Here is a 288,358-nt window from a genome sequence, read left to right as displayed (position 1 = left end):
TAAATAACCAGTTTCCTTTCAGAGCTCCTAGAAAATTTTCCCTTTTTCTTTTTTTAGTTTAGTAGAGATGTGCGCATGCATCTCTACACACACACACACACACACACACACACACACACACACACACACGGGATTGAACCTGAGACTATGAGCATGCTAAGCACTCCCTCCACCACTGAGCTACGACTCCAGCTCCTGAAAAGTTGTTTTATTTACTTGTTTGTTCATTTATGGCGGAGTTTAAACCCAAGATCTCACACATGCAATGCGAGTACTCTGCCACAGTGCTACAAGTCCAGCCTTTTTTATTTTGAGACAGGTGTCTTTGAACTTGCCCAGACGGGCCTTGAACTTGCAACAATCCTCCTACCTTAGCCTCACAAGTAACTGGGAGTACAGAAGTGCATCTGGTGCACACACACACACACACACACACACACACACACACACACAGTTTTAAATTAGCCAGGCATAGTGACACATGTCTGTAATCCCTATACTTGGGAGCCAGAGACAGGAGGATTGCAAGTTTGAGGCTAGCCTCAGAAATGTAGCAAGATCCTCAGTGACTCAGCAAGACCTATTTCAAAAATAAAAAAATAAGCTGGCGTGGTGGCGCACGCTTGCAATCCCCACACTTGGGAGGCTGAGGCAGGAGGATCGCACAGGTTCGAAGCCAGCCTCAGCTACTTAGTGAGGCTCTCAGCAACTTAGTGAGATCCTGTTTCCAAATAAAATATAAAGTAGGTCTGGGAGTATAACCCGGAGGTAGAAAAGCCCCTGGGTACTATCTTCAGCACCACACACACAAAAAAAAGGTCATGGTTGAGCCGGGCGTGGTGGTACACGCTTGTAATCCCAGCATTCCGGAGGCTGAGACCTGGAGGATCGCTGTTTGCAGACAGCCTCAGCTACTTAGGCCCTCTGCAACTCAGTGAGACCCGGTTTCAAAATAAAGAATAAAAAATAGGGCAGGGAGTGTAGCTCGGAGGTCAAATGCCCTTGGGTTCCATCCCCAGACCCCCCCCCCCAAAAAAAAAAAAAAAGTCATGGTTGTAGCTCACAGGTAGAATGCCCTGGGGTCAATCCGCAGTACCAAAGAACAACAACAACATGCTTTAAATTTCTATTTCAGAAGCTGAAATTAAGGTAAAGGCTGTGCTGCTGATGGCACCCCAAAATGTCAGAGCCTCCCCTCCCTGACAGCTGTCTTGCACACATGTCTGGACCCAAAGAAGGAAGTTTCTTCAAGACTCAAGCCCAGAGAGTTGGTTCAAAAATGCATGTGACTAGCAGGTGTGGTGGTGCACCCTTGTCATCCCAGCGCTCGGGAGTCAGAGACCAGAGGATCTTGGTTCCAGACCTCCTCAGCTCTCAGCTACTTAGCGAGGCCCTTCGCAACTCAGTGAGACCCTGTTTCAAAAATAAAAAAGACTAATAAATAGGGCTGGGGGTGTATCTCGGAGGTTCAAGTGCCCCTGGGTTCCATCCCCAGTACCGCAAAATAAATAAGTTGCCCTTCGCAACTCAGTGAGACCCTGTTTCAAAAATAAAAAAGACTAATAAATAGGGCTGGGGGTGTATCTCGGAGGTTCAAGTGCCCCTGGGTTCCATCCCCAGTACCGCAAAATAAATAAATAAATAAATAAATAAATAAATAAATAAATAACATGTGACTGAGCAAAGGGGGTGGGGGACATGACTCGCAGCAAGTCTCTGCAGTCCTGAGTTCAGTACCTGCTGAGGACAGATGGTCTTAGGAAGGCGCTGATTTTTTTTTTTTTTTTTTTCGGTACTGGGGATGAAACCAATGGGCATTCTATCTCCGAGCTACACCCCCAGCCTGATATTTCATTCTTTATTTTAAAACAAGGTCTCACTGAGTTGCAAAAGGCCTCACTAAGTAGCTGAGGCTGTCCGCAAACCGTGATCCTCCTGTCTCAGCCTCCCGAATGCTGGGATTACAAGCATGCGTGTGCCCCCACGCCCCGCAGGAAGGTGCTGAAATTTTACACCTCTTGGGAGTGTTAAGGAGGGTGTGACTTTTGAGCCTCAGTCCTCCGGGGCGATGTGGCAACTCCACAGCCCTCCTAAAGAGCCAGCCCGACTCTGCCCTCTGTTCTAAGAATGGCAACTCCATGTCCTGAATCGACTCGCATTTCAAACATGTGGCCCAGTTCTCCCCAGAAAGCACACCCTTTCTTTTGAGTCCATGTGTCCCAAATTTGGACTTAGAAAATATGGCCACTACTATTCTGGTAGATGGGTTTCACACGCCATTCGCGTGCGAGCTTATTACGAGTAAGGCCTCTGTCTTAGTCATCATCTCAAACCTGCACCATCTCTTCCCTACGACCTACACCATTCCTTAATTACAAAGTGGGTTTTCGACTTGCTCTCTCGTCACTGAAAGAGCTGCTATTCTTTGAAAATCCAGGTCCTAAAATAGCAGGCATCGCTCTCTTCTCTTCCAAGTTGGGGTGTTGTACGTGTGTGAAGCGGAGTTCCAAAAATATGATTTTCCTTAATGTTTTAGATGCGACAGTACAGAAGCTAACACAGCAGCGAGCGGTGCCTGTCACATGAATTCTCAATGCTTCCTGCTGACAACTGAAGGGTGGTGTTTGAAAGCCACCGCTTCCCCGGCTTTCACTTAATCTACGAATGAAAGCACGGCCAAGAAAGACATCAGCTGTCAGTGGCCATCACAGAGAGAGCTTTCGGTTCAGTGCTGTGAATGCCTAGCTTGCAATAAGTATTATGAAGACGAAAATAACAAAAATAGTATGGACTCTTCCAGGAATTAATTGTATGCTAGTCCGGTATATCCTCACAGCAAATCCTCTAAGGTATCAGAAGAGGAATTCTCGCAAACGTTTTGATCCCAAATTCTTCACATTCCACCCACTTTATCACATAAACCAGCACTGAGCATTTTCTTCCAGATTCCCCTTCCCCCTGGTCCTCTTACACTATCCGGGAGCCAGTCCCATTGGCTTGGCTCAGTCTCCATGTGCCAGGAGACCAGAGCCATCCTCAACATCCAGCTTTTGCCAAGAGACCAAAACATCTAAGTAGGCTGGGACAGTACAGGATGAAGGGAATATCTCATTTAAATAATAGTAATTTTCATGTAGCAGGAATTGTCTTTTGGGGGGCTGGTATTGGGGACTGAACTCTAGGGTATTCTACCTCTAAGCTATATATCCCCAACCCGATTTAATTTTATTTTTTGTGGTACTGAGGATGGAACCCAGGGGCATTCTACCCCTGAGCTCACCCTCAGTCCTATTTTATTCTTTTTATTTTGAAACAGGACCTCACTAAGTTGCCAAGGCTGGCCTCAAACCTGCACTTCTCCTTTATCTGCCTCCCGAGTACTAGGATTACAGGCATGTACCACCGTACCTGGCTAGGAATTGCCTTTCATTATCTATTAGGATTTAAAATTGTCCACCCAATTATTTGAATCACAAATTTAATGCAAATGAGGAAGTATCCTTTGGAAGGTAAACATCTAGTCAGTCATGGTGACCTGTAATTCCAGTACTTGGGAGGCTGAAATAGGAGAATTGTGTGTTCGAGGATAACCTCATCAACCTAACAAGACTCTGTTTCCCAATAAGAAAAGAGGGGGAAGGCTGGGGCATATCTCTGTGATAGAATGCCCCTGGGTTCAATCCCCAGTACCACACACACAGCATCATCAGCATCAGCACCACCATCAGCAGCATCACTACCATCATCAGTACCATCTGCAGGTTCCTGGGACAGCTGGTGTGAATCTAGGCTAGTAGAACTCACCTTCCACATCCCCTGACTCCAATCACACCTGGCCCCAACGCAGAGCATCCTAAATCGAGAAGACTCAGCACTTCATAGCTTTCTTCTGCTGCCCAGGACTCAGTCTTTCTTGCTTGCACGAAGGCTACAGAGCTGCAGATCAGCCTGTGAGCATCTACTTTGTCTAAAACTTCTATAGGACATGAGCTTCAGAGCCGATGCTCTGAAGAAGAGGCGGAAACTCTCCCAGAGCAAACCTGGAGCGGCTGCTCCCTCAGGCCAAAGACAAAAAACGAGCCAGGAACTTCAGGAGCGCAGGAGGATGGAGGTGGGGGATGGACTTAGAAGGTCAAAAGAAAGCTCCCTATGCAGGACAGAAGCCCGGCTTGCTACCAGGATCAGGAAAAGCAAGGAACCATGGACCGGGCAAGCTGTTATGAGTGACCAAACCAAGGCGTCACCTTGGGACCAATGACGGGCTCAAGCTGAGAGAGGAACAGCCGCTACGCCAGACTGGACTGACGGTAAGTAGATGCGCCTGACCCAGCAGCGTGGCTCTGTACCCCGGTGAGGGCTGCGAGCTCCTCTGTGATCCAGCCTCTCCCCTGGGAGGCCCCAGGCCCTGGCTATAACCATTCATTCACATATGGACTGAGTGCTTCTCATAGTAGGCCTGTCTTGTAGGAGCTAAGAACCCAGCTGTGGGTGAAACAAGCACATGCTTAACATGACCAGGGCCCCGGGTTCAATCCCCAGGACCACCAGGAAACTGGCAGACAATTCTAAATTGCATACATAGAAAGGAATTCCTTTTGATACATGCCCGAACACGAGCAGATAACCAAGACCTCATGCTCGTCATTATTCCGTAAAATAACATGAGGCTGCTGAGATGGGAGAGGAAAAAGAAAAATAAAGAGGTAATGTCTTTGTATTAGCTTTATTATTTTGACCAGCTATCCTTACACATGTGGGTCAAGTTACTAGAAATCTGTTACTTGCATTTGACAAGAGGACTCGTGCACCCCAAACTCTCAGTTGGACCTCTCTGATTGGCATTCATGTGTGGTTCCTCATTTCCTGTCAACATTATCCTTATACTTAAACCAAGTTAGTCTCTCTCTCTCTCTTTCTCTCTTTCTGCCTGTATTGAAGCATACATCAGACTATTTTAAACTGGGGTGGTGGCGCACGCTTGTAATCCCAGCATTCGGGAGGCTGAGACTGGAGGATTGAGGTTCGAGGACAGCCTCAGCTACTTAATGAGGCCCTCTGCAACTTAGTGAGACCCTGTTTTAAAATAAAGAATAAGAGCCCGGCGTGGTGGCACACGCTTGTAATCCCAGCAGTTGGAAGGCTGAGACAGGAGGATCGCGCAGGTTCGAAGCCAGCTTCAGCTACTTAATGAGGCTCTCAGCAACTTAGTGAGACCCTGTTTCCAAATAAAACATAAAATAGGTCTGGGGGTATAGCTTGGAGGTAGAAAGCCTCTGAGTTCCACCCCCAGTACCTAGAAAAGAAAGAAAGAAAGAAAGAAAGAAAGAAAGAAAGAAAGAAAGAAAGAAAGAAAGAAAGAAAAGGGCAGGGGCTGTAGCTCGGAGGTCGAATATCCCTGGGTTCCATCCCCCAGACCCACAAAAATAAATAAATCAGACTATTTTAAAAGTTAAGATTTCCCACCCAGAACAAACCAGTAAGAGAAAGTTCCTTTACATGGCTTGTGTATTATGGTGAGGTTTTGATTTTTAAGTCTCAAAGTAGACTGGAGAAAAATGATTCTGCTCAGAAGTGTTTAATCATTGTTTAATATCCCATGTGCAGATTTTTAAAAATCATTATCTTTCATAAAACAAAATGTCCTACTTTTTAAAAAGAAGCCATTATGCTAAGTGAAATAAATCAGTCACAAAGGACAATATGATTCCACCTACATGCGGTACCAAATGTAGGCAATCTCACAGACTGAAACTAGAATGGAGGCTGTTGCCAGGGGCTGGGGCAACAGGGGAAACCGAGTTATTTAATAGGCACAAAATCTCAAATTTGTAAGATGAAAAGTTAGGGAGGTTGCCTGCAGAATAACGGGAGTGTATTTAACATCCTGCATCGATAGCGAGCCTTGTTCAGTGGGCACAGACGTTCAGTCTGAGTAAGAAGGCAATGCTTGGGGGTGATGTCCACATGATGACCTGAGTCTACTTGATGCACTTAAAATGGGCAAAAATGATATATATTTTTTGGTGGTACTGGGGTTCCTGGAAGTCCTTCTACCTCCGGGCTACACTCCCAGACCTATTTTATATTTTGGAAACAGGGTCTCTTACGCCAGCGCGGCTGGCTTCGAACCTGCGCGATCCTCCTGTCTCCGCCTCCCAAGCGTGGGGATTACAAGCGTGCGCCACCACGCCCGGCAAAAATGATATTTTTAATGTGTATTACACCACAGTAGAAAAAAAAATTTTTTTAAATCGTGTATCAAGTAAGCTTCCTTCAAACTCTATCTTGAAGCTGTCTTCCCTACCTGGCATGCCAACTCTTTGAGGTTTAGGAAGTGCCAAAGAATAAGCAAACACATTCTCTAGTGGGAAAAGACACAAGAAAACTAGGAAGAGGCTGACGTACAGGAAATCACGAGGAACTGGCACTTTTATAAGCTCAGCCTGTGCCAGCGATTCCCAAACTTTGGATGCATCCGCATCTCCAAGCGGGCTTGCTAAAACATGGATCGCGTTTGCCTTTCTCTTGAACAAGTTCCCACGTGACGCTGCTGCTGCTGACTTCGGTGTCTCGCTTTAAGAACCACTGGCTTATCCAAATCCTTTTAAAGTATCAGAACCACAGCCAAACGCTTCTCGTATCTGCGTAAAGTTTAATGAGGGGGTCTCAATTTTTGTTGCCATTTCAGATTTTTAAGCCCTCGAAATCTTCGAATTTTGTAAAGCTTCCCCAGCGGGTTCAGACACAATAAGGTTCTCATTCTCCAGGCTAATAAGTGCCGCCCTACATGTGCATTAATTAGCAGCCAGTGGTTCTCAAAGTGTGGTCTGTGGAGTCACCCCGGCAGCCGCCTCACCTGAGTATTAATTATAAAATCACGTTCCCAGGCCCCACCCAGCCCTCTCGAATCAGAGCCTCTGGAGGTGTGGCCCAGCAACCTGGGTTTCTTAGCAAGCCACAAAATAACTTGGGTTTTTCTGGGTGGTTCTGATTTACACTCAAGTTTGAGAACCACTGAGCTAGATTTTTTTTTTTCTTTTAATGGTACTGGGGATGGAACCCAGGGGCATTCTACATCCCCAGCCTGATTTTTTATTATTTTAAAACAGGGTCTCACTTAGTTGCAAAGGGGCCTCACTAAGTAGCTGAAGCTGGCTACAAACTGCAATCCTCCTGTCTCGGTCTCCCAAATGCTAGGATCACAAGCGTGCACCACCATGCCCGGCTGAGCTAGATCATTTTTTTTCTTTAGTTTTTCTATTGGTGCACTGTAGTCATATGGAGTATAAGATGGTGGAGGCATACATGCACCCATCACCTAATCAGCCCTTCCTCAGTTCCCTCGCCCTCCCTCCTCATGTGTGGCGTAGTGATTGACTTTGGTATGTTTGTGAATGTCCATCAGGTACATTAAGAAATTTCCCTCTTCCCTCCCCCTCATTCAGGTCGCCTTATTTGCTCATCTATAGTATCCCCTTTGTCTACAGTTCCTCCCATGGCCCATTTTCTCCCTAGCTTTCACATATTAGGGAGAGGATCCCCTTATTTTTTGTGACTGACTAATCTCACATAGTGTAGTGATTTTCTGGCCACTCTTTTTCATTGATAAGCTCGTAGCTAAGCCAGAGCCTGTGGCCTCAATACATAGGTATTTAGCCGGGCTTGGTGGCGCACACTTGTAATCCCAGCATTTGGGAGGCTGAGACAGGAGGATCGTGGTTCGCGGACAACCTCACTACTAAGTGAGGCCCTCCGCAACTCAGACCCTGTTTCAAAATAAAGGATAAAAAAGTGGGCAGGGGGTATAGCTTGGAGGTTAAATGCCTCTGGGTTCCATCCCCAGACCCGAAAAAAGAAAAAAATACGTAGGTATTTGTCACTGTGTATGTGATTGGTTACTGGGGAAATGGAATAAACTATACTCTCTTCTGTTGTTTGTGTATTACTAGGATTGGAAAAGTTTACCAAGAGAAATACTCTAAGAGGCCATGCCCTGGATAACTGACAGAGACCACAACCAGGCCGGATCCAAGGCATAGCATTGCTGTGGGCAGTGGCGTGGGGATGGTTCTCTTAGGATGACTTGAGTGCGCTCTTGTTGAGATATTCCGCAGCATGTCCCAAAGGAATCAAGAAGGAACTAGGCTGCGCCAAGGTTTCCAGAAGCCTGGTTAAACAATGTCAGCCTTACAGTCAGAAATCATCTTGAAACCCCATGCCCAAGCCCACTGCGCATTGTATTGGTTCTTGGGTTTTTTGGGTTTTTATTTTTTGTGGTACTGGGGTTCCTGGAAAAACCCTTCTACCTCCGGCTACACTCCCAGACTTATTTTATATTTTTATTTAGAAACAGGGTCTCTTACTCCAGCGAGGCTGGCTTCGAACCTGTGCGATCCTCCTGTCTCCGGCACCCAAGCACGGGGATTACAAGCGTGCGCCACCACGCCTGGCTCTTGGGTGGTCTTGAAGTATCAGATCTGAGATTTACTAAGCCAGATACATTTGATGTTTGTTCCAAATCTCAGGAGTGTACAAAAAAGCGTAGAAAGGCTAGTTCCTAAGAGTTGGGAAATGAGGGAAGATTAAGGAATTTTCTCCTTCAGATAAGAAGTTCATGTTAATAAGTAATGTTAAAGCAGGTGTGGTGGCACACACTTGTGATCCCAGTACTTGGGAGGTTGAGACAGGGAGATTGAAGTTTGTGGACAGACTCAGCTACTTAGTGAGGCCCTTTGCAACTCACTGAGACCTTGTTTCAAAATAAAGAATAAAAATTAGGGCTGGGGGTGTAGCTGGGAGGTAGAATGCCCCTAGGTTCCATCCCCAGTACCAGAAAGAAAGAAAGAAAGAAAGAAAGAAAGAAAGAAAGAAAGAAAGAAAGAGAAAAAAACTTTAAGTCAATTGTGTGGAAGCACACACTTGTAATCCTAGTACTTAGGAGGCTGAGACACGAGGATCTGGGTTTGTGACCAGCCTCAGCTACTTAGTGAGGCCCTCCACAACTTAGTGAGACCCTGTTTCAAAATAAAGAATAAAAAATAAGGCTAGGTGTGTAGCTCAGAAGTAGAATGCCCCTGGGTTCAATCCCCAGCATCACACACACAAAAAATAAATATAAATAAATAAATAAATAAATAAATAAATAAATAAAGTTAAAACTGGGCACAGTGGCACACACCTGTAATCCCAGTAATTGGGAGGCTAAGAAAAGAGGATTGAAGATTTGAGGACAGCCTCAGCAACTTATCCAGACCTTGTTATAAATTAAAAACAAATTTTGTAAAGGGCTGGGGGATGCAGCTTAGAGGTAGAATGCTCCCAGGTTGGTCAATCCCCAGTACCATGTACACACACACAAGTAATATAGATGATAGAGTCTAGGTCTACTGAGGACACTGTAAGACACAAGTTCAAATGTAGCAGATGCCGGGCGTGGTGGTACATGTTTGTAATCCCAGTACTTGGGAGGCTGAGACAAGAGGGTCACAGGTTCAAAGCCACCCTCAGCTACTTAGTGAGGCCCTCCACAACTTAGCGAGAGAGACTCTGTTTCAAAATGAAGAATAAAAAATAGGTCTGGGGGTGTAGCTCAGAGGTAGAACACCCCAGGGTTCAACTCCTAGTACAACAACAACAACAAAAAAAAAAACTGTAGCAGAAGAATTTGCGTTAAAGGAAGACAAAGTCTGCGCAATACAGATTATTAAACACTGGGCTGGCCAGGCGTGGTGCTGCATGCCTGTAATCCCAGTAGTTGGGAGGCTGAGCAGGAGGATCACAGGTTCTAGGACAGCCTCAGCAACATAGTGAGACTCACATCAATGTAGCGAGATCCTGTTTCAAAAAAATAAATAAAAGCTGGGCGTGGTGGCGCACGCTTGTAATCCCCGCGCTTGGGAGGTTGAGACAGGAGGATCACACGGGTTCGAAGCCAGCCTCAGCTACTTAGTGAGGCTCTCAGCAACTTAGTGAGACTCTGTTTCCAAATAAAATATAAAATAGGTCTGGGAATATAGCCCAGAGGTAGAAAGCCCCTGGGTTCCACCCCAGCACCACCAAAAAATAAAAAATAAATAAATAAAAATAAAAGGGCTGAGGGTGTAGTTCAGAGGTAGGATGCCTCTGGGTTCAATCTGCAATGCTAAAACAAAACAAAACAACCCTTAGGCTGGGCTAAAATAGTTGACTGTGAAAGAGTCTGAGATTTTTAAGAGCAGGCTGACTCCTCTTCTATCTGGAATGAGGCAGGAGAATGATCCGAACTTCCTTCCAGCCACGATTCTGATGCCCAGGCTTCCGCAGCACCGTATTAAACTGATACAGACTCTTTCCCTCACGCTTATAAAAGAGCCACCCTGGAGGCTTCCTTCCTTATTAGACTGCTCATCAAAGAAACAGCCAGTGGCCAAGAGCAAACATCTCAGCACACTGTTAGGACCCTGGCCCGAGAGGCGGAGAGCCCAGCGTCCTGTTTACCTGCTCCCCAGGGGGTGACCTGGGTGCAGGCTCTTTGGCCTGAGCTGTCCTCCAACCGGGAATTCTCAGAAACTTCTTTCTGACGTTATCTAACCTGGCTCAGATTTTGAGTCACGGTTGGTGTTGGACATCAAGGCAGAAGCTGCCGGAAGGGAAGATGTTGCCGATGACCGACGACCGGCAGCCAGGAAGGACGCCTCTGAGCAAATACAGATGTGAATAGCCCCTGAGAACAGTCCACACTGGGGACCGGGCAGGCGGAGACAGCAGTCACAGGCGCTCTCTCTCTCTCTCTCTCTCTCTCTCTCTCTCTCTATCTCTATCTCTATCTCTATCTCTATCTCTATCTCTCCCTCTCCTCTCTCTCTCCTCTCTCTCTCATACTGGGGCTGGAACTCAGGCATTCTATCTCTGAGCTACACCCCCAGCCCTATTTTTCATTCTTTATTTTGAAACAGGGTCTCATTGAGTTGCGAAGGACCTAAGTAGCTGAGGCTGGCCACGAAACGCGATCCTCCAGTCTCAGCCCCTCGAATGCTGCGATGACAGGCGTGCACCACCACGCCCAGTTTGACTCTCCAGTATTTCTACTGCAGAAAAGATAGTCCAAGGGAGACCTGGTATTTTTCAGATAGGGGCATAATCAAAACTGATGAAAATCTTATGAAGCTCATTAAAACTTTCCCAGATTACCCAGAAAATCGACAGGACTCTTCTTGCTAGGCAACACGTTTGTTTTTTGTTTGTTTTGTTTGGATTTGGTTACTGGGGATTAAACTCAGAGGTGTTCTACCTCTGAGCTATGCCCCCCAGCCCTTTTTATTTTGTTCTGTTCTATTTTATTCTATTGGTTTGTGTATGTGTGTGGTGCTGGGAATTGAACCCAGAGGCCTTCTCTCTCTGAGCCATGACTCCAGCCCTATTTATTTTATTTTGTTTTATTATTTTATTATTTGGAAGTGATCTCGGTAAATTACTGAGGCGGGTCTGTAGATTTTCTGGGTAATCTGGGAAGGTTTTAATGAGCTTCATAACCTGTGATGCCCCTGTCTCAGCCTCCCAAGCACTAGGAATATGGACATGGACCCCAATGGCCAGCTATTAAACAACAACAATCTTGTTATGCTGCTGAGGTTGTGTGGCTGAGGTTGGTCTTGCAATGAAATCTGATCCTTCAGCCTCCCAAACCATGGCTGGCTAAGGAGCAAGTTTACAACACAAAGCAAGTGGTTTAAAGCAATATACCTAGCCATACCTGTAATCCCAGTATCGGGGAGGCTGAGACAGGAAGATTGCAAGTTCAAGGCCAGCCTCAGCAAATTGGCGAGACGCTCGGCAACTCTGCAAGACCCTGTTTCAAAATAAAGAATGAAACTGGGGGTGGTGGTGCATGCTTGAAATCCCAGAACTTAGGAAGCTAAGACAGGAGGATCATAGGCTCGCGGATCTCTGCAACTTAGTGAGACCCTGTTCCAAAATTAAGAATAAAAAATAGGGCTGGTGGGATAAGCTCAGAGGTAGAATGGCCCTGGGTTGATTCAACTCAGGGACATTCTGCCAAAAAAAAAAAGTAATTAATTAGTTAATTTTTTTTTTGCAGAATGCCCCTGGATTGAACCAATTAATTAATTAAAATAAAAAATGAAAAGAGCTGGAGGTGTATATTCCTGGGCTCAACCCCAGTCCAAAATATATATATTAGCCCTAGAGCCAAGTGACTTAGATTAAAACCTCCCCCTACCATCTGACCATGAGCAAGTTTCTTAACACATCTGGGCCTCAGTTCCCTTGTTTGAAACAGGAGAACTCTAACAAGGATTTCATGAGGTAGTGACTGAGTCCAGGCTGACACGTGGCCATGCTCAGTGTGAGCTTTTTGCCATTTTCCTGCAGAAATGTGTGACTAACTTCTTAGAGTTGCTGAACCAGCGCTTCCCAAATGCTGGGTAAAGACCCGGCACCATCGGTGGCGACGCCATCAGCATTCCTAATGTCTTAGTCCATTTTCCATTGTTGTAACAGGATACCCGAGGCTGGGTACTTTATAAAGGAAAGACGTTTATTGGGGCGTATGGCTCTGGAGGCCTGAAAGTCCAGTATCGGGGTCTTCTCTGCTGAGGACCTGCTGCTGCTGTATAACAGGGCAGAAGGCAGAAGTGCGGGCAGAACATGAAAGAGAAGCAAATCCTCCTCTTTGAGGAGGTGCCTGGCCTCCTGACAACTCACTCTCACTGTAGCCGTCCTTGGAGAACAAGAACTCACTCCCCCGAGGAAGCCCTTCCTCCTCCACTGAACTGACCACCTTGAAGCCCCATTTCTCAGCTCTGCCAACACGCACTGGAACTGCCTCGCGCGCTTCCAAGGGCGCACACCGACATTCTCCCCTGGCAAAACGGGGCGTTAAGGGCGCACACAGGGACACCAGCGCCCAGGATGCGGGGAAGCCTTTGACTAGGAGGACGTGCAGGGCCTTTGCTTCTGGAATAAGGATCACGGTCAACGGGCTTTACGTTTCAGGTGCTTGGCAGCTTTTCGTCTTTGATCTTCTTTTGCGGGTCCATGAAATCCAACCGTCTGGGCCCCATTCTTCTAAGGGGGGTGTAAGCCGGCCATTGTGGTACCTGTTTGTAATCCCAGTACTGAGGAGGCTGAGACAGGAGGCTTACGGGTTTGTGGCCAGCCACGGTAACCTCGTGAGACCTTGTTTTAAAACGTAAAAATTGAGTAATAAGGTCTAGGGGTGTAGCTTGGAGGTAGAGGTAGAATGGTTCTGGGTTCTATTCCCAGTATCAAAATAAAAGAGATGGAGAGAGAGAGAAGGGGGGAGGAGGAGAGGGAGGAGGAGAGGAGAGGAGAGGAGAGGAGAGGAGAGGAGAGAGAGAGAGAGAGAGAGAGAGAGAGAGAGAGAGAGAGAAGGGAGAGAAGGAGGAGGAGGAGGAGAGGGAAGAGAGAGAGAAGAGAGGAGGAGAGGGAAGAGAGGAGGAGAGGGAGGAGAGGGTGGAGAGAGAGAAAGTGAAGAGAGGAGGAGGAAAGGGAGAGAGTGGGGAAGAGAGAGAGGACAAAGGAAGGAAAGGAAGGAGGAAAGGAAGGAAGGAAGGAAAGGCAGAGAAGCACAAACAGGAGGTGTCACATCACTAGCGATCCTGCCTGGCTCCTCTTCCTATCTTTGCATATGTATCTAACTTTATTCTCGCTCTTATCTCTGCACCAGCTTCTCAGGCTCTGTTCCCCTTACATTTCTCCCCACACACATGTTCAATCTCTCCCTCTCCCCCTCTCTCCCTTCAACTCTGTTTCTGGTTTCGCTCCTGCGCCCTCCTTCCTAGCCCAGGCGTCGCATCCCCAGGCACACCCACCCACTCAAGAGGCAACAGCTAAGGACACACATGCTGGCTGCCGAGAGGGGCTGGCACCGCGTCCCCTCCAGGCAGAGGCCCTGCTGAGAATAGAAGGACAAAGGTGTCCTCTGATCGGTCTCCTTGTCTCTGGATTGGTGACATGTCATCCCACGAGATGTTCCCTGTTAGCACTAGAGGACCAAACTTCTGCGGGGAACATTTATCCCCTAGAGACAGCTGGTGAGGCCACTAGTCACACTTTGCCTGGGATGCCGTGGGTTTTACCACTGAAAGTCCCACATCCTGATACCCATGCTAGGGAGTCCCTGGCAGGGTGGAATAACTGGTCACTCAAGAGACATTGGTGGTCAACCGTTTATTGACCTGTCGCTCAAAGATTAGTCCCAGTTGGGCGTGGTGGCACACACACCTGCAATTCCAGGGCTTGGGGGGCTGGGATAGGAGGATCTCAGGTTTGAGACCAGCCTCAGCAACTTACTGAGGCTGTTTCAAAATAGACAATAAAAACAGGGATGGGGTGTGGCTTGTAGGTAGAATTTCCCTGGGTTCATTCTCTAGTACAAAAAAAAAAAATTAGTCATAGGTAGGTCTAAGTTGAGAGAATAAAACCAGGAGGAGAGATGAAAGGAGCCAGGGGCAGAGAAGGCAGGGTCGGGCTGGGCAGCAGCTATTTTGGTGATGACCTTCCTTCACCCGCATCCAGTGTCCATTTCTCCAATGTGCGTCCAGCTGCGGCCCATCTCCACCGGAGATCAGAGCCAGAGGAAATGGGTGTGAGTGGAGCCCAGATTTACTCACAAAGCTGAATTTCCTGACAGTAAGTATTCTTAGACACTAGGACGAGTTTCTAAAACAGATTAGGCATCCCGAGGGCTTCGGGAGTCTAGGTGGGGCTCCAGAATTGACAGATGAACAATACGTATTTCCTAGACCCCCTCCCACCTCAAGACGTACTTCCATCTATTATGGTTCAGATTATTTTTCTTGCCCTCTCTATTTATATATTTATTTATTTATTTATTTTTGTACTGGCGAATGAACCCAGAAGCATTCTACCTCAGAGCTATACTCCCAAGCCCCCCCCCCCCTTTTTTGGTAGTGCTGGGGTTCCTGGAAGCCCTTCTACTTCCGGGCTACGCTCCCAGACCTATTTTATATTTTTATTTGGAAACAGGGTCTCCTAAGACAGCGAGGTTAGCTTCGAACCTGCGCGATCCTCCTGTCTCCGCCTCCCAAGCGCGGGGATTCCAAGCGTGTGCCACCACACCCAGCCTCCCAGCCCCTTTTATTATTTATTTTTGTGGTATTGAGGATTGAACCCAGATGCATTTTAACTCTGAGATATACCCCCAGACCTTCTTCTTATTACTATTTTTTCGTGTGTGTGTGTGTGGTCCTGGGGATGGAACCCAAGGGCATTCTACCTCCAAGCTACACACCCAGCCCTTTTTTTTTTTTATTCTTTATTTTGAAACAGGGTCTCACTGAGTTGCAAAGGGCCTCACTGAGTAGCTGAGGCTGTCCACGAACTGCGATCCTCTGGTCTCAGCCTCCTGAATGCTGGGATTACAAGCGTGCGCCACCACGCCCATCTACCTTCTTATTTTTTATTTTGAAACAGGGTCTTGCTAAGTTGCTAAGGCTGGCCACAACCCTTTAATCTTCCTATCTCAGCCTCCCAAGTACTGGGATTACACGTGTACACCACTGGGTCCAGCATTAAATTTTTTTTCTTTTTGAAATGGGGTCTTGCTAGGTTGCTGTGAGTCTAAGTTGCTGAGGCTGGTCTTGAACCTGCAATCCTCCTTTCTCCATCTCTCATGTACTGAGTTCACAAGTGTGTGCCACCGCACCTGGCTGCCCTTTTTTGCCTATCATTCTTTCAACCTGATGGCTGAGAAAAATATTGGTTTACCCTGGTCTCCTGGGAAACCAGTCAAGCACCTCAAAGCATGATGGAGAGGAAAGATGAACACCCTTCTTTTTGTGTATTTCTCTAAGGAACACTCATAGTGCTTGGTGTGGTGGTGCACGCCTTAATCCCAGTACTTGGGAGGCTGAGACAGGAGGATTGCAGGTTCAAGGACAGCCTCAGCTACTTAGCAAGGCCCTCTGCAATTTAGTGAGGCCCTCTTTCAAAGGAAGAAATAGCACTGGGGGTGCAGCTCAGAGGGAGAATGTCCCTGGGTTCAATCCCCAGCACACCCCCCCACACACACACACACACTGATGTGCAACTGGGCTGGGGGTACAGTTCCTACTGTTTCAGGGATTACTTCCAGCTTCATATCAACCATGCTGTGGGTTGGAAACGGGCACGGCTCATCCCAAACCCAAGCATGTCTTCCTACTTGCTATTCTGGTGAGGTGGCTACTGATCACTGATCCCAAGCCACCGGCCCCAAGGGCAGAGGGGATGGCGAACACTCTCCACCTGACCAGTAAGCTCTTTGGTTAATATCCCTCCCTCTGGGTTAGGCCGGTGCTGGGGCCTCCGAGGCCGGGATCAGAGCCTGCTGAGGGGTTAGGCCGGTGCCAGGGCCACTGGCTGGCATCAGAGCCTTCCGTGAGGCAAGGCCGCTACTGAGGCCTCCGAGGCCTGGATTGGAGCCTGACGAGGGGTTAGGCCGATGCCTGGGCCATCGGATAACATCGGAGCCTGCCGTGAGGAAGGCTGGTGCTGGGGCCTCTGAGGCCGGGATCGGAGCCAGCTGAGGGGTTAGGCCAGTGTTGTGGCCAGCGAGGCCAGAACCAGGGCCTTCTGTGAGGCAAGGCCGCTGCTTGAGTCAGCAAGGTCTGGATCAGTCCACCGGGTAGCCAGGCCACAACTGGGGCCGTCAAGAGTGGGATCAGTATTTGCAATGCGGCATGCACAGAGAAATATCGCAGAAAATTAAAACCAGATGCTTCCCCTAATCAGCAATAACTAGGAGGAAACGGGCAACAGGAAGTGGTCAAGCTATAGAAAGGGCCCTATAGTGAAGCAACTAAGGTGACCAATCAGAGGGTATGGAATAGGGGAGGATGGATCCTCTTTAAAAAGCAGGAGGTACATAAACAGATGTATCAAAGTTAATCACCAAACAAGCATGGGATCGAGGGAGGGGGAGGGAATGGGATGGGGGCTGGATGAGGGCTAATTGGATGATGTGTGCTTGTATATCCTCTCAAGTCTTGTACTCCAATGTGATATATGACTACAATGCACCAATAAAAATAAATTAAAAAAATATATCCCTCCCTCTGGTCGGCCCTCTATGGGAGTTCCTTGAATTCTGTCTTCACAGGTGCTGAGCCCAGTCCCTCAGCCTAACCCTGACACTGCTCTCACCCGAGCCACTGTCGCCAAGGAGCCACCGACAGAGACCAACGCATTAGCGCCTCTCCACAATGCCAGCAATTGAATAAGTGAGTAAGCTACGACTCTGATCGATGGCTCTTCACCCAGTACTTACGTGTCAACTGCTAGCTATGGACTGGGCACTCACAAGTTCTTTTATTCCAATCTTAATTATATTTTTTTGTGGTACTGGGGATTGAACCCAGGGACATTGTACCTCTGAATTACACCCCCAGCATACACACACACACACACACACACACACACACACACACACACACACACACACATATATTCCGTATTTTTTTGTGTGTGGTGCTGCAGATTGAACTCAGGGGCATTCTACCTCTGAGCTACACCCCCATTTTGACTTTTTTTTTTTAAGGTACTGGGGTTCCTGGAAGCCCTTCTACCTCTGGGCTACACTCCCAGGCCTATTTTTACATTTTTATTTGGAAACAGGGTCTCCTAAGCCATCGCGCGCGGCTGGCTTCGAACCTGCGCGATCCTCCTGTCTCTGCCTCCCAAGCGCGGGGATTACAAGCGTGCGCCACCACGCCCGGCTCCCATTTCGATTTTTTATTCTTTATTTTGAAACAGGGTCTCACAAAGTTGCGGAGCGCCTTACTAAGTAGCTGAGGCTGGCCACAAACCCGGATCCTCTTGTCTCAGCCTCCCAACTAGTGGGATTACAAGCGTGCACCACCACACCTAGCTTAGGCTTTATTTTGAAACAGGATCTCACTAAATTGCAGAGGGCCTCACTAAGTGGCCGAGGCTGGCCACGAACCTGCGATCCTCCTGTCTCAGCCTCCCAAGTATTGGCATTACAAGTACATGCCACCGCACTTGGTTTACCAATCTTAATTTCCAATACCTCCAACATTCAAGCCACACATCATACTTCACATGGTGTGTGTGTGTGTGTGTGTGTGTGTGTGTGTGTGTGTGTGTGTGTATCAATATCAGTTAAAGTCTCAGGAAGGGTTGTGATGGTTTCAGGGGTTCAGGGGACCGAGCTAGCAGAGAGTAGATATAAATACAACCGTCACTGCGAGCGGTAGATAAGCTTAAGAACCAGCTGAAGAGCTCGTGCAGGGCTTGGAGCTGTGAGACCATAGCTGTCTGGACAGATGGCAGATTTGGGGTGTCAGGTGGAGTGGACTTATGTCCTTGTCATAGACAGGAGAAGCCGCTCTGAACTGAAGTCCAGGGACAGACAATTAGAGGTTCGTCGCTCTGGACAAGGCTCGCGACAAGTCCTGGGGTGCTCCTCCCTTTATAGTCTCAGGTGAGGGGGTTCCTTCATCTGGTGGCATGTTGTGTTTGATAAACTCGTGGGCCTGGCTTTCCTGAAGTGGGGTTGGTACACCCGTGCATCCCTGGGCTTCTGATTTAATGTGTCACAGGCGGTCATTATGCACTAACACAATATAATTATCAGTCTACGCTGTGTGGTGGTGCTGTGTAGATGGCGGTTGTTGGCTTGTGCAAACAAGGCGTGGAGTCGTGCTACCTCAGCGCGGGGATTCCGGTTCTTTGGAGTCCATTACTCCATTCTGCAAAATGGAGTAACTCATGCTAACTACTGCTTTATACAGCGGAGTGGCTGGGAGTGAGGCACCGCCTGACACCTGCTGTTCTGTAGATCACGGAGTAACTCCCAGGAGGGCACAGCCGGCCTCCATCGCCACGTCACCCTTACCGTCTCAGCCCGGGTGACTCGACACCTTCACACAACCGACTATGAAAAACTTTAGATTGTAACCGGAGTAAAAAGGCGGAGGCCAGGAGAAGCCCTTCACTCCCCTGATTCTTACAGGAATGGGTCCCGGGTGGGGTCTCTCCATGCTTTTGGTTGTTTCTTTGCTGGGCAGAAACTTTTAAATTTGATGCCATCCTATTTATTACTTCTTGGCTTTATTTCAGTGCCTGTCCTATATGTTGAAGAGCTGACCTTATGTGGTTTTGGTGGTGGTGGTGGTTTTCTAGCACTTGTGACGTTTTTGGTCTAATTCCTTGGTGTCTGATTCACTTTAAATTGAGAGAGAGAGAGAGAGAGAGAGAGAGAGAGAGAGAGAGAGAGTGTGTGTGTGTGTGTGTGTGTGTGTGTGTGTGTGTGTGTGTGTGAGATACTCAGAATGAACCCAGAGGCAATCTACCTCCAATGTGTCCCCCGAGGGTTTTTAAATTATTTGTTTTGATACAGAGACTCACTAGGTTGCCGTGATCCCAGTAGTTGGAAGGCTGAGACGGGAGGATCGTAGGTTCAAGTCCAGGCTCAACAACTTAGCAAGATTCTGTTTCAAAATAACATAGTTCTCTCGCTACATTCCTGAGGCTGTCCTTAAACCTATGATTTTCCTGTCTCAGTCTCCCAAGTATTGGGATTACGGGTATGCACCACCACACCCAGTTGAATTGACTTTTGTACAGGGTAAACACTAGGCTTTTTGTTTGTGTGTGGGGGGAGGGTCTGGGGGTGTAACCCAGGGGCATTCTAACTCCAAGCTACACCCCCAGCCCTATTTTTTATTCTTTATTTTGAAACAGAGTCTCAGTTGTAAAGAGCCTCACTAAGTAGAAACTGAGGCTGTCCGTGAACCACGATCCTCCTGTCTCAGCCTCCCAAATGCTGGGATTACAAGTGTGCGCCACCATGTCCCACTTGAACATTAGCCTTTTAATGTGAACTACACAATAAGCCTAGGGTTTTCCCACATGGATTCTTCCTTAAAAAAGAGGCAATAGCCGAGCGCGGTGGCGCACACTTGTAATCCCAGCATTTGCGAGGCTGAGACCGGAGGATCATGGTTCTCAGACAGCCTCAGCTACTTAGTGAGGTTCTTTGCAACTCAGTGAGACCCTGTTTCAAAGTAAAGAATTAAAAAAACATGGCAGGGGGTTTAGCTCGGAGGTCGAATGCCCCTGGGTTTCATACCCAGACCTTCAAAAAATAAATAAATAAAAAATAAAAAATAGGAAATATGCCGGGCATGGTGGCTCATGCTTATAATTCCAGTATTTGGGAGGCTAAGACAGGAGGATCACAGGTTTGTGGCTAGCCTCATCTACTTGGTGAGGCCCTCCACAACTTAGTGAGACCCTGTTAAAAAAATAAAAAATAGGGTTAGGGGGAAAACCTGGCATGGTAGTATACACTTGTAATCCCAGTATTTGGGAGGCTGAGATAAGAGGATGGCAGCTTCTCAGCCAGCCTCAGCAACTTAGTGAGGCCCTCTGCAACTAATTAAGACCTTGTTTAAAAAAAAAAATAGGGCTGGGAGTGTAGCTCAGAGGTAGAGTGTCCCTGGGTTCAATCCCTAGTTCTGCAAAATAGAAAATTAAGAAAAATGGGGCTAGGGGTATAACTTGGAGGTAGAATGCTCCTGGTTCAATCCTCAATATGGCAAAAATAATAACAAAAATACATTTAAAAAAGGAAACATGCCCTTTATTAATTAATTAATTTATTATTTAATTTATTTATTTATTGGTGCTACTGGGGATGGAACCCTTCTACCTCCAAGCTACACTCCCAGACCTATTTTATATTGCATTTGGAAACAGGTCTCTTAAGCCAGAGAGGCTGGCTTCGAACCTGCGCCATCCTCCTGTCTCCGCCTCCCAAGCGCGGGGATTACAAGCGTGCGCCACCACACCCGGCAATGAAACATACCTTTTTTCTATCTTGTCTTCCTCTGGCCATCCCTTCATCCAGAGGGACAGGCAGCTGCGATGTTAGTGGCCCCAGAGCTGGTGGGGGTGCTCTGTATTTTTGTATTCTGTTTCTCGGAAAGAGACTTCTTGCTATTGCTTCTCTTTTTGTCTACTTGTCTTTCCATATCACCGCGATCGGTAAACCCCATGCAGTCGTGCACTCCCAAACAGATCCACTTGCAACACTGTTTTTCTGATTTTGTGTTTTTACGGTCTCTACATTACCCATCCCCATCTCAGTCTCTTCCCCTGGGTACCCACCGTAGGTTTTCACGTGTGGTTTTCACACTTTCCTTGCACACTTGCACATATGTAATGTAGACTTTATTTATACAACCAGTGTTGTGCTATGTGTCTCATTCATTCATTCATTCATTCATTCATTTTGTGGTACTGGGGCTGGAACCCAGGGGCATTCTATCTCCGAGCTACACCCCTAGCCCTATTTTTTATTCTTTATTTTGAAACAGGGTCTCACTGAGTTGCAGAGGGCCTCACTAAGTAGCTGAGGCTGTCTTGTAATGCTGGTATTACAAGTGTGTGCCACCAGGCCCAGCCCATTTGTTGTTGGTTTTTTTTCCCTTCATCAACATGTTTTTTGAGACCTCGCCATGTCGATCTGTAAGTCATATTTACAGCTCCTGGCTCCAGTCTATGTTTTTTAATCCTATGCACATACCACAATTTTCTTATCCAAACTCCCACCAAAAGACAGATTATTCCCAACTGTTTACATTGGCAGTTCATGCTACTGCAAACAGACTGACACAAGAGTCTTTGGGCATCTGTCAGAAAGATTCTCTCAAGTGTCGTCAAGAAAGCATATTTTAGCTGCTCGTGGTAGTGCAAGCCTATGATCCCAGTAGTTGGAAAGCTGAGACAGGAGGATCGTAGGTTCAACCCAGGCTCGACAACTTAGTAAGATTCTGTTTCAAAATAACATAGGGCTGGGGCCGTAGCTCGGAGGTAGAATGCCCCTGGGTTCAGCGTCCAGTACCCACCCCCCAAAAACAGTATTTTTGGATGCATAGAATACACATACAGATGTTTGCACTAAATACTGTCCAAGTTAGAAATGATGGCAGCAGGTGACTTGCTGATTTATAGTGGTATAAATTCTTTATTATTATTATTATTAATTTTTTGGCAGTACTGGGGATGGAACCCGGGGCATTCTACCTCCGAGCTACACCTCCAGATCTTTATTTTGAAACAGGGTCTCATTGAGTTGCAAAGGGCCTCACTAAGTAGTAGGTGAAGCTGGCCGCAAACCTGGATCCTCATGTCTCAGCCTCCCAGGCACTGGGATTACAAGCGTGCGCCACCACACCCAGCTATAGTGAAAAAAAAATATATCTATATATCTATATATATATATCTATATCTATCTATCTATATACATATATATATTCCCATGTCTTCAGCATATTATGCAACTTTTTATTTCATGCCAGTCAAATAATTGTAAGAGCAGTATCTCAATGTGTGTGTGTGTGTGTGTGTGTGTGTGTGTGTGTAGTACTGGGGATGGAACCCAGGGGCATGCTATCTCCGAGCTATAACCCTAGCCATATTTTATAATTTTTAAAATTTGAAACAGGGTCTCACTAAGTTGGGGAGGGCCTCACTAAGTTGATAAGGCTGGCCACGAACCTATGATCCTCGCGTCTCAGCCTTTCAAGTACTGAGATTACAAGCTTGCAGCAGCAGCACACCCGTTCCCATTTTTAAACACAATTGGCGTTTCTCTGATTATAATTAAGTCCAAGCCTCTGCATATATTTTTTAGCCATTCCCATCTTACTTGGATACATTTCTTATATTTGTGCCCTCTCTTCTACTTTCTTCTTGACGATTTTCAAGAGTTTCTGAAATGTTTTAGATTTTAATCCTTTATCCAATTTGCAACCTATCTTTTCCTACCACCTCTCCTGTTACCTCTATCCCAGTACTTAGGAGGCTGAGACCTGTGGATCGCAGGTTCGAAGACAGTCTCAGCAAGTAGTGAGACTCTCATCAACCTAGCGAGACCCTGTATCAAAATAAAAAATATAATGCCCCTGAGTTCAGTCCCCAGTGATGCAAAAATAAAATAGAATAAAATAAAAATCATCTTAAGATTTGGGGGATAAAAAGATTTTGGTGAAAATTACATTGGTTTAGAGATTAAATTAGGGATAATTAACATCTATTCTGTGTTCAGCTGCCCGTTCATAAACATGGTATATCTGTTTCTGTTACTTGGTTGATCTTTTTTCTTTCTTTCTTTCTTTTTTTTTTTTTTTACAATACTGGGAATTGAACCAAAGGGCATTTTAATTCTGAGCTATACCTCTCCCCTCAGACCTATGTTTATTCTTATTTTGAAACAGGGTCTCACTAAGTTGCAGAGGGCCTCACTAAGTAGCTGAGGTTGGCCACAAAACTACAATCCTCCTCTCTCAGCCTCTCAAGTACTGGGATTACAAGCATGCACCACCACGCCTGGCTCTTTTTGAATTCTTTATTATGTTTTTACTTTTGTCTATAAATCCATGTGTTTTTTTTTTTAGGCTAATCAGAGATACTTTATAGTTTTGGTAATATTTATTCAACGCTATCAAATCATGATGCTTTTTCCCATGCATTTTACCAGACCTCAAATGATGTAGATGGGGCCTATTGTAATTGTTGAGATGTTATACCAAAACTCTGAGCCCGAGTAAAAAGCTTTTTGTCCAGTAACATTCATATTTGAGATGACATCATTCATCATGCTTTCTCAGATGCACAAAATGATTAGTTTCCAAATGAAATCTGCCTGTTGAAGTATTCACCCAAGCGATTTTAATGGATTTTTTTTTCTCCCAGTAAATGTAGGAGGTCAGTTCTCAGCAAAACGCACAAAGGCAAAAAAAAAGGTCATGAACTACTCTCTCTGAAATCTCCTTTATTTCAGCAGCTCCCAAGTGTTAGAGAGAATTAATTGCTCAACTGTAAAAACTGGGTCCCGGAGAAGTTTCAAAAAACCAGCCAGATGGGAGAGAGTTTTATGGGCCACGTGGTCTTATACCCTAGCAACGAAAAACCAGAGAAGGGAAAAAGGCTTAAGCTTCCATTGTCGACACAATGACTGTAATTTTCCTTTGTTCTGGGAGATAAAAACAGAGAAAGATGAAGGCGAAACTCATATACCTGGATTTTCATAAGGTTGGGTGCTAGGGGTTGTCATGGCTTACACAGAAAAGGATTACAGCGGCTTGTCATTTTTGCAGAGGGGAGAAAAATGTAGTGAGCCTTCTGAGAAACACATATTCACATGGCTTCAGAGTGCTCTGTCTTATGGATGCATCAGTGTGCTTAGCAGAATGATTGCTTGGTCCGGGGAGCAAATATCGTATACATTCTATTTGAGAGCTTTCCCTCATTTTTGCATGTCTTGTTTTGATTGCGGTTTGTTGTATTTTAATTCCTCCTTCTAGGCTGAGGCCTTCTACCTCTAAGTTATACCCTGAGCCCTTTATCGTGTTTTTTTAAATTTTGAAACAGGGTCTTAGTAAGTCGCTGAGGGCCTCACTAAGTTGCTGAGGCTGGTGGTGAACCTGAGATCCTCCTGTCTCAGCCTCTCAAGTACTGGGATTACAGGCTTATGCCACCATGCCTTATTTAGGCTTGCCTGCCTGCCTGCCTGCTTGCCTTCCTTCCTTCCTTCCTTCCTTCCTTCCTTCCTTCCTTCCTTCCTTCCTTCTTGTGGTGCTAGGGATTAAACCCAAGGGCATTCTACCTCTGAGCTGCACCCCTCAGCTCTATTTTACTCTTTATTCCAAAACAGGGTCTCACTAAGTTACGGAGGGCCTCGCTAAGTAGCTGAGGCTGGCTGCCAACCTGTAATCCTCCTGTCTCAGTCTCCCGAGTACTGGGATTACAAGTGTGCACCACCGTGCCTGGCTTAGGCATTTATTTTAAATATCTGATTCTACTGTTGCTGTTAATGATAAGGCATGACATAATATATCCTAAGTTTTTTTCTCAGGTGAAAGTATCAGCTTTCCACCTACGTGTGGTGATTTATACCTGTAATCCCAATACTTGGGAGGCTGAGATAGGAGAAACCGCAGGCTTGAGGCCAGTGCATGGGAATTTAGCAAGACTTTGCTTCAAAATAAAAAATAAAATAGGTCTGGGGTATAATTAGGAGGTAGAGCACCCCAGTAACAAACACACACACACACACACACACACACACACACACACACACACACGCATGCATGCATACACACACACGGATTGGCTTTCCATTTAGCTGACAGGCCTTAGGCAAGCTACACTTCCCCAGTTCTCAGTTAGATCATCTGATGCGGAAGGGTTTGGTTGATCCCCGTGCCCTCTTGAATTCTAAGATTCTGAATATCTTCTTGGACTCTTAGCCTCTGGAGATCATTCTTGAAGGTTCTATAAATAAAAGTGGAAATCAGCCACCTCTTTACAGGCAGGGAGAATCTTAGAAGCACAGCAATCACCACGTTTCCGTAATCCCCTCTGCACTGATGCAGAAGAGGCGAGGATTTCAGAGCACTCGTGTAAGAGCGGGGAGCCCAGTGCAGACTTGACATGTCTCCCCAAAGCCCGCATTCCTCCCAGCAGTTTCTCGAATTGCCACAGAAATCGGAATGGATGAGTATTTGGGTTTGTCAACGTGATGAAGGGCTCGCAAATCAAATGAGTTCTCTGCTTTTTGTTCAGACCCAAAGGGTGATTTTCCCAGAAATTATGCCAAACATCTAAAGCATTAATCTGGGTGAGTGAGCTCAGCCTGACACGAAGATGCTCCGATGCCCTTCTCAGCGCCGGTGCTGAAATAGCAACAGCGCTTGCCTGACGAGGCAGGAGCAGCTGCCACGGGGAAAGAGACAGAGAGAAACCAGAAAAGCAAATGTATAATGGAAAGACTTTAAACAGTCAAGCAAGCAATATCTACTGATTACCCACTGACCCAAACATCATATCTGCATGCTCTGTCTTCTAGTGGCTTACGATTTGGTTCATGGCTACCCTCTCTTCTTCAGGCAACAAACTGCACTGCCCACAATTCCTTTAGAGATGGCACCACACCCTTTAGAACCACAGACAGCCCCTAGGATTGTATCTTTGCATCGTGTGATTTTTTAAAAAACTATTTACTTGGGAACCCACTCTCTGTTGGCTTTTAGCTGCTTGGGTCCTGGGCATCTTTCTGGATCACTATTCCCCATCCCTGGAATCCCCTTTGACTGCTGTTGTGTTGGCCTTTCCCGCTCCAGCCGACCCTCAGTCCCTGGTCCTGCTGTGTTGTTCTGCCAAGTTCTTTCAGGATCATAGAGACTTCCACTTCGATGGCCTCCGTGGCCCAGAAGGGACCCATCTGTTGGCTGCAGCCAACCTGCAGCCCGCGCTCTCCGGGAACCTCACCCTTCCCTGGACCCACAAATGTGCCTTGACGTGACAGATGTGACTTCGAGCACTTTCTTCACCCTGGCAGCTTGCATGCTGCCCGAGACCTACAGCATCATGCCCAGAATGTGGCTGTTACCGTTTTAGCAGAGACAACCAGGACGAAGGTCGTCGTTTCTTTGTTCCCCAAAGGCTGCTGCTCCACGGTGGCTGCAGAGGACTCACGCTGAGACTTATCTTGTGTTAGAGCTTTGGAGATGGTTCTTAGAGACAGACACGAGGTGTCAGATGCAAGAGGAATGGGCTTCCTCCAAGAAATGAACCATTAGCTAATGACATAGAATTCTAAACTTAGTGGCTTACAGCTCCCTTTCCAGAAAAAAAAAAAAAGTTCAAAGCTTCCCTGGGTACATCCATCACCCCATTATTTTTATTCAGAAACCCAAATTGTACCCAGAGCTATTATTTCCCCTCACCCACCCATATTTCCAGTGTCTCCCCTCCCCCACCAAGGGCGGTATCCTGACTTGGGAATCGATGCTAGAAGATGAGAATTGGTGATAAGAGAAATGTCCATTCTTTGATGCGAAGCCCAGAAGAGGACACGCTTCCCAAAGTCAGCATTTCTGAGATAGCCACGGCTGACAGTGGCTCAGGATCCAGTTCATCTTTCTACCCCTTGACGTCTTCCACCCCGTTTCTATTGGGGACACCATGATAGAGCAAGTATAGAGATTGGAAAAACCTCCCAAGTGTATCTGAAAGCCAGAGCCCTCCACAAGTTGGCCACCTCCCACCGTGCACCTCATATACCCTCTGCAGGATGGCGAAGAAAGGCCAAGCATTATCTCAGTGTTATACCTCTCCTGTTAAATTCTGTGTCCAACACCAAAAAATGAACCATCACTTAAACGAGCCCTATATTTCTACCTCTAGCCTGAGCTCATGAAATTCTCTCACCTGGACTTTCCTGCTCTCACCTCCCAGCTCCTCTCGAGCTGAACTTGGATATCTCTGCCTCTCACCCATCAAAACATCCTCTTTTTTGTGCTGCCCTAGAATTTAGCTTCATTGGTCTTGAACTGCATATGGTTGCTTCTGCGTCCACCTCTCCTACGATCACAGAAGCTTTTGAGAGCAGAGAAATGGAGCACATCTCCTCTCCTCTTTCTTCTCCCCTCCCCTCCTCTCCCCTCCTCCTTCTCCTCCTCCTCCTCCTTCTCCTCCTCTTCCTCCTCCTCCTCCTCCTCCTTCTACTCCTCCTCCTTTTCCTCCTTCTCCTTCTTCTCCTCCTCCTTCTCCTTCTCCTCCATTCTGTATTCTCTCTCTCTCTCTCTCTCTCTCTCTCTCTCTCTCTCTCTCTCCTTTCCTTTCTTTCTCTCTGTACTGGAGATTGAGCCTAGTGGCATACTACCTCCAGACTACACCTCCAGTCCTTTTTATTTTATTTTTTGTTTTGAAACAGGGTCTTGCTTGATTATTGAAAGTCTTGCTACATTGCCGAGGCTCGCCTTGAACCTGCAATCCTCCAGTCTTAGTCTCTTGCATACTGAGATTGTAGTCATGCACCACCATGCCCAACTAAAAAATGTCGGCCTTTTTTTGTGTATATTTCGCACTAGGGATTGAACTCAGGGGCACTCTACCTGTGAGCTCCAGCCCCAGACCTTTTTCCTTTTTCCTTTTTGTTTTGAAAAAGGTTCTCATTAGGTTGCTGAGAGTCTAGCGATGTTGTTGAAGCTGTCCTTGAACCTATGATCCTCCTGTCTCTGCCTCCTAAGTATGGGATTCCAGGTGTGCTACACCATGCCCAGATATAGCACTCTTCTTTATGGCCACCACAGTAACTGGAAACAACATTCAAGAATGTTTGTTGAATGTTGAGATGCAACATAGTACTAGAGGCACACCTATGCACACATGTGTGCACACCCACCCCTACATTTTTGTATATTCTCATGGACACACACACAAACTCACAGTTCATACGTGGGTACATTTATGGGGATGGAACCCAGAGACGTTCTACCTCTAAGCTATACCCCTAGCCCTATTTTTTTTAATTTTTTATTTTTGAAACAGGGTCTCACTGAGTTGCAAAGAGCCTCACCAAGTAGCTGAGGCTGCCTGAGAACCTTGATCCTCCTGTCTCAGCTTCCCAAATGCTGGGATTATAAGTGTGTGCCACCACGCTCGGCCCAGTGGTCGTCTTTTGAAGAGCTTGGTAATTCGATTTTAGCCAGCCTGGGATGGTTGGCATTACTTTTCAAAGAACTCCTAGAAGCTGGGCCTGTAATCCCAGTACTTGGAAGGCTGAGACAGGAGGCTCACAAGTTTGAGGACAGTCTCACCCACATAGGGTGACTCTCATCAACTTAGCAAGACCCTGTTTCAAAACAAAAAATTAAAAAGGGCTTGGGGTATACCTCAGAGATAGAATACTCTGCATTCAGTATCTAGTACCAAAAAAACAAACAGATCAGCAAAAGTCCTGGAAAGAAGCAATAAAGCCATTACACTAAACACACTTGACCAGCCGCACTCCTCCTCAAGGGAGGGTTTTCTGGTGTTGCTTTCATTTTGCACTAGGGAATCCAGTAATTACAACACAATGTCCCCTCCCTGGGACCCACTCAGACAGAGGCCATCCGTGGAACTCCACGATAGGAGTATTAGAGTTTTTCTATCTCCAGTTAAAAATGTCCCCCCTTCTTAGTGGCCTGCAGAACATGTGTTTATTTTTAAGTGATACTTAAATGAAACAAATGTTTCTAGAACTGCATGCTATTGCTGAGATTATAAAACTGGAATGGGAATCTCAAAATGTAAAGGATTTTGTGGGCTGTATGATACATTCCCTATCAGACATGTCAGTCCATGCATGCGTGCGTGCGTGCGTGCATGTGTGTGCACGTGTGTGTGTATGTGTGGCATTGGGGGTTGAACTTGGGGATGTTCTACTTCCCACCCTTATATCTGTCCTTTTGATGACATCCCCAACAAGTTATACGAACCCCCTGATTGTGTCTCCACCTGGGTGGTGGAGCTGTAGCTCCTACCAGCTCCCACACTGTGACGTGCCCTCTGCTGGCATTTGAACAATTTTATTGACAGAGAGATGACCTCTATTTTTACTTTAATACTTAAGTGTTTATTTTCTTACCCATTAGATAAAAATAACCAGAGGGCAGATATTTCAAAAAGAAACAAAGAGGCTGAGAACAGCCTGGGCAAAGAAGCAGATTGTGCATTTTCCTTAATGTACACGATACACATTCACAAACACATCAAAGTCAATCACAAGCCAAACATGAGCAGGAGGGCGGGGGAGGGATGGGTGGGAATCGGGGAGGGGCTAAACGAGTGACCTGTGCATGTCTGCCTCCACCATCTTGTACCCCATTATAATGTATGACTACAACGCACCAATAAAAACAAAACAAAACAAGAGGGGGACGGCTGCTGAGAGACTGAGAGAGGCTGGAGAGCTAGGATGAGGTAGAGGAGTCTCTCAGGGCGGACCTTGAAAACATTAATTAATGTGATAAGTGGCACGTCGGACTAGAGAGAACAGGCGCTTTGGAGGAAAACGGATAAAATGATGTGATCGAGTTGCTAAACTCTGACCATGAATGCAATGATGGCTTTTTCTTTTTTATTTTTTTCCCTTTTTTTTTTTTTTTTCTTAGCTAATGGAAAATGGGATCCTGATCTTGGCGTGGTGATGCTGTCACAATGAATTAAGCTGTCCACCGGTGGTAGGCACGCTTCTGGCCATCACTGAATAGGTTACCTCATATCAGATTTGTTTCTGAAAACAGCTTGAAAGCCGGACTAAACATAAAACATCTTTTTTTAAGACACTGGAGAGCTACTGAGGTATTGAAAATTTGAAATGCCAAGATTATTCTCTCTGATCACAGTGACTTTGAGCTACAAATAAATAACAAAAAGTTGAGAAGAAAATCCTTATATGTTTGGAAATTAGGCAATACTATTATAATGCCCAGGGGTCAAAGGAGAAAGCATAAAAGAAATTAGAAAATGTCGCTAGATGTGGTCACGCAAGTCTGTAATCCCAGTACTTGACAGGATGAGATAGGAGGATCGCAGGTTCAAAGCCAACCTCTGCAACTTAGTGAAGCTTCCAGCAAAAGTGAGGCCCCTTTTCCAAGTAAAAGATAAAAATATAGAGCTGGGAGTGTAGCTCAGAATGCCACTGGGTTAAATATCCATTACCACAGAAAAAAAATAAAAAGTGTTTTGAATTTAGCCATAATTGCTGTTTTTTTTTTTTTCAAAACTTGTGGGATGCAGTGAAAGGCAAGCTTAGAAGGAAATTTGCAGTTTTAAAATGCAAATATTAGAAAAGAAAAGGCTGAAAATCATGATCTAAGAATCCATCTAAAGATTTTTTAAACAATAAAAAAATCAAGTCTAACTTTAAAAAGAGGGGGAAAAAAGAAAAGACCAGAAGTGGGCGAGATAGAATAGAGAGCTCCAGCTGGGTGTGATAGTGCATACCTATCGTCTTAGCCCTTGGGGAGCTGAAACAGGAAGATCTCAGGTTTGAGGCCAGCCTCAGCAACTTAATGAGATTTTGTTTCAAAATAAAAAATATGGCTGGGGTCTAGCTCAGAGATGACTGCCCCTGAGTTCAATCCCCACTAACCAAAAAAGAATATAAATCTATAACTGAAAAGAAATAACAAAGCCCAAAACAAAATAAATTAACATAGCAAACATACAAATAACATAAGAAAAAGAAGAATCTACATTTAAAAATAATGGTATAAAAATGTGTGCCCATAGTAGCCGGGTGTGGTGGCACACACTTGTAATCCCAGCATTCAGGAGGCTGAGACTAGAGGATCGCGGTTTGTGGACAGCCTCAGCTACCCTGTGAGGCCCTCTGCAACTTAGTGAGAATCTGTTTCAAAATAAAAAATAAAAAGTAGGGCAGGACGTATAGCTCGGAGGTCGAATGCCCCTGGGTTCCATCCGCAGATCCTCAAAAAAAAAAAAAAAAAAAAGTGTACCCATAAATTAGAAAATTTTAATTAGGTAGAAAAGTTGCTTTAAAAACATAACTTGTAAAAGCTGACAAAATAATTTTAAAATCTAAATATATTTATATATAATAAAGAAGTTAAATCCACCATTTAAAAAATACTATGACAAAAAAAGGCAAACGTCAGGCTTTTCTGGCAAATTATTCCAACATTAAATAATTTATCCCAAAGAATAGAAAAAAGAAAAATGCTTCTCAACACATTTTATAAAGCCAACAAAATGATGATATCAAGGTCTTTAATTTTATTGACCTTTCCAAAGAACCAACTTGGTTACTTAGTACCACTTTAAAAAAACTATTTTTTTAGCCAGGCATGGTGAAACAAGCCTATTAATCCCAGTACTTGGGAGGGTGAGACAGGAGGTCTCCAGGTTTAAGACTAATCTCAGCAACTTAGTGAGACACTCAGCACTCTTGCAAGACCCTGTTTTAAAATAAAAAATATTTCCAGGTGTGGCGGCGCACGCTTGTAATCCCCGCGCTTGGGAGACGGAGACAGGAGGATCGCGCAGGTTCGAAGCCAGCCATGCTGGCTTAAGAAACTCTGTTTCCAAATAAAAAAAAAAAAAAATATATATATATATATATATAAATGGGTCTGGGAGTGTAGCCTGGAGGTAGAAGGGTTTACAGGAACTCCAGTACCACCAAAAAAAAAAAAAAAAAAAATATATATATATATATATATATATATATTGGTTCTAAATAAAAAAATTAAAAATACATATTTTTAAAATTAAACAAAAATGCCTAGCAAGACAGCCGGCAGGTGGCCCATGCTTGTAATCCCAGCATTCGGAAGGCTGAGACCAGAGAATCATGGTTCGCGCACAGCCTCAGCTACTTAGTGAGGCCCTCTGCAACTTAGTGAGACCCTGTTTCAAAATAAAAGTACAAAATAGGGCAGGAGGTGTAGCTTGGAGGTCAAATGCTCCTGGGTTCCATCCCCAGATCGACAAAAAAAATAAATAAATAAAATAAAGTAAACAAATAAAAAGGGCTGGGGTTTGTAGCTCAAAGGTAGAATGTTCCTGGGTTTAGCCCCAACACTACAAAAAGAGAAAGAAAAATAAAAACTACTGTTACTGAATGTATTGGAGCTAAACATATGCGTACTCTATAACTTTGCAATTCCAGTCTTAGGTCTACACATAAGAAATGTGAATTCTGTGTACCAAAAGACGTGTAGATTAATGCCAGTAGGTTTATTCACAATGCTTTGTGATAGGCTAAATAATGACTCCCCAAAGATATCCATGACCAAATCCTGGGAGGAAAGGCATTTCCTTTGATTACCTTTCAGAGCTGAATAATGGCTAGGAAAGCCCACCACTGGCTTTCTCTCCCAATTGCCAAGTAGGAAGTAGGCCTGAGGGTGGAGTTGTCACCTTCTCATATTCCTCTTTCAAGAAAAATTTAAAGGAGTCAGGACTGTTTTACAAGTCTTCTAAGAACTATTCCTTAGGCTGTTGTAACTGAGAGCTGGCCAAATTATGGGTTTGGGGACAGATAGTCCCCTAGGGAAGTCTGGGGCTGCTGCTCCCAAGCAGAAGTGAGCAAGAAACACAGCTTATGTGGCCAAGAGCATTGTACCCGAGTCACCGCATCCAAGGGGGACCAGGTGATTAAAAATCTGTGTGTTCAAGCCAGGCCTGTTGAGCACACTTGCCATCCCAGTGCTTGGGGGCTGAGACAAGAGGATCGCAGTTCCCGGACAGCCTCAGCTACTTAGTGAGGCCCTTTGCAACTCAGTGAGACCCTGTCTCAAAATGATGAATAAAAAAAAAAAAAAATAGGGCTGGGGGTGTAGCTCAGAGGCAGAATGCCCCTGGGTTCCATCCCCAGTACCGCAAAATCCTCCTCCTCCTCCTCCTCCTCCTCCTCCTCCTCCTCATCATCATCATCATCATCATCATCATCATCATCACCTGTGTGTTCAGTCCCAGACTATTTTACAGAAGAGCAAGTTTGGAGAATAACATCCCCGGGCATATACACTTTCTCATCTCTTTCCCACACAAGTGGTCAACTCCAATACGAGCTCTAAGCTCATCTGATACAGGAATGGAGTCCCCAGCAAGCAGCCTTGCTCATGTAATTCTACCTTTACTGCAGGGATGCCACGAATACCCTTTGCAGTCTCTCCTTCCTGCCACCCACTTCCCTCCTAGGCCTGATTTATCCCGCGTGGATCCAGTTCTACCCTAAGGCAACGTTCTCCAAAGAGTCTAGGTAATTCTCTTGGCTATTTCATCACCCTCTTACCTATCTGGCCATCTTGTTGGCCCGCATTTTTATAGAAAAGACTGCAGATTTACCTGTTTTTCAGGATTTGTCATTGTTGTTTTGTAGAATGTTGTCCCTAGACCAAATTATAGGATGAACCAGTCTTTTTCTAGAATCTTCTACCTATCCCTAGAGTCTCTGCCCATATATTAGATTTTTTATTCTTTTCCAAACAAAAATCCCTCTCAAGACAAAATCTGGAATCAAGTCATGCTGAGATAGGATAGAAAAGAGGAAAAAAAAAAAAAAAAAAAGAAGGGAAAGGAAAAGAAAAGTAGAAAGGCGAGTATAACTTTTACCTAAAAACCTGAGCTAATGTTCCTTATACCTCACTCCCCAACCCAGTTTTCTCTACCAGGCCTGTTACTCTGAATTTTCTGGGAAATCTACAAATCTTGCTCAAAATCTTAAAGTTACTAGAAAATCCACCCACCATCCTGTGCATTAATTGTCCCACAAATACATTTATTTTTAGAATAAATTAAAGAAAGGGATATATAAAAAGCTATTGTAAGCCAGGTGTGGTGGTGTATGCTTGTAATCCCAGCATTCAGGAGGCCGAGGCAGGAGGACCCAGGTTGAGGGCCAAGCCTCAGCTACTTAGTAAGGCCCTCCGCAACTTAGTAAGACCCTGTTTCAAAATAAAGAATAAAAATATATGGCTCTGGTGTAGCTTGGAGGTAGAATGTCCCTGGGTTCCATTCCCAGTACCACAAACCAAAACAAAACAAAAAACCTATTATATAGAGTACTTACCCAGCATTATCTATTGATCAGATAATGGAAAAGACTTGAGCAAAAGGATCCTGAGAATTTCCAAACCACCATGAACCGGCCTGTGACCACCAGGCTGACGACAGGGTCACAGATCTTCCTATGTCTACCTCTCACCAAATTTCCCTTAAAAGAAAAGCCAGAGAACCCCGAAAGCATCTTTCACCCTCAAAATTACCCACTTTCTCCCTGGAATGCCTACCCCCTACTTTCCAAAATAGGTTTCTGTGCCTCACTCTCCGATAGGTGCTAAGATTCTTTTCCAACACACACGTCAAGGTCACTGTGGTCCTGAGTTGAAGTCCCCTTTTCTGGGACTTCCTCAGGCCCCCCTTCCCCCCAGTGACAATAGCAAATCTAAGTGCTGTCAACAACTCCCAAGTCAACCGGTTACCTCTACCACTTTGAAAAAGGCCAGGTTCTCCGCCATGGAATTCTACTCAGCCATAAAAAATGAACAAAATCGTGTCATGTGCAGGGAAATGGACGGCACTGGAGAACATTATACTGAGATTAGTCACTTACAAAATGTGAAATGTCAAATATTCTCCCTCATATGGGAGAAATGGGGCACCGGAGGGACTCCAGAGAAAGGAGCAAAAGCCTTAGTGGAGTGAAGGCGGGGACCTAATGAGGGACATGCGAGGGAGGAGGAAGACTTGAAGAGGAAAAGGTCAGAGGACATGATGGTCATACACAGACGTATCAGAGCCCATCACTGTGCTGAGCTCGGGAAGACGTGGAGAGACAGGAACAGGAGTAGGAACTGGAGCGGGTTCAGCCAGCACCGTGAGCATGTATGCCTCTAACACCCCAAACTTCATCAAGATGTATGAAGACAATGCACCAATGAAAAATAATACGCCGGGTGTGGCGACGCACGCCTGTAATCCCAGCATGTGGGAGGCTGAGACAGGAGGATTGCGCAGGTTCGAAGCCAGCCTCAGCTACTTACTGAGGCCCTTTGCAACTCAGTGAGACCCTGTTTCAAAATCAAAAATACAAAACAGGGCTGGGGGTATCGCACAGAGGTAGAATGTCCCTGGTTTCCATCCCCAGTACCGCCAAATAAATAAATAAATAAATATAAAGAGAAATAAAAGAAAAAAGAGCCCAGGTTCTAAAAGCAAAGGAATCATGGACCTAAACTGGAAGTTTCGGGAGATAAGAAACAAGTTATGAATTCGTAGATCAAAGAAACTTATCTGGTGCCTCAGAAATCACATTAAATCATCAAATAATGGTTTGTAACATTCCCAGCATCCCTATTTTAATATCTCAGAATTGTCAAATGGGGATTTAAAGCAATCATGACCTTTGAATCATTAGCTAATTCAATCCCAGGTTTCAGACATTATAAATCCTTCTCCAGCCCTCAATAAAACACTAAGCAATTTAAACACCAATTACCTAACACCAAAGCTTCTCTTTTGAGAAAAAAGTTATGTTCATAAAATGGAAATGATAGCTTTTCTTCTCCTCCTCATTCAATTCTCCAAAGTGTCTACCACAGCAAGCAGAACATTGCAAACTCTCGATGACTTTATTGGATAATCATCAGAACATCTCCTACTAGTGAATTCTCAGTCACCCCCTGAGGTCTGTCTTGAGAACATGTTAACACCATATCAGCTGCAATTTCATACAATCTTGTCTACCTTTTCTCTCTCTCTCTCTCTCTCTCTCTCTCTCTCTATATATATATATATATATATATATATATATATATATATATATATATATATGGTGGTACTGGGGTTCCTGGAAGCCCTTCTACCTCCGGGCTACACTCCCAGACCTATTTTTACATTTTTATTTGGAAACAGGGTCTCCTAAGCCAGCGCGCGCGGCTGGCTTCGAACCTGCGCGATCCTCCTGTCTCCACCTCCCAAGCGCGGGGATGACAAGCGTGCCCACCACGCCCGGCTAGCCCTACTTTATTTTGAAACAGGGTCTCCTTAACTTGCTGAGAATCTCACTAAATTGCTTGAAGCCTATAATCCTCCCGACTCAGCTGCCCGAGTACTAGGATTACAGGTGTATGCTACCACACCTGGCAGCTACATATTTATCTTAACAGAGAAAAGAATTTCTCAGAACAATGATATTCACAAATTTTCACTAAAATTTTCAGTATTTTCTCAAGAAACCAGAAAATGTTACTTTATCTGGATTGCCCTGAAATTCAGCAGTTTTGTTACCAACTTGATAATATTTAGAGCCGGGATGTAGCTCAGTGGCCAAGTGCCTGCTTTGTAGGTGTCGCGCTCTGGTTCGATCCCCAGTTCCAAAAAGACCAAAAAAAAAAAAAAAAAATTTTTTTTTGATCTCTACATCAGCAATTCTTTTTCCCAATTTCTCAACTTTAGCAATAGTACCTTTCTTTTCCTTGCTGCTTTGAAAAGTTAGGGATGATAATAATACCAAGAAATATTTATACGTTGATCCTTAGTGCTAATTTTAGTTCTTAAAAAGTCTATGGGAATGCTATCAATTTCAGTGTATGCCTGTCTATGAGACAGGAAGGGGATTAAGAGCTGGACATTTGTCAGAAAGGGGCTTGAGGACTAGAGCATGCGTGACTGCTCCTCCAGGCACCTTGTTTGGGGCAAGGCTGGAGGAGGGGATGAAAAGTTGTAGCTTGGAAGGAGGAATGGGGGGACAGGTGGTTGCTTTTCCCCAGAAATAGATTTTTAAAATTTATATTGTTCCTTATCCGTCAAATACTTGTTTTTGTTTTGTTTTGTTTTCTAGCCAAAGGTGATTTTCCAAGAGAGCCTTTGAGAGATGTGGCAATCACAGCGCAGGGATTAGTATGTTGTCACGCGCTGAGCCCTCTGGTTTCTTGCCCAAACTGGAAAATGCCTCTGGTTTTGAGTTCAGTGGTCTCTGGACATTCTCTCCAGTCGTTCCCTCCCCCATCCCAGGTGTCTCTTTCTAGTGTCTAAAGCACTCCATCTCTCAAAATGGAGGGGTGTGTGTGTGTGTGTGTGTGTCCAGAAAAATCTGCAAGGAAAAACATACCCTTACATTATTTCAAAGTTGCTTAGGAGCCGGGCTTGGTAGTTAGTGCCTGCCTGTAATCCCAATACTTGGGAGGCTGAGACAGGAGGCTCACAGATTCAAGACCAGGCTCAGCAACTTAGTGAGATTCTCAGCAAAATTGTTTTCAAAATTAAAAAAAAAAAAAAGGCTGGGCTGGGCATGGTGGCGCATGATTGTAATCCCGCATCTGAGAGGCTGAGACAAGAGGATCACAGGTTCACAGACAGCCTCAGTGACTTAGTGAGGCCCTCCGCAACTCTGTGAGCCTCTGTTTCAAAATAAAGAATAAAAATGGGGCTGCGGGTGTTGCCCTGAAGTAGAATGCCCTTGGGTTCCATCCCCAGTACTGGAAAAAAGAAAAAAAAAAATTAAAGGGGCCAGGATGTAGCTCAGTGGCAAAGGGCCTGCGACACTCTGGGTTTGATCCCCCCCCCAAAAAAAAACCAAAAAAAACCAACCTTTAAAAATTTTTTAAAAAGGGTTGGAAGTGTAGTCCAAAGATCAAATGCTCTGAAGTTCAATCCCCAGTACAGAAGAAAGAAAGAAAAGAAAAGAAAAGAGAAAGTAAGAAAGAAAGAAAGAAAGAAAGAAAGAAAGAAAGAAAGAAAGAAAGAAAGAAAGAAAGAAAGAAATTTGTTTCATGACAGATGGCACCTGCCACAGCATTGTATGAATCGTGCTTGTGTCTTGGAGGATACTGAATAAATATGAAGGTACGTCTCTTAAGTTCATGCGTGGTCTGTGGCCCTCGCAAAGTCCTATGGGAATATACTGCCTGAATGGACCATTTCCTCCCTCGTTATGGGGCATCCTGAGCAACAGTGGAGTGTGAAATCTCCCGCTTACATTGGTGACATCCCCCAGGACTGCAACTAAGCAGAGGCATCAAGTACTATTAAAGTGTTTATCCCCTTTCACCATAATCCCTCTTGCTCCTAGAAACTGATGAGAATGCATATTTTTGCTAAGCTATGTACTTAAAAATGTTGACTGCAGGGGAATCTGCAAGGAGGGATGGGTGTGAAAACAAGGACATAAGTTATTCAGTATTCGTAGAATAGTTACATAAATTATAGCATTATGGCCAATAGATTTTTTTTTTTTTGGTGGTACTGGGGGTGGAACCCAGGGGCTTTTCTACCTCTGGGCTATACTCACAGACCTATTTTATACTTTATTTGGAAACAGGGTCTCACTAAGTTGCTGAGAGCCTCACTCAGTAGCTGAGGCTGGCTTTGAACCTGCGCGATCCTCCTGTCTCAGCCTCCCAAGCGCGGGGATTACAAGCGTGCGCCACCATGCCCGGCTTGGCCAATAGAATTTTCAGCTGCAGTTGAACACTATAATTATATCACATGGGAAAATGTCAATACTATAATATTAAGTGGAAACAACAGAATACAGAATTGTACATGGCCTGTGATTAATAATATTTTTTTTTAATGCAGAGATCCAGAGAACAGAATCTGGAAATAAATCTAGAAAATCAGAAGGATATATTCAGATGCTGGAATTGAGATGGGAGTGGGGTGGTTCTTTCAAAATTTGTCATATTATTTAATAGAGATTTTACAGTAAGACAAAATAAAGATAATACAAGCTGGTCATGGTGGTACACACCTGTAATTCCAGTACTTGGGAGGCTTGGGACAGGAGGATCACAGTTTCGAGGACAGCCTCAGCTACTTAGTGAGATTCTCAGCAACCTATCAAGACCCTGTTTCAAAATAAAAAGGGATAGGGGTGTAGCTTGAAGGGTTCAATCCATGGTACCAAAAGAGAAAAAAAAAAGTTCAAATGTAACACTGGAGAGTCAAAATAAGAAGATTGTCAGTGGCAGAATTTTTGTGACATTGTTGACTCTAATGCTATCCAGTTCATCACATTGACGGGCGTGGTGGCGCACGCTTGTAATCCCAGCATTTGGGAGGCTGAGACAGGAGGATCGAGGTTCATGGAAAGCCTCAGCCACTTAGTGAGGCCCTTTGAAACTCAGCAAGACCCTGTTTCAAAGAATAAAGAGAGCCAGGCGTGGGGGCGCACGCTTGTAATCTCAGCACTGGGGAGGCTGAGACAGGAGGATCACACAGGTTCAAAGTCAGCTTCAGCTATTTAGTGAGGCTCTCAGCAACTTAGACCCTGTTTCCAATATGGTGTGTGTGTGTGTGTGTGTGTGTGTGTGTGTGTGTGTGTGTGTGTATGTATATGTATATATATATGTATATGTATATGTGTGTATGTAGTCTGGGAGTATAGCCCAGAGGTAAAAAAAGCCTCTGGGTTCCACAAAAAATGAAAGTAAGCCGGGCGTGGTGGAGCACGCTTGTAACCCTAGTGCTTGGGAAGCAGAGACAGGAGGATCACACAGGTTCGAAGCCAGCCTCGCTGGCTTAAGAGACCCTGTTTCCAAATAAAATATAAAATAGGTCGGGGAGTGTAGCCTGGAGGTAGAAGGGTTTCATTCCCAATACTGCCAAAAAGAAAGAAAGGAAGGAAGGAAGGAAGGAAGGAAGGAAGGAAGGAAGGAAGGAAGGAAGAAAAAGGCTGGGGTGTACCTCAAAAGTAGAATGCCCTGGATTCCATCCCCAGTACTGCAAAAATAAAAATAAAAAATAAAAATTCATCACGCTGGATTCTCTACAGTGGGAAGTTGAAAGGGGGAGAGTTCATAGTCAATATTTGGGGGAAGGACGCCAGCATCTGTGTGCTTCAGTAAAGACATGCAATCATACTTTTCTTCCAAGACACATCTGCTAATAACCACTCCGCTCCACTGGTGCTAACCGTCGCGCAGCCACGCATGGTGTACCAACATTTCAGTCAACAATGGCCTCAACCCCAGGGGTCCCCCGAGATTATACTGGAGCTGAAAAATCCCTGCTGCTGAGTGACACCCGCGCACAGCTCATGACTCACCTGTTTGCAGCGTCGCTGGTGTAAACAAACCTACTGCATTGCAGGCCTATAAAAGTACAGCGCATGCAATTAGGGTGGATAATACTTGGTAACGATGCTAAACGCCTAGAGTGCTGGCTTGTGTATTTACTCTCCTTTTATTATTATTTCAGTGCATACTCATAGCTATAAAAAAAAAAAAAGGTTCCTCTAAAACAGCCAGCCATGTTGCACTGGCAGCCAACCCGCACACCCGTCGTTCTGTCTTCTACCTTCTCTGCTTGTGTGAAAGCGCTCCGGGTGTTCGTGTAAAGATTTGGTTGCCTCACGCATCTCTCAGAATGGATCCTTCAGTAAAGAATGAGCGACTCTCAGCTCCTTAGTGAGGCCCTCTCCAGCTCAGCCAGACCCCATTTCAAAATAAAGAATAAAAAAAAAAGGCTGGGCGTGGTGGCGCATGCTTGTAATCCCTGTGCTTGGGAGGCGGAGACAAGAGGATCACGCAGGTTCGAAGCCAGCCTCGCTGGCTTAGGAGACCCTGTTTCCAAATAAAAAATATATAAAATAGATCTGGGAGTGTAGCCCGGAAGTAGAAGGGTTTCCAGGAACCCCAGTACCCCCCCCCCAAAAAAAAAGAATAAAAAAAATAGGGCAGGGGGTGTCATAGCGCAGGGGTCAAATGGCCCTGGGTTCTATCCCCAGACCCCCCCCCAAATAAAAATAAATAAATAGATAACTAAATAAATAAAAAAGGAGTGACTCTACTGCCGTACCTTTTTATTCCTTTATCTATAAACAAATACTGAAATACTGAATGAATGCTGTTTTTCTTCTTCCTTCCTTCCTTTCTTTTTTTGCAGTACTGGGAATTGAACTCAGGGCATTCTACCCCTGAGCTACACCCCCAGCCCTATTTTATTTATTTATTTATTTAGTTAGTTAGTTAGTTAGTTAGTTGTACTGAGGATGGACCCCAGGGACATTCTACCTCCAAGCTATACTCCCAGCCCTATATCTTTATTCTTTATATTAAAACTAGGTCTCACTAAGTTGCAGAAGGCCTCACTAAGTAGCAGCTGAGGCTGTCTGTGAACTGCGATCCTCTTGTTTCAGCCTCCCAAATGCTGGGATTACAAGTGTGTTGCCACCACGCCCAGCTAATATTTTGAAACACAGTCTCACTAAGTTGCAGGGGGCCTCACCAAGTAGCTGAGGCTGGCCTCGATCCTACGATTCTCCTGTCTCAACTTCCCAAGTACTGGGATTACAAGCGTGTACCACCATGCTTGGCAGGAACTCTTTTTGGAGGAGACGTCAGAGGACAAATATCACATTAATACCATTCTTTAATCAAAAAGCGGACCTGCTACGTAATACACATAATGGACGACTTGTACGCATTTCGCATGACAGGGGACAACGATGGGGGGTGGAGGACAAGGAGAGGAGAGGTGGCTGAGAGAATCTGGGGAAACCAACCCCCTGATGTTGAGACAGGATGTCAATGAAGAGTTGCAGAGAACATCCCAGGATGGCAAGAAAGTGCAGGTAAGACCCAAGCTCCATCAGGGAATCCAGGGCGCATCCCAGTCATGGTTGACTCACAGACAAGGGACAATTAGATCAAACTTTGGAAAAAAGGGAAAGATATGGTCCTGCTCCCCACCATGCTTAGCACAATCGGACACACAGGGAACGTTCAATACTACGTGTGTGTGTTGCTAGGGATTGAATAGAGGGGCATTCTACCTCCAAGCTACACCCTCAGCCCTATTTTATTTTTTTATTTTGGAACAGGGTCTCACTCCATGGCTGAAGATCTTGCTTAAATGGCCGTGGCTGGCTCTGAATCTGCGGTCCTCCTGTCTCAGCCTCCCAAAGTGCTGGGATTACAGGTGTGCGCCACCAGGCCTGACCCTCAAAGATGAACTATACAGGGGGAAAAGCGCTAGGGAAGAGTCACGGGACCTGAAGCGGCAGGGCAGGGCAGGGTTAGTGAGAGAGAAGAGAGGAAGACGATGGATGGGAGAATGGGAGTGGCAGTGGGAAGAGGGTTTTAAGGTTGAAACCCGAGAAACCGAGAAAATTGAACTGTGGCTAAAATAACGTAACAAAGCCAGTCCCTGGTTTACCCAACACTGGAGCAGAATTAACTTCCTAATTCAGTCTCCTGACTCATCAAATGAAAGAAGTGTAAACACACACGGAAACTGATTACAAGACACAAGTCTGACCACAGGGGACCAGAGAAAATGAGAAGGAGGGAACATTTCTCTCCCCAAGGCACACAGGTGGAGCTGCCCAGGAATAGGGGCGAGGAGTCTGGCTTTATGGAAACGAGGGGTCCCAGGAGTCCCTGGACCTCATCAACTGTATTGAAACGCAATTCGTGTCACCTCCTGGAAGAGCTGTTTCTTTGTCCTTCCTTTCTGTTGTCACGGGCTACCGATCCCAAAGGAAAAACTCGCTCTGAAACAACTGATTAAATAAATTTAATTAACTTGGAAAACATAAGTGGAGCCTCCTGGGATTTCATTGTGTTTGGCCAGCTTTTAAGACACAGCCACGTGACTCCCCGATTCTTCCTCCCTGACGTGCCGGTGGCCACACGCACCTTCTCCAGCGGTGTCCTCTGGGGCACACCTGCTGCACCTAGAGACTTTTCACCCAGCCTCGGGTGTTCTTGCTAAAAACACCTGCTTAGCTCTACAAAGGTAAAGATCAGCTATGCGAAGAGGGCGGTCCTGTCTTGCAGAGTAAGAATCAGCCCAGCCCAAGTTTTGTTTGTTGGTAGGCTAGGGTACTCATATATATATATTGCGTGTGTGTGTGTATGTGTATGTGTGTGTGTAGCTGGGGATGGAACTCAGAGGCTTTCTACCTCCGGGCTACACTCCCAGACCAATTTTATATTTTATTTGGAAACAGGGTCTCACTAAGCTGCTAAGAGTCTCACAAAGTAGCTGAGGCTGACTTCAAACCTGCGCGATCCTCCTGCCTCAGCCTCCCAAGTACTGGGATTACAAGTGTACACCACCACGCCCAGCTTCATATATATATTTTATTTTTGAAATAGGCACTCATTTTCATACATATATATTTTTATATTTTTTAATTTTGAATTAGGATCTTGCTAAATTGTTAAAACTGCCCTAAAAACCTGAAATCCTTTTGTCTCAGCCTCCCAAGTACTGGGATTACAGGCAGGCAGCAACATTCTTGGTTTACAGTATCTTTTTCTGTCTCTTTAAACTTGAAGATAAAATATATAAAATATATATGAAATACATGTAAATATATATATACACATATGTATATATACATATAAATATACATACACATACACACACAAACACACACACACACACACACACACACACATTTGGTACTAGGGATTGTACCCCAGGACATTCAACTTCTGAGCTACATCTCCATCCCCAGCCCTATTTTATTTTTTTATTTGTTTTGCAGTACTGGGGATGAAACCCAGGGGGATTCTACCTCTAAGCTATCCCCTCAGCCCTATTTTTTATTTATTTTTTCTTTCTTTACTTATTTGTTTTTGCAGTGCTGGGGATGGAACCCAGGGGGATTGTACTTCTGAGCTACACCCTGAGCCCTATTTTTTATTCTTTATTTTTATACAGGGTCGCAAGGGGCCTCACTAAGTAGTTGAGGCTGGCCAAGAACCTGAGATCCTTCTGTCTCAGCCTCCCAAATGCTGGGATCACAAGCGTGCACCACCACGCCTGGCTCTTGTATTCTTAATTTTGAAACAGAATCTCATTAAGTTGCGGAGGGCCTCACTAAGTAGCTGAGGCTGTCCTCAAACCCGTGATCTTCCTGTCTCAGCCTCCCAAATGCTGAGATTACACGCCCAGCTTTTTTTTTTTTTTTAAATAGGATCCCACTAAATTGTTAAAACTGCCCTTGAAACCTGTGATCCTTTGCCTCAGCCTTTGCCTAATCCTTTGTCTAATCCTCCTGGGATTACAGGCAGGCACCAACATTCTTGGTTTACAGTATCTTTTACTGTCTCTTTAAATCTGAATGTGAGCAAAAGTTGGCATTGTAAAAGGCACACCAGAGGCATCAGGCCTCTGGCCTGGGCCGCACACAGGTGGTTCTTCTCTAGATATGGTCCAGGACCAGCAGCCCCAGGCTCATCTGCAAATGTGTTGGAATGCTGACCGGCAAGCCAGCCTTAGGCCTGTTGAGTCAGGATCTCTGCCGTCAGGCTGTGAACTCATGTATTTTTGTGTGTGTAGTGTTGGGAATTGAACCCAGGTGCATTCTACCTTTGAGCTACAACCTCAGCCCAATTTTGTTTTTGTTTTTGTTTTGTGGTACTGGGGGTGGAATGCAGGGGCATTTTACCTCCCAGCTAATCCCCCAGCCCTATTTTTTATTCTTTATTTTGAAATAAGGTCTCATCGAGTTGCAAAGGGCCTCACTAAGTAGCAGAGGCTGTCCTTGAACCATGATCCTCCTGTCTCAGTCTCCCAAATGCTGGGATTACAAGCATACGCCACCATACTTGGCTTCCCAGCCCGATTTTTTATTCTTTATTTTGAAACAGGATCTCACTAAGTTGCCGAGGGCCTCACTAAGTAGCTGAGGCTGTCCGCGAACCTGCGATCCTCCTATCTCAGCCTCCCAAGTACTGGGAATACAAGCGTGCACCACCAAGCCTGGCTGAACTCATGTGTTTTAAGTCTGCCACAGGTTTAGTCTGAGAACCACTGGGCCATCATCTGGATAACGATGACGAGTCTTCAGATGAGCATCATACGAATTGGTACACGACCTTCCTTCCAGCCCTGCAATCGCTGTTTCTTGAGTCATAGTTTGCAGGGTTTGGGGCACTTGCCATATTTCAGATTTTCTTCACTGCTCATCATCTGTCTGGGGTAATGAACAAAGCGGCTGCGATTTCTACTCTGGCGATGAATTCTCAGCTGCAAACACAGGATGCCCAGTTCAACTTGAATCTCAGAAGAGCAAAGAAAATTGTGTTTTAGCATAAGTATGTCCCAAACATTGCCTGGGCTATACTTATATTAAAAATAATGGTTTGCTTATCTGAAATTCAACTTTAACTGGGAGTTCTGTATTTTTTACTAGCTAACTGTAACCTTATTTTTGTGGCACTTACATTCTCATGGGTAACACACACGCAAAAAAAGCAAACTAATATGTATAAAGCAGCAATGATGTCCAATGGGAATATGTGGCAAATTAAGAAAATAAAATAGGGTCAAAGATGTAGCTCATTGCTACAGTGTTTACATAGCATCCATGAGGCCCTGAGTTCAATGCCCAGCACCACAGAAGAAGAAGGAGGAGGAGGAGGAGGAGGAGGAGGAGGAGGAGGAGGAGGAGGAGGAGGAGGAGGAGAAGGGGAAGAAGAAAAGAAACAAAGAAAAGAGATATATGACAGTGTTTAGGGCATGACTCACTGAGGGGCTGACCGCCAGTTGTGTGTAGTCCTGAGGGAACGATATTCCAGACAAAAGGAATTTTAGTGCCAAGTCCTTAGGGGGAGATTTTTGTTGTAATTGTTCTGTTGTTGTTTTGTTTTGTTTGAGATAGGTTCCCACTATATTGCCTTGAACTCAAAATCCTCCTGCATCAAACTTCTGAGGAGCTGGGCTTACAAGCATGTACCACCACACCAGGCTCCAAGAAAGAACATGGAAGTTGCTTTTTGGTTTTGGACAGGGTCTCAGTATGATGCTCAGGTTGACCATGAACTCAGAGGCTGAAGCCATCCTCCTGTCTCAGCCTCCAGATGGCTGGAACCGCAGGTACATGCCCCACTGTGCCCGGCTGACAATTCTCTTAGTATAGTCTAGGAACTTGGATAGTCAATAAAAAAAGAAATAGGGCTAGGGGTGTAGCTTGGAGGTAGAATGCTCCTGGGTTCCACCCCCAATACAAAAAAAAGACAAACAAAACAAACAAACAAACAACAACAACAATCACAACAAAAAACATGAGTCCACAACCTGACTACAGAGATCGCAACTCAACAGGCCTATGGCTGGCTTGCAGGACAGCATTCCAGCACATTTGCAGATTCAATATATATGGAATATATCCTAGACTATTCAAAAGTCAGCTTGGATGAAAATAGAGAAGGAGATAAGGTCACAGGCAGAGGGGAGTGCCAGGCCACGGCAGAGAGCAAAATTTATTTTCTCACTGGAGATTTTGAAGCACAGAAGACTAATGGTTGGGACTGGCATTTTTAGATGCTACCCTAGCTTCTGCGAGAGGAGGTATCTGTAGAGAAGGCCAGAGTGGGAAGTAGACAGGTGAGTTAGGAAGGACTGTGGAGGCCCAGGAAGGAGACTGACAGTGGCTGGGACCAGCTACAGCGACTGACACGGGAAGAACTGGCTAAATTTTGTGGCTATGCACCGGAGATGAGTTGGTAGGACTTGCTCGTGGATGGAGGAGTGGGGGGAGCACAATGATTGTTATGCCGCTTTCTACTGAGATACATAAAGACTGGGGGTGAGATCAGTTCTGGCGAGGGGAAATGAAGATCCTTTTTGGATCGGTTGCATTAGGATATTTATTAAATATTCAGGTTAAGATGTCAAATACAGCCGGGCGTGGCGATCCTCCTATCTCAGCTTCCCAAATGCTGGGATTACAAGTGTGCGAGCAGAGTGAAGTCTTTGAAGAGCAAGAGGGGACACAATTAACAGCAGCAGGGGGACAGAAGCCTTTGCTGTGAACAGAAATAGTTTATCCATTGTAATAATGAAGAAGGTACAGAGCAAAGTGGGGCTGGAGCAGTTTGGTCAGGGCATGAAGAGGAGGTTCCAGGCAAAGTTTTTCTTATCAGCATCAGCTTCATCATAAAAGTGTATGTGCGTGCGTGCCCACATGTGTGTGTATGTGTTGTAATTCTGTGTAATTCTGTGCATATATATTTGTAAATTATTTCAGTGACCATTTCTATCTAAATTGAAGACTATCACAGCTTGATTGGATGTAATTACAAATTATGCATATGCCAGGGATAATTTCAAATATATTTTTGTCCCATTTTGCTTTTTCAAGATCGTGGTTAAAAACCACAAAGCACAAAGTCTACCCTCATAAAAAATGTCCAGAATACAAGAGTGTTAACTAAGTACACACTGTCAAACAGCAAATCTCAAGAATGTTTTCATCTTCCATAACTGATACTTGTCCATTGAACGGCAGCACCCCATTTCTTCCTCCCCACAGCCCCTGGCAATCGCCATTCTACTTCTTATGTCTTTAGTTTGATTACGTTAGATAACCATATAAATGGATCCTGTGGTATTTGTCCTTCTGGGTCTGGTTTATTTCCTTAGCATAAAATCCTCCAGGTTTATTCATGTGGTGGCATAAGACAGGATCTCTGTCTTTTTTAAGGTGAAATAGTATTCCATTGTATGTCAATATCACATTTATTTTCTTTGACCATGCAACTGTCAATGGGCATTTAGGTTGTTTCTACCTGTTTGCTACTGTGAACGTGCTTCAGTGAAGGCGGAGTGCAGAGAACTCCTTGAGATCGCGTTTCTGATGCTCTCAGATAAATACCCAGGAGTTGCTAGGCCATCGGGTAATTCTGCTTTTGATTTTCTGAGGGACCTCCCTGTTTTCATGGTTCCTGCAACATCTTTCTTTCTCACCAGGTGTGCACAAGAGTTCCGGGTCCTCCACATCCTCGCCAACGCTTGTCCCTTACCTTTTTGTCCTCTCTCCTTTCCTTTCTTCCTTTTCTCCTTCCTCCCTTCTTTCCTTCCCCTAGTGGCCATCCTAACAGGTATGATGTGATATCTCCAGGCTTTAATTTGCATGTCCCTATGGATTAATGACATCGAGCAGCTTTTCATAAACAAGTTGTCCATTTGCATGTCTTCTCTGGAGAAATGTCTATTACTGTACTTTGCTTAATTTACTTATTTTTTTTTTACGGTACTGGGAACTGAACCCAGGGATATTCTACCTCTGAGTTACACCCCCAGCCCTATTTTATATATATATATATATATATATATATATATATATATATATATATTTATTCAGTACTGGGGATGGAACCCTGGAGCATTCTACTTCTGAGCTACACTCTCAGCCCTATTTTTTTATTCTCTATTTTGAAACAGGGTCTCACTGAGTAGCAGAGGGCCTCACTTTAGTAAGGGGGGGCTGTCGGAGAACTGTGATCCTCCTGTCTCAGCCTCCCAAATGCTGGGATTACAAGCATGCGCCACTGCCCCCGGCTAACTTTGCTCAGTTTAAAAATGCATTATTAGCCGGGCATGGTGGTGCAGGCTTGTAATCCCAGCACTTTAGAGGCTGAGACAGAAGGATCGCACAGGTTCAAAGCCAGCCTCAGCTACTTATTGAGGCTCTCGGCAATTTAGTGAGACACTGTTTCTAAATAAAGTATAAAATAGGTCTGGGAGTATAGCCCAGCAGTAGAAAAGCCCTGGGTTCCACCCCCAGTACCACCAAAGAAACAAAACAAAAAATAAAAATGCAAGCCAGGCGTGGTGGCGCACGCTTGTAATCCCCGCGCTTGGGAGGCAGAGACAGGAGGATCGCGCAGGTTCGAAGCCAGCCCCGCTGGGGTAAGAGACCCTGTTTCAAAAATATAAAATAGGTCTGGGAGTGTAGCCCGGAGGAAGAAGGGCTTCCAGGAACCCCAGTACCACCAAAAAATAAAAATAAAAAAATAAAAATGCATTATAGCGGGGCGTGGTGGCGCACGCTTGTAATCCCCGCGCTTGGGAGGAGAAGACAGGAGGATCGTGCAGGTTCAAAGCCAGCTGTGCTGGCTTAAGAGACCCTGTTTCAAAAAATAAAATAAAAATTAGGTCTGAGAGTGTAGCCCGCATATAGAAGGGCTTCCAGGAACCCCAGTACCACACACACACACACACACAAAAATGCATTATTGCCGGGCATGGTAGTGCACGCTTGTAATCCCAGTATTCGGAAGGCTGAGACTGGAGGATCGCGGTTTGCAGACAGCCTCAGCTACTTAATGAAGCTCTCTGCAACTTAATGAGACCCTGTTTCAAAATAAAGAATAAAAAGAAAATAGGGCAAGGGGTGTAGCTCAGAGGTAGAATGCCCCTGGGTTTCATCCCCAGACCCACAAAAGAAAAAAAAAATGCCTTATTACCAGACGTGGCAGCACATGCCTATAATCTCAGCTCTTGTGAGGCTGAGACAAGAGGATCGCAGGTTCACAAAGCCAGCCTCAGCAAATTAGCACAAGGCGCTTGGCAACTCACTGAGACCCTGCTTCAAACTAAAAAGTAAAATAGGGCTGGGGGTGTAGCTTGGTGGTAGAATGCCCCTGGATTTCATTCTCAGTTCACCAAAATAAATGAAAGTAAATAAATAGATAGATAAATAAATAAATAAATAAATAAGCCGAGCATGGTGGCGCACGCTTGTAATCCCAGTACTTGGGAGGCTGAGACAGGAGGATCCCCCAGGTTCAAAGCCAGCCTCAGCTACTTAGTGAGGCCCTCAGCAATTTAGTGAGACCCTGTTTCCAAATAAAAATGTTATATAGGTCTGGGAGTATAGCCTGGAGGAAGAAAGCCCCTGGGTTTCATTCCCAGTACAAATAAATAAATAAATAATAAATAAATAATTGGGTTACTGATTGCTTTCTTCTATTGCACTGTAGGAGTGCACTGTAGGAGTATATAAATACACATACACATATACATACACATACACATACATGCACATATACATACACATACACATACACATATACATATACATACACATAAACATATATTTGGGTGTTCGCTCCCTTTCAGAGATACGGTTTGCAAATACCCTCTCCTGTGGTCCGCCTTTGTACTCCACTGGCTTCTTCCTTTGCACTGAGGAGGCTCTTCTGTTTGATGTCGTCCCCACTTGTCTGTTTTTCCTTCCGTCGCCTGTGCTTATGTTATCACATCCAAGAAATCACTGCCAACACCATTTGGTTTCTAGACAGAATTCAGAGCATGTTGTTTGTTTCATAGTGTAGTACTCTTCCAAAAAAAAAAAATTGTATTTAAATGATTCCTGCAAAATGTCATTTTATTTTTAAAAGGGTCTTTTTAAACTGAATTGACTACAGCAGTAATGATGTCAGACATTTCACCTTTGAAAAAATGAACCCCTTTACATTGATCCCACAAACTGTGTATGGGGTTAGAAAAAAAAGAGCCATAATTGGGCTGAACTGCCTTGCTTTTTGAAACATCAGGTGACATTATCCAACCACCATCATTAACCACTTGCAAAGCTCAGCTGCTGAAAAAGGAGCAACATAAACAGCCATCACCTCATTTTTTATATCTGCAAGAGAACTGGGGGGGGGGAGCAAAATTCAATTAGGAAAACAGCTATTTGATATCAACAAAGAGTCAAACTCAGAGATAGTTGCACCTATCAAATGGGTGTCTTTGGGAATGATGCCTTAAAATAGGTGCCAACTTCTGGAAGCCATGCAAGGCTGGAGACACCCACCACCAGCATCCATCTGAGGATCTGCAGGCTGTGAGCCCTAGCCGCATGCGGAAAGAAGACAAACCAAACCCAAAAGAATAGCGAGTCGGGAAGAAAACCATTCATCGACTTCACAGTTTTATCTAGAGATGCCTAAGCTGAAATAAATATCTAAAATAGCTACCCAGTTTCCTCTTGAGTGACCAATAAAGGAGCTGCGTATAATTACAATAAGAAACATCCAGTCCTCTGAGACCCGTTAGCATCCACGCCATTATCATCCCATTAGGGTCTTGTTGCTTCTCACAAACGCCGATACTGCTGCTGCTGCTGCTGCTGCTAACAACCTACACTTATGTAGCATTTAGTATGTCTAAGCACTTTACATGTTCTACCATTTTTAATCCTTATGACCCTCCTTTCCTATAGTTACTCTCATTATCCCTGGGAGGATAATATCTCACAGAGCAGTTAGGTAACTTGTATAAATGTGTTTATTTGTTGTGGTGCTGGGAACTGAACCCAGTAGCGTTCTTCCTCCAAACTATACCCTGGCCCCTTTTTTATTTCTTCTTCTTGAAACAGGGTCTGCCTAGGTTGCCGAGAGTCTTGCTACGTTGTTGAGGCTGGTCTTGAACACGTGACCCTCCTGTCCTGTCTTAGCCTCTCAAGCACTGGGGTTCCAGGTGTGCACTGCCACGCCTGGCTAACTTGCACAGATTTATACAGCCTGAAGAGCTCAACTAGAATGAATGGTTAATAGCTCAAATAGATCAGATGGTTCAAACTAAGATGTGAACCAAGGAAACCCCTCCGTAGGGTCTTTGCTCTTACAAATGCAACCTACTAACAATACTTTGTGTGTGGGGGAGAAGAGAGTACTGGGGATTGAACTCAGGGGCTTTCTACCTCTGAGCTATACCCCAGCCCTGTTTATTTATTTTTTATTTTTGTAGTACTATGGGTGGAACCCAGCAGCATTCTAACTCTGAGCTACACCCCCAGCCCTATTTTTTGTTCTTTATTTTGAAACAGGGTCTCAGTGAGTTGCAAAGGGGCTCACTAAGTAGCTGAGGCTGTCTGTGAACCGTGATCCTCCTGTCTCAGCCACCCAACAACAAAGTCTCACTAAGTTGCTGAGGGCCCACTCAGTTGCTGAGGCTAACCTTGAACCTATGCCCCTCCTGACTTAGCCTCCCAAATACTGGGATGACAGTCATGCACTCACCACTATGGCTGCTGGCTCTAGCAATACTTGAATTTGTATATCACCCCACAGCTTCTAAAAATTTTGACAGGACCTCATTTGATCCTTGTGGTTTCTCTTTACAGTTGGCAAAAGTGAAATCCTTTTGGTTCCCCTGAGATCCGTGGTGTACCTGACTATGGTACTTAGTGGTAACACTGGTGTGTTGATTTGAAGGTGTTTGAGTACTGGGCGGCCCTAAACTTAGCTCTTTCACTTGTTCCTTTTGATAATTATGAGGGCTCACTTCTCTGGAATTCCAAGAAGAGGCATCATAAAGATAATGTAAATACTTGGGTACAAGTTGTAAATTGTTGGTTTAAAACCCAGAAACTATTTTACCGCAGAAACAGCATGAGTCATGGTGAGTAGGTGTGTAGGTTAGCCCACAAATGCCAGAACGGTGCTCACGGTTACCACAGCAACGGCAGCACTCGGGAGCCGGGGTGGACTGGAACGCAGGGGAGATGCTGCGGAGGGTCCCTGGACCCCCGGAGGGGCAGGTGTGGAGGTGGAGGGCTAAGTGTGAGGGGCTGTTTGAAATGCAGGGACTAGCCCGCCATGATTTGCACTTGGGGCTCTGCCACTTAAGTACAAGGGAATAACATTTGCCATGTTATTCATGGGGACATGGGGCCTCCACTTCCTATCTTGACAAGGATTGAAAGGAATCAGACAACGGGTCTAAGGCCCGCTGAGAGCTATCGGCAGAGGGCACACCATGGTTTCCCCGAAGATTCCCACTCCTTTTGCTGTGGTCCTGAGGCTCTGGAGTGTAGGCCTGCAGACCTCCTGTGGTCCGAGGCCCCTCTCCCCCGGCTGGCACTCGGAAGGCCAGATTCTGAGTGAATGTCATCGGTCGTCTTTCATGAAGCCTTCTCGGTGCTACACGCTTCCAAAAGAAGGCGCTTTTTGGAACAGAGCACTTGCCAATTTGATGGAGGGTAAGAGCTGGGCACCATCCTGTTCTCGTTGATTAATTACAATAATTATAAGCATATGAATCATTCATCCAGTTATCCATTTGCCTCATTTGCTCATTCTAAAAACTATGTGAGGAGATCAAGTGTGCGTTTGTTTGGATTTTCTGAGTCCAGGAATGTTTTTGTGTCTTCTGCAATTGTAGGAGAGTAAAAAAAAAAAAAAATCCTATACAGGCGGCTGCTTTTTTTTTTTTTTTTTTTCTTGTTGTGTTCAGGAATTGTTTGATTTTATTTGGTTTTTTGTCTGTTTGTTTTTTGTTGTTTGTTTTATATTTTTGTCTTGGTTTTTCTTTTCCTTTCTTTGTGGTATTGGGGGTGGAACTCAGGGCATTCTACCTCCAAGATACACTCCCAGCCCTATTTTTTTTCTTTATTTTTGAAACAAGATCTCACTAAGTTGCAGAAGGCCTCACTAAGTAGCTGAGGCTGTCTGTGAACCACCGTCCTCCTGTCTCAGCCTCCCAAGTTCTTGGATGACAAGCGTGCGCCACCGCAACAGGCTGTATTTTGTTTTTCCTAAGAGAAACTAAACAAATCTTATAACCCAGACTGCCTCATGACCACAAAGCCACCTCCCCCACTCCCAACATGTTTATTACCAGAGGGTCTAATAAGAAAGCTACCCATCTTGAATTCTAGAAGCATCCTGATGCCTTGACTCAAGCTGGGCCAGGGCTTCAAGTTCAGCATAGCCTTCGGGACCCTACAGCTACAAGGTTGGGTGACTGTGATACCTCCCATTGTCTTTGAATAAGCAAAACCCACTCAAGGGATTTTTATTATTTTAAGCTTTAAGTAAACCATAGGAAAGCAGTGGCTACATGGGTCCTGGCTTCCTGCTCAGGAGCAGAAAGTGAGGGCTCCACAGAGCCTGCTCCCAGGGAGAAGATAAGGCTCCTCTGTGGTGCATCGAGTGGTCCAGGCCATCACCAGTACCCACAACACATCAGTCACGGCTGTGTGACTATTCCCAGAGAGAGAAATTCCTGGGATCAGATGCCTTGCTCTTATAAGGAGTGGGAAGTGCAGGGCGTTATTAAGGTCAGAGAGGACTGTTAATAACTGCCCAGAAATAAACTGAGCCCAAGCCATTAAACACCCAGAAGACAGCCATCCTCGTGATATCACAAACAGGTCTGGGTCCTTTTGTTGCCAAGCCATGCCAAGCTTTCTCTTGTTCACGTGTTGAGTAGAGCAGGTTAGAGTGAGTATTAGTTCCTATCACAGCTATAACAAATCTCCACAAACTTAATGGCTTAAAACAACACAAACAGCTGGATGTGGTGGTGGACACCTGCAAACCCAGTACTTGGGAGCCTGAGATGGGAGGATTGCAGGTTTGCAGCCAGCCTTACAAATATAGCAAGGTCCTCCACAGCTTAGTAAGACCTTGTTTCAAAATAAAAAATAATATATGGCTGGGGTTGTAGTTCAGAAGTAGAATGCCCCTGGGTTCAATCTTCACTACCAGAAAAAAACACAAATATATTATAGTGCTGGATGTCATGAGTCCCAACTGGGCGATATGGGACTAAAGTGTAGATGCTGGGGGGGGGGGTCTCTTGCCTTGTCAAACTTCTATAGCCCCCTGAACTCCTGGACTTGTGGCCCCTTCTCATCTTTAAAGGTACCAATCACATGACACGGCATCTGCTTTCTGTCCAAACCTCCTTCTCTGATCTGACTCTCCTGACTCCTTTGTCTCTAAGGCCTCCGGTGATTGTACGTAGACACCCTGGATGATCAGGATGATCTCATCCAAGCGTCCTCAAATTGATCATGTTTGTGTTTCTCTCTTGCCAGATAACATAGTCACGGGGTCGGTCATCATGATTCTGCCCACTGAGGAATTTCTTCTTCCTCAAACTTCCCCACTATACTAAGGTTGCCCAGCATAGTGTCTATGTGTCCACATACTTACTGCACTTTTGCTCTTTTTCCAAAATGTGTGTGTGTGTGTGTGTGTGTGTGTGTGTGTGTGTGTGTTACTAGGGATAGAACCTCTGAGCTACACCTCCAGCTCTATTTTAATTTATTTTTTAAATTTTTTCGTTTTTTGGTGGGGTTCCTGGAAGCCCTTCTTCCTCCAGACTACACTGCCAGATCTATTTTTTATTTTTGGAAACAGGGTCTCTTAAGCCAGCGCAGCTGGCTTCGAACCTGCTTGATTCTCCTGTCTCCGCCTCCCAAACGCGGGGATTACAAGCGTGCGCCACCATGCCTGGCTATTTTTTAAAATTTAAAACAGTGTGTCACTAAGTCGTGGAAGCTGGCTACCAACCTGCGATGATCCTGTCTCAGCCTCCCAAGTACTGGGATTGCAAGCATGTGCCACCACGCCCGGCTCTCCCAACATATTTTTAAGTAGAATTATGCCTCTGGGTTCCATCCCCAGACCCGCAAAAAAGAAAAACGAAAATCTTTTATCCTCCACTCTCCTAAATACCCTACCACCACCATATTTTTTCATTAAGATACCTAATACTGATTCAGTGAGGCCTTCGTGACTCAAGAGTAGAAAAGGACTTTAGCATGCCTGCTGCCCTTGAGAAATTACTCCCATACCTCTCATCACTTTGAGAACCTAAACTGTATAAAAAGTTCAATAGGATATGGAAATAAAAGTGTAAAGACTTCAGAACAGATAGAATTTTTCTTTCTAATATATGAAATAGAGCCATTTATCGGGGTTTGGTGATTAGAAATTCCCTCTACCTGATTAAAACACAGAAGAATAAAAAAGAAGAAAATTAACAAAATAAAGAAACTCACACAAAGTCCTGTCTTCTTACACTTTTAATACTGAAATGACCAAAGGTAAAATCCAAAGACATGACAAATACTGGTATTATGGAACATTTTGCATGAAAACACAGTTGCTGGGTGTGGCGGCACACACTTGTAATCCCAGTACTAGGGAGTCTGAAACCGGAGGAACGCAGGTTCAAGGGCAGCCTCAGCAACTTAGTGAAACCCTCTGTAACTTAGTGAGAACCTATTTCAAAATAAAGAATAAGATAGGACAGAAGGTGTAGCTCAGGGGTAGAATGCCCCTGGGTTCAATCCTCAGTACCACAGTAAGAGAAAAAAGAAAGGAAGAGAAAGAGAGAAAGAAAGAAAGAAAGAAAGAAGAAAGGGAGGGAGAGAGGGAGAGGAAGAAAGAAAAAAGAAAGAGTAGAAGAAAGAAAGAGAAAAGAAAGAAAGAAAGAAAGAAAGAAAGAAAGAAAGAAAGGGAAGGAAGGAAGAGAACAGTTGATTTTTTGCAAGATAAAGCACTTAGCAAGTTAGCACAGATGATCACAATCTTTTTGTCTTCCCGCTAATAACTGAGGATTTGCTTTCAGGATATCTTGCGGCGGTTCTTCTGTGTGCATCCCCCACTCTTGTTTTCTTGTGAAAACAGGTTCCATATATATCTCACCCTCTGCATTAGGGGTGAGTGCACGCTCAACCTACTCCTAGGATTCTTAGTTCAAGGAGTGCATTTGTGTCTTACCTTGTTTAACAAATTATAGCAGTCCTCCTTTACTGGGGATGAATTCCAACATTCCAATAAGTGCCTGAAACCAAACAGTACCAAACCCTGTCTCTAAGCCCTGCAGTACCTACCGCACAGTTGACCTGCTAGCCGAGACGGCTGCTGAGTGAGTGACAGGCAGGCCGTGTCTACAGCGTGCGTGTCCTCAAGGAGGAGATGAGTCACTTCCTGGGCAGGATGGAATGGGATGGTTGGAGACTTCATCTTGTTACTCAGGTGGGGTGTGCTTTAACACTTACGAATTATCAATTTTTGGAGTTTTCCATTTAATATTGAGGAACCACACGCAGTTGACCATGCATTGATGTAACTGAAACTCTTGAGTACAAGCTGGGACTGCTGTGCCACAAACTGGGTGGCTTAAGAAAACTTTTCTTTTTTTCAGTACTCAGGATGGAACCCAGAGGCATTCTTCCTCCAAGCTGTACCTCCATTCCTATTTTTTATTCTTTATTTTGAAACAGAGTCTCACTGAGTTGCAAAGGGCCTCGCTAAGTAGCTGAGGCTGGCTGTGAACCACAATCCTCCTGTCTCAGCCTCCTGAATGCTGGGATCACAAGCGTGTACCACCATGCCCGGCTAAGACAACAAAATTTTATTTCTCACACCAGGCTTGGTGGCACATACTTGCAATTCTAATTCTTGGGAGGCTGAAACAGGAGGATCGTAGGTTCGCAAATAGCCTCAGCAATTTATTGAGGTCCTCAACAAGTTAGTGAGACCCTGTTTCAAAATAAAAAAAATAAAGTAGAGCTGTGAGTGTATCTTGGAGGTAGAATGCCCCTGACTTCAATCCCCAGTACCAAAAAAGGAAAGGAAAGGAAAGGAAAGGGGAGGGAGGGAGAAAGGAAGGAATGGAGGGAGGGAGGGAGGGAGGGAGGGAGAGAGAGAGAGAGAGAGAGAGAGAGAGAGAGAGAGAGAGAGAGAGGAACTAATTTTCTTCAAAGTTTTGGAGATCAGAAGTTTGAAATCACAGTGTAGACTCTCAACTGTTTCTGGAAACCAGGGGAAATTCATCCCATGCCTCCTGCAGTCCTTGGTGTTCCTGATCTGAAGATGCAACACCATTTCGCTCTGTCTCCATTGTCATATGACCTTCTTCCTGTGTCTCTGTGTCCCCAACACCTGCCTTTTTTTTTCTCTTTCAAAGACACCAGTCATTAAACTGAGGACCTTTTAAAAACCTTATCGGCAGATCCTTACCAAAATTACGCGCACAAAATCCCTGTTTCCAAATCAGGTCACCTGGACAGGTGCTGACAAGTTAGGCCTTGGACGTTGCTTTGGGGGCCTCTGCTGAACCTGCTGCAGGGGAACAAGACAGGATGCAGCTTGTCCGAGACCTTCTTGGTCTACAACCATTGCACATTTCCACAGTGTCCTTCAGCTCTCACTGATCCACCAGAGCATTCAAACCATTTGGGTCGTGTGTGTGTGCGTGCGTGCGTGTGTGTGTGTGTGTGTGTGTGTGTGTGTGTCTGTCTGTCTGTCTGTCTGTGTGTCTATGTGTGTCTGTGTTCTATCTCCAAACTACACTACCAGTCCTACTCCTATTTTACTTTTTACAGGAAACAGGGTCTCACAAGTTGCTGCGGACCTCGCTCTGAGCCTATCTCAGCCTCCCAAGGAGTGGGCTTACAGGCGCGCACCATCACACCCAGCCATTTTTGTCTATTTTCATACTGACCTCATTCTGTGGCACGTCTCTGAGCCTTGGAATGATCTCCCTTGTCATTTGTCTTCCTAGGATCACAAGGGCGTTGTTTGCTGAGAAGGGAGCTAGGCACCGCGGAGCACACAGGGCTTTCAGCTCCACTGAAAATAAGTGGAAAGATGTTTGGTAAAGTCCCGCTTTAAGAAAGTTCCAATAAAGAAGGTGGACCAAGTCATGCTGGTGCTATGGAAGGCCTAATTAAATTTCTTCAGGGAGTTACAATTGTACACAGAACAGAGCCTCCTATCTCTGAAGGTGTTAGCTAAGGATTGTTCAACTTGGAGGCTTTCCAATGTGAGAAAATAAATGCAGATTCTTCCCTGATGTTTAAGAGACATATTTTTTTTTCTTGTGATAATAGGGATGGAACCCAGGGACATTCTACCTCTGAGCTACACCCCAGCCCTCACTTTTATTCTTTATTCTGAATCATGGTCTCACTAAGTTGTGGATGGCCTCACTAAGTGGCTGAGGCTGGCTGCGAACCTGTGATCCTCCTTTCTCAGCTTCCCAAGTACTGGGATTACAAGCGTATGCCACCATACCCAGCTAAAATTATTAAAGTCAGATGGAAATAGGTCAGGATCCAGGCTCTATCACTGTATATAATCTGAGATGTTACTTAATCTCTGACCAAGTCCTTTTTTGGGAGGGGAGGGAGGTACAGGGCATTCTACCTCTGAACTATACACAAGGCACTATTTTATTTTTTATTTGGAAATAGGATCTCGATAAATTGCTGTAGCTGGCCTGGAATATGTAATGCCCTTTGCAATTCAGTGAGACCCTGTTTCAAAAAATAAAAAGATTTAAAAAATAGGACTGGGGATGTAGCTCGGAGGTGCAATGCCCCTGGGTTCCATCCCCAGTTCCACAAACACATACAAACACACACACACACACACACACACACACACACACACACACACACACACACAAAGAGATGGTGAGCTGGTAGCAATACACCTACTATTACCAAATCCCGGTACCTGCCCCAATTTGCCAAATATAATAACTGAGATAAGCCTTTGAGAAAATGGAAAAAGAAATGTACTGATTTGCTAACAAATCAGAGAAACCAGTGGACTTAAGTGTTCAGGAACAAGCCCTGGATTCTCCCAGAACAAAGGAAATCAAATGGTTTTTTAAGAGTTAGTTCTTCAGTTAAGTGAGATTAGTCAGTCACAAAAAGTAAGACATCGAATACTCTCCCTGGATGAAGGAGGCAAAACTATAGATGAGCAAACGAGGAGACCTACCTGAGGGGGATGGGAGGGGAAGAGGGAAATTCCCTAATGTACATGATGTACATTCACAACATGTCAAAGTCAATCACTGAGCCAAACATGAGAAGGAGGGAGGGGGAGGAATGGGGTGGGAATTGGGAAAGGGCTAAATGAGTGATGTGTGCATGTCTGCCTCCACCATCTTGTACTCCATTAAGGTGTATGACTATAATGCACAAATAAAAAAAAAGAGTTCTTTGGGTTCAGCAGGGGTGTTATCAGAAGGGACGCAGTTCATGTTTAAGTCTGTCTTGAGTCAGTTCTTATGTAGATCCACAGGTGCCAGGTCGTGCTACTGTATTTATCAGAGGGCCTACAATTTATGTTTCAGGGTTCTGTGAGGGAGTTACTGAGATCCACAGGCCAGGATCATGTTTTCATGCTTATCAGAGGGAACACAGTTCATGCCTGAGTCTTCCTTGAGTCAGTTCAGATCCACAGGTGCCAGGTCCCCTTCCGTCAGGAATGGATGAGAACATATTATTTGTTAATGGGGTGACGGAAAGGAGGAGGACCAAGGAGGGGGGCTGTCAGCTTTGACAGGTCAACTCCTAGCTGCCGGGGTGAGAAGCAGACCCTGCTATACTACTTTCATATCTCTCTCTCTCTCTCTCTCTCTCTCTCTCTCTCTCTCTCTCTCTCTCTCTCTGGAAAATAAAGAAAGCCATGTTTTACTAAAATGAAAAACATTACTAATATATTTACAACATTTAAATAAATGATCCAAACTCTCAAAGGCCTAATTTCAACTCCATATCATTTCCTCAAGAGAGAAACCTAAGAAAAAAACATTCTTTTATCACAATATGAAAATTGGAATATTGATTCAGTACAACTGAGATTTCCCTCACGAGCTGCCTTTCAGTGATCAACTCTTAGCCTTAGCAGCCTTAATGGTCATCAGCTCCCCATCACTTTATCAGAGGTATAACACTGATATCATAACATTCCTACTGCTATGTGTCAAAACTCATACCCAACAATGAGTTCTGGGTTGCAAAAGAGGATTTAATCTTGCAGCCGCTTACGAGTCTGTCTTTGTCCACAAGTTAAAACAAAAACATGCAAAAGTGCTGCCACTACTTTCATTTCTGATTTTTGTCATTTACTTCTTCATTTTTAAATTTATTTTCTACTTTTTGCAGTCAGTTTAGTTTAGGTTTGTCAGTTGTGTTGGTCTTTTTAAAGCAAGAGCTTTGGGGTTCACTGATTCTCTGTGTTGTTTCCCTACTGTCTATTTCAATCATCTCTAATCTTCTTATTTCCTTCCTTCTGCTGACTTCAAATTTGATATTCTCTTTTTCTCCCCCCACCCCAGTTCATTAAGGTGTAAAGTTAGGTTGTTGATTTGAGATCTCTCTTCTTTCATTTTATTTTATTTTATTTTTGGTGGTACTGGGGATGGAACCCAGGGGCATTCTACCTCCAAGCTACACCCCCAGCCCTATTTGTTATTCTTTATTTTGAAACAGGGTCGTAGTAAGTTGCAGAAGGCCTCACTAAGTAGCTGAGACCACCCTCACACCTGTGATCCTCCTTTCTCAGCCTCCCAAGTACTGGAATTACAAGCATGTGCCCCCATGCCCGGCCTGGAATGTCATTTCTCAAGGTACAATATCTCTGTCACCAAGAAAGGATCATGTTTTCTTGCTGTTTTCACTTGCCGTTTCACTATTATTTAACAGATTGGTTAATAGCGATTTTATTTTATTTCATGTTTTTTTTTTTTTTGTACTGGGAATTAAACACACAGACATTCTACCCTCTGACTACATCTCCACATCGATTTTCTATTTATTTTGAAACAAGGTCTCACTAAGTTGCTGAAGACCTCATTACATGTCTGGGGCTGTCCTCGAACCTCCAATCCTCCTGTCTCAGCCTCCCAAGTACTAGGATTATAGGTGTGCACCACAACACCTGGCTTAATAGTGTTTGTATGTATGTATGTATGTATGTATGTATGTATGCATGTATGTATTGTGGTGCTGGGGATTGTATCCAGGGGCATTCTACCTGTTACAATGAAATATATTGCGGTGTGGGAATATGGTTTTGGGGAAAATGTCCCTGGGGACCCCTGTTAGGGTTCTGGACACAATTTCCCTCAAACCACAACAAAACCCAAAAAAAAAACCCAAAACAGAAAAACAGAGAAAAACCGCGGGTTCTTGTCCTGAGCTAAGGACAAGTATACATAGCTCGGACACTTGCTGAAGATTTAAAGAAGTTTCTTAAAAAGATAGAAATACAGAAGATAGTTATAGCCCCATGCCAGAATGTCATGGGGGGGGTGGTCCAAGCCAATTTACCACCCAAAGATACAGCACGTGGACCGGACTTTTTATACCAATGACCTCCATCTTATTACGTAATTCTGATGTAGTAAACGTCCCTGTAAGGTTCCGACCCCAGCAAGGTGTGGCAAGGTGTCTCTTTCACAAGGTCAACCCCTCTTCCCATCCTAGCTAGATTATCTAATCATATAGATCTGTCTTTAGAATGAGGATGAGGAAGTCCTAGTTCCCCTCTCCCATAGACTTGCTAATTACCTTTAGATAAGTTAATTTACATTGGAATAGTTGCCTGCTTTTAGGCAGAAACCAAGTCCTTTCACAGATTTGCCCCTCACCCAATTTTTGGAATATATTACTAATCATAGCTTTTTCAAATCTTCCTAGGCCATTCCCAATACTGGTACAGTACCTCTGAGCTATACCCCCAGCCCTTTTTATTTTTTTGTTTTTGAAACAGGGTTTCACTAGGTTGCTAAGAGTCTAACTGCATCCTAAGGCGGACAGTCTTGAACTTGCGATCCTTTTGGTTCAGCCTCCCAAATACTGAGATCACAGGCATGGGCTGCCACGCCCAGCTTAAATACAATTTTAAATTGTTAGAGGTTGAGGAAATTATCTTGATTTTGTTAAGATAGGTCCATTTACCCAGAGCGGATTTTCTCGTTAATTACTATTATTAAACGTCTAACAAATTGGAAGAGTTTTTACATCACAAGGAGCAAAATAAAATGTGTTTATTGCTTTTCTGAAGCAGAGGGCAGGAGAGGAAGGAGAGAGTAGAGGCGCATAAATCATTTTATTCCTTAGCTTGGAGAAAGACAAAGGGTGATGTCTAATCCTCTGGGGATGATTAAGAAACAGCAAGGGAGAAACAGAAATAGGTAGAAGAGACAGTGATGTCGATGTCGTGGCTGCCAGGAATGAAAGAAATGTTGAGATTCAAATAGCATTCCCTGCCAGGTAGGTAGCACGGCAAAACCCAGGGTTGCCCATGGAGTAGAGAAATAATAACAAACAACAAAACAAATAACCTAAGTCGGACGCCAGGCCAGAGGTCATCTCTACGTGACCATGTCTAGACAGAGTTTGCAGAGGAACTACTAACTTAGCTCTTTCCAGTTGGAATTGTGGGTTGTAACTAAAATATCCCCCAGGGTCTGGGTGAGAAACGGCTCTAAAGAACATTCTGGGGAATGGCGGAGATTGGAAAATCAATGGAAGGGACAGATTCCCCATGGAGAAAGCTTCTGCCCCCAGTGCATGTTTGGCCTTGTCTAGAGAGAACTTGGGTGGTCCTGGCTAGGGAGGTGGAGAACAGGCAGGCCACTGGCAGCAACTGGGAAGCTTGCCCAGTACACAGGCAGAGACTATAACTCCCAGGGCTAGTAGTGCCAGGTTTAAGAGACCCTGTTCTAAAAGAAGTGTCTAGCCGGGCGTGGTGGCGCACACTTGTAATCCCAGCATTTGGGAGGCTGAGACCGGAGGATCGTGGTTTGAGGACAGCCTCAGCTACTTAGTGAGGCCCTTTGCAACTCAGTGAGACCCTGTTTCAAAATAAATAATAAAAAATAGGGCTGGGGGTATAGCTCGAAGGTGAAATGCCCTTGGGTTCCATCCTCAGTACTGCAAAAACAAACAAATAAACAAATAAATAAATAAATGAAGTGTCCAGCCAGGTGTGGTGGTGCACGCTTATAATCCCAGCATTTGGGAGGCTGAGACAGGAGAATTGAGGTTCGAGGACAGTCTCAACTACTTACTGAGGTCCCCTGCATGCAACTCAGTGAGACCCTGTTTCAAAATAAATAATAAAAAATAGGGCTGGGGGTTATAGCTCGGAGGTAGAATGCCCCTGGGATCCATCCCCAGTGCCACAAAAAAAGTAATAATAAATTTTTTTTTAAATAAGTGTCTAACCTGATAGGCATCCCAGGGAGGCTTGAAGGACCACATTCCTGTCCTTAGAAGGTATGCAGGAGCTTCCTTATGCTAGTTTACAAAGTCTCAGTCCCATTTTCCCCAACCTCATTTGGTGGTTTAGAGTAGGTTGTGGTGGTAATTGTGTTTGTTTGTTTTGGTAGTAAGGATTGCACTCAGAGGCATTCTACCTCTGAGATATACCCCTGGCCCTTGGTTATTTTCTTTTATTTTGAAACAGGATCTCACTAGTTGCTGAGGGTTTTACCAAGTTGCTGAGACTGGCCTCAACTCTGTGATTCTCCTGTTTCAGCCTCTCAACTATTGAGATTTCTGGTATGTGCCACCACATCCAGCTGTAATGGCAATATTTACACCATGGAATTTGGCACACGCTATGGATTAGGGCTTCATAGCCACCACCCATCACATCCCAGAGTGCTGGTTTTAAACATTACTAGCATGCTGCAGCTTCTCAGCTACTGGAGGGATGAGAAGAATTCTCCTTTCTTTTCTTTGCCTTCTCCTCCCTCTCTTCCCTTCTTCCCTCCTCCTTTATCCTTCCTGATCTTTCTCTTTTTAAAGAACAGTGGCCTTAAACACTACATCTTTAATCCTTATGTTTCCAGCCAGTGGTTTTTAGCCTCAAGAAAATAGAAGAAGCATCCTGAGGGCTTATGAGACCAGATGGCTGGGTCCCACCTCCAGAGATTCTGACTCGGTCAATCTGAGTGAGGATCTGAGAATTCACATTTCTTTTTTATTTATTTATTTTATTTATTTATTTTGCAGTACTAGGGATTGAGCCCAGGGGCATTCTACATCTGAACTACACCGCCAGCCCTTTTTATTTTATTTTGAAACAGGGTCTCACTAAGCTGGCTAGCCACAAACTGCACTCCTCCTGTCTCAGCCTCCCGAGTCCTGGGATTACAAGCGTGTGCCACCGAGCCCTTCCAAGTGCCTGGGTGATACTGAGGTTGCTGGTCAGAGGACCACGTTTTGGGAGGTGCTGTTCTATGCTATGCTTGAGAACAACCAGGATGTTTAGACTACATTTCGGTCACAGTTACATAGACTTTAAGGTGATGCTTCTCTTTCTCAAATACTCAGATAAATTCAGTTACTGCAAGGTATAAATAGTTACATAATTTGAAGTGCTTTTTCAAAGTTTGTGCTCTTATTTTAATAGTTTTATGTCTCTGGTCTTGGATCCTCTGAAGATAGCTCATAGGGCTATTGTGTATTACAGTTAATTATAGCAGGAATAATCACAAATGTGGGCAGTAATAGAAAAAGTTCTCAAGCTGTAGCCAGGGCCTCTGTGTGCACTGTGATCACTGCTTCAGGAATATATGTCATTTTTTTTTTATTGGTGCACTGTATTCATACATCATAGTGGAATACAAACTTTTGTAGACATACATGCACACATCGCCCAGTCAGCCCCCACCCGATCCCCACCCCATTCTCTCCCCATCCCTCCCTCCCATGCTTGGCTTAGTGGTTGACATCTAGTATTATAGCAATTTATCCAAAATTAAAAATGATAATCTCACATAACAGTTTCATTTGTCTGATACCAAGCTTTTGATGACTTAAAGATAACATTTCAATATTTCTTTTTGCTTTCTTTCTTACCAGAGAATATTTTTTTTCTATTTTTTTAGGTGAAACTATCATATATTTATATATTTATTTTTCAGAAAAAAATCTATCCTAATATGGAATATGGATTCTAGATACCCAAAACGATCTTGAAAAAGAACAAAGCTAGAAGATATATATTTTCTGATTTCAAACCATATAAAGCTACAATAATTGAATCAGTGTAGTACTGTTCTAAAGGCAGATATATAAACCATTGGAGTTAAATACAAGCCTAGAGCTAAATTCTTCCCTATATTGTCAAGTTATTTTTGACAAGGTTTCCACGAACATTTGGTGGTGGAAATAATAATCTTTTAACTAAATATTGTTGAAAAATAATAATTACATGGAAAAGAATAAAATTGGACCCTTACCTAATCCCATATACAAGTATTAACTCAAAATAGATAAAAGACCTAAATATAAATCTTAAGACTATAAACTTTTAGAAGAAAATCTGGGTCATAAAACCTCACAACATTGAAATTGGCAGTGATTTCTTGGATATGATTTCAATGGCACAGGCAACAAAAGGGTAAATAAACTCCCTAAAAGATAAAAAATAAAAAAATATTGTATATCCAAAGACAATGTAAACAGAGTTAAAAGTTACTAATAGAATGGGATAAAATATTTCCAAATGCTATATCTGAAGGTATATTAATATTCCAACTAGAAATCCTAAAAATTAACAACAATAAAGGCAAAAATACCATTTAGAGATAGGTAAAAGACTAACGTAAATAATGAATCTCCACAGATAACCAATCTTAGTTGTCTGTTGGATGGAAAATCTTGTTTCTCTGGTTCTGGTGTGTGTTACCTATTTCTTCTTTGTAGTTAATCTCTTTTGAGTATTTTCTCTAGCGCTGGTTTTGAAGACATAAATTCCTCCAGTTTCTGTTTGTCATGGAAACTTCTTATTTCTCCATCTAATTTAATAGAAAGTTTTGCTGGGTAGGAAATTTTTGGCTGGAAGTTGTTTTCTTTCAGAGTTTGGAATATGTTACTCCAAGCCCTTCTGGCTCTCATGACTTGGTTTGGGAAGTCTGGAGTGATTCTAATTGGTTTGCCTCTGAATGTCACTTGGCCCTTTGTTTTTGTTGCCTTTAAGATTCTCTGCTTGGCTTCCACAGTGGTCATTTTGACAATTATGTGGCGTGGGGATCCTCTTCTCCGATCCTGTCTAAAGGGAGTTCTATAAGTTTCCTGGACCTGTGTATCGACCTCTTGCTCTATGTCTGGAAAATTTTCTGCTATTACTTCCTTGAAGAGATTGTTGATCCCTTTGGTTTCACTTTCTTTTCTCTCCTCTATTCCAATTATTCTTAGGTTAGCTCTCTTAAAATGGGCCCATATTTCTTCAATGTTAGATTCCTGCTGTCGGATATTTTTTTCTAGATTAGAAACTATGCGTTCATTTTTGGAATGATCATCTTCTAAGAGCGAGATTCTGTTCTCCATGTGTTCTAATCGGTTGTTTGTGCTTTGAATTGAGGCCTTTACTTCATTAATTGCATCCTTTATCTCTTTTTGGCTCTCTCTGAGTTCTTTTCGAAGCACTTCTATTATTTCTACAGTTATTTTCCTGATTTGATCTTCTAGAAATCTCTGATTTTCTGTTTTATCGGGTTCTGATGTTGTGGGGTTGTGGGCATTCATTCCTCCAGTGTTATTCCTCTTTCCCATGATTTCGGAAGTTTGTGCCTTCTCTGGGTTCTTCCCTGGGTTACTACGGCTTCACTTAAGGTGCTCTGGATCTCGAGTCTGTAGTATCTCAGACCCCACTACTCCTTTACTGGGTTGTATCACAGAGTCTCCGACCCAGGGAGTTGATAGAGGCTGCTTTAAACTATGGGGGGGGGGGTGCCAGGTTGCACGTTCTCCTATGGTGTGATATCTCTGCCACCGCCACTCCCCCACTGGGTCAAGTCCCAGGGAGTACAGTACTGGGATTTCTCCTCTGGGGCCCGCAATTTGACTCACTGTTCTTCAGTTCGCAGATGTAGCTGTACTGGACTCGGTGAATTCGCTGCTGCTGCCGCCGGTGGCAATATGGCGCCGCTGCTATGCCCTCGGCCATGAGGCTGGCTTATTTCTTCTTGGTTTTGATTTCCACTCTGAATCCTTGCGGCGTGTGCTGAGCTCAGCCACTGGGAGCTTTAGATTTTACCTGCACTGAGAAATCCCGCCTGGCTGTTCTGCAGCGGCTCACCTCGGCTTGCTGTAGCCGTCCGGTGAAGTCACCGCTGCCGCCAGCAGTATGGCGCTGCTGCCACGTCCTCGGGCGTGAGGCCGGTGTATCTCCTCTGTGGCTCTGAGCTCTGTTCTCAGTCCGCTTTCTCTCTGGAGCCTGGTGATTTTTTTGTTTCTCTGGTGATGGTGTTTTCTGGCTATGAAAGGCGCTGATTTTGTGGTAATGGAGATTGGTTGTTAAGAGCCCCGCTTTTCTCAGTTGCCATCTTCCCGGAAGTCTATATGTCATTTTTTAATTTTTTGTGGTATTAGAAAATTGACGCAGAGGTATTTGCCTCTGAGCTATACTCTCAGCCCTATTTATATATTTGTTTGTTTGTTTTTAAGCAGGGTATCTCTAGGTTGCTGAGAATCTAGCTAAGTTGCTGAGGCTGGTGTTAAACATGCAATTCTCCAATCTCAGCCTCTCAAGTACTGGGGTTACAGATATGCACCACCGCACCTGGCAATATAGTTATTTATTTATTTATTTATTTATTTATTTATTTATTTATTTTTGGTGGTACTGGGATTCCTGGAAGCCCTTACCTCCGGGCTACACTCCCAGACCTATTTCATACTCTTTTTTATTTGGAAACAGGGTCTCTTACGCCAGTGCGACTGGCTTCGAACCTACGCTATCCTCCTGTCTCTGCCTCCCAAACGCGGGGATTACAAGTGTGCACCACCATGCCCAGCTGGCAATATAGTATTTTAATAAGCAAATTTCCTATAAAATATGAAAGCAAATGTTATAATGTAAATTGTGTGTGGGGAGGGGTACTGGGGATTGAACCCAACGGTGTTCTACCTCTTAGCTACACCCTTATCTCTATTTTATTTCTTATTTTGAAGCAGAGGCTCACTAAGTTGCTAAGGCCCTTGCTAAGTTGCTGAGGCTAGCTTTGAATCTATGATTCTGTCTCAGCCTACTAAGTACTAGGATTACATGTGCACATCACCACACTCGGCGTGTGTATGTGTGTGTGTGTGTGTGTGTGTGTGTGTGTGTGTGTGTTTCACTGGGGTTTGAACCCAGAGGCATTCTATCTCTGAGCTGCGTCCCCAAACCGATTTTATTTTTATTTTGAAACAGGGTCTCACTAGGTTGATGAAAGTCTCACTATTTGCAGAGGCTATCCTTGAACCTGCAATTCTCCTTTCTCAGCCTCCCAAGTACTAGGATTACAGGTGTGTGTCACCATGCCCAGCTCACATCCAGCTTTAGTGTGAAATATGTTTTTTTAAGTGGAAAGTATGTATGTATGTATGTGTGTGTGTATGTGTGTATGTGTGTGTATTTTGTGTGTGCTCTTAGGGATTGAACCCAGGGGCATTCTGCCTTGGAGTTACACCCATAGAACTTTTCCCCTTTTATTTTGAAACAGGATCTCACTATGTTTCTGAGAGTTTCGCTAACTTTTGGAGGCTGTTCTCGTACCTACCGTCCTCCTGTCTCAGTCTCCCAAGTACACTTGTACACCAAAATATACCTATACACCAACCATGTACATGTACCTCCCAAGTGCACCAACCATGCATGGCTTTTAATTTTTTAAAGAAAACGATGACCATGCAGCCAGGTGTGGTGGCGCACGCTTGTAATCCCAGCATTTGGGAGGTGGAGACTAGAGGATCACAGTTCACGAACAGCCTCAGCTACTTAGCGAGGCCTTTTGCAACTCAGTGAGACCCTGTTTCAAAAAATAAAAGACTAAAAATTAGGACTGGGGGTGTAGCTCGGAGGTAAAATACCCCTGGGTTCCATCCTAAGTGTAACACACACACACACACACACACACACACACACACACACACACACTATTCAAAGTGCTGATGGAAAGCCAGGCGTGGTGGCACACGCTTGTAATCCTGGCATTCGGGAGGCTGAGACTGGAGGATTGTGGTTCGCGGACAGCCTCAGCTACTTAGTGAGGCCCTCTGCAACTCAGTGAGACCCGGTTTCAAAATAAAGAATAAAAAATAGGTCTGGGGGTGTAGTTTGAAGGTTGTAATGTCCCTGGGTTCCATCCCCAGACCCACAAAACAAACAAACAACAACAACAAAAACAATGTGCTGATAGGAAAGTATGGCCGCCAAACATCATGGGGCTCAGATGCCATTAGAGCCCATTTACAGGTAAATATGGCACCTCTCATTTGGGCTCCAAACCAACCTCAAAGCAGGACCCCGTCCTTCCTCTTGTTCCCTGGAGGAAAGGCGCCCCTGAGGCAGGGGTGAGGAGTGTCAGGTTGACAGGCTGAGCAGGTTGATGCTGCTTACCATTCAGACTTTCACTCCCCAAGGTCCCACGTGCCCTCCATCCCCTCGTCTACAGGATGTCCAGCTGCCGAGCCCTCGCTCTCTCTCTTCATTTGCTGTCCCCGCCCGCAGTTGAGGGGAGACCATGGCTACCTTCAGCTTTGTGATACCAAATAACTTCGCTCAGCCAAAGCTTTCTCAAGTTCAGCTAGCAGCTGGCACCGGCTCAGGAAAGGCTCGGAGGAGCACCCAAGCAACGCAGATCACCTGCGGAAGGATTTCGCCAGTAAGAATCCTCGCAGGAACAGCTGGAACCCTCCAATGGGGGAGCTGGAAGAGTAGAAGAGAGGCACTAGTGAGAGGAATAGCCAGGGCTTAGCTAGGAATAGTGAGCTCACTTCCTACCCCACAGTGGGCAGAATCTCAGGCCACCTGTGGGAGTTCCACCTGTGCCCATAAGTAGGGCTGGAACTTATGACTTGTTTCTGGCCAACAGAATATGGCAGAGTAGCGCTTCTGTGGTCAAGTCGCATTACCAAAGACTGTCTTTGTGGAATGGACTAACATGGTCTCCTCCTGGTCTTGCAGAAGTCAACTTCCATACTGTGAGAGGGTCCTGGAACACAGAGCTATGGGTGAGTCCTAAAGAGCTGAGAGCAGCCCTTGGCTGAGAGCTACCAAGAAACTGGGGACCTTGGTCTCATCCCCACAAGAAATAGAATTCTGTCAGTAACAGAAGGAGCTTAGAAGAAAGCCCTAAGCTCCTTTGGAATAGAGTCTAGCTAATACCTAAGTTAGTTCCAGGGGACCCTGAACAGAGGGCCCCAGAAGCCCAGGCTTGACTCTTGGCCCAAAGAAGCTATGAGAGAACAAGCCTGTGTTGGTTTAAGCCACTAGATTTGCTGGGCTTGTTGGCGCATGCTTGTAATCCCAGCACTTGGGAGGCTGAGACAGGAGGATCGCGCAGGTTCAAAGCCAGCCTCAGCTACTTAGTGAGGCTCTCGGCAACTCAGTGAGACCTTGTTTCCAAATAAAATATAAAATAGGTCTGGGAGTATAGCCTGGAGGTAGAAAGACCCTGGGTTCCATCCCCAGTACCACCAAAAAAAAAAAAAAAAACCTCTAGGTTTGTGGTGAATTGTTATGCAGCATTGATAGCTGTTACACACCCCTAAGACCCCCCAAGTCATCATGAGACAAAGGGAGAGAACAGTTACTTGAGCCTAAAGAAAGGGCATACTGACCAAAGCTTGAGCACCTGAGGAAAGAGTGCTGGGGATAGAAGCCCCATCCTTCACCGTCACCAGTGAACTCACCAGAGACAGAAGAGAAGAGACTAGATCACACAGCCCCATGGGTCAATTTCTCACACAAAGAAAGGTATAGAAGGAAGAAAGCAGATTTGGAGGGTGTATTCATCAGGATCCTTGCAGCTATAATCTAAATATTGATCATGTAACTTAGAGGAAATGGTTTCAGGTTCAGTCCCTGTGAGGCTGGGGTCTGCAAATCTCAGGGCACGGCGGCGAGAGGCGGAGGGAGGGCATGTGGGCTGTGCTCTTTACATCATGGAGGCCAGAAGCAAACGCACAAGAGAGAGGGAAAAGGACCCATATGTAATCTCCAAGGCCGCATCCCCAGGGACCATCTCCTCCAGCCATGCCCTACTGTCCTGCTGGGTACCACCCAGGTAAATTCATTACAATGGATTTACCTACGACTGGAAATACAACCCTCATGACTCACATCAGCTCCAAACACAAATTTCCAAGCTTGTCAAGGGGCCGTACTGTATCTACCCATAACAGAGGGGCAAACAGAATATACACCTGGCACTGGTATGGTCTCAGGCCAGCTCTTAGAGAAAGAAGACATTTTCTTCATGTCATTACTTATGTAAATGGACAGCAGATGGAAACCCAATCCATAGCTAAGGTTTAGGTTTCTATGGTGGAATTAAATCAAAGTATCCTAAGAAGCTCAAATGACTTAAATCCCGACTTTTTCCCTCAAGAAGTGGGCTAATCAAAGTCTGTCTTTGCATAACTTTCTTTCCTCCAGAGGCCTCTGCGCTGTAATTATGGGCTCCAATTTTTTTTAAGCTCTAGAAAGAGACCATTCATATAATAAGGTTAGCCATAAATCAGACAGCTCTATAGCTAACGGGTAAATGAGGTAGTCTCTAGAGAACAATTTCACAATTATTTTTCTTAGTTATTCCTTAAAAGACACGATGTATTCACTGCTCTGATAAGAATGGATTTTTAAAATACCCTGTATTTGGGGTTATGTCCGTAGAGCTGAGGATCTGTATACTTTGCTAGAGGAAATGGTTTCAGGTTCAGTCCCTGTGAGGCTGGGGTCCGCACATCTCAGGGCGTCTCAGGGTACTTCGTCCTAACAAACTACCACTAATTAGGCTAAACAACAAAACATATTGGCTCAGCCGGGCGTGGTGGCGCACGCTTGTGATCCCGGCACTTGGGAGGCTGAGACCAGAGGATCGTGGTTTGCGGACAGCCTCAGCTACTTAGTGAGGCCCTCCGCAACTCAGTGAGACCCTGCTTCCAGATAAAGAATACAAAATAGGGCAGGAGGTGGAGCTTGGAGGTCGAATGCCCATGGGTTCCATCCCCAGACCCAGAAAAATAAACAAATACATATTGGCTCAAAGTTCTGGAATCTAGAGTCCACGATTAAGGCATGGGCAGGTCTTTTTTTTTTTTAATAAAAGTATAGTCGTGTTAGATAAGAATCTACTCTGATTACTTTGTCTTCACTGGATCATCTGAAAAGACCCCACTTAAAAATAAGGGCCTATCAGCTGGGTGTGGTGGTGCAGAGGATGGTGGTTCGCGGACAGCCTCAGCTATTTAGTGAGGCCCTTTACAATTCAGTGAGACCTGTTTCAATAAAAAATAAAAAATGGGGCTGAAGATATCGCTCGGAGCTAGAACACCCCTGGATTCCATCCCTAGTACCACAAATAAAATAAAATAAAATAAAATAAAATAATAAGGGCCCATCTATAAATATTGGGAATTGTTCTTGAAATCTTTCTGGAGGGTTCATAATTCAACCCGTAAGGAGACCCCAAAACTAACCTGCAGTTTAAGCTAAAGCCTACTTCAAATAGTCAACTTGAAGATCCCATTAAGGCTGGGCGTGCACCTGTGATCCTATCTCGGCGTCACCATTTTTAAAGTATCTGTATACCACCAGCCAGAATATACACCCAACACTGGAGACGACTTTCCAGAAAAAAAATGAAAATAGTTGATTTGTGTCCCCTATGGGCAGGACTGTCAGTTAATAAGTGATTTTCCCACATCTGATATTTGCCCTCGAATGCTAAGAATAGCTCATGAGCTACTCCTCCACCCATGAGCCAATTTCCATCCACGGTCAGAGATTTATTGCACAGCCGTGTTTGAGATCAGAGATTTTGTATTTTTCTAATCTATCTTACCCTCTTTATATAAGGCAATTGGGAAATATTCTTGTATGCAAATGTTCCAGGGAAAGCGACTACATAAACATTAAATCATTAAACAAATAAATGTTACTGGGAGGTGGGTGGGGAGGCCCTATTCATATATTTGAATCATTTTTTGAGTACTCACTAGGTAATAGTTAAAAAGGGAAAGAAATTAGACTATCTGCTGCTCCTTGTAACAATATTAGCCTTTGTGACACATGTGCATGAAACTATCCATTGGTTTCTCTTTATTCTCTCTCTTGTTCTAATGGTGTCATGCAAATTAAGAATAAGGTAATTTTTAAAAAAAATTTTATTGGCTCATTATATTTATACATCATATTGGGCTAAAAAACTTGTGTATACATACCTGTACACATCACTGATTTAACCCCTACCCAATTCCCACCCCATTCCCTCCCCATCCCTCCTTCCCTTGCTTGGCTTAGTGGTTGACTTCGATATGTTTAAGTACATTGTGTGTTTTAGAGATTTTCCTCTTCCCCCCTCCTTCCTCCTCCTTTAGGTTGTCTTGTTTGCTCTTCTATAGGATTTCCTTTTTCATCTAGAGTTCCTCCTATGACCCATTTCTCCTTAGCTTTCACATATTAGGGAAAGCATCTGATTTCTTATTTTTTGTGCCTGACTAATCTCACTTAGCATAATGTCCTCCAGTTCTATCCATTTCACTGAAAATCATGTAACTGAGTTTTTTTTAATGGCTGAGTAAAATTCCATTGTGTACATATCCCACAGTTTTGTAATTCATTCATCTGTTGATGGACATCTTGGCTGGTTCCATAGTTTGGCAATGGTGAGTTGTGCAGCTATGAACATAGATACACATGTATTAGTTTGGTAGTTTGGTTTCCTTTCTTTTGGGTAGATACCCAGAAGTGGTATTGCTGGATCAAATGGTAGCTTTGTTCCCATTCTTCTGAGGATTCTCCATACCGTTTTCCAGAGTGGTTGCACTAATTTGCAATCCCACCAACAATGTTTTAGAGTTCCCACTTCTCCACATCCTCGCCAGCATCTGTTGTTGTTTGTGTTTTGAATGATTGCCATTCTAGTTGGAATTAGGTGAAGGGTAATTTTTTTCTAAGTCCAATAAATTGGCATCATAGAGGAGATTGGTTTTGTTTTGTTTTGTGGTATTGAAGAGAACCCAGAAGCAGTCTACCTTCAAGCTCTACCCTCAGCCCTATTTTTTATTCTTTATTTTGAAACAGGGTCTCACTGAGTTGCAAAGGGCCTTACTAAGTAGCTGAGGCTGGCCTCGAACTGCGATCTTCCTGTTTTGGCTTCCCAAATTCTGGGATTACAATAGTGTGCCACCACGCCAGGCTAGATTCCTACAATTGAGAGGGTGGCTTTTAAAGAAAACGAGGAGCCGGCGTGGTGGTGCACGCTTGTAATCCCAGCATTTGGGAGGCTGAGACAGAAGGATCCGGGTTCAGGGCGAGCCTCAGCTATTTAGTGAGGCCCTTTGAAACTCAGTGAGACCCTGTTTCAAAATAAAGAATTAAAAACTAGGACTGGGGGTATAGCTCGGACGTGAATGCCCCTGGGTTCCAGCCTCAGTATCATCATCATCATCGCCATCATAATGAAGACAAAAATAAGGGGCACTTCACAGTCCTTTCTTAGAATACTTTAGAGACCCAGAATATATCAGTCACTAATACTTTGCTCTCTTTTCCATTAAACTGTGTGGTCCTGGTCGAGGATGGAGGTGTCTGTACCAAGATGAGGTCTTTGCTGGCCAGCCCCTCTGCTGAAGTTATACATTTTGTAATTGCCAATCCTCTGTGGCCTGAGAAAACGCATAAGCTTCATTGCTACACCCAAGTCCTCCCGCGTGGTCAGTGCCCCACAGAACACACAATCTGAGGTGTTTGTGTCTGTGCACTGAGCCCCTGTAACGTGCAAATAGAGATTTTGTGGCTGTCGTTGGCTCGGGAGTGGGGGTGGTGGAAGGGGATTATGATTTCCTTGAAAATGTATTTCTTTAACACAGTGATTTCAAAATAAGGTTGTTATTCAAATTAGTTGTCACCCAAGGAAAGAAAGAAAGCATTCGCTGAGGACAAGGTCTCCTGCTGTTCTCAAATAAGTCTACTGCCAGTGCTGGCTGCATAAAAATTGGTCTTAGTCTCCTGTGTGTGCCCCACTTACGTGTGTGTGTGTGTGTGTGTGTGTGTGTGTGTGTGTTATTGGGGATTGGACCCAAGGGCGATCTACCCTTGAGCTACATTTCCAACAAAATTGTATTTTTATTTTGAAACAGTCTCACTAAATTCCCAGCCTCAGCTACTTAGTGAGGACCTCCACAACTTAGTAAGACCCTGTTTCAAAATAAAGAGTAGGGCTGGGGATTTAGTTTGGAGGTAGAATGCCCCTGGGTTCAATCATCAGCACCACACCAAAATTTTTTTTAAATAAAAATAAATAAATTTCTGAGGCTGGCCCCGAACCTGTGATCTTCCTGTCTCAGCTTCCCAAGTACAGGGATCATAGACGTGTGTGCCACCACGCCCGGCTAGGGCATTATTAAAATGCTTAGTGGCTAGCTGTCACTCAATTATTATCTGCAATCTTCCCAAGTCAAAGATGCTCTAACTTTCAGTTTGCAACTGAAATTTTGACATGATTTCAGAGAAAGGGGGGAAAATGGAAGATAGTAGATATGGACTACTTAATTCCTTTTTATTTTTTTACTTTTATTTCTGTAGTACTGGGGATTGAAGCCAAGAGCATTCTATCACCGAGTTACATGCCCAAACCTATTTTATTTTTATCTGGAAACAGGGCCTCACTACTTGCCGAGGCTGTCCTTGAACTTGTGATCCTCCTGCCTCAGCACCTCCCCAAAGTACAGGGATTACAGGCATGTTCCACCACGCTCTGTTTTTAATTCTTTTTGAAGCAGCTTTCACCCTGTTTGCATTCACACTAAAATAAATTAAACGTTCCCTTTGAACAGGTCAATGTATCTGAATATATAAATGCACACGTGTGAATTTAATCATCGACTTTTCCATAAAACAAAGCTTTTTAGTGGCTCGTGTTACACACTAAAGTAACTTGGCAAATTGTTTGAGAGTAAAGCATGCATATTTGCACGTGCATATTTGTGTAATGGTACGTTACAGGTTTCTAGTCCTGCTCCACTGGTGTGGAACTATCAGCAGCGTTTAATACAGAGGAACAGGGAAGGCAGAATTTGATACTTCAGTCTAATTGGAAGCACATCTGTGGTTTTTCAGTTGTTGGTGGTGGTCTCCATCTTACAAACTCTACATTTTTTACTCTAATGAAGCTCTTTTTCTTCAAGAGAACTTAGAGTCTTACCACCAAGGGGGAAATGAGAATTCAGTCTGATTCATATTAATAACAGATAGCCGGGTAAGGCGGTGCACACCTGTAATCCTAGTACTTGGGAGGCTGAGACAGAAGGATCTCAGGTTTGAGGACAGCCTCAGCAGCAGGGTAAAAATCTCAGAAACCTAGGACGACTCTGTTTAAAAATAAAATAGGAGCCGGGTGTGGTGGCACACACTTGTAATCCCAGTATCTGGGAGGCAGAGACAGGAGGATCCCGGTTCAAGGCCAGCCTCAGCTACTTAGTGAGGCCCTCTGCAACTTAGTGAGATGCTGTTTCAAAATAAAGAATACAAAATAGGGCTGGGGGTGTAGTTCGGTGGTAGAATGCCCCTGGGCTCCATTCCTAGTACCGTAAAAAAATAAAAATAAAAATAAAATAAAATAGGAAACTGGACATGGTGATGTAATTCTATTACTTGGGAGGCTGAGACTGAAGGATCACAGGTTCAAGGTCAGCCTTGGCAATTTAATGAGGCCTTCAGCAACCTAGTGAGATTGTTTTCAAATAAGAAATAAAATTGGTTTGGGGATGTATCTCAGAGATAGAATGCCTCTGGGTTCAATTCCTATTACCACACAAAAAAAAGTTAAATTAAAATTAAAAAATAAAATAGGACAGCCTAGCGAGACCTTGTTTCCAAAAAGAGGGAGGAGGGCTGGGTATGTAGCTTCGAGGTAGAATGCCTCTGGGTTCAATCCCCAGCACCACAAAAAAAGAAGAAGAAGGAGAAGGAGAAGGAGAAGAAAGAAAAGAAAGAAAATCAGTTATCAGGTGAGAAAATCCAAATCCCAAGACAATATTATTCAAAACTTTCATAGCTCTTTATAGTTTACAAACCAGATTCATGCATTATCTCCCTTGAGTTCTTCAATAACCATTTTGTTTGTTTGTTTGTTTATTTATTTATTTATTTATTTATTTATTTATTTCTATGGTACTGGGGATGGAACCCAGGGGCATTCTACCTCTGAGTTACACCCTCAGCCCTGTTTTTTTATTCCTTATTTTGAAACAGGGCCTCACTGAGTTGTGGAGGGCCTCACTAAGTAGCTGAGGCTGGCCTTGAACTGGGATCCTCCTGTCTCGGCCTCCCAAATGCTGGGATTACAAGTGTGCGCCACCACGCCCTGCTCAATGACCATTTTAAATATAGCATTCCCAAGTCACAGATGAGGCCAACAGGGCTCTGGAAGTTTCCATCAGGTGCCCAGCATCGGTGCTTCTGGAGAAAAACTCCAACTTCTTACCTCCTTCTGCCCTGTGACCCGAGTTCCTGCATGCTTCCTGTTCTCAAAAAAGGAATTCACACTCAGACAGGAGTTTCTGAGCGCCAGGTAGCGCGTGACCCCGCCTGGCTCTTTGGGTTTTAAAGAAGATTAAGTCAATGACTTAAATGAATCCTCTCTAATGGTGGATTTTCAGACACTAGACTAAAGAGCTGTTGAAAAATGATAGTAACAGCTATTATTTTCTGGGGATTTGCTCTCAGGCTGTTTTATACCTGTCTTTCATTGACTCCCTGTTAATCTAAGATAGGTGCTATAATGGACACTTTATATTTTTTTCCTTCTTGCCTTCTTTCCTCTTCTCTTCTTCTCTGCTTCTCCTTCTTTTCTCTTCTCTCCCTCCCTTCCTTCTCCTCTTTTTTCCTTCTTCCTTCCTTCTTTCCTCTCTCCCTCCCTCCTCCCTCACCCCCTCCCTTCCTCCCTTCCTTCCTTCCTTCTCTCCCCCACTGACCTAAATCTCCAGCCCTATTTTGTCTCTTACTCGAGAAACAGGGTCTCACTAAGCTATTGCACGCTGGCCTCAGCCCCGCGGCTCTCCTGTCTGTGAGCACTTTCCAGGTGTGAGAGTGGAGGTCAGGGCTTTCTGCAAGGCCACACTCCTGGTTCAGGAATAAGAGCTCCGCGAGGTTGTCTGGTTCCAAAAACTGGGCTCTTTGAGTTCAGCTGGCCAGATCCCAGGCTCCTTTCCAGGTCTGGGAAGATGTGCTTGTTTCCTTTTTCTTTGTAATCAGCAGTGATGTGATATAAATAACATTAGACTTGGAGCCAGGAGCCTTGAATAAGAATCCCAGACCTGCTCACTGTATTTTTCTTTTTTTTAAATTTTTTATTGGTGCACTGTAGTCATACATCTCAGTGGGATACAAGATGGTGGAGACTTACATGCACACCTCACCCAATTAGCCCTACCCAAATCCCGCCCCGTTCCCTCCCCGTCCCTCCTTCTCATGCTTGGCTTAGTGATTGACTTTGATATGTTTGTTAAATACATCCTGTGCATTAAAAATTTTCCTTTTTCCCAATTTTGTTTGTTTGTTTGTTTGTTTGTTTATTTATTTTTATGGTACTGGAAATGGAACCCCAGGTCTCATTGTATTTTTCTACAGAACTCTTTCTTTTCTCTTTCCTTTTATTTTTTCTCCCTTTCCCCCCCTTCTTTTCTTCTTCCTGGGGATTGAACCCAGAGTCATTCTACCTCTGGCTCTCCTTCTAGCTCTTTTCCTTTTTGAGACAGGGTCTCCCTAGGTTGCTGAGGCTGGCCTTGAACCCACCACCCTCCTGTCATAGCCTCCCAAGTATTAGGATCACAAAGGAGCACCACCATGTGTGGCCAGAACTCCTCATCATATCTCAATAACTGACTGAGACTGATAAAAATATTTTCAAAACCCCAGTACTTGAGAGGCTGAGACAGGAGGATGCGGTTAGCAGCCAGACTCAGCTACTTAGTGAGGCTCTCCACAACTTAGTGATACCCTGTTGCAAAATAAAGAATAAAATATAGGGCTGTGGGTGGAGCTGGGAGGTAGGATGCCCCTGGGTTCCACCCCCAGTAACACACACACACACAAAATTTTTTAAAATATTTTCAGCCGGGCATGGTGGTTCGCTTGTAATTCCAGTATTCGGGAGACTGAGACTGGAGGATCGTGGTTAACGGACAGTCTCAGCTACTTTGTGAGGCCGTCTGCAACTTAGTGAGACCCTGTTCCAAAATAAGAATAAAAACTAGGGCAGGGGGCATAGCTCGGAGGTCGAATGTCCCTGTGTTCAATCTCGAAACCCACAAAAAAATAAAAATAAAAATAAAGAATAGTTTCAAATACACTATGGCAAACCAGACACCCATTATTTAATATTAATATTAGGGGTTTGGGGGAGGGGCAAACATGTTGAATTTTTCTCTTTTGTGTACCTATTCCCCTCCCTCTTCTGCTTTTTTAGGAAAGACCCATGCCACTAAGAATAGTATTAAGCATTCTGGTGTGGTGGCACACACCTATAATCCCAGTATTTGAGAGGCTGAGAAAAGAGGACTGCAGATTCAAGATCGGCCTCAGCAATGTAGTGAAGACTCTCAAAATAAAAAATAAAAAGAGCTGGGAGTATAGCTTGAAGGTAGACTGCCCCTGGGTTCAATCCAAGTGCCACCAAAATAATAGTAATAATAATAATTATTATTATAATGATGAAGGAATACTATTAAGCAGTTTCTGTGTGGAAGAAATGTTCCATCCTATAATCTTTGCTCATGGCTTTCAGTTACTTTTTTTTTTTTTTTTTTTTTTGCGGGTCTGGGGATGGAACCCAGGGGCATTCTACCTCCGAGCTATACCCCCTGCCCTATTTTCTATTCTTTATTTTGAAACAGGGTCTCACTAAGTTGTGGACGGCCTCACTAAGTAGCTGAGGCTGTCCGCGAACTGCAATCCTCCTGTCTCAGCCTCCCACATGCTGGTATTACAAGCGTGTGCCCCCACACCTGGGTTTTCAGTTACTTTTTAAAAATCACTTTATTTTCGCCGGGCGTGGTGGCACATGCCTGTAATCCCCGCGCTTGGGAGGCGGAGACAGGAGGATCGCGCAGGTTCGAAGCCAGCCGCGCTGGCTTAAGAGACCCTGTTTCCAAATAAAAATATAAAATAGATCTGGGAGTGTAGCCCGGAGGTAGAAGGGCTTCCAGGAACCCCAGTACCAGAAAAAAAAAAAATCACTTTATTTTCAAGAGTTTTAGAAAACGCTGACTTCTACTCTTGGAAATTTCTTGGCACTCAGAGGCATTAGCAAGTATCATCTTTTTCTTTACTGCTAATCACTAACACCCTGTTTGGAGCATCGGGGCTCCCGATGGGGGTTATCGATGGATGCATAGATGAGCTTCCACTTGGCCATAGGTTATGAAGAAGCTCAATCAGAGCTGAGAATTAGAACCAAAAACATACTGCGGGTAACACTGGATTACTTTTTCTATTATTGCTACAATAAATTACTATTAATGTAGTAACTCAAAACACCAATTGATCGTCTCTAGGAATTCTAAAATCAAGGTAGGCAGGGCTGGGGTATTTCCTGGAGGCCCTTGAGAAGAATCTCAGTGCTGTTCGCATCTCCCAGAGGGCTGCCCCGATTCCTCAGCCCACATTTCCTTCTATCGTCAAAGATCACTCCCAGCAGGGACCTTTAGGAAGGAAGACACATGCTCAGAGACCTGCAGAACAGCCATGCCTGCTCGGGCCATGATGGGCCAAGCACTTCTGCGCTCTGCAGCCTCTCAGTGGGCCCTGGAGAGTATTCTAGAATAGTCTGTCCTGCCTACTGTTTCCAAAGCAGCCCTATTATGGATCTGTCCCTGGGCTTTAAAGGATCAGGTATCATTTAAGACTGATTATTGTACTGTTCATTTGATTTTTTGTGTGTGTTTGTCTTGGAGTTTGAACCCAGTGGTGTTCTACCTCTGGAACACATCCCTTGTCCTTTTTAATTAATTAATTAATTAAAATGCAGCACTTTAAATGGAAACCAGGGGCATTCTACCTCTGAGCTATAACCCCAGTCCTATTTTTTAAATTTTGGAATAGGGTCTCACTGAGTTGAAGAGGGCCTCACTAAGTAGCTGGGTCTGTCAACGAACTGTGATCCTCCTGTCTCAGCCTCCCAAATGCTAAGATTACAAGCATGCGCCACCATGCCCAGACTGTTGTTTTTTTTTTAAATTTTGAAATAGAGTCTCAATAAGTTGCTGAAGCTAGTCTCGAACTTGCAATCCTCCTGTCTCAGCCTCCTAAGTACTGGGATTACAGGCGTGCACCACTATACCTGGCGTACACCGTTTGTTTGAAAAGGGGTGAAAGAAGTGTAAGGTTTTGTTAAGTATGAGCACAGTCCCTATAGATCGATCCTCATTCTATATCTAGGACTATTTATCAAGCATCTCAAATATTTGCAATGCTTTGTTTCATCAGTGTCGGTTTCGTGGCTCCCTTATTTGTCTTAAGAATGAGTGTGCGTTCTCGATGATGGCTCTGCTACTGGAGCCCTGCAGAAGCTCCTCTCATTGTCCCTACACTGGGAGACAGGTGTGTAGCAGTGGAGCTCTGGACTCGGACCCAGGAACATAGCAGCTGCTTCTCTGTCTCCTGAAAGCTATTCACTCAGTTTCCATTCACTTCAATGGGAAACTGCTAAATATACTGGCCCAAAAGATGTTTGCCAACCAAATTCTTTCAAGTTCTTTGGGTTGTTGTTAACGGATTTGTGTAAGGGGTGTGTGTGTGTGTGTGTGTGTGTGTGTGTGTGTTTGATTTTATTCTAAATTAATACCATTTTTTTTCTAAATTAATTTTATTCTAAATTAATACCATTCTTTTTATATATGGGGGGTGGGAACTGGAGATTGGACCCAGGAGCATTCTACCTCTGAGTTACACCCCCCAGCCCTATTTAATTTAATTAATTAATTTATTTTTATTTATTTATTTATTTAGCGGTACTGGGGATTGAAGTCAGGGGCATTCTACCTCCAAGCTATACCCTCAGCCCTGTTTCTTATCTTTATTTTGCAACAAGGTCTCACTAAATTGTGGAGGGCCTCACTAAATAGCTGAGGCTGTCTACAAACCTGTGATCCTCCTGTCTCAGCCTCCCATGTACTAGGATTACAAGCATGCACCACCATGACCGGCTTATTTTTTATTTTTTTATTTATTTTTTATTTTATTTTATTTTATTTTTATTTATTTATTTTTTTTATTTTCTTTTTTTATTAATTTATTTTTTAAATTGGTGCATTGTAGTCATATATCAATCACATTGGAGTACAAGACTTGAGAGGATATACAAGCACACATCATCCAATTAGCCCTCCTCCAGCCCCCATCCCATTCCCTCCCCCTCCCTCCATCCCACGCTTCTTTGGTGATTTACTTTGATACATTTGTTTATGTACCTCCTGCGGTTTTAAAGAGGCTCCGTCCTCCAGCATTACATACCCTCTGATTGGTCACATTAGTTGCTTCACTATAGGGCCCTTTCTATAGCTCAACCTCTTCCTGTTGCCCTTTTCCTCCTAGTTATTGCTGATTAAGAGAAGCGTCTGATTTATATTTTCTGTGATATTTCTCTGTGCATGCTGCGTTGCAAGTACCGATCCCACTCTTGATGGTCCCAGTAGTGGCCTGGCTACTCAGTGGACTGATCCAGACCTCGCTGGCTCAAGCAGCGGCCTTGCCTCATGGGAGGCCCCAGTTCTGGTCTCGCTGGCCCCTGCACCGGTCTAACCCCTAAGCTGGCTTTGGTCCCGGCCTTGGAGGCCGCAGGAGTGAACTTGCCTCACGCCAGTCTCCGATGCTGGCCATTGGCCTCTGCACCGGTCTAACCCCTTGGCAGGATTCCAATCCTGGCCTCGGAGGCCCCAGCACCGGCCTAGCCTCACGGCAGGCTCCAATGCCGGCCTCGTTGGCCCCAGCACCGGCCTAACCCTTCGGCAGGTTCCGTTCCCGGGTTAGGAGGCCTTTTGAAACAAGGTCTCACTAAGTTGCTGAGGGCCTCACTGAGTTGCCGAGGCTGGCCGCAAACCGTGATGCTCCCGTCTCAGCCTCCCAAGTACTAGGATTACAAGCATGTACCACCATGCCCAGCTTATTTTTTATTTTGAAACAGGGTTTCACTAAATTGCCGAGGGCCTCACTGAGTTGCTGAGGCTGGCCATGAAGCTGCCGTGCTCCGTCTCAGTCTCTTAAGTACAGGGATTACAGATGTGCATCCCCGTAGGATGGCTTTTTTAAACAGAAAAAGCAAGACCACTCTGGTCCCCTGGCATCTGTTTGGAGGGTGTGAGCGTGAGTCCCGCAAACCACACCAGAAAAGAGAAAAGAAGACGAGTGTGCGGAGAGAGGAGGCAGCATTTGCTCCCAATTATGCATTCGGTCCTGAAGCCAAGCTGTGAATATGAGTTGAGTCAGGAAAACGAAATAACAAGTCTTTGATGGAGTTTGCTTTCATCTTCTGATGAAATTTAATCTAACATTTGGTGTTTTGAATGTAGCCTTTGACTCTCCCGCAAGGAAGAGCAGCTTTGGCGTTGTGTGTTTCCCTGCACTTCCGTCTTGTTTGGGGGTGTCGGAATGTCCTAGGCTGGAACAGGCAGCTGATCGCTGGGGAAATGCAGCCAAGAGGAAGCTCCCGCCGGTCCAGGGACTCCAGCTCCAGTGCTCATCTCCCACAGACAATGCCAGCCCTTGTGTGGACAAAGAACAGGGCCAGCGCTTTGTGTGGGGATGGTAATGACCATATGCCCTGAGATTCACTTTCTTATTAATGCTGGGTTTGTGCTCCTGCACCATGAAAGACAAATGTGTGTTTACTGAAAACAGGCTGCTACTTATTGTGTGCTGTCCTGGGCAAACCCACAATCATTCCAAAACCCAAACCCTTTTGGAGAATGTAAGGTTCATCAGAGAATGTGAACTTAATCCTGAGATTAGAATACTCTGTTTAGGGTAGATTTTTTTTTTTAAATTAGGAATTGAACTCAGGGGCATCCTACCTCTGAGCTATACCTGTAGTTCTATTTTTTTTATTTTGAAACAGGGTCTCACTAAGTTGCTGAAGCTGACCAAGGAACCTGTGATCTTCCTGTCTCAGCCTCCCAAGTACTGGGGTTACAAAAGCACACCACCATGCCTGGTTTTAGATTGCTTTTAATTTCAATTTTAATAATCTGGGTCCTCTTGACTCCCTCCCTCACCCCTGCAGTTGACTTTGATCACCTTTTCTAAGCCCCTGTAATGAAACTGCCATTTTCATTGAATTTCTTGGCTGATTTTTTTTTTTTTTTTTCGGTGATACTGGGGATGCAACCCAGGGGCATTCTGAGGGATGCAAGCCTGAGGTTCTCAGGACTTACGGAGAAAAATGCAGCTGCTGGTTGATGCCAGATGTTGAGTGTCAGTGAAGCACCTGCTTCTTCTCCCTGCAGAAAAAAGATGCTCAGACCTCCTTTGGTCCAGAGCCATTGGCCAGATAGGTTTCCCTGGGGTGGGGAGTTGCAGGTGGCTTGGGTGGAGATGGGGGGGAAATCTGTGCCCTCCTCTCAAATCCTACCACAGACCTCCTAGGAATGTCACAGAGCGACCCCTGGGAACCTCGGGAGTCGAGCTAAGGCTGGGACTTTGTTTCAGCCCCTTCCTGTTCTCTGCGCTCTGGCCTTCAAACAGGGCTCCTTCTGTCGCCTCCTCATTTGAGGGCCTTGGGAAGTGTCACCTCCTGGCCAAGAGAGGTTGTCACTCTTGGGGATTTGCCAATCAGCTGGAGTAGAAGGATCTGCTGGGGGCGGGGGAAACAGTGGGATAAAAGGGGACAACAAGAGGGGGCTGGCAGAGCCCATTCCAGTGGTGCCAGAAGCCCGGTTGGGGTCCTGTCAGGATGGAGGAGACAGAAGCACCTCGTACTGCCTTGGTTATGTTTCCTCTGCCCCCCCAGAGGGTCCCATTCTGGAAGGTATGCCCTTGTTCATTTACACCCCCTCCCCAAAGCCATCAAAACCCAAATATTTTCCCGTTCTTTTTTTTTTCTTTTTTTTTTTTATTTAGAGACCCTGAGCAGGGCGGGTGGGTCTCTTTTCTAGTTTAGTCTCTTTGACACCTCTGAGAGTTATACATGATTCTCATCTTAAGGCAGAGCTTAGAAAGTTTCAGTAAGTTTTCTAAGGTCACAAAGCTAGAAGGGGACAAAGCAAGGGTAAAAACCCAACCTTTTGGACACCAAGGCTAACGTTGCAAATTTGGTGGGCCACCACCCAAGATTCTGGGTAATAAGGACTCAACCATCCAACCATCCATCAGAGAGAGAAAGGATATTGGTGATTTTTAGTTGTTGTCATTGTTTTTATTTCAAAATTGTTCACCACTCCCTTGTTCTATGAAAAATGAGTACTAGGAGAGGAGGAGGAGAAGGGAGGGAGGGAGGGAGAGAGAGAGAGAGAGAAGAGAGAGAAAGAGAGAAGAGGAGAGAAGAAAAGAGATAGAGAGAGGAGAAGAGAGAGAAGAGGAGGAGGAGGAAAGATGATAGATAGATAGATAGATAGATAGATAGATAGATAGATCGGTAGATAGATGAGAGAAAAAAAAACTGGAAAGTATAGAAAGCACAAATGTTCGGCTGCATACACATTTATAAAGCAGATATCCAGGGAACCACTGAAGTCAGAAAGCGGCGTCTCCAAAGCCCCAGGTTCCCGGGCACGAGCCTCTCACTTTCCCCAAGTCAGGGTGTGTCATTTACTTCCTTTTCCTTTCATTGCAGTTTTATCATCTAACTTGAACCTCTAAAAAGACCTAGATTTGTTTGGCTTGTTCTTGAACCTGATGTAAATGAAATCATATGGCAAGCACATATGCCCCTTGACTTCTGATAAAGTTATGTCCCAACAGACCTGTCATAAGTTGGAAATATCATAAGCAAAAATGCATTTAATACATCTAACTGGCCGAGCAGCAGGACTTAGCAACACAGCACGCTGTAGAGGTGGTTCTTTGCCCGGGTGACCACGTGGCTGACTGGGAGATGCAGCTCGCACTGCCCAGGGTCTCAGCAGAATATCTTACTGCAAGTTGCTGGCCTGGGAAAAGATCCAAGTTTAAATTTTCATGAGTGGTTTCTACTGCGTGTGTACATTACTGTTGCACAATTGTAATATCTGATTTTTTTTTAATTGGGGATTGAACTCTGGCAATATACCTCCATACTATACCCGTCCCAGCCCTTTCTTTTTTTTAATTTTGATTTTTTGCAGTACCGGGGATGAAACCCAGGGGCATTGTACCTCTGAGTTATATCCCCAGCCCTATTTTTTAGTTAGTTAGTTTATTTATTTATTTATTTATTTATTTATTTATTTATTTATTGTGGTACTGGTGGTGGAACTCAGGGGCTTTTCTACCTCCAGGCTATACTTCCAGACCTATTTTATACTTTATTTGGGAACAGGGTCTCACTAAGTTACTGACGGCCTCACTAAGTAGCTGAGGCTGGCTTTGAACCTGTCTCAGCCTCCCAAGCGTGAGGATTACAAGCTTGTGCCATCATGCCCAGCTTAGTCTTTTTATGTTTGAAACAGAGTCTCACTGAGTTGTGAAGGGCTTTGCTAAGTAGTTGTCCGCGAACTGTGATCCTCCGGTCTCCACCTCCCAAATGCTGGGATTACAAGCGTGTGCCACTATGCCCAGCTTTTATTTATTTATTTTTTATCTTGAACAGGATCTTACTAAATTGCTGAGGCTGTTTTAGAACCTGCCATTCTCCTGCCTCTGCCTCCCAAGTACTGGGATTATGGGCCTGTGACACCAATCCTGGATCCAAAACTTTTAACTTGAACCATCACAAGTTGAGGACTGTCTGTATTCTGTTGTTTATATTCTTTCACCCTACACGCTTTTAAAATTCATTCATATTTCACCGGGCGTGGTGGCGCACGCTTGTAATCCCCGCACTTGGGAGGCAGAGACAGGAGGATCACGCAGGTTCAAAGCCAGCCGTGTGTGCTGGCTTAAGAGACCCTGTTTCCAAATAAAAATGTAAAAATAGGTCTGGGAGTGTAGCCCGGAGGAAGAAGGGCTTCCAGGAACCCCAGTACCACCAAAAAAAAAAAAAAAATTCATTCATATTTCTTGACACGATAATAATTTATTCAGTTTTGTTGCTATCCTAGTATTTCAAGGTAGAATAGTGCTATCAGTTCTCTATCCATTTTGCAGGTGTTAGGCATTTGGGTTGACTCCGAGTTTGGGCATTAGGAATGGCTGCTGTTCTCAGCTTTCTTACCAGTGACTCCTGGTGCAATTCCCTTCTCCTCAGTGGGATTAATCTTTTAGCTTCTATGAGCTGACCTTACTTTGTGTTAATGAGATTTACACCCATCCATGACCATAAGGAAAACGGATAAAACCCCTAGAGTTTGGGGGATCAGAAACGCGTCATAGACTGGTTCCGATTCGTGACAAATTCATGTTGCAAAGGGCTTGAAAAACCCAACGGTTTTTCTTAAATGTCAAATAACCCTGCTGTTTCTCTAAATGCATTAAAAATTCTTTTAAATGGCAAGAATCCGTCTTGCGAGTCTTTTTATTTCAAATTAATAGCATCTAAATGTGAAGGTCTCTGCTTTGTGACTCAAAAACATTTGCCAGAATTCCAAATTAGACAATTTGGCTTTTAAGTCCAAATCAGAAGTTTCTGGGCGCCAGAGGGATTTTTAGAGACAGCATTTAGTTCAAGCCCTGTATTTCTTTCTTTTCTTTTTTTCTTTTTTTTTTTTTTTGGTGGTACTGGGGTTCCTGGAAGCCCTTCTTCCTCCGGGCTACACTCCCAGACCTATTTTATATTTTTGAAACAGGGTCTCTTACGCCAGCACGGCTGGCTTCGAACCTGCGCGATCCTCCTGTCTCCGCCTCCCAAGCGCGGGGATTACAAGCGTGCGCCACCACGCCCGGCTCAAGCCCTGTATTTCAAAATAAATCAGTCAATGAAGCGTCCTGGACGTTAAATGTCTTCCCAAGGTCACACTTAGCTAGTTAGTATAGAACAAGTACTTCTGACTTCCGACTTTGAACATTATGAAAATTTCCCCAAACACTGCACAGTTGAACCATGGCAGGCGGAGACTGAACATGTCCTTTTGCCACTGACACCAGCCATCTATCAGATGTATTAAATACCCACGTGAGCATGAGACCCTTGCTTGATTTTCTCAGCATCTCATGTTTACCACAGAGATATGGCAAGATCACACTGAGGATGTGGCAATGGCGAGGTGGTTGTGTTTCACAATATTTTGATACATATGGCAGCAGATGGTTGAAAGTTGTTAAATGCTTGAAAATCACCCTCTACATTTACCATGGCCATCTGTTCCTGGCTAGAGAATGGCAGAGTACTAGAGCCCGCATCTTGAAAACTTGAGTGCTGTGATCCCCAAAAGCCAGACTGAGATCTGATATGGTCAAGATGAGGGTTTTTTTTTTTATTATTTCTGTAGTAACATGAGGAGAAAAAAAGGACAAGTTAAAGATTTTTTTCATAAAATTAGCTTTGTTCACTTTGACAAGACTTTTCTTTCTTTTTCTCTTTTTTTTTCTTTATTCTAGGGATTGAACCCAGGGACATTCTACCTCCAAGCTATATCCCCAGCCCCACTTTTATTGTTGTTGTTGTTATTATTATTATTATTATTATTACTATTTTATTTATTTATTTTTAATTTTTTTGGTGGTACTGGGATTCCTGGAAACGCTTCTACCTCTGGGCTACACTCCTATACACCTATTTTTTATATTTTTATTTGGAAACAGGGCCTCTTAAGCCAGTGAGGCTGGCTTTGAACCTGTGCGATCCTCCAGTCTCCGCCTCCCAAGTGCGGGGATTACAAGCCTGCGCCACCACGCCCGTCTATTATTACTATTTTAATTATTTTGAAGCAGGGTCTGACTAAGTTGCAGAGGGTCTCACTAAGTAGCTGAGGCTGGCCGTGAACCTGTGATCCTCCCATCTTGGCCTCCCAAGTACTAGGATTACAACCTTGCACCACCACACCTGGATTGAAAATGTCCTTTTTAAAATGGTGTGTTTAGGCTGGGCGTGGTGGCGCACACTTGTAATCCCCACGCTTGGGAGGTGGAAACAGGAGGATCACGCAATGCGCGCTGGCTTAGGAGACCCTGTTTCTAAATAAAAATATAAAATAGGTCTGGGAGTGTAGCCCGGAGGTAGAAGGACTTCCAGAAACCCCAGTACTACTAAATAAATAAATAAATAAATAAATAAATAAATAAATAAATAAAATGGTATGCTTACGGTATCCATATTTGATAGGACCATCTTTAGCTCTGAGATTTGTCTTTTCTGGTGTTGTGATGTCCTTTTATTGTTTAGTACATTATTGTGTGTGTTACTGGGGATTGAACACAGGGCATTCTCCTCTGAGCTACACATCCAGCCCTATATTATTTATTATTATTATTATTATTATTATTATTATTATTTGGGGGCTGGTGATTGAACCCAGGGGCATTCTTCCTCCAAGCTATACCCCCTAGCATGATTTTTTATTCTTTATTTTTAAATGGGGTCTCACAAGTTGTTGAGCCTGACCTTGAACTTTCAATTCTGTCTAAGCCTCTTAAGAACTGGGATTATAGGCATGCACCACCAAGCCTGACTTGAAATGTCCTTTTTAAAATGGTGTATTATGCCGGGCATGGTGGCACACACTTGTAATCCCCACGCTTGGGAGGCAGAGACAGGATTGTGCAGGTTTGAAGCCAGCTTTGCTGGCTTAAGAGACCCTGTTTCCAAATAAAATATAACAAATAGGTCTGGGAGTATAAGCCGGAGGTAGAAGGGTTCCATCCCCAGTATCACCACCAAAAAAAAAAAAAAAAGGTATATAATGCTGGGCATGTGGCACATGCTTATAACCCCAGCGCTTGGGAGGGTGAGACAGGAGGATCGTACAGGTTCCAAGACAGCCTCAGCTAATTAGTGAGGCTCTCAGCAACTAAGTGAGACCCTGTTTCAAAATAAAATATAAAATATATCTGCGAATAGAGCCTGGAGATAGAAAGCCCCTGGGTTACACCCCCAGTACCACCAAATAAATGAATTAATTAATTAATTTAAAAAATAAATAAAATGGCATGTTTATGGTATCCTTTTTAATAGTGTTCTGGAGGGTCATCAATTGCGGATACTTTGTTTACCATCATTTACTCAGTTCCTTATAGAGTGTCAGGCATATAACAGTGAATCAATAAAGATTTTAATGAATCAGTAAAAAGTTACAAACCTAGTTTGGTTACTACTTGTGCATGCGTGTGTGTGTGTGTGTGTGTGTGTGTGTGTGTGTGTGTCTTTTTACTAATTCCTGCAGTCTAAAAATCTGATAACTTTCTGATGGATACTCCTGAGGAGTGATGTAAAATACCTAGAACACTGCATTCAAATGTCCCTCCCCCCAATTTACATCTACCCAGAACCTCAGAAAATGGGGCCTTTGAAGATGTTTGCAAGTTTAGATGAGGTCATGAAGGATTAGGGTGGGCCTTGGTCCAAATGACGGATGTCTTATGAGATAGAAAACCCAGTCAGAGCCTTAGAAATATTGTTAGGAGTTTAGACTTAAGTTGGGAAAAAGTGAGAGTTCCCCACTCCCTCCCCCTAGTTGCCTGTGAGCAAATGAGCAGACACTTCCAAAAGATAAGGGAGCTATTTCTTATGCAATGCAGTCATGACCCAGGAGCTCTCCCCGATGTAAACAAAAGAGAGCTAGTTAAAAGACTGGAGAGAGCTGGGGAACGGTGTGTAACTGAAGCACCTTGCTTATGCTAGGTACAATAAATCTCAAGCTTAGTCCTCCCCTCTCCAAAGTGAGAGACCGAGGGTATAAGGATCATGTGAGCCTTTTGAGGTTCATTTCAATGAGTTTGTCAACTGAGCCATTTACTGGTAAATAAAGAAACCTGTCTCTGATTGTGATCTCCAGAAATCTTGTCTCAGAAATCAGGGGGAAACTGAGTCTCCTGCAACACTCATAAGAGGGCAACTTGGACACAGAGGCACCGGGAGAAGACTGTGATGGCAGATCCCAGAAGCAGAGACTGGAGTAGTGCAGCCATAGCTGAGCAGGCAGACAGCCACCAGAGACTGGATAAAGCAAGGAAGACTCCCCCTCCCCGCCTTTAGGGAGCTTGCAGCCCTGTCAACACCTTCATTTTGGACTTCTAATCTCTAGCGCTGAAAGGAACCCATTTCTGTTGTTTTAATCCACTCCGTTCATGGGACTTGGTTATTGCAGTCCTAGAAAATAAAATATACTGAGGGATCTAGACCACTGGATTGGCAAGACCCAGAGGAGGAAAGGACAGGGTTTTGAGAGACTGATGGTGTCTCTTGGAGTCTCTCTACAGTGGGGCAAAAATGTCAATACCCAGGCTGCTTCTTATACCGAGGGTATAAGAATCATGTGAGCCCTTTGCTTGAGGCTCAGTTCTGTGAGTTTGACTGTATGGGGAATCATCCAGAGGATACTTCAGTGTTTTCAGTCATGCAAGAATCAGAAGAAATTGCTTTGTGATGAGATAGAAAAGATAATTTGTTAGATGTGAATTTTGATGGAAGAAGGTATTGGGTGCTCAGCATAGAGACAAAACATGTCCCTAAAACGCTGGGTCTAAGTTGGGTGTGGGCACACACTTGTAATCCCAGTACTTGGGAGGCTGAGACAGGAGGATCATGGATTCATGGCCAGCCTCAGCTATGTTATGAGGCCCTCTGCAACTTAGTGAGACCCTGTTTTAAAAATAAAGAATAAGCTGCACATGGTGGCACATGCTTGTAATCCTAGAATTCAGGAGGCTGAGACAGGAGGATCACGGTTCACGGCCAGCCTCAGTTACTACTTAGCGAGGTCCTTTGCAACTCACTGAGAGCCTGTTTCAAAATAAAAAATAAAAACAGGGATGGGGGTGTAGCTTGGAGGTAGAATGCCCCTGGGTTCCTTCCCCAGTATCACATAAATAAATAAATAAATAAATAAATAAATAATCAGCCAGGTGTGGTGGTGCATGTTTGTAATCCCAATACTTGGGAGGCTGAGACAGGAGGATTGCAGGTTTGAAACCAGCCTTGGTGAGGTCCTCTGCAACTTAGTGAGACCCTGTTTCAAAAAAAAAAAATAGTGCTGGAGGTGTAGCTCAGAGATAGAATGCGTGTGTGTGTGTGTGTGTGTGTGTGTGTGTGTGTGTGTGTGTGTGTTTTAAAGCAATAAAAGAAATAGGGCTGAGGGTGTGTAGCTTGGAGGTAGAATGCCCCTGGGTTCAATCTCCAGCACTTCAAAAAGTAAATAAATTAAAAATATTTAAAAGGCTGGTCTAAATTAATTTCAAATATTAATGTATTTATACTAGATGTGGTGGTGCATACTTGTACTTCCAGTACTTGGGAGGTCGAGTCAGGAGGATCACAGGTTCGTGGCTAGCCTCAGCAACTTAGTGAGGTCCTCAGTGACTTAATGAGACCTGGTTTCAGAATAAACAAAAAAAACAGGACTGGGTGTATAGCTCTGAGGTAAAATGCCCCCTGGGTTTAATTCCTAGCAACACACACACACACACACATACACACACACACACACACACACACACAATTAATGTACTAAAAATGTATTGATATTATAGAAATGTTTAAAACAATTGTATGATGGACTCATTCATAACAGAGAGAATAAATACTTGAAGAAGAAATATATTTATACACAGTTTGTATATGCAGATTCTCCCCATTTGTTTCAAATATACGATTGTACACAAAAGAAGAGAGTTGGCTGATTTTAATTGAAGATTATAAAAAAAAGGCAATGCCTATCCATAAGCTTCATTAGGGTGGCTGTTTTCGTCTCTACTTCTTATCATTCACCAATGATACCTATACATAAAAGTTCTTTAAATACCTGTTGAATGAATGTCCCAGGTAATTCACATTTTGGGGGAGGGTGTCTACACGGCCTCTATTTCCGGTCTAAAACTTCATTTTTGAGGCATACAGGACCTTTGTTTATTTCCATAAGGCAGGATGAGAGAAATCAGAAAATGATAAAGAATTATGGGATTGAAAAGGACACACTAAAATCCGAAAAGCTATCAAGCCGTATCCATCAACGGGCTACCTAAGACGAGAGGCAATCTCAGCTCTTGATAGAATTTAAATCGTAAGTTTTATGAGGGAGGGGTAAGACGTTAGAGGGACCATAAGGTCTCATCTGCCAGTGAACAGGGAACATATTAATTCTGTTTGGCCACCTGGGGCCCATTTAGTGCACTAGGCCAATAGTTTGCTAAATGGGTTCCTCATAGTAAAAAAGAATGAGTAAACAGTGTGCAATTTAGGCTTGGTAAACCACTAGTAGCTCAAGGGATATAAAAATGTGAAACTATAATTAGATCCCTTGTTCATAATGTACTAAGTAAATGTATTACATTGTATATGGCATCTCTCTGAGTTTATTTCTGGACACAGCTGAGCCCTTAACAATTCAGACTGAAACCATCCCAGCTATCAATTCATGCTCCCATTAAAATTCCAACTGTTTATATCAGGGGAAAAAATTCCAAAGATGGTTCCTTTTATCTGAGATCTAAGGATGCAAACAGGATTAACATAGATGCAGAACACAGCAAGTCAGTTATAAATCACACCGCAGAAAGTAAACTACGGCAGTAAATTGAATATTATGCTCTCCTCTTCGCAACTTAGCTGTGAAAATATTTTAATAAGTTGGCATCAAGATTTACAACTTTAACATCTAATGTGTCTTTTCAGGATCATCTTTTAGCATTTTAAGATGTGATTCTTTGAAAAGCGTGGCTAGTCAGAAACACAGTATTGGACTGTATTTTTGGAACGTTTTAAGATGGGGAGGCATTCCATGGTTTTAGGGTACTGGTGTATCCACTCCACTTTTTTAAATGGGAAAAGATATTTCATGGGTGTCTGGAAAACATTTGTCTTTTATTGCAACTCCTTTCTTATTCAGAGAAGTCGTAGAGTGTAGATTGGCACACCGGACTCCGTGATGTTCCATGATTCTGGCAAGCTCCAAGGTTAAGTCATTGCCTTTTATCAACGTGTTGTTTCAAAGACAAGGTTCTGTTTGATCTGGTGTTAAAAGGGCTATCTTTGCTTTTCTTTTGGTACTGGGGCTCAGCAACTCCCCTCCACCACCACCCCCAGCCCTTTTTAATATTTGAAACACGGTCTTGTTAAGTTGCTAAGGGTCTCGCTAAATTTCTGAGCCTGCCCCCAAACTGCAATCCTGTGTGAGCCTCCCAAGCATTGGGATTACAGGCATGCTCCACTGTGCCCGGCAGGAGGACTCTCTTTTCTTTAAGGGCTTCCGTTTCTTTTCTAGTCTCATCCCCAAGTTTAGTAAGTTTGTGAAAATTGGGGAGTAGAGTGAGGGATGGATCCTAGTGTGGACGTTGGCCTTCTGTGCTCTCCTCTAGTCTGATTTTATTATTGTGAGTAAAATGGAATATGCCATCTCTCAGATTACAGACTATGCACCCAACAAAAAATATCTGACAAAGCTTTCTCCACCCCCTACAGAGTTTTTTGTTTTTTGAGGTGGGAATGTACTTCCCTTTCTTTATGCTAACATACATTATTATTATTCCCTGCCCCACTGACTTGGTAAGGAGGTCTCCCTGATACCAAGTTCCTATCTGTCAAAAGTGTATGATAGCCGGGCGTGGTGGCGCACGCTTGTCATCCCCGCGCTTGGGAGGCGGAGACAGGAGGATCGCGCAGGTTCGGAGCCAGCCGCGAGCGCTGGCTTAGGAGACCCTGTTTCTAAATAAAAATATAAAAATAGGTCTGGGAGTGTAGCCCAGAGGTAGAAGGGCTTCCAGGAACCCCAGTACCACCAAAAAAAAAAAAAAAAAACTGTATGATATCTTCCCAATTTCTTTCTCTCTCTCTCTCTCTCTCTCTCTCTCTCTCTCTCTTTTCTTTCTTTCTTTCTTTCTTTCTTTCTTTCTTTCTTTCTTTCTTTTCTTTTCTTTGGTGGTACTAGGGTTCCTGGAAATCCTTATACCTCCGGGCTACACTCCCAGACCTATTTTATATATTTTTAAAATTTGGAAACAGGGTCTCTTAAGCCAGCGAGGCTGGCTTCGAACCTGCGCGATCCTCCTGTCTCCGCCTCCCAAGCGTGGGGACTACAAGCGTGCGCCACCAGGCCTGGCAAGGAATGCCTTTTCTTAATCCCCTCCCGCCTTGGAGGATATGTTTTAGTTATAAATACCTTCAAAGAGCAAACAGAATCCTTTTTTTTTTTTTCTTTTCTGGTACTGGGGATTGAACCCAGGGGCATTCTACCTCAGAGCTACACCTCCAGCCCTATTTTTTAATTCTTTATTTTGAAATGAGGTCTCACTAAACTCCAGAGGGGCCTCACTAAGTAGTTGAGGCTGTCTGCGAAACTGTGATCCTCCTGTCTCAGCTTCTCAGGTACTGGGATTACAAGCATGTGCTGCCCTTCCCAGTGAGCAAACAGAATTCTTAAGGGATTAAAAGTTAGATCTGTGGTGGCTGAAAAGATATAAACAGGAATCAGAGGTAGATTAAACAGAATTATGATTTCTTACTCAGGATTCTAATGGACATTGGGCCAATGGTGACAACATTTTTCATTAAAAGATACATATTACTTCATTGTGTGTGTGTGTGTGTGTGTGTGTGTGTGTGTGTATTTGGTGGTACTGGGGTTCCTGGAAACCCTTCTACCTCCAGGCTACACTCCCAGACATATTTTACATTTTTATTTGGAAACAGGTTCTCTTAAGCCAGCCAAGCTGGCTTCGAACCTGCACGCTACTCCTGTCTCCGCCTCCCAAGTGCAGGGATTACAAGCGTGCGCCACCACGCCCGGTGCTTCATTGTTATATTTTAACTTAAGAAAGCAGATGTAAATTAATATATATCTGAATGCAGTAAAAATTAGAAGTTTTGTAGAAAACCAACTTAAAGCAACTATTGAATATAAGTATCCAAATCCCATGTTTTAGTATTGAAATTAATGTGAGCTCTGTTAAATTAACAGTTTTTAATCTGCATTAAATGATCACTCTTTCCAGTTCTACAATTAAGAGCCTTAGCAAGCTGGGTGTGGTGGCCCATGATTGTAATCCCAGTACTTGGGAGGCTGACACAGGAGGATTTGGAGGCCACTTAGTGAGACCTGTTTCAAAATAAAGAATAAAACACAGGCTTGAGTGAGACCTTGTTTCAAAATAAAGAATAAAACATAGGCTTGAGTGAGACCTTGTTTCAAAATAAAGAATAAAAAAATAGGCTTGGGGTACAGCTTGGAGGTAGAATGCCCCTGGGTTCAATCCCTGGTACAGGAAAAAAAATCACATGGATTACTTTAGTTGAAATTTATACTTAATATCAATACTTTTTTTAAAATATAGGTTGATCCTTCAATAAATACATGTTTTCTTCTCAGTACTTGGGATGCTGAGACAGAAGGATCTCAAGTTTGAAACCAGCCTTAGCTACTTAGGGAGGCCCTCTGCAACATAGTGAGACCCAATTTCAAAATAAAGTATAATAAAAGAAATAGGTGTGGTGGTATAGCTCTGAGGTACAATGCCCCTGTGTCTGTGTTCAATCCCCAGTACTACAAAAAAAAAAAAAGTTGCTGTTGATTTAAGTTAAGTGGGATAAAAACTAGTTCCTGTAGGAGTGCACTTTTTATTTTTTGTGGTACTGGGAATTGAACCCAGGGGCATTCTATTTTTGAGCTACATATAAGAAATTATTTTTTAACAATTTCAGGAATCATTGAAAAGCACTCATGTATTTCTCCACTCCTGTTCAATGAAATTGTGTGGATAACCTAAATATTACTTTTCTTGCTACAGGCTTGAGTTGACGTCTCCTTTTCTCTTCTCTGCTGAATTTGGTCATCTTCCTGAAGTTTAAGCAGACCCTGGATAGTATGCAACTATTGAAAAGTTTTTCATGTAGGAGACATGGTTTCTCACTTTGATATCCCAGCACTTGGGAGGATGAGACAGGAGGACTGTAAGTTCGAGGCCAACCTCAATCATTTAGGAAGATATTGTTTTCAATTAAAGCCGGGCGTGGTGGCGCACGCTTGTAATCCCTGCGCTTGGGAGGCAGAGACAGGAGGAGCGCGCAGGTTCGAAGCCAGCTTGGCTGGCTTAAGAGACCTTGTTTCGTGTGTGTGTGTGTGTGTGTGTGTGTGTGTGTGTGTGTGTGAGAGAGAGAGAGAGAGAGAGAGAGAGAGAGAGAGAGAGAGAGAGAGAGAGAGAAGGCCGGAGGTAGGTAGAAGGGTTCCATCCCCAGTACCACCAATAAATAAATAAATAAATAAAAAATAATAATAATGAAAAAGGCTGGAGGTGTAGCTCAGAAGTGGATTGTCCCTGGGATCCAACACACGCGCGCGCGCGCGCACACACACACACACGAAAATCCAGATATACAGGCAATTAGGGAGAAGGTAAGTCAATGAAATGTTTATGCAATGTTTTAAATAGCAAACTGACCTAATTCATCTTACAACATTGTTTCAACTGGTCAACAAAACAAAACAAAACACCCCCAAGAATCGCAACTTTTCACACAACAACTACGACACTGTAGCAGTAACAGGTAGCATTCTTTCCTGAATGTTGAAAGAAAAAAAAAATCAGGGATGAGGCTAAGAGAAAAAAGTCAGAAACACCCCTCCTTTCCGACCGTCTCACGTTCCATCGCTTTGTGTAATTAAGCTACAAGGAGACCCAGCCCTTTGCCATTTTCCTCCTTACTGGAGAAGGAAAGGATGGACTCAGGGTTGAGCAGTTTCTACCAGGCACATTCGACAAACGTCCGAGTTGAATTTCCAGGCACTGCAGGTCTTCCCGAGCGCTGACAAGTGGGGGAAAAGTCAGTGGGGCCCACTCTCCCCGCCACCATCCCGGGTGCCGTGGGTGTGTGCATCTGGCACAAAGGGCGGAGCTGAGCGCCGAGGACCTTCCTACCCTTCAGAGTCCCCGAATGCCCTCGCCCTCAATGAGGAAAAATAAAAGTCGTCTGGCTTGCAGGAGTGGGCGGGTAAAGGTACAAGTTAATGAAGAACGTTCCCGGGCACAGAGTTCAACAGCAGAGGGCACAATACCCCCTGGCCAGGCTAGCGGCGGGCGGCCAGGAGCGGGCAGAGCCGAGGGCTCGCTGGGGCTTGTAGTTCGCCATCGTCCCTCCCGCGCTCGGGTCTCGGGGGGCGAGAACACAACTCCCGAGGTGCACCGCGCGCCCGTCTCCGAGCCGGCTCGGGAATCTCCGGAAAAGCGGCCGCGCCCCGCCCTCGCACGCACGCGTCACGTTTGTTTACCCTGAAGCCCCGCCCCCTCGCCATCCGCCGCCAATCCGCGCGGCTCTTGGGGATGCCGTCATGCTGGCGATGCATATTCATGAGCCCCGCCTCCCGCCTTCCCGCGGCCGGCTCGCGATTAATATTCAATGAGCCGGGCTCCGCGGCTGGCTGGCGGGGGCGCGGGCGGGGCCTGGCGCTGGGAGCCGCGGCCCGGGCGGGAGGGCGTGTGTGGGGGGGCGGCGGCGGCGGCGGCGGCGAGGCGGGCGCGCGGGATGGAACACCGCGGCACCGACGGAATGCTCCGAATTGCCACATAATCCCCTGGAACGGCCGCGCCGAGCGCCATTGGCTTCCCCTGGCCCGCGCGCCGCCGCCGCCGCCGCCTCCCACCTTCGCCTCACCTCGTCCCTCTCCGCCCGCTGCCTCCGGAGCTGGGGGGGAAACGCGAAGCCCCGCCGCAATGGAGCCCGCCGCGGCGGCGGCCCCGGCGCAGCGCCTCCCCGACAGCGGCGGGCAGGACGGCGCGCCGGCCCCCGCGCTGAGCCGCGAGGCTGCGGGCGCGATCGGCGGCGGCGGGGCGCGGGCCGAGGCCGCGGGCGAGGCGGCGCCGGGCCGGGCCGGGGGCTCGGCGCGCAGGAGGCGGCGCGGCGCGCCCCAGCCGCTCGGCGGGGCTGCCCCGGGGCCCGGGGCCGGCGGCGCCAACTCGCTGCTGCTGCGGAGGGGCCGGCTCAAGCGCAATCTGTCCGCCGCCGCCACCTCGTCGTCCTCGTCGTCGTCGTCCTCGGCCGCCGCTGCCCCGCACGCCGCGGGCGTCCCCGCCTCCTGCTCGGCCGCGGCGTCGCTGTGCACCCGGAGCCTGGACAGGAAGGCGCTGCTCCTGAAGCACCGGCAGCTGCTGCAGCTGCAGCCGTCCGACCGGGACTGGGTGAGGCAGCGGCTGCAGCGGGGCTGCGTGCACGTCTTCGACCGCCACCTGGCCTCGACCTGCCTGCGCCCGGTGCTCTGCACGCTGGACACCACGGCGGGCGAGGTGGCCGCCCGCCTGCTGCAGCTGGGCCACCGGAGCGGCGGCGGCGTGCTGAAGGTGCTGGGCCAGGGGCCCCCCGACGCCGAGCCCCGGCTCCAGCCGCCCGCGGCCGTCGGGGGGCCTCCGCCGGCGGCCCCCGCCGACCTGCCGCTGCCTGGCGGCTGGCTGCCCCGCGCCAGCCCCGCGCCCTCGGACTCCGGCCCCGGCGAGCCCTGCACCCTGCCGCGGCTGGACGGCGCGGCCTCCGACCCCGAGAGCTTCAGCCTGAGCCCCAGCGCCGAGAGCGTGTCGGACCGCCTGGACCCCTACAGCAGCGGCGGCGGCTCCTCGTCCTCCTCCGAGGAGCTGGAGGCCGAGCCCGGCCCGACGGGGACCCCGGGCCCGCCCCGCCGCGCCTGCAGGCCCGCGCACCCGCCTTCGCCTTGCCCGACGGCCTCCCCGCCCCGGGCACAGCGGAGGGGCGTCGAGGGCTCGGGCGAGGGGCCCCGAGAGGAGAAGCCGGCGGCCCCAAAGGGCGCCCAGCCCACCCCCGGGAGGAGCGGGGTGACCGCGGAGAAGGCGTCCTCGCCGCCCACCCTGTACGTGCAGCTCCACGGAGAGACCACCCGGCGCCTGGAGGCCCACGAGAAGCCATTGAAGATCCAAAATGACTACCTCTTCCAACTGGGATTTGGGGAGCTGTGGAGGGTGCAGGAGGAGGGCATGGACTCAGAGATTGGCTGCCTCATCCGCTTCTTTGTAGGTAAGAAAGTCACCTGTAGGTGTTGACGCGTGGGTTTACACATTGGCAGGGATTTGAGAAATTATTCAAATGGCCCCAACTCAAGATGCTTGTCTGGATGAGTGTGTGTGTGTGTGTGTGTGTGTGTGTGTGTGTGCGTGTGTGCGTGTGTGTGTGTGTGTGTGTGTGTGTGTGTGTGTGTGTGTGATGTTTCTAGCTTTTGCATACAGCCTGGGTAGTGCTAAGAGCAGCCTTTCCATCTGTGAGTCTTTTAGCCCGGAGGACTCACAGGTTGGAGAGTAGGGTGGAAAGGTGGCCCAGTCCCCAGGAAGTTACAGGGCTCCTGGAGGAGGCACAGGGAACACTGAAGGTGCTTCTTTCTGGCCTCCGCTCTGGCTTCGATGGGTTTCAGGCCGTTTGATTTCAGGTAAGCTATCACATGTTCATAATACCAACCGACAAAAATGACCAACAGGAAACACTCTTCCTATACCAGACTGTCTGCAGTGTACAACTCCTAGACTCTAAATATAGTCCACGCCTCCTTGAGCCCCTTGTTCTACTCTCTGCTATACACCCATAGAGTCCTCACTGACACCTCGCAGGTGTCATTGATTATTGACTTTTTAGTGATATTTTTTTATCCAGTACTTTTTTTTTTTTTGCTTTATTTTAGTTTCCTTTGTAAGTTTGACTGGCATCCAAAATGATTTCTTGCCTGTTTCTTTCTTCCAGCCTTTACAGGCAGAGCTGGCCATTGCAGTAGTGTTCACGATGAGAACTTAAATGGTCACCCACTCTTCAAGATGTAACCCCAGATCTTCCAGAGTCTTTATTCAGTACAAGATCACGTTCGTGACAAGGGGTGTTTAATGTAATGATTCTCTTTTGGCTTAAGACGTGGTACTGAGGGAGCTGTAGGTCCTTGCTATTGCTTTTGAGCGTCACAAGTTGTTGGCATCCTTTTTCTCATCTGTGTTGAAGAATTAAGTTCTTAGAGATAAGAAATTTTATTTAAAATTAAGCCCGCGTTGCAGAATTAAATCTTGGCTAGCTTTATGTTTTAGGTTGTAAATGGTGGTGGAAAAACAATCATAGCAGTAACTCCAGCAATCTGTAATGATTCTTTCAAGTTTAATGTTTGGCCCGATTTGTATCCAAGTCGTGATTTAGTTTCTTTGAATGAACCACACTGAAATGTGCAAGACTGGAAGCATCCCCTCAGAGACGTTCTTCTAAGTCTTACTGAGGTTTTTTGGAATTCATAAGTGGACTTCTGCTGCATCTTTGCTTTACAAGGAAAATCAGATCACAATACAATAGCATTTGCAGTATGTGAAAGAGATTAACATCTCAATTAGATGACATGCTTTTTAAAGATTTTGGCCCAGAATGTAGATGATCTTTTATGTGGGAGCAACAACTATATCCTTTTCCCTACAGCTCATACAAATTTTAAAATCTTTCATACTATGCAGAATAACTAAATGATAATCCTACAGGGAAGGAGAATATTTTAACATGAGAACAATGAATCCCCCTACAACTTAGAAACCAGATATAGACAAGGTATGTAAAATAAATGTTAGAACATATTTTTATCCAGGAGTCCTGTGACCCTTGTTTTGCTCATGATTGCATACATGGATCATGATAAATGTTCATGGGAAGAGTTTTGGGTGTCAGTCATGAAATTGAAGTCTTTGATTCTCTTTGATTGTCTTTTCAAGAGTGTCTAAAATATTCTAAGTGGACGATAAGCACTTTTTTGTTTTGCTTTTCTAACTCATCTCAGTGTGAATATGACAGGTCCCCTCTCTGGTTGAATCTTAAATTTCTGCCCTTGTCATTTTAATCTTACTGTTTTATCTTTTACGAAAAGCAATTACTTTCTGCACTTACTGCTTTATTTCTAAGTGCCCAACATAAATACATAATTGTCTCTATGTGTATGTTCCTAAAGGTAAGAGGATGCCATACACAGGATTCAGTCTGTTCTTGACTGTGAAGCCGGAGGATAGGTGTTCTAGAAGATACCTGATTGCTAAAAAGGTGCTTGATCGCTTGTTTTTTAAACAAAGCCAAGCTTATTTGAAACCTAAATGAATACGTCAAACATCTCTGTGCTGATACTCATTTGCCATAGAACAAAATTCAGCATATGGTGGGTTCACTTGAACTTTTGTAAGGAAGTTTAGTTACTGATGAAGAAAAGGGACTTGCTGTAAGGTGATGTTATGTGCCAGAACATTGTCAGGATTCCCAGAGAGTGAACGTTTGTACCAGGCCGAAGAGATTCCTAGAAATTACCTCTGTGCTCCAGTGAAATATAGGGCACCCCAGCAGAAGAATGTGTTAGATTTTGGTAGTTAATTTTTTTTCCTTAGGAAGAGGATAATTAATGTTTGTTTTAGATGACATCCTTTAAGAGGTTGTTAGAAAATTCTATACCTTTCTTTTATAATTTTATATATGACTTATTCATAAATTGCTGCCTGTCTTTTTGTGTATGTGTAGATGGAGGTAAGAATAGATAGGAAAAAAAAAAAATAGGGCTGAGGGTGTAGCTTGGAGATAGAATGCCCTGGGTTCCATTTCCAGTACCAAAAAAACCGTAGGAAGTGGCCTTTGAGGCCTTTTGAAGGCTTTCCTGTATTTAAATTGAGCGCATCTGGTTTTATATGTGTGGTTTATCTAGTCAGTTACTTTTTAGTCTTGCAGAGAACTTTCATTTTTTCGAGGGTCATCTTCCAATTAAGTTTTAGTATTTATAACTTGACTCAGGTTGTTCTTTAAAGGCTTTAAAGCCACTTATTGTTGTTTTGAATAAATATTTATTTATTTTATAAGTAAAATGAAAGTTTTTAAGTAGAGGACAGATTAAAGGTACTGTCTGGTTGCAGAGTTGTCAATGAAAATTTAGTTTGAAAATTGTTATCGTACCTATCATATAACTATTCTCTTAGCTAGTATAAACTATGAGAAAATTTAAATGGCTTTATCTGAAGTTTCTTGTCTTAAGAAATTACACATTTTGTATTTTACCTGAAAGAGTAATTTTAGGTTAAAAATTTTTCAAGCTCTTGGGTTGCCTGATGTAAGTTATAGCCTTTAAACACAAATGAGCTTGTGATTTAGACTCTGTAGAGTTTGTCATTGAGCAAGAACAGTGTTAAACTCAGTATCTTTATCCTTTACTACCATCTTTTACGTCTAGTAGCCTAGTTATTTTAGTTCAACTTACAATAACAAGAAAGTATATTGACAGAAGAGTGCACACAGTGTACTTAGTGACTCTTGGACAAGATATTTTTGTGTGTGACTCCTGGTGATTGCTTGGGAGACGGCCTTCTTACCCCTCTCATATTTCTTCTCTTTTTCTCTTCTGGGAATGATCAATCCTTACATGGTTTCCTACATGGAAACCAAGAAGGGGCGGTGCAGCATTAAGCTGTAATATTGACGAGCAGGTTCTTATTACTACAATTACAGCGGGATTGAGTAATGTGGTTTGAACATGTGACACCAGCGTGTGCTTGAACTGTGCTTTTAAGTAGAAAGGGTTTACATTTGTTTTATGTATTACTTTTAAAAACGTATATTTGTTGTTTTTGATATAAAGTCCATGCTGTTTTTTTCTAAACTTTTGATAGCACCTCTAATACATTGGGTTTTATTATCTTCAGAAATCTTAAGGGGCATTTACATAAATTACCTCATTTGTCCTTTTAAAAACATTATAGGGAGGAGTTGGCGTAATCCTCTTTTCAGATGGAGAAATTGTTGCATGGGGAGATCTGACTCTTCCTTGCAGTTTTTCAGTCCCTGGCACATCTGAGAACAGAGATTTTTTTGTAACAGAGATGTTTTGTAATTCATATCACTTTCCATGAATTGATGCTGAATTTCATTCATGTCTGAATTTTTCACTTGGTTAAAAGCATCCAGAAAACACACTGTTTGCTGGTAATGAGATGGTATTAACCTCTAGTCCTGGGTGGTATTCCTTGTAAAATGTGAATGATTCTATTTTTATCGTGCTGCCTTTAACAATGTAAAGAGCCAAGACTGGCAAATGAGTAGCTAATACAGAAAGCACTCAAGTATTATAACGTTTTGGTTGTAAGTAGTGATGATTTCGTTTAAGTTGAAATGAAGTAAAATTTACATAATAATTCTTTATTCTGTTAAGCATGCCTCATTTGTTAAAACTCTAAATCGTCAATGGGAAGGAGGGAATTAGCATTTTACCTGAAAAGTGAGTAACGTTTAAGAGCGTCACTGTGATAATTTGGTCCCTTTGAAATATGGCTTTTAAAGTATTGAAAAAACCCATCATTAAAGATCTTACTTGCCTTTTATTTTAAAATAGAATTATCTGTACTTTACTGATAAATAGTGCTTTATAGGTGTCACTGTCCTCATACCGTTTTTTATAATTTATGTTATACAGAGTTAGAAAGTAAGTTCCCCTCAAATTTCATCATAATTGTTCCTAATATGGTGCGACTTTTGTACTCATTAAGATAATTCGGAGACAGATGGGCTTAAATGAATTTATGTTATCTTTTTCTTGCTATAATATTGTGAAACCAGGGCTGATGGTGTAGCTCAGTGGTAGAGTACAAGTTCAGCAAATGTGTGAGGACTCGGGTTCCATTCCCAGCACCACAAAACAGGAAAAGTTTGCCAGATCAACTACTTCAAATGGCGTTATACACAGATGATGACTATTTTTTTTCCTTTAGTGTAAGATGTGTTTGCTGTTTCTTATCCTTAGGATCCCGAATTTAGCTTTCGATATCTTGGTAACATACCATCGACCAACAGCAAATATGATCCACACCTTGTATAATACTTGACATTTCTGTTGAACATTTGTTGAATTGAATTTGTGGAATTTTGTTAAGCAGCTGGTGGTGTGTGCCTTGATTCTGCAGCCTCCCATCCTGTTTGGTCCCCAGGGATGTAATAAACACATGCACAGAGACTTTTCTCCCATGGCAAGAGATTTTTAGGTATGCCACATACTATTAATATCTTGTATTTTACAGAAATGAGCTCTGTGGGCTTTGAGAGAATAACTCTTGCTCGAAGTTTTAGAGTTAACAGCCTCCCCCTACCCCGCTCCCTTCAAAGCCATCTCTTCCCTCAACTTTGAGATGAATTTAATGAGACGTCTGTCAAATGAGGCATCTTAGATTTAATGATTTTGTTATGTGCCAGGGCTTAGCATAGCTCAGTCTATCTGGACTGGAGAAGGGTTTAATTGTACTGCGAAAATTGAGAGCTCCTGAAACCCATTCAATAGAAAAACTATTCCCTTAAAGACACCTGACATTTTGAAAAAGAGAAAGAGATGTTATCAAAATGTCTGAAACAGACTGAGAAAATAAAGCCTCTTTTTTTTTTTCCCCCTTTAAAATCCCACCTTCTAAAACCCACTCCACCTCTTTTAATCATACACATCTGGTGGGACACTGGTAATGAGGGGATTTGAATTTGGACTAATGTCCCAGTGCTTCCAGGGCAAACCCTTTTTTATACTTACCTTTGGTCTTCTAAAGATAGTATAATTGAAAAAATCTGGCTGTGTGGATTCTTTAGATGTATTCGGTATTATTATAACCTAAGACTCTGTTTGGATTGTATGAAACTCTAAGATTTACAGAGTTTGTTAAATGGAAACTCAAGGATCTGGAAAGAATACTCTCTAATGATAGTTTGATTAAAGAACATTAGAATATCTGGTTAACTGTGAAGTCACAGCTTTTTCAAGTTGTGTGATATTGTTCTTTTTATCAAGCATAGTAGCGCCCACTGATTAATGAAGAATTTATAATACTTTAATTTTATAGGTGAAATGATCTTGTCGGGTTAGCAGGAGTTGGGGTGGTATACCTTTCAGTATGTTACATGAAACAAAACATAATCATCCCATAATGGCACTCTCATGCTGAAACAGGTTTTTTTTCCCCGTCGTATTTTTATTTTTGACATTGTTTTTATACACTGAACAATATATTTAATGACAGAATAAAGCATTTTGTTGAGGTGTCAATGTAGTGGCCTTTAAGTTTGTAGCCTAGATGGTCTATTAACGGGTGAAGTCCTTTATTAGTTTGAACATTAACAGTACTTTAGCAAAAAGTATACAAGACATATCTCGAATTTTTGGCATATCCTTTTGCAATTGAAGCTTGGCTAGCAGTGAATTAGTCTCATTTCTAGTTCCGTGAAAACAAACATTCAGTTGAAGATTGAATAAAATTGGAAGTAATTTATTTTTGGGTCTTCTTAATATGAGTGAAGAATCTATTTAGAAACTTGAAATTTGAGATGATTTGAGTTGTGTTTTCTTAAGTATTTTTTCTTGCATTCTTTTCAGGCAGGCAGGGATTTGTATTTGTTCATCTGTTTCTTCTGACTCACATCTGATGAAGAGCAGTTGGAGAGTGAATCTTTTCATATACCTGCCCCAGTTAATAATATGTTTGAACGTCTGGGCTTTCTTCTCAAATACCGTGCATATTTTTTAAAATACAGCAAAAGAAGCTGGATATAGTGGTCTATGCTTGTAATCCCAGTACTTGGGAGGCTGAGACAGGAGAATCTGGGTACTTAGTGAGGCCCTTTGCAACTCAGTGAGACCCTATTTTAAAAATAGAGATTGAAAAGTTGGGCTGGGGGTGTAGTTTGGAGGTAGAATGCCCTGGGGTTCATTCCCCAGCACTACAAAAAAAAAAAAAAATCCCAAAACAAAGTATGATCTGTACTTGTTTTCATTGCATATTCAGTAACAATTTGGATTTACATGCAGTTCACTCCTGAAACATGGTCTACAGATTGAAATTTTAGCTGGGCGTGGTGGCGCACGCTTGTAATCCCCGAACTTGGGAGGCAGACACAGGAGGATCGCGCAGGTTTGAAGCCAGCCGCGCTGGCTTAAGAGACTCTGTTTCCAAATAAAAAAGTATAAAGTAGGTCTGGGAGTGTAGCCCGGAGGTAGAAGGGTTTCCAGGAACCCCAGTACCACCAAAAAATGAAATTTTATGTAGTGACCCATTTTTTGACCTTTATGATCTCATGACAAATTTATTCCTAAGGAATTCTCTCTGTGTTTGCATGCATGTATTTTGAGGTTCTTGAGTTTGGCTGATGGGGTGTGTGTGTGTGTGTGTGTGGTGGGTAAAAGTAACCTTTTTCAGAAAACAAATTGGGGAAATAATCTCTGTCCTTTTATCTCACAGCCTGATTAAGAGAAATTGTATTTTAAAGAAACTAGCCAGAGAATTGGGAAACTTGATACGACTCTGGGCATCATTTTAACCTGGGCATTGATTTCCCCACCTATGAAACGATGAAATCAAAGCAGGACGAGCCAAAGAGCTCTTCCAACTCAACATTCTGAGGCGCCCTTTAGTGAGGGTTTTGAATGTTGTAGTAGTTGTTTTGAGTTTTGTAAGATCTATCCGTGGGTTTAAAGCTGTCAAATCTTCTGACTTTTCTTATAGGAGAGATAGGGCTTGGCCTAATATATACAGCCTGAGGGTGGCAACCAGAGTTCGAACTTGCAAACATCACCTCCTTAATAGAGATTGAGACTGAACAGGAATAGATAATGTGTGATCAACCCTGTTGTCAGTTCTACCCCCTAAAGTAAAATCCAGCATGCTAGAGATGAATTTAAAGACATACATCCTCCTTAGGTCAAATTCTTTTCCTAAATTGACTTAGAATAAGTTACCTTCACAATCCGGTTTATAAACTTTACAGTAATAACTGTTTTGAGGAGTTCAGATGTGCACAACTTGCCGGTTAGATGGCTTTAATTCATTGTGAGCTCTGTGCCTGTTGACGGTGCCCAGAGTCAGTACAAGAAGAAGCACTTAATTAGAGTACTTTGATTAGAGTACAGAATTTAGGATTTCACAGAGATAATATAGTCCAACCTCTTTATTTTTATAAGTGAGAAAAGTAATCGCTGATCAGGTTGGTCTCAGAATTAAGAACAGCACCTAGGATTTTGGCAGTCTGTTGAGGGTTCTTTTTTCCACACTGTGAACTAGTAAACTTACTATTTTTGAGTGTTCTTTATGGTTTAAAATGAAAGGTAAAACACTTTGGGTGGTGTCTGTATTCAAAGTTTTTCCAGTTCCTTTTTATTCTCACTGATGCTTTTGAACGGTGGCACGTGACTTTGACAGATTGTAGGGGAGAGCGTCTAATGGAACAACTGGATATTTTCATTGCACAGAGGTAAATTAGATTTCATCAATGATGTTGCCCTTTGTGATAGAACTTTTAACAGTTGGCTGAGAAGAGGTATAACGCTAGAAAATAAGTGTTGGTTTGTCTAGTATTTTGAAGGTGAAATTGTTAGAAGAATGGAAATACTGGGAAGAGAAACCATTGAATTAAAAACAAGTTGGGAGAAAACAAATTTTAAGACTATATTATGAAAATTTCTACTAAACATGTATGCGTTACAAAGATTCAATTTTCATTAAATTAATTTTTAAAAAAGATGTCACTTCACAGTTGCACATAGCTTATTGTCTTAGTACATATACCCAGTTCTGTCTTTGTGTGAAAAAAAAGGTTGGAGGGACTCAGCTAGGTGTGGTCACACATGCTCATAATCTCAGTACTTGGGAGGCTGAGACCGGAGCATCCCTGATTCCAGGTCAGCCTCAGCAACTTAAGTGAGGCCCTCAGCAATTTAGTGAGACTATGTTTCAAGAAAAACAAAACAAAAGCAAAACAAAAAATAAACAGGGCTGGGCATGGTGGCGCACACCTGTAATCCCAGTACTTGGGAGGCTGTAGTAGGAGGATCCCAAGTTCAAGGACAGCTTCAGCAAGTAGTGAGACTTTCATCAACCTAGCTAGAGACTTTGTTTCAAAATGAAAATACAAAATAGGGTTATGGTGTAGCTTGGAGGTAGAATGCTCCTGGGATTAATTCCTAGTACCACAAAAAAGGAGGACAAAACTTAGAGATAGAATACCTCAGGGTTCGGTCGCCAGTACCAATAAAAACAAACAAGCGAAAACCTCCCAAAAAACTGTTCAGTAATCTTTGGGTTTTTGTTGTGAGCTGATTTTGGAAGTCTGTCAAAATCTGCCACTGCTTTGAATTCTATGTCTCTTCTGTTTCTTTAAATAAATGGGGCGGGGGGAAGAAATATCCTGCTCTTGTTAGCAAAAGAAAAAAAAAAAGTTTGTTAATGCTGGGAACAAATTTTCCAGATTTTTTAGGGATATGAGCGAGATTTCCTGTAATATTAATTTATTTCCATTTAATTTAATCATATACCTTAAACAAAAGTTTTCACTTCCCTTATACAGAAGTTAACCTACTGAGCCACTAATCCCCCGAAGATTACTGTTCATTTTTAGTATGAGGAAAGGAACCTTTTGGGGTGCAGAAGTAGAGTAAGTTACATTGCATCTGGCATGTTGAATATGCACTCCAGATGCTGAGGCACAGGAGAAACTTCTCTTGATGGTCTCTTAGAGAGGTGGTATGGCTGGGGTGCAGCTGGCAATCAGTTTTAAATAGCAAGGAATTCTCCTGCATAAACACCACTGTAAGGGGCCGACTAATTCTCTTACACATGCTCTTCATTGAGTGTTAAGGTAGGAGGTTAGAGGAGGTGGTGGTTGTATTTGTGCATGAAGAGTATTGGGTGGCAAAGTCTTAGGGAAAAATCTCTTAAAAAAATTTGTAGCTTAAAAAAAATTTGTAGCTCTTACTTTTTTTTTTTTTTTTTTTTTTGGTGGTACTAGGGGTGAAACCCAGAGGCTTTCTACCTCTGGGCTATACTCTCAGACTTTTTTTTTTCTATTTTATTTGGAAATAGGGTCTCACTAAGTTGCTGAGAGCCTCCCTAAGTAGTTGAGGCTGGCTTTGAACCCGTGCGATCCTCCTGTCTCAGCCTCTCAAGCGCAGGGATTACAGCCACGCCTGGCTGTAGCTCTTAATTTTTTAATTTAATTTAATTTTATTTTTTTGCGGGTCTGGGGATGGAACCCAGGGGCATTTGACCTCCGAGCTACACCCCTCCCCAAATTTTTATTCTTTATTTTGAAACAGGGTCTCACTAAGTTGAGGAGGGCCTCACTAAGTAGCGGAGGCTGTCTGTGAACCACGATCCTCCGATCTCAGCCTCCTGAATGCTGGGATTACAAGCGTGCGCCACCACGCCTGGCTTTGCAGCTCTTAATTTTGTTGAATTCCTTTTCATATACTATTGGTAACTTACTGTGAATGGCCTATTCATATCCCTTGCCCACTTTTTTTCTCTTTTGAATTTTTGCTTCTTGATTTATAGATCTCTTTGGGAGGAATATTTAGGAAAACTAATTTTGTTTTCTAAGTCACTAACATTTTATCTGTTCAGTTCTACATCCTCTTCTCTAGGTTTTCATAGTCTGTGTCATGTTTATGAAGACCTTCCCTACCCCAAGATTTAAAAAAATTCTGTTATATATTCTTGTGGTATTTTATAGTTTTCTGTGCTTCTTTTTTCTTTTTCTTTTTTGATATTAGGAATTGAACTCCAGGGCATTCTACCTCCAAGCTATATCAGTAGCCTTTTAAACATTTTTAAAGTTTGAAACAGGGTCTCACCAAGTTGCCCAGGCTGGCCTCAAACTTTCAGTCTTCTTGTCTTAGCCTCCCAGGTATTGGGATTACAGGTGTGTACAGCTAAACCTGGCTTTTTGTTCTTAAGATTTTAATCTAGGTTGTTTGTGTAAGATAGGAAGTGGGTAAGTTAAATTGTCTTCATAGTATTTGCTGGATAATTGTGTTATTTTTTTCATTCATTTAAAATGTCACTTTTTTTCTCAGAATGTCTCACTTTTTTTGGGAGGGGGCAGTACTGGGGTTCCTGGAAACCCTTCTACCTCCGGGCTGGGATTATAATTGTGTACCACTGTGCCTGGCTGATGATTCTCGATTATAAAAATATAATTTGGAATGGGGCATGGTAGAGCTTACTTGTAATCCCAGTACTTGGGAGGCTGAGACAGCAGGAGGATTGCAGGTTCAGGAACAGCCTCAGCCAGTAGTGAGACTCTGATCAACCTAGCAGACCCTCTTTCCAAATAAGAAAGAAAATAGGGCTGGAGGTGTAGCTTGAAGGTAGAATGCCTTTGGGTTCAATTTCCAAAAACAAAACAAGACAAAAAAAAACAAAACAAAACAAAAAAAAAAACCACCAGAAACTCTGACTTGAGCCCGCAGAACACGCGTACCGGGGCCCTATTCTAATGCCACCTGTGGTGCTTCAAAAGGTGACGTTTTAGTGGGGATGTTTGGAGAGATAATGTTGTGGATGTCAGATATAGAAAATCCCAATTAGAACATTTGCCACCTTTGGCAAGCGGGCTTTTGTGGTCTAGTGACCAATTCTTAGACATGAAGTGACCACAAGATACAAATGGTACTTGTCTTATATGTTGTGGCTTGTAGGATTCTGTGTGGTGGAGAACCAGGTCTCTGTTCTCTAGGCTTTTAGTTATTTTGCTGAGGGTCCAAATGCCTTTTGCGTGAGTAGAGTTTAGACTTGAATACTTCAGCACTTAAGTGGGAGATCTCTGGACTCCTCCTTGTTTTAAGGTACTGATAAAATAAAACCGTGGTTGCCAAGCTTATTCAGGCATTTGCATATAACATTTCTGTCTTGCACGGTATTTTTCAGATTTGAAGGAACGAGTGCAGAATAATTAAACTGTCTCACTATAGTTGTATTCTGGTGTATCATATGCAAGAAATTGAGTGTTGTTTTATTTAGCAAACGTTTGTCACCCTTACTATACGGTAAATAGGTTTTAAGTTCGTTGTAAATCAATCCCCAGAACAACTCTATGAATTGGCTCCTGTCTCCCCCTCCTCCCAGTATTGCAGATAGACAAACTGAATTACAGAGCAGTTCGTCTTGAGTTCTGGTTGTACCACTGAGCCGAGAGCTTTACTTCATTTTTTTCCATCCTTGTGTATAGATGTAATCCCTTCCTGCTACTCAAGGATGCTAAGAGGGTCAACTGAGCTAATGAATGAAAGTGCCTAGGACCATAGTATTGGTCATAGAAGTCAAGTCCTAATCACTTTGGGATATACATTGCCACTTGTTTTTAGGGCGGAAAGAACATTGATTAAGGAACTGGAGACCTATGTTTAACTGTGGGTCTCTTTACTTGATGTGAGATGTATAATAAATTCTTAACCTCTCCCAGCCTCATTTATTAGAAAGGGAAAAAGGTGACTCAAGAAAGCCTATCTGAAAGAACTTGGTGAGGTTCAGATTTGATGGTGTATGTGGAAGTGCTTTGTAAACTGTGAGAAGTTATATAAACGTTATGTGGTTTATTTTTAGCAGTGGTAAATTGCCACAGATGTTAATTAGAGCTCATTAGGGCTCATTAAGGAGGATGGGATATACTGTTGTTGAACACTGATACTCTGTAATGTGGAGGACTGTATGCCTCCATTCACTCATTCATTCATTCGGGCATTCTGTAATTACTAAGAGTACCTATGTCAGAGGCGATTTTGGGTCAAAAGTGATGATTATGAATTGTCTAGAGTTCCTTGAAATACTTGAAGATTTGAGGGTATGTTTTTGAGAACAAGCAAGCTAACATTCGCAATAAAAAGGTGAAATGTGCTCCAAGGTAGGCATCGTTTTCACAGGTTACTGTAATAGCAGAAAGGGAGAGGCTGCTACCTCCCTGTGTGCACCCTCTGAAGGCTTGATTCTACCTCCCCCCGCCACCCTCAGAAGACTGGCCCTTGGAGGACCAGAAGGCGCAGTAAGTAGACTGTTGCCTTCATTCTGGCATCCTGAACTGTTCTCAGAGTAACCCTTATTTATTTATTTATTTATTTTATTTTATTTTTACAGTACCGGGGATGGAACCCAGGGGCACTCTACCTCCGAGCTACGCTCCCAGCCCTATTTTTAATACTTTACTTTGAAACAAGGTCTCACTGAGTTGCAAAGGGTCTCACTAAGTAGCTGAGGCTGGCCATGAACTGCGATCCTCCTGTCTCAGCCTCCCAAATGCTGGGATTACAAGTGTGTGCCACCACGCCCAGCTAACCTTAAATTTTTAAGGTACAGTCAAACTGAGTTTAGGTTTAATTATTCCATTTTATCTTCAGAATTTAGCAAGTACTTCTCAAGGCATTCAGGTTTTTAATTAAATTAATTAATTTTTTTACCTGCTTGAGTCATTTTGGGCTCTGTTTTATATCATAGTTTGTATCTAAATTCTGGGTTGAGAATTAATTAATTAGTTGGTCATTAGTTAATTAATTAATAGTTTTGCTTACTTTTGCAGCAAATGTACATGTACGCCTTTTGAGTCTGTCCTGAAACCTGGCCGTGGGCTACAGTATTTGAACATTCTCTCCCTAAGGCTTTTGGCATTTTGTTTTTCTATGGACTTAGGAGATTTATGGGAAATATTGTGTTCATCTTCTGAAGGCGATACCCTAGTTTCGTATGGGGACCATATTAATGTATAATTTGAAAGATGATGAATTTTGTTTATGACCCTGAGGGTATTTTTAAAAAATTCTTGAACATCTATTGTCTAAGTCTTAATGGATAACTTTTTAAACCTTTAGTGTTGACTAGGAAGAAGCACAACTGTTAAATGTTCATATAAGCAAAAACCAGCATATTGGCTCTTTTACCCATGGCTCTAAAACGTGTACTATACTCATGGCAGGTTAAGTCTTTACTGATGAGCTATTGTGAATTATTTTTGTTTTAGGTAGAGGCAAATGACTGTGGGAAATACGGCCTCACATAGCAATGTGGATGACAGCCCTGTAAAAGAGCTTTATTTTGCTTTTTATGTTGGTTTTTAAGTTATGACAAACACCATGAAAAATTTCATGTCCTGTCTGACTAAAATAAAGTCATGCTTCTAATTTAAATGAAAATACTTCTAATTCAAACCAATCAACATTCAGACTAATTACCTGCCAATGTGTATTTTCCACCAACATTAGCACCTCTTTGCCCTCCATGAGAATTTTTACAGAGACTTCTGTTAACTCATTAGAGCATTATCAACACCTGACAAGCCGATTTTCATGGGGAATATTAACAGAAGTGTTAGTAGCAATGCAATCACAAATGGAACAATTCCTGGCCCTTGTGATTATAAAGCAGCTCAGTGATCCCTTGTTCTGTACCAAGAGGGACTTAGTGTTCTTACCCAAATCCTAAATACATGATGACAAACATTTAAAAAATAGGTATTTTGGAACCGCTTAAGAGGATAATGTCACTCTAAAGACACTTCGCAAAAGACCATTTCTGAGTAGGGGTTGTCTTGTGGTTGGAATAGTCAGAATGCTTGTTCTATATCTCGAATCAGCTTGTAGCTACTAATAGTGAATTTGGAGCTGTCGTCACTTCACTTCCTGCCTCGGTAGCTTAGCATAACACCTTTTCCTCTAATCAAAACACAAAGCAGTTAACAGTCTTCTTGCTTTTAAGAAACAGACAGATTAACCCAGCTGGCATCCACTTCCAGATAATTCTCATAGATAAAGGGAAGTAGGAGTGTTCAGATACCTTTAGGTCACTCCCATATCACATTTTTACTTACCTCTTGCACAATATTTTATGTTTTGGAAACACGTGTATAATTGGAATAGACTACACGAGAGTTGCTTGTAGATAGTTACTGAGTCAGAACCTGATGAATGCAATAATTAAAGGGTGACATTTGATAGAGTAGAGCTTTGCCAGGATTCCTGGTGTAAAATGGGCCACAACCTCATATATTTCAGAGAGGGTTAGACTCTTAGCATAGGCAGGGACTCTGTGGAAGACATCCAACTGGGTTTCTTACATAGCATGGAAACCTGTGCAGTGACTTTCTGAGCAGTGGTCATCTGTGTTGACTGCATGCCTGGCATTTTACCCCAGGATAGCACTGTGTAGAGCCTTGCTCCTTGAAATGTGATCTAGGGACAGACATCATTCACGTCTCCTTGAAGCTTGTGAGAAATGCAGAATCTTGAGGGCCCTCCTTGGACTTACTGTCAGCCTTTTAACAAGATCCCCAGGTTTTTCATCTGCACCGCACAGTTTGAGGAATGTAGGTGCTGGATGAATTGGGAGTGGGAGGGAGTGTAAACTGGAGAAGGGGAACTGTGTGTGAATCGGATGAGATGCTCAGGGCTTGGGAGAGAGCAGTAGATGGGAGAAAGAGATTGATGTTACGTAGGGACGCAGCTAATTGGCTGTTCTGGTGGTAGAAGCGCAAAGATACAGGTTTGTTTGGGCGATGGGAGAATTGTGGGTCATTTTATACAAGAAGGAAACAGAAGACGTACAGGGGATGTTCTTTATTACTTCAGTAAACCTTGAGGACCACGCACTACAATTAGAGGTTGGTAGCATAATGAATAAAAGTTTGCCTGCTGTTCTTATTTATTTAAAAATTGAACATTGGAGGACTGATTTTGCTGTGGTATTTGAAATTTGAAATGGTAATACGTGTTAATCTCTTGACATGTGTCAGCTGGTAAATGGGCCACTCTTGCCACCCAGCTATCTCAGTGGTTTCTACTGGCTACAGAATATGAGGTAGGTAGCTCCCAGGAAGGTGATGCAAACATTATTTCCTTGGTTTTCTTATAAGAATCGTTTTTTTATTGTACAAAATGCTAGTGCTGGCTATGGGGCAGAAGTGAAGAGATCTAAAGAGTATCTATATTAAATTTATGGAGCTCTCACAGGTATCCCTTTTGAATGTTGATACTTGCCTGTCTGGTGGGGAGCGGATTTACAAAAACACTTCTAATCAGCTTTGAAATGCCTTAACGGAGGCACTTTTGTAATGCCAAAGGAGCCCCCAGTGTAGACAAACCAACGTCCTGGAAGTGAGGTGCTCTGGACATGCTTCCAGGGAGGATTCCCTGTGTGAATGGACCCCTGGCATTGCATGAAATGGGCATGTCAGATACTAAAATATGAATGAGGGCGTGGTGCAGGTAAGGGATGCTGACTGTCTTGGGTGGAGAAGTGTTAGGTGATGAGATTAAACGTGGTAAGAGATGAGTCTACAAAGAAGGTCGATGGAAGGCCTGACACGTTAAGTAAGGACTTGGCTTTCTAAGGAGTGACGTGGGAAGAGGCATGATCAGATATCCATTCTGGAGTGAAACCTGGTGGCCAGGTGGAGGCTGGATTGGAGAGGAAGCTGATAGGGACACGGAGGCTCCTTAGTGGGGCCTTCGACTAATATCCTTGTGCTGAAGCTCTCTCGGGGGCTGGAGATCCAGTAAAAGGATGGGACACTGCCGTGGCCTTCCAGAGCTCAGCCCAGTCGGGAAGAAGGAAACAGTCACAGCGCAGAGTGTGCTACTGTCAAGGTTTGTACCGTGCAGTTGTGATACCCAATAGGGAACAGTCACCTCTGCTGCAACTGGCATGGTGGCAGAAGTTTTCGAAAATTATAAAGAGGACACCTGGAGCAGGAATGGATGGCCTAGGAAAGGCTTGGCAGGGAACCAAGGCTGATGAAGGATTGTGGACTCAAGAGCATTGTTTAGAATTTAGATAAAGTTGGTGTGTGTGTGTGTGTGTGTGTGTGTGTGTGTGTGTAGAGTTCAGAATTTTATAGTCATTCCTCAAGTAATTTGAGTATGTCTTCATGTTAAGAACCAGACAGCTAGTGGTTTTTAGTTTGTGTGGCTATCATCCCGTTAACCAACAAGAATAATACAGGAGCAATAACTGGCTTTTGAGTGAGGGGGAGAGATGAAGAATTAGAAGTTGAATGTATTAAGTTTGAGGTACCTAAAGGACATCCAGGTATCTCTGAAGAGCTGTGGGTCATCTTTATTCAGGCAGCAGTTGAAGCCTTTCCATTGTATGAAATTGCAAGATGGTGTGGGTAGAGTGAACATAGGCCTGGGGAAGCAATTCAGGAATATTTTATTTATTTTTATTTTTAATTTTTTTGTGATACTGGGATTGGACCTAGGGGTACTTTCCCACGGACCTACATCTCCAACCTGTTTATTTTTATTTTGAGTCAGAGTCTGGCCAAGATGTTCATGCTGCCCTCAAATTTGTAATCCTCCTGCCTTAGTCTTCAGAATAGCTGGGATTACTAGCGAGCACCACCTCATGGAGCTAAAGTACCTTTATTTTTAAAAGTGATAAAAGTGATGGTGAGAATTGGGCATGGTGGTGCACACCTGTGATCCCAGTACTTAGAAGGCTGAGATGGGAAGGTCACAGGCTCAAGGCCAGCCTCAGCAGTTTAACAAGACCTTGTTTCAAAATAAAAAATGAATTAGGGCTGAGGGTGTAGCTCAGGGGTAGAATGTCCCTAGGTTCAGTCCCCAAGTGTACACACACACACACACACACACACACACACACACACACAGTGATGGGACTTGGGATGTAGCTCAGTGTAGAGCCCTTGCCTAACGTGTAAGGCCCTGTATTTTATTCCCTATATGGAGGTTGAGGGAGTGTAAGTGGTGCTAGATTCTGTTGAGTGAAAGAATTAAAGAATTTAGGCACAAAAGAGACATACTCTGTGATTATATGAAGGTCAGTTAACAGGCAAAACTCCTTTTTGGTAGGTAGATTATAATGGTGGTCACCTTTTGGAGGGGAATTGATGGGGAAAAGGCCCAAGGAGCCATCAGGTCTTGATTGTTTTTTGTTCTGAACTGGGGTTTAGCTTCCTGGAATGAAAATTTATCCACCTGCCCTCACAGTTTGTGTGCTTGACTAGATGTAAGGTCTACTTCATTGGAAGAAGGGAAGTGGTCCTGAAGGAAGAAACTGGACCGTTGTTTTTGATATATCCTGAGGGGAGAGGGGGGCAGAACTAAAGGTGATGGGTGGTTCATTACCGTAAATAAAAATAAACAAAGGAAAGGGGAAGTAAAGCCTAGGAGGAACCATGAGGTATGGAATCATGCACAAACACGAAGATGACCTTGGTTGGATGATGCTGGCTCTCTGTCCCGAGGCTGTTAAGGAGGATGGACGTAGGTAAAGATTGTTTTAAGACTTCAGAGTTGGGTATCAATTTTTCTTCAGTTTTGTTAAAGAATTAGAAGGTAAGGATATTTATTGTAATAAGTTTTTCTTGAGCTAATGAACCAACCTACCGTAGTCTCTTCCTATCTGTTGGGAATTCTTGACTGATTTTAACCCATGCAGACTTTTCTGTGGGGCAGTCCTTTCTCGGGCTGTTCTAAAGCACCTTTTTGCACTGGAAGGAGAGGAGCTAAACTTGGGGCAGAGGAACCGATCACGAGGCTTGGTTTTGTGAGTTTGCCGGCTCGCTCTGGGTAGGTTTGTTTTGATGGTGCAGCCTGTGGTTCTGTGGTTCTCTCCCCTAAAATCTGGGGGCGTGTGGTGGGAGGGATGGATGGGACCAACTGGTTGAAGCCTTCAGGGCAGTGTAGCTGGTTGTAAATGGCAAAGCTGGGATTGCGCTTTCTATTCTGCTTTCTATTCCGCTTTTCATTTTTATAAAATCACTTGTAATTTCTGGGGTGGTTCTGATTTTTTCCTTATGACTTGATTGTATTTGCAGAGATAGGAGCTAGTCCTGAAGAATGCATTTTTCATGCCTAGATTATCAGAGTGTCTGAGGGCTTAAATTGGCTTACAAATTGAGCAAAAAGTGAGCATAAAGACACAGTAGAATTTAAATTTAGATAGCTAGAAACCAGATGGCACAGAGGACAATTATTGTAAATAAATACTTTAAAGAAACTATGTTAAACTTACCATTTTCCCTCTTGTAGTTAAGTATTGAATTTCTATTTTGTGTTTGGTACCAGGGTAGTTGCTGAGGCTTCGGATCATGATTATTGGAACGAATAAAAAGACTAGCATTATTTTGCTTGTTCTTAGGACTAATTGCTCAGGTAGTTGCTAAAATCCCTGTATCATCTGGTTATTTTATATTCCAGTTGCAAAGTTGGTTTCTCTAAAAATTTAATAAATATCAGATATTTTGAGGACTGGGATAGAAAGTCTTTAGAAAGAACCATAATTGCTAACTTTTTGTATGAAATATAAATGACTGAATAGCAGAAATAGTGGACAGCCCGGCTGTTGCTCATCCCAGCAGACCTTGTGGAGTGCCCAGCCATAATTTTATTGTTGTTGTTTATTTGCTCATGAACTTCGTATTTACTCCTCTAGTAGTTGTGGGCACAAAGTTTTGTTTGTGTTCAAAAGTCACTGATCAGTGGTAAGAGAAACATTTTTTCTAATCTACTTAGTGAAGTCAAGCAGTTGTGGAGTGCTTACCTCCCAGTGGGCTAAGGTGCTTTGAAGGTGGAGGGAAGAGATAGCCAGCTCCCCTGCCTGTTGAAAAGATTAAGCCAGATTGCACAAGGGCAGAAATGATCATGGGACACACCAGAGCAAGTGCAGTGAGAGTTTTCCCTCCTTCCCTCCTTCCTTTCTTACAAAGACTTCATGAACTTTGTGCCTACTATGTGTTCTAGGGCTTTTATTTCCCCCCTTTTTTTTTGGGTGGTATTGGGGATTTCACACAGGGGCATTCTACCCTGAGGTATATGCTGAACCCTATTTTATTTTTTATTTTGAAACAGGGTTTCACTAAGTTGCTGAGAGCCTCACTAAGTTTCTGAGGCTGCCCTCAAACCTGTGGTCCTCCTGTCTCAGCCTTCTAAGTACTGGGATTACAGGAATGCACCACCATGCCCAGCTATTTGCCAGTTTTTTTTTTTTTTTAACAAAACAGATGTGGTCCTTGCTTTCATGACTTAATGGTAAGGAAGAAACTTATCAAATATGTTTATGAGTAATAATTTAATTATAATTGTGGTATATGCCACCAGGAACAAATACAGTATACAGTGAATCCTTGTTGTATAGGCTGAGGTGTGAATAGAGGCTTTGAGGTATTGGGTACATGAACATGTTTTCAGGTGGGGGATCAGTATGGGAAGGCCCTGAGGTAGGGAGCCCCAAAGTTAAAGGACTTAGAAGGATCCTTGAGATTGTATTCTAGTGAGGGGGATTGGGGTCATGGGTGTGTGATCAGGGGGCCAGTTTCTGCCTGCAGAGTGCTTTGTGCACTGAAGCTTAAATTAAATGCAAAATACGTGCATATGCATTCTTTGTTTTATCTGACTGCAAAGGCCGTAGAGGCTACAGTTAATGTTTTGGAATTGATTTTAAGAATAAGAGGAAAAGGATTCCATTGAGTCTTCAGATTTTTTTTAGATATGTCTTTCAAGGGTAAGTGCCACGCCTATCAATTTATAACTTCCTTTTATCAGTAGGATGGATAAAAGGAAGGTTAAAATAACCCTGTCTTTTCTATATTTGCTAAACCCAGTGCACACTAAGACAGTCATTTTTCTGTCTTTCGTATGGACATAGGACTTCCTTCATCTTCCTAGCTTTCCCCAGCCATCGAATTCCTTACCCAGGTACATTGACTGTTCTCTGAGACCTAAGAATATTCTCAAATTGTAAAGGGTCATAGTAGAATAAAGGCATAACCATTATATTTTATATTTTAATTTTTCATTTGCAATACTGGAGATAGAACCCAGGGGCATTCTACCTCCAACCTATACCCCCAGCCCTATTTTTTATTCTTTATTTTGAAACAGGGTCTCACTAAGTTGCGGAGGGCCTCTCTAAGTAGCTGAGGCTGGCCACAAACCTGTGGTCCTCCTGTCTTAGCCTCCCAAGTGCTGGGATGACAAGCGTGCGCCTCCACGCCCGGCTCAGGCATAACCATCTTACTGTCTTCACATTAGTGTTTACAAGAGGCTCTGTTATGTTCTTTTTCTTCCCCATCCTAGCACACTCATATTCTCTTTCTTAGAAAAGAAAAATTAGTAGCTCTCATTGGCTAAGTATAAACATTCCCTTGTTGTGGCTCCAACTTCTTCGAACTCACCTCCAGCAATAATAAGCTGTGCTGAACATCAAGCATGTTTGAGGAAATTAAAAAATACCAATTCAGTGTGTTTTCTTGGCACTTTAGAAACTGGCTTCCATTTTAATGAAGCTGGAATACAACATTAAAATGTATACATTCTGTTAGGGAGACATCAAATAAGATCATACCTGTTTAGGACTTTTTTTTTTAACACATTTTATAGCAGGGCATGGTGGCACATGCTTGTAATCCCAGTACTTGGGAGGCTGAGAAAGGAGGAACGCAGGTTTGCGGCCAGCCACGGCTGGCCCTCCTCAACTTAGTGAGATCCCGTTTCAAAATAAAAAAATAAAATAGGCCTAAGGGGTGTAGCCCAGAGGTAGAATGCCCCTGGGTTCAATCCCCAGGACTACAAACACATTTTATCCATAGACAAGAGAGGTCTCAGGGCCATTTGTGCACAAAGTCAACTATTTTTAAATTAAGGGGCAGGTTAATTAGTTTATAGTTATTATTAACTCTGTTCTTTCCCTGTTTATATAAAATAATGAATTTGCTGAGCGTGGTGGTATATGCCTATAATTCCAGTATTTGGGAGGTTGAGATAGGAGGTTCCCAGGTTTAAGGTCAGTCTCAGCAACGTAGTGAGCCCCTGCTTCAAAATAAAATAAATAAAATAAGGCTGGGGGTGCAGCTCAGAGGTAGAGTGCCCCTGGGTTCAGTCGTAGCACATGCCTCCCCGAGTACTGTTATCACTGCCCAGCACCCACAATTCCCAATTTATGGCCTAGTTTTGAAGCAAAACCCAGACCTGATCCTATTTCATTCATAAATATCTTTAAATTTAAGAACCTCAAAACATTAGTACTCTTGAAAAAGGACTCTTATTTTGCTAATGAATGAAATCTAATCTCCCCTTTTAGAGGGTACCAGGGGTTAGACGCGAGGCTTTTACCTTTGAAATACACCTCCAGCCCTATTTTATTTTTTTATTTTAAAACTCTATATTGATGAGCCACCTAGCTAAACGCTGAGGCTGGTCTTGAACCTTCCTTTCTTGCCTCCCAAGTACTGGGATTGCGGGTGTGTGCCACCAGGTTCTTGGGGATCTCGCTGAGGTGCTGCGGCTGCCCTGGACCTGTGATCCTCCTGTCTTAGCCTCCCAAGTATTGGGGTTACAAGCATATACCCCCACACTCAGCATCCCCAGCTCTTTACATTTTTTATTTTGACACAGGGTTTTGCTAAAATCGTTTATGCTGGCCTTGAACCCGTAATTCTCGTTTCTCAGCTTCACACATACTGGGATTACAGGCATGTGCCACCACACCCAGCGTAAGCCCTATTTTTCAACAAATATCTAGTCAGTGTTCAAATTTTCCATTGTTTAAAATGTTTAGTTTGAACCTGATCCAAATGTCGTCCATTTTTGTGATTTTTTTCTATATCTGTTAAATTTCTTTTAATTTTAGGTTTCCTTTTTTTCTGTCCCTCCCCTTTTCCTATTCTCCCCTCCCCTTTCCTTTGTAGTAATTTTGCTTGTTACAAAAACCAGATTATTCGTACTGTTCTGTGTGTGTCTCTCTCTGAGCTGGTGTTTAATAGGAGTACATTGAAAATCTCAGTATTTATATGAGAAAGGTCCTGGGTTCGATTCTCAGTCCTGAAGAAAAAAAAAGGAAAAATAAATTGGCTATTGGTAATTGACATTACCTAATGCTTCTTTTCTACATATATCTATGATAATAGTCTTTACAATTTGGGGGAAAATTATGACTTAAAGATTTGAAGTGGGAATACTATGCTCGTTTCAAATGTAATGTTTTAGAGATAGACTGGGTCAGAGGTGTTAAACATAACTGATTGCTGGGTTTCTTTCTGGTCTCCCAAGAGAAACACTAAAATGCATACCTGTGGATGGCTTTGTATATTAATTAGTGGCAGCCTGGCGTGGTGGCATTTGCTTGTAATCCCAGCATTTGGGGGACTGAGACAGGAGGATAAGGGTTCAAGGACAGCCTCAGCTACTGAGCGAGGCCCTCTGCAACTCAGACCCTGTTTCAAAATAAAGAATAAAAAAAATAGGACTGGGGATGTATAATATCCTTGGGTTAATTAGTGGAGTTTGAAGAAAAGCTCAGGTAGTCTTTTTTTATGATGAGGTCTTCTCAAATGTTAGTACTTTCCTGCTGTTGTTGAGTAGTCATAATTTACTTATGTAATTGGAATTTTTCTTTTCTATGTATTGCTTTTGAAAATTGTACGATGAATGCTCTTTGAATGATACGCATAGATAGCTCTTATTGTTTCTTGGTTTTGCCCAAATGATTTTAGTGTTGGAATATTTTTTTTCTGTAGGATTTTTTTTTTTTTTTTTTAGGTCTGGAGATGGAACCCAGAGGCATTCTACTTCTGAGCTACACCCCCTGCCCTATCTTTTTATTCTTTATTTGAAACAGGGTCTCACTAAGTTGTGGAGAGCCTCACTAAGTAGCTGAGGCTGTCCACGAACTGCGATCTTGCAGTCTCAGCCTCCCGACTGCTGGGATTACAAGCGTGCCCACCACGCCTGGCTTGTAGGGAAATGTTTTATAAGCTATTTCAGGCTTGAAGACTAGAGTAAGATAAAGAACACCTGTGTAACTATCCCGGGCTTTGTTGTTGCTAACATTTTGTTGGGTTTGCTTTAGATGTGATGTTTTAAAGTTGTACACCTGTGTATACCTTATGGTCGCAGAAACCTGGCACATGCTTTATGAAAGCTATTCATGTATGTCCTGTGCTTTTTTGTTTACTATAAATGTTGGAAGTCATTGTGCTTTATTTTTTGCATTTTGATCTTTATTATAGCAGTCTCGCTGAGCTTTTATTAGTTTTAGTAGTTTGTATGTTTGAATTATTCTATTTAATCAGCTGTACACTTTGGAAAATAATGGTGGTGGTCTTTCAGGCATTATAAATGTAATTTCTTTTACTTGTCATACTGGCTATGCCTTCTAACTTAGTGAAAAAAGAAAATGGTGGTAGAGAATTTTCTTCCTTACTATAAAGGTAATGTATCTTGCCACTTAAGTTTCTAATAAATTAATTTCATAAGGTTAACACTGGTATGAGAACTTTGTTTGCTTTAAAAATCATGAAAGTAGACCGGGCTTGGTGGCGCACGCTTGTAATCCCAGCACTTGGGAGGCTGAGACAGGAGGATTGCACAGGTTTGAAGCCAGTCTTTCAGCAACTTAGTGAGACCCTGTTTTCCAAATAAAATATAAAATAGTTCTGGGAGTATAGCCTGGAGGTAGAAAAGACCCTGCCTGTTGTGGCAGCGCATGTTTGTAATCCCACCATTCGGGAGGCTGAGACCAGAGGATTGTGGTTCATGGAGACCCTCAGGGAAGCCCCCCTTGGGTTCCATCCCCAGATCCACAAAAAAAATAAAAATAAAAAAAGAGACTATAGTCACCATGTCTTCAAGTATCTTCTTACAAACAAGCAAGAAACAAAAACTAATAAAAAAAACAAAAACATAAAAAGACCTTAGAGTACATTAACTTAGATAATTTTTATCTATTCATAAGTGTTGTTTTTGACTGATGTTTTGATTTTTTCCAATACTTTTTTAATCTCTGAAATTGTTCCAATATTATTTAGTCATCACATGTTTAGAATTACCCACAGGCTTATTGGTACTCTAAGTATTTAAATATATGTAGAGAGAAGTTTTTTTGTAAGAATTCAAGTTTTTGGTGTTTCATGTTATCAAACTCCTAAACCTCCTGGGGGTGGGGAAGAGGACAGAGTCTTCTTCCCAGTACTCTGTGAACAACACAAACTTGTAAGGAAAATTGTTATAGGATGGAAAGGTATATAGGAGACGTGTAGGTTTCTGGAGAGTTAGATAATACTAGGTATTTTGTTAACTATTTAACAACTTTTTGATGTCTCTCTTTCCCAGTTTCCCTCTTTTAGGGGCCCGTCTTTGCATAGTTATATACCGAGGTGCTGGGGGTTAGCGCGTTCTTAATGAAGGGTGCCCAGTTCAACTCACAACACCCATCTCTCTTCCTTTAACAAAGTATTAATTGCACCTAATGTGTAGGTGTGTGTTTACTAGTGAATGATACAGATACAGTTCTTGTTGTAGTGAAGTTTACAATCTAGACAAATCCAGTGATAATGTGTTTCTCTCCTTCTTCCTTGTGTATACACGCACACACACACACACACACACACACACAATCATACTATACTTGTTTGTGATTTTTAATAAAACCACTTTATTTTATATAGTGGAGAAGGAAAAAGTCTTTACAGTGTTGAAAATGTGTGTGTGTGTGTGTGGGTGTTGGTGATAGAACTCGGGGGCACTGTACCCCTGAGCCATAGCTCCAGCCCTTTTTATTTTTAACCTTGAGGCAGGATCTCACTCCATGGCCCAGGCTCTTCTCCAGCTTGGGGTCTTTCTGCCTTGACCTCCTGAGTAGCTGGGGTTATAGGTGAGCACCACTTTGCCTGGCATTTTTTCCTTTTAAGAACTCCATTCAGATTCAACTTTTTAAAAAATTTCTTATGATTGGATTTTTGTCTTTTGTCTGCCTGCCTTTCTTTCTTTCTTTCTTTCTATCTATCTGTCTATCTATCTATCTATCTATCTATCTATCTTTCAAACCCAGGGACATTTGACCACTGAGCTATACCCCCTGCCCTATTTTTTTATTCTGTATTTTGAAACAGGGTCTCACTGAGTTGTGGAGGGCCTCACTAAGTAGCTGAGGCTGTCCTCAAACCGCAGTCCTCCGGTCTCAGCCTCCTGAATGCTGGGATTACAATTATGTGCCACCACGCCCTGCTTTTCTTTTTCTTATATCTCTAGCTATTCATATCACTCATTACTGTTTTAGGAAGATTGCATTCTAGCCGGGCGTGGTGGCGCACGCTTGCAATCCCTGCACTTGGGAGGTGGAGACAGGAGGATCATCCGGGTTCGAAGCCAGCCTCGCTGACTTAAGAGACCCTGTTTCCAAATTTAAAAAAATATATAAAATAGGGTCTGGGAGTGTAGCCTGGAGGTAGAAGGGTTTCCAGGAACCCCAGTACCACCACCACCAAAAAAAAAGATTGCATTCTACAGGTGTTTTTGTTTTTGGTGGTACTGGGGTTCCTGGTAACCCTTCTACCTCCAGGCTACACTCCCAGACCTATTTTTTTATATTTTTATTTGGAAACAGGGTCTCTTAAGCCAGCGCGGCTGGCTTCGAACCCGGATGATCCTCCTGTCTCTGCCTCCCAAGTGTGAGGATTACAAGCGGGCCCGGCTGCATTCTACAGTTTTAATGTAGGGAGATATTTACAAGTTACTGTTTCTACTTACTTTTTGTAATCCATTAATACATTTCTTTTTTGTTGCATCTCAAAAAGGCTGCCCTTTTTAAATTTTAGATGTCACAGCACCCCTTTTTCAGTAGAAGGCCTAGACTGAAGAGTGGAAAAGAAGCAGAGTTCAGTGAAGTACAATAGAGAAGAGGAAAAAAGAGTAATCTGTATCTGTGTAGTTGATTTATACGTCTATTCACTTTCAGCGCTATTTCTCACATACTCGGTTCTTTACCCAAATTGAGAGCTGCATTAAAAAGAAGAAAACACAATATCAACTGGCATTTGATTTTTGAATACTGCAGCTCAGATGCTAGTGACCCAGATTAAATCATGACTTGATGCTTATGCTTAAAACACCTGCATATCTGAGAAACGTGATAGGCTAATTCATAAGCGTCGTGGGCAGAATTGGTCTGGAAACATTTTTTAGTGTTATCATTCTTAAAGTGCAAAGCATATAAGCATGTTGGATGTTTGTAGGAGGCAGGAGTCTTGCCCTGTCTGAAATAAACTTTGTATGGGAACCTCTAAAAGAGGAAACCTTGAAGTTGCCTCCGAATTTGACCTCCAGGTAAGAGAATTTGTACTTCTCAAGAAGAGTGGGTTAAACTATTATATCTGGCCAGCTTCTTCCTGGAATGTTTGCCTAAGACTAAGAACAACATCCCTGCGAGGGGGAGAGTGGCGCACAGAAGAGACTCATCTGGCCTTGTTAGTCGAGTCCAGCTCCTTGGAAAAGGCTTTCATTTGTGTGCCGCCTAATTATACTGTAAAATAAAAGACTGAATCCATTACATAGCCAGGCCCTTTGTGTCGCTCCTGAATCCCTTTAATTTCGTGGCTGCACAGAAGCTTTATTCAGTGTTCCCAGTCCTGCACTATCTTTCCTGTCTGCATGCCAGGCCTATTCATAGTGTTCTTACTGCAGGAAGTTCTCACAGTCATTTGGGGTGGCTGTGGGGGAGGGGAAAGATGGCGCGCGGGGGGTGGGGGGTGGGGGCTCGGGGTGCGGGGGGGGGGGGGGGGGCTGTGTGGATCTTTCTTTTCTCTCTTTCCCGCTGTGCTCCTTAAAAACAAAACGAAACCCCAAAGAAAAAGCAAACTCAGGAAGATAGCTGTAAAGGAGATTCTCAAGTAACTCAATGGATTGATAAGTCCTGGTAAATAACAGAAAATGTGTCTACCTCTAGCATTTATTTACAAAACACTCAGAAAAAGCATTTTGGGTCAGAGGAGGGTAGGAGGCGTTGGAAGAATAGATGGTAATGTGCTCCAAAGGATTTATTTCCTTTAGCTGAATACATTTAAAGGACTTTTTTTTTTTTTTTTTTTTTTTTTTTTTTTGGTAGAGAATAGCTCTTGACGTTCTATTAGCAATGAAGTTGGGAATTGACAGAGAAGCAGGGGTTCCTGCAAACATCTTAAAAGCCAAAGGAAAGAAGCCAACGAGGGCCGTTTTCTCACTCCCCAGAGTTTTAAAAAATAAGTGTTACTTTAGGTCTGAGAGCTTTTACCAGTAGATGTGGCACTGTTCCTTAGGTTATTTATTTATTTATTTATTTATTTATTTATTTATTGTAGCTATCAGAAAGAGGAGAAGTTGAATGATTTGAGTTGTTTTGTTTTGAGAGACTTTTTATAGTGTGTAGATGGACTCCTCCTGAGAATAGGTAAATAGTGTACCAGTTTTGAATTGTTACAACGATGTCTTGGTGAATAATGGTTGATAGTTCTGTAAGGGAAGAGAAGGTTGCTTTTTTTCCCCTTAAAGTCTTAAAAAGTAGGATGGATAAGTTATCTGTGGGTGGTCAAGGCTAGATTCTACTTTTATAGGTTAAGGGTCCTTTTCAAAATTTAGGGGATACATGGGATCATTCCATCTCTAAGTAGATCTTTATTGAAGATGGCCAGGTAGCTAAAAACAGAACAAAATTAGCCCTTTACATCTCAGTAGAAAATAGAAGTAAATAATTGGATGAAAATTAAATAAAAGTGATGACTGTAGTTGTGTGTTATGTCCCATGTGTTCTACTGTGAGATAAATTTTTAAAAATTATAAACAAAAATAGCTACTTAGGGGATATGGCAGGAAGATTCCTGCTGTGTGGAGCCCTGGCCTGGATGAATAAGGAACCAAGTAATAGAATAGAAAAAGATGAAGAAGTCAATATTACATCATTTTTTTAAATTGAGAAGTAGGGTAGAATTTTATCTTTATGTTTTTATGTTTTAAGGTAGTATTGATAATGTGTTTTGTTATGTTTAATCATACAATTAGGTTAAATTGTCTTTTATTTTTATTTTTTGTGGTACTGAGGATTGAACTCAGAGGCATTCTGCCACTAAACTACACCCCTAGTTCTGTTTTATTTTTTATTTTGAAACAAGGTCTCATTAAGTTGAAGAGGGCCTTGCTAAGTTGCTGAGGGCAGCAATTCTGTCTCAGCTGCCCAAGCACTAGGATTGTAAGCATGTACCACCGTGTCTGGTTCTAGAATTGTCTTTTCCTAATGTGGGAAGCTGATATTAAAAATGTTTCTAATTGAATTGGAAGTAGATGTGCCTGAGGCTTTACAGCCTACTACTGAAATCGGTGTATTAGAATTATAAAGGAGAAACAGGTTGTGTTTTCACATGGAATTCCTAAGCATTTTTATTTCCACATTTTGAGAAAATAATTTATTAGGTAAAACCCAGTGTTTAAATTGACTTCCTCCTCTTCTGCTTTGTAGTACCCTTTTCCTCAACATTAGTCGCATTACTAGGAAGTAGTACTGGTGGTAAATCATCTCAGCTCTTATATGATATCACATATCTACTCATGTGTGGCTGTCTTCCTTCTACACGGTGTCTTGTACAAAAGGACAGTGCTTAACGCTTAGCTTGCAACCTCATAAGTGCGGTGCTTATGCATTAACGGCGGAGTGGGCACTTAGTACTCCTGTTTTCTGTTGACTTTCTAGTCTGAGGACGAGATTGACGTACCAGGTCCAAGAGTCTGCAAGCTTCATCCACTCCTTTACCCCAAAGCCCACAGCGGGTCTCCATCCCCTGGAGTGCTGACTCAGTTCACATACTCATTTTCACTCCTCCTTACCTTTGTTTAGTGAAATTAAACTAAGACTTAAATAGGCAAAACTTAAAAGAATTTTCCTTTTTAATAGATTCTTCCCACCCCGGCACAGTAACTTTTCAAGATGTCTGTAATTTAGTCCAAGTTATTGGGCACTTGTGAACCGGGCACTTGGAAAATAGAAGTGAACAAGAAAATGGTTTCTACCATTTTGAGTGAAGTGTTTTTGTATCAAGGCCAGGATTTGCCTTATTTCATCTCACTGAAATTGTAATTTTCATCACAGTGAATTAAGTTTTCAGTTTCAAATTGAAAAGCAGAGTGTTTTTTTTGCCATTTTTTAGGTTTATTGTCTAGAATGGTGGTTCTTCACCAGGGGCGATTTTGTGTCCTAAAGGCAGTTGGCAGTATCTGGAGACCTGCTAGTTGTCACAGTTGATGGGGTCAAGGGCTGTTGATCAGTGATGCCGCTACACATCTCAATGTTCAAAACAGACCCCTACAACAAAGGATTGTCTGGGCCCTCATCTCTCCATCTGAATTTATTACAGTAGCCTCTTAAACTTCCTGTTGGCCTGTTTCTATCCTGGGCACCAGGAATGATCCTTATAAAACTGAGGTCAGATCATATCATGCCACTCTTCTCTAGACCCTCCAATGGTTTCTGACTCACAGTAAAAGCCAAAGTCATCCTGATTCCTAAAACAATGCTTGGCTTATAGTGGGCAATCAGAATTTGTCGAACAAATGGACGGTTCCCACTTAAGAAGACAGAAACTAAGCATGTTAGAGAATACATTGTAAGTGTGGTTTATGCAAGAACCATCAATGAATGATTTTTTCCCTATAGTACTGGGGATTGGACCTAGGGGCATTCTAACTTTGAGCTACACCCTATTTTTGTTGGTTTTGAAATAGTCTTGTTAAGTTACTAAAGGCCTTCCTGAGTTGCTGAGGCTGGCCCTGAATCTGTGATCCTACTGGGATTAACAGGTGTGTGCCACCCTGCCCAGCTAGAACTATGAATTTATACTTGGCTTATACATCAGAACACTGACACATTAATGCACATTTATATTTTATGTTAAAGGCAATTGTTTAATGTAGTTATGTTCACAACATTTCAAATGTTTGTCATCTTAATGGGCTTTTTTTTCATTATTAATCACCTGGGCCCCAAAAATCATATAAGAAGACTTTTGCAATATTGTGTATATAGAGAGTTTAATTGGAGGGACTAACCAAGGGTTCATTCTAGTTGTAGTAACTATAGTAACTATCATTGAACCCGAGTAATGTTTCATAAGCTACTTAGGCACTTGGCATCTAGACCCTGTTCCCTGGTAGATAAATGAATTCTAATGTCACTAAGAATTTTACCAGTACTGGGGTATCTGTAGCTGCATTCAGGCTCCCTAATCAGTAGTGGGACTTCGGAAACTCATTAGTTACTATTTGCGGCAAAAACAATGAAATAGGAGCACGCATGTCCCTCAGATTACCGATTCTAGTTCACCCTTCTTGCCCAGGACATGACATGGCTTGGCTGTTGTCAATGCATCTTTCAACAAGTTTGACTAATTAAAGTGTCATTTCCTTAGTGCTCAGACTTTTAAGAGTTTAATATTTTTTTCTCTCCCAGTTGAATAAAAAAGTCTTGATTTTTAAGATAGTTTTATAAAGGAAATGAAAGAAATCATAGTAACGTTGATCCTCCGGGGCTTAGGCTTTTGCTTTCTCTTGAAGGACAGTCCTTTTGGGTTTGCCTTGACTATTTCCTTGGACTGTCCCGTGTTCCTGATTCCCAGTAAGGACTGTGTGACATGAGCATTCTTGGTAGTCGTTGGACTAGCCCTTCTCTGGGCTCCCACCCCTCTGGTCTTCAACCCTGCAGCTGTTCTGGACTGCTTTGCCACCTCCCCTTCTCCTGAGTGGGGAGAGTGTGCCCATTGTGCTCCAGCCTGGATTCTGGCCTTTCAGTTGGGTCTGAACTCTGCTCAGCTGTTCCTGTCCTGCTGTGGCATTCCTTTCCTTCTGTGCACAGGCATTCCCACACACCTGTCCTGTCACTCTGGGACACTGTGCTTGGAGACAGGGCCAGGTGGATGTTGTCAGGTGTGAATGCTGGGCTGGCAACAGTGTGTGTGTGTGTGTGTGTGTGTGTGTGTGTGTGTGTGTGTGTCTGTGTGTGCACAGGAATGTATGCAGGGGACCTGTTTGCAAATTTGCCCACTCTCCTAGAACTGTCTTTTTTTTTTTAAGCCAGTGTCAGTGTTATGAAATATTTTTGGCTTTCTAGTAGGACACGTAGATTGTATATTATAGTTATCCTTTTTTTTTTTTTGGTGGTACTGGGGTTCCTGGAAGCCCATCTTCCTCCGGGCTACACTCCCAGACCTATTTTATATTTTTGAAACAGGGTCTCTTACGCCAGCACGGCTGGCTTCGAACCTGCGCGATCCTCCTGTCTCCGCCTCCCAAGCGCGGGGATTACAAGCGTGCGCCACCACACCCGGCCTTGTATATTATAGTTATTCTAAGAGAGAAAGGCAGGACAGACAAGACAAGACAGAAAGACAGACGTGGTACTCCGAGGAAAATGACTAAATGGACCAAAAGGTGTTTGAGAAAACTTGGCTTCTTTTGGAACCACAGAATCAAAAGTACGGTTTCCCTGACAGAAGTATCAGAATACAGGGCTGCTCAGTTATCATCTCAAAGGGTAACAAGAGGCATCATCTCCTCGTAATTTGCTTGTATGGATGATCATATATGCAACGTGCCCAACTTCACATGTATATCAAGACATAAAAGATAATGGCTCTACTTTTTGCAGTGTGTGATAGACATTATTCAACCTCCCCTAAATCATAAAGAGATTTACTATTTCATAGCACTGAGCATTGAGGATGTGTTTGGATGCAGTCTGTGGCATAGTCAGGAGCTCAGTGATGTCATTAACACTAGATGTCATTGACATAAAGATGTTGTCAGCTTGCTGTTGAGACATGATATATATGACAGTCTTTTGTAGGTCTTTTTCTCCCTTTAGTTTGTGGTAATGGAAACCCAGATTAATGTTGTCTCATCCTCCTCCTCTTCCTTACTCTCTCCTCCTCCTCCTCTCTCCCTCCTTCTCCTCCACTTTCTCTTCCATCTCCTCCCTCTTTTTCTTGCTTCTTGAGCTTGGCGGCATTCTTCCTCTGAGCCATACCCCGGCCTCTTTTTCTTTTTCTTTTGAAACGGGTCTTGCTGTGTTACTGAGGCTGCCTTTTTACTGTAGTCTCCTTGTCTCAGCCTCCCAAGTACTGGATTGTAGGTGTGTGTCACTGCACCCGGCAAGTGTTTACTTCATTTTTATTTTTTACTTTTTAAAATAAAGTGTTTTTGGACAGACTTTGTTATGCTACACTAGTAAGTAACTCCCAAATGCTTTTAGTGGCATACAGTAATAAATTTTTATTTCCTGTTCATGTTGTGAATAATAATTGTGGAAGGACAGAGGAACTCTGCACATCATTACACTAAGGGGCCGGGCTGATGGAGTAAGCACTGAAACAATGCTAGTTGTCAAATGGAAAAGAGAATTCTAGAGGGCTTGAGTTCACCTAACAAAAGTGGCGTGGTCCCCACCCAGCTCCCATGGAGCCCGGAAGGCATCCCTGCCAGGAGGGATTCCTTCTGCTTAGAGAGAGGAGGCACACACCGCATGTGGGTCATTTAGGATGCCTTTGGCTGCAAGTAATGGGCAGCCTGAATCAAGCTCCCTTAAACAATAAGATTTACTATTTCATGGCACTGAGAACCCGGAAGTTGGTTGGATGCAGACACTGTGTGGCAGAATCAGGAACTCGGCGATGTCATTAGGGACTTGGTTCTCTCTCTCTCAGCTGTGGCACCCCTGATTTAGAGCTTTGCTCCTGGGCATCCTTCCTTCTTGGTCATAAGCTGCCTCAGCAATTGCAGAGAGCATTTCCAGAAATGACAATGTTTATAAAGGAGGGATGCAGGAAGAAACAGATACTTCTTCCTAGGAGATCTTTCCCAGAACCCTCCAGTTACGTTTCTCATGTATGAAGAAGGATTATCACATAGATTGTGTGTGTGTGTGTGTGTGTGTGTGTGTGTGTGTGTGTGTCTTACTGGGGATTGAATTTAGGAGCCGTCTACCACTGAGCTACATCCCCAGCCTTTTTTATTTTGTATTTTGAGATAGGGTTTTGCTAAGTCACCGCTTGCTGGCCTTGAACCTGTAGTCCTCCTGACAACCTCCTAAGTACTGGGATTACTGTCATGTGCCACTGCAGCTGGCCATCACATAGCCGTTACCACCATAGGTTTAGAACTCAGAATCTACTTGTTGGAGCTGAGAAGGGGTTGACTTTGCCCTGAAGCTTGTGGCTGAATGCTAGGGAGGTGGATACCTGAAGGCCTTGGTGCTTGTTTTCCTAGGGTTGCCCCGGGACCCCCTCCTTCCTGTACTAAGGATTGAACCAGGGATGCTCTATCTCTGAACTACACCTTCTGCTCTATTTTATTTTTATTTTGAAACAGGGTCTTGCTAAGTTACCCTGCACTGCTGGCCTTGAACCTGTGATCTTCCTGTTTTAGCCCCATAAGTACTGGGATTACAGGTGGTGGACCACTGTGCCTGGTCCCCAGGACTCTTCTAGTTTTGTGTTTTAGCATCCAGCCCTCACTGTGGTTTGCTCTTTAACTTGCTTATAGACCTGTGTGAACAGATTGCTGAATATTTTGTGCAAAAAACCCTTCCAATTTACCCATTTCATTTGTGTGTATTTGGGATTTAAAAGAGGTATATTCAATAGATTTTCATTTGTGGAAAATTCTAGTTTACAGACACATTTAAATAAAATATCATATATAGAGTATAGTGGAGATAGCTGGAGCTTTGACTCAATAAACTGAATTTCTACATATGTAAAATGTCTTTTCCTCCAAATACTTAAAAAATACCAACATAAAATTTATTATTCAGAGCAAGCCCGCCTCCATGCCTGCCTGCCTGCCTTCCTCCTTCCTTCCTTCCTTCCTTCCTTCCTATTGAACCTAGAAATTTCTACCTATGAGCTAACCCCAGCCTTTTTTTTTTTTTTTTTAATTTTGAAACAGTCTTGCTAAACTGCTGAGGCTGGTTTCAGACTTGAGATTCTCCTGTCTCAGCTTCCCAAGTACTGGGATGCCAGGCATGGGCCACTGTACCTAGATAGAAATCTTTTTCTTATAATTATATTGCTTTCCTTTTCCCCCCTGATCTTTTAGGGTATACTTACCAAAGTAATTAATAACCTCCTTAAAAAAAAAGTAACTCCTCCTTCAGAGCCAGCAGACTGACATTTCCAAAGTGAGAACACAGGCATATGGAGGCCAAGTGACTTGATTAATAATTCAGCCAGTAAGTGGGCATCCTTTTGTAACCAACACACGCTGTTTGACAGTATTCTTTTCCTCCATTCCTTTAACTTTCCTTTTTTTTTTTTTTTTTTTGCTTCTACTACTTTATCTTCTATTAATATAGCTCATAAAGGAAAGGAAGGCTGGAACTATATACATCTCTTCTAGATTTTCATTCTTTTAGTCTGCCAATCATAACATCCCCCCCCCTCCGACAAAAAATGGAAACAAACCCTCTATTCCTCAGTACATTTATAGGAAATCAGAGAAAATTAATAATTCTGAACTAAAAAAATTAGCTTATTTTTGTTCAAGTATAAAGAGCTTCTGAAGTCATAACTTTCTAAGTACTATTTAGTGAATTGGTCTGAGGCAGAGATGATATAGTTTGTTAAATGCATAGCCTTCGTTAATAAACCCGTTTCAGAAAATAAAACTGTAGCTAAGGGCCACGCTTGGATTTCGCATGTGGAAAGTGGACGATTTACTCAAGAGTTAAGGAAAAAACAACCAAAAAAAACCTCCCTTTCACCTCTTTGAAAATTCCTCTCTTTTAAAGATAATGAACCAAATGCAAATTAGCTTCTTTTCACATGGTGATTTCAGTGTCCAGAGGGTTTCAAGGTTAAATCTTTGTGCAGAATGGAGATTATTGTTGAGTTCAAGGTTTTCTCAAAAGAAAAAATTTGTGTCTTATTCCTCACTGATGTTTATAGATTCTCCACTGTGATTTTTGTGAGTCAAATGCAAAATTTATATAGAAATGTTCACTAAACTTGAGTCTACTTTGTGAGAAGAAAAGAACAGAGAACAGTCTGTAAGATAATTTATAGCTACGTGTTTTTTTCATCTCAAAAACAGGATAGCAAATGGCCTAGAGGGGTCCACTGCGAGGCTCTGGGAGCTTGTAGTCCTGTGGACTGTATCAAGTGGCCTGGTCACTTGGGGAGAAGATTGCTGCGGAAAGTGCATAGGTAAAAAACTGTGGTCTTTCAACATGAGCCACATAAAAAATAAATAAAAATAAAATAAAGAAAAGGTCCTGATGCCTTAAATAGAAGTTTGGGGAAATGTTTTCTTTGAAAGCTTAAAAAAAAATCACCACTCACTTGTAAAATAAAAACTCTCTTTACTCTTAGGTCACTCTTTGAGAAGATTTCTGTTATTTTTGTAGCTAAGATATCTTGAGTTTATTGGTAAACATATTACATTGAAAATGCAGCAGATCAAGAATGCTGAGGAGATGGGAGGAATTAGCTATATTGATCGTGCTCATTTTCCTACTTTGCTTAAATACATTTTATCAAAATTTCTTGAACATTTGAAATATTTCTTAATTTCACGGTCTTGTTAAAAATGTAATGCACCTATATGCTCGATTTTCCCTGCCTGCCTATGATTTGTTGACTAAAATCAAGGACTAATAAAACTTGACTTTTACATTACCCAAATTAATCTAATTTGTAACTGGTGATGTTGTGTAACTGGTGGCTTTACTGATTCAGTAAATAGGTTTTATATGGGCATTAAAATCATTGTTCTAAGTCCCTTTTCCCCTTTAACTTTTGGGAAACTGAAAATTAAAAAATGGAAAGGAAAGCATAGCTAATAACTAATTTCAGCCTGGCTTACAGAGATGTCGCGACTCACCTCATTGTATAGTCTTGTAGCTGATGTGGGATGGCTGCCTGATAACCTCTTGGCTTCACAGGGGCTGGACGCTAGCGGTCCACAGATTGATACTCCTGGAGCAGTGGAATGCTTAGCTTTTGGAAGTCAGTTGTCAGTATCTAAAAATCATGAGGTTGTTTCCAGTGTGTCTTGAAGCAGACAGTCTGGCAGCCCCAGGACCCCATTCCTGCGTGATGTGCAGCAGCAGCTGCCTCCTGAGATGACACACGCTGTCCCCTCTTGCATCCCACGGAGGTTCTGTATTCTGCGTAACTTGCCAGGCCCTGTAGGCATTTCCACTTGGCACTCCACTCTGCGGTGGTCCAGGTACTGGTGTACCTGGCATTCGTTTTCTACCTTTATTGCTCCTGACTTCTGTGTTTAACATGTCCTCTAAGCTGTTGAGCCAGAGAGAATTGGTTTTGAATCCTAGTCTCACCATTTATGTGCTTGATGTCACCTTCTGAAGCCTCAGATTCCTCCTGAACGTACTGGATATATATATAGTCCCCACACCAGTGGTTGTGGCCCCGTGTTAGGCCCTTTATTGCCTCCCTCTGTTTTCCTTCCTCTGCTTCCACTTCCCCCAACAGTGCATTTTGTATGATTTTAACTTTAGATGACATAATTTTGTGGGAAATCCAGCACTTAGGGGAAAGGAAGGGCACATAGTAAACAAGATTTACACATAGGTAGGTTTTTGTTTGTTACTTGTGGCCTCTTAGCAAAACTTAATGAAATTCACAGTGATCCACTTGGAATGGGTGCCTCATACTAGGTTTTTTCTTTTCTTTCCTTTTTTTCTCTTTCTTCCTTCCTTCCTTTCTCTTTTTTTTTTTTGAAGAAAGATTATCTGGTATTGGAGAAATCTTAAGTTAAAACTTAAAAGTAAACCAAGCTCAGTGGCTCAAGCACATGCCTGTAGTCACAGCTACTTGGGAGGCTGAGGTGGGAGGATCTCTTGAGCCCTGGAGTTTGAGGCCAGCTGGGCAGCATAGTAAGACTTCATCTCAAAAACAAAACACACCACCCCCTAACCTAAAAGCAATACGGCATCTCTTTCAATATTCCAAGAGCAGCAGTGATTGTTAAATAGTACAATTTTCTAAGCAAGATGCTAAAAGAGACACTTGGGGATGTAGCTCATTGGCAGGTGGTTGCCTAGTACATGCAGGGCTCTGAACTCAACCTCCACAGGGGGAAAAAGCTAAATAGTATGGCTCATTAAGAATATAGTATCAATTATATAAAGAAAAACATACACCAGGTGTGGTGGTGCACACACTAATCCCAGCACTTGGCTACTATGCATTTCACTGTCCTTATTCTTTTTCAGGGTCCTTGTTTATTTTTTTCTAATATCCTATATTTTAGAATTTTTTTTATTGGTGTCATATATCTTAACGGAGTACAAGCTAGTAGAGGTATACATGCACATGTGACGCACACGTCACTCATTTAGCCCTTCCCAATTCCTACTTCACCCCTCCCCCAGTTCTCATGTTTGGCTTACTGGTTGACTTTGACATGTTTGTGAATGTACACCATGTACATTAAGGAGTCTCCCTCTCCCCCCTCCCATCTCCCTCCGTTAGGTTTCCTTATTTGCGCATCTATGGTCTCTCCTCCGTCTCAAGTTCCTCCTCTGGCCAGTGTTCATTTCAGTGAACATTCCTTCATTAGTTTATAGTCTGCCTGTCTTATTTTTGTGTGTGTGATACTGGGAATTAAACCCAGGGCCCTTTTTAATTTTTTTTATTTTGAAACAGGGTCTTGGTAAGTTGCTGAGATTGGCCAAGAACCTGTGATCCTCCTGTCTCAGTCCCCCAAGTATGGAGATTACAGGCGTGCGCCCCATACTCGGCTCCTTGTCCTTTAAATGTGAATATTTCTCAAGACTTTCTTATCCAGAGGTCTTTCCCTTGGGTGGGTGGGGGAACAGAAAAGAAAAAAAGTAAAAGAAAGACCTGAAAGTTTAAGAGAAAGCATTAGGGAAGGGGGAAGAGGGAGAGTGGGGAGGGCAAGAAGGGGTAGAAGGGCGGCAGGACTGATCTGAGCACTGTATGTGCACGTATGAAAAAGTCACAGTGAATCCCCTCAGTTTAAAATTAATATGCATTAATAATTACAATAAAAATAAATGTCCTTCCCTCAGATTGCTGCCTTGTGCATTTTCCATTTTGGCCATTGCTATTCAGTTTTCACTTCACTTAGGATTTCAAATTTGAAATCACTCAAAATTTTACCTTTCCTGGCCCACTTCCCCTTCTCACAGCACCCACAGATGGAGCCGTTCGCCAGTGTTGTTGGGTGTGTCTCTGCCGTGGCAGTGTGGCTGTGACGGGCCCGTGGCTTCTGCCCCATCGTGGGTGTCTGGCCACAGCTCTGTTCTCTTCCCATGGCTGCCAGAGATCTCCTTAGCTCCATGCCCCTCCTGCTGTGTGCCATGGTGGTCTCTAGAGGGTGCTTGCCAACAGATGCATTTGGATGTTGTGGAGAAAATAGTAAAACATTTTAAATTAAGCTTTACTCATTTCATGTGCACATTGACTTGGGTAACTTTATGGGATCTAGAAGTCTTGGTGTCTTAGTCACATATCTTGAAACAGCCCAAGACTGGAGGAGTGAAAGATGAATTAATAGCCCTTCGTTGTTTATTCATTCTTAGTGTATTACAGTGTGAAGTTTACATGTGCTTACTTAAGCGCACTTACAGAGCATCTCAGGTTGTTGTTATTATTATTATTCTTTTGGTGGTACTGGGGGTGGAACCCAGAGGCTTTCTACCTCTGGGTTATACTCCAGACCTTTTTAATATTTTATTTGGAAACAGGTCTCATTAAGTTGCTGAGAACCTCACTCAGTAGCTGAGGCTGGCTTCAAACCCATGCGATCTTCCTGTCTCAGCCCCCCAAGCGCGGGGATTACAAACGTGCACCACCACGCCCGGCTCCCTCATGTTATTTTTAATAGGTACATATTCTCAAAATGACTTCGGATTGAAGAAATTAATAATACAAGATGAATAGGACATAGATGGAGGAAAGGGGAATTGTTTCAGAGAGAATAATGTGTGGGAGCCTGGAATGTCAGGCAGGATTGGGGAGCAGTCTGCGGTCCTTATGGTGCTGTGTGTTGGGGGAGAACTGTCTTCTTGTTTCCTGTCTCCTTGCTTATAAGGAATGGGCATTTTTAGGGGGGTACTGTTCTCATTCTCTCTTGGAATCCTCAGTCTTCTCCAGGGAAGGAGAAGCAACTTATTTTTCTGGTATTTGGAAAAAGGAAATGGGTCTGTCTAGTTCAGCTCATGATTTTCTCTGGAGCCTGTGTTCTGCCCTGCTAGTCCATGCTGTAAGCTTTCTGGGCAGGCCCTGGACAGGAAGGCCTGTCCAGCTGTGCCGGTGACTTGGGCAGGTAGGTTTGCCAGATTCTGGGGAGAAGCACTAGCCAAGACCGTTTGACTGACTTAAGCTCCCTTTCTAACCTTGGCTTTATTAATAATGAAGATGGTAGTTTTATCTCTCTGGGCCTGCCTTTCCTGTCTTTGAACTTGGGTGGGAAGACTAAGGTGTTTAGTACTGGGTCTCTCACTTCAACACCAAAACCTTCATCTTTAAAATGAAGTTAATTATTAGTCATGAGAATTGTGAGTATCAAGAACGTAAGATGAAAGGGTTCTGAAAATAAACTGTCTGCAGTATATAAGTTTATAAATGTTCATGGAAGTAATAGGCAGAAACAAGCTGAGACCTGATCATTTTATAATTAACTGCTACTCACAGATTAAATCCTAGCTTCTCCAGCCACTCCTTGGATTTCAGGAAGAAGGGGAGAGGCTGAGTGGATCCTAGATACAGCAAATGAAAACGATCTCACGGCTGGGCTTGTGGCTCAGTGGTAGAATATTTGCCCATCGTGTGCAGAACCCTGGACTCGATCCTCAGCACTGCAAACAAACGACTCACTCTGGACAGAAAGTGGGTATCAGACTCTTAATCATACATAGTATTATAATACCACAGGACATGGAAGTGTGGAGCGATCAGGTCAATAAAATTAATTTTCCAACAGGGATGGTGAAAGCTAAAATAATAATGTGCTAATATTAGATTAAGGGAGCCAAAACCCACAATTTTTGCTCTTGAGAGAGCCCTAGAATTTGGAAGAATATACCAATTGCTATATAAAACCAGAAAGAAGGAAATAATGTGTAGGTTTTTGTTGTTGTTGTTTTTGTTGTTGGAGTTGGTCCTTTCTTTTGTACATGAAAAGATACAACCCCACTTGGCAAAACCCAGTTCAGTTTCTGAGATCTTTAAATGAAATGATTTAATAGTTTGGAACATGACTCACCTGTGGTATAGGCTTGAAATCCTGAGTAATGACTCATGAGAATTACTGGTGCCACAGAGTTTTAGAATTCAGGAATTGAACTCTGAAAATATTTATATTTAATTGCATCTCTAAATAAGTAAATCAGTAACAGCTGTTTGAATATGGTGGCGGCGTGTGTTTGGAAGCATGGGGGAGAAGATAGAGCATACGCTTTTACCTTAGAGAAGCTATGCTCTTTTTCCTACTTGGTTTAATAGACTATCATAGCAAAAAAAAAAAAAAAAAAATAGAATCATTTTAGGGAGCGGTCCATTCCAATTCTGCCCTCTTTGTCCACAAAGTGATTTGGAATGAAGATGCTAACATGCGGTTTTGGCTAGAACTAGTTACCCACATTGACTGTAGAGGAGAGGGTTGATGTGAGGATTAATTCACATTTTAGGGCTCATGGGAGAGGGATGAGAATCTATTAGCACTTCTTTATCTGGAAAAGGGGGATGTTGCCAACAATCCTGCTTTCATAAGCTTGTTTTCATTGAGACTCATTTTAATTTCTGTCTTAGCAAGAAACTGTGCAAAGGAATATAAGATTAAAAATTTGAGACCCGGGTGTGGTGGCACATGTTTGTAATCCCAGCATTTGGGAGGCTGAGATGGGAGGATGGCGGTTCATGGACAGCCTCAGCTACTTAGTGAGGCGTTTTGCAACTCATTGAGACCCTGTTTATAAAGAATAAATTAAAAAAAAAATAGGGCTGGGGTGTAGCTTTGAGGTAGAATGCCCCTGGGTTCTGTCCCCAGTACTGGGGGAAAAAAAAAGTTTGAAAACTACAAATGTAAGGAAGCAACGGCTTAGATGAAACATTTTAGCTGCTACGATTAAAGAAAAACAGATGAAAAAAACTTAAAAACCAACATTGTCTCCCATTCCTCATGCCCTAGAACAGTGAGTAGGCACTTTGTGAACCGAAGGATTGAGCACAGTAGACGGATCCAGAAACAGAACTAGACCTGACCTGCAAGGCAGGAAGTACAGCTTGAGCTTACTAAAAACAACGCAGCAGTGATATCATTGGCTGGCGGTGATGGAGGCTGTTTTATAACTCTCTGGAAGATGACTTTAATAATTACGTTACTCTGTAAACAACAGAAACAATACAACGGAAGGCTCTACCAACGGCACCCATCTAGAACATAGGCAAAAATAAGGGCTGAAAACTCTATCCCAAAATGATGTCACTAAGACTTACCTAGATCAGATTTTATTATCTTTAAATAACATTCTGCTAAGTTTGTTTTTTATATGGTTATATTAGAAATATACCATTAGGAAAGAGGCTGCTATAGGCATTCACGTGGGTGGGGATGAGAAATTGTATGATTAGCTAACGAGAAAGGTAATGGGGAAGAAAAAGGCTACTGAAAGCAAATACAGTTTAAAATCTCAGAAACTGGGTTCTCTTAGGATAAAGGCAAGTTATACCTTATTATGTCTGCAGGTATTAAAATTATTATTTTATAGACATTAAGAAAATGGGTTATGTGCTGTGTTTTCCAGTGATGGTGAGGGAGATGACAGCCCATTAGTGATGGCTGCTACCTGTACTTTCCGATTATCAAAGTTGGATAGAAAATAAACTTCTGAAAGTTTAATACATCGTGTACAAAATGATTGCTAATAATAATGATAAGATAATGATAGATTGAAGCCTTAAAATAGTTCTTTAGAAAGTTTATGTTTAAAAACTAAGAACTAGTCACTTAGCATCCTATATACAAAGTTTTAGAGACTATTTAATTGAAAGGAACACAAACACCAGTGTGATTAGAAGTTGTAGATTAGAAATACATTGGAATTTAATGGGCTATGGGATGTAAATCTTGATAAACTTTTTATTATTATGGAGTCAAAGTTCTAGAGGTAGGAACTGTGTGTGTGTGTGTGTGTGTGTGTGTGTGTGTCTGTCTGTCTGTCTGTCTGTCTGTTTCTCTGGTACTGGGGATTGAACTCAGAGGCCTTTATCTCGGAGGCACACCCCCAGCCCTATTTTATTTTTTATTTTGAAATAGTAAGTTGTGGATGACCTCACCAAAATGCTGAGGCTGTCCTCAAACCTGCAATTCTCCCGTCTCAGCTTTTCAAGTGCTGGGATTACAAGCATGTGCTGTTATTCCCGACTGCTTTACAATTTTGAAGCATATAATTTTAGAGGTAAAGTTATTGATGACACTTAGAACAGATTATTTCTGATTTTGAAAATGAGTAGAAAAATTAGATGTGATGGCTATGGGGAGGAAGGATAAACAATAATTTAAAACAAACTGTAGTCTCTGTAGGCTGTGTTTCCAGAGTGCTTCTTTTAAACATTCACAGAAGTGTCTTAAAGCTGCTTTAAGTCATAATTTATACTTTATGCCATAAACCAGGAAAAGTAGTCCATTTACCATTTAGTATCTGGGACTAATGATTCCTTTTTAATTTAAATTATTTAAAGTTTAAAAGCAGTTTATAGAACAATAAAGGAATAGTGAAAAAAAACTATTGGATGTTTAAGAACTTAGCAAAACCATGTTCATATTACATATTTCCTAGGGTTTGAAGGGCTGTGTACCCCAAATGGGTAACAGTGTTTGAATGCAACCAAATGTTCTGCTGTTATGCATAAATCTAGAAGACAGTGATCTTCTTGGTGCTGATGTCAGATTTCAAACACATCTCTACCATTGTTTCTTGTTCTTGCACTTGGATTAATCAAATGCTGTGTTTTAAAGCAGTTTTTGAAACCTTGGACAACTCATAGTTTTGTTGAAGAGAAGAAGGACCTTAGCTTAGTCCCAAAATCCAAACATGGTTTTAATCCCGGGTATGTAAAAGCTAATCAGTATGGACGTGTAATGAGTATTTTTCACATCCACTTCACGTATTATTTCCTTATTCCCTTTTAACATCATATGTCAGCATGTCATCCACCGCATACCATATGAAGTGAATCCTGACGTAACAGCGTCGAGTTAGCTCTTCTTGGCCAAATGGTGCAGGGGAAATTCATGTTGCACAAGACTGTAAAACGTAATCCTTCATGTTGAATGAGAATACCACACTGCATTTTCTTTGTGCACTTAGAAATATATTGGCCACACACCAGTTTTTGAATATGAGAAAATCTATGCAGGATATCTCTTATTGAAGACTCACAGTTTGGGTTTGGCTTCTGATCAAGTTCATCATTATCCTTAGACTCGAGTGCTGTCATCTGCCTCCTTGCATTTACCTCCTCATTTAATTGTGATGTGTGTTCCTTTTGTCAGTTTTCACCATTTGGGGCAGAAAATTAAAAATCCTCAGTTCTCTGTTCAATAAAAGCTAAAAGAAGACTGTGAAGTTAGTATTCCTAGTCTAAAACATTCTTGAAAGATCATGTAATTCTTTGGGCAATTCAGTGAGAAAACCAACATATAGTATAGTAGTAACTATTTCATTATAATATCATTTTCTTATAAATTACCAGTTTTCTGTTTCTTTGAACTTTTTTCTAAAGTATAGTTAAGAATAATTAGTAATAATGAAATAATTCTAAGGACAGTAAAATAGCAAAATATCTTAAGATTCAGAGAAAATAATGTTTTTTTATTTTACTCAGATCTCATAATGTTTTTTAAATGTATGAAATGGTCTCATGTAACCCATAGGGCAGTTGGAAGATAAAGTGAACATTTTTTTAAAATAGATTTTCTTTTTAATTCTTTAGAGGGCTTCTTAAGAAATAGTAAGTCGTAAAATATCATCCTTAAGACTAGCTAGAACTGTTCTAAAAGGAAACTCAAAATAATAAAATTGAGTACAGTAGACCCTAAGGCCCTGATGGAGGCTGAGGGCCAGCCAGGATTGTCTCGGGCGGTTTGTGGGGCTGCCTCCACATTGTCCATCGCAGCTGAATTAAAGCATCCAGCTCTCTTATGTGGCTTCTACTTTGTTGGGCTGGGAGCATGGCATGGGGAAGTGCAAGGGAATTGGAGTCAGAGGAACTTTGAGTCTTACTATTCTGCTGGCAGGCTTTTGACTTTGGCAAGGTCACTTGCCTTCTCCGAGCCTTTCATTCTTCATTTACAAATGGACTGCGAAATCATGAGGTTTAAATGTGATGATAAATAAATGGGAAGGCTTTGACAGAGGGGTCACTCTTCCCTTGCCCTTGACTGAGCCAATGTCATAATGATCCCCACTCGTTGTTTTTAAGAGGCCTCTCCCCTCTTTGTACATTTGAAAATTATCACGAGAACTTGTAGTGCTCTTCAAAGGATTAAGGTAACAGTGATTTCACCTGTATTCTTGCCTTACCATTTAGAAAATTTCCCTTATCTCATCAACCTATTTACATGTGGGGTTAAGTGAGCTTATGAAAGGCTGAAAATTTTTCTGTATACAAACAAAACAAATTATGGCAGATAAAATGAACCACATAATGAGATGAAGAAAATACTTCCTCAAGCCCCCAACAAATAAAACTGAAAGCTCATTTCAGTTCTTATTCCTATTTATCAGACTCTTTTTCTCTTTTATAGCATTAAACAAAAATTAACCCATGATCCCTATTGTCACATTTAATCATTTCTTTGCTAAAAGTGACTCAGTCCAATTGCGATACTATTTTATTAAAACTGTTCTCCCAAACCGGGAATTGGGGGTGCACACTTGTAATCCCAGTGTTTGGGAGACTGAGACAGGAGGATCTTGGTTCAAGGACGGCCTCAGCTACTTAGTGAGGCCCTTTGCAATTCAGTGAGACCCTGTTTCAAAATAAAGAATAAAAAAAAATAGGGCTGGGGGTGTGGCTCCAGAGGTAGAATGTCCTTGGGTCCCAGAACTGCAAAACAAACACAAAACAAAAAACCACCAAGGCCACAAGTAGCAGAATCTATGAAGCACTATTTGCGTTCCCTTATTATCTTGATTTTAGTCACACCTATCCCTAGCCATTCCTACTACTTTTGTGCAAACATTCCCAGAAGCTGTGTTCAGCTTAAACTCATCTTTGGAAGCCTAGACTGCCATTCATTGGCTTTTTTGGCATTACTGGCTGTTTGGGCATTATTACCATAGAATGTCCCCACAGAGTCATTGTCATTAATATGATTAAGGTTAAATTCACTGAGTGTTCTTTCTGTGTTTTTAATGTCATTCATCTGGTTATCCAGTTAGGTATAATTAATTGAGGTATGATTTATTATACCGTAAACGGTATCCACTTAAAGTATATGATCTGAAGCCAGGTTTGGTGTTGCATACCTGTAATCCCCATACTTGGGAGGCTCAGACAGGAGGATCACAGGTCAGCTAACTGAGACCTTGTTTCAAAATAAAAAAGAAGGCTGAGTTTGCTGGTACATGACTGTAATCCCAGTGCTTGAAAGGCTGAGACAGGAGGATTGCATGAACCTGCATGCAGGTTCACAGCCAGCCTCAGCAATTTAGACACTCTACAGCTTAGTAAGACTCTGTTTAAAAATAAAATAGGCCTATGGGTGCAGCTCAGAGATAGTATGCCTCTGAGGTCAATCTCCAGTTTAAAACAACAACAAACCACACACACACACACACACACACACACACACACACACACAGAGAGAGAGAGAGAGAGAGAGAGAGAGAGAGAGAGAGAGAGAGAGAAAATAGGACTGGAGCTATAGCTCAGAGAATACCCCTTGGTTCAATTCCTAGCACCGTACACAGATGCAAATAAGATATCATATGTGATTTGATCTGTTTTGAAAAATATAGACCTGTGAAAATACTACTATAGTCAAGGTTTAAGATATTTTCATCATCCCTGAAATTTTAACATGCCACTTTATAATCAGTTTATTCTTTCTCTGTGCTGGGCCCTAAGAAACCAATGATATGCTTTTAGTCATAGATAAGTTTTCATTTTCTATAATTTTATGTAAATTTTACTTAAATTATTTATACACCTACACAAATTCTGATTTTATATTAGTATAATATGCTGTGTAAGTCAGGGTTCTCCAAAGAGAACCAGTGTGATATACTATTTATGTCTATAGACATAGATGTATAAAATTATTTAAAAATATAAATATATAAATAATATGATTCTTTTTTTTTTGGTGGTACTGGGGTTCCTGGAAGCCCTTTTACCTCCGGGCTACACTCCCAGACCTATTTTTACATTTTTATTTGGAAACAGCGTCTCCTAAGCCAGCGCGCTGCTGGCTTCTAACCTGCACCATCCTCCTGTCTCTGCCTCCCAAGCGCGGGGATTACAAGCATGCGCCACCACGCCCGGCGTAATAAGATTCATTTTAAGGAGTTCATTTGTGTTTACTCTCAAGTCCAAAACATCCAGAGCAAGTTGACAGGTTAGACACCTATACATGAAAATATATATTACATTCTTATGAAATTTGTAGGTCAGGTGAAGCTTAGGTAAGAGTTGATGTTTTAGTTTTGAGTTGAACATTGGTGAGGCAGTGTGGACATTTTGGTAGGGTTTCTATGTTTGAGTCTTGAGGCAGACTTCCTTTTTCTCTGAGAATCCTTTGTTTTTGTTCTTATGGCCCATCACTGGCTGGATGAGGCCTGCCTACATTAGAATCAGGCAAGGCAACTTAAAGCCAACTAGTTGTAGATCTTGACCACATCTCTAACTCATTCACAGCCACATCTGGGCTAACGTTTGACCAAACGGTTGGGCACCATGGCATAGCTAAGTTGGCACTGCAAATGTAGCTATCACAGAGGCCATGCACTCCTTCTGAATTGCTTGTACTCGTCATAATGATTGGAATATTCATCCCTGCTGCAGTGAGTGGCTCATTCCTTCTACTGCTGATGGATACTCTAGCATATGATTCACGGCTGTGTAGTCATCCTTTGGTGGACATTTTGCCAGTTTCCAGCTTTTGGCTAACATGAATAATGCTCTGTGAACACTGACATATAAAACTTTCTCTGAATGCTTTTATTTCCCGTGGATAAATAGCACAATGGCAAATACTTTCTTATAACAGACTAGCCATCAGTTTCCCATAGTAATTGTACTCTCTTGCATTTTCATTAGCAGTATATGAGAATTTGATTATTTTACATTCTCACCAATATTTGATGCTAATGTTTTTCATTTTAGCCACAGACAAGGGTATCTTATTGTGGTTTAAATTTCCTCCGTGAGTGATTTTGAGTATTTTTTTGTCTTATTTGTTACTTGTGTATCTTTATTTGTGGTATGTGTGAATAGATCTTTAGCCCATTTTTTCCCACTGGGACATTACTGAGTTGTAAGAGGTTTTTTTTTTTTTTTTAACATATACTGGGTATAAATCCTTGTTAGTTATATATGTATTGAAAATACTTTATCCTGTTGGTTTCTGTTTCAATCAGCATTCCTACCCCTGTGACCTAAATACCTTACACTTAAAGCTTAGAGAAAGAATAAATATGCTAACAGTTCTGGAGATTTCAGTCTCCCTGTATAGTCCATGTTTATGCTGGCTGCCAAGTAGAAGCTGGGACTAGAGGGCCTCAGGGTGTCATGAGGAGAGGGGGGGGGGAGACGGAGGGAGGGGGGGAGTGCGTGCGCGCGCGCGTGCGTGCGTGTGTGTGTGTGTGTGTGTGTGTGTTGGGCAGGGCTGGGACACATTTTGTACCCCACCATACTCCCAGAGACCCATCCTTTCCAGCCCTATTCCACTTTCCAGCATGACTGTTTCTGGCTTATGTGGTCAAGGGGACATTTTAAATCCAAATGATATTTGTATTTCTTAATAGCCTTGCTTTGAAGAGTAAAAGTTAAATTTTTTATGAATTTTGTCAAATGTTTTCCTGCCTTCCCCAAAGTCACAAAGATTTATCCCCTGAGTTTTCTTCCACATGTTTTAGTTTTACCTTTTACTTTTAAATTCATGATCCATTTTTGATGTTATCCTTTTCTGAATTTCTTATCCCAGAAGGACTTTTTCCTGGACTCAGAGCTCTCGTCTTGGACTCTGTTTCTTTTCAAGCCTTCATTGTCATTGGCCGTCATATTAAAATATTCTTTGTGTGGTGTCTTTCTTGTCCATTCTGTTTTTTATAATGCCTCGTTATCCTAAAACTCAGATCATTCATATTGCTTCCTTGCTGAGAAGTCCTCAATAACTTCTCATTTAATAAGAATTGCCAAGTCTGTGTGATGCCCCCTGATGGAATTTTCATGTTATAGGATGTGGCAAGGAGACAGTGGATAAACTAGTTTTCTTTGTATAGGAATAATTCCAGACTTGGAGGAATTAAGTCTTACTTCTCTTATTGCATTTACCATATTATGTTGTTATTGTTAATAGTATTAGCCCAAACTCTTTACTGCCTTTGATATTCTCACTGGCTCCTAACAGACCACTGTGATGTAGGAGACTTTAGTGTATACTCTTTTTGTGTGGACATAACTTAGTGTTTAAAACAATTTTAACATGTACTAGGCAGCCAAGAACTTTGGGGTGCTATATTCCAAAAATATCACGTAACTTTATATAGAGACACTAATTTCAAGATAATAATCTGGAAGAGGAGATACAGACCTTACTTGAATTAGGAAGTATCTTTTGTTGAACTGGAAGTGGAGCATTGAGAGTGCTGAGAGTGGTAAGGGTATCATTAATTTATTTTGAATTTTTTCTTCTCTGTCATATTGTATATTGTGGCTATTGTTTTAAGGCCTTGCTTTGTGTTGCTTTGAGATATAGATTACCAAGTAAGATTATATATTTTTACAGATACATAAATATGCCAAATAGACGGGGCGTGGTAGCACACACTTGTAATCCTCGTACTTGGGAGGCTGAGACAAGAGGACCACAGGTTCGCCGCCAGCCTCAGCTACTTAGTGAGGCTCTCCACAACTTAGTGAGACCCTGTTTCAAAATAAAGAATAAGATGGCTGGAGGTGTAGCTCGGAGGTAGAATGACCCTGGGTTTAATCCTTGGTACCACAAAACAAAATAAAACAAAGCAAAAAGTATGCCAAATTAAGTTTGTTCTTTGGAGAGGTTTTAAAAGTACTTTACAGAACTCTCTTATTACTATTTTCGATAGTACTGTAGGCCAAGTATTCAGGAAACAGAATAATTTAGCACGCGGAGTAACTGTTAGTTTATTGGTTTCATGTTTATAGCCTGATGAAATGGTATCGATTGGGAGTCATTCCTTAGCATTTTGCTCATACTATGCTTTGGTGGTATTTTAAATAAAGCCTTTTCATTCCTGCCATTTCATGAGGGTGGCTGTGTTTGTACATCATTAATTTGGGAGTGATAGTTGCTGGGGGTGAGCAAATCAAAGGCTGTTTAGTTTGTAATGATTTTGTTGTTTTCATATGTAACTAGATCCTGTTGTGCTCCTATTTAAAACCTTCCAGGGTTTCTCATTGCACTTACAATGAAATCCAAACACCCTCCCAGGCCTACCTGCTCCTGCCTGCTCCCAGCCTTTCTCCGCCCCTTGTCCCCTGTCCCCTTGGTTCAGCCCCTGGGCCTCCGAGCATGCTTGTCCACTCCAGCTGTAGGCCTTTGTTCTTGTGATCGCTTCTGTCTAAAGCAATCACTCTCCTTTTTCAGGTCCAGATCTTTGTTGCTTCCTCGGGAAGGTCTTTGCCAGTCTCCCGTCCTCTCTAGTCACCTGTTCCATTACACCGTTTTTACTTGTCCCAGAGAGCATGCCAGGGCCCCTCCTTGGTCAGAGGCTCTGGGCAGCCTCTGCCTGGCTGTGGGCTCACTCGCCACTGTGTATCCCGTGCTCGGAACCAGACAGGGTGCTACCGAAGTGTTCATGGGGATGAATGTCATTTTTATAATTATCTCCACTGAAATAAAGTGACGAGGGGAAAGCAGCTCGTGACCAAATGTATTTACAATTGCCTGTTGAGTCAATAATTGATTTATCTTTTCATTATAGTGCAGAATTCAATTATGGTAGAAACAGATCCTGTCTCAGGTGGCTGGAGTCGGTATGCAGAGACAAGTTCCTACCTTGTATTCCATATGTCAGGTCATGATTTCTCTTTAGTTCTTTATGACAACTAGATAATAATTGCCTTTTTAAAAAGTTTATATTCAATGTATGGGAAGGGGTGGGATCTGAAGAGAAACACACCAAGACCTGTGTGCATATGTTTTTATCACTTTGAACCTTACTATGTTGTATAATTACAGTGCACTGATAAATATTTTTAAGTTTTTTTAATTCCAGAGGCATTCTGAGCTTGCTGAAATGTAATTAATTTGTGTGTGTGTGTGTGTGTGTGTGTGTGTGTGTGTGTGTGTGTGTGTCTGTTTGTGGTTCTGGAAATTCAACTGGGAACTGGGCATTCTACACCCCCATCCCTATTTTTTAATTCTTTATCTTGGAACAGGGTCTTACTAAGTTGCAGAGGGCCTCACTAAGTGGCTGAGTCTGGCTGCAAACCTGCGATCTTTCTGTCTCAGCCTCCCAAGTCCTGGGATTATGAGCTTGTGCCACCATGCCTGGCATTATGTGTTCTTTTATTTAAAAAAATTAAGTTAAATCATGGCTAAGGCAGGCCAGGTGGTGGGGGTTGAGAGCACTCTGACCTGGACGTTGAGAAGCTCACACTCTGGGTACAGTTGTGCCAGTAGCCAACTCTCCACACGAGGCTTTGGCTCTGAGTTCCCTAATTTATAAAATAATAGGGTTGAATGAAATGCTCTTGAGTGTCTGTTTTTAACAATGTGTAATTATATAATTCTGGGTATAAAGCAGTCCTTTTTGCACTTTTGGGAATCTGGTGCCTTGTATGGGTATGTGGTATGTATGTATATGATAATTGTCCAGATAGCATTAAGCTTTTGCAAGAATGAAAAGTTAAATTTGTTTCAGTGAGCTGAATGTTAAATCATTCGAAGGATTCAGATTTGGTCTCTTTAATTTTACTATTTTTTGTTTTGTTTTTGGTAGTGACTCTAGTCAGAAATATTATACATAATTTATGGAGATAATTGATTTTAAAATATTACTATTTAAGGGAATAGTAAAGTTTTGTCTTTAGGAATACTAATTTTGGCCTTAACACTAATTCAAGAATCCCAACCATTTTCTCCTTTGGAAATTGTTTAAGAATTGCATGTCTGTAACTCTAGTCCTTGGGAGGCCGAGACAGGAGGATCACAGGTGTGCAGCCGGCCTCAGCAACTTAGTGAGACTTTGCTTCAAAATAAAAGAATAAAATGGGGCTGGAGGTGTAGGTCAGAGGTAGAATGCCTCTGGGTTCCATTCCTAGTATCACCAAAAAAAAAAAAAAAAAGATTTTTTGTAATGGATTTAGCCTAATGTGTTTCTACTTCAGCATATCACTTTTGCTTAAAGTTTATATACCCCTTTAGTGACGTAGATACTTACCAGTCCTGCGGCGTTGTGGAACACTGCACATTTTGTTCTGTATTCTTTTGTTCAGTGGTCCTGAAACTTCACCCCTGGGATTTTTAAAGCACAGACTGCTGGGCCGCAGCCTGGCTTGTCTGTGCAGTAGGTGTGGTGTGGGCTTTTGAGGACTTGCCTTCTGACATGTTCTCAGGTTAGATTGGTGTGGCTGGACTGAGCCGTGCTTAAGCACCACTGCTGCTGCTGTCTTGTTTCTTATTTGCACATACTGGCAGGCCGAACCTGGGTTCCTCCATGCTGCATGCTGAGGCATCCCAACAATACCTGAGCTGCCCTCCCCTCTGGGATTCCTTCCTTAGAGCCCACTGACAAATGTTTAAATGCAGATGGAGTCCTTAACAACAGAGTGAAACCAGTGAAGGTAACTTTAAACTTTCACCTTTGGATTATACGCTTAAATGGAAAAAAAACCATGTACTTAGAAGTGATAGCTTATTCTTACGAACTTGAGAACCCTAGCTTTGAAACAAAAAAGGCCTTAGCTTACTGGCTATTGGGATTTGGGGAAATTATGTAAATGTTCTAAATCTTAGTATGTATTTATTTATTTATTTATTTATTTATTTATTTGATACTGGGGATGGAACCCAGGGGCATTGGACCTCCAAGCTACACCCCCAGCCCTATTTTTATTCTTTATTTTGAAACAGGGTCTCATTGAGTTGCAAAGGGCCTCACTAAGTAGCTGAGGCTGTCTTCAAACCATGATCCTCTTATTTCAGCCTCCCAGATGCTGGGATTACAAGCGTGTGCCACCACGCCTGGTTTCTTAGTTTGCTTTTATAAGGGGTTACTATTAGCCTGATAGGACTTTTGTGAGGACTTAAATTATATAAGTAAGTTATATAAAATACTTCATAGGAACTCAACCACTTCTTCAAACTACCACTTACTAGGTTGTTATAGAAAAGCTTATCTGTCTTTTTAAATGGCTCTGACCTCAGTGAAGTTTTGGGCAGTGTTATTCTCAGAACGCTGTTTATGTCTTGCTTTCCTAACCTGCTTCCTGGGCCTGCCTGTGGGCTGCAGACTCTGGCTGTTGCTGTGTTCGCACAGAGCAGAGCGCGCTTCTCCTCGCCTGTCTAGAAGTGCAGGGTCTGGTTCTGCAATCCTGGCTCTGGGTCCCGTGCTCCTGGTTCCACATCAGACCCTTCCTGCCGGCTCACCTGTCCTGGCCTGTCTCCCTGCCTCTCATTTTCTCCGTGTTCAGTTTGGTTTGTGCTCCTCCTTCTGGCTTCACTTGAAAACCAGAGAAGCTAGAGGTACATAGATGGCATTCCCCTGCCGCCTGGACAAGACTGAATTTTTTGGTCACAAAATGAAGAATTTTAATCTTTAAATTCAGATGTTTTAAAAAATGACTGATATTAATTTTATTAGATTTAAAAGACAAGCTTTTCTGCATGTTAAACTTCAGTTTTAATATTCATATGTTCATTACATACATAGTCCAGTGAGAAGAACTTTTACTGTGTTCTTTTAAAAAGTACCTTTAGTCACTAGATGTGAGTTTGGAATATATTTGGGAACTGTTGAGTTGTGAATTCCATTGATTGGAATGGAGATTCCCCAAGAAACCAAGTGCCTAACAGCTGTTTTGTGAGAGAGAGTGGGTTGCGCCCATCACAGTTGGTAGCAGTGTTGGTGATCTGCTCATCTGAAATTGTTAGTGTATATATTTTTTGATTTTGCTTTTCTTCAGTTATAATGACTGTGACTTTTCTGTTTTAGTAAGGCCTGTTGTAGTAATATATTTTCGGTCATACTTAAGAGAGCGTGCTTTTTGGATGCCGAAGGGTTTTCTTTTGTGTGTGTTACATATTTAAACAACTTGTTCCCTTCCCCACATTGCTTCCTAAGTGCCCACCTGGCTCAGTTGGACGGGCTCATTAACTCTGTATGAGTCTGAATGAGCAGTCGTTTCCTAATTATGATTTTTGCTTGCATTTCCAAGTGTGTGATAAGTACTGGATTAAGTAGACTCATGGAGAGAGAACAGACACCAAAAGCTTGTAAGCTCCGCAGGGAATACGGTGTAACAGTTTTACTTGACTGACTTTCATTACTTAAATCTGGTAGCATAATTTCAGGTTGGCACACAATATTATTGGTTTAGGAAGATGTGACACCTTATAAAGGATTTAATACATTTGTCCCTTGGTATCTGCAAGGATTTTGAAACATGAAAATTACTCCCTCACTGAAATGCAAGGATGCTCAAGTTCATTGTATAAAATGATTTAATATTTGCATGAAGCCTTTGCATATCGTCCAATAAACTTTATATCTTTACATATAATACTGAATGCTCAACATAAATGTTACATGAATCATTGTTAATACTGTATTGTTTAGGGAGTAATGACAAGAAAACAGTGTAAACGTAGATGGTGCAGATGCGCCCACCCTCAGTAATTTCGATCTGTGGTTATTTGCATTTGTGGACACAGAACTGTGAACTCAGAGGATTTCCTACAGTAAATCCTGGAGCTCTTCCTGCCATTCATAGTTTTGCTTAAAAGTATCTTAATACAGTATGGACATGTATACGCATTTTAATTTGCATGGATTCAGCCATATGGACTAACCATGAGTATTGAATATATAAATTTATAAGTGAAGGAGTAAAGGATAACTTTAACAACATGCGATTTTATCCTGTTCACTGACTTAAATAGCTGTCCCTGAATAAGATGCAGTTTTCCTAAAAATTCTTTGAGGATAGGAGAAGAAACTCAGAGCAATGACTTTTAGTGTTGTCGAGGTTGCCATAGCAAAGAGCCTTGTAGCAGGTTTTGTTTGTTTGCGTTACCAAAGTTTGAACTCAAGGCCTCTATAACTAGGCAGTATCCACAGTTCTAGAGTAGTAATTTTTGAGCAAGACCTGATGTTTTTGAGCTAGATGTGGTGGTGCACATCTGTAATTCCATACTAGGAAGGGTGAGACAGGAGGATCACAGGTTCAAGGCTCGCCTCAGCAGCTTAGTAAGACCCACAGCCACTTAGTGAGATTCTGTTTCAAAAAAAAAAATAAAAATACAAGGGCTGGGGGTGTAGCTCAGAGGCAGCACACCCCTATTCCACCCCCGGGTTCAATCTCCAGTACTAAATTTAAAAAAAAATTTGGAGCAAAAAACTATTTTTTTGTGTGACTTTAAGTAGTGTGCATTTTGACATTTGTTGTGTTGGGGTAAAATGGATTTATTTACATGTGTAGTGTTATTAGTTTAGGTTGATTCCAGTTCTCACAAGTAAACAGCTTTGAGAGTTTATGAGAATCTGAAAATAGTTCAGGGATCAATAAGACATTATTTTTATAGAAGATGGTAAGGGTACTCACGCTAAAAATTGTTGAGTTAACAGTATTTGTTTCCAGAGTTAAAAGGCAAATAAAGTAAGTCAGCTGGAGTTACTGAATTTCGATTTTGCTCCCTACCAGTCTTTAGATAAATGGTATATTGTAATGGGTCATCGTAACAAAAAAGCTATTGTGCTACACTCATGAAATGAGTATCTTTTTTGATCTATGAATAGCGCTATTAACAAGGGGACACTTGAAGCCTTGAAGAAAATCTTTTCTTTTGCCCTTTCTTCTTTAGGCCTTTTTATTTTTTCCTCTTAGAGTAGCTACCAGGTTATGTTTGGAATACAACCTAATAACTTGTGTCTTAGTCTAATTAAATGCTTGTTTATATAGTGTGAAAGAAATAACCACAGGCACAGCAGTCTTCGTAATTGAATAATAAAAAAGACCAATTTTTTTTTTTTTTTCAGTACTGGGGATGGAACTCAGGGGTATTCTACCTCCAAGCTACGCCCCCAGCCCTATTTTTTTTTTTTTTATTCTTTATTTTTGAAATAGGATCTCAATGAGTTGCAAAGGACCTCACTAAGCTCACTGGGTAGCTGATACTGTCCTCAAACCACAGTCCTCCTGTCACTGCCACCCAAATGCTGGGATTACAAGCATGTGCCACGCCTGGCTAAAAAGACCAATTTTTATAATTGTGTTTTAGGAAACCCATCCTTTCACAGCTTTGGCCTGATTTCTCACTCAAGGGCTTGCCAGTGAGAAGAAGGTGACCACAGCAGGGAGGGGCCTCCTCTCTGTCAGTCAGAGCCACACGTGGGCTACAGCTTGGTAAGCACCAGCCCAGTCCAGGTGCGTGATCTTCAAGGTTATTCACCTTTTAGCATCAAGACAGGAAAGATCTCAAAATTATTCTCATTTCATGAATCTACTTTCCTCCTGGTAGATCATGGAGGCAGGCAAACAGAGAGATATCTCTAAAAGTGCTTCTCTGGGGTGGTTTTGTCTCCCGCGGGACATGTGGCCACATTGAGAGACATTTTAGATTGTCAAAACAAGGAGGCTTGCTCCTGGCTTCTGTTGTCATTGGACAGTGATACATCCTACAATTCACAGGATAACCCTTAAAAAATAATTATCAGGCCCCAAATTTTAGTCATTCTGAGTTTAGGGAGCTTAATATTAAAGCATTATTATCCTTGAAGAGAGGAACCAGAAGATGTAAAAGTTTCTAATATAATATTCTCACCCTGCAGGGAAGTTCTAGCAAAGAGAGCAGGGACAGAATTCTTATTTTAGTTACTGCCTTATAATGAAGTTGGTGCACTGTGATAACTTGTCAGATTTTGTGGCCTCATCCACAGTCCTTATTTTTAGAAGGAAGAGACATTTAAGGGCTAAGTTTCAGTGCAGACCATCTTGCTTCAAGTGAATGGTTGAATGGTATAGATTCAGAAACTACTAGGTCAATTAGTGTGTTGAAAAATAAGCGACATCACCCATCAAAATTCATTTCTTTTATATATCATTGCAAAATGATACGTGACTACTTCTGCACGTGCTAACATTGTTAGGCCTGCATTTTCCTGTTGTTTCGTTCAGTATTTATTGGATTTTCTGAGAGAGAATTGGAACAGAGCACAAATCTACTTTCACTGACAAATCAACAGAAGATTATAGGAACCTTTTTTGAATTTAGCAATTATGGGTTTTTTTTGACGTAGTTGCTATAATTGAGAAATTGAGGCATTATCTGTTCAGGAAGAAATGAGTCATAAAGTCAGAGTAGATAGATACATACTTGTAAAAAGAAGATTAATATAATGTAAATGCAGAGGAAGAGAGAATAATTTGGAAAACTCATTATTTGTAACTTTTAAGGCAAATAAATCATAGCTCCAAATTATGTTGTTGTAAAACAGAAAACAAGATAATTGGTATGTTTTTCTGTTTGACTCGATTTTAAAGGACTCTAATTGATGTATTGTTTATATTGTTCACTAAATACAGTGTTTGGCTGATAGGGAGGAGTTGCAGATGCATGTGGTAGCAGCTCAGAGATGTGCCGTGCTTCTCCCCAAAACAATGACAGTGCCTGGCTGCCAGCGGTGATGTCAGTCAGCAGATAACAGCCATCTAAGACCCTTATAATCAGCAGGAGAGGACAGCGGGACTTGGAAATGTGGAGCAGTGTTCAGATCCCTCCTAGGTTACCCTGTTCTGTAGCTTTAAATGACATTCTCAACATCTGATCATAATTTACAAATTATATTTAACATCAACAGGGCAAAGAGAAAATGCTGTTTACAATGGAAGAAGCATTTGCGTTTTTTGTTGTTGTTAGATCAGGAGCAGTTAATATGTTGGGACCGAAATAGAGAAAATAATACTGGTTTCTGATTTGGTCCACCCTGGGTTTTTGCGCAGAGCCACATGGTATGATGATATTGGACTATCTCAATTAGGAGTTTTGGTCGCTTTTGTTTTGTGGTGCTGGGGATTGAACTGAGGACCTTGCACCTGCCAAGCTTGTGCTTTATCACTGAGCTACATTCTTGGTAAATTTTAATGCTGTGTGATACTTAGTAACATCCCTTTGAGGAAAAGAAAATGACAATTTTATAGACTTAGTTGTGTGTGGAAAATATAGTGGTGGAAAAAAATAATAAAGGTTCCTTTATAGGCAAAAAGAGACTAATTTAAAATGAATTTTCATCTGGGCGTGGTGGTGTACATGTGTATTCCCAGCATTTGGGAGGATGAAACAGGAGCATCGCTGTTCGAGGACAAGCCTCAGCTACTACTTAATGAGGCCCTTTGCAACTCAGTGAGACCCTGTTTCTGTCTTGGAGGTAAAATGCCTCTCAGTTCCACCCCCAGTACCGCAAAACAACAACAAAAAAAGACATATGTTCCCCCAAATGCCAAAGGCCTTCTTTATCAGCTGTCCAATGTGCTGTTTTGCCAAGATTTTAGCATCTTCCCACTCCCTGCCCCAGATTATAATCCTTCATGCTGCATTTGGGGCCAAAGTAAGAAAGGAAGATGCTGTATCATGGTAGCATTTGGTATGCTTCTGAAGAGGAGCAAGGTAAGTCAGGCCTTATACTTACATTTCAGTATTTTCTGTGACACCTGAGTATTGATGCCAGTAAGTGCTTCAACAGTAATTAGAATAATTTGCTGGTAATAATAATAACAATAGGTAACTACAGGGAGGTGACTGCCTCCTTCCTGGCGGTTTTGTCCCCGTTCTACTTAGCTCTGAGCACCACTGATTTCTTGTTCCATAGCAAACTTACCTAGCCCGCAGCAGTCTTCAGTGCTGTGCCCAGTTTCTGGTCTACTCTGCACACTGATGTCAGAGCATCTCCCTGGAGGAGAAGCATCTTATTTCATAATGTAGGCATCAGTAGCTAATGCTCACAGGGAAAAGTGCATTTTTGAGCCAGGTATGTGCACTGTAATCCCAGTACTTGGACGCTAAGACAGAAGGATAGTGGACTCTAGGCCAGCCTCAGTAACTCAGTGAGATCCTGTTTTAAAGTAAAATATAGGGCTGGGGGTGTAGCCCATATGTAGAACACCCCTGTGTTCAATCCCCAGTACCACTTCTCCCAAAAAACTGCATTTGTAAAGTGTTAGAAGCATCTAAAGAGCGACACATTGGGGCTGGGCATGGTGGTGCACACTTGTAATCCCAGCATTCAGGAGGCTGAGACCAGGGGATTGCAGTTTGCAGACAGCCTCAGCTACTTGGAGAGGCCCTTTGCAACTCAGTGAGACCTTGTTTCAAAAAGAAAAAAGACTGAAAAATAGTGCTGGGGGTGTAGCTCGGATTTAGAATGCCCCTGGGTTCCATCCCCAGTACTCCCCCCAAAATAAATAAATAAAAATAGAAGAAGAGGAAGAGGAGGAGGAGGAGGAAGAAGGAGAAGGAGGAGGAGGAGGAGGAGGAGGAGGAGGAGGAGGAGGAGGAGGAGGAGGAGAAGAAGAAGAAGAAGAAGAAGAAGAAGAAGAAGAAGAAGAAGAAGAAGAAGAAGAAGAAGAACAACAACAACAACAACAACAACAACAACAACACATTGACAGAGGATTATTTTTGTTCTCTCTCTTTACCATGGACTGATGAGTCTAGTGCTTCTCATATTTTGAACTTTGTTTTTTTTTATGGTCATCACTGACTTCATTTTAAAATGACGGTTCTCACTCTGATTTATTTTTCGTTGAGAGTTAAACCTATGGAGTCAGAATGCCTTGGCTGTATTTTCTAGCTTGGTGAGCTTGGGTAAGGTGTTAATCGCTGGGCTTATTTGCATTTTCTGGTCTCATGAGGTTTATTGTTGTCTACTCTTTTTGCAACAAACTTTTTATTTAAATGTCCAATTCTCTAGATCATTGTTGAGGAGAAAAGCTATCACCTGTAATTTAAGAACGCTATTTACAGAACAGATGAATAAAAAAAAATCATTGTCTTTTCTTATACCCCTACTTGCAGACTGTCTGAAAAATATTGCTTTTAATAGCAGCTATACTTGGCAAAATTAATTTGGAAAAAGAGCCCGATTTGGCCCTTTCATGCAGTTTTCTGACTTTTCCCTACCAAACAGCTCTTCTTGAAAGCTGCCAATTGTGTCAAACAATTAATGACTTGTCTCTGTGCCTTTGAATGGTTTATGCAAAGTTTATTTAGTGTAAAACCTCATCTCTAATATGACTAGAACCAATATTTGGTCAGTTAAACTGAAAAGGCTGACTAAAACAGAACATAAAGTGTTTGAGATGATTTTTTTTAAATATACTTCCAGCATCTTAGACTGTATAGAACCAGGGAGGTAGGATTCCTTAAAGCATCATTTTTAAGAATGGAGAAGAGTAATGAGCAGTAGTTTCCGGTATAATATTTTCAGGTGGTTGGAGTCAGGAATGGGATTATTATTTTAGTTTTTCTTTCTTTTCCCCTCTCCTCTCCTCTCCTCTCCTCTCCTCTCCTCTTTTCCTGTAGTACTGGATTGAGCCCTGAGGCATTCTGCCTCAGAGCTATACCCCAGCCCATTTTATTTTTGAGACAGGGCCTCAGGAGGCTGATGAGAGTCTTACTACTTGCTGAGACTGTCCTTGAACCTGGGGTCCTCCTGTACTAGGATTACAGGCATGCACCACCATGCCTGGCTTAGTGCTTCCTTCCTTTAGAATGGGTATAGGTTTTTCTTTTCCCCTTCGTGTTTCAGTTTCTCCACAAGCCTATTGTAATATTTTTATTATTTCACTTTATTGGCTTTCTCCAAAGTACTCAGTTCTCACACAAGTAGCCTTTGCCTTCACATGTCAACAGTACGATTAGCCTTGCTTCTTTGGTTTAAGCTCACCATTCAGCAGGACAAACAATAGGCTGTGCATACTGCGGGTGGGGAGCCCACAGTTCCACGGATTCCACTGGTGTCTTTCACTCAAGGGCTGGAGGTTTGTGGTTAATCTGGCAGTTGGTTAAGTGCAACTTGGTTAGGAGAACATTTTCTCTGCTCAGAGCTTTTGTGAAGTCTCCTGCCTGTGGAGTACTTGCAGTCTTATTAGGACTCAGTGGCACTGTAGTTATTCAGTGTACTCTGCTTCATGTTACTTGATTTTTTTTTCCTTCCAATACTCTGTCCATGAAAATGTTATATCAATAGCATTTTTTATCTGACGCTGTGTTCTCCTCAGCTCAGCAGAGAGGCAGGTTCATGTTTGTTTTCTTTAAGTTTCTTCTTTGAATTGTCTGTTACGGAGGACCTAGGCTGTATTTCTGGGAGACAGTCCCCTCACACTGCCTGGGTACTGTGTAGTTTGGAGAACTTGTATTTTTCTCTACAAGCTGGATCCTGAAAGTGCAGGAAGCCAAGGTAGTAAAACAGGAACCGGGATGGTGGGAAGAGAGGGATGCCTGTCATCAGGGCCAGGCAGGATCTGCAGAGCAACTGTAATCCCTCAGTAATTATCAGGACAAGTCTAACACGAATCCATTCCCTTCTTACTTTATATTGGAATCGTTCCTTCTGGCAAAGGCAAGGTCTTTTTCCTTTTGCATGCTGTGTATAACAGGGGCATCATTTTATGTGATTCAAGTGTGCCTTCCAGAAGTAGATGATGGGTAGGGAGATTTAGGGGGCTGTTCCCCCTCTGTCCCACACACTGAGCAGTGTCACCATAAGTTGTATGAAAGCTTATCATGACTCTTGTGTTTATGAACATAAATCATAAAAGTGTTGTAAGTTCAAGGCCAGCTTGGGCAACTTATCAAGACCCTGTTTGGAAAATAAAAAATAAAAAGGTTTGGGGGTATAGCTCAGACATTGAAACCCCTAGTTTCAGTCTCTCGTACAGTTAAAAAAAAAGTTATTTCAGTACTATTTTTCTCCTATTGTTTTGTTAAATTGTATGCAATATATCTTTTTATATGTCTACATATATGAATGAATTCATAATATGTTTATTTTGTAAAGAGAACCAGTTCTACCAGGCCCATCTATCTTAGTGTTAACAAATAATGGGAGAGGAAAAAAAAAAAAAAAAGCTTTCATCTGCCACCGAGGTGGCTTGTTTTATTTTCCATCACTGGAGATGTTGATGTTGTGGCAGGGAAGCCCATAAAGCTAAATTAAACAAAGCCACATCAAGGCTTGGTGTCAAGGCAGTGGACCAGGCCGGGAGGGGAGCACTGTTGCCCGTCAGCTGAGCACAGGTGGGGAAGTAGGACCAGATGAAGGGACAGCCCTTGAGGAGGCCGAGCTTGCAAGTGCACCACCCTGGGCTCCATCCCCAGCTCAGAAGACCCCAAAACAGTTACGCTGTGTGTCCAAGCTCTGTGCTGTGTAATTTCCCCCTCTCATCCACTAGTAAACATATGTAAGACTTTGTCGCTTGTTTGCATGGAAACAAACAATGGCAGTGAACATTCCCATATAAATCGATGGCATTATTATCCTGAAAGTCATTGTGTGTGTGTGTGTGTGTGTGTGTGTGTGTGTGTGTGATCAAATGATAGACTTAATTGTTTTTTGAGTGAAAGTAAAACAACACCTTTTTTTTAAAAGAATGAAACAGATTAAATACATCTCGGATTTTGTAAAATAACTGAATTTTTACCAGAATTTTCTAGGCTGTTTCAAATATATATATATATATATATATATATATATATATATATTTTTTTTTTTTTTTTTTTTGCAGAGGTAATACTGACCTTGCACTCTGTGGTGATGAGTAGGTCCAGTAGGAAAGCGCAGCAGGTGCAGACGGGGACCAACTCGCGCCATTCTTCCTCAGTCCCTTTAATAACAGCATAAACCCTCTGCACCTCTGAGGTCGGGCTGGTAGGTTTTAGTTGTTACCTACAAGTTTCTGCCCTGACTGGCTTTTGTTTCTTTATGGATAAATTGTTGACACCCATCTGGAATACAGACTTTTAGTTTTGTGGCTGGGAAAGTTCTGATTGATGAAGGTAAATAGTTCAAGGCTGGACTTGTGGCCAGTTTTTATTTATATACATGTACATCAATACAAGAAGAGCAAACTTGCAAACCTTTGCTTTTTCAGAGCAACAACCTTAGTGGGCTGCATATGTTATTTATTGTAGTTGAAAAGCTGAGCTGTATGTACACTTTTTTTTTTACCAGCTAATTAAAAAAATATATGTGTATATATTCTGTGTGAAGATAGTGATTTTGTGAGATATAAGATATAAGGTGGCGAAACAATAGCTAAGAATAACAGAAAATATAGATTGTTGGGTTTTTTTTTTTTTTTTTTTTTTTTTGGTGGTCCTGGGGATGGAACCCAGAGGCATTCTATCTCTGAGCTCCATCCCCAGCCCTATTTTTCATTCTTTATTTTGAAACAGGGTCTCACTGAGTTGCAAAGGGCCTCACTAAGTAGCTGAAGCTGTCTGCAAACCCCGATCCTCCTGTCTCAGCCCCCCGAATGCTGAGATTACAAGCCTGCGCCACCATGCCTGGCTCCTAGATTGCTTTATAAAAGAGAATCACTGCCTTTCACAAACTTTGAAAAAATCAGAAAAGGCAACTCTATGTAAATAGAAAGTTAAATAGAGGCAAACCTGACCTATATGATCGTCAGGCAGCATGATCAACTGCCAACACAACCTTTATCCAGGAGGCTAGCACAATCCCTTCTAAGTAGCCCAAATATAAACTCCAGAAATTAAGTTTAAATACTTTGGGTGTGTCAGAAGTCACAGTCATAAAGAAGGAGCCAGCTAGCCTGGGACCTCAGTAGTGTCTGTGGACATTTTTATGATTATCATTCATTATGCTCTCATATGCCTTTGCAGGAATGATGACCCAAGGCCATCAAGAAAAGTACTCACTGTTTATTTGATTCTTGACAAGGCAGGACAAGTTAGGGTATATTCAAAAGCATTGAAATCAGGCATTGCCAGAGAGTACATTCTTGGGCGTCTGGAAAGCTCAGTAATCTGAAACAGCACATGATCTACAAGTTTAAGAAAGCCAAGATATTATTGTTAACAGATACAAAGATTTAAAATGTTCCAGAAAGGACTTCCAAGTGGGGCAAGGGAAGGTAGCCACGGTAACTCCTGCTGGCGGCGGACAAGCTGCTGCTGGTGTGTATCGGTGACTGAAGCCGGAGAGTGGGACACGGGGAGTCAAAATCAAGAACCTGAGCCCGGGGCCTGGGCCAGGAGGAAGGATGCATGCAAGGCGCACTGTGGCGCTTCTGCGGGGGGAGGTGGTTAGCTGCATGTGTACAGCAAGGAAGGACCAGGCATTCAAAAGTGATCCAGCTCTCCAGTGTTCGGGAATATTGTAAATACTGCAAAAATGGGACCGGCCGGGGCTTTTGCAAGGAGGAAAAGTGGCCTTGTTTTGAGGGTGCTGAGTTGAAGAGCTGGCCAGAAGAGCTGGCAGGATCTTGGACCTCAGGCCTGGAACTTTGAGAGCCTCTTTTTAACAGTTCCCAAGGCAAGCAAAGACAGGCAAGCTTTTATTGTTGCCCTGGTAGGTGCTTAATAATTATTGGTTGGTTTGTAGTTCTTTTGAATTTTGTGGGATGACTGGATTTGCTTGAAAATAGACTTTGTTCACACCTAGTTTTTACTTACAAGCAAAAAGTCAGTAATGAGACAGCTTGTGCTTAGAGGAGGTGGAAACAGACAGACCTGCTAGCCTGATAGCACTGTGAAGCCGCTTGTTCTGCTTGAAACATTATGTAAAAGCCAGGCGTGGTGGCGCACGCTTGTAATCCCTGCGCTTGGGAGGCAGAGACAGGAGGAGCGCGCAGGTTCGAGGCCAGCCGCGCTGGCTTAAGAGACCCTGTTTCCAAAAATAAAAAAGTATAAAATAGGGCTGGGAGTGTAGCCTGGAGGTAGAAGGGCTTCCAGGAACCCCAGTACCACCAAAAAAAAAAAAAAAGAAATATTATGTAAAGTATCCCTTCTACTCTCCAGTGCCTACCTCAGTGTAATTTTTAAAATGTCAAAATGTTAGTATTGATAATGTCAGAATCATTAAATATTAATAATTGAGCCTAAATGAAAAGTTTCCCACGTGCTTCTCTTGCGGTTTTCCTTGGCTCTTCGTGCTGTACACAGGGAGGCTCTGCTCTCGACTTTATCTGAGCCACAAAGAGAAACGCAGCTTCCTGCTCTCCACACGACAGGTCTTTGGTTACATCATTCAACATTTTTGCTGGTTTTCCCAGATCTTTTTTTTTTTTTTTTTTTTTTTTTTATGGTGGTACTGGGGTTCCTGGAAACCCTTCTGCCTCGGGTTACATTTCCAGACCTATTTTTTATACTTCTTTTTATTTGGAAACGGTCTTTTAAGCCAGCACAGCCGGCTTCAAACCTGTGTGATCCTCCTATCTCCGCCTCCCAAGCAAGGGATTAATTACAAGCATGTACCACCATGCGAGGCTTCCCTGATCTTTAGAAAAATGTTTTATATTTATTAGGTGAGCATTGTGAAATGCCATTAGGAAAGCAAGATAGTACAGCTTCTTTTAATTGGAATTCTTTCCTATTTTTCTGAGGCTGGATTTCTGATAGCAGTGGGGGAACTTCTACAGTGAAAACAGCACTTACTCCCCTCTTCCCGGAGGCGTCCCTCCCCCAGGTACTAGGGATTTAACCCAGGGCCTTGAGCTTGCTGGACAAGTGTGCTGCCCCTGCGCTACATCCCAGCCCTTCTACCTTTTATTATTTTCAGACAGGGTCTAACAAGTTGCCCAGGCTGACCTTGAACTTTTTGAGATCCTTCTGCCCCAGCCTTCGAGTAGCTGGGATTATAGACATGTGCCACCGCATCCAGCTGAAGACAGCACTCTATTGAAAGCACTAATTAATAATGGATACTACTGTTATTGAAGGGCTAAGAGGCCATGTAGTTCATCGATGGATTTGAGGGAAGGCAGCCTTGGGTGATTTGGATCAGTACCCTATATTTCTGTATTATAACTCTTAACTATTAATAGTGCTAATTAATGAATATACTACTTTTTCCTGAAATGTGATTTTCTGAGTAGAGAAATTATAAAAATAACTTCTTTTTCCAGTCTGAATATAGTCAACGTGGATTGCTATAACCAAGGAGGTTTTGTTATTACAAATTTAAGCATACGTTTTTCTAATCAGAGAGATTGAATCAGACTCCTCTTTCTGCTACGAACTATCCTTTCCCTGTGAGTGCTACAGAAATAGGAAACTAAACCCTAGGGGAAGGTATGACATGAAGCTTTATTTCTAGACTTGGAGGGTTTCCCATCTTTCAAAATGCTGAAGCCTCAAGGCAGTTTAGAACAAAAATATTTTCTCGAGCAAGTGTTATTGAATCTCTGTTTTTCAGTGTCAGAGTAAAACTAATTTGCTGTTATAATTGTGGTCTCTGGGCAGTGATGTGAAACAGTAGATTTTATTGCCAATGTCCTTGTAGGAGAAGTGATTTTTTTTCTAAGTTTTGGATGACATCAGTTTTTCATGAGGAAAATAAAATTTGGTTTAGTTACCCTTTCTAAGTTACCACCTTTGCCCTTTTTTAAACTTTCTTCTAATCTGTTCCTCACATCTAGTCAATCCATTCTGATAACTTCTTGAAATATTTGCTTCCCCAGACTTGATGGGAAGGAGCACCCATGGATCAAAAGGGCTTTTAAATTGCTTTCCTTTTACTATTAAGCTCTGAGTCGAATTGAAAAAAAATTTAAAATATTAGCCCCAATAAAAGTGTTTTTAAAATTATTTCCCCATTTTTTAATTCTTTTTTTTGAAAATAGGATTTTCTTTATATGTAATGCTTTGCCAGTGGCACACAAAGAGCTCACCTTGCAATAAGAATCAGATGTATGATGTGGAATAGCGTTGAGAGTATAGTCATATCAGTGCAACTGTGTGAGGCTTGTTCAGTGAATGTAGTTGCAGGGGTGGGGATTGTCAGGCTTAACGTGATTAGCAAGTCACTTGGATGATACGATTGTGTAGAGAAATCACTCCCCCAAAACTATTCTGGTTCTGACTTGAAAGAATGATTAAAAAAAATACTTTTACCGGTGCATTGTACACGAGTAAGTCTTACTAGACCTTTGCCATCTGTTACCGATTGACCTTACTAGTCTGAACTGTCTTTTTCTAGCTGTCAGATTCACCTGCTGGTAGAACTTGAGCTGCTGACACCTTAGTATTGGCCGTTCCTGACACTGACCGCTCGTTTGTCCAGTCTCCCCTCATCCACTCCTTTCCTCTTCCATAATAACCATAGCCTGTATTTACTGAACATAGAGCTTCATATATAACATTAACAGTATCGACTGCTTGCTGTGCGTCCAATACTGTGCCAAATACTACAGATATGACTTAGATGGTAGTTTTATATGTTTTGCCAATGAATAAACTTATATGTTGCCCAAGTTTATAGTAAAGGTAGGTGTAGAGCCAGGATTCAAGGACAGGTCTCTCTGACTCCAGATTCTCTATATACTCTTTTTTGTTTAATTTTTATAGGTGCATTGTAGTCATACATCTATTGGGGTGCATATGGCGGTGGGTATGCTGTCTTGGTTGTTGTTATCCACAGGTATTGTGAGCTTTGACATAACTTGCTTTCCTGAAAAGTTTTTTGTTAGAGAAATTAAACTGGGGCTGGGAATATATATAGCTCAGTCTTAGAACAGTTATCTATCATGTGTAAGGCCCTGGATTCAGTCCCTTGTACTGCAAAAAGAAAAAGATATTAAACCAGCATTTTTTGTTGGGGTTATGTGGCTTCCATGATAAGCCTTCTTGAAAAGCTTCAGGTTAAATGTCATATGTATAGTGTACGTATATACACCTGTACACATATGGTCCACAAACACAGAATGATATATTTGAAGTGCTTTAAGTCAGTGTACCAGTCTGTGATTTTGGAGACTGAGAGAATGAATTTCCCTTCCGTAAGCATTTTTTGGTAAAGAGTTTAACCTGTAATTAACAATCTATAATTATCAATGACAGATTAATTGCTTTCATATGTAATTAACAATATAAGGAATTCGTTTTTAAAAATGCAAGTTGCTTAGACTGTATGTGTAGATTTAATGTTGACCAAAAGGATGGAGAACTCCTAGGAACTGCCCTTTCTTAATTGCTCAAGGCTGACTCTAGGCCTGGTGTTTGCAGTGCTGGGGAGGATTAGTTTCTGAGTGTCAATACTTTTTCTAACATAACCACATTAAGGATTAAGAAAATAGGCTCGGGAACAAAACGTCTCTCTTAAAGCAGCAGAGGGAGGGGAAGCGGAACCATGGACCTTACACCCTGTAGCCTCCCGCCTCTTCATTATCTGTCCAGCTTATTTTGAAATCTGCTTTGATAGGGTTTTAGAATAAGGGTTGGCAAACTTTTTATTTAAAGAGCTAGACAGTGAAATACTTTAGGCGTTGCAGGTCACAGAGATCTTTCTTTGTTGGTTGTTCTTTCTTTTTTTTTTTTTAATAAATGTTAAATCTTCTATTCCATCCTCCAGAAAGTAGAAAGCCCCTCTCCACCTCCACTGTCTTCCTCTTCCTCCTCACTCTCAGACTCTGAGCATGACTTCCCTACCTTTTCCTTTCCATCTTGTCCTCAATCTAAACCCTTATGCTCTGTGGCCTTCCTAGATCATTGCCAATTTTATACTGTGCAGGTGGGTTTGTTTTTGTTTGTTTGTTTGTTTGTTTGTTTGTTTTTACTAGTCTCTGCTTCTAGACTCTAGTCTAAATTGTCCCATAAAAGTAATGTTCTGGACGTAGAGCTTTACCGTGTCAGGTTTCTACTCAGAGTATGTTAGTGACTTCCTAATTTCCTATCCTTTGCATTGACACCCTTTTTACTTTTGGAAGCTTACTGAACTTTCCATATATTGAGCCCCCCCCCTTTTGTATTAATTCACAGTTTATAAAACAGCTTATAGATTGTGATTAGTTCCTGGTCAACTCTAAAGTTCGTTAGTCATAATGGATTTTGTGGAAATAACACTGTTAAAAGTAATTTCCAAGTTTGTAAAGCTTAGAGATAATATTCAGAGGCCCTGACAATTAAAGGTAAGTCCCAAGAATCAGCCCTTATGCTTACCAGACATACTGCTGCTTAGTCTTCACATTGAACTAGTAGGGGAAATACTGTTATTTACTGCATGTTACAGGGAGGAAACTGGCTGAGGTGACCAGAGGAGCACATGGCAGGATTATACCTTCTGGCTCCAGGATCTGTTCTTGGGAACCACTGCACTATATTGCTTCCATAATGAACTGATAGTTTAAAGACAGACTTTGAACCTCGCAGAGGAGAGGAAGGAATCGTTCAAACATAGCTTTAACCTTCATCCCTTTCCCTGCCAAGGTCTCAGGTCTTTCTGTATTTTGTAGTTTTGCCAGATAGTTTGTGAACTTGGCTGAACTTTACAGATGGAAGTATTTGAACACTTGAAGTAGGGAAGAGTTGAAGGTTATCAGAATAGGAAAGGTCCAGTTGTAGCCCTGGAGCAGTCAGGTAGGTGCCTTTAGGTAGACTGTGCCAGCGCCTGCATCCACAGGCAAAGACAAGAGAGGAAGCGTTTAAACGTGATTATTCATTGTGGAAAATTTGTTAACAACATCAACAAAGCACTGTTTTGGTCAGCCATCTGCTGGAAGATAGAAACTCACTTGTTATGAATTTGCAGTTGTTTCAGAAAACTGTTGATTAGCGTTTTGTTTATGGATTGCATATTGTCATCTGGATTGTTAATTCTCAGGAAGAGAAATTCTGTGTTTTCCTTTTTTTTTTTTTTTTTTTTTTTTGCAATCTAAGCCCAAATTACTGTTTCTTAGAATTCTGTTCATAGGCAGGCTATCTGTGAATGTTCATGGAGTGAGATACATATAGATGTCTGATCTTATTGAACAATAATTAACTTCGATTGTAGCCTATTTATTTCAACTAAATCTTGAGATACTTCAGGCAAAGAAAGCTGATAAAATTAATACTTTCTATCCTGGTTGGGTAAGAAGAGGTTGCCCTTTCATACTAAAACACCTTTTAAAATAATAAAGCATCTTAAATAATACCCAGCCACTCATTTCACAACTTTTTATTGAGGGCACTGTGTCAGGCATTGAATGATTTATTTGACCCAATCACTGTAGTTAGGTGTTCAGGATACATCCATAAATAAAACAAAGCTCTGTGTCTCCAGAAAGCTTACATTTCTGGTGGTAGGAAGAGATAATAAACATAATAAAGAAGTAAATTATACCATATTAAGTGATAGTTGTGTTGTGGACAAAAGAATAGGGAGTTCTCAGGGGACGGGAGAGGGGCAGGCTTCAGCACTAGAGATCTGATGGCCAGGGCAGGCCTTGTTATTTGAGCAAAGACTTGAAGGGAAGGCGTGAATAAGCCACGTAGTTAATTAACTTGAAAATTTAACTACCTTTTCTTATTTTATCATTGTTTTTCAGCTTGTTTTAGGTAGAACTTAATTTGAGTACCTGTTTATAAGAAATATATGTATAAGTATCTTAGCCTTTTCTATATTAATTGTACAGTTTTCAGCCTTTTGGTAGGCGAAATTCTGAGGAATCTCAAGGTAAGTATTCCTTGAGATGGAGTTCAGTGATGGCTCAGCGGACTATCATTTACTAAACCTGAGAGGGTTAGGCGGAACACTTAACTTCAGTGTGAGTTGTTAGCCTGACCAATGGGAAGTCGTGTAGGACCACTCACGTCTGTTATCTGCTAGTATGTAGTAATCCTCAGTACATGTCTTAAAGAATTAGAATCTTAAGTTTCATTGAAAAATACCGATGCCCCTTTAGAGCAAACCTGACTTCCTTTACAGTAGTAGTCCTCCTTAAACCTGAGCATGTGTTAGAATTACCTGGACTCCTTGGTATCTTTCCAAAAGATTCAAAGGCAGGATACTACAGTTATACATGCACCCCTAAGTTTATAGCAGCACAAGTCACAGTAGACAAATTATGGAACCAACCTAGGTGTCCATCGATGAATGCATAAAGAAAATGTGGTATATACACACAAGGGAATTTTACTCAGCCTTAGGGAAGAATGAAAGTATGTCATTTGCATAAAAGTGGATGGAACTAGAGAACATTATGCTAAGTGAGATCAGCCAGTTTCAGAAGTTAAGATTTTATGCTTTTTAAAAAAATTTTCATATGTGGAAGGAAGCTACAGAGAAAAGAGGAAACAAAAGGAATTCAGATAATGAGGAGAGAGACCATTAGAGTAGTGGATGGGGCTGGGCGTGGTGGCGCAGGATTGTAATCCCTGGGTTTGGGAGGCACAGACGGGAGGATCGCGCAGGTTCGAAGCCAGTGTTAAGAGACCCTGTTTCCAAATAAAAAAGTATAAAATAGGTCTGGGAGTGTAGCCCGGAGGTAGAAGGGTTTCCAGAAACCCTGGTACCATCCCTCCAAAAACAACAACAAAAAAAAAAAAAAAAAGAAGAAGAAGAAGAAGAATAGTAGATGGGGCTGGGGGAAGAGAGATAGGGGGGGGAGGCTTGAGGAAGAAAATAGTTCAAATGTTATGGCCATATAAGAAGGTATCACTACCAGTCTCACACTGCCTGGGTGGTAGGAGGGTGGAGTGTGATGGAATGTGGAGGGTAATACCCCAAGTGATGTGCGTATTATTAACGAAGCACTTGAAGCTATGGCCTTAAGGTCATGGTAATATCGGTGCATAAGTAATATCCCAACAAAAGTTTAAAAAAAAAAGGGAGAAAAGTACAGGTGGCTAGGTCCCAGCCCCAGAGTTTCTTATACAGAAGATTGGGGATAAGGCCATAAATGTGTGTTTCTAACAAGTTCTCAGATGATCCTGATGTCCTGAATCCATGAGTATAGCCTTACTACACGCTTCCGAAATTGCTGTGATAAGATCAGCCAGCCTCAGAAAGTCAAGGGGTCATGTGTTTTTTCTCACATGTGGAAACTCCAGAGAAAATAGGAAGCTAAAAGACTTGAGATGAATGAGAAGAGAAAGAGTAGAATAGTGGAAGGGAATTGGAGGAGGGATCATGGGACTGGAAAAAGGGAGGCAGAAGAAGAAAGCAGTTCACATATTATGAGTAATACACCAAGTAATGTGTGCATATATGAATGTATCACTTCAAATCTCACTATGATGCATAATTACATCAATAAAAGTATAGAAATGAAAAGAAATTCTTATTATGTTTTCCAGATTATTCAGAGAGGGACTTAACTTACCCAGGACTTTGCCCCTGCTCTTCACGACTTCACTCATTTTCATAATGTCACTTTTTCTTCTGTTCCGGAGCTGGAGCTTTCTTACATTATTATGGAAATGAGCAAAATACATCATCCTTTATTTTGGTATTCCGTAGTCTAACATTGATAGGCTTTATGTAGCAAAATTAAAATGCTGAGATGGTTTATAGTCATTGTTTGACACAGAAGTCTCCACAACACTCGTTGCCCTACTTTTGTTAAAATAGATCATATCAAATTGGTAAGAAATGAAAGACCCTTTGAAGAGTCTTTGGAAATATTTTAGAGTTATGTTGAAGAGTTCACATTATTATGAGAGTTTATAGGCTTGCTTTGACAACTCCAGCAAAAATTATATGCCAAAATGAACCTTCTTGTTTTATTTTTTTATTCATTTGCTTCTTAGAGTCGCTCACAATCTCATCTTTGAACTCTGCCCCTTTACTATTTGGGTGGTCACTGTGTGTGATTGATTTATTGATTAAGTCAGCCCTGATCAGAGCCAGAAAGGTCCCTGACGAGACCTAGTGGTAAGAAAGCAGATGCTCCTGGATCTTCTTTTGTGTTTACTTGATATCTGTTAAAGGCATATTGATATTTGAAAAACAAACAGAGCTCAGAGAATTGGCACATCTTAGGTAATTGGAATTAAGGTCAACATCCTTCCCCAGCCAAAATGTTTGAGTCGAATTATTAAGTAGCAAAATTGACTTAACTTGAATTTCCTGTCTCTCCTCTGGCCTTGAAATACTCTGCTGAATGGAATTTGCAGACAGTGAGGGAGATTTTAAGCAAAGAAAGAAAAGCAGCAGTGGTCTTGGGTAATCACTATGAGGAGAGGGAAATCCAGAGAAGTGGTAAAGAGGCTTCTGTATGGAATGGGAAATAAAGGGAGCCTGAAAATAACATTTTATTTAATGTGTATCATTTGATTTATGTCAGTGTGCCCCCCCCCTTCTTTCTTTACAAGCAGCTGTAACTGGTAGGGAGACTTTGAGGACTTGCTGTCTGGGAAACCCGCAGAGATGGGTATGAAGACCACTGAGCTGCTATGGTATTCCCTGCACATAAAACTATCCACTTAACCTTCCATCCCAAGAGGAACATCTTCATTTAGAACATTTTCAAACTTAGATGGGTCCTCAGAGATCATCTCTTAGCTTACATTAGAAAACTGATGTGTTCAAGAGGTGTATCTTATTCATGGCAGTCTAGAATAGATGGAATGGCTGGTCTTGTGGTCTGCAGTCTGCCTGCATCTATCTCTCTAGTTATTTTTTTGCAATGTGTGTTCTATAGCCATGCAGAAAATCGTAATTGTTTGACCGTATCTTGCCTATTTGTATTGAAAGTACAAGTATTTTATCTTACTACTTATAAACAGAATATAGCTCTTCTCATTAAAACATTTTTTCAACTTATAACAATCAGGGTCCTAAGAGAAACTAGAAAGCACACTTAACAGGGAAATCTGGAAAGAATGTGGATAAAGTATAGGGATAGGGGAATTTCAGGGTTTAATGTAGTGTTACGTGCCTGGAGAGCTCTTATGGGCCTTAAACTCAAATGGACTAGTGGTACAACCCTTCAAAAAAGGAAATGTTTACTGAGAGCTTTCTCTTGTACCTTGAGAGAACTTAAGACCAGGGAGAAAGCCAGCCAGATGCCACCTTCTATGGAGCAGGCCTGGGAATAGATACTCCCTCCCCTCTTCCTTCCTCCTGTGATGAATCCCTTGGGAAGCCAGAGCCCAAAGGAAACTCCTTACATACTGGGCAGGTCCCTTGAGCAGAGAGTAGGGTAGAGAAAGTTCCAGGCAACAAAGGTTATCAGAATGTTCTTAGTTTGTAAATAATAATTGTTCTTGTTTGTAAAGAAGGGAGCAGACCAAGAACTTTAGACCAGAAATGGTTCACTTACAAGAACACCCCCCGCCCCCAGCGATCTTCTCAGTTCTCCACGTGTCTGCAGAGATCCTGACCTCAGGACTTTATAATGGGAATTTCTTGGTGCTCTTGGTTCAGCCAGCTGGGCAGCCGCTGCCTCTCAGCATTAGGGCTCCAGGTCTTGGGATCCTGTGAATTTGTGTGTGAAAAGGGTGTGGTGCCCAAGTAGAAGTGCTTAGGGGAATTTGCTCAGAGCTGTTCTTGGAATATGTATGTGTATTACATGTGTGTGTATGAAGTGTTTTACAAAATAATTTGTCTAACATTCATTTGTATTAACATAGTATTCAAAATTAAAACAAGAGATTACAGGAGCTACATATTTCCAGTTGTAATGACATCTTAGTCATTGAATTTGTTTTCTGCATGGTCTTAGATACTTTGAGTATAGCTTGTTATTTGTTTAGTTGATTTTGTGTGTGTGTGTGTGTGTGTGTGTGTGTGTGTGTGTGTGTGTGTGTGTGCGCGTGGTACTGTGGGTGGAACCCAGGGGCTTTTCTACCTCCGGGCTATACCAGACCTATTTTATACTTTATTTGGAAACAGGGTCTCACTAAATTGCTGAGAGCCTCACTAAGTAGCTGAAGCTGGCTTTGAACTTGTGTGATCCTCCTGTCTCAGCCTCCCAATCACTGGGATTACAAGCATGCGCCACTACACCTAGCTTATTTAGTTGATTTTTAAAAAAAAATATTTATATTTGTCCTAAGGTGTGTGTGTGTGTGTGTGTGTGTGTGTGTGTGTGTAGCTGGGGATGCTACCCAAGGACATTTTACCTCGGAGTTACACCCCCAGCCCAATTTTATCTTATTTTTAAACAGGGTCTCACTAAGGTGTAGAGGACCTCACTAAGTAGCTGAGGCTAGCCTTGAACCTGAGATTCTTCTTTCTCAGTCTCCCAAATACTTGGATTACAAGCATGCACCACCATGCCTAGCTGGTCCTAAGATTTTTTAGAAAACCTTTTTCTTGCCGGGCGTGGTGGTGCACGCTTGTAATCCCCCGCGCTTGGGAGGCTGAGACAGGAATATCGCACAGGTTCGAAGCCAGCTACTTAGTGAGGCTCTCAGCAACTTAGTGAGACCCTGTTTCCAAATTAAGTATAAAAAATAGGTGTGGGAGTATAGCCCGGAGGTAGAAAGCCTCTGGGTTCCACCCCAGTTCCACCAAAAAAAAAAATAAATAAATAAATAAAAAAATAAAAGAAAAGAAAAAGAAAACCCTTTTCTTTTGAAAGATAGATAATACTTTTAAGACAAACATTTTTCTAGAAAATAAAAAGGTAATAAAGATTTTATGATGATATACAGTGTGTATACTACCTTCTGTTGGAATATCTAAATCTAAATGTTATTTATAATGTTGAAATTATATCTTGGAGGATTAGCTTGATATCTGTTTTGAGATTCGAAATTTCCTCTTTAACCAAACAGAACTTTGTCCTTAGATGCTCATATGAGATTACATTTTTCAACTCTAAAGCTCTTAAGTACTGTTTTGTTTTCTCTGTTAATTTGCTTGGGATTTTATGAGTTGAAGTATTTTCTATAGGAGATAAGATGGAGTCAGAACTACGGAAGGAAACGCTAAGAAATAAGAACCGGGAGATGAATGTTCAGTTTGGGAATCAGTTTAAATTAGTATGTTATTTACTTAAAAGTTGTCAGCCTTTCACTTAAACTTCTTTTTTTAATGAACAAACTTGCCCTTGCTGTCTTTCATAATGAAATCTACTGGTGTAGTGAAGGTGAATTTATTAATTGGGTTCTTTTTTTTCCCCCAAGTTAATTATCTGCTCTTAAACCTCGCAATTTGTAGAATTAAAAATCAGAAACAGTTGTTAACAATGAAGAAATTTGAACAAATAACTTATGGGACATTTTTCAAATCTTTAATATATAAAGTCTGGCAACTTGGCAAAGTATATGATACAGTTTGAAGGGGATGTGGAATAGCTGGCAGAATATTAAAATAATAACTAGAGGAGTAGAAATGAGCTTTTTAGGAAATTGTTTTGCCCTTGGAATCTATGTCTTTATTTTAAAAAGTCACATTTACACAATGCCAGTGTGTACCTTCAAGTGGAAAATATACTCCGTAATCCTCACCTCCCAGAGAGAAGCAGTGTGGGAAAGAAGTCTGAACTGATTGTGACTTGTGTGGCTGTGGGGATGTCGTTCTCTGCCATCTTCTGAAGTCGTCCCGGCTGAAGTCTGTTCTTAGCAACTAAGGAAATGAAGTCTAGTTTGTTTAGGAGTGTGTGTGTGCCTGGGTGGGACATTCTAGCACTCTTCATCGAAGCCCCTCACAGTGGAAATGTGCCTCCCAGGGAGTTGTGAAGCTGCCTGGCACCATCACCCTGGTCTCCACACCCACAGCAGTAGGCACCACCTCGGCCGCGCGTACAGTTGTTTTCTGCAGGAGGTAGCAGAGTGTCCTATTCATTTATAGAAGTTAAGAGTAAATAGGCAAATACTGGAACGTGGGGATTCTCAGGTTTATGATTTAGTCATTCCTGGGGTCTCTAAAGCCTCATGAGAGTGATTCATACATTTTTTGAAGCTTATATTTAAATGACGCCCACCCTGAGGCCTGCGTCTGCCCAGCATCATTGGTCCAGTGAAGGTCAGCTGGTTCTTCTCACCCATGCCATTTTACACTTTAACTCTTGTGCCTTGTGACGTTCCTTGTGGAGAAGTTCCTAAGTCTACCAGAAACTAGAAATTGTAAGTTAACTTAAGAATGTTGAAAGGAATCACTTCCATTGACATTCTGAACATGTGTGAGAATGTCCGTGTCAGTCTCTGCCCCCCATATGTGTGTGTGTGGGGGGGGAGAGAGCGGAAGATACAAGTGTACATGTGAGCACACATGTCACTGTAACTATCAACTGCAAATGAGATTCTAATGCACCAATAAAAGTTAAAAAAAAAAAAAGAAGAATGTCTAATGTGGCAGAATGGTAACAAACCTGTGGACCCGAGCAAGTCTGCCGTCTGTTTTAATGGGAATACAGCAATAAAAAGTTGGTGAAACTGCTTCAGTCATTGCTGCAGTTGCTGAAAATATCACTTATCAAATGAGAAAGCTTAAGAGAATGGTGAAAAGGCTTTTAGGGCGTTGTGTGAAATTCTGCACAGGGAAGGTGAGGCGGCCACTTCTGGAAGTAACAGATGGGGAAGGCATTGGGCTGACACGTGAAGGTTGATTTGGTTTTTTGTTTTGTTTTTGTTTTTTGGTGGTACTGGGGTTCCTGGAAACCCTTCTACCTCCGGGCTATACTCCCAGACCTATCTTACATTTTTAAATTTGGAAACAGGGTCTCTTAAGCCAGCGAGGCTGGCTCCGAACCAGCAAGATCCTCCTGTCTCCGCCTCCCAAGCGTGGGGGTTACAAGCGTGCGCCACCACGCCCGGCATGAAGGTTGATTTGAAAACTTTGGAATTCATTCTCTTTGCCAGATGTGAAGTTACTCTCAGGAGGCCACGTTAGCTGACCATATATTGCTTCTGGAATTGAGCTGAAGCAGCTCACGAAGCCTCAAGGAGGGAAGGGTTATAGTTTCTGTGAATGCAACACTGTGACAAAACCCATATTTGAAGAAGAAACCCATCCCAAGGACAGATGTGAGCATCGGGCATTGAGGCCAGAGTCTTTTTCATCTGCATGTCGAATGGGGGAATGGAGGGGACTTGAAAGCTGCTGAGAACTGAAGCTGGTCCTTTGTGAGGAAAGGGTGTGGGGGAAGAAAGGAGAGCGGGAAAGGCAGCACCTCTGCTCAGTTCATCCGCCTCGCAGTGGCCGCTCCTCCTCTTCTCCCCAGGCACCGCATAACCATCACTGGGGGCTCTCAACTGTGGTCCTCGGACCTGCAGCATCCGCGAATCTCAGGCCCCCATCCAGAACACTGAGCCAGAAATCCTGGCTGGGCAGGGGCTGGTGGTAGAGCTCTGCAGCCAGATTTGTTTCAGCAAGCCTTCTGGGTGATTTTAGTGCATGCTAAAGTTTGGTCTGCTCTAACTGCCCTTCATTTGGCATTTTCTTTCATTTTTTTTCCCTACTTATTACGTGAATGTACAGTCACAGTAGTCTTTATTACATTGATTTTGCATATTTTAAAAGTTAATAACTAATTTTACTATAATTTATGTAACAGTGTGGTTTGAGTTATTTTTTTTCTCAGTTAGTTTAGCCCTCTGTTTACTGAGTCTTTAAAGGCATGAAGGTAGCTCACATTTTCAGATACTGTTTAATGAAGATTATAAAGGAAATTATAATCTCTAGTGGTATTCAAGAAATTAGGAATTACAGAAAGGTTCAAGGCGTGACATTTGTCAAGGATAAGGATCTACAGTAATTTGGGAGATATAAATAAACCTAATCAAACTGAGTAGCTGTCAGAAAGAAGCAAGCTGTACTGGGCAGTTGACTTTATGCATTTTGATCTGATGCATTAATTAACCCTCCCCGAATGTATTAGCAGCTGGTTGTCATTTCCATTAGCTCAAGAGCAACTAGTCTTAAATCTGTTTTAGAAAGTCTGCCAGCACTTCTTGCTGAGAGCTTTAGCCTCTCAGCTTTGAGACAGAATTTCCAGGTGCAGCTTATTGCTCAGGCCTCCAGACCTCTATGGAGTCATTTCATTCCTTCTGCTGCCTCTTGAAATGACCCTAGGCAAGTACTGCAAGTCATTTTGGTTTTTTTTTTTTTTTGGTCATTGGAAGTAGTCAAAAAATATTTAAGGATTTCTATGCAGTAAGAAGCATGTTTTATGGTTTTATCAGTCTAAGCTTGAATGATAGAGAAGGTGAGGTGCAGGTTGAGTGTTATTACTCATTCCGGACCATTTTCAGCTCCAGGGATGTGATACGTTCTCCCATTAACATAATGTTGTAGTCACACATTTTTAGTTTTTGGTGCTGCATTAACACGAGTTCTTTCACTGTCTAATGTTGTGGAAACTGGAATAATTTAATGTGTCGTTCTTGCTCTTGTTTTGGTCTAATTCCAGCTGCAGACGACCTTTACTAGCTTTTACAAAGCACTAGAAAGAATTTTGTAGATTCCTTAGGGAAACGTAGGCTATTAAAGTTGACTATGTTCATTAAATAGAACCAAGTGAAACAGTCAAGTTGCGTTTGTTATTCCCCTAAAACATAGTGGCTCAAAACACCATTTGTTTTTATCGCCATTTCTTTGTTAGGAATGACTAGTTACGTGTTCTGGGTCAGGGTCTGTCATGGGTCTACAGTCTTTTTTATTTTTAATTCTTTTTTGCAGGACGTCCTTAGGGCCCACAATCTGTGGGCTTGACAGTGACCCAGAGATCTGCTTCTCCTACAGCTCATTCACGTGGCAATTGATAAGAGGCCTCAGCTCCCTGCTGGGTTGGCAGGAAGTGTCTTTTCCTCACCCTGTTGGCCTCTCTTAGGGTTGTGTGAGTGTCTGCAGGATGATAAGAGCTGGCTTCCCCAGAGGGAGTGATCCTAGAGAGAGAATCTCTGCCTTGATGGCCGAGTTTCAGAAGTCACAACCTGCTGCTCCCACCACATCCCATTTGTTAAAAACGAGCCACTAAGTGCAGTCCACACGCAAGGGTGGTGAAATGAGGCTCCGCCTTCCCTTTTGAAGGGAAGAATTAAAACCAAATTCTTGGACATGTTTAAAATTACCATAAAGCTAGACTCCAGGAAATATAGCAAAGATATTTAATTGACAACAAATTTGTATTTATTTCTGTGTTGTTTCAATGCTTCTCATTAAAACAGCTGGGAGTCTGTTAGGGGTACACATCTTGAGCTTATAGAGCTGGGTGCTGCAGAGGAAATTGCCGCTCAGGTAAGCAGAGTTCTGAAATGTGCAAGGGGTCAGTCACACTGAGCTGAGTACTGACCAGTGAATTAATTTATGAGACACAGGGCTGGGAAAACACAGCAGAGGGCACAGACCTTGAAGCTCCTGCAGGACTAGAAATAGTTCATGTTCCTTCCAGACAGAGTAGAAAATCTTATAATTTACAAGGCACTCAGTGAGCTATTACTTGCTAATATTTATAGTTTGGACTTAAGACTCTTCTGTTCTTGCATAACAAAATTTAGAAGCATCTCCGGGCGTGGTGGCGCACACTTAAACAATCCCCGCACTTGGGAGGCAGAGACAGGAGGATCGCCCAGGTTCGAAGCCAGCTTTGCTGGCTTAAGAGACCCTGTTTCCAAATAAAAATATAAAATATGTCTGGGAGTGTAGCCCGGAGGGTTAGAAGGGTTTCCAGGAACCCCAGTACCACACACACACACACACAAAAATTAGAAGCAACCCTTACAAGAACCAGTTTCTAAATAACTGTATCCTAGAACAAAGCTCTGTAATATTTATAGAAACAACAAATATATCTAGCACTTACCAAGGTAAAATTTGTAGTGAATTGTGTCTAAACAAAAATTATTAGTTATGTGAAAAATATGACCCAGAGTAAGGAGAAAACTCAGTGAAATTAAGGTGACATAGAATGATGAAAGCTGACAGAATTAGTTGGCAAGAACATTAAGCAGCTGCTGTAGGTAGGTGATATATATTCATGAAGATAAAAGTACTAGCATGTTAAGGTAACATGTGTGTTAGTGTATATGTATGTGTATGTGTGTACATCTACCTAAATTGAACTTCTAGAGATGAATTGGATGGATTTAACAGTAAACACTGCAAAAGAAAAGATCAGCGAACTTGAAGATGATATAGTAATTGAGTCTACTGATGGTGGAAGAGAATAGCATAGAACAGAACAGAACCTCGGGGATAAGAGGTTCAGTACAGTTGGAGTCCCCAAAGAAGCCTTGTGAGATTAGAAAAAGTATTTGAAAAAAAAAGTAATACTCCATAAGTTTTTCAGTCTTGACCATAAACCTCAGAAATTCCACAAACCTATTACAAGAAACACGAAGAAAAGTATGCTAAGAAACATAAAATTGTTTAAAACTAGCAAAAGAAAAATCTTTAAAAAACAAGCAGCCGGGCCACGTGCTCTGCATAAACAATTAAGGAATGGCCACAGACCGCCACCAGCAACAGTGCACATTAGAAGGCATCGGAAGAGCATGTTTAGAATTCTGAAAGAAAAAAGCTGTTAACCTGGAATTTTACATGCAGTGAAAATACCACTTAGTAACAGAGGAAAAGGAAGACATTCTGGTGTCCACAATCTGACAGATGTCATCACTTACTCACCAGTCATGAGGAAGAAGGAAAATTGTTATCAGGTTGATTGGATCTATATAAAGGAATGAAGAACACTGGAAATAAATAGAAAATATTTATTTTTAAAATTCCCTTATAAAATAATTCATGGCTCATAATAACGTTTGGAATGTGATTTGTGGAAATGGGAATGGACTCTTGCTACTGAGTTATTTTCCTGCCTTTTGTTTTCTTGGGGAGAGTCGGATGAACCCACTGCAGTTGTCTGCCAAACCTGATGTCTGTGAATGTGTGCATAATATTTCCTTCTAGACTTGATAGCTTTCATCATATTTTTCAGATGGCTTTACACGACACAAAAATGTTAAAGTAGTTGACTTAGGGGGAGGACAAACTTGAAATATTAAATTTATGAGTGTGAGGGACACATCTGGTGGGAGGTAAATTGACTTTCTGTCTATACTCTTGAATAGATTCCTTCAACTTGCTGGGAATTAAAAGCAACATTTCTAAAGTAAAATTTTGACACACTTTTTTTTTTTTTGGTAGTGGTACTGGGGTTCCTGGAAACCCTTCTACCTCTGGGTTATACTCTCAGACCTATTTTTATATCTTTTTTTATTTAGAAACAGGGTCTCTTAAGCCAGTGTGGCTGGCCTCCCCATCCCAGGGATTATAAGCGTGCGCCACCACGCCTGGCTTGACACACTCTTAAACTGACAAGCATTGGTAGCTGGTGTTATCAGTATTTATTAGAGTACAGGACGATTGGCATTCTTATGAATTCAGAATTTTGAGAATTGGCAGCAAGAGCTAAAATAAGTTTTTGTAAAATAAGGACGTCTGACACACAGGAGGATGCACCTGGGTGATTGCCCAGGTATGTATTACCTCATTCGTCTCCATATTCCCCAGAGTCCAGCTGGTACCCAGCCGAGTCCTGAGGGTGTGTCTGATCTGGAACACCCAGGGAGAGAACAGACAACAAGGATATTGAAATTCACTCGGAGCAAGATGGGAGGGATTCGCTTCAGACTGGGCTGTTGAGAGTTTTCCAAGGACAGACTGATCTTACTATTGGGCTCCAGGACTATTTGGAACTCTTAAGAATTTTTCTGACTAGAGACTAAAGAAAAAAACAACAAACAACAACAACAAAAAAGCAAACTTCACTCTCTATTGATGTATCCATACTCTTAAAAATCCCTTCTGGACTAAGCTCAGTGTATCTGAGGTTTCGCTCTGGGGGTTTCTCTATGATATAATGATGTTGGGCAACTGACAGGCTTTCCCTTATATGTCATGTTTCCTTTATCTATAGTCTTTAGTTATTTACAGATCTGCATAAATGTTGCAGGTAATTAAGTATTCTTGAAGTCACTGATGTGACTAAGTAAAATGCCTGTGCACATGCGTGTGTATGTGTGTGTGTGTGTGTGTGTGTGTGAGAGAGAGAGAGGGGGGGGGGAGAGGGAGAGAGGGAGAGGGAGGGAGAGAATGAATGAATGAGGGTGTGTTAGTTTAGATCAGGTCATTTGTCATTAGTTTGTTTCATAGTCAAGGAAATTGGGTTTTGGAAACCCAGTTGTTGGCATATTGTTTTTAGTTCTGCACTTTTCACTTTTCCCTCAGTCTTTCCTGTTCTACTTCTCTTCAGGAGGAGTCTGACATGTAGAAAGAAACCCTTAGACTGGAAGCCTTTCGTGCTTTCCGCTGGGTATGAGGGAACCTATGCAGAGCGGGGTGTGGGGATGACTGCGTCTCACCTGTCGCCGGCAGACTTTGGCCTATCATGTCCTCTGGACTTCGACTTATTTGTGGGGAAATTAATATTTGTGGACAGCGCCCCATTACCTTTCCACCGAGAGCCCTCACAACACAGTTGCTTGCAGGTGCCTGGTTCACACACCTGCCCTGGTGGACTTGGTTCTCACTCGGCCGCAGCAACATTATGAAGTGTGAAGTACTTATTTCATAAAATGTCTTGACGTACCGGCAGAAAGAGGAAGTAAAACGCAAACCTGTCCATTTTGTTGTTTCCAGCATCTCAACCCAAGTGTGGACCATGAGGTTTCAGTCTTGGAACCTCCTTGAGATTCATCTTTGGTGCAGTTGCTTTACTATTATCTACCTAGTGGGTATTAGATACCTACCAAACTACTATCAACAAAATTAACTTTCACGTTGATTTTTACTGTTAAGAAGAGTACAGTTTCTCTCGAATCCATTTCTTCTGCTCATCATGGGCAACTAGTCAAACTTCCATATAAGTATTTCACTTCTGACTTGGGTCCTACTATAGGACATGTATCTAACTTTATTTCTGAACATGGATTTTTAGTACTCTTTGATACTATACATTCAGTATCTAGAACTGTGGGAATATTTTTTTGTTTATCTAGTTTCATCACCAGATTTTATTACAGAAATTCATTCAATTGATAAGACTTGCCTGCTGTAATCCTGCCAAATTCATTCCACCTGGGCAATGAAGATTAAGCCTTTCTCAACTTCCTGGGTGTCGCTCAGCCTTTACGCTCAGTGAGTTTTTCTGAGTGGTTTGTCTCACCTTCGTGTTCCTTTGAGCATCGCAATACGCTTTCTTCATGAAATGCTCTTAGATTTATCTCTGAGGACTTCCCTGTCCTATGGCTACTGAGCAGCATTCTTCTATTAGAAAACCCTTTTATTATTGCTACCTTTTCTTTATAGTAAATAGACATTGAATATATGTAGAAGGAAAAATAGAAGCAGTCGTTTCCATTAAATGGATTCCATTGAATGCTGTTATTTTTCTATCAGTCTGCAATGTGTTCTTCTTGGTGTAGTAAATTAATTCTAGCCATCCACAAAAATTGTGAATTGCTCTCTTTCTAAATGTAAAATTAAATTGCAAGGGTAGAGACGAAAATAAAACAGGTTAAATGAAGTTTAAGATGGTCTTTTCTTCAGGCTTTAAGGAAAAGCTCTTCTTTATCTGTTATTAAAATATAAGCGTGGGCTGGGTATGGTGGTGCACGCTTGTAATCCCAGCTTTTAGGAGGCAGAGAGCAGAGGATCGCGGTTTGCGGACAGCCTCAGCTACTAAGCGAGGCCCTTCGCAACTCAGTGAGACCCTGTTTCAAAATAAAGACTAAAAAATAGGGCTGGGAGGTGTAGCTTGGGGGTTTAATGCTCCTGGGTTTCATCCCTGGTACTGCAAAAATATAAAATAAAATAAAATAAAATAAAAGTGTGGAGTAGCTATGGAAGTTCCTACTCCCACTCCATTACTGCAGCTGTCATAGTATTTCAGTTGTAAATTAGGTTGTTTACCTATAATTAACCTCATCCAGTTAATTTATCTAGTATTAGATGGAGGCGGGGAGCTCACTTTTGAAGAATAACATGTTTGCTTGTATTTGTTTTAGGAAAACCTCACAGCACTGGTAGCTCTGAACGGATTCAGCTCTCAGGAATGTATAATGTTCGCAAAGGCAAAATGCAGTTGCCAGTGAACCGATGGACGAGACGCCAAGTTATCCTGTGTGGGACCTGCTTGATAGTGTCATCTGTGAAAGACAGCTTAACCGGAAAGATGCATGTTTTGCCATTAATTGGTGGAAAAGTAAGTTTAAAACGAATCGCTAAGAGGTTTCCTCGCATCAATGAGGACCTCACCTTGAGCTGTTTCTGTAGTAAAAGGGGCATGGTTTGGCTCATTGGAGGTCTTGCTTGGTCGGTGTCGGGCCACATTCGCGGCACTGGTTGCAGGAGTTGTGGAAATTACAGTACCATTGGCTCATGTGAGGGCCTGGTGATCTTAGCTTCATTAGTTCATGCATTTTATATATTGGACTGAAAGTAGAGCCACTAGAATTTCACTGCTACATTTTGGGATACAGACTATAAAGTATTCATTATATATCTTGGTATCTTCAGCATATATTTTGTAATAGAATATACAGATTTCGAAGTCTAATATTAGGAACATTCAAGTTCTTTTTTCAGGGGGCACTGGGGTTGAACCCAGGAGCACCCTACCTCCAAGCTACACCCATCCAGGCCTTTAATTTTTTTTATTTTTTTCATTTTGAAACAGGGTCTTGCTAAATTTCTTAGGTCTCTCTAAGTTGCTGAGGTTGGCCTCAAACTTTTGATCTTCCTTTCTCAGCCTTCCAAGTAACAGGATTACAAGTGTGTTCCACCATACCTGGCCCGATCTTAGGAGCAGTCAACTATGCTTCCTGGGGTTAGACTATTCGAATGCTGACGTCTTTGATTGTACGTTGCTTTATGTCTCTGTTTGTGTTTAGTGACAGTGGGATGAGCATTTTTAGTTTATTGTTATGGCTGGTCATTTGGCTTTTTTAGTATTTTTTAATATGTTACAGCCTCACATCATCATGTGGTTTGTAGTGACAGTGACAGACATGCACACAGCACGTGGTGAGCTGGCTGTACATTTTGAACCTGAAATGTTACTCATTTCAGGTAGAGTAAACCGATATTTCTGGCATTACTGTTTGCTTTTCTTTGGGCACGTTAATTATTTTATTCCTGTTACTTATAAAGTAAAAAGAACTATATTACTTGGGAAAACAAATTCTCTTCACTGTCATGCTAATTTATAGAGTCCAGTTTTTGGTGAGAATGGCATCACTGTAATTGTATCAGATTTATTGATTTCTAAATAATATAATCTGTTAAATGGGAAAGAGGATTCAAATGAGGAAATGGGTTGTTGGAAATTGGGAGTAAACGAAACAAATATTTTCCTTACAAATTTTCCTTTTGAATGTGCATGGGAAAGGAAGCAGGAGATGGAGAATGTAAAGAGGAAAACCAAGCCGGGCGTGGTGGTGCCTACTTGTAATCCCCTTAATTGGGAGGCTGAGACTGGAGGCTTGGGTTTACGTGAGGCTCCCTGCAACTTAGTAAGAGCCCTATTTCAAAATAAAAAAAAAAAATAGGGCTGGGGGTATAGCTGGGAGGTAGAATGCCCCTTGGTTCCATCTCTAGTACACAAAAAATAAAAAAGAGGGGAAAATAACCCCACTTTTTAAGTATTAACCTTTCTTTGTTTTTTTTTCTTTTATTTATAAGTGGAACATATTGAAAATGGTATACATTTAGACTATGCTTGGTGCCCTCCCCATCTCCCCTCCCCCTCCCAACAATGATTGTCCAGATTAACCATGCTATATTCTATTCATACTTTTACTCATATTTGAATGTATCTCCTCTATTAATCAACCTCAGCCTTCTTCCTCTCCTATCCTTCCATTCTAGCTTTGCTGAGGTTTTCCCTCTATTATCTGGAATCCCTCCGGTATCCCCAATGCTCCCTAGTTTGGGCATATTAGAGAAAACATATGTCCCTTCTCTTTCTGTGCTTGGCTAGTCTCACTTAACATAGTGCTCTCCAGATCTTTCCATCTTCTTGCGAATGACATGATTTTGTTCTTCTTTATAGCTGAATAGAATTCCATTGTGTGTATTTCCCATAGTTTTGCTATCCATTCATCTGTTGATGGAGATCTAGGTTGGTTCTATATTTAGGCTATTACGAATTGTGCTGCTATGAACATAGATGGATCAAAGACTTATTAGACGAGAGACTATGAAGTTATTAGAAGACGGCATAGGCTCAACACTCCAACATAGGCACAGGCAGTAACTTTCTCAACAAGACCTCCAAAGCACAGGAAATTAAAGCAAGAATTAACAAGTGGGATGACATCAAACTAAAAAGCTTCTTCTCATCAAAGGAAACCACCAAGAACCTAAAGAGGAAGCTTACAGAATGGGAGACAATCTTTACCAGCCACCACTCTGATAGGGGGCTAATATCCAGAATATACAAAGAGCTCAAAAGACTCTACACTAGCAAAACAAACAACCCAATCAAGAAATGGGCAACTGAACTGAATAGACACTTCACAAAAGAAGAGATTCAAAGGGCCAATAGATACATGAAAAGATGTTCTTCATCACTGGCCATCAGGGAGATGCAAATCAAAACTACGCTGAGATTCCATCTAACCCCAGTCAGAGTGGCACGCATAAAGAAATCAAACAACAACAAATGCTGGCGAGGATGTGGGGAAAAGGAAATCTTTTACACTGTTGGTGGGAGTGCAAATTAGTTTAGCCACTATGGAGATCTGTGTGGAGATTCCTAAGAAAGGTGGGAATAGATCCACCATAAGATCCACCATATGATCCAGCTCTACCACTCCTGGGTATTTTTCCAAAGGGCTTGAAATCAGAGAACTACAGTAATATAGGCATACCTATGTTCATAGCAGCACAAGTATTAAACTTTCTAAAATTGACCTGTAGGGAGACTCAGATAGGGGGATCATAGGTTTGAGGTCAGCATATGGTAATTTAGGGAGACTCTTGTTTCAGATTTGAAAGGGCTCGAGTGTGGCTTACAGGTAGAACCTCCCCTCTAACCTCTCTGTGGCCCCCCTTCCCCCAGTTCAATCCCCAACTAAACTAAAATTGACAAATGTCAAATCTGTTCCGGAGAAACGAAGAAGACTGGATGTGAGTAGTAATGAATGGTTTTGTTGTTCACCTGCTGTGTAGCAAGCTCAGTCTTCTTAAGTTCAAACTGGTCTTTCCTTATAGGTGGCCCGTGTCAGTTGTTTTGCCTTCTACATTATACAGTCTAGTCCTAAAAGGACTAAAACTTGATAATTTTCAAAAATAGGTTTTGATCAAGCCACAAAGTACATTTAGATCTATTTAGTTTTCCATTTTGGAACCAGTGCTCCTTAACTTTGTCTGCACATTGAATAGTGAGGAAAACTCACTGCTTAAGATTTTGTCGCGAGGCATGGTAGCATGTGCCTATAATTCCAGTACTTGGGAGGTCGAGACAGGAGGGACACAGGTTCAGGGCCAGCCTCAGCACCTTAGCAAGGCCCCCTGCAGTTTAGTGAGGCCCTGTTTCAAACTGTAAGAATCAAGTAGGACTGGAGGTGTAGTTCAGAGGTAGAGCACCACTGGGTTCAACCCCTGTACCACAAAAAAATGAAAAAAAGATTTTGTACTTTAGAAGTATTAGTGAAAAATTAGTTTTCAGTATTACCACCATCAATCATTATTTTAAAATGCATATTTAATACTTGATGCTACACAGCAGTAATTGCTTCCTTATGATGGCAGGCACTCGCATAGCCATGTATTAAGTACAGTATCTTCTGTGGGGGAAGGCAGTATGCTTGGCACCCCAGAAATACCCACCTGGCTAAGTTGCTGGCCCTGCCTTTGAATAGCCTCTAGTTTCATACAGAAGATGGCGGATGGACACTGTAGAAAGGATTCAGAAGAAAGTGCTGTGGGAGATTAGTGGGCGGAGAGAGTGACTTTGTGGAGGAACGAGGAGTTTTGTAATGAAAGTGGTGGCAATTAATGATGGAAGTTTAATGGTGAAAATGTGTTTGCCTTATGAAGGAGAGAGATGCCAAGAAAGATGGTTCTGACCAGAGAGGCAGAGTCAGGAAAGCTTGTTCAGATAAGGTCAGAATCCAGTTGTAATTAGCATTTTCATTCAGAGATGGAGACTTGTCCTGTTTCCCAGGCCTGTTATTGGATGGACTTTTACCACTGAGTGAATTGAAAGTTAATAGCTTCCTCTTTTCACAAGCAAACCTGGTAAAACCTGTTTTGCACTGTGCTTTTAAAAATAATTAAGCACACTGGAGAAAAAAAAAATTGGTCTTTAAAACCTGTTGGCTGAGTTGCGAAAAAATAACTCACTTTTTGTCATCTGAGCTTTTATTAATGTTTGACTGTTCCTTTTTAAACATTCTCTTTCATTGCTAAAGGAAAAACAATAAATGAAAGAGCTTTTTAAAAGTTTGTATATAGAAGAGTTAGAAGTGAGCTGTCAGATAGATGATAGTAGCCTGCTGTAACTGCTCTGGTAGCAAGTGGATGAATAGGAGAGCGTGGCCACTGGTTTACACTTTCAAACAACAAGTGGTTTTATTATTAAATAAAACTCTCTTAAAATTTTGTTGTTGAAAAACATTTGTTTAAAGATACATTTTAATTCATTATTCAGTAATGCTATATTTAATTTGTCCTTTAGAATTTAACACATTTAGACAGTGCATTTTATTTATTTAATCTTTGTTGAATTACAAAGCATAGTAAATTAAATAGATCTTTTTTTTTTTTTTTTGGTGGTACTGGGGTTCCTGGAAGCCCTTCTACATCCGGGCTACACTCCCAGACCTATTTTATGTTTTTGAAACAGGGTCTCTTACGCCAGCGTGGCTGGCTTCGAACCTGCGCGATCCTCCTGTCTCAGCCTCCCAAGAGTGGGGATTACAAGCGTGCGCCACCACGCCTGGCAAATAGATCTTAATCTATCGCTCAATTTAGAAGCTATAGCATTTTTGAAAGCTAAAATATCTTCTATTTGTATTCTTTCTCATTTTTTTGGGGGGGGGTTCTGGGGATGGAACCCCAGGGGCATTCGACTTCCGAGTTACACCTCCTGCCCTATTTTTTATTCTTTATTTTGAAACTGGGTCTCACTGAGTTGCAGAGGGCCTCACTAAGTAGCTGAGGCTGTCCGTGAATCACGACCCTTCAGTCTCAGCCTCCCAAATGCTGGGATTACAAGCGTGCACCACCACACCCGGCTTGCATTCCCTTTATATCTGTCCTAGTACCTTTCCAAACTCTAGACGTATCAACTATCCTAGGATCCGTGATCATATATATATACATTTTTGGGGGGGGGCGGTGTGGTGGTGCATGTTTGTAATCCCAGCACTTGGGAGGCTGAGACAGGAGGCTCGCAGAGGTTCGAAGCCAGCCTCAGCTACTTAGTGAGGCTCTCGGCAACTCAGTGAGACCCTGTTTCTAAATAAAATATAAACTAGGTCTAGGACTGTAACTTGTAGGTAGAATGCTCCTGGGTTCCATTCCCAGTATCTCACACACATACACAAATTGTCATTTAACTATATTTTGCTTGTTTCTAGCTGTATAAAAATGGTATCATAAGGTGGTCTTCTGTGATTGAATTTTCCACTCAATGTTATTTTTCATAATATAATTGTATATTATTTATGTGGTTTTCATTTCTGTATAATGTTCTCCTCTATAAACATTTTATAATTTCTTAAGTAATTTTCCTGCTTATGGTTGCTTCCAGGTTTTTGTTGTTATAAACAGGACTGTTGACATATTCTTTTGGTGATATGCCTGCTGGTATGCAAATACTTCTCTTAGGAAGGTTGTTTGCCGCAGAATTACTGTACCCAGGGGATATTTGGTAATATGTAGGAGTGGTTTTGATGGTCAAAAGATTGAACAATCAGCATATCAGTTAATAGAGGCTTAAAGTTATTCCATGCTAACAAATCCCCCAATCTCAGTGATTAATATTAGCTGCCTCCCACATCATGTGTCCACTAGAAGTTGCTGTAGTAGGGAAGGGGGATAATTTTCTTTTTTAAATACACTTCCTCAGGGATCCAACCTGATAGAAGATTCTTTTATAATTTAACATTAGTGACACGTGGCTGGGAAGAGGTAACTGAAGTGTTGTTTACTGGCTTTTATATGTTTGGATGCAAAAGAGACATGTGCCACTTCTGTCAATTGCTTATTATCCAGAACTAGTTACGTGACTCCACCTATATTGCAAGGGATCTGGGAGATGTGGAGAAGTACGAAGCTGATGGTACCAGGGTCTTAGCTGCAAGGGCACTCTTGGCATCAGAGATTAAAGCGTCATTCAGTGGATTAGACAGTCCTGCACGGTGCGCATGAAGAACTATTCAATTCCTATGATGATTTCCTTGAGAACTACTTTTCTTGGGCACGTACTTCTGAGTGCAGTTACTGGGCTCTGGGCATATGCGGATTTACTTTTAAAAGATGATATCCAGTTGTTTCCCAAGGTTGTACCATTTCACACTCACACTAGTGTGCCAGTGTTCTTGTTTTTCTACATCTTCATTAAAACTTTATTGAAGTATTAGTGACAATAAATTGTACATTTTTATGGCAATTAAAAAACTGTGAATATCCAAGTGTGCAGCTTAGTAACTACCTGTACCCATTAAGTCATCGCAGTCAAGACAGAGCGCATATCCATCCCCAGAGGTCCTTGTGCCTCTCGGCGTTCCTCCCTCCAGCCTTTCCACCCACTGCCCTCTGTCCCTGTGAAGCTACTCGGCCGGTTTATGTCAGTACAGATTTGTATACTTGGCATTTTAAAGCAACTATGTTTTCTCTCTGTTGTCTTGAAATATACTTAATATTTGAGTTGGGCATGGTGGTGCATGCTTGTAATCTTAGCATTTGGGAGGCTGAGACTGGAGGATCATGGTTTGTGGGCAGCCTCTGCTACTTAGTGAGGCCCTTTGCAACTCACTGAGACCCTGTTTCAAAATAAAGAATAGAAAATAGGGCTGGGGGTGTAGTTCAAAGGTAGAATGCCCCTGAGTTCCATCCACACACACACAAAATGTACACACACACACACACACACACACACACACACACACGTATATATATAGTTAATATTTGAATATTTGATCTTATATTTAACCATCTTAAAAATTGTCTGGTTTATTCAAATGATCCCTTAGATTCCCTTCAAATTACAATGTAGCTGATATTACATATTCAGATAATGACAATCATTTTTCCTTTTATTTTTTTGGTCGTGTCCAATGGAATGTTGTATAGAAACAGTAGATACTTGTCTTTGGTGATTTTAAAGGGTAATATCTCATTAACATCTATGTTTATCTGTGATGCTTGATAAATATTCTAGGTCAATTTAAGTGATTTACTTGGGTTCTTGCTTTGTTAGAAGTTTTTTTTTTTTTTTTAACAGGAATGAGTGGGTAGTGGATTATTGCTTTTTCTGTAACTATAGGGATGATGGTATGTTCTTTCTTTAATCTTTAAGTGTGACTAGTTGCTTTATTAGTGCTGGTCATGTTAAACCATCTTTTCTTATGTAGGGTAAATTCAACTTGTTCTTTTATTTCTTTTTTTCTTTTTTCTTTTTTTTTTTTTGCGGGTCTGGGGGTAGACCCCAGGGACATTTGACTTCTGAGCTATACTTCCTGCCCTATTTTTTACTCTTTATTTTGAAACCGGGTCTCACTGAGTTGCAGAGGGCCTCACTAAGAAGCTGAGGCTGTCCGTGAACTGCGATCCTCCAGTCTCAGCCTCCCGAGTGCTGGGATTACAAGCGTGCGCCACCACGCCCGGCCTTGGTTTATTTCTTTTATGTCACTGGATTCTGCTGTAACAATTTGTTTAAGAGAAGTCTATGACGGAAGTTCCCAGTAATTTTCTTTTTGTTACTGTTCTTATCTGGGTTTGATTATCCTGGCTTCAGAGTGGGTTGATCATTTTCCTTTATTTTTTTATTTGGTGGGTGTTTGTATAAGTTTGGAATGATGTTTCTTGAAACTGGTAAAACTCACCTGTAAAACCCTATAGGTCTGAGTTCATTTTGGGGGGTGGGTGGGAAACTTTTTTTTTTTTTAATGTTTATTCAATTTCTCAAATGGAATAGCTGGGCCTTTCCTATTCTCAATTTAGTGTTGTTAAAATACATATTTTCTAAGAATTCACCACAAAATTGTTTATAAACTTTTTAAATCTCTAGTGAATCTGTAACCATGCCTTCCTTTTTTAAAATGTGTTTTTGATAAGTGTCTTCTCTTTGTTCCTTGATAGAGCTGGCCAAGGCGTTGTGAATGCGATTAGTCTCTGCGCAGGACCAGTGTCCTGCTTTGTTAATGTTCTGCCTTGCATCCTTGGTTTCTATCCCACCAGTTTCTGTTTTTTATCATCACGTTCATCCTACTTTGGGTTGATTCCGTTTTTGGCTCTGATTCCCCTTCCGCCAAGTTCTCAAGACCCATGCTAAGCAAATTGCTTTCTGCCTTTTTTACAGTATGAGTAATTTGAAATGCAAATTTCTTTCTATGTATCTACTTTTTTTTGCATTTTACAAATATGTACTACTTTTATAATTATTTAATTCCAAAGGTCTTTAGAGTATGATTTTCTTTTTCACCTGTGAAATGTTTAGAAGTCTATAGGGCATAAGTATATCTTTTAGAAATGTGCTATTAACTTTCTAAACACGCATGCTTAGAAAAATTGCTTTCTTATTGTCTATTTCTAATTCAGTGGCATTTTGGTCCGTCCGAGAACATCGTCTGAGTGATAAATGACATTGTTTTGATATCTTTGTACATATTCTGTGTGACTTGGTTTGTGATTATTTTGTAAAAGGAAACATAGGAGTTTGTGTAATATCATGTGACTTTATTGTTTGGGTATTTTCCCCTAGTGAAGAATTTATTAGAAGTGGAAATTTGATTCTTTTGACTGTTACTATATTATTAGATCATGACAGTTCTTGTCATAGGGTTTTATATTATGTTAATCTTATTTTCTCATTACATTTTGAAAAACTTAACATGTTGGGAGAGCTCTTATTTTATCCTTGAAGTTTTTTATTTATTTTAAACACTTTTATTGGCGCATTATAGTGTCACATCATAATGTAATTCACAGCGATACTGACAAACGTGCACACGGCACTTGGTAGGCTCCCCGCTCCCTCCGCATCTCCCTCCCTCCCCCACAAATTATATTAAGATTAGCATTAATATTCTCACTTATGTATATCTTGTCAGCAGAAGTATTTTGGAAGAGCTCTTTTTTTCAAAAAAAGTTTTAATTCGGAGTTATGCAAAAATCCCTAATGGAAAAGCCCTCTAAGAGGAAGTAAGAAACCCCCTCCAGCACCTCACTGCAAAAATATAGAAGAAGAAAGAGAGTCTTGTGCCACTTTTAAATGGGAAGAAGAGAATTTCCCTATTGTGGGGGAAATCTAAAATGATAAAATTCCCCTTCTCTTTTTGCTTTCCTGGCAACTCAAATTGGTTGTCAGATGCAGGAACTTAGTTGCTTAAACTATTAAGAACATATATGGGGAAAGATGCAAATCTGCACAGGTTCACTGATTCAAGGTATAGTTGGCAAAATAGGTTTCTGGTTCTGCTGTCTGACTTGTTTTTGCCTCTTTGCTTGTTTTTATAGGTAGAAGAAGTGAAGAAACACCAGCACTGCTTAGCGTTTAGCTCCTCTGGACCCCAAAGCCAGACTTACTACATTTGTTTCGATACTTTCACAGAGTACTTACGGTGGCTGCGGCAAGTCTCCAAGGTAAGCGAGCACTTCCCAGTGAATCTGTCCACTTTCTAGCTGGCTGCACACTCGCCTTCTGTTTTACCCAGTTCTACAGTATCGTTAAAATACACATTTCGCCCCAGATACTGCCAATGGTTAGCAGTTTTTAGTTTTTTTTAAATTTATATTTCATTACTTTATTTATTTTATTGGTGCACTATAGTCTTACATCATGTTGACAATGGCATATATTCCACACAGTCCTTGGTGCCTGAAAAGTAGCTTTCAAAAAGTTGTTTTGTATTGACCAGGTTATGTTTATGCTTAAAAAAAAAGTCCAGTATGTAGCATGACTATCTTTGTTACAGATACATACAGAGGATGCGAGTATTTAAAGGATTAGCCCAGGATAGGGCAATGAGAAAACTGAAGGACACGCAGATAATTGTTAGAGAGTTCTCCTCTTCCTCTGACTGTATTTTCATATAAACAGTATAATCCTGTGTCATCTCTCTTTCACCTTCTGCCTTTTGAGTGGTTTAATTGATTTCTTCTTATTTTAATCCTTTTTATATCCCCCTGATTACCTAAGATCATAATGTCCCACGAAATAATGCACTTTTGTGTTTTTGTAATCAAAACCAGAATACCATTACAAGTAAGATGAAAAACTGATGATTTTTCAGGTACTACGTGAGAAGCTGTTTTCCTACCTCTTTTTCTTATTATGTGTGAAATTGCAGTATTTACTGTCTTGGTTTGGGGTGTGTTTGAAATGATGAGACCTCTCTAGGGTGCGGGAGCGTTACGGCAGAATTAGCTTTCATATTTTTGAATTTATAATCCAGTTTGTTAGCCAAGTTCAGCATGATTCATACTGCTATGTGATGTAATTATTTGTCAAGTAGATGAGTAGGAGGATAACTTTGTGAAAGTGTTAATAAAATACTAGAGAATAATGTACGAAAGTCTTTTTACAAAAATGGCCACGTTTAAATTATCAGGTAGAAATTGGTTTTGGATGATATAATGTCACTTAGCTTTTATTTCTCCTTCTAGAGAAAAAAAACAATGGGCTGGGTTTTGGTTGCTAGCACTTGGAAGCGTGTCCTAACCTACAGCCAAAGAAGTTCTCAATGCGTTCACCTATGAGAAAGACAACACTTTTTTTTCAGACTTGCATTACTGTGATAGTAGAAGAGATAAGTACACCTAGCTAGTTCTCTTTTTGTTTAGAAATATGAGTAGACATAAGCATTAAATAATGTGCTTTCATTTTTAAGTGATCATACTTTTATTGTGCTTACATTTATTTGTGCCTATTTCTATATATTCCTATTTAAGTGGTTATATGGGTTCAAAGCAGTAAATCAGTTGTTAATCTTGCTTTTATTAAAAATGAAATGAAAAGATACTGTCAAAGTACAGCAGATTTCTTGCTATGCAGAATACTGTTGTTTAAATAAAAATTTTATTTAATTATTTTGGAATAATTTTATGCTTATAGAAGGGTTACAAAGAGTACAGAGTTTTCATATATCCTTTGTTCATTTCCTAAACATATTGCCATGATACACTTGTCAAAACTAAGAGAAAAGCATCGGTAGTACCTAATTTTGAACTGACCTGTAGACTCCGTGTGCATTTCACTAGACCCAGAGTTACGGTTCTCAGGTAGCATGTAACTTAGGTCCACATTGCATCTGGCCCTTGTGCCTCCCTTATCTTCTGGTTTTGACAGGTTTTAGTCGGTCTGAGTTTCATGACCGTGACAGTATCAGAAGTACAGATAAAGTATTGCATAGAATGTCCCATGTGGAGGTGCTTTGATCTTTTAGACTTAATGCAGATGCTCATTGCTTTACATTTAAAGACGTTTAAATTCTTAGACGTGAATAAAAATGTGTAAGAGTCTATGCTGGGCGTGGTGGCGCTGGTTTGTAATCCCCGCGATTGGAAGGCTGAGATAGGAGGATCGCGCAGGTTCGAACCCCTCTCTGGCTTAAGAGACCCTGTTTCCAAATAAAAATATAAAATAGGTCTGGGAGTGTAGCCTGGAGGTAGAAGTGTTTCATCCCCCAGTACCACCAAAAAATAAATAAAAAAAGAAAGAAAGAAAGAAAGAAAGAAAGAGAAAAAAAAAAAAGAATCAACATAAATTATCAAGCATACCGTAGCAGATTATTTTGATTAAAACACAATAATGACAAAAGAGATTAATAGTTTTGTATGTTAAAAATCTACACGGTTGGGCCACGCGTTGGTGGCGCACGCTTGTAATCCCCACGCTTAGGAGGCAGAGACAGGAGGATCACGCATGTTCGAAGCCAGCCTCACTGGCTTAAGAGACTCTGTTTCCAAATAAAATATAAAATAGGTCTGGGAGTGTAGCCAGGGTTCCATCCCCAGTACCAAAAAAAAAAAAAAAAAAAAAAAAAAAAAAAGCCCGGACACAGTTGCTAAATTACTATTCTAAATCCAACAGGCATTTACTAAGCACCTTTTATTTGTCAGTCCTCTGTTTTATGCACGGGTGGGAATATAACAGAGAAATCTAGTTCCCATCTTTTAATAGGGATTACAGTAGGGGAGATAGATGATAAATAGGTAAATAAGCCGGGCGTGGTGGTTCACGCTTGTAATCCCAGCATTCGGGAGGCTGAGACTGGAGGATCGTGGTTCGCGGACAGCCTCAGCTACTTAGTGAGGCTCTCTGCAACTTAGTGAGGCCTTCTGCAACTTAGTGAGACCTGGTTTCAAAATAAAGAATAAAAAATAGGGCAGGGGGTATAGCTCGGAGGTCAAATGCCCCTAGTTTCTATCCCCAGACCCGCAAAAAAAAAAAAAAAAAAAAGGACAGGGGGTATAGCTCAGAGATAGAATGCCCCTGGTTTCCATCCCCAGACCTGCCAAATAAATAAATAAATAAATAAATAAGAAAGAAATAGCAAGAAATTATGATGTTTAGCATAAGGTGATGTGGTATTAGGGTGCGAGGATGTGGATTTTTTTTTTTTTTGGTGGTACTGGGGTTCCTGGAAGCCCTTCTACCTCCGGGCTACACTCCCAGACCTATTTTATATTTTTTTATTTGGAAACAGGGTCTCTTAAGCCACCACTGCTGGCTCGGAACCAGCCCGATCCTCCTGTCTCTGCCTCCCAAGGGCGGGGATTACAAGCTTGCGCCACCACGTCCAGCTAGAGAATGCGGATTTCTAATGGTGCTGATTGTAAGTGTCAAATGTTAGCTTGGTTACTATTCTTTCCTGTTTCTGGTTGGCTAATATGCCATCTCTGTCATCTAGTAATATAGCATATCTATAATGAGACTCTGATTTTACGAACCATAAACAGAGTCAATTATCAGACCTCTGTAGGAGACAGTGGAGGATGGCGAGTGAACTGTGAAACTGGAGAACATGCTGGCATTGTGGCAGAGAGGATGTCTCTGCTAGTTTCCTTTCTACTGATTACTGTATCTCCATTAGAAGGTGCCTGATGTATAGGTGCTAAAATGTAATGTAGCTACTAATTCACACCCATAGACGTTCAAAACAACACGTATGTGTACAGCATGTTTTATGCTTAAAACAAGTGTGAATGTTTCCAGGAGGGAGGAGGGACTTTGATTTAATGATCTTAGATAATTATTTACTAGAATTAATTAGAATGGGAACTTTAACTTTCTCTGCAGAAAGGCTTTAATGTCTGGAGAAGATGTGGGGATGAAGAGTTTTGAGTTTCAGAGTAAGGCAGAGAAATTGGTTCTGTCACTTACTGGGTATATGGCTATGTCCAGGTTTTCAAATTGTAATTTTGTAAAGGGAATACTTACCTCTTAGGGCATATATGAAATGTGTATGTAAGGCACCTACGCTGGTATTAAGTAGGTGCGTGTTTATGTGCGTGTAAATGATTGACTGAAGAAATAAAATAATCGTATAACTGTTATTCCTGCCAACACCACTGGTTGATCAAACCTTTAAGTGTTGTCTAAGTGTGTGGTTATTTTCAGCAGGTAAGGACACATGTACTTGATCTGAGCAGGATGTCGTCTGCTGCTCTGAACAACCACAGCAACCGTCTAGGGAAAGTAACAGACTTTCTCCTGAAAAGAACAGGGGTGGGGGACAGAAGGCAAAACATTTTAGTAAATGCAGATTTTAAATGGCAGATTTTCCTTTCTCTAATCTTAAGAAATAGATACATATTTAAAGAATTAGAAATAGGATGTAGCTTAGTGGCTCAGTGCTTGCCTACCATGCACAAGGCACTAGGTTTGATTCCCAGCATTGAAAACAAATAGAAGTTATTATGGTGAGTGAATTAAAAGGCAAATAAGCTGTTGGGAACTGACTAAAGACATTAGATAATAAGAAACGAACGAAGGGACTGCTCATTTGGGTAGGAATCCTATATTTTGGCTACATCCCCCTTCTTCTTGCATACTGGGGATGGAACCGAGGGGCATTCTACCTCCGAGCTCTACACCCCAGCTCTATTTCTTATTCTTTATTTTGAAACAGGGTCTCACTGAGTTGCAAAGGGTCTCACTGAATAGCTGAGGCTGGCCAAGGACCAAGAGCCTCCTGTCTCAGCCTCCCGAATGCTGGGATGACAAGCGTGCGCCACCACGCATGCCAGGCTTGCTGCGTCCCTTTTAAACGTACTATATTGAGGGTAATCTCATGATTGTATCTTTTCCTTTAACCCAGCATCTAAGAGGGAGAGTAGGTAGTGGCTTCTGAACAGAGGGTGGGAATTTTACTCTGGGAATATATGTTCTTGGGGAATTTGGAGTGGATATATCTGTTACAAGCTCATTCTACTTTTAACTTCCCTTTCCCATAGTTACATATATAGGTATTAGGGAGTTATATTTCCTACTATGATGGTTTAATATGGGGATGGACCATTTTTTTCCTTCATCTTAAAAAAACATTCACAGAATGGATTTCCTTTACATCCTGATTTAAATGAGGAATCGATTTAATCAGGATATGAAAGAAAAACAAATCAGCAATAGAAAGAAAAAAATCAGAATTTCTGATTTTTAATACTGTCCGCACCCCTGTGTTGATAAATTGACACAGAGGCAAACTGACAAATTCCAGTTATTTTTAAGCCAAAATGAACTAGATAAGTAATTTAAAAGGAAACTTTTTTTTTTTTTGACTCTATGTTTCTGGACTTAGCAACAAGAAAAATGTTAATGTTCATTGTTTCATTTAGTTTTGGGAAAATTAAGTTTATTAATTAGATCCATTCTACAAAAGTAGGCTTATAAGCATTATCTTAACAAGATTGCTTTTCAAAATAATATCTATGGCAATCCCATTAGAATTTTGATGCTGGGTGTGTTAGGATACTAAGGGGAGCTCCTTTGGGAGGATTACAAAATTGGTTTTGAAGTCATCCCTAAAATATTAATGCACGATGTGCTTTGAAAATTTAGTAAACATCCCATTGTGTTCAATATAAGAAAAGAACTCTATTTGCTCAGAGTGCGTGTGTCCAACATGTTTTCAAAGTGATTGGAGGAGCAGATGTAAAAAGGCCGAGAGGCATAAGATTAGGGGTACCATCGTGGAAACGCTGACCTAGCCGTCACACTTCGCCACCCACTTTTTAGTGTGCTCATTTTAGACATGTTGATTAATCCATTGAATCTTTTTCAAAGGTAGCCTTTTATGTGAATCTCTGGCCTCAGTCTCCCTCTCTCTCTCTCTCTCTCTCTCTCTCTCTCTCTCTCTCTCTCTCTCTCTCTCTCTCTTTTGGTGGAACTGGGGTTCCTGGAAGCCCTTCTACCTCTGGGCTACACTCCCAGACCTATTTTTACATTTTTATTTGGAAACAGGGTCTCCTAAGCCAGCGCGCGCGGCTGGCTTCGAACCTGCATGATCCTCCTGTCTCTGCCTCCCAAGCGCGGGGATTACAAGCGTGCGCCACCATGCCCGGCATCTTTCTCTCTTTTTGTCTTTTGTTCTTTTCCCATTTAATATTGGGGATTGAACCCAGAGGCATTCAACCTCCAAGCTACACTCCTACCCTTATTTTATTTCTTATTTTGAAACAGGGTTTCATTTGCTAATGATGGCCTCCAACCTGTGCTTTTCCTGTCTCAGCCTCCCAAGTATCCAGTACAGGGAACACAGGCATGCCGCACCTCACCTGGCTGCTAGCCTTGGTTGTAATTTTAGTTTAGTAGTCTTAGTCACTTCTGTAACACCATATTAATCCTACTTTAAAATGTTTTTATTTCATAAAAGATTAAAATTGAATTCAGATCACTGTTTTAGTGTTGTATATATGTTTTATGTACAATACAAAATATTCATAGAAGTAGAGATAACATTTTAACTCCAATATACCTGTGACCCAGCTTTCACATTTATCAGTTCATGGCCACTGTACAGTCCTATGATTCAGCAAACCCCAGGCATCTATTATTCTACTCACACGTATTTTCATGAACATGTCTGTGAGAGAGAGAGAGGTAGGGAGAGAGAGAGAGAGAGAAAGAAACTAGGCAATGAGAATTTTTCCTACAAATGTAACCACAATATCTTTATCTATGTTTGTTTTTTTAAAGAATGAACAATTGAGGTAACTACGATTACTTTTATAACTCTTCTATTTAGATTTCAACAATTAGGTGATTCCGGGTGTCTTGCGATATCAAACAATACATAGCAGTTGTAGGAAAGGGCATGACTTTCTTTTTATCAGACAGATTAATTGTTCTCAAGTATTGATTAACTACATGAAGATGAAAACATTTTACTACTTGGAACATTTCAAAGTTTAGTATCTTGAGCTGGGCGTGGTGGCACATGTCTGTAATCCTAGTAATTGGAAAGTTGAGACAGGAGAATCACAGCTTTCAGGATAGCCTTAGCAACTTAGTGAGGGCCCTGTTTCAAAATAAAAAAATAAGGCTGGGGGCATAGTTCAGAGGCAGAATGCTGCTGGGTTCAATTCCCATTACAAAAAAAAAAAATTGAGTATTTTGAATTTGAATAGTAAAATGACTTCATTGAGATTGATGAAGCCCTGTAGTTAGGAATATAAGACCAATATCTCTTTGTTAGAAATGCTGAGTACCTGAAATGTTTGGGGTTTTCTGATTTTGGGATATTTACACAGACATAATGAGATGTCTTACAGAGGGGACCCGAGTCTAAAAGACGACATTTATCTTTCATATGCACCGTACACATAGAGCCTGAGGCAGTTTTGTATGTTTGGTGCCTCTGCATGCACTTAGGGCTGCAACCCATCGCATAAAGACAGGTATGGGATTTTCTACTTGTATCATCACATTGGCACTCAAAGAAATTTGGATATTGGAGCATTTTGGATTTCACATTTCTGGAGTGGGGATGTTCAACCTGTGTTACCCTCCACCCCGTCCCCCATTTGTTGGAAAAGGCACAGCATGGCTTCATCATCTGAGGACCTCAGTTTTGCCTGGTGAGGTCAGCCCAGTGTGCTGGGTTCAGGCCTCACCAGGGCCATTGCTCTGGGTGTAGCTGTTAGTCAGTAGCTGAATTGCTGGCGGTCACAGGAGACTGTCACTGTTCTCTCTCCTGCTGTCTCTCTCAGTATTTGCGGTAGTATTTTAATTCTAGGCCATGACTTGAAAAAGAAAGTCACTGCTGTGTAAGCCACACATTCATGCAGAATTAAAGATCATGAGAAATGATGCATAAACATCGCCCTTTACATAAGAATAAGGTACTTGGTGAATCACAGTTGCACTTTTGATTTCACATGCTCAAAAATGGTATTTTACTCGAAGAACAGTTCACCGACCACTTGAGTCAAGTCATTCTAGTGTAGTTGGGTTGATAAGATATATGTCACTAAGGTTAGTGAGGGCCTTTGCAACTCGGTGAGACCCTGTTTCAAAATAAAGAATAAAAAATAGGGCTGGGGGTGTAGCTTGGAGGTAAAATGCCTCGGGTTTCATCCCCAGTACTGCAAAAAAAAAAAAAAAAAAAAAAAAAAAGTTGCAAGGGACACTTTGACCAGTTCTCTTTATATCTACTTTGCCTCCTAACCCGAGGTGTAGTTTAAGAGCCCACTGCTTTTGCTTGGCATGGCCTGTCAGTTGTCCTTTAGGACTTGGGCTGTCGTTTCTTACATTGAGCTTGTGACAGTAAGAAGCTTTGTTTTCAGTGTGATTCTACTGCAGGAATGCAGTTTCCTTTCTGGAAACACTCGCTTCACATTTTATACCTTTACTGAGATGGAGAGTCAAGAGCCTTTGACCAAGGACAGCCTACTAGGCCTGTAGGAGACTGCAGGGGAACCACGCATTTGCGTGACAGGGATTTTCACTTACAAGCTGTGACCCTGTTCTTGAGAAGATTGATTGCTCTTGTACCAGTTCTGTAGGGATGCTTTGAACAGCGATCGGAAGTCTAGTCTGTGGACTCTGGGTATGTGAAGACGAGGAAAGAGAAAAGGAGAGTTTTGAGGGATCAATTTCAAGGAAAGGTAAAGTATGTGAAAAGACAGACCGCAAAGTGTAAGGGTGTAGTCACGGCACGGCTGTCTTATCAGAATGAGAAAGACCACAGAGAAGATAGAGAAAGCACGAATGCTGGCTGGGATACATGGATTCCTGCTAGTTACAGTTTATTTTCTTGTGGAAATTTGACTCTAAGCTGCCAAATACCATAATTAACTTTCCAACACAGTGATGCCTATATTATGTAAAAAATTCGTATTATGAAATCTTTCCTTACTATGGATAATAATATTAGGAACATACAGAACTTGGTTATTAAGGGACTTTGAGATTCTGTTTGGAATATAGGCCGGAGATGAAATATTTTAGATTGCATTAAATTTGTTTTTGTTACACATACAATTGTGATTGTTAGTAAATAATAACAGGATGATTTCTTTACAGTTAGGATTATGCCTCGTCTCTTCTTATCCTGTCTCCATGCTGCTGATCCTTTATTCTTTCTGTGGTGCCTCTTATTTGTGAAACCCTACTTAATGTATTCTTGAAGAGGTTTGCATTTCAGTTCTAAGATATTTCAGTTTAAAACTTAGTAATTATATTTCCTCCATGTTTTATAATCCATTTTTTTTCATATAACAAAGATACGTCATTTGCTTACCATCTCATAACAAAAGAAGTATGTTTTTGTGAAGCAGTTCCTATTTTTTATACTTAGGTTATTACCATTTTAAACTCGCCTCCTGCCTTCTCCTGTCTGCGTTGGAATTAGCAGAGCACCATGTCCTGTCGAGCAGGGAGAAGAGAGGAAGAGAAGGAAGGGAGACACATTTTTTCCCCTTTGTCCCAGGCACACTTCTAGGGTCCACTTGTATTGTGAGGGCCTCAGCAAATGGAAGTGTATTCCTCATGTTTCACTTTCCCATAGAGTTATTAAAGAAGATTGGTTGGGATCCATGCTGCTATAATTAATACTTTCAAAATACATGTGGAATTTGGCTATATGTTATCTTTAATAAAGTACATTCTAGGTTTCAAGCCAGAAACTTCAAGCTATATTTTAAAGTTTCAGTATGTTATTTTAAGATTGCGAAGGGCTCTTGTGAGGTAGTTCCCAGGAAGGTAATATTAATTGTAGTTCTCCGAAATGATTGCCCTAACAGTTGTTTGGCATTTTCTTTTGTAAACTTTCTTTTAGCTATGAATTCTACTCATCCCCAAATGGCTCTTATTTGACAGATTTAAAATTAGGATTTTAAAAAGCCCCGTAGACTCCCAGACTTCCTTTTTTTCTCCACAAAATGGCTATAGTATATAGTATTTCAGGTGCCTTTAGTATCTGATAAAATAGTTCATTGTTTGTTCTTTTAACATTGACTCACTAAACCCTGTTTTGTTTTCTAGTATGACAAAATAATTCTACTCCCTCTCCTGTTTGATAATCTCTAAATATTGCAGTTATTGATCATCTTAAATGATGAACAAGACATATTTTAAAAATCTCTTGTATTTTGAGTCATTCGATTTCAATGTTGAGATAACTACTGTTGTCTGATTCTTTGAAAACTGGTCAAATATTGATTTATCAGTAACTTAAAATATATGATTAACCAGATATCTGTATCTAGTCTTGTTATATTTGGAAGCTAAATATCTTTTAAATCTTACGGTTTTGACCAATTTAAAAAAATTGGTCAATATTAAAAAATTAATAAATATCTTTAAAAGTTTAGTTCAAGCCGGGCGTGGTTGCACACACTTGTAATCCTAGCATTTGTGAGGCTGAGACAGTAGGATGGAGGTTTGCGGACAGCCTCAACTACTACTTAGGCCCTTTGCAGCTCAGTGAGACCCTCTTTCAAAATGAAGAATAAAAAATAGGGCTGGGAGTATAGCTCGAAGGTAGAATGCCCCTGGGTTTCATCCCCAGTACCACACAAAAAAGTTTAGTTCCTATACATATATTTACTTTGGAAGTCTAAAGTATTTTTAACCCAAAGTGCTAAGTTTTCTCCAACCATTCTATGTACTGGTCTAATTTGTCATGTTATAAATTAGTGATTAGTGACATAATTAGAAAGGGCTCTTTGAACTCTATATTAAACATACTGGTTATTGCATATTAAAACTTAAACATTGATTTTTTTTTTTAATTTCAAGTAGAAAACAAGTAGCTAATTTCTAATAGTTGAGCCATTTGAACATGTGTGCATGTGTTTGTGTGTGTGTATTTGAACTGAAAGTTAGAATATAAGTTTTTTGTGGTCTGCTCCTTGCCATTGGAAGAATGCTGTCCTGATTTTCCGAAGCGTTCTCAGGTAGTAACACTCTCAAGACATTGTTTATGCAGATTTTGCCAATAAGGAAATGAGGAAGGAACTGTGAGTTCAGACTTGGGCTCCACCCAAGCTGAGCTCTAGCTTTTTGTTGTTGTTACTGAGCAGCACAATGGGGTTTATGTGTGTGGAGGGCAGATAACTCTGAGATGGATACTGTTGGTGATTTTGGAAGGCTGGCGGGGTCATCCCCACTGACCCTGCTCAGTTGCTCTGACTCATAAAAGATGAGGCCCCAGGTCCACATTTCCAGTTTAGGCTACACAGTGAGCTCCCCGGACAAACACAGCCGAAGGGCCTGTGAATGCATGGCCCATTTTGTGGGCGAAGGGGACTCCTAGGGGGGAGCTGGCACTGCTGGCACGAGCGCTGAGGCCTGTGTTCTTTGCTGTGTTTGCTCCCATTGCGCCCCTGCACAGACTTCATTGAATTGTAATTTAGATGTCTATGTCCTCAAGGGGCTAAGCCTTTCAGGACAAAGGCTGTATCTTCACAGTTCTGCCTCAGTTCCAAGTCTAGTGCTTGTTTCCTAAAGGGCAAATACCCAATGTATACCAAACAATTTACTGGAGTTAGCCTGAGAGCGTGAGAACGCCAACTCCTCATTCCCCTCCCGCATCCTCCTCTGACAAAGGGAGGTCGGAATGCCTAATAGGATCTCGTGGTCTATATGTCTCTGTATTGAGTTTCTACATTGCAGTAGCCTCCTATCTGAACAATGGCTGAAGCATTTCCTCTCTCTTCTAGCTTACTGCTGTATATCAAGTGGTGCCTGTGGCCCATCATCTTAAAATCATACCCTACCCCATGCTCTTGCCCTCAAAAGAGCTCTCATTTTTGCCTGTTATTCATAACCTCTCCAGATTTTCCTGTTATCAATGAAGATTGATTTACTATTTCTTCTAAAAATTTAGACTGTTGTATAAATTTGCATATTTTGTTTCTTATATTTTTCCACATCATTTAACCTTTTAGATATATAAAATGTTAAGATACTAAAATTTCGCTGGGCGTGGTGGCGCACGCTTGTAATCCCCGCGCTTGGGAGGCAGAGACAGGAGGATCACGCAGGTTCGAAGCCAGCTGTGCTGGCTTAAGAGACCCTGTTTCCAAATAAAAATATAAAAATAGGTCTTAGAGTGTAGCCCAGTGGTAGAAGGGTTTCCAGGAACCCCAGTACCACCACCACCAAAACAAAAAAGATACTAAAATTTCAGGTAGAATTTACTAAGTCTAAAATTGATAGCCTGATATATTGCTATTAGGATATTAAATATATATAGTAATTAATCTTAGAGGAAGAATTTTTGCATCTGTTGTAGAATTTTTTTAAAGAAATGATTGCATGTTGTAGAATAGTAGAAATAAAAAAATTTGGTAACATTGAAAATTTTGTGTTGAAAAGGATGAAATTGAAACAAGTTGTTAGGATGTTTAGCTGATAAAGATTAAAACACTATATCCTTAATTTTATATTCTTCCCCCTCATTCCTTCCCCAAACATTTTGGAAGTAAGGGGAATGAAAAAACTAGTTCAGTTGAGGTTAATAATTGTTTACAGAAGTCTAGTGAACTCCCCAGTAACTGTCCTTTTAGCCAGGAGCATAATTTCCCAAGCCACCGAAGGCTGGACCAGAGCACTTAATGACTCATAATGCCCGGTCACAGGCGTCTGGTCTTACACAAGCAGAGTTATTTGTGCTATTTCAGCTGCTTTGACCAAGCTTTCCAGAGTTACTTTGCTCAACTTTACACATACAATGTACATTAAAAGGATGCATGCACTTTTACTATAGAGCAGATGAAGTACCAGGTGCATGTTACCTCAGACTTGCCTTCACCTCAGAAGGACTCTTTCCCACTCAGTGAGCCCCAGCTCAGTGGGAGGAATGCAGAGGGCAGCTGTTTCAAGGAAAGGTGAGGTTTTGAAAGCATGGCGAGATATACTGGTGTAGAAGTGCATTTAAGCTAGGCTCCAAGGAAACATTTTTGGCATAAGTGTCCTAAGGGTAGGCAAAGAAACAACTTAGTAACCTGTCAAGCAGAGTAGCATGTTAAGAAAATGTGTGGAAGCCCATTAAGTAATCTTAAAATTTTATTCTATTATTATTATTATTATTATTATTATTATAGTTTTACCCAACAGTGTTCTTTGGGGAAATAACTTTTAAATCTAAATGAACTTTTTTCTCCATATATGTCTTGAAAAGCCCTAAGCAGCTAGTTGGGATTTGTGTTCGTGTTAATCTATCTCCCAGTGTATGTAGGCTCCTGAAGAGAAGTCCTGACTCACTCTAAATTATCAGCCTTAAAAGTTTGTTGTTGTTTATGTAGACTAGAACTAATTCCCTAGGCCGTTACCTTGAACTGATCTAGAACTTGAATCTGTTTGTATGTGTTTGTTGATGATCTCTCTCTGTTTAATTGCACTGCATCTATTGGCAGGAACAGTTCCCAGTACACTATAGGTTTCTGTTGTTGTTGCTTGTTTTAAGGATTTGTATTCTTTGTAGCTATGGATGTTGGTCTAGGGATGCTTGGTTTACATATCCTCTCCTGATTTTTTTTTTTAAACAAAAAACAGTACTATTAGCAACTTGTTGAGCTGATCAGGCACATATTTTTATTCCACTGTAGAGATGAGGAAACTGAAGGACAAAGAGATGAGTGACTTGTCCAGAGCGGCTTCGCTAGTGAGTCCTGGCACTCTCCACGCACCCTGCATGTTCAGTCTCGGGCCTCAGCTCTGTGTCATCCCCTGGCTTGCTGTTGGTGGGCAATGCAAAAGTATAATTGCTTTTGACACAAAGATTCTCCCACCCCAGTACTGGGGATTGAACCTAGGTCCTTGTACATGCTAGGCAAGTGCTCTGCCACTGAGCTGCATCCCCAGCCAAAAGGATTTTATATTCCAACTGTGAGGCCCTTTAGATGTCCCTTTCTATAACAAAGATTTGAGACATTTCCTGTTTCTTTCTCTTTTGGATTTTTGTAACCTTCTCCACTTTTCCTGTAACCTGTTAAGTTTGATCGGATGTTCCCTAGTTGCAGGAGGTGAGGGTCTGTAGCCCATTTGGACAAGCTGTGTGAGATTGAGTGGGAAGAGCCCATGATGTCAAGGAGTGATGGCCCCACAGGGCTCCGTCCTCCTGTGAAACACGTTTGCTTAGTAGATGCCCCCCTACTTCTCCTGAGGATGACCCACTATCTATCATCCCCCTGTCCTCATTCTTAAGGCTTAAGCTTCTCCAAGGGATAGCTTTTCCTTATGCCAATTATGTTATCATTTTGCATGTGATTAAGGAATCCACCCTTGTGTGGAGATCTGGACTGCATCCCAGGCCCTGACCTGATGGCACTGAGTTGATAGTTCAGCTTCTCCTTTAAACTGGTCCTGTTGCTGCCTTAGCCACATGGTCTTGGGCACACTCTGACTCACCCTAACCTTCATCTTTGAGTCGGGTCTGAGTCCTCACCCTGCGGTGTTGTGGTAAACATTGAATGACCTATTATGTCTTTAGCTCTTAAAAGAAACTGTCATAAGGGAAGCACTTCCTAAATGTTAGCTTTATTGTTACTACCACTTGAAAAATAAGCTAAGATAACATATCCAGGTGGTTTTCTTATTGCTATCTGTTCTTTGTGGAGGTCTGTCTTGAGAACAGTCTTAGTTTTAATAGCTGATATGTTGGTGGGCCACCACTTCTTTAAACAGCCCAGATGGTAGCTTTCTCATTTGAGAATCAAGCAAACCTTCCAGTGACGCATTTTCTCCTTGTGGTGGAGACCTGAAGGAGCCAGGTTGATCTAGGTGTGAGCACTCACGGGACTGGGCGGAGGCATAGGTGGCTTTGTGGTCTCCTTGGCAGCTTGCCCCAAGGCTGTCATGACATATCGAACTGGTGTTCTCATTATAGATTTTCCTACCTCTGCAGTGGCTATCATGAGACCACTCTCATTCTAACCCTCTTAATGTGACTTCCTTCCCTTGGTTCCAGCAAGGAAAGCCTGCGGTTCAGAATGAAAGAAGCAAATACGGCTTGACATTTAATCAGTTTCTCTTGGGTGTCTGAAGGGAATATTTAGTGTGATGCCTCAGTAGAAATAGAATTTGTCCTCCATAGTCTCCAGGTGAAAAGATTACCTAGAGCGGTCAGGGGTAAGTTGGTGAGAAAGGAAGGAGGAGTTGTGAAGCCGTCCAGAGGTCCTTCCAGCAAAACATGCCACGCGTCGAACACTAAGTGCAAGTGTGGGTTATATCAGCGATGAAAATAGAGAGATCCTTGCCCTTATGGCCCGTGCAGTTAGGGACAGATGAAAGCAGTTACTCAGGACATTGGTGAGCATGTCCCACTCTTCAGAACCTTTCCTGCTTCTTGCTGAGCCCACTTTAAAAGTCAGCATCCTTAAGGTGGCCAGAACGGCCCCATGGGATCTACTGCAGCCCCAGCCCTTTGCTTCCCTGACCTCCTTATCCCCACTGGCCCTCACATCCTCCAGGTATGCCAGGCATGCTTCTTTTTTAGGGCCCTTACTCTGGCTACTTCTCTGCTTAGAATGTTCTAGACAAATTCTCTCTTCTATCCATCTCCTGTTATAAGTGACCAACGTATTTTAATTATAGTCTGCCACCTTCTTAACAGCCCTGATGTCCTTTTTTGTGCTGTTTTGTCCCCAGACTACTTACAAATCTTTGTTTTGTTTACTGAAGCATATTAAGTGCTTAGCTAAAATAATAATTGGTGCATAATAGATATTCATTCAACATAAGTGAATGGAAATGAAAACTACTATGCAAATATTAGGAAAAGACTGCATTAGCTGAAACACAGCACTGATGGCTTAAAAGAACAAATTTCTTCTCTGGCCAGAAGTTCAAAAGTGAGGTGTGTCTGTGGAGTCTCATCCCATGGAGCTCCAGGGGAGGATGCAGTCAGTGCTTCTCCCAGCTTCTAGTGGCTCTGGGCGTCCCTTGGCTTCGAGCCATATCACTCTCCTCTTCCACCTCAAAACTACCTCACTCTTCTGTGAGGATACATGGATTTATCCATCAGCATTCTTCCAGGTATAAGCTAAAAGATGACCATGTAATATAGAGGAAAGATTTGTTTTCTTAGTGTTTCAGATTCAGTCCTCATGAGGCTGGGGACTGCGCATCTCCAGGCACAGTGGCAGGAGGCAAGACAGGGAGAGCACGTGGGCTGTGCTTCTCACATCATGGAGGCCAGAGCAAGACAGGGCTGAGGAAGAGGAACCATAAATATAATGCCAAAGGCCACACCCCCAGGGACCACTTCCTTCAGCCACACCCTATCAGCCTCGGGGGTACCACCCCACCCAAGTAAATCCATTACAATGGAGTTATCCACTTCTGGGTTTACAGCCCTCATGGCTCAGTTATACCAACCCTGGCTATTAATAAATGAGCTCTTAAGGGGACATTTTGTATCTAACTATGACAATGGATTTGTATTTAGAACCCACCTCGGTAGTCCAGACTAATGCCCCCCTTTCAAGATCATTAGCTTAATCACTTTTTTTTTGGCAGATGAAACAATATTCACTGATTCTAGAGACTATTTTGCTAAATGAGACAATAGTCACTGATTCCAGAGATTAGAACATGGATGTATATTTTGGGGGCCACCATTTGCCCAGTGTAAAGGTTTGCTAAAGGAATGTTTTGGTTATAAGAGGAGGACTTGTTCCAGGTGTGCCATATGTAGTGGCAGGAAGGCCAGAAGACTTCACTTACCCCTCCCCCATTTTTACTGATATTCTTATTGAGACCACATTATCTTTTTACCAAACGAAGCAGACATACATGCTCAGACACACAGAAGATTAAAAAGATGGTATTATGATTTCCAGGTGCTGGCCTGCCCAGCTGTCAACATGTGGATATAGTTGCTGCCTGTTTTCTCTTATCCCTCTTACACAGAAGTAAAGATTAGAGATAAACTCAAAATATCTGATCTTCCATTTCCTATTTCTATTTCTCTCTCTTCCTATCTAGAAGCAATCAGTATCATTCATTTGACATATGACCAATCTGTGATTTTATAACTTCATTACCCATGTTACTATTCATAATGTATTGAGTTGTATGTGTTAAAATGTTTGTTTTTCTTTCAGAAGTGTTATCATATTGTGTATAGTGTACTAAACTTGTTTTTTCCTTTTTTCATTTTCTTTTGTGGATGGAACCCAGGGGCACTACCTCCCAGCTACACCCCAGTCCTATTTTTTAAGTCTATTTATTTATTTATTTTTGGCACAGGGTCTCACTGAGTTGTGAAGGGCCTCGCTAGGTAGCTGAGGCTGTCCGCGAACCGTGATCCTCCAGTCTCCACCTCCCAAATGCTGGGATTAAAAGTGTGCGCCACCACACCTGGCCTAAACTTGCTTTTTTTTTTTATCAACTCAGATTGATAGACACAGATCTAGATCATTCTTTTTTTTTTTTTTGGTGGTACTGGGGTTCCTGGAAGCCCTTCTACCTCCGGGCTACACTCCCAGACCTATTTTAATATTTTTATTTGGAAACAGGGTCTCCTAAACCAGCGCACACGGCTGGCTTTGAACCTGCGTGGTCCTCCTGTCTCCGCCTCCCAAGCGCGGGGATTACAAGCGCGCGCCACCACGCCCGGCTTAGATCATTCATTTTTACTGTGCCTCTCTGCAGCAGGTTCTCTCTCCTGGCTATAGCATTTGTAAATCCAGTCTTGAGTCCCATGCCAGCACCCATTGGATCAGTCTGTAGCTTCAGCAGGTGAGGCCCTGAGCTTCGCCCAGTAGCCAGACGGTCAGGATACTCGGCATCCCATGAGCATGGACTGTTAGAGGAAAGTGAAGAAAGGATTGGGTGCATATAAAACCACAGGTGTCTACTTGAGGTTCGAGTCTGGGCTGAAACATCCTCTGGAGCCTCCCCTGCCCCGCACGTCATTTTCTGGGCCCTTGCACTTTCTGTTATTCCAGCGGTCATCACGTGGTCCGCTCTTGGTGTGTCCTCATTCAGGCCTTGTTTTTCTGCCGCGTGCTCAGAACGTATTTCTGAATGAATGGCTCCGCTGACCAGCGATCTGCAGCCCTGGTTCCTGTGAGCAGGCTCCGGTCTACTTCCTGTGAGCAGGGATTCTCTTTGCCACCTGCCTTTCAGGCTCGATAAAACTCTTACTCTTTTCACATTTATTTATTATTCATGAGTGGTTTGGCCCTATTTGTTTGGATTTTTTTTCTTATCCAGTGCTAAAAATTTCAAGGAGAGATGAAATAAATCCCTAAAGTGCAAGCCCAGACTTCTCTAAGATCATTTGAGATGAGCCCTGCCTGGGCTTTTCCATGCCAGTGCCGTAGCTGTCATGTGTGCAGTCATTTCCTGATACCCCCCGGTGTATTTTGTGTATTTTATGTCTATTTGCTTCTGAATGCCTTTCTAACATCTGGAAAATCTGAATTACAATGGATATGAAACGTGACTCATTCCATTTTGTAAGAATGGTAATAACAACGTCTAAGAAGTGCTACTTCTTTGCCAGGCAGGTAGGAAGTACTGTCTTTCTGCCTGATAACTAAGACAAGAAAACTGGGGCTTGGAGATCAGGGATCTCTTCACCTCAGCTCAGCTCACTGATGGTGCTGTGATGTGAACCTCCATCTTCAGGACTATGTTCTTTCTATGACTAGGAAGGAGAAAAAAAAAAAACTTGAGGTTTGATAACAGATAAGGAATGAAGTTTTCGCCATAAAACTTTGGTAAAGATAAAGGGGGAGAGTGAGCAGAGGCTTAGAACTACATTCCCCTGGCCTCCGTGAGAGAAAGAGCCCTGCATGGAAGTGGAACTGTAAACTCCTGCATGTGCTTTAACATACACCAGCACCGTATTGCCCAGCATGCTGGGAGAACATTTGAGAGATACAGGTGGCGCGGTGCATTTTCTCCAGTATGCAAGATAGTCTATAACCTCGGGATCCTGGCTGTGAGAGGAGTCATTTGACTAGGAAGGCACAAACATTTAGATATAAAACAAGTTTTAAGCTGGGCGTGGTGGCGCACACTTGTAATCCCAGCATTCAGGAGGCTGAGACAGGAGGATGGTGGCTCACAGACAGCCTCAGCTACTTAGCGAGGCCCTTTGCAACTCAGCGGAACCCTGTTTCAAAATAAAGAATAAAAAATAGGGCTGGGGTGTAGTTTGGAGGAAGAATGCCCCTGGGTTCCACTCCCAGTACTACAGGAAAAAAAAAAAAAAGTTTTACATAGAATACATACAGGACGCTGGGCGTGGTGGCGCACGCTTGTAATCCCCTCCGCTTGGGAGGCCGAGACAGGAGGATCACACAGGTTTGAAGCCAGCCTCAGCTACTTAGTGAGGCTCTCAGCAACTTAGTGAGACCCTGTTTCCAAATAAAATATAAAATAGGGCTGGGAGTATAGCCCAGAGGTAGAAAGCCTCTGGGTTCCACCTCCAGTATCACACACACACACACACACACACACACACACACACACAAAAAAAAAAAAAAAAAAAAAAACCATACAGGAAGCAAAACACAATGATTTATAAAGCATCTCACTGAAACTTTGAGGCATGTACTATAATGGAATTTAATTATATGATACAGTATATTAAGATGCATACAAGGCCATTGATACATTATTTGTACTATTTTGAATATGTATTTGTATATGTGTATGTGTGTGTATGTGTGTGTGTATGTGTATGTGTGTATGTGTGTATGTGTATATGTGTGTATGTGTGTGTATGTGTGTGTATGTGTATATGTGTGTATGTGTGTGTATATGTGTGTGTGTGTATGTGTGTGTGTGTGTGTTCATTCCTAGGTTCAGTTTAGAGATCTCTCAGCTCTGTATTCACTCTAAACTCTTAGATTAGTTTGTTCCTCCTCCTCCTCTTCATTTTCCTTCTCTTCCTCGCTCTCCTCTTTGTGGTATACCAGGGACTGGACCCCAGGGGCATTCTACTGTTGAGTCATTTTTCCAGCTCTTTTTTCTTTGAACAGGGTCTTTCTAAACTGCCCAGGCTGTCTTCAAGCATGTGACCCCTCTTACCTCACCTTCCTCAGTTGCTGGGATTGCACGCATGCTCCACCTGCCTGTCTCTGAATTCTCTTATTGGGATTATTTTCAGGAACAAAATTTCTGTGTTCGAGGAGAGTGATGATGTCATCACGCCTAATGCAGTATTCTGTGCTCTTTGGGGGCCATCTCCTCTGCTGGGTTACAGTAGGTACCTTCGGCAGGTGTTTTGTTTTAGCACTGGACTGAGTCCTGTGCTAAGCAGAGAGCATTGGTGTGCACTGTTAGAATAACCGTGCTATTACAGAGTGCGCCTGTGCCCCCGAGTGCGGCTGTCCACAGAAAGCATCCACAGGACACATCCATGTATTAATATTCGCGTGTCTTACCCCTCTAGGTTGCCTCTCAGCGCATCAGCTCAGTGGACCTCTCCTGCTGTAGCCTGGAGCACCTGCCTGCCAACCTCTTCTACAGCCAAGACCTCACTCATCTCAACCTAAAGCAAAACTTCCTGAGGCAGAACCCCAGCCTCCCAGCTGCCAAGGGGCTCGGCGAACTGCAGAGGTGGGCCTGCAGAAAGTGGTACAGAAACCCTGTGGCATGTGAACTTCCTCAGAGGGTGGGGTAATCGGGCTTTCTTTATTAGTTGTAGAGATTCCAGTTTTTAATTTTTATTCTGAAATTTTCCAGGCTTTCTGCCTTTGAAATTAATGACTTATGATACTTGTTAACTGGATATGTTTATATAAGGATAATTTTTTAACTACCTCTTGAAGATGATCACTGCCCTGGCTTCTGACCCCATCAATTCATTTCGCTGGATTTCGTACTTGATACAAGTGGATCTCACAGTGTGACACTGTGTCCAGCTTCTTTCATTCATGTTTCTTTAGGATTAAAAAGCAAAACAGCATTGCAAGTGACACATTATCCGCTTTTACTTTATAGTGTGATATAAAGCCATGACTGATGTGTTGAAGGTTTTGAAGTTTTACACTGTTATATAGGTGTCTGTTTTACTCTTTCTTTTGCTTTAAGAAGGAGAGGTAAGCCTAGGGATATAAACTTGTGGGTCTGAGGAGCTGGTGAAGCTGCTGTTCTGTTGCCCTTTGGACAATACTAGACCTTCAGTTAATCCCCTTTTTAACACACATTACTAAAGGTACTTGTCTTTTATCCCCATTATCCAAGAAAGATTTAGTTACACAGTTTCAAAGTAATAAGTATATAATAAATACCATACATGTATATATAACATGTGTTTGATATCAGGAATTAAAATATATATTTAAAGTCATATTTATACTTTACAAAATATTAATGTACCTTTTTAATGCTCATACAGTTAGTATGGTGGTTTTGAGATATGCTATATATTTAATTGTTTTGTGTGAGTAAGGAACTTATGCTAATAAAGCACTGTCTATATTTTATGGGAAGCCTGTTAGAGAGTTACCAAAGGGTGTATTTTCACTTACGTCTCAAGCAATATTTTTTAGATTTATTAGGGCAGATTGCCAGGGAGAAACTTTAGGTACAGTGCAATAATAAAGAAGTAGGATTCTGAGACTTTTTTTATCTTAGGACATATCTCCTTAACTTTTCTTCTGGCTACAAATGTCCACCTTAAACAAATTGGCCATTTTAACAGAACATTTAAGTTGGTATTTGTGCCAGCATTCTAAATCTGGAAAGATGGCATGCTGATGTACACACAGGTCAGCAGTTTCAGAGGGAAAACATTGTTCTTGGAACTACCACAGTTTGTTTTTCCTTTACTGGCATTGGAACTCTTCGAGTTAACATTCAAAACATAGAGAAGCAAACGTCAAAGTAATTTTTGGTGGTTTTAATGGTTTCTTTCCTGATTAGATATTTCACCAATAACTATAATGTGTTATTTATAGCTCTCTGTTTTATTAATAAATAGCTCTTCACTTTTGGCAACTGTATCTCCAGTTAAGTGACTCAAATAGTCTAATGCAAGATAGTATATTTGCAGTAAAGATTTTTGTGTGTGTGTGTGTGTGTGTGTTGGGGGGGTACTAGGATGGAACCCAGGGGCATTGCACCTCCAGGCTACACCCCTGGTCCTACTTTTTAGTCTCTTTACTTTTTGAAACAGGGTCTCACTGAGTTGCAAAGGGCCTCACTAAGTAGCTGAGGCTGTCTGCGAACCACGATCCTCCAGTCTCTGCTTCCCGATTAATTTTTCCTTATTTAGTTTTACCTTGTTATTGTGTAGGACTTTTACTATAAAACAGTTTTATATAGTAAAACAAGCATTTAAAATATAATCATATATTGTTAAAGAGCTTACACCGATTGAATTTAAAAGTTAATCTGTAATGTCAGTGCACAATATAAACATACAGCTTCTTTTGTGTAAAGATTTATAATGGCATCTTTTTTCATAATTTATTGGCACATTGCAGTTATACATCATAGCGAGGTTTCCCAGGATGCAAACCTGTGTGCACACAGCCCTCTGAGTCCCGCCCTCCTCATCCCTCCCGCTCCCCCTGCTCCCTTCCCACGAGTCAGTGAGACTGGTAGAATACCTTCACATAGCCGGGTGTGGTGGCGCACGCTTGTAATCCCCGCACTTGGGAGGCAGAGACAGGAGGATCGCGCAGTTTCGAAGCCAGCCTTGCTGGCTTAAGAGACCCTGTTTCCAAATAAAAAATATAAAATAGGCCAGGCGTGGTGGTGCACACTTGTAATCCCCACGCTTGGGAGGCGGAGACAGGAGAATCGCGCTGGTTCGGAGCCATCCGTGCTGGCTTAAGAGACCCTGTTTTCAAATAAAAATATAAAATAGGTCTGGGAGTGTAGCCCGGAGGTAGCAGGGCTTCCAGGAACCCCAGTACCACCCCTACCCCCCAAAAATATATATATATGTATGTATAATAGGTCTGGGAGTATAACCCTGAGGTAGAAGGCTCCTAGGTCCCATCCCTAGTACCACTAAAAAAAAAAAAAAAAGAAAAAGAAAAAGAAAAGAAAAAAGAATACCTTCACATATTGCCATCCATGCTACTGAAATATGCCCCCAAAGACGAGGGCAGATGCTCTCCCTTAAATACTGAGTTTTGTTGTTCTTAACTGTTGTCCCTTCTCTGTATCACAAAGTTCTATGCAATCGTTTTAAAAAGAGCTGTTTGTTTTGTAGATGTGATAATGCATTGGGATAGGAGTTGACTTGTAACCATTTGGTGTTAATTTGGCTTTTGCCTTAGTGACTCAAAGCTCAGATGCCATAAGAGAAGTGGTTTACTTTGGTCTAGCACCTTTGTAAGTTTTGAGTGTTTTCTCTGCGGGGCTTGAAATTCCTAGAGGGCATAACCGAGTCTCCCTCGGAGGTCATTGCTGTTGCCAGGTAGATGATCAGTTTCCAGCACCAGAGTGAATGAATCCACCAGTGAATGGTGGTGGGACTTGCCGTGAGTCACTCAGTTATGTAAGGAGGCTACACTTCTTTGCAAGACGTATTTGTAGAAACTTGTAGAAGGAAGTGAGACTGGTGATTTGTCATTATCTTTCTATTTTGTGAGAGATGATGATGAGAAAACAGCAAAATGAGATAAAGAACATGACTTGGAAAGAAATTTTGCAACAAAGGATTGGTAGTTGGAAAAGGCGGCGTTAGGTTTAAAATAGACAGTATATTGGACTTGTTAATGAAACAGAAGTCTCTGAGCCTAGTCACCATTCTCTCAAAGCACCTCACCTTCCCTCGCCCCTCCCCTGCAGTGTGCGCCACCCGCCTACTCTTCATGACCTGGTCAGCCTCACCTTCCCCTCAAAGCACACGTGCAAGGACTTCTGTGGCTCCAGCTTTGGGTATATATTTCCCAATGCCACGTTACCTGTTCCTTTTCCAGCCACTTAGACTTCTTGATGCTTATGTACTTAGGACTTTTTTTTTTTTTTTTTTTTTGCAGTACTGAGGATGGAATGAACCTCAGGGATATTTTACTTCCAAGTTACACCCCCAGTCTTACTTTTTATTCTTTATTTTGAAACAGGGTCTCACTGAGTTGCAAAGGGCTTCACTAAGTATCCGAGGCTTGCTGTGAACCGCGACCCTCCTGTCTCAGCCTCCCAAATGCTACTTACGACTTTTTATTATAAACATATTTCTAAATTTGCCATCTCTTTGCAAATTTCTTAAGCGTAGGAAAGGTTTGTATCCATCTTCCCCTCCATACATATGTGTGTGTGTGTGTGTGTGTGTGTGTGTGTGTGTGTGTGTGTACTTGTTGAATAGAGCTGGTTTTCCCACTACCAAAGACAATCAAATGAGGAGGTGTTCCTAAAAACTTTTAGAAGATAACACCCAAAATACAATGAAATTTGTTCAAGGACTTTTCTAAGGGGAAACGGTCATTAAAATAATGGTTGAGCAATCATATTGCAGTAGTTGGTGCCTGAATATCAATTTAGAATAACGGTTGATAAATCATGTTGCATTATTTGGTGCCTGAATATGAATTTCAATGAACCTCAGAGTGTGTGATTGTGTCTTAGAGTCTTAGAGGTTGTGATATGAGTGTGATGTGACTTACACCAAAGTAAAAGATTACCTTTGGTTAAGGGGGGAGTAAATTAGAGACTTAGATGAAAAAGGTGACTTCAACTCCGATTAGGTATAAAAACTTGTTTTAGCTGAGAAAGATGGCAGGGCCGTCTTTCTCAAACTGCAGAACAGTGGGAGAGGTGGAATGAGCGTGAGTCGGTGTGCATGCAGGTGGGTGTAGTAAAATGAAAGTTATGGAGACATGAGCAGTGAGAAACTCTTAATTATGCCTGGCATTTAGCAAGTATCTTTCTTTTCTGAAAGCCCAAATATCTGCATTTTAGTTCTCATGGAATAGAAAACAAATGACCGTGGATCTTGGCATTCCAGAGGTAAAAGTTACTGATGTTAATTCCTTGCCCATATCAAAAGCTCACATTTTCAGGTTGATGTTGGATGAGAGATTTCGGTTTTTATTTTAATCAGAATTTCTGAAAAATGTTAGTGGAAATAGTGATAATTCATTAGCATGGCAGAGTAAGGTGGCATGTTAAAATATCCTTTGTGGCTCATTTGCCAGACTTAGACTACAGTACTTAGGGCAGTTTCCGTTTCTTTGAAAACACACACATCCTTGATACAGGTACTCAGAGAAAGAGAACCATGAGAAGGAAGGACCATCAATGGAGTTTGATGAAAGTTTCCAAACAAAGGTTTAAGGAATTTCATAGAATGTATGAAATGTTCCTTACTCAGTTAATTGTTTCTGCCACTGGATGTGTCTTTCTTAAAGGGCTTTGATTTTCAGATGGAGTTTTGATCCTCTCCGGAAGCTTTCCATTTCCTGGGATTCATGTTTTCCTTCCCCGAGCATTTGATCAAAGGAAAGTCTTTACATGGTTCGTGAGGCCCTGAGGTTGTGTAACCTTTGGTCTTCTCCCAGCTGACACTAGCAGCCTCATTTCTGGCAGTAATGGCCTATTCTTCCCTATGCGGCACATTTTGAAGAAAAGCTCAAAGGGAAGCAAAAGCTTCATCAGCCAGACAGTACTGAATCACACTCTGCCCTGTTGACTTCTTGGGATCATTTAGAATGTTCTTTAACTTTTTCCCAACTTAAAAAAAAAAAAAAGCATATGAAGGGAGGGAAGGGAGAGTAGTATCTTTAACAGCCTTGGTTTGATTCTAATTTGGTGTTTGTATTGTCCATAATTAAACTTGTTGTTGCGTTCTCTAAGCTTTTAACATGACTCCAAGAGTTTAAGGCAAAACCTACTCTGAAGATCTTTGCTGTGTTGAGTGGTAATCAGCTTCTCACTCTGCATAACTCCTAGGGGCAGTGATAGTGTAAGAGGGCCAACAGATGCTTGTCTTGGGGTTGTTGATGGGGAGGTATCATCGTAACTTGAGACTGGGGACCACGGTTAACATCATTACTGATGACTTCTGAAATAATTCCTCGGTAGCCATTGTGGGAACACTGCTGGAGCAGTACCGTCTCTCTCTCCTCCGCCTCTGCCACATACGCACATCTCGCTCTCCAGCTCACTGAAACAACATACACCTGTACCTTTTGTGAGCCAGAGACCCACGAGAGTTTCTGTTTTTCCTGAGGGACTATAATTTTGCTGCCACTCACTAACCAGCGTAGCAGTGGAGCCTTGAGTGGGAGGAGTCACTTGCCTGGTGTTATTTCCCACAGGATGATGACACCAAAACTGGCAAGACATTGACAGTGGCCTCTGTCAAAGCAGGCACACCCATCTCTCTCTGTTTGGTGATTTTGGACTTAATAATTAGCAAGAAAACCTTGGGGAAAGTCTAGTAACTACAAAACTTTCTCAAGATGCATATTTTCACACGTGTGTGTGTGTGTGTGTGTGTGTGTGTGTGTGTGTGTGTGACTTGCAACAGAGGGGAATGCTATTTATGTGACATACAAATCTATATATCCTAGAATGGATTGTTTCACTTAGTTCAGAGTTTTTTGTAGATAAATACCAGTGTGTCCATTTGAGGTGCTCTGTGATTGGGCTTTATGCAGCCTTTACAGCCTTTACGGGGATTCTTTCTACCGAGTAATTTAGCCTGCTTGATATTCCCCAAGTCTCCCCTGGAGTTTTTGTCCTCCACATCAGTGCTTCTCAGAATATGGTATCTGAAATCCCTGCCTCAGAATCTGTTTCTCATCTCAGTCCTGCTCAGCCGGAGCCTCCAGTAACAGGGCCCTGGAACCTGCTCCAGTTTAGAAACAGTCACACCATGCTGTCTCTTCCTGTGTTTCTTTCTCTCTGTTGTCGTCTGTCTTTTGAACACTTCTTGTTTGTGTCCTTTCAATGAAAGTACGTAAACCCTCATAATTTGTTTTCCCCACAAATGTTTTATAAATGTTTTCACTATATAGCTTATCAGCTTTTTTCCCCCACAAACTTTCTCATTTCAAGTTTCTGGAGGGTGAAAACGATTTCTAGCTCATGTCTCGTACATGCTTCAGACCCTTTTGTAAGAATTCAGGAAATACTGAGTGAATGAAAGGTTTGACCCCAGTATCAGATTTTTATCAAATCTAACAAACTTTCAGGTGTTGGGTTTTTGCTTGTTGGTTTCGCTGTGCGATAAGCTTGGTCTCTTTGTGATACGGGCGTGTGCTGCTCGCGTCTAACTACATTTTGATGACATAATTACTCTCTGGATTTCACTCATGCACTTTCTCGTTCCTTTGTAATGTGATATCCTTGATATAGAGCTCCCTGCTTTTCATTTATATATATCCTGGTATGACTCGACTGGGATTTTATCCAAGGATATTGTGCGTAGATCTTTGCCTCATTGCATTAAAAAGAGAAGGGGAAATAGTGATCCATTTTCTTCCTTTTACAGGAATATTTTTACGTTGTTGTCTTACTGATATGGTGGTTCATATTAAACATCTTGAAAAGTATTGGCAATTAAATTGTCTAATGATGGGTAGAAGTGTCGATGAGAGATAAAAAAATATTCGTGGATCAACTGAAGAAATCATCTCATAAGAGATGTGTTTAGTATAACCTGATAGAATACTTCTTGTTTGTCTCTTGATTCTTATATTGCTAATGTATAAAAGAATCAGGAAATGATAAATTTATGCTAGTTGTGATTCAGTCTTTTCTTTAGTGACTGCCGCGGTTGTTATATAATGACTTTTATAGCTTGGAGTGATTTCCTCTCCTTTTTTTATTTTTTTTTTGTGACTGTAGGGATTGAACCCAGGGATGTTCTGTCTCTGAGCCATACCTCCAGCTGTTTTTTTTTTTTTTTTTTTTGAAATAGGGTCTAAGTTTCTGAGGCTGGCCTTGAACCTACAATCTTCCTGTCTCAACATCCCAAGTAATGGGTTTACAGGCATGCACCACTGCGCCCAGCTTGGAATAGTTTTCTACATAATATACTTGCTGGATTCATGGGAGCCTTCCTGGCACGTCCACTTCCTCCTCTTGTGAGTAGGAACTCTGTCTTGTTCACCATTGCATCCAGAGGGTTAACCAAGCTTAGGGCCTCACACATACTAAGTAACCAGTAAGTGCCCCTTGTTTTATTTACTTTAAAACAAAGATTAAAATTAAAATTTCTTTCTTTAGGTAATTTGCTATTAAAGCAACACTGAGTATTGCGTTTCGTTGTTACTTTGGAAAAATCATATCAAACATTTGTGAATTTTAGCTGTGGTATTAGTATACTTTTGGAAGGTTGTTGTTGGGGATTGAACCTAGGGGCATTGTATATTATACTTCTAAGCTATACTCCCAGCCAGTTTTATTTTTTGTCTGGAGACAGGACCTCCCTAAGTTGCTGAGGCAGTCCTCCTGTCTCAGCCTCTCAAGTATTGGTGAGCACCACATTGCCCAGCTTCTCTGCAGCAATTATTTTCCTTTTTTTTTTTTTTTTTTGCGGGTCAGGGGATGGAACCCAGGGGCATCAAGATTTGATTCACCCTTTTGTGACTGAAAATTTTAACTACTCCAAGTGAAATATGCATGTGCTCATTTCTGTTTTCTAGTCATATTAGAAGGTGACATACTTACTTTGCTTGTACCAAGAGTCATTCATGGTGATGAGGACTCAGATAGGGTGGTTTCTGTTTGTTTTGGCTCCAGTGTTGAGAAGCTGGTCGCGTGCCACATTAGCATTTGTGCGCCGCTGGGCCTCTCAAAAAATGATAGCAGGCACTCCTAGGAACAAGGCCGGTGAACTTTTCAGCCCTTAGAACAGAATGGCATACATTAACTCACGTGGATTCATTTCAGAAGTCATAAAGGGTTGGTAGGAAAAGCACAGGACCATGAACCTGAGAAGAGAACTGAGAGTTCACATTTAGGGCAGTAGATCTTGGGGGTGTGGACGGCAGTTTAAGAGCCAAAAAGAGATGAATCGTGCGTTCTGAAGGGTGGGTGGTTTCAGTGGTGCTGAAGGCAGAGCCGAGGAGTCAGGTGTCCTCGTGCCAGTGCAGATGTAGATAAGTCCAAGAAGAGCGGAGCAAAAGGCATTCTTTGTTGCTTTCTGCGTTCAGGAGAGCTAGCTTCTGGTGACTTCTGCGTATTATTTTTTTTCCTACAAAACTCTTATAGCATGTGCAACTAGCCCCGTGTCATAACTGGATGGGGACGAAAATTTTAAAACATGGCTACAGACCCACGTTCAGAAACTAATAAGCACCACACTGAGGAAGTTATAATGCAGAGAGCGCAGTCGCTGACTGATGGTCTCTTCCCTTCATTTAACTTAACTCTTGTTACGTAAGGAAAAGTGCATCTGACACTCACTTTAAAAAGTACTTTCATACCCTTCCCAAGATTGGTCCTTAAAAAGATAAGAGAGATGGTACTTTATGACACTGATGGTCTTTGTGAAGTACCTTTGCCCGCCTAAGACCACAAGGTGGCTTTTCTGGAGAAGCCGCCTGCACTTGGTTTTTACGTTCTCAGGAGAAAAGGGAAATGCAAAGTAAATGTCATTACTTAATACTGTAGCCTAATAATTCCAAAGTGTATTAGTATGCTCCCTCCCAAGGTAAGCACAAGTTAAACAAGGGCTGTTGGTAGGAAATGGGTATCTTTACACCTGGGGGATCTTTTTAATTAATCCATTCGTGGTGAATAGTAATTTAAGAAAACAATACTCACTTTGCTATACTCTTTTTTTTTTTTTTTTTTTTTTTTGGTGCAGCATGGGGATAGAACCCAGGGGCATTGTACCTCTGAGCTACATCCCCAGCCCTATTTTTTAGTTTTTTATTTTGAGACAAGGTCTCACTGAGTTGCAAAGGGCCTCGCTAAGTAGCTGAGGCTGTCTGCGAACCACGATCCTCTGTTCTCCGCCTCCCAAATGCTGGGATTAAAACTGTGCACCACTATGCCTGGCTCCTCTGCTCTACTCTTTGAGTAAAGTGAGTATGGTTTCCTCTCCTTGGGTATCATTTGTCCCCCTCATTTGGAGCACACTTGAAATATGTTTAAAAATGGAACTACTGAAGGCCCGGTGTGGTGGCGCACGAGTTTAATCCCAGCATTCGGGAGGCAGAGACAGGAGGATTGCGGTTTGCGGACAGCCTCAGCCACTTAGTGAGGCCCTTTGCAACTCAGTGAGACCCTGTTTCCAAATAAAGAATAAAAAATAGGGCTGGGGCTGTAGCTTGGAGGTAGAATGCCCCTGGGTTCCATCCCCAGTACCACAAAAAAAAAAAAAAAAAAAGGAACTACTCAGCCTGAGAGAAGCTAGCCACCTTCAGGAGAAAACTCATGGCTGCCTTGTTCGCTCAGTAGCGGTCTTAAGGTGTGCTGGTTCTTCCTGGCAGTTAATTAGTTATGGCTATTAAGCTGGAGAAAGGAAGGAAGAGCAGATAAGAACAATAGCAGATCAGGCCCCGCGATGCTTTAGCACGCCCTTCCTGTGCACAGCCTCTGCTACTGTATTTCTGTCCTATGGAGTAACTAGAGGAGGAGATGCACATCAGAGACATAGCACTGACTTGTCAGAGTAGTGATGTTATCAGCCCCATTCGCTCAGCCTTTTCCTCTCCCTACTTTTGACCTCAGTCACCTCAAGGTCCTACTTTGGCAAACAGTCCTGTACTTTGTTATCTGGAACTTAGCACACCTGTTTTGATAAGGACTTCACGGTTTGCTTATAAACAAACTGCAGTTATGATTTCTGTCTCTGTAGGTTATCAAGTCTTTCCAGGGCTTTTGTGTAACAATATTAAATAACAGAAGTGTGCCCTGGCGCTTCGAAGTAAGTCATTCGTGAGTCTAAACTCCTGCGATGCGCACTGGCATTTGTTAAATGTAATCCTGTAATACTGTGTCCTGTAACTTTATTTTAATGATTAACTAAGATTACCCTGTATTAGGCTTTCCATAAAAGTTAACTGGATTTCTTTTCCCTCTGAGCTTTGTTGGAGGACAAATGGATATGTTATAATTCTTCTTCTTTTTTTTTTTTTAAAGCCGACTGCTTACTCTGAAAAAGGAAGCCAGTCTTTTCAGGTTGTTGGGTAGTTTGAGAGCATTGGACAGTGCTGGAATTAGTTCGGATATAAATATACAAAGTGTTCAAAACATTCATCGTCCTTCCTTGCTGATAATGTCTCCCTTGATGGGGAAACGAGAATGAGAAGGTCGTGTTGTCCATGTACAAACCTGGGCCAGCCCTTTTGACTTGTGTTCTTGAATTATGAATGGTTTATATTAGACTCTTTGATAAGGGGCACTCGAGGAGGAGGAGGAGGAAGAGATGAGCAGGAATGATATTGAAAGGTTATATGCAACAGTCATGCAATTTCTCTCAGCTTGGTTTCTTTATCATGAGCTGGGGAAATAGAAGAAAATGACTTGAAAGGCTTCTCTGTTCTCAATTTTTGATAACCTCCAACAAATAAGATGCACACTGTCTTACTGCATTTGCATTACTCCAGCAAAGGACCAAAGCAAAGGTAATTTATAAGCAGCAAGTTACTGTTCACAGTCGAGACTGGGAAGCCCAAGGTCAGGGTGCTCACAGAGTCCATGTAACAAGAGGTATTGATACAAACAGTAAAAACCAGCAGGTATTTAGTTCTTGTCCTTTTAGCTTCTGGACCATTAAATAGTCATTTCTTGTCATCACTAGATTAACCACAATAGTTGTTATGATCATCATTAATATTTTTTAGTGGCCTTTAATTCTGTGATACTTATTCTCACCTGTATTAAGTAGCTGTGAGGAAATTTCTGAGTGACTATAATGATAGAACTGAAATATTAGTTTAAAATAAAGTTTCTTAAACCAGCTCACCAAATGCATATTTGTTCCCCAAACCAGCCACTGTTATTTTGGACTCGGGCCTGCCTGTACCTGTGATCGTTGATGTGACTTACCTGTTAGTTTGGCAGAGCTACAAGGCTTGTACTGCATTTTGTTACGGAGACACAGAGACTGTCTAGTCTACTGGAGCAGTGTGTTGACACCTGCTCTCTCCTCTTCATTTTCTCAAAGGATGGTAGAGTGAGGAAAGGTCTTCCACTTACCATTTTGATCTCCTGTCTCTCAGAACTTGCACCTTTCCACTAGGTGTTCATTTCACTTTTTAAAAATATTATTATTATTATTATTATTATTATTATTATTATTATTATTATTTTGTGATACTGGGGATGGAACCCAGGGGATTTCTATCTCCGGGCTACACTCCCAGGCCTATTTTTTTTTAATATTTTATTTGGGAACAGGGTCTCACTAAGTTGCTGAGAGCCTCACTAAGTAGCTGAGGCTGGCTCTGGCTTTGAACCTGTGGGATCCTCCTGTCTCAGCCTCCCAAGTGCTGGGATTATAAGCGTGTGCCACCACGCCCAGCTTTACTTGTTTTAAGTCCCAGGGGAAGTGAATTCTTTATGGACCTTCCCTCTACCCTTTTATAAAATGGTTTTTGAATCTGCAAATTCTGGTAATCTGCATTCCACAACTAGGAAGAAAATGTGGAATTCAAGAAGACTAAGAGCGAGCGTTTCCAAAGCAGGTAAATTTTAATGTGTTCTAATCAAGAACTCGTGTTATCAATAAAGAAAAAGCTAACAGTTGAAAATTTGTGTTCTTAGAACTAATTCATACTTTGTTTGGTAACCAGGTCTCTGTGTTCCTCTCTGGAAAGAATGTGGGGGCTTGGCTCTGTGGGAACGATTACAAGGACTTGTGGGGAATGTGGTTTGAAGGAGCTAGAAATTGAGGATTCCTGTAAATCAAAATCAGCTCTTAAGACTTGCAGGTTTAGAATAAAAAGTAGATGGAGACCTCCATGCCCTATATTTGTATGTATAAGCTACAGTCATGCTAACAAACTCTGAGATACATTCTCTCCTTTTGCCTTGCCAAGTATACTTTTATAATGTCCTGGCTGCCTGATTTTAAATTGGCGTGATGATACATGCCTGTAATCCCAGGACTTGGGAGGCTTAGTCAGTAGGATCACAGGTTCCAGGCCAGCCTCAGCAATTTGGCAAGGCCCTGTATCAAAACAAGAGTTGGAGCCTGGTGTGGCGTGTGCCTATAATCCCAGTACTTGGGAAGCTAAGACAGGTTCTAAGCTAGCCTCAGCAACTTAGTGAGACCTTGTTTCAAAATAAAAATAAAAGCCGTCCTGGTGGCACATGCATGTAATCCCAGCATTTGGGAAGCAGAGACTGGAGGATTGCCATTTGCAGACAGCCTCAGCTATTTTGTGAGGCCCTCCGCAACTTAGTGAGACCCTGTTTCGAAGTAAAGAATAAAAAATAGGTATAGGGGTATATCTCAGAGGTGGAATGCCCCTGGGTTCCATCCCCAGACCTGCCCAAAAGAAAATAATAATAATAACAAAATTAAAATAAAGGACTTGGAGTATAGATCAGAGGTAGAATGCCCCTGGGTTCAAGCCCCGGTACTCAAAAAATAAAAAAATAGATGGCTTAAATGGCTGTGAGTGTGGATTGGAGGTAGAATGTCCCTGGGTTCAATTCCTAGTGTCAAAATAAAAACAAGTTAGCATTTTCAGACTCCTTAGGTGTTGGGACTCACAGTGGCAGCACTGACAATATAGGGCTTGTAGCTCCACCTCTTCCTCTCCGGTTCATCCCCCACCTTGCAGGGTGTGGACACTGCAGCCCACCTGTTGCAGCTGTGTGCGCCCTCCGGCCTGTGGGCACACATGCATCTGGGAGGCTGGAATCGGGGAACAAGTCCACACAAGCTCTAGAAACAGGGCTGGTGTCATTTGGGTGGAGGTTTCTAGGGTCCTGCTTACTCTTAATATGGAGAACATATTTCTCCAATGGAAATGTAGTGCAAGTCACATAAGTAACTTTAAATGATCTGATATCCACATTAGAAAAAATCAAAGAAACAGATAAAATTAATTTTAATAATAATTTTATTTACCAAGTCTTTGAAATCTCGTATAGGTTGACATGAACATCCGTAATCTGAACGCTCAAGATCTCAAAGGCTCTGAAATCTGACACTTTTGAGTGCTGACCTGATGCTTTAAAAGTTGCATATTTTGGAGCATTTCAGATTTGGGGATTTTAGATTGGGGATGCTCAGTTGGTACAATCTATACAGATATTCCAAAATTTAAAAAACTCCAGTCTCTGAAACACATTTGATTCCAAGCATCTGGGGTAAGAAACAATCAGCCTCTGTATGAACTTTGTACTTGGAGAACATCTCAATTTCCACTGTGTTTCCGGTACTAGGCAGGCGGTATCATATTGACCCTGTGGCTATAGGAAAGGGAGCCCAGACTGTGTTCTGTAAGGAAGCTCTGCGCCTGGGGTGGAGGGCCACCTCTCCACAGAAGTGGTGTGTGGCCATTGAGGTCACTGATGCAGGGAAATATTGGACCTCTTTCTGCTTAGAGTTAGAGAGCTGTTAGCCATTTTAAAATATAACAGATCCATACAGAGAACAAATGTGGGACACTGGTTAAGAGTTTCCTCCCTTGCTTCCATGTAAGCTTGTCAGCTACATTTTAATTTTTCAAATCACTGTTGCTTTTCCTTGTACCCAGCAGTGATAGGATCCTGGTAAATTTGTTTGCATGAATTACACCCCGCTCTGCGTCGATATCGACCTGTCCGTCTCCAAGAGCCAATGCTTCTCTTTCCCATTTCACGTAATTACTGGCTTTAAAATGCTCCTGTTTCCTGCTCTCTGATAAAGTCTGTGTATTGTATTGTGTTGGATAATTTCTAGTTGGATTTTTCCCCTAGAAGTTCTTTTTGAAAAAGTTTAATTTTAATGGTATGCAAACTTTTAAATTGTGGCTTATTTTATCAAATGAGGAAAAATATCTAGAAAATGTGATACCGTTTCCATTTGGATGAGAACATCAGTTTGATCTGTGGTGGCCAGGACAAGCACTTTATCTCAGGTAGGGTCGCCACATTTTTGGAAGGGCGGGTAAAACAAGTACCACTTAAGTTTGAATTTCAGATAATGAACAACACTTTGTTTTAGTGAATGTCCCATGTAATATTTGGAATATACTCATACTAAAAGAAAACTTGTTTATATGATACTCAAATTTAACTCCATATTCCTTATTTTGTTAATCCTATTTCAGGATTCCTTTACCCTCTCAAAAATAGAGGACTCTAAGTAGCTTTTATCTATGTGAACTATATGTGTTGATATTTTACTTACTTAGAAATTTACACAGATATTTTAAATTATTAATTTGTTTAGATAATGTTAGCATAAATTACATTTTTTAAATAAAAACCTTTACAAAACAAAAGCAAATAGGGGAGTGTCATTGTTCTATATTTTTTTAAATACACTACCTGGCTGGCTTCTCCTTTCTCTTTCTGCATTTAACAGTCTGTGATCACTAGGACATATACTTCCTGGAAATCTCTACTGAGCACCTGAAAGAAAATGATAGTTGGCAGGGACCAATTAGGTGCTTAGTATCCTGATGAAAATAGTTATAGCCTTGAGGATTTCTGAAAGGGTCTCGGCACTGTCCTGGGGTCTGCCGTGCACACCTTAACTGCTCCTGAAGAGTAATGGACCCTGCCGTTCTAGCTTGTGTTCTGTAGATCATACATAACTGGGCCAGCATTCTTTGTTTTAAGAAAGTCTAGTAGGTAAATGTATAAATTAGAAGAGAAAAAAAAAACTCGAAATGATTATTCAGACTTAACAGTAGTTCTTTCCTGATTCTTTTAAACTTAAAATACTATTAGGTCTCAGGTCATCCAGCTAAGAAAAGAACTATTATATAAAATCAAGGTAAACACTTTGAATCTGTCACATAGGTGCATTATCTGCTTTTTGTGTAAACAAACTTGGATTTATCTTTTTAGAACAAGATTTAACATTGTTATTATAAAATTTAGTAAGTAGGTTACATGATCGTTTCTTTAAAAATGCTGATTGAGTTGATTTGGATTTAGTTTTAGGATATGTGTCTGTTTCAGGAAGACTGCACGTTGCCTAGTATTAGGCTTGAGCAGTTTTTAAAGAATTAGTATAATGTAATAAAAGATCTCATTCTCACCTCCTAAAGAAATGGTGTAGAGCCTGGCAGTGGGCCAAATGTAAGAGTGCACAGAGAAGTAAAACTTAAAGATAGCTTCTGCAGTTGCTTTAGTTGCTTGGGCAACTGAGACCGTGAAAGAGCCATTAACAAAAATAGAAGAGGAGGAAGGAAATGCTGGGCTGGGATAAAGACGGTACGCTCCGCGTTAGACTGGAAATGTGAGCGCTCAGGAGAGCAGGCCAGGAGACAGGGCCGAGAGCCTCGCTCACCTGTTCACCTCGCATGAGAAGATTTCCTAGAAGACAGTGTGGGGAGAGGCGAATCTGTGAGGAGTGCCTCAGCCTGGGGAGGAAAGGTTAGAATGGAGGAGGAGGAGGGCCATCCAGGAGAAGAGTTAGGGAGAGCTGGAAGGGCCATGAAGGTGAAAAGCAAAGCGCTTCTTCAGGCTGCGCTGAGCAGAAGCATCAAGTGCTCCATTGAGATTGAGGAATGATAATTGGTTCTTAAATTTGGAGCGTTGTCCTGGCTACTTTGAAGAGTGTTACTTATTTCCGCTTCGGGTTTAAGAGATGAGAGGCAGGAGATTTTGACTTGTCTGAGATAACAGTCCACAGGAGCTGACTCTCAGCCCTATCTCCGTCCTCCTTCCCAGGACCATTACCAGGATAATAACCACCCAACTGAGATACAGCTAAAAGCGTGGCCTAGCGGAACTCCCTCCTGAATGTCCAACCTCACTTTAGAACCACACGTTGGTCTTTAAATACGATGTTTATGGTGTAGGTAAAACACTGGCCTTAGTATGAGATATACATTCTGGCTCTGCTGCTCTCTTAACCTTTGAGGGCTCTGTTGCCACCCCAGTTGAATTTTGGGAGTAGAGCTAGTTATCTCTAAGACTATGTTAAAATTAGGTGATGTTATCCAACAGTGACATTTTTCTTTCCTTTTGTTTTATTGTGGCAGGTTCACCAAGTTGAAGAGTCTTAACCTTTCCAATAATCATCTAGGGGACTTCCCACTAGCAGTGTGCAGTATTCCCACCCTGGCAGAGCTGAACGTGTCCTGCAATGCCCTGCGAACACTCCCAGCAGACGTCGGGGCTATGCACAAGTGGGTACTTCAGATCCACTGCGGGGGTGTCCATTGGAAACTTCCGGAAAGCTGCGTGGGGTCATAGAAAATGAGATTAGTTAGCTTGTTATGTTATGGTCATGTAAATCATGGCCTTAAATCTAGACACTTGTGTTTAGAGTTTAGACTCTTTTAATCCTATAAAAGCCAGGCATAGTGGCACACACTTGTAATCCCAGTACTTGGGAGGCTGAGACAGGAGGATCGCAGGTTCATGACCAGCCTCAGGTACTTAGGCCCTCTGCAACTTAGTGAGACCCTGTTTCAAAATAAGGAATGAAAAATAGGGCTGGGGTGTAGCTTGGCCCCTGGGTTCAATTCCCACTACCACACACACAAAAAAGAAATTAATTTTAAGAAATAAAAGGGAAAGATTGGTCTTTGGGCTGGCTCATCCTGCATTTAACCCAAGTCATTCTCATTTATTTCTATGTAAGTTGAGAAAATTGGTCATAATTTCCATTTTTAATAAAAGGTTACGATGCTTAGTTCTGATTCCTTATTTTCTTTCCTTATTGCCTCAGGCCCTGTCTTTGTGCATTTTGTGAAGTGTAGATTTTCTAGTAATATGATCTTTATTTATGAAACTTGCATGTTGATAATAAAATGTGAAATGAACATTTCTCTTTATAACTTTTATGTTTTCTTTACTAGCTTGCAGACATTTTTGTTGGATGGAAACTTTCTCCAGTCCCTTCCTGCCGAGTTGGAGAACATGCACCAGCTCAGTTATCTCGGTCTTTCTTTCAATGAGTTCACTGACATTCCCGAGGTTCTGGAGAAGTTGACTGCTGTGGATAAACTGTGTATGTCTGGAAACTGTATGGAGACCCTTAGGCTGCAGGCTTTGAGAAGAATGCCTCACATTAGACATGTGGACCTGAGGTAACTGTTTCTGAGAGACTTATGTCATTGGAATGAGTGGCTTATATTTGTGGAGTAGGTTATAGCTCTTTTGGTGAGATTAGCCAAAGCAAATAGGCTGGTTAGTTCAACTGGGACCTAATTTTCTCTTTCTGTCAAAAGGGAACCACAACTCTTACCTTAGATCTATTTTTAAAAAATCGCTAATGAATGACCATATGTATTGAAGGTCTCAACTTCGTTTTGCAAAATTGGACCCATTTTACTGTGCGTGAATAGATAGGACTTTGAGTCAGAAACCCGCTGTTAGTGAATGAAAACCATGTATCTTTGGGAGCAAGGGGAGAGTTTTCCTCTTAGTCCTTCCGATCTGTGACTGTAGCTGAGGAATTTGACATCACTGAGCTACTCCCCCTCTTGAGTTTTTTCTTCCATGGATCCCTTAATACACTATATCCATTACGTTAAACTTACTTTGATTTTCTGTCTCTTCATCCCAGTGACTTTCTTTTTAGTTCAACCATTTTGTACACAAAGATAAAACCCATAATCTCCCATCAGACCAGAGTTTGGCAGTAGCTTCCTCTCTCACCATTCACAAGTGCAAGGAACGTGCATTTTGGATCTGCCACGCTAAACCCTAACTGGCAAAACACGAGAACAACCCCTGCTGCGTAGTTGATGCCCGGTGGTCAGCGCTTAGTGCATAAGATTTATTTTTTGTTTCTAATGCACAGAGATCTAGTACTGAAGGAGGAAGCTTTTCAAAATATCTTGTTTTTAGCCAGGCATGGTGACATGCACTTGTAATCCCAGCACTTGAGAGTCTGAGACAGGACAATTGCAGGTTCTCAGCCAGCCTCAGCTATTTAATGAGGCCCTCCACAACTTAGTGAGACCCTGTTTCAAAATAAAAATAGGGCTGGGAGTGTAGCTTGGAGGTAGAATGCCCCTGGGTTTAATCTCTAGTACTGAAGAAAAAAATCTCATCTTGAAGGAAAAACAAGAGTCTGTCACAGACTTGACTTCCTATAAAGCAACTTATACAGGTTAGTGCATAATGCCAACCTGCCCATTGAGTGCTTTTCCAACCAAACAACTTTCTCCATTAAACAGGAGTTGATGACCACATATGAGCCACATTGAATCCAGGGCAAATATTTAATACCTATATCTTTGTGTTCTCATCTATAAAGTACAGTTAATAACAGAACCTAATGCATAGAGTTGCAGAGAGAATTGAATTAAATTGCCGAGCACTCCCAGAAGGCATGATGCTTGGTGATTATCACCTGACTGAGGACTCTTCCCCACTTGTGGAACCCGCTCTGCTGTAGTTCTTGGCATTTTACACTGTGTGTGTCGAGGTGGGCCCATCCTTTCCTCAACACCCACTTTCCTCTCTGGTGCTAGCCCCAGGCCCTCCTTCTGGCTTTTCAGTTTCATCAGCATGAAATAACAGCAGTGTATGCTCCCCTTTCTTCTTTCTTGATGTGGTCTGGCCTCTGGAACTCATATATTTCAGCCCCACAGATAATTCCTTGGTTTGAACTTTCTTCTGACTTAAGAAGTCAAGCCCGTTCCACCTAGGGAAGTGTTCGAAATTAATTTTCAGATCTAGAATTCTGAATTTGGGGACTACAAACGGTTCTAATGTATCTGACTTTGGGAGCATGTTGGAGTGGGACAGGATAAGGAACTGAACACTTGGTCTTGTTAGCTTTCTTTCCAAACTGTTAAATGTTTTTGCCTCTGAGCAAAACATGAATTTAGAAAATTTATTCACTAAACTGAATTTAGAAAACCCTCATATTTCAGAATTTAGGCCCCGCCTTTTTTTGGTACTAGGGATGGAATCCAGGGACATTCTACCTTCGAACTACACCTCCAGCCCTATTTTTTGTTTTTTTATTTTGAAACAGGATCTCACTGAGTTGCAAAGGGCCTCACTGCGTAGCTGAGGCTGTCTGTGAACCACGATCCTCCTGTCTCAGCCTCCCCAATGCTGGGATTGCAAGTGTGAGCCACCACGCGCAGCAAGGCCCTTTTTATTCAGTCACTCACTCAGTGGTATAGTTTTGGCAGAGCCAAGGATAATGGGCTGCTGAGGTAATAAGCGTGAGGTGATTCCCATGTTACCTGGCATATGTAAGAAGATACCATTTTTCTTGAATTATTTTATGGATAAGATCAACCTAATGTTTCTAGAAGTCACATTTCTTAAATTGTTCCGAGTTCTAGCTCTAGTTCAGCCTTTTTAGATGACAACAGATAAAGGATATTTAAATACCAGGATAGACATTGGACATTCTTTAAGTGTTGAATGACTGTGAGTAGATCACTTCTTTCTTTCAGGCCTCTAAGCTGAGGGGAAAAAAATCTGATACATTTCTTTATAATTCTGCCTTAAGACTTTAAACTGGAGTTAGAAGAGTAGGTTAAGCAGAGTTTCACTTAGTTCCTCTAAGCAAAGGGCTGATTTTATTAAGTTTCCTTCAAATGGAAATTATACATCAGACTAAAAGCATGAATTGAGTGACTTACTTTTTCTTACACTGATGTTCTTTGAGACTGATAGTACTTATTCTGTGGCATCATTAGTACCCCACCCAGGTGGTCATTACCCAAGTCTCTCTCGTAAGTTACTTCTCATTCTGCCAATGTTGTCTGCCATGATGGTTGCATATACTCCTGGCCCGTCTTTCATCTTTTATTTATTTATTTTTTTTGGTGGGTCTGGGGATGGAACCCAGGGGCATTCTACCTCCGAGCTACACCCCCTGCCCTATTTTTTATTCTTTATTTTGAAACCGGGTCTCACTGAGTTGCAGAGGGCCTACTAAGTAGCTGAGGCTGTCCACAAACCATGATCCTCTGTGTCTCAGGGTCTCAGCCTCCCGAATGCTGAGATTACAAGCGTGCACCACCACACCCGGCTTTTCATCTTTTATCTTGATGTTATCATTCCTCAGTCTTTCCCTAATCCTTTTTTTTTTTTTTTTTCCTTGGGACCAGTTTCACCTCAGCTGCCACCTGGATAATTTCTCCTTGCTTTCTTTTATTGACACCCTTAATCAAATACACGTGAAGTAGAGTCTCATTTCTTTCTTTAACTAGTTGTTTCCTTCCATTCTTGTTTTTGCTGAAAGCAATACCACCCCATTGTTTATTCCCACACAGAACATCTGGCTGCATTTCTACTTTACCACTGGACTCAGTCCCTCTTTCTCTCCTTTCTCTCATTTCTCCCTTCCTTTCCTTCTCACCGCTGCCATTGTCTCCTGGATGTGTCCTGCGTCCTCTTGTGCAGCCTCTGAAGCCACCACACTCTTGCTCCACTCCTTCCGTTCTCTGGCTCCAGGTATTGCTGCTCTCGTATCTGGTTCCAAGCCGCTAGCCAAAGAATCCTTTGAGGATGAAGCGCTGTGTTAGAGCTGCTCAAGTGTGGCCCTATAATTTGGTCTTGCAAGCCAATTTTTTTTTACTACTTTTCCATGATGAGCTATGTATAGAAACTGGTACTCATATCTTAGAAGTGTATGGTGACTTGTCATTGCCACGGTGTCTGAGCATTTTGTAGACTTACTGTGTTTAGTTACCGTACGTGTGCCGGTTGTGTGCAGCAGGACTGTGTACTCAGTCTGTGATGAATTTGAAATTTAGAAAATAGATTGCTCAGCACAGGTATTGGTGCATTGCTCTTGTCTACCTTTGAGCCTTTGCCTTGTATTACTTACTTAGTAGATACAGCTTTTGGTGAAGATGGATTGCCTAATACTCCTTTCTAGCCACATTTCAACTCCCCTGACATGCCCTGTGCTCTTCAGCCCAGAGGCTGCTCTGCTGCTGCCTGTGAACTGCTTTCTCCTCCCCTGAACCTCTGCTAGCATCTGCCCACCTGGACATTCAGATGAAATCCTTGCTTTTCCACGCCATCCTTTCTGACTCTCCTCTGTATTTCGTCATTGTGGCACTTGTCACATGCTGGTAGTTCTTATGTGTTGAATCCTGTAAAGCATATCTGATTCTTCTCACTGAATTATGAAGGCCTTTCAAGAACGTCACGTTTTGTTTATCTCTTCACAGATCCTGGCACATATCTTATTCATTTTATTTTCTCTACGACTTTGCAGGACAGGGAGGGTGTTTTTCTCATCTCACAGGTTAGAATTAGGCTCCAGGGTGTGAGGTAACCTGTTCAACATCATCTATGCAGTACTGAGCAGCCAGCTAGGGCTAGAACATAGTGCTCCTCCACACGGCCCCTCTGTAGAGGAACTGCTCAGTGAATAGTTAGGAGATAAGTAATATGGCTGCATTAACTGACAGTATTATTGGAAGGGATTTTTTTTTTTTTACCATTTTGTATTAAGTTTTTTCTAGATAGATATATTACTGTGTGAGCCTAAAATTTTCTGATATCCTAAATGTTGGCAATTTGAGCTAACCAATGAGAATGTTAACTTTCCTTTTGTCATAGATTTTTTTCTCATTAAACCAACACTATTATTAGTATTAATATAATGACATGTGTATGTGTTTCAAATGAAGACAATATCATTATGAAAGTTTTCAAGTGTAATTTGGGGAGAATATGGAAGTTTTTCAATTCCTATAAGCTATTATCTTCAAGATGAGATTTTTTTTCCCTTTTTTGTTCAGTATATATAATTATAGTAATCTAGTAAGCATTTGGAGAGATGAATTTCTGGCTTGAGACCCATTTTTAAATCTTATAACCTAAAACAAAAACAAAAAAATAAAAAAGAAGAAGCAGCCCAAAACATCCTCTTGGGACATTTGAAGAAGCCATATCCTGCACCTGCATGCTGATGAATCCTACTCTGTGCTGTCACTCGCCCTGTGTTGGCTTTGTGATACTACTCTTAATAATTCAGTGACATGGTTCTATTTTTTTTTTTTAAGGGCAGAAATTCACTATTTCTTTCTTTTTTTTTTTTTTTTTGGTGGTACTGGGGATGGAACTCAGGTGCATTTCACCTCTGAACTACACCCCCTGTCCTATTTTTTAGTTTTTTTTTTTTTTCTTATTTTTTGAAACAGGGTCTCACTGAGTTGCAAAGGGCCTCGCTAAGTAGCTGAGGCTGCTCGAGAACCACGATCTTCCATCTCCACCTCCCGAATGCTGGGATTCTAAGCGTGCACCACCACGCCTGGCCTGTATCATTCTTCGTATCAGTACTCTTCTAACCAAGTTCATGATCTCAGCACTTTCTTGGCTTTGTAATGAGAAGTAGGGGTGTTTTGTTTGTTTGTTCTTAAAGGAATTAGGCTTAGCTTCTCAAATTGGGAACTGAGCTTTTCATGTGCTTTCTCCCCTTGTCGGGTAAAAGCCTCTGTGTTACACTGGTTCCTCCTCCCCATTACTGCGTGTCTTCTGGCAGCTCGTCCGTAGCAGCCTCAGAGTTCACGTGACTCGCGGCGATTCTGCCAGTCTCCCTGTGCCTCGCCCCACCCTATCATTGTAGGTCCCCATTGCTGTCCCTCAGTTTTGATTTCTCAGTGACTCCTAGGTGCCAGATCCTGGTATGTCCTGAGGTTTGCTCTTTCGGTTAATGTTTGCAGGTGGAAGTGGCTCTGTGGTCGGTGCTGGTTGAGAACCCTGTACGTGTCTTCCCAGCTCTGCTGCTCCATTTGTTACATGGCCCACAGTCGCTTTTTCCCAGATCGGCCCTGTAACTCTGCCCTTCTTTATGAATACACATCTACCTGCCACACTCGTCATCTCTCCTTCCTTAAATACTGCACATAGTTGTAATGGGTTCCAAAGAGTTTTTGTGGGTTTTGTTTCCTCCCCGCCCCCCATATCCTTTCAAGTATGGTATCAGTGTGTTTTCAGAATTTAATTTTTTTGAAGAAATTGCACACGTATTTTTTTTTCTCTTCCTGAAATGAATTAGGGCGAGATCAGAGTAATTGCTCCTCTCCCAGCCTTAGTGTTCTCAGTTGTGCTATGGAGTGTATTGTGAAGGCTAAGGCCTCTTGGAATCGGACCTAAAAATGGCCAGTGAATCTGGTCAGTTAAACGAGGCCAGATGCCGAGATGAAAGAAGGAACAAAGAACCATAACACAGCGACACTTGAGTACTCTCTCTCTCTGCTCTACCACATGAGGGTGTGGCCGCTTGTTTATAGCGCTGCAGTTCATTGTAACCTCCTCTTGTGTCTTTCCCCCTCAAGACTGAATGTCATTACGAAGCTTATAGCAGATGAAGTGGACTTTCTACAGCATATCACGCAACTTGACCTGCGAGACAATAAACTTGGCGATCTGGATGCCATGATTTTCAACAACATCGAAGTTCTGCACTGTGAAAGGAATCACCTGGTGACACTAAACGTCTGTGGCTATTTCCTGAAAGCACTCAATGCCTCTTCTAATGGTATGTACCACAAGCCATATCAAAGTCTGTCTATTTTTAGTCTTAAGGATGTACCCACTGCCAGCATCTCTATCTCACTGATTTCTCTTTTGTCATTGAGTTAGTAAAGAGAATCAAAGTTTGTCAAGATAAAAGTCATACAAGAAGAAAGTTGGTTTGGCACATAAAGAGATCAGAAAGGAAGACTTCAGTGTTCCTAATTTGTATGCCCTCCCTCATACTGTGATATTTAGATAAATTACTTCCACTGTTGATTTGTTTCTTCTCTGTGGGGGGGAGAAATGAATGATTTCTCGGGCTACCTTGTTAAGATAGTGAACATGGACTTTGATTTAATATTAGAGTGAAAGGAAAGTCCGTTGTGGACTCCATTCAGGATCTGAGTTTCCTGTTCCACTAACAGAAGTACTCAGCATTCCTGAATTATATGCACAGGGACACCGTAAAGCAAGAGTCTTAACCATTTAAAAAACCTCTTCCTCAGAATTTGAAAATCATGCCAGGCTTGGTGGCGCATGCTTGTAATCCCAGTACTCAGAAGGCTGCGACAGGAGGATCTGGGTTCAGAGCCAGTCTCAGCTATTTTGTGAGACCCTCTGCAACTTAGTGAGACCCTATTTCAAAATAAAGAATAAAAAATAGGGCTGGGGATGTAGCTTGAAGGTAGAATGCCTCTGGGTTTCATCCCCAGTACCACAAAACAAACAAACAAACAAAAAAAGAATTTGAAAAATCATGTCAGGTTCACAGAAGAAAAGGCCAAGTGGGCAAACATCTGCTAAGGTAAAGATTTCAGTTCCCTGCAGTCAGCAAACTGAATAAAAAACAAGTATTTACTGCTGCCAGTTGTACATACACATGTTTATTAAGCACTTGCTTTATGCATAGTGTAACTGTAGCTTATGAGTTTTAAATGCTGTGTGTTTTTTCATTTTTATTTTTTAATGTGCTTAACTGTCCTCTCGCTGGAAAAATGAGCCAAACTTCAAATGGGTACAGTCCCTAGTACAGTTTGATTGAATACTAAATGGATACAAGGCTTGAATAGCCAGGTTCTGTGAAGTCAATAGAGGAAAGAATCTGAGTATTGCTTGTTTAGCAGGGGAATTCTGAATTCACAGAAGTAATTATGGGATTGCAGTCAGGGCGAACACTGAGCCTGGTTCAGTACGCTGTGGGGAAGCAGGAGAGACTCTGAAGTTGGAGGGGGTGTGCATGAGGGAGTGTTGCTTTCAGACTGCTGATGTGAAAGCAGCGTGCAGATACGCTGGTGAGCGAAGGGCGCGGGACTCCCCGATCCAGGGTGAATGGCCCCTGAGCTAAGGGGATTTGCTGCCAGGGCTGCAGGTGTTGGCTTGAGGCTCACCTGCTCAGGTAAGTGCCCGAAACTATGGAAGTAAGATAACTGGATGTGACCTGATACCCCAAAGTCGACCTACAGGGCCCTGCACAGTTATCTGGGAGCAGAGTGGACAACCAGATAGCAGCTACTTGCGAATTACTTGGCAAGTGTTAGCTCAGTAAGATGTTTAGAAACTACTCTGCCCAAGCAATAAAGCCCTCAGGGGACAGTGGTGGCATAGATCATAAAGTTTTGAAGAGGCACTTTCAGATTTGAGTAGTAAGGCTCATTTGTGACCCTTCCCTGAGCGCTGTTTCAGAAGAGCGAGGAGACAAAAACCAAGGAAAATTTGGATTTATGCAAGAAACCTTAGTGTTAAAAAATGATACTCATTTGGCTAACCTTTCAGGTAAACTTTAGCACACACCACAAGAGGAGAACAATAATACATGAGTAGAAAAGAGGCAGGAGAGTGGAATAGTAATTTGTTTCAACTCCTTAATAAAATCTTGTGATCAAACTAGAAGTTTTTTCTTTCCTGTAGTTTCAAAGTTGAACAAGTGGATTTATTGTACTCTCCAAACTAAATAAACAATGGAGGATAAAGCACAGTAATGATATTCTACACACATAAAGAGTCCTCTGTGTTACTTGATAGTAATATTTTTGTTTTCTCTTTCTCCTAGAACTTGTTCAACTTGATGTTTACCCAGTTCCAAATTATTTGTCTTACATGGATGTTTCAAGGTAAGAAGACAAGTCTCAGAGCACTCTGACATCTACCTAGAAGTTATTTAGTTATGTCTGAGCCTATGCATAAGCACTTTTCTTAAACTTTGAAGGTAAATAATAAGAATTGAAGTTTAATGGTTGCCTCTAAAATATATATAGCTGTCCATTAAAATACATTTGTACACGGTGGTTCATAAAAGAAGAAAGGACGTATCGTTTTGAATACCAGTTTGAACACTAGATTAAGGCTTGAAAGTTTAATGAGTTGAGGGCCATAATGTGAAGTTCAATAACTCTTTAATTATATTAACCATGTCTTCTGTCTTTCCTAAAATAATACTAATTACTTTTTTAAGAATACTGTATTTGTTTTGATTCCCCCCTCTTTGTTATTTTGTACCTGCATATATCTCCTTTTCATGGACTCGGAAAATAGCCCATGAGCCTGCTCCGATTTCTTAATATATTTTGGAATATGCTGACCATCTTACCTGTTATGTTAAATTTGCTTATGCAGCATATCATATTTATTTTAGTTCCCACAAGCATTATACTTTTTCCTCATAACACAAAGTTGTGACTCTGTCGACAGCATATATTTGACACATAATAAATTTTAATAATTTTAACACACTAAGTTGGAAGCTCAAAGGAAATAACCACAAATTTCTGAATGCACGGAGTCTTGTGGCTCTCAAGGTGAAACTGTTAGTGACTTCAGTATTAAATTCTAATACAGTTATGAACAGACATCATACTTGTAATCACAACTGTGGTGTGATTCATGATACTCAGGATTTTTCCTCATCATGAACTATACACACTTTTATAAGAATGTAACTTTTTTTTGAGCTGCGCATGGTGGTACACACTTGTAATCCCAGCATTTGGCTGAGACAGAAGGATTGCAGTTCAAGGCCAGCCTCAGCTACTTAGGCCCTTTGCAATTCAGTGAGACCCTGTTTCAAAATAAAGAATAAAAGTAGGGCTGGGGGTGTAGCTCAGAGATAAAATGCCCCTGGGTTCCATCCCCAGTACAGGAAAAGAAAAAAAATATATATATATATACATATATACATACATACATATTATATATATATGTATAAAACTTTTTTTAAAAGAATATATTCAGTTGTTTATGTAATAATGTATCAGTATTTAGGTCTTGCGGGAATTATAATTTTATCATAAACTTAAAATTATGAAATTCTTTGAGTAGTGCTTCATGCCTTTCTCACTAAAATATATAACTAATAATTGTATTTAATGAACTTGAGTCAGACATTACTTGACTTAGTGCCTTTTTATTTCACCCTCCCACCTGCTGTGGTTGTTATTTCCACCTTTTAAATAAGAACAGCGCAGGAGTGAGTTCTGCGTACTAGGTGCACATACGTTTGTTGAGCAGACTCGAATCTGCTCACAGTCTGCTTTACCCACCTTCCACGCTGTCGTCTATGGAGTGATTACGACAATGGCTAGCGTCGCTCAGTACCACTTTCTAGCTAGTTTGTTGAATAACTAAAGCCAGCATTAGTTTAGTTCACCTCTTCCTGTTTATCATTACCATGAAACACCTAAGTAAATGTTTTCAAACACGGAATTTGGAGTTTTAACGGTCACTACAGTTTCTCATGGGCACCATGTTAAAGCCATTTTTCACTCTTCCATGGCTGTTTTCATGATACTGACTGGAATGGGCAAATATTTTAGTAGTAAGGGTAAAAATGCAAATTTGAAATTAAGACTAGGTTATATCATTTGACTGTTGGACTTAACTGGAAGTACATGTGTATTTTCCCCCATGGGTGATATCTCCCTAAACTTCCTGGGGCTTATTCAGTTTTTAGGGAAGTAACCTAGGAGCTAAAAGAATTTTTAGAGTTGGAGATGGTGCAGATGCTTTCACCGTATTCCTCTTGACTTTTCTTGCATTTCCTCCCACTTTCACAATTTATCTTGCTTATAAAGTGAAGGCACATACCCTTTTGATTTATACTCATTGTGTTTTGGTATTTCATTTAAAGTTTTATTTATTCCTTATAATTAGTTTGAGCTTAAAACCACATTTGAGGCTGAATTTAATTAAAAAATAATTTTATGTTCTTATATTTAGGAACCGCTTAGAAAATGTGCCTGAGTGGGTGTGTGAAAGCCGAAAGCTGGAAGTTTTGGATATTAGCCGTAATCAGATATGCGAACTTCCTGCCCGGTGAGTGTCGCAGATGAAGGGAGCGAATCCTAAAATAGAGGAGCAGTCAGTGAAGTGCTGACTTGGTGTCTCTCTTGCTACGAGCCCCTGACAGGGTGCTAAATGCCTCTGGTGTCTTTTCTTCCATTTGTGTCTTCATGGGGTGAAGTTTTGAGTCTTCAGGCAGACTTTTCAGAAGCACACCAAGGATAAAGCCCATACACCCTGATTACTGGGTTGGAGTCACTGTTACTGCCCTGTGCCAGCTGTGACCCCATGAGTGGCCCAGATCATCTGTCCTGTCGCCCTGGTATCTGAACCTCCGAAGTCAGATATCTTTAGTGGTGACCCATGGTGACAAGGGTTGAGAGAGGTTGCTGCCATTTTTGTAAATAAAAAATCTTGTTTTGATATTTAAAGCGAATAACGTTGTGCTGTAACATACGTTGTTTCTTAATAGTTGTGGACCAAAAAAAAAAAAAAATGTTTCTGTTAGACAAGAGAATTAAGTTTGCGATGTTTGTATAACACGTTAATAATAATAATGTATTATATTCTTGAAAATTGCTGAGAACAAATTTTAAATGTTCCCACCATCAAAAAAGGATAGGTATATGAGGTAATACATATATTACTTAGCTTGGTTTAGCCATTTAATAATGTATACATATATCAAAACCTCATGCTGTACACCAAAACTATATATCATTTAATTAAAAAGCAATCGTGGGCAACCAATGAGTGAAGCCAGAATGGTAGACAGCAGGAGGTAGAAAAGAAGCATCATGCTTTGACAGGGGTGTAAATGAATTCTTACCTGTAATGAGAGCAATGCACGCTGTAACCTGACTGTGATGCAAATCATAGCCCGCTCCCAGATGTCTGTGTTGAAATCCAGGACCTATTTTATTTTCTATAACAGCTGGAAAAGTCCAGAATGGTCATAATGCTGATTTACAGCAGATTAACAAGTATTTTGCATTGGTTACAGTTCCAATAACCTTTGAAAGAAACATAGGTAAGCTCTCCTACAGCTCTTTAAGGCTCACAAGAAAACGGTGGATTAATTGCATTCTAGTGTCTTTAGGAGGGAATCTGTACCTTGGTGTAGGATCAAACCAAAGAGAAGCCAAAAATATGTAAACATGGAGGAGAGGAAAGATTATGACTTTATAAAGTACAACTGAAGAAAAATGTAACATTCTCAGTTGTATTTGTAAAGGTTTAATTGGAGAGAATAATTATTTAATGCTGATGTTTAGTTAAGCATTGCTGAGCTTTATTTATTGAGAAGCTGTTGTAGATAAAACACTAGCATTATAGGACTGTCAAAGACACTAGCCCTACCTTGGAGAATCATACAATCTAAATTTTAAAGTTTGCATTGTAAATCTTAACTAGATGAGACTGAATTCAATGTCTATTTCTATGAAACCTGATTGATTTTTATTTTCTTATTTTTTTGTGGTACTGGGGGTGGAACCCAGGGACATTCTACCTCCAAGCAACACCCCCAGCCCTATTTTTTATTCTTTATTTTGACCAGGGTCTCACTGAGTTGCAGAGGGCCTCACTAAGTAGCTGAGGCTGGCCACGAACCTGTGATCCTCCTGTCTCAACCTCCTGAATGCTGGGATTACAAGTGTGTGCCACTACACTCGGCTGAAACCTATTTTTTAAGTAGAGCTTCTTTGCTCAGTATCCCTTTTGATAATTTTTCCTACTATCTTTTTCTAAGTATAGAAGGGATTGAAATATAAACACTTTAAAGGCTGGTCAGCTACTTAGCAAGGCCCTTCGCAACTCAGTGAGACCCTGTTTCAAAATTTAAAAAAGACTAAAAAATTGGGCTGGGGTTGTAGCTCAGAGTTGCATTACCCCTGGGTTCCATTTTAAAGAAGAAAGAAAGAAAGAAAGAAAGAAAGAAAGAAAGAAAGAAAGAAAGAAAGAAAGAAAGAAAGAAAGAAAGAAAGAAAGAAAGAGGGAGGGAGGGAGGGAGGGAGGGAGGGAGGGAGGGAGGGAGGGGAGGGGAGGGGAGGGGAGGGGAGGGGAGAAAGAGAGAAAGAAAAAAAGAAAGACACTCCAGGTTTATATTAAAATTAGCTTGCAGTTGCTCTAACTGAATGTGTGGTGTTTGGAGAGGTCATTCTAATCATTCTCTTAACATTTATCCTGCATGGGCACTCTTGTAAGCTGTCTTTTGTTGTTTGTGCCTTTTGCGCAGCTTGTTTTCTAATGGGAGTCTCCGGAAGCTGCTGGCGGGGTACAACCAGTTGGCAAGGCTGCCAGAGCGGCTGGAGAGGACATCAGTGGAGGTGCTGGACGTGCAGCACAACCAGCTTGCGGAGCTGCCGCCCGGCCTGCTCCTGAGGGCCAACAGGTAACGCGCGCTGTCCGCCTGCGTGCTCACGGTCCGTGTCAGACCCCTCACTGGTGGTTCTGTTTCCTGTGGTTTTGAGAGCATTCGTGAGACCGTCCTGATAACCTGTCTCTCTAGATGTATGAAGAAAATTGTTTTGTCCGCCACTTCTCTGAACTGTTTTGTAGGGCAAGGAGCCAGAGGCCGCCTGCAGATTTTCTATCGTTTCTCTGCTCTCAGGAGAGAGAAGTGGGTTATCTGTGCACAGACATGTCATGGGGATGCAGGGATGGGAAGTGTGGTCCTGCCTCGCTGCCTGGCAACCTCAGCAGGCTGTACCAGGCTCGCAGGAATTGCCTCACGATGGGTGCTTCTTGCTTTCCTACATACGTGGCATTTGCGACAGGAATGGATTTTCTGGATTTTGCTTAATTCTTTTCTTTTTTTTAAATTGATCCCTCTTTACCACAGTAAAGTAAGTAAGTTATTTTCTTTTGGACAAGCAAAAATTTTCTTATTAATTTGTATCACTGATACAAGGAAGTTGTTTTGATGAAGGAGTCAAACATGAAGTAAAGTTCTCCACACCCAGCACTTTCTTCACAGAGAGCATGAAGTAACTGTGGCTGTTAATGCACTTTGAGACATTTTTAATGCTTCCGAGCCCTTTTGTGAATCATACTAAAGTGCTCCATAGGCTAGAGTACGCTGTGCTGTTTATTTTTGCACACAATATGAGTATCTCTTTAGTGTACCCTCATGATGAAGATTTAAAAAAAAGGTTTGCCAGACATGGTGGCACACACTTGTAATCCCAGTGCTTGGGAGGCTGAGACAGGAGGATTACAGGTTTGTCCTCTGCAACTTAGTGAGACCTTGTTTCAAAATAAAGAATAAAATTAGGGCTGGGGGTTTAGCTCGGAGGTAAAATGCCCCTGGGTTCCATCCCCAGTACCACAAAAATCAATCAGTCAGTAGTTTAATTTTGTGCTCCGGAAGCACAGAGAAGGAAATGAATATTTTACCTTAAAAATAAACTTTAGATGTTTTAGCATGTATGGTGTTACATGAGCAAAATAACGCCTAGGGACTCGGGCTTGTCCCAGCTGAATTAGTTACCCGCCGTGTCTCTCACGTGCTTGCGTTTACCCCTGTCACAGTGCTCACTGCATACTGGAATGAATTCTCTGTTCACTTGCTCTCCCCAATGTCAGATTCTTAGCTCTGTGAAGCCAGAGAGTGTGCCTTAGTTTAGTTTTACCTTCACCATCTTATACTATATCCATATGCTTGCATTGAAATGTCACACTATATCCCTCAAATGTGTACACTTATTATATGACATATATATTTGGTACTGGGGATTGAACTCAGAGGCATTCTACTGTCGAGCCATACCCCCAGCCCTGTTTTATTTTTATTTTTGAAACAGAGTCTCTCCAGGTTGATGAGAGTCTCACTACTTGCTGAGGCTGTCCTAGAACTTGCGATCTTCCTGTCTCAGCCTCCTAAGTACTGGGATTACGAGCGTGCACCGCCACGCCTGACTTAAAATATATTTTTAGATATAAAAGTAAGTAATAAAAACTTTGATGTTTTAAAATATAATAATAAAAATCTTGTAGCTCAAAAACGATAGACAGGTATGAAGTACGAAGGACCACATATTGCTGAGAAGTTGACTGTGACTTTTATATCTTAGTAACAGGAGCAAATTTGGTTGTGTTGGGTGAACTGGCAGCTATTTGAATACGGATCTTATTAGCTAGATTTCTCATCTTACATTGTTTGCTTTTAGTTGAGGTTTTTCTTGATAGAAACCCCAAAAGAGTTTGAAATAATTGGCTGTCATCAGCAGATGGGCGAAGGAGGGAGTAGGTAATTCCCCGTGGTCACCAGAGTGGGCGACACATGGCAGAGATACTGCCATCTCCCTGTTCCTTCCTGAAATCTTGGCCATGCCTGACTCACCATCCTCCTAGCATCTGCACACACATGTGATGGCCAGGCTGCTTACCGCTTCTCCCGGCGGGCTCAGTCTGGTTAACAGAACCCAAATGGATGCTTTAAAGGAGCATTCCAGATCCGTGCTGGGGGTGGGCTTCCAGTGAGGCTAGCCCTGGTCGCAGCAGTGCAGTTGTGTTTAGGGGCAGGCGTAGGGGAGTGTATGTACGTGTGAGGTTCATGGGATTTGTTTATTTGGATTTGTGAAATATTCCTAGAGTATTAGTTTCAGTGACTCATACAGAATATGTATAAATATCAGAGGACCTGAAGGAGAACAGGAAATTTAGGAGAGTATGATCAGTTGGCCGTAACACCTGTTGCGTGTTGGCAAAGACAGATATGACTGGTATTTGGAAGAGCTAAATTGCCTCTTCCCTTTTAATGTAGAGAGGACTGATTCTTGTGAAGTTCTAATGTTTTGAGAGTTATGGTGGACTAAACATGGTCTCTTAAAGCACAGCTTGAGAATTCCCTGGAGAACTTACCACACATGCAGATTGCTGGGTCTTTTCCTGGTTCTTGCCCACTTACACTTTAGGAGGGTGGTCAGGGAGTCAGCATGTTTAACCAGGCTCCACCCATAATTCCACTCAACACGGTCTACCAACATGCAGAAAGCTAACGGTGACCACAGGTGCTACTGTGACAAACAGATTTCTATCGAAGAGCTTCTAGCCAGTCCTGGTAGCACAGTACTCCCTGTAATCCCAGTACTTGGAAGGCTGAGACAGGAGGATTGCAGGTTCAAGGCCAGACTCAGCAACTTAGCGACACCCTCAGGAGCATAGCAAAAAATAATAATAGTAATAATAAGGGCTAAGGGTATAGCATAGAGGCTTGGAGGTAGAATACCCCTGGGTTCAATCCCCGGTACCAAAGAAATTTTTTTTACACAAAAATTGTGTCTAGTTATATTTCTTGATACCGAATACACCCACCTCTCCTTTTTATAGTGTGTCTCTCAAATATTTTAAAGTAGTTGTTACATCAAAATCAACTGGCCAGCTTTCCAAAACTACAGAATCAGTTAGTGAGGTTTAGAATATTATGAAGAAAGTAACTTCCATCTACCCTGTTACCTGAAGACCCCCACCCCCTTCCTGGGGAAGGCAAGAGCAGAGCTGTGGAGAGTGGATGACTGTGTGATCTTCAGGTTAGAGCTCTAGTGACAAAGTCCCAACAAGAACATACCAGAAGAGTTAGAAGTTCCAAGCGCTCCTGAGTTCAGCTGTGGACATAGAGCCTGCATAGAAGCAGGAACCCACTGTCCAGGAGTGCTGCCTGTGCTGAGCTTTGGTGATCCTTGCCTCATTTCCCTGTGCTCCCCAAATGGATGAGCTGCACGTCCCAGTGAGCAGTCCCTCACACTTCTGCTGCACCCTGCCCATCCTGAGACTGTCTGTCAGGCAGAGGCAGATGAGACAGACCTACCGTGGGAGGAGAGGAGAAGAGAGGGGAGGAGAGGGAGGGGCTGCAGCAGGATCTTAGGTGGGCCTGCTCTTGCCGGGAACGCTTAGGTAAAACTTGGATAACTTAAAGGCGTACCATATAGAAAAAGCCATTACTGAGAGAAAGTTGGCAGTCAGGTTGGTAAGGAAGAAGAGAAGCGGAAGGAGAAAATTAAAGGTCAAGACAAAAGAGAACCAGAATGCCAGCGAACACAAAACCTCCACCCAAACAGAAATCTCTTGGTGGATGTGTGGTCATTGCTGTGCTCATAGCAGATGACACCACTGATCGGAGAATCTTGTAAAATAGTCTGATACCATGCACACGAGTAAAGAAGAACATGTCCCTATAAGTAACCCTAAGATGTGAAAACAATCAAACGAAAACCCCACACATTCAAACGATCGTGAAATCAAAGAAAACTGTAGTCTGAGCAGAATTAAGTCTTATTTTCAAATGAGCATTTGGGGATATAAAAAGCAAAAATTGAGAAATTAACAATAAAAATGGGCAAACAGGGAGGAAAGGAAAGACAGGTCATTGAACTCATAGAATAGAAGGGGATAGCATTTATCTCAGATATTAGTGTGATGACGCTCATGGAGAAATAGACTTAGATAAAATTTAATAAGGAGCATTTAAAGCAGCCCCCCCCCCAAAAAAAACCCAACAAGATAAAGTAAAAAGATAGAGATAAAGTAGTGGAAGTGGAAGGCAAACCAGAAAGGAGTAACATTTGTGCATGAGGCCTTGAGGAACAACACTCTTTCACTTGCATTCTTCCACCATTAGGTGATGGTGCTAGACAATAAATAATTGTGATCCTGTTTTCATCTGATTAGTGGTGTATAAAATTAATGTAATAACTTTTAGCCACCACTTAAAATTTTAAATAGTGGCTGGTCACAGTGGTCCACACCTGTAATCCCAGCTACTCAGGAGTCTGGGACCAGAGGATCACAAGCTCAAGGCCAGGCTGAGCAAATTATCAAGACCCTGTCTGAAAATGAAAGGGCTGAGGATGTAGCTCGCTATCATGTATGGCCCTCAATTCACCAGTACTACAAAAACACAAACAGAAAAGGAAAGAAAGAAAATATCAGCTTAACAGTATAAAGTACTGCTTCATGAAATTTTGTCTCAGTTTTACTTGTATATGTGGGTGGTTGTGTGGTGGCTATTTGTGTAAAATGTCTTTTATACTCTTAGCTATAAAAAAGAAAGCCTCTAGTTAAGCATGGTGGTACATGCTTATAAACCCAGTGCTTGGGAGGTCAAAACAGGAAGAGAGCCTCAGTAACTAGTGAAATTTTCACCAGCCTAGCAAGAACTTGTTTCAAAATAAAAATAAAATAGGGTTGAGGGTATAGCTTAATGCCCCTGGATTCAGTCCCCAGTAACACACACACACACACACACACACACACACACACACACACACACACACACCTGATTTTTGAGCTATCAGCCTGTGATGATAGATCAGATTGTCAAAAGTGCTGTGTTGTAAAGATGAACAATCATAAGAAATTTAGATTGCCTTGTTTGATAGAACATTTTAGTGACTGAAATTAGGGAATTGTCTAACAGCATAACAGTTTTGCTCAGTTTAGATAGCCTTTATTTAGTTTTTATTGTTGTTTGCTTTTGATGGTAAGTGGGTTTTGAACCCAGGGGTGTTCAATCTCTTGCCCCCCCCCCTTTTAAATTTTGAAACAAGACCTCTCTAGGTCTCTAAGAGTCTCACTAAGTTGTTGAGCCTGGTCTTCAAACTGCGATCCTTCTGTCTCAGCCTCCCAAATCCTGGGACTGCTTATAGGCGAGTGTCACCACACTCGGCTACAAATTGGATTTTTAATAGAATACAAATAAAAGTGCTGATATTTAGAAAAGTTATTTAAATGCAGAACGCCTGGTATGCTTACAAATCGTTTACAGTCCCAAATCCTGTGTTCTGTTTCTGGAATTTGATTGATCTAGCTATAAAATTTAAGGGTATCTAGAAATGTCTGAAAAGCAAACAGAACAACCTAGATGAGCCAGGTGGACGCCGTGTGCCCAGGCAGAGAGTCAGAGCACTTGCTCCAGAAGCCAGAAGCGGCTTTGTCTTGCCGCCCTTGCGGGCGCCTCCCCAAGTACTCTTGGGCAAGAGATGTATCTGGCTGTCTTTTTTTCTACAACTTTCCCACTTCCTGCTCAGATGCATTTTTGAGCACTGTGCTGTTGATTAGTGCACTGTGCGAATTGAGTTTGAAGTGCTATGCACATGTGACCTCGAGGCCCCTCAAGCAGTTGCCCTGCTTAACTAACTCCAGCTATTCTGGAGATAGGTTGGCCTCTGAAAAGATTTTTTCTTACTATTTTTTAACATCTGAATTTTGGAGATACGTGTTAGGAATGGTTTGCAGTTGACGAGGTCTAGGTTTTATTTCTGGCTCTGTCACTACTTCCTAGTTAATCATGGATGAGCAGTTTCATTTTCTGACTTGGGTGAACTAGGAGGGGTATCTTTGGGAAGATGAGAGAATCAAGTAGGAAATAGGAAGGAGCTGAGGCCTCCACAGAGCACCTTGCAGATGAAATTAGTGATGCCATTTTACTGCTTCTCCTCTCATTAGAGGAGAACCGAGGACTGAGATGGGTTATAAAAATGAAGCATCTCTCGGCCGTTGTCTTTTTATACAGCCATCAACAAACATCAGTTAAGGGAGAATCTTAGAGATGAGATTCCTTCACAGTACAGTGAGCTAAGGCCAGAGTCGGGGCTTTAGGGATGCGGTTTTCTGCAGGGTTGAAGCAGGGACTGTGGCCATCAAGCCGATTCATCCAGTAAACTGTATCCTAAAGTACGGGCATTTTTTTAAAAAATTGAGAGAATAGGCAATCACTTTTCTCCCTTCCTTCAGATGCTGCGAGTTTCTGTTTTGTTTGTTGGCGGCACTGGGATGGCACCAGGGCCTCCCGGTGCTGGGCCAGTGCTCCACTACGGTGCCTCATCCTCTCAAGGCCCTTTGGCAGCTCTTGAGATGAGCATGGACCGGTCAGCGTTTTAAAAACAACATTCTCTCTTTTTCTGGTCTAAACTTTGCAAACGTGAATTCGTTCTCCCTCTTCTCTTTCATGAGCCTTCAAATACTTCCCAGAGAATTGTATTTTGATGAGGTTGTCAGATGGTTTCCCAGTGGACCCTAGTCCATGATAGTGTAGGGCAATAAAAATGTACTTTTTACATTTTAATTTATTCTAATTCTATACTGATGAAATTCTTGACAGAATTTTTAAGTCAGTAGTATAAATAGTACCTAGAGAAACAGACTTGTAAAAATACTTTAAAGAACTATGGTTCTGAAACAGTTTCCCTTAGTTCAAAACCATTTTAGAAATTGTGTGAATGACTTTTATTTTCTTCTGTGTGGCACACATGGCTATAATTTCCCATGACTATTTATGGTCTGTACAGCCCTTCTCTAACTTCCCTTTTTAAATGTCAACGGAATACGTGTTTCTTTAATGGAAAATATTCTATTTTTGGGAAGCTGCTTTTCCTAGATAAGTGGTGGAGTTGGTGTGAGTATAAATGCGTGTGGGGCATGCACGATTAGAGAGCGTCAAATTAGTAGATTGAGCACTTAGAATGAGTCCAGAGAGAACTCCTAATATAAAGCCTTCTGTTTATCCAGTATGAAAATAATTGCACCTGCTATTCCGTATTCTTCCTTTTTAAAGAAAGATTTTATTCTTTTTTCTTAACATGTGGAAGAATGGTCCTGAATCCTTGTTGAACGTTTAGCCAGGCATGGTGGCACACACCTATAGTCTCAGTACTTGGAAGGCTAAGATAAGAAGGATCGCAGGTTTGAGGACAGCCTCAGCAACATGGCGAGACCCTTAGTTACCTAATGAGACCCTGTTCCAAAACAAAAAATAAAATAGGGCTGAGAGTGTGGCTCATAGGTAGAACATCTCTGGGTTCAATCTCTAGTACCACAAAGAGGGCAGCGGGAGGAGGAAACGGAGATGATTTGAACCAAGGGAGTGGTGTGGCTTGTTAACAGGACCTGGGTGGGAGGTGAGGCGGAGTTAGCTCCGTAGGGCCTGTGGGTGAGCTCTCTGCTGAGCACTCCCTCCCAGTCTCTGCACACCCTTTAAAGTCCAGGGTCACTCTGACCGCAGAGCTGCAGCCAGCCCATCCGAGCCCTGTGCCTCCTGACTCTTAGAATGACTTTTTTTTTTTTTTTTTGTGGTACCGGGGGTGGAACCCAGAGGCTTTCTACCTCTGGGCTATACTCCCAGACCTTTATTTTATATTTATTTGGAAACAGGGTCTCACTAAGTTGCTGAGAGCCTCACTAAGTAGCTGAGGCTGGCTTCGAACCTGTGCGATCCTCCTGTCTCAGCCTCCCAAGCGCGGGGATTACAAGTGTGCACCACCACGCCCGGCGTTAGAATGATTTTGGAACCTCATCACAAGAATTTTCTTCGGGTCCAGTTATGGGGGGAGTATGTCGTTTTTGACAGTTTTAGTTATCTAGACATAAAACTCTTTGTATTTAATCCATTTTTCACCCTATTATCTGGAAACTGTAGCAGCAATCTTGTTGGGGTTAATGCTCATTTTATTAAAGTATAAATACAGAAAAGTAGCCAAATCCTAAGTGTAGCAACTGATGGATTTTCTCACAGTGAACACACTTGTGTATCCCACACCTAGACCCAGGTGGAAGTGCTGGGCGCCCCCTCCTGGAGGAAGCCTTCTCCCCACCTGAGTCCTACCACTGGTCACTTCTGTGACCTTGGCTCTGGTTGGTCTGACTTTGGGCTTTATAGTAATGGAGTCTCTGATTATATTTGTAAGATTGATCATGTTGATGCTGTATTTGTAGTTCTTAATGTTCATTGCTACATAGTAAGTATTCCATTATTTTGCTAAAGAGCAAATCACCTCCTGCATTTATGAACATATGGCAGCAAAATGCGGTTTGGATATCATATAGAAAAGGACATACTCAAGCGGGCGTGGTGGCGCACCCTTGTAATCCTAGCATTTGGGAGACTGAGACAGGAGGATCGTGGTTTGAGTATGGCCTCAACTACTTAGTGAGGCCCTTTGCAACTCAGTGAGACCCTGTTTCAAAACATAAAGAATAAAAAAATAAGGCTGGGGATATAGCTTGGGGGTAGAATGTGTCTTGGTTCCATCCCCAGTAACACAGAAAGAAGAAAAGAAAGAAAGAAAGAAAGAAAGAAAGAAAGAAAGAAAGAAAGGAGGGAGGGAAGGAGGGAGGGAAAAAAGGACATAGTCACTGTATGCTTTAGTTATGTTGCAATCTAATACCTAATTATTTTACTACGGTAAGAACCCCTTTATAAAAAATGAACAATTGTTTTTCTCTTCCTTAAGTTAGATTTTTAAACTTTCCTTGCTATTTTCCTTTTACTCCCCACCAACTATAAAAATTATCACTTTTTCATACCTTTGTACTTCCATAAAACTTAATTTGTATCTCCTGGCTTTTGGTAATTTAATACATATAAGTAGCTGTTGTGGTCACCGTAGATAGTGGGTCAGGAATTCGTATGTCTGCTACATTGAATTCCTTAAAGCCAGTGCCTGTCTTTCTGGTCATGTTTCTATACCCAGCTTCCAGGATGCCTGCAGTCAGTCCGTAGCTTCTAAGTTTGCGGAGAGATCTGAACTAGAACGCGGGTTTATCAACAGGGTTTTATTGTATTTTCTCATTGCAGCTTGAGATTCCTGAATGCATCTGCGAACAAACTGGAAACCCTTCCTCCAGCCACGCTTTCTGAAGAGACGAACAGTATCTTACAGGAGTTGTATTTGACAAATAACAACCTCACAGATAAATGTGTGCCCTTATTAACAGGACACCCCCGCCTGAAGATCCTGCACATGGCCTATAACCGGCTTCAGAGTTTTCCAGCAAGGTAATGGCCGGTTGTAAGTGATGTTCTTATTTGCATTTTTTAAATTTTTTATTTATATGTGGAGCATATTGAAAATGGCATACATTTAGACTGTGCTTGGTGCCCTCCCCCTCCTCGGTTTCCCTCCCCCCCAACATTGAGTGTCCAGGTTGACCACGCTACATTCAGGCTTTTACACATACTCAGATGTAGCTCCTCCATTAATCAACCTCAGCCTTCTTCCTCTCCTACCCTTCCATTCTAGCTTTGCTGAAGTTTCCCCTTCGTTATCTGGAGCCCTCTGGTATCCCCAGTGCTCCCTAGTTTGGGCAAATTAGAGAACACATATGTGGGGGTGCAAACTAGTTCTTATTTGCATTTCTACAAATGGATCCATAGACGGGGGAAAGGTAAAAGCTGAAATTTTATTTCACAGGTAATATAAGCTTATTTGCCTGTTTCTCCCTCATTCAAAGTCCTTTTTTTGTTATATTATTATTATTATTTATTTATTTATTTTTTTTGGTGGTACTGGGGTTCCTGGAAGCCCTTCTACCTCCGGGCTACACTCCCAGACCTATTTTTACATTTTTATTTGGAAACAGGGTCTCCCCAGCCAGCGCGCACCACTGGCTTCGAACCTGCGCGATCCTCCTGTCTCTGCCTCCCAAGCGCGGGGATTACAAGCGTGCGCCACCACGCCCGGCTTTGTTAGATAATTTTTATAGTTTAATTGGTGCATTGGAATTATAAATCATACTGAGGTATAGAGCGATAGGAATGTACGTGCACACGACGCTTGGTGTTTCCCTCCAGATCCCACCCACCTCCATCCCCGCGTCACTGAGATTGGCATTGGTAATTGCATATATGTACGTAGCCATTACAGTAAGATGTGACCTTCGTTACGTCTCTCGTGCCCCTCTCCTAAGCCCCTCCACTGCGCCTTTGGAGACGCTGCTCCTCTATCTGAGGTCTCCTGCTACCCAGTTTCTCTCTAGCTTCCACATAGGAGAGAAAACACAACTCTGCTTTCTGAGCCTGGCTAATCTCATTTTGCATAATATCCTCAAGTTCCATCCATTTTCCTGCAAACGACATAATTGTGTTCTTTTTTAAGGCTGAGTAAAATTCCACTGTGTGCCTGTACCACAGTTTTGTGACCTGTTCATCTGCTGATGGACACCCAGGCTGTCTCTGGAACTGGACTGTTGTGCGTTAGCTGCTGTAAACATGTGCATACATTGCTATAACATTATGACCTCAGTTCCTTTGGGAAAAAGCCCAGGAGCGGGATTCTATGATGGTTCTACTCCCAGTCTTTTGAGAAACCTTCACGCTCATCTCCATAGCGGCTGTGATCAGCATCTTCTTAAGCATTGGTTTTTCTTTCTTTTCTCTTTTTTTTTTTTTGGTCATATATCTCCATGGGGTACAAGAAGGTGGAGGCATACATGCACTCATCACCCATTTAGCCCTTCCCCAATTCCCGCCCCATTCCCTCCCCTCCTTCCTTCTCATGTTTGGCTTAGTGATTGACTTTGACATGTTTGTGAATGTACATCATGAGCATTAGGGAGTTTCCCTCTTTCCCCTTCCATCCCCTCAGGTCACCTTATTTGCTCATCTATAATATGAATGTTTCCAAATATTCAATCATTAAAATGTTCTTAAGATATTGAAATAAGGCATGTTCTTCAGTAGGTAAATTTTTTTAATTATTTCTCTTTAAACAGAAAAATTAATTTGAAAAAACTAATTTGGTAAGAAAATGTAAACTAGGAACCTGAGATTTCATCATTAGGTATAGCTTTTGTATTCATTTTTATAGTATAAAAAGTAGTTGGGACCTCAGAATGTAGCTCAGTGGTAGAGCACTTACCTAGTATAAACAAGGGTTTGGGTTCTGTCCTCTCACTGCACATACTAAAAAACAATAAATAAAATAAAATAAAAGCTATAGGAGCTAGGTGTGGTGGCCCATGCTTGTAATCCCAGCATTCAGGAGGCTGAGACAGGAGGATCGCAGTTCGCAGACAGCTTCAGCTAATTGGTGAAGCCTTTTAAAACTCAGCGAGTCCCTGTTTCAAAATAAAGAATTAAAAAAAAAAAACAAAAAACAGGGCTGGTGGTGTAGCTCGGAGGTAGATCCTGGGTTTCATCCCCAGTACCGTCAAAAAATAAAATAAAATAATATAAATAAATAAATAAAAATAAAGAAAGCAAGCAAGCTATGGGCCTATAAACCATAGAGACTATATGTCTCCCTATAAATAATGGCTCTCAGAAGATTGCATTTAATTTGTTTCTATTTCCCTTTCTACTTGGGGGGCAGTGGCATAGTGTCTAGCTTCCAGTGAGTTGGCACACTTGGCCTGCCAGAAGTATTTACTCTACTTGCATTCACTGGCATTCATCCATCTAACAAGTTAGGCCTGGAACTCACACCCACGCAACAAAGAAGCAAACACTAGCCCTTCTGGTGTTCTGCTGGCAACTGGAGCTCAGCATTAGGGACCGGTCAGAAGTCTAGCACAGCCTCCTTCTCTGCTGTCAGGGCTCTCAGTCTGTTTCAGAACTTACGGGTGGAAGGTGACCCAACAGAATTGACTACAGGTATAGTTTTACTTATGGCAGTATTTTTTTCTGTTTTTCTCCTTATTTGATGTTGACAAATGGTCATGAACATACCCCAGTGATCAAATCATTGCTTGGCCACCTTCTTTTTCTGTTTAGAAATGGAAACTTCTTTCGCTTTTCCTTTCTTGGGCTTGATTTATATACCTTCAGTTATTTTTATGCCCCATTACCACTGGCTTCTCAAAATATTTTAAAAGTATGAAGTCATAGCCAGGCATGGTGGCACATGCTTGTAATCTCAGCATTCGGGAGGCTGAGACTGGAGGATCGTGGTTTGCAGACAGCCTCAGCTACTTAAGTGAGGCCCCCCGCAACTTAGTGAGAACTTGTTTCAAAATAAAGAATAGCCGGGCGTGGTGGCCCACGCTTGCGATGCCCACGCTTGCGATCCCCGCGCTTGGGAGGCGGAGACAGGAGGATCGCGCTGGTTCGGAGCCAGCCTCGCTGGCTTCAGAGACCCTGTTTCCAAATAAAAAAAATAAAAAATTAAGTCTGGGAGTGTAGTCCGGAGGTAGAAGGGCTTCCAGGAAACCCAGTACCACCAAAAAAATAAAATAAAATAAAGAATAAAAAATCGGGCTTGGAATGTAGCGTGGAGGTCAAATGCCCCTGGGTTCCATCCACAGACCTGTAAAAAAAAAAAAATATGAAGTCATCATATTCAAATAATAGTTTTAGGATTACAGGCTACTTCGCAGTCTGTGAATTGATGCTATTTGCAGTATATCTTGACATAGCCTGTTGGATATTTATGATATCAAAAGATCTGATGTCATGAGATAAAAGCTTAGTTCTTAGTGTAACTTGGCCACATTTATTTTCAGGTTAACCAAATAGGATCACTTTTAGTATCTCCGAGATTACAGAGAAATAGTATTTCTTGCTAAATTTTGTTTAAAGTATGTTGTGACCTATGTGATCATAACAAGCAGAAAATATAGCAATAACTGTAAACTAAAAGAATCAGTTGAGTTATACTAGCTTGGAATGTGTACAACTTGCAGTCCCATATCGCGAGGGCAGAAAGAGGGTCTGTGGTGCAGAAGCTGTAACAGTGACTACAGGGAGGAAGGGGTGCTTTGTCCTTAGACTTACAAAAACTGTCTGAAACCTTGATTCTAGAATTGTTCCTTGTTTGGTTACTTTCATTATTGATTAAGATTATAGATTGAACAGTAAAATGCATCTTAAATGAAAGTACTAACTTACATTAGAACATATTGTTAAGGAAAAATTGGAGATTCTTTTGTAGGTGTTTAAGCAAGAGTTGAGAGAAACTTCTTTGCGGCCTACTTTGAATCCAGTATGAGTTAGGGCCTACCAGACGGTCCAGAGCTGATCCACACAACTGTCCATATGCCCTTGCTTCTCAACACTGCCTAGCAATCATGAATGGTGTCAGAGAGGTTTGGGGGGTTGAGGAGGAAAGTTTATCTTCGGAGCTATAACCCTGTTTCTCTGGCATTCCCTCGGCTTTCAGTGCCCATACAAAGAAACCATGCATTCACACTAAGTTCTCTCGAGGCAGGTATACATGGATCCATGCTTTTGACTTGTGTAAGTAGGATTTTCACTGGAGTTCAAATTAAGCTACATATAGCAAACTGTTGTCATCAGGGTAATTCAATTTATGCACAAATTGTTATGAAGAAAAGAACACCCATTTTTCATTTTTATCACCAGTGTAAGAGTAAAAGTTAAGTTTTTTTTTTATTCTGTAATAGGAAAGGAGGTAAGAAAAAAATGATACTCAAAAATAATGGTGAAATTTTGCCTTGTTTATACAAATGCCTATTGAAAGATCTTTAAATGCATAATAAATTTCTTTGACTCTCGTGTATATGTATGTATTTATATATTGCCCTATAATTATTTTATGACTCCTCTCCTCGTGGACTTTCTCTTTTTTAGTAAAATGGCAAAGCTAGAGGAACTTGAGGAAGTCGACATCAGTGGTAATAAGCTGAAAGCCATCCCAACGACTATCCTGAACTGCCGGCGCATGCACACGGTGATCGCTCACTCCAATTGCATTGAAGTTTTTCCTGAAGTCATGCAGCTCCCAGAAATCAAGGTATGTAGGTTGATTCCATAAGCTCTAGGCTTCATGTCAGCAGAGAGAGCCGATTTTCTGAACTCTTCACTTAAGATGTCTGTACCTTTGTTGCGTTGGACTCACAGTGAAACCTACCAGTAGTCCTCGCCCCGTCCCCGCTTCACAGGGCTGCACTGTTGAGTCACAGAGTTAAAAACAAAGCCCTGAACTGGATGTTCAGAACATTGGATTCCTGGGCCTTGTCTCTAAGTGTTGGAATGACCCGAGGCTGTCCATGTAGCCACTCGATTCTTCTCTGTGCAGTAGTCCTGGCTTGACTTAGTTTCAGGCTAGTTGGGTGACTCAGAGGATGCATCAAGTGCAAAAGCATTTTGAGAAAGTGAATAGCGCCACACTGCCCGCCCCCGACTCACCCAACTCCATGTCACACGCCACCGTGGCAGCCAGTCAGCGTAAGCCCTACGTGGGACAGCGCCACCGCCGGCATCAAGTGTTCCTTTCGACTGAGTGAAATGGGCAGAAGAGATATTCCCATTTGATAGTTGTGGACTCCGAGGGGCCAAAGAATGAAGCGATTTATGTAAAGGAAGCCAGCAAGTTGGGGGCAGAGACTGTGTTCCCCAACCCCTGGTGCAGGGTGGCCTGAGGGGCAGGACAGTCACCAACAAAAGCCAACTCACCACTTTGTATTCCTCTTTGCTTTACCTTTTGGGAGAAGAAGTGGCAAAAAGAAAACATTCTTTGTATATCATGTGCTTTTTCACTTATAGCTTAGCATTTCTTAAGTATCATAAATTTTACGCCTAATAAAAAAAATCTCAACTCAGTGGATAAGGACATGGAGCATATTCTCATTTCTTAACAAAGAATAAAAATAGGTATCAATAGCTACCTTCACTTTTCAGGCACTTTTTTTATGCAGTAGTGGAGATGGGACCAAGAGGCATTCTACCTCTGAGCTATACCCCCAGCCCAATTTTTTAGTCTTTATTTTGAAACAGGGTCTCACTGAGTTGCAGAGGGCCTCACTAAGTAGCTGAGGCTGTCTGTAAACCGTGATCCTTCAGGTACTTTTGGACATAAACCTTATTTATGTATTAGTTTAAGAAATTATGTAGACATCTGAGCCCACTTTAAAAAGCATACGCCATTTTCCACCCTGGTTTCTGTACGTGTGTTTGGTGAGGTATGACGGCCACCTAGCCCACGCCCAGTGCGCATGTGTGCTGTAAGCCTCCTCGAGCTTTGCTGGAGCCTGGAGAGCGCCGCCACCTGCGCGTCACCGTGGCATTGTACAGTGCTTATCACGAGCATCTGAAAAGACGGTGCTTTCATTTTCTGTGCAGTCCCTTTCACAGAGGAGAAGAGCAGGGCTCTGCTTCCTTATGTAAGATGAGGGGAAAGAATCATACATCTTTTATAGTACTGTTGTGAGGATGAAATCAAATTAAATGATACACGTAAGGCATTTGAAACAGGAATGGAATAGAACTCTCTAAATGTTAACCTTTCTGCTATTTATCTATATTTAATTATTTAATATAATATTTGGGTACTAGAGATGGTAGCCAAGGGGCATTCTACCTCCAAACTATACCCTAAACTCCTTATTTTTTTCATTTTGATGCAAGATCTCTCTCTCATACTTAAGTTGCTGAGGCTGGCCTCAAACCCGTAATCCTTCTGTTTCAGCCTCCCAAGTACTGGGGTTACAGGTATGTGCCACCATGCATGGCTGATAGCCATTCTTTTTTTTTCCCCCTTTTTTTGCTGCCCTGGGGTTGGAACCCAAGGGCATTTGACCTCCGAGCTATACCCCTGCCCTGTTTTTTATTCTTTATTTTGAAACAGGGTCTCACTAAGTAGCTGAGGCTGGCCATGAACCGAGATCCTCCGGTCTCAGCCTCCCAAATGCTGGGATTACAAGCGTGCGCCACCGCGCCCGGCTCTTTTTTTTTTTTCTTTTTCTTTTTAAACTGGGGCATTCTACCTCCAAGCTACACCTCAATCCTATTTTTTATTCTTTATTTTGAAACAGTGTCTCACTGTGTTTCAGGGGGCCTCACTAAATAGCTGAGGTTGGTCACGAACCTGCGATCCTCCTGTCTCAGCCTCCCAAGTACTTGTGGCTCAACTGTGATGTTGATTATATAGAGCATTTTGGATGGCGCTCAGTAGAATCCAGGAAACTTAAGCAAATGCCTCGATGACAGAAACGATGTTGACAGCTAAGCGTTACAGGTTCCTTCCTGAGCTGGCCATCCCTTGATAGCAGTTTTGCGCTGGTGTCCTTTGCTTGCGGTGTGCCTGGGAGCCGGGGCGGGCTCCCTGGTACCACACGCAAACAAAGTTAGTATATTTCGAATGATAATATACCTGTGAAAGTCTTCCTGAAGAATGACTCCTAAAATATATTTTTAATGGAAAATATATGGTAATGGGTCTCTGTGCATCAGCAAGGTGATGTACCAGGACAGAGGAGAGTCACGGAGGCTCCAGATTGACCTCCTGTTTGCTGATCAGCTTCTGTACCTGGCTGTTGATGTCATGTAATTCTTAAGAGTAGATGACTTCTGCTATTTTTAAGTATCTGATTTTAAAACAAATAGAATTTTAAGGGAGGGAGGAAGAGAAAAAGAAAATACAAGTGGACAGTCAAATGTTTCAGGTTTTGCCTAGATTTTGCAAACCCTGAACCTTCCTGTGTGAAAGCGAGTCTTCCCTCAGCCTCTGGTTGGACTCCTCCGATCCAGAACTCGCACCTTCTGCTGAAGAGCTCCTGTTGAGTTCTCCCCCTGCTGTTTTCTTTCCGCTCTGCTGGACAGCTCCTTTCAGAACTTTGCTTATGGCATTGCTTCTTTAAATAGTTCCCGTGTTTTATGCTTTGATCCTCTCTTCTTTTAAACATCGCATTCCCCACATTAACAGTGTCTTTCGGGCCCATCCCTTATATTTCTAATATACAGGTTTTGTGGTGGTGGTTTTTTGAGGAGAGATGTGAAGTTTGAGTGATATCGAGTATCTTTTATATACAGAAATATAAAATATGCAGCCCGGGACCAGTAGTGCTTCAAGTAGAAGTTAACTTGTTCTAGAACTCTGGACTCTGAATCGATAGGTCAGTTTTGTTTTTTGTTTTGTTCTTAACAGGATCTCACTAAGTTGCCAAGGCTGGCCTCAAACCTACAATCCTCCTATCTCAGCCTCCCAAGTGCTGGGATTATAGGCGTGTGCCACCGTGCCTGGTTTAATATTCTTTCATATGGAAATGTTTTAAGTTGCAGTATAAGTATTTACGCACATTTAAACTTTTCCAAAAATTTAGTGTATTTTGGCCGGGTGTGGTGGCGCACACTTGTAATCCCAGCATTGGGGAGGTGGAGACTGGAGGATCGTGGTTTGCAGACAGTCTCAGCTACTTAGCAATGCCCTTCACAGCTCAGTGAGACCCTGGCTCAGAACTGTAAAGACTTAAAAACAAATAGGGCTGGGGGTGTAGCTCAGAAGTACAATGTCCCTAGTTCCATATCCGGTACCACAAAAAAAAGTATATTTCGATGATAATATACCTGTGAAAGTCTTCCCTGCAGAATGACTCCTAAAGTATATATTTAATGGAAAAAGAATAATTTTCTTTCTAGGATGCAGTATTCCAGCCTATATTAAAATTTTATTGTTAGCCGGACATGGTGGCGCACACTTGTAATCCCTGCACTTGGGAGGCTGAGACGAGGATCGCACAGGTTCGAAGCCAGCCTCAGCTACTTAGCGAGGCTCTCAGCAACTTAGGGAGACCCTGTTTCCAAATATAAAATAGGTCTGGGAGTAGAGCCTGGAGGTAGAAAAGCCCCTGGGTTCCACCCCCAGTACCACAAAATAATTATTGTATTAAAATACCCCTAAATTTTATTCATATCACTTCTTGATAATAAAGTACAATAATTGCTAATTGTCAAGTATTTAAGTAAGGCAGTAGGGTCATTGTAACTATAAAACCTTAGCAGATAACAACTTAAAAAGATAAGATCATGGTGCATTTAATTTTCTAGTTCTCTCCAAACAGTCTTATCTTCTCGGGCATTAAAGGGAAGTGTTTATTCATAGCATTGTTACCAAAGATTGTAGGACTATTATTATTTTAAAGGGTAAACAAGTCTCTGTACCAAAACATGTATACTGAAATGTGTTTTTAAAACACCTGAAAAATTAGATCTTTTATTCATTTTACACCGAAAACAGAGACTATATACATCTTCTAATATCGGGTCAATTTTAGCACTAGCATTTTATATTTTTTTTTAATTTTGCTGCATCCAGCAAAATCTTTTTAAATAATCCTCTGGTATGAATTTCTGTATTTGTCCAGGGAGGGCATATAAGTTGTTAGTGGGAAAATGACACATGTCCATAGTTTTCCAGTGGGTCTTATTGGTATTATTCTCTTCACTTTTGTTTAGCACTTTTGAAGTCAGCCTTTCAAACGCCTACCACCAGTCCTGTATTCCTGCAGCAGGGGGTGGACTGTGTCAGGTTCTGAAATAGATGTGGCCTGGGGCAGGGTTGGGTGGAGGGCCTTTGCCTGGCGTGTAGGGGTTTGGTCCCCAGCACTGAAAATTAAATAAACAAATTCCTCCCTCAGTCAGCTAGTAAGAAAAACATCAAATTATTACACCTTAGGACAGACCTGGCTGGACCAGACCTGGGCCTGCAGTGACTGACAAACCCCAGAAGCTGAGGTGGCCGTGGATGCAGCCCTTAATCCTGCCCCTTGGGGCACTCCACTGAACCGCGTGGCGCCCACATGGATAACGTAGTAGTTTTGCCACGATTCCTAAGCTTTTAGTAATTTCTAATTAATGACTTGTATCCCATTAGAAGTGTACTTTAAGCAGAGAAAGTGTGTTATAAGCAACAGAAACATGGAGATAACCTTGCTGATGTGGTATTTAAGCACCGTATCAGGGGCTTCTTTGTGTGAAATCTCCACGCTCCTGCGGCTTACCGGCTTCAGTTAGGATGGCCAGCATCCTTTAACGTATCTCACATTGGCTTCAGAGCTCATTATTTTCATGTTTGCGCTGTGTACCGATAAGCTCCTTGGGTGCCTTGAATGCGCTCCTCTCCCCAGTCGTTTTTACTTGAACTGGTAATGGAGCTTGCGTGTTTTTAATATGTCACACTTTCCAGGACAGTGGCTATAGGAAGTTAAAAAGTAAACAGATGCCCCTCTGGACACAGATGAGCTCTCCAGGCAGAGAGGACAACACAAGCTCAGATCACCGTGCAGGCCAGGCTTGGCTCGGCGGGGCCCGGGCAAGCGCTGCTCGCTGTTTTTGTCTCTAAAGCACCACGAAAGAGAGGCCATCAGCTCGGTCACACAGTCACAAGAATGGAGGGAGATGCCAGGACAGAATGGGTGAAAGAGAAAGGGTGAATTCTTTGAGAAGTAGGATAATGGAAATGAAGAGAGGTCAGGGACCAGTTAGGAGGCAGTTGGGTGGAGTGGCTGACCAAGAAGACGTACAGTCGGGCATCTGTAAGGCACAGCCCCAACCCAGAAACCAAGGACAGTCTTCATGCCCCTGGACTCAGCTTACATAATAGCCCTCAGGACATTTCCTGACAGCCAGGGCTTCCGGTGCCGCTTCCTGGATGGGATGGGGCTCATCCATAGGTCAGGAGAGAAGCCGCAGCGTGTCCATCCAGAGGAACAGGGAGCCGCTTTGCCTCCCATCGCCGGGAACCGGCCAGCAGGAAACCAGGGCTGCACATGCATGCTCTAATTCAAAATCAGAGTACTTGGACTAGTTTCATTTTTGTTTGTTTTTAAACTCTAGTTTCTTCCGTTCTAAACTCAAAGCCATGCCCTTTCCCACAAAATACTCCTGCATCCTACAGCGCAGATCAGCCCTCTGTGAGTCCCTTCTGCAACTGAAAAGCATCTGGAGATGCTTCTGAAAAAAGGTGCACCATGCCTGGGAGTGCTAGGGAGGACTTGCCGCGAGGGGTCACCGGGATGCCCTTCAGGTCCCTGGGTAACAAGTGCACTCGCACCCAGCTGGGAGAGAGCCTGCAGTTACCCATCAGTTTCAAGTTCCCTTTTCAGTCTAAAATTTTGTGTTCATTTTGCTTTACTTTTTATCATTTGTTTTAGTGCAAAAAAAAAAAAAAGTAGCTTTTTCCTTCCACTGTCTTTGAGTAAAGCCCACAGAAGCATGCGCCAGGTACCGGGAACCTCGTAATGTGCGGTTAGGGATCCTGTTGGGGACCCCCAACAGCACAGGTAAACACTTGTAAGAAGTACTGACGTGCCAGGTATGGTGGCACACTCCTGTCATCGGAGCTACTCAGAAAAGTCACAAGTTCAAGACCAACTTGATCTTCTGTGAGATCCCGTCTTAAAATAAGCCGGTTGCTGTGCTGTGGCTCATGCCTGCGACCCCAGTACAGTACTCGTGAGGCTAAAGCAGGAGAATCAAGGGCTTGAGGCCAGAACTTGATACCTCAGTGAGAACCTGTTTCAGAATAAAAAATAAAAAGGGTTAGGGGTATAACTCAGTGATAGAGTACGCCTGCATTCAACCCCCAATACCACAATTAATGGTGCCAGGAAAGCAACTCCGTGGTAGAGCTTCCCTGGATTCAGTCCCTGCAAAACACACACACACACACACACACACACACACACACACACACACACACACACACTATGTAATGCTGTAAAGCAAGTGCTCAGGATGCATTTTAAGTAGTTTAGCATTAATATTTCAGGGAATATGCTATTTCGGAGGAATAGAATAGTATGTGATAGAATTAAGAGTTTTTTTTTTTTAAAGCACATCTCTACCCCAGTTGTCATTTTTATCAATTCTAGTTTTTATAAATAACATTTCTTAAGTCTAAAAACCTAATTGAGAAAATCACAAACAGTACTGTGGCTCTGTGACTGTGGTAATGTATGTCTGTGAACATTTCTTTTATGAAGCTGTAAAGTTCTGTTTCTTCTATAACTGTAAGGCAGGCGGCGGTGGGCTGCTGCTCCCCAAGCCACGGTCTGCGGGTCGTCGCCCATCCCTCCTGCCCCTGCAGCTGCCTTCCTTTCTCTGAAAGGCTTCTCTGAGGTCTTTATCTGGGAATTTTTTTGGTTAATGCTTAATTTAAAATGTAGACATAAACGTACATGGAAAAGATCAAACATGGACTTTCTCTGTTCTTTAGAGAAAGTAAAGAATCGTATCTGGCAAAGTCTGTTTTAAATGTGTGTGGCAGCGCACGCGATGAGCCGCTTTTCTGATCTGAGCAGCGATCGTAGTGCACGGTCAGACCGATTCTCCTGCAGCGGGTGGGAGGCCAGCAATGGAGAGCCGCTGCAGACCTCTCTCTCTTCTTTCCACGCATCCTGCAGTGTGTGGACCTGAGCTGTAACGAGCTAAGCGAAGTCACTCTACCAGAAAACCTGCCTCCCAAACTGCAAGAGCTGGACCTGACCGGAAACGCCCGCCTCGCCCTGGACCACAAGACGCTGGAGCTGCTCAAGTGAGTATCTCCGAAGGCCGTGGCCCATCGCCGTCCACCGGCAGTGGGCTTTAGAACTTTTTTTTTTTTTTTTTTTTTTTTTGATGCTGGGATTGAACCCAGGGACTTCTACCACCAGACTACACACCCCCAGCCCTGTTTTAGTTTTACTTGGAAACTAGGTCTCTTGAAGTTACTGAGAGCCTCGCTCAGTTGTCAAGGCAATTATAACGTATTAAAAACATGAAATAGAAAGTATGGCACATCTTTTGACTTGTTAACTATACCCACATACAGCAGGACACAAAAGACACAGAGATGAGCCGGGCGTGGTGACGGATGCTTGTAATCCCCGCGCCTGGGAGGCTGAGACAGGAGGATCGCGCAGGTTCAAAGCCAGCCTCAGCTATTTACTGAGGCTCTCGGCAACTTAGTGAGACCCTGTTTCCAAATAAAATATAAAATAGGTCTGGGAATATAGCCCGGAGGTAGAAAGCCTCTGGGTTCCACCCCCAGTACCAAAAAAAAAAAAAAAAAAAAAAAAAAAAGACACAGAGAGCAGTGAGCATCCGAGATGTAAGCAAATCTCAGCCATTCCTGATAGCATGGTTGTGAAGCTTGATGCAAATACTAAGAAAGGATTGTGAAAGAGAGAGTTAGACTAAAATCCAGATTATGCAAAGAAAACTGGAGATGCCTAACTGCTAAAGTTCTCTCCGTGCTTGGAAAAGAATTCATTGATACTGCTTTGTCCTTGATGTTGATACAGAATTTCTCAGATTGAAGTGTGATAATGCAGTGTTAGCAGAAAAGACGTCTATGTGAATGCTCATCACAGAATTCTAGATGTTTATTAATAGAATTAAATAAATTATGCTCCACAGTTGACTGTTCTACAGTCATTAAAATCATAAGGTTGAGCTGTATTACTAATTGAAAAGATCTCTAAAGTATAATAATAAGTAAAAAGAAAATTCACAAGATAATTTTTTTTTCCTTTGGCTGAATATTATGGATGGTCTTTATTTTCTTTAAATGTTTCTGGATTTTCAGTTTTTTGTATTGTATCTTAAATTCACAATCTATGAACATTAAACCAGCATTAGTTGCTGGGTTGTCTTGTATGGCTAGAGAGTGTTGAAATATTTATTATTTAAAGTCATCTTCCTTGCCAGGCATGGTGGCGCACGCTTGTAATCCCCACGCTTGGGAGGCAGGGACAGGAGGATCACGCAAGTTTGAAGCCAGCCGCACTGGCTTAAGAGACTCTGTTTCCAAATAAAAATATTTTTAAAAAAATAGGTCTGGGAGTGTAGCCCATAGGTAGAAGGGTTTTCAGGAACCCCAGTACCACCAAAAATAAAAATTAAAAAAAAGTCATCTTCCACTATCTCAGAAAAAAAAAATTAAAAGGAGAGTAGAGTTTTTGTGACTGATCCATTAACACTGTCCTCAGTTTAGTGCAAACCAAAACGTGAAGGGCACATAAAGTGATTCCTAGATAGAATTGGTCTAATTAATGTCTGTTTGGTGACATTTTACGTATCAGCTTGATTTTTGGCCTATTACTAAAGAGCACTGCCTACTGAACAGTGCCCTGGGACAGGCAGGCATCGGGCCCTCAGTTCTCCATTGTTTAAGGCTGTGAAGCCCAGGCCAGATTCCTCAGTCAGTCCAGCCTCCGCCACCTCATCCCCTGGCAGAGGACAAAGATAGCTTGCATAATCTCTTTTTAAGACTACTGGCACATGAATTATCAAAATGTATTTCCATCTTCTTGAGTAGTTTTTATAAATATAATATAAAATTTTGTGTTAAAATAATAGTATCAAAATTTGTTATTAAGTGAAATTTACTACCTAGAAAAGTCTTCACATCAAAATCCCAGCTGAATTAAAGAGTTAAGTCTATACGATGGAATCATTTTTAAAAGTAAACAGAAAAAAATTATGTGAATCTATTCATAAGCTAGAACAAAAACTTTAGGTCAAAAGTGAGAAGAAAGGAAATCAATATGTTGAGATATTTCTGTTATATTATTAATACACAAATTTTACACATGAAAGTTTTAGACATCTGTTCCCGAAACTACCAAGAGTAAATAAATCTAAAAGGCAGACAGTAAGCCAGGAAGAAACATTGGCCAAAAAAAAGCTTTAATATTCATAACGGAAAGTGTTCTTATACATCAGTAAGAAAACATTCAAACAGAAAAATGTAACAAGGACGTCAACATTTAACAAAAGAAGTGCAAATAATTACGTGAAAAGATGTTCAGTTTTATTAGTCTATCAGGAAAATACTAAATAAGCCAAGGTGTGTGGTGTGTGCCTCTAATCCCAGTGCGTGGGAGGCTGAGACACAGGAATTGCAGGTTCAAGAACAGCCTCGGCAACATAGCAGACTCTCAGCGACTGTCAAGACCCTCCTTCAAACAAAAGAAAATGTTTAAAGGGCCTGGGAGTATAGCTTGGAGGTAGAATGCCTCCGGGTTCAATCCCCAGTAACACACACATACACACACACACACACACACACACGACAATTAATTATTATAATACTGAAAATAATTAGCTCGTATTTAAGTCCCAGAGGGTGTAGATTCTTAATAAATGACTTGCGCTTTTAGAGGGTTGCCTCTTCGTTATGAAGGAGCAGGTGAGCGCCTCCGGAAACTCTCCCGTGAGACCGAGCTTCAGCTCCGACTCTCCTCGTCCCTTTTGAAGGTGTCCGAGAGTGGACGTACAGATTCTTCCAGACGTCCATCCTGCCGTATTTAGCCAGAGAGAGGAGGAGGAATCGCTGCTTCTCTAGAAAGGATTACTGAGTGGGGAAGGGAAATTAGGATTGTTTTTCCCTTTAGTGATCAGGAATTGAATCATTTCTTCAAAGACTGGGTGTCCTATTGGAATGGTCAGTGTCTTTAAGAATGGCCCGTGGCTTTTCCCTAGAGCTCAGGAAAGCAGCAGAGATGCAGCGAGAGGCTTGAGGACGCTCAAGAAAAACCCGTGCGTTGCTTCCCCTCCTGCTGGGTGCGAGTTGGGATCCGCCGTACAGAAAGCAAATAATGGCACGCCATCTTTTGAAAATACCTTTTTTTATTAATAGGATTGAAAACTTGAAAAGAGGGATTTAAGTTCTACTTTAAAATGAAGTATTAATTTGATTTGGGGCTTTTCTGTTGACAGAATGATTTACATGTTTTTCAGCTTTGTAGGAAAAGGGAGTAAAGGAATATTTGGTACTAAGTGACATTAGGAACTTTAACCAAATATTTTTTAAATTTTAGAGTAATTACCACCAGCTATTTCTAGAGTCAAGGTGAATACTAGTTAAATACAAATTTACATCTTAGGATTTTAACTTGTTCTTAGAAAGCATATCCACTATTTGTTAGAATTTGTAGTTCATGAGTGCCATCAGATAATTAAAATTCTTGGGGTCATAAAAAAAAAAGGATTTAGGCATTCCAGTTGTCAAGAAATGATACCTGGACTGTTTTTCTTGTTCAGATAATGTGGCAATTTACAAGTGAGCAGAATTTATCTTACCATATGTTACCCAGGCTTTCTACAGATGTCCTGCACATCTGTGTGACTTCCTGTTTGGGAGCACTGAGTACTTTCTAGTATTCTACTTGAGAGCTTACTTTTTTAGTACTTTTGTTTGGGGTCCTATTGGACCAATCTGAGAGTTGAGGTGAGATAAGAATTTAAATTCCTCAGTTTAAATACACGTAGTTAGCATGTCATTTATTAAACTACCCCTCATTTACTTTGTAATTGTACACGTGTGATTTATTTTCTGATAGTCTTTGCACAGATAGCCTATATGAGTAAGGAAATAATTGGGAAATTCAGAGTGGCAAGTTCCCAGCAGTAGTTGTTAAATACTCGAAGGGATGATGTGGGCAGGAGTTAGACTTGGAGGTGAATCTTGCAGAATTCTCTCGCATTGACTCGCCACAATATAATTTGTTCTTTTCAAGTCTGGTGCTTGAGGTGTAAGAATACACCCAAGCTAATACTTAAAGTTTCGTTTCTCATGCCAAGTCCAAGCACTACCCTTTCTGTTCCCAGGAAGGAGCAGCCAACCGCTGTGCAGAGAGTGCGGTATTTACTAGCTGTTTTACAACGTACACGAAAACTAATTTTCATACTTTGTGTATCTGCCCTTGGTTTTCATTATGATGGGTAGCTGGTTCGCGTTGCTGATGAATATTTCAGACACAGTAAACACAGTAAGCAGTGGCAGTACACAGACTAGCAGGTGTTTCTCATTTCTCAGCTCGGGGCAGCAATTTGGTTTTAACGGTTCCTTCTCCCCGTCTCTCTTGTTAGTAACATCCGTTGCTTCAAGATTGATCAGCCTTCGGCAGGCGACGCATCCGGAGCACCAGCTGTGTGGAGTCATGGTTACACTGAAGCTTCAGGGGTGAAAAATAAGTAAGTTGGATGAAGCTCTGAACAAAAACTGCCTCCTGCCTGCCTGCCTCCCTTTAATGAGGTAGAAAGAGACCCGGTGCTACAGCGCACACTTTCTCATGTAAAATTTCTTTGGGTATGTTTTCCCAAAGTGAGGCTCTCGGGTGACTTATATCTGGACACCAGGCGGAGGCCCCGCTTGCCTTCACATACTCTCCATTTGTGCGACTCGTTGCTAGGATACAGCGTAACTGACACATTATATCTGTGTGAGCCTCCAGTGTTTGGAAAAGGCCTCAGTATTGAAATGGATCCCTGCTCCTTTGAAAAGCCCCTTTATCTTTCTCTGGAGCCTGTTTACCAAGCAAAACAGGGCGGGTGTTAAGGGAGAAGTGGCTTGGATTGTCCATAGTCAAGATTGCTTGCGTCGCTGACTATGGAGCAGTGTTTACAGTCAGTCACTTTGGCAGGAGTTTGATGTCCGCCGCCTTCCGTGTCATCTGTTTGTCTCGCCACCAGGAGTGGTCATCTTAATTTCCTTTTCTCCCCTCCCCTGTTTTCACCAACCTTTCCTCTCCTAGATACAAATGTTGATTTTCCTGAGAAATATAATCACATTTCTCGGGTTGGCTTACATTGTTTGAAGAGGTGCCAGTGATCAATAAGGGATTCTGTGGGGTAGCATCATCATAATTCCATTGGCTAAGGTGTAAGAACACAACGCATTGCGAGTAGGGGGAGAACAGAAAGCGGAGGAAGCGCCAAGGACAGCCAGACCGGTACTCAGCCCAGCGCGCACATTGCAATCAGCCGGGAGGGGAACTTCAGAATAAAAAGTGTTTCCCCAGCCCAGGCCTATGGACTCAGTGTTTTTAGATCTCCCCAGGTGACTAAAGTAGGTGACTGACTAGCTGACTTCCCTTCCTGGGAAGCTTTAGAAGGTGGGGGTGTTGCTGCTTTCTGACTGCTTTTCTTTGGGACAGAAGACAGTGTCCATCCCAGTTCCGCATCTGACCACTGATCCCTCCTTTCGCAGGGTAGCTTGGCTTGCTGCTCTCTGGAGGAGAGGTGGCTCCCAACGCAGCACCTCGCTCCACCTGCCAGCACAGGTCAGCTAGCCAGAGCAGGCCGTCCCAGGTGCCCCGGCTCAAGCTGAGCTCCTGCCAGATTCTGCTCCTTTGCATTCTTAGAGCACCGCAGTAGCTTGGGGGGGGGGGTAGTATTTTTAGGGTACTCAAATTTCCTTTCTGGAGGCAATCACTTTGGGGACTAAAGGACTCTGTGTCTTACAAATGGCAGCATGCAAAGATGCTTTCTAACTCCCAAACACTGATAAGAAAACTACGATTATGTTTCAAGTGTCTCAAGTTATTAAAATGTATTATCTCATCTATATGAATTAAGCAAGTAACCAATTAGGTCTTTTTTTCTTGCATAATTTCCCCTTTCACAATTTTTAAACTTTTATTATTTGAAGTATAATATGGGCCAGAAAAGTGCATAGGTGATAAGTATGCAACTCTGAGAACTGTCCTGATGAACACACTTGCGGAGCACCACCGGGGCTGAGAAATAGAAGATGAGCACCCCCAGAAGTCCCGGCACACCCTTGGCCCTTGCTGCCTGGTTTGTTTGCATCATAGATTCAGTGATCTTTTCAATAAGGAGTTCGCTGCTTGCCACTTCAAAGGAAGCGGAGGACTGCGGCATCCCTCCCTGCCTCCCCATCTAAATAGCTGCCTGTTCTCTCTCCCTCTGTCTCCCCGGGGGCACTGTGGCCTGCCTGTCAGGTCGTTGCAGGTCCTTTGGGGAAACCCCAGCAGGGAGTTGCAGTTGGATAGCTTAGTATCTTCTTTCTGCAAACAGCACACAGGAAGCTTTACCAGAAAATAAATCCCGCGAGGGATGATACTATAGTTTTAAAAGGAAAAAAAAAAAAAAAAAGCCAGTTGTGGTGGCACACACCTGTAATCCCAGTACTTGGGAGGCGGAGACAAGAGGATCACAGATTCAAGGCCAGTCTCAGCAATTTAGTGAGGCTCTGTTTCAAAAAAAAAAAAAAAAAAAACAAAAACAGGGCTAGGAGTGTAACTCAGAGATAGACTGCCCCAGGAGTTCAGTCCCCAGTACAGGAAGAAAAAAAAAAAGACACACACACACACACACACACACACAAACATCATTTCCTTTTTTTCTTAACGTCTACTTTTGCACTACTTCATTTGAACTAGCAAGGGGAGTTTACAGAAGAATTTTAAGATGATTATAAAATTTAACTTTGCCACTAATTTTGACATAATTTGGGATGACATATATTTTCTTAATAAGTAGAAGCAAGAATTTCAAAATATTAATACAAGAGCCAGGGTGCTTGTCTTAGAAAATGGGCTCTCTGCTTCCTGGCTAGATGCCAGTGGGGTTACCCCATCTCTCTTTAGCTTGTTCCCCCTCCTGTGTGAGGGGGAATCTTCACTGGTGCGTGTGGGTTTCACATGTTAATGTGTGTGCTGCACTCAGAGCATGTGTGCCACATAGTAAACCCACTGAAAATGTTAGCTAAAGTGATCGTGGTTATTGCTTCTCTCTTAACTCCTTAAGGACAGGGATTTTTTTTTCAAGTCAGTAGATCTGGTATCTTGCCAGGGGTGGTGGTGCACGCTTGTAATCCCAGCGCTTGGGAGGCTGAGACAGGAGGATGGCACAGGTTGGAAGCCAGCCTCAGCTCCTTAGTGAGGCTCTCAGCAACTTAGAGAGACCCTGTTTCCAAATAAAATATAAAATGGGTCTGGGAGTATAGCCCGGGGGTAGAATGCCCCTGGGTTTCAGCCCTAATACCACATATGTATGTATGTATGTATGTATGTATGTATGTATAATCTAGCCATGATACATAACAGGCATTCAATCATGTTTCTTTTTCCTTTTTATTAACTTATGTACAATAAGAAGGAACAGTCTATATTCCATTGGTCTTACTGGTGAATTCTTCCAAACATTTGAGGAAGATGTAGTATCAATTTTATATAAATTCTTCCAGAAAATTCAAGAAGAAGAAATGTATGAGACCAGTCTGGGCAACTTAGTGAGAACCCTGTCTCAAAATAAAAAATAAAATGTGCTGGGGGTGGATCTTAGTAGTAGAGTAACCCTGGATTCAATGCCCAACACCACACACAGAGCCACTGGGCATGGACGTTTCTTTAGCTTTTAACTAAAAATACAATTTCTTTAACGTAGGCTTTTCTCTTTCTTCTTGAATGAACTGGTAATTTGTGTCTTTGAAGGCATTTGTCTCATTTTCAGATGAGTGGGTATGACCACGTTTCCAGCATTCATTGACTGTCCTTTCAGTCTGTAGGATCTGTTGTGATGCTCCTCCTCGCTCATGCCTGAGGTTGTTTGTTTTGCTTGGGGCTTATTAATTCGCTGGTATTCTCAAAGATCCAGTTTTCAATTTCATTGACTTTCCTCTTTCACTTTTATGTCTTCGGCTTTTCTTATTTTTATGATTTTCTTTCTTCTTGTGTTGGTTTGTTTCACTCATTTTTCTAGTTTCATGAGTTTGGCAGTGTAGGTCACGGATTTGAGGTCTTGCTAGTTTTATAATACAGACTGAAGAGCTGTGAATTCCCATCTGAGCAAGTTCTGCGGTATGATTGAGAACATACTTTGAATTAGATCTTTTAAACTTACTAAGACTTGTTTTTGAGCCAAGAATAGGATCTATTTTGGCTAAACTACATTTGGGGAAAAATAGCTGGTTTGGGGATAGGATGTCTGGTCAAGCTGGGTGATAATATTTGCTCAAGTCAAATATCTATACTGATTTTTTGTCTCATTCTGTTGATAGAAAAGCTATAATTAATACGTTTTCTATTCTAGTTGTACCAATTTTACTTCCTCTATTTAGAAGCTTTATTATTAACTGCCTAAATAATCATAATGGATGGCTTCTTGATGAGCTGACCCTTTATTATTATGAATAGTCTTTGTTTCTGTATATACTTCTTTGTTCTGAAATATACTTTGCTGATATCAATAGAGCCACTCCAGCTTTCTTTGGATTAACTTGGTATGCTGCTTTTTATCTTTTTACTTTCATTTTATTTGTCTTTGTATTTGAAGTAGATTTCTTACAGAAAGTATTTCTTTCAGTATGATTTTTCTATAAGAGGTAATGCTCCCAGGCGTGGCGGCTCACGCTTGTAATCCCCACGATTGGGAGGTGGAGACAGGAGGATCGCGCAGGTTCGAAGCCAGCCGCGCTGCCTTAAGAGACCCTGTTTCCAAATAAAAAATATAAAATAGGTCTGGGAATGTAGCCTGGAGGTAGAAGGGCTTCCAGGAACCCCAGTACCACGAAATAAAATAAAATAAAATAAAAATATAAGAGGTACTTCTTAGACCACTTATATTTAATGAAATTATTGAAATAAGTTTAAATCTATTGCTTTTTTGAGGGAATTTTACTTTATTTTCAACGTAGGTATTATCTGTTCTGTATTTACTTTTTTCTCTTTTTTCATGCATCTGAATTAGGTATTTTTATGGCTTCAGTTTGTCTTTTTTATTATTCGTGTGTGTGGGGGGGATTTGTGCAGGGTTTGTGGTATCATCTTTAACTCACTAAGAGTTTATCTTCAGATAATAATCCTACCCCTTCACACACGAAGCCCCTTAGTAATATGTACTTCTGCTTTCCTCGTCCCTACGCGGTTGTTCTTGTTTTACTTCTGCATCTGTTATAAACTGCAGAGCACTGAGCTGGTGTTTCTACCTCAGTGTGTTACTGCAACCTCCCCAGCACGGACGCTCTGAGGCAGGCCAGGCCTGCTCTGGGCACGGTGGGCGGCCCAGCAGCAGCCCTGCCGCTGCCCTCCTCCCGCATCGTGGCAATAAAAATGTCTCCCCCTATTGGTCACTTACGGTGCACTTCATTCTTTTGTAGATCCGTATTTCCATCTGGTATCCTTTCCTCCTGCCTCACGAGTGTCCTTTTACATTTCTTATAACGCCAGCCTTCAGGTGGTAAATTATTAGTGCATCTGAAAATGCTTGTATTTCACTTTAACATTTCAAAGCTATTTTTGCTGGTTTAGAAAGCTAGCCCCTCTTGTAGATTTTTTTAATCGGTACATTAAAGCTGTGGCTCCGGTCTTCTGGGTTTCTGAGAGAATCAGCCATCATTCGTGGCCAAGTGCCCCACCCCGCCCTTGCTGGCGCCTTTGCTCCTCGTCTTATCACCTTGACTTTGACCTGCCATCGTTATTTTGTGTCTCTCTTGCTGGCAGTTGGCTGAGCTTCTTTATCTGTAGGTTATGGTTTTCATCAACTTTGAAATACAGACATAAATTCTTCTTTTTTCTGCTTCTCTCTCCTCTTTTCAGGACTCCAGTTCCCTGCGCATTAGGTTGCCTGGCATCATCCCAGCGCTCACTAATGTCCCGCCCACCCTTCTCTTTTTTCTGTTCAATTTGGATAGTTTCTGGGACACAGATTTCTTGGGAACAGCTTGAGTGGGGGGCTCTGACTTCCTGTGCACTCACCCACTCGAGCAGCTCTCCTACCCCAGTGCTTTCTGCCTAGGAGCTCTACCCACGTTCTCCTGTCCTCAGCACAGGGTGGCCAGAGGCCCCTCCTGGTCCTTTCTCCTGTTCCCTCTTCCTGGTCCCTCTTCTTGGTCCCTCCTCCTGATCCTTCCTTCTGGTCCCTCTTCTTGGTCCCTCCTCTTGGTCCCTTCTTTTGGTCCTTCCTCCTGGTCCTTTCTCCTGGTCCCTCTTCCTGGTCCCTCCTCTTGGTCCTTCCTCCTGGTCCCTCCTCCTGGGTCCCACCTCCTGGTCCCTCCTCTTGGTCCCTCCTCCTGGTCCCTCCCCCTGGGTCCCTCCTCCTGGTCCCTCCTCTTGGTGCTGTAGCTTAGGATTTTTCCTAGCAGTGAGCAGGCACACTCCATCCAGTGTCTGAATGCTCTTGTTTCCTTTCTCTCCCACCCACTTCAAAAGTCGTTTAAGTTTTACATATATCTTGAATAGTCCCAGGCGTATTTCCTATTTTCCCCCAGCATTTCAGTTGTCGCTGTATTCTGGCCAGAAGCAGTCCCCCATAGCTGTTCACTGGGTGAGCGTGGTGGGTCCGCACGCAGCCTTGGGTCACTTCTCACGCCTCTCACCACCCCTCTTCACTGCCAGGGAGAGTGAGATTACAGGAGAAGGGCGGAGGAGCGTGTCAAGTGTGTGATGATCCCTCTCCTCTAGATATAGAAATGGCTTGATACCAACTAGCTGGGGTCCGTGCACATTCCTGATCTGTCTGGAGTCATGAAGAAACAGCAGACTGGAACAGGAGAGTCTGAAACTAAAAAGGTTGAGCGTGGAGGGGATGAGCCGCCCCGCTCAGCGGGCTCTTGCTTTGCAGGTTGTGTGTCGCGGCGCTGTCCGTGAATAACTTCTGTGACAACCGAGAGGCCCTGTACGGTGTGTTTGACGGAGACCGCAACGTGGAGGTGCCCTACCTTCTCCAGTGCACCATGAGTGACATTTTGGCTGAAGAGCTGCAGAAAACAAAGAATGAAGAAGAATACATGGTCAATACGTTCATCGTTATGCAAAGGTAAAACACACAGCCCCTGCTGTGTGTATTTTCTTGCTCTTTGAGCAGTTGTCCTTAGATTAGAAAAGGAGGTGCCCATCGATCTCGGGCACCGTTCTGGACTGTGGGTGCTCAAGACACGTCAGGCAACTTGGTGTTGCCCCAGTGAATGTTGGGGGTGGATGGACTGTGCTCAGGCTGGAGACGCGCCATGTTCAGGCAGCTTTGTAGGAAGCTGACTGTGACTGTGATGGGACTTGAGTTTGTCAGAGCTGGACCTCACAGCTGTATTGATTCCAGACTTTGACTGTTCACAGCTCCCACCCTTTCCCGGATCAGCTGAGCTCCACAGGCACTTCCGACCTTGTGCTTCTCTTTGAAATGAGCCTTTTTGGGCCCAGTTTGTTGGCCTTGATTGAAAACCGTCTTGGTTTAAGAGAGTGGAAACCTTTGTGGAGTCGAGGTGGTCAGATTAGGGCCCGAGTGGAAACACCCTTTGCATTGTTTTCCTGTTCACCTTGTAAGATGGCGTTGCCCGCAGAGTCCTGGGCCACTGCCCGGCACCTCACCTGCAGCGGAGCGTCAGGGCGCTGCAGACGGGTAGGCTGTTGCTCAGTGTCTCAGGACTCATTGTTATAACGACTCCTGCATTTAAAGAACTGCTCAATTCGTCAGCTGAAGGGCTTTGTTGGTTATAAAGGAATTGCCTGCCTATGCACACCGTGCCATCAACCCTTGCTTGTGAGCTGATGAGTGCCCAGTGCTCCAGAGGCCGGGGCAGTGTGATGACCATCTCGCTCTCTGTATTTCTCCCCCTGGATAATGTGCCAGGGACGTGGCTTTGAAACCAGGGTAGACCGTGTCTGCTGTGGAGTGCCGCCAGCGACCTTCAGAGTTGTGCCTGGCGCGTGCCTCCTCTTGCAGGGCCCCGTGCAGGGGCTGCCAGGCTCGTCTCTATGTGTCAGGTCCCCAGTTCAGCATGTAACAGCTAATGCTTAGCAAACCCGTACGTGTAGTCATTGCTCTAAATATGTACAGGTCACAAACTCTTCCCCGTGAGTAGGCGTTATTAGTATTCTTATTTCACTAGTAGAGACTGGGGAACAGAGGTGAAGCCAAGGGCCCTCAGTGGTGAGAGGTGGTACAGCCTGGATTTCAGACCATTTTCCAACTCCCAGGCGCAGCAACTTCTTTGTTTTCACCACCTTGTCCGGGGTGAGGGGAGGAAGCAAATACATATCACATGCACAGACACCTGGACACACACACACACACACACACACACACACACACACACCCTCTCAGCTCCCGAGCCTGAGGTCTCCCACCGACTCTCAGGCTCTGAATAAGAATTAAGAACTGAGAACCCCAAACTCAGGTTACTAGCTCTACTTTTCACAGTAGCATTGCTTTGGAAGAGCCTTAAAGGAAATCCTACTGTGGATGTCTGAAAAATAGAATATATATATATATATATAATTTTTTTTTTGTAGTACTGGGGATGGAACCCAGGGGCATTCTACCTCCAAGCTCTACCCCCGATCCTATTTTTCAGTCTTTATATTTTTTGAAACAGCATCTCACTGAGTTGTGAAGAGCCTGGCTAAAGAGCTGAGGCTGTCCACCAACCACGATCCTCTGGTCTCCGCCTCCTGAATGCTGGGATTACAAGCATGTGCCACCACGCCTGGCCTAGAATTTTTTTCTTACTTTTTTTTATTGGCACATTATAGTCAAACATCTTAATGGGGCACAAGATGGTGGAGGCATATATGCACACATCACCCAATTAGCCCTTACCCGGTTCTTTAGAGACCCAAATCAGAGGCCCATCTCCAGGTCTTATGAGCCTCTTGCATCCCTTCCTGTAACCCGGTGCTGTGCGAGCCCTCCAGCCCTAGCAGAGCTGCGTTCTTTGTGCCTGATCTAGAGCACAGTGTAGGCAGCCCTGGTGCTGCGGCTGCAGCTATCGCTTAACGCAGATGCTAACCAGAGCCGACGGCCCCCGTGGGTCTGCCCTGGTGAGCAGGGCGGGCTGTTTTCTTAACCGTACTGTTCCCACGCCGTGTGAGACAGCAGGAGCCGGGGCAGACCACTGAGTTCTTTGCTCCTTTCGATGGTCAGAATTTGCAGGTGCTTCCTGTATTCAATAAGCCTGTGGATTAATAGTCGTGATTAAAAGAATAAATGATAAGTACTCGGTGTTTGATTACTAAAAAGGTTCTTTTTGTGCATTTTCTAGAATAGATAGATCTGGTCCAGAGAGCGTTGGCTGAATAGAGCAAGAACAGGAGCAGTCCCATACTCCAGGCCCATTCCAGCAAGCATCATTGAGAAGGGAGAGGGCGGTCAGGATATTCTGCAGGCATCTGAGTCGGCGTGCACTCATACCTGCTCTAAGGGGCCCCTTCAGTTTTCCTCCCCGGGAACAGGGAGGAAGTGATCGTGTTCTGCTGTCTTTGGAGTGTGCTGCTAGGCCAGTGTCCTTGACATAGGGTTGGCAGGCTGCACACAGCAGGCCGAGGACTCCTTCATTCCAAACAGCTCCAATGGCGTTTAATGGAAAAGTGACACTGTCCCCCCATTGTGAGCAGACGCCTCTCAGTGTGGGCGTGTGATGGCAGATTCCAGGGTCTCTTCTCCTCAGAGCTGAGTCTTGTGTGCTTTGGCGAATGAGACTGAGGCACACCCCAGATTCCATCTCCCTCCTGACCTGTTGCTGGTGCAGCTCTCCTGTTGCATTAACAAAACAGAGGCTGGCTGGGCATGATGGTGCACACCTGTAATCTCAGTACTTGGGAAGTCGAGACAGGAGGATTGTAGGTTCGAGGACAGCCTCAGCACCTTGGAAAGGCTCTCAGTAATCTAGCGAGACCCTGTTTCCAAATAAAAAAATAAAACAGGGCTGGGAGTGTAGCTTGGAGGCTGAATGCGTCTGGGTTCAATCTCCAGTACCAAAAGAAGAAAAGCAAAGAAAAAAAAAAGATGCATGATGGGTTGAGTTTTCACTTCCTGTCTTTGAATTCCAGGAAACTTGGAACTGCCGGACAGAAACTTGGAGGCGCTGCCGTTCTTTGTCATATCAGGCATGACCCTGTGGATCCGGGAGGATCCTTCACCTTGACCTCTGCTAATGTGGGCAAGTGCCAGACCGTCCTCTGCCGAAATGGGAAGCCACTGCTGCTGTCCAGATCCTACGTCATGAGCTGCCAGGAAGAGCTGAAGAGGATTAAGCAGCACAAGGCCATCGTCACTGAGGTAAGGCAGGGCAGGGCACTGAGGGGCGTTAGCATTAAAGGACACTTCAAAGTTGGATTAAATTTAGAATTCCCAGCCAGGCGTGGTGGCGCACGCTCATAATCCCAGCATTCGGGAGGCTGAGACAAGAGGATTGCGGTTTGCGGCCAGCCTCAGCTACTTACTGAGGCCCTCTGCAACTCAGTGAGACCCTTTTTCAAAATAAAGAATTAAAAAAAAATAGGGCAATGGGTGTAGCTCGGAGGTAGAGTTCCTATGGGTTCCATCCCAGTACTGAAGAAAAAAAGAAAAGGAGAATTCCCAATCCACAGCGTCTCAAGGTTCATTCCTCATTTGGTGTGTGTAGAGATTGTAACATAGAATAAACACGCACCGATTGCCAGGTTCTGACGAGAAGTCTAACGGGTGGACAGGACAGCAAGGGTGGTTCTTGTAAATCCACACTCTCTGGACGGCTTGCATCACTGGAGCCCAGGGAGTTGAAGTGCTTGAGGCCCCTTTTCCTCATTTTACTTCTAAGCATGGCACCTGCTTGGGGGGGGGGGGGGTCAGGCATGTGAGGACTTGGAGACAGCACTCAGGAGCAAGCAGGCATTTGCAAAGCCCAAGCGAGGCAGGCGGAGGGGGAGGGAGAAGATGTTCCCTGGAAGAGACGCTTGTTCGTCCTAGACACACACGAGCGTTGCCTGTGCCATCACGGAGCCCTCTCCAGAAAAAGGTGTTAAAACTAGTTGCATGAGGAGGCAGGTGATGGTGCTGAGAACCTCAAACCCTAAAGACAAAGAACTGCGCACGTGCGTAGGGTCAAACACATGTTAAGGGCCTTTGTGGCCAAATGGCCCGGCACTGTGGCTGCTGACTTAAATGGCCTGAGCCTGGCTGAGCTACCTCAGGAGACGCCTTCCCCAGTCACCAGCCATAAGCCAAGTTCAAGGAACCGTGGGGATGGGCTCACTGCTGTAGCGTCTGCCCCTGCAAGCAGCGCTCTCAGCCAGTAGCCCCCCAAGTCTTCCTGCTGACTGCTGGCAGCTCTGTGCCCTCTCCAGGCCTTCACACCCGCAGCCCAGGTACTAGTCCTGAGGACCGCAGGGTTGCACGCCCTGCCCCATGTGCTCCCCGGGACCAGCTCACCCCACGGGCTCCCCCTGCGTTGGGAGGAGCTCACACGCGTGGCAAGCTTCAGTGTGAGCAGAGACACGTGCTGAGGAGACGAGCAGGCCACCACCATTGTGAACAGGCCGGGCAGTGGACACTGAGAGGCCTTCCTTTGCCCCTTCTGCCCCTCTGCTGCCCAGGCCTGCACACTGAGCACTTCCTGAGGCCGCAGCTGTGCTTCCTGGGCCTCTCCACGCTCCCGGGCCCACGGGTGCCGCGCTCACTTGGAAACCCTCTCGTTGCAGGACGGCAAGGTGAACGGCGTGACCGAGTCCACGCGCATCCTGGGCTACACCTTCCTCCACCCCAGCGTGGTGCCTCGGCCGCACGTGCAGTCCGTGGTCCTAACCCCGCAGGATGAGTTCTTCATCCTGGGCAGCAAGGGGCTGTGGGACAGCCTGTCCATCGAGGAGGCCGTGGAGGCCGTGCGCCATGTGCCTGATGCCCTGGCCGCTGCCAAGAAGCTGTGCACCCTGGCGCAGAGCTACGGCTGCCACCAGAGCGTCAGCGCCGTGGTTGTGCAGCTGAGCGTCACCGAGGACAGCTTCTGCTGCTGCGAGCTCGGCGCCGGCGGCAGCGTGCCGCCCCCCAGCCCCGGCATCTTCCCGCCCTCCGTCAACATGGTGATCAAGGACCGGCCTTCCGACGGGCTGGGCGTGCCGTCCTCCAGCAGCGGCATGGCGTCCGAGATCAGCAGCGAGCTGTCCACCTCGGAGATGAGCAGCGAGGTGGGCTCCACGGCCTCGGACGAGCCCCCGCCTGGAGCAGTGCACGAGAGCGGCCCCGCCTGCCCCAGCGAGCAGCGCTGCATGCTCCACCCGGCCTGCCTGTCCAGCTCCTTCCAGCGCCAGCTGTCCAGTGCCACCTTCTCCAGCGCCTTCTCCGACAACGGCCTGGACAGCGATGACGAGGAGCCCATTGAGGGTGTCTTCAGCAATGGCAGCCGGGTGGAGGTGGAGGTGGACATCCACTGCACACGGGCTAAGGACAAGCAGCCGCCACCGCAGGTGCCGCCCGAGCCCAGCGACGAGGGCATCGTCATCAGCGCCAATGAGGACGAGCCAGGCCTGCCCAGGAGGGTCGACCTCTCAGCCCTGGGGACCATCGGGCGCCGCAGGGCCAATGGCTCCGTGGCGCCCCAGGAAAAGAGCCACAACGCGATCGAGGTGGCCACGGACGCCCCGCTCCGCAAGCCCGGGGGCTATTTTGCGGCCCCAGCTCAGCCGGATCCTGATGATCAGCTCATCATCCCCCCAGAGCTGGAAGAAGAGGTCAAAGAGATCATGAAGCATCACCAGGAGCAGCCGCCGCAGCCCCAGCCGCCCCCACCACAGCGGCAGTTTCAGATGGACCAGCTGCCGGACTACTACGATACACCGCTATGACCCGATCTGATAGCGCTTAAAAATAAACTAACCGAGAAAGACAGTCGCAAGAGTCTCCCGGGCTCACATTAAACCAGGGGTTTTACTCCGCCTCCTCCTCCCCGGCTCGGTCCCCACCCGTCTCTGCAGCTAATCTGTAGATTCTTCTCTTTCTGTCGGTTATTTTTTAATAATCCCTTTTCTTCTAGTGATGCTTTACCGATATGATTTAAATTTGGTAACTTCTTCCCCTAACAGATGTGTAAAGACAAAGAGAAAAAAGGTTTAATATATTACAGAGAAACAGTTAATGATAATGTGATGTTTTTTAAAAATGGCTTTCTGTTGTTTTGTGTGTTTGGAAGGCAGGGCAGTTGCCGTTGCTAAATGATTTAATAATATTGTAATTCTGTATTTCTTTGGGGGAAAGGCTCTTTTTTGTCTTGAAAATGATAGACATTTGTAGAATACGGAGACTAACTCCTAGGAGTTGCTTCACCCTGTCAGGTGACATAAGTCACTGGGATTCACTAATTTTCTCTGAGAGAACAGTTGATTGAGAAATTTCTATTGTAAATAGCTCAGTGTTATATAGTGATGCTTAAAATGTTTTGTAGTCTTGGCGTAAGGACACAGCCTAATTAACTGACCCCCCACGAGCCTTCCCCACCCAGTCCCCAACCTCCCCCATCTCCTAAGGCTGCTCAGCCTGGGCTGAGGCCCGGCCTCCCTCCTTCCTCCCGGCCTCCTTCCTCCCCCAGCCTCCCTCCTCCCCTGGCCTCCTTCCTCCCCCGGCCTCCCTCCTCCCCCAGCCTCCCTCCTGCCCTGTCCTCCTTCCTCCCCCGGCCTCCCTCCTCCCCGGCCTCCTTCCTCCTCCCCGGCCCAGCCTCCTGACTTTGGCAGACACTTTGTAATTGTGCTCCTTACCTGCCACAGTCAGCATGACTGCAGAGCATCCCCTTCGACCATTTACATACTCAGAGTTATATTAAGCAGAATGCACAAATGGACATGTCATAATTTTTGTTATAATAAATATGAAATTTATAAGTACCAGACCTATCTGCTTTTGTCTCAGCAGCCAGCTGTGTCTTGGATGATCACACTGGCTCGGGGTTGGAGCAGGTGGGTGGGATGTTGGGTCTTGCTGATACAAATCCCTTTTTTTTTTTTTTCCTAGTACTGGGGATGGAACTCAGGGGCATTCTATGTCCGAGCTACACACCCAGCCCTATTTTTTTTTAATTCATTATTTTTAAAACAGTCTCAGCCAGGCACAATAGCACACGCTTGTAATCCTAGTGTTTGGGAGGCTGAGACAGGAGGATCGCTCAGGTTCGAAGCCAGCCTCAGCTACTAAGTAAGGCTCTCAGCAACTTAGTGAGACCCTGTTTCCAAATAAAGTATAAAATAGGTCTGGGAGTGTAGCCCAGAGGTAAAAAGCCCCTGGGTTCCACCCCCAGTACCACCAAAAAATAAAAAATAAAAATAAAACAGTGTCTCACTGAGTTGCAAAGGGCCTCACTACATACCTGAGGCTGTCCATGAACTGGGATCCTCCAGTCTCCGCCTCCTAAATGCTGGGATTACAAGTGTGCACGACCACGCCCAGTTTTTTTTTTTTTTCTCTCTCTCTTCTGAGACCAGCTCTTGCAAAGCTGCACAGGCTGGCCTTGAACTCATGATAATCATGCCTCAACCTCCCTGAGTGGCCAGGATTCTAGGCGCATAACAGGAGCAGGCCTGGACCCACAGAGTGGCGTTCTTCCACTGCTCCTCACTTCCGGAGGGGCCGGAACCTGCCGAGTGTGGTCCCTCCAGCCAACACGTACCTCCGGATTCCATAATGGGTCCCGCAGCCGCTACAGTGCCCAGGGCAGCCGCCAGGACCAGCGAGGGCCAGGTGGAGGCTTCTCTCACACCCTAACTTCTGTGGCTGATGGGGGAAAGCACAGCAGGCCGGGGTTGGTCCAGACGTCAGGGTCCTCCATCCCTGACGTCTCTAAGCCACGCTGCGCCTGGAACACACGTAAGGTCCCATGGAGGTAAAGGGTAACACTTCCTGCGAGGGCGCGAAGATGAGAGAGCTCTGCTGAGCACGCGGGAGGCCAGAGATGGAGCCTGGGTCTCCCTGCTCGATTATTTTTCGAGACAGTTCTTTGGATTCTATTGACCAAGAGAGCATCTAATAGTATATAGAGAGTTGCTTATAAAACTTTTTGGTTTTGGTACCGGGTACTAAACCCGGGGGGATTCTACCTCTGCGCTAGTGCTCAGCCCTATTTTATTTGTTTATTTGGAAACAGGGTCTGAATTGCTGAGGGCCATGCTAGACTGCTGAGACTGACCTCAAACCTGCAATCCTCCTGCCTCAGCCTCCCACGTTTTGGAATCACAAGCGTGTGATTCCTCCCCATGCTGACTGAAGTGGGTTTTGAGTATTAAGGTGCTCAGCACCTGACGGTCTCTGAAGCCATGGGACCTGTGGGCATTGGGTTTCCCTGTGTGTTCCGAGCTTCCTGCAGTGAAATTCAGACACCTGCAAAAGAGGTTCCGGAAGGGAGGAGGAGGACGGAGTTACAATGAAAAACCCGAGAGGATCCTGGATGCTGGTTGGTCTTGGGTCAGCCGCGTTCTGCCATGTGTGTTTCCTTGGGCTTCCTGCCCTTGGCCACCGTTCTTGGAAGACTGGCAGGGGCTCCAGGGGGGCTGTCTAGGCCCAAAGACCCTGCCTTTCCAGGTTCCTCCCGATTGCTTTGTCACCGCGCCACCTGCTGGCGTGTTTGGGAGCTCGGGTGCATAGGCCCCCGAGATGAAAAGATATTTCCATTGAGCATATGTTGGCTGGCCAAAGAAGGAGAGACTTTGGGTGGAAACTGGCTTGATTATTCCTCCTTTGCTCTCTCACAAGAAATAAATTTTATGTTTCTTAACTGTTTTCCTAGACACATCATGGGAAATAAACCAGACCACTCCTAAATGTTTAAGAGAAGTCACAGCGAGGCCTGTTGTCTGCGCCCCTGCGGCGGCTTCTGCTTTGTCGGGTGTCCGGTGTCGCTGAAGACAAGTGACTCCCGTGATCGGGCACCGTGTCCCGTGGGAAATCAACGTGCGGAAACACCCAGAGGTGTAACAGGGATCATAATAAGTCTGTCTCCAGCACGCGTCCAACTTCACGTTCCCCATTCTCCATCTCCCCCGTCGTTAATAAAGAGAAGCAAAACAAATGCACGTTTGCGATGTGCTTTGGACTTTGGGGGATAATGTCTAATAAGATCAGTGCTCACTCTGTCTCGTGGAAAGAAAAATGATAATTCCCCTTCAATTAAGGTGACTCCCATGTGACACTCATGGAAGGGGCTTTTGAATTCACACCTGACACACATCAGAAAGCAGAATGTCTCGAAGCGTGGACGCTGCGGTGTCTGCCCCCCCCCCCCCGGCCCCCACACAATCGCATTCAGAAGTATATTCGGAGTAATTCATAAACCATAAAGCTTTATTTAAGTGAAAATATTGCTGTTGTTATAAA

At 42.5% G+C, this 288,358-nt stretch overlaps 1 protein-coding gene across 1 annotated transcript; it reads left to right on the top strand.

Annotated features, from left to right (window-relative positions):
* Window positions 1-99,569: 99,569 nt before the first annotated feature.
* Window positions 99,570-284,847, top strand: PHLPP1 (PH domain and leucine rich repeat protein phosphatase 1; the record flags this gene model as incomplete). Its single annotated transcript, XM_080714393.1, has 17 exons — window positions 99,570-100,878; window positions 185,747-185,943; window positions 195,429-195,554; window positions 215,771-215,937; window positions 232,389-232,535; window positions 233,211-233,441; window positions 239,622-239,824; window positions 241,853-241,913; window positions 244,015-244,110; window positions 246,314-246,469; window positions 255,650-255,850; window positions 260,381-260,543; window positions 267,931-268,061; window positions 272,381-272,485; window positions 278,876-279,070; window positions 282,079-282,307; window positions 283,708-284,847. The coding sequence occupies 17 exons, from the start codon at window positions 99,570-99,572 to the stop codon at window positions 284,845-284,847; spliced, it is 4,857 nt and encodes a 1,618-aa protein (XP_080570519.1).
* Window positions 284,848-288,358: the final 3,511 nt, after the last annotated feature.

Source organism: Muscardinus avellanarius (genome assembly GCF_963383645.1).
Source record: "Muscardinus avellanarius genome assembly, chromosome: 17".
NCBI lineage: Eukaryota > Metazoa > Chordata > Mammalia > Rodentia > Gliridae > Muscardinus > Muscardinus avellanarius.
This window is presented reverse-complemented; position numbering and strand designations above follow the sequence as displayed.